This window comes from Cottoperca gobio, chromosome 4, assembly GCF_900634415.1.
Source record: "Cottoperca gobio chromosome 4, fCotGob3.1, whole genome shotgun sequence".
In the NCBI taxonomy this organism is placed as follows: Eukaryota; Metazoa; Chordata; class Actinopteri; order Perciformes; family Bovichtidae; genus Cottoperca; species Cottoperca gobio.
Genome location: NC_041358.1, coordinates 12,841,624 through 13,129,981, shown reverse-complemented (window position 1 = coordinate 13,129,981; position 288,358 = coordinate 12,841,624). Strand labels below are relative to the sequence as shown.

At 40.7% G+C, this 288,358-nt stretch overlaps 6 protein-coding genes across 36 annotated transcripts in view; 2 read left to right on the top strand and 4 right to left on the bottom strand.

Moving 5' to 3' along the window:
- Positions 1–125,903: 125,903 nt before the first annotated feature.
- On the bottom strand, positions 125,904–135,956 carry atg4c (autophagy related 4C, cysteine peptidase). The gene is given in 13 exon segments (XM_029430397.1): positions 125,904–127,620; positions 127,622–127,669; positions 128,098–128,217; positions 128,714–128,790; positions 129,570–129,648; positions 129,940–130,098; positions 130,100–130,143; positions 131,151–131,221; positions 132,082–132,409; positions 134,167–134,397; positions 134,503–134,586; positions 135,177–135,298; positions 135,485–135,956. Coding segments are annotated over 12 exon segments (1,437 nt in total). The 5' UTR covers positions 135,253–135,298; positions 135,485–135,956; the 3' UTR covers positions 125,904–127,500.
- A 1,015-nt stretch (positions 135,957–136,971) lies between these two features.
- On the top strand, positions 136,972–185,721 carry dock7 (dedicator of cytokinesis 7). 20 transcript variants are annotated; one of them, XM_029429670.1, is made up of 52 exons: positions 136,972–137,162; positions 140,885–140,984; positions 142,431–142,606; positions 143,241–143,309; positions 143,450–143,579; positions 143,683–143,895; positions 144,166–144,251; positions 144,353–144,419; positions 144,923–145,072; positions 145,656–145,736; positions 145,885–146,047; positions 146,588–146,730; positions 146,916–147,009; positions 147,150–147,312; positions 157,395–157,512; positions 157,768–157,838; positions 159,989–160,127; positions 160,373–160,474; positions 160,738–160,824; positions 161,547–161,778; positions 162,435–162,599; positions 162,821–162,841; positions 163,306–163,475; positions 164,394–164,486; positions 166,122–166,211; positions 167,721–167,816; positions 167,931–168,071; positions 168,418–168,531; positions 168,978–169,145; positions 169,880–170,019; positions 170,426–170,595; positions 171,755–171,933; positions 172,070–172,252; positions 172,994–173,129; positions 173,438–173,534; positions 174,169–174,186; positions 175,454–175,550; positions 175,705–175,839; positions 175,933–176,085; positions 176,643–176,801; positions 176,920–177,020; positions 177,135–177,327; positions 177,440–177,583; positions 177,907–178,038; positions 179,052–179,066; positions 181,373–181,498; positions 181,622–181,711; positions 181,796–182,032; positions 182,215–182,358; positions 182,515–182,621; positions 183,037–183,204; positions 184,936–185,721. In XM_029429670.1, exons 1-52 carry the CDS (start codon positions 137,125–137,127, stop codon positions 184,976–184,978), a joined length of 6,447 nt encoding a protein of 2,148 aa, XP_029285530.1. In that variant the 5' UTR covers positions 136,972–137,124; the 3' UTR covers positions 184,979–185,721. The 20 variants fall into 20 exon arrangements, with proteins under 20 accessions (XP_029285530.1, XP_029285525.1, XP_029285528.1 ...); XM_029429665.1 differs by having other exon boundaries at positions 172,970–173,129; XM_029429668.1 differs by lacking the exon at positions 162,821–162,841 and having other exon boundaries at positions 172,970–173,129.
- On the bottom strand, positions 148,999–153,609 carry angptl3 (angiopoietin-like 3). The gene is given in 8 exon segments (XM_029429691.1): positions 148,999–150,127; positions 150,129–150,211; positions 150,321–150,593; positions 151,263–151,358; positions 151,667–151,780; positions 151,914–152,025; positions 152,190–152,300; positions 152,961–153,609. Coding segments are annotated over 8 exon segments (1,422 nt in total). The 5' UTR covers positions 153,492–153,609; the 3' UTR covers positions 148,999–150,025.
- Positions 185,722–185,787: 66 nt separating the features above from the next.
- On the bottom strand, positions 185,788–194,229 carry usp1 (ubiquitin specific peptidase 1). 3 transcript variants are annotated; one of them, XM_029429688.1, is made up of 9 exons: positions 193,889–194,229; positions 193,185–193,421; positions 192,254–192,398; positions 190,958–191,059; positions 190,532–190,701; positions 189,283–189,989; positions 188,731–188,889; positions 188,281–188,482; positions 185,788–187,935 (listed from the first exon to the last, which is right to left on the bottom strand). In XM_029429688.1, the coding sequence occupies exons 2-9, from the start codon at positions 193,352–193,354 to the stop codon at positions 187,167–187,169; spliced, it is 2,424 nt and encodes an 807-aa protein (XP_029285548.1). In that variant the 5' UTR covers positions 193,355–193,421; positions 193,889–194,229; the 3' UTR covers positions 185,788–187,166. The 3 variants fall into 3 exon arrangements, with proteins under 3 accessions (XP_029285548.1, XP_029285550.1, XP_029285549.1); XM_029429690.1 differs by having other exon boundaries at positions 192,254–192,395; positions 193,889–194,228; XM_029429689.1 differs by lacking the exon at positions 193,889–194,229 and adding an exon at positions 193,628–193,772.
- Positions 194,230–195,080: 851 nt separating this feature from the next.
- On the top strand, positions 195,081–265,662 carry kank4 (KN motif and ankyrin repeat domains 4). Of its 5 annotated transcripts, none has more exons than XM_029429414.1 (10): positions 195,081–195,117; positions 243,853–243,926; positions 244,501–248,043; positions 251,301–251,394; positions 254,497–254,778; positions 257,725–257,809; positions 258,152–258,371; positions 258,598–258,740; positions 259,347–259,547; positions 262,064–265,662. In XM_029429414.1, exons 2-10 carry the CDS (start codon positions 243,908–243,910, stop codon positions 262,181–262,183), a joined length of 4,707 nt encoding a protein of 1,568 aa, XP_029285274.1. In that variant the 5' UTR covers positions 195,081–195,117; positions 243,853–243,907; the 3' UTR covers positions 262,184–265,662. The 5 variants fall into 5 exon arrangements, 4 of the variants coding, with proteins under 4 accessions (XP_029285274.1, XP_029285273.1, XP_029285272.1 ...); XM_029429413.1 differs by lacking the exon at positions 195,081–195,117 and adding an exon at positions 197,720–197,845; XM_029429412.1 differs by lacking the exon at positions 195,081–195,117 and adding an exon at positions 232,190–232,455.
- A 16,343-nt stretch (positions 265,663–282,005) lies between these two features.
- Positions 282,006–288,358, bottom strand: part of lrp8 (low density lipoprotein receptor-related protein 8, apolipoprotein e receptor) — a 157,648-nt gene continuing 151,295 nt past the window's right edge. For 2 of the 6 annotated variants that reach the window (XM_029430054.1, XM_029430055.1), the window contains exons 17-18: positions 287,734–287,802; positions 283,141–285,017 (exon numbers count right to left, since the gene is read on the bottom strand). In XM_029430054.1, the coding sequence (XP_029285914.1) occupies positions 284,716–285,017; positions 287,734–287,802 (371 nt within the window). In that variant the 3' untranslated portion in view covers positions 283,141–284,715. Of the gene's footprint in view, positions 282,812–283,140; positions 285,018–287,733; positions 287,803–288,358 lie in introns of those variants that run through there. The other 4 variants (XM_029430056.1, XM_029430057.1, XM_029430058.1 and 1 more) reach the window with 3 other exon arrangements.

The following is a 288,358-nucleotide window of genomic DNA, read 5'->3' as shown; positions in this document are numbered from 1 at the left end:
GGTATGGCCTTTGTCATTAAGCAATAATTCTTCCCTCCACAGTCCCACATTACTCCGCTGCTCCATACTTTTACAAATGCCTCGGGGCTATAAATACTAATGAAATCTCTTTGCTTAATTTGATTTTGCTGGTACACTTGCAGTTATGGCTGAACTTTCCCACGAGAGAGGCTGATTGAACACTTTCAAGTCCTTATGGAAGCAGGAAAACATTCCAAAGAGCTGGGGAGATCATTTCCATAATTACCCCGATTGGCAGCCTAATGACCTTCTGTGACAATAAAAAGATCTCTTGTTAATTCCATTTCTGTCGCTGACATTCAAGAGATTCCTATCTTACATGTTTGAGGGTTCACAAGATAACAAGTGTACTTTTTTTTCCCTCCCGTTTTCAGCGAGCCAAAGAGCAGCCCCATTCAGTTCTGCTCCCCCAGCACACTGCAGGGATGTGGCTCTGCTCTGCTCTGAAAGGGATCTGCTTGTGCCTGCACGGCTCGTCCACCCTGCTCCAAAGTTGGATAATTTATGGGCCTGGGGGAGATTATAAAGATGGATATTTGAAGCAATCAATTCTCATGTTGCGTTTTGAATGGTGGGATAGAAATGAAGTGCAGAATAATTAAAAAGATCACAAGTCCCCCCTCGCATGTAATAATGAGTGGCTCCAGAGGCAGTGGGCTCTGCCACAGTTGCCGGAGGAAGTGCCTTTGAATGGGAGGGGGGGGTTAACACCGCCACACACTGAGGCTGCATTGCAAATCACGCTCTGCGACTGTGTGAGGACTGTGTGCTTGTCCACCAGGCAGATCATAAGCAGATATTGTTGTCAGAGGAAAGAGAGGAGGGATGGGGGGGGGGGGTCCTTGTTGCTTGGATGTCTAAGTCAGGATGACTCAGAGCTGGCATGAAAAGTGACGGGGGCGGTTGTTTGGAATATGTTTCACAGTGCCCACAATGCTCAGAGTGTTTTGGGATGTTAAAATAAAAGTCCAGCCGTTCTTTGCATATGAATCAGTGTCAAAATGTACCATCGGCCCTCTGCATGCACAACTGTGAGCTGTTGTGCATTGACAAATTCAAATGGTAATCTTAGGCCTTTTTATACCTCTGAATGCATTAGAGCAAATGTGAAACGTGCATCTGCTATTAGCCTCTTTGCATGCTTTTTAGGACAAGGACAAGCTTTTCTGGAATAAACGTCTGATATCTTGGCTCTACACTCTATATTGCACAAGTCATTTGCTTAGTACACAATATATTATTCAAAGGATGGTTAAGAGGATCAGATTTTTCTACACACACACCAAAGTCCCTGAGTGAGGATGACAAAATGAAGAAGAAAGGACGCTGCGGTGAGCTGGCTAGGGCATGCTGGAAACAGATGGTGGCATGTGTGACTGCTTTTCTCTGCTGGACGGGGAAGTGTAATGACACCTGGCAGCGGGCTCACATTGAATATCATTCTGCTGGTCACTTGGTCAACTCAACATTGGCACACTGCGCACACACCCAGAGACGTGCGGCGCTGCAGGCGGTTGTTAATTCAGTGAGGATTTCCCTTTTAAAGGGGCGAACATCTTGTAACTGATAGAACCATAGATTGAGTTCCTTTTACAGTGAGAGTTCAAGGCGTGTGTGTGTGTGTGCATGTGTGTGTGTGTGTGAGTGTGTGTGTGCGTGCGTGTGTGTGTGTGTATGTGTGTGTATGTGTGTATCTCATGTCTTTGTTTGGCTTTGTTATTGACCTGCACATGGATGCAGCTTTTTTCTGATAAAACTGAGCACCATTCCGTGGTTGCAAATATCTATGAGCTAGGATATGAATCTAAATTAGTGATAGTTATATCTGGTAGCCTTGGGCTTGTTCACAAATTGCCTGGTAGTGGGTCACGATTAGTAGGGTTACAAAAAAGGACAGCAGGTAAAAATGTGTTCCATAGAAAAATTGCCCGCAAAAATTCAAAGAGGTTCTTCAGATGCAAAATAATTAAGTCAAAGGTATAAATAAGCTTTCAGACAAACGTTTTTGTCACATTTCTTCCATCCACCCTTTTACAATGCTTTAAAATGTAGTTCCATCTAAGCTGTAACATAGTGTCAAAGAATGTAGTCGATACAAATTGTACATATTTGAATATTGTGTACTTATAATTGTAATTGGTAGATTCTAATAAAGCATTGAAAATATGTAAAAAATATATTTTTTATCATAATATACCCTTTCTAATCCTTAACATCCAATTTAAACCCACATACAGTGTCAGCCAATGTAAAACATTGAATTAGAATACATCAATACAGAATGTATGCCATAGTATAAACAATATTTTGCTCGTTAACATACATTATTGGATCACTTTTATGATAAGTTGGGAAATAACTCCATAAAGCTTTCCCTTAAGTCCCCTTAAGTGCATATGTTAATAATCAAAATCCTTAAAGAAACAGCTGGATAAACTTTGAATGTGTAATATTTCTTACTTCTGATTGTAAACAAAAACATCTCACTTTGTTCCAGCCAGTGGCATCTGGTTCACTGGAGGGAGGAGCTTGTGGAGACTCAAGCGAATGGTATAATTTAAACAAGTTACAAAATCATCAAAGTGCCGTGGTTTATAGTTACTTGGCTTGCTTCTTCTTGGCATGTAATGTCACAACACAAGAACCAAAGGAAAAGCTAAACGGCTAATGGGAACATGTGACTGGACTTGAGAAAGCAAATTCAATTACCATGTTAGAATTCAGCATGAAAACAATCTACACTAGAAATTAGAGGTATTTCTGTCAGATGACTCGTGTTAGTGGAGCTAATGTCATTTGCAGCAGCCTTACACCTTCTTTGAATGTTATCAAATGTTTATAAAAGCGCTTAATGTGCTAAAATGCAATCAGAGAATCTACTGGTTGTCTGTGCGGCATCAGCGCTGAGCAGTGCTCCCTCGGGGTGGCTTGGTGATGCATTATGGGTAACAAACATTGAATCAAAGGTTTCCTAAACAGGTCGACTACAGAGGATACAACATAATGTTATCCTATTCTTAACTTCCATTGGGCTTTACAAATTCACAATGTGATAACAACTACTATCACAACTATATCGTTTAATAATAATAATAATAATAATAATAATAATAATAATAATAATAATAATAATAATAATAATAATAATAATAATACTAACAATATGCCTTTATTAGACGGTATGCCTTTATTAGACAGTAGAAATGTGACCAGAAATGAGGGGAAAGAGAGGGACGTTGGGGATAACTGGGGACGTTGTCAATGGTCATTCCTGTGCAAACCTTTTAAATCACCATAACAGCATTTTGTGCTTGTCTCACCAGGTTTTCGTGTTTTGCAAAGTGATTTTCTGCATAATTTTCAACACAGTAAAGTTTTATGTGCCGAAAAGGAAAGGATTTGTGATTTGCCAACACAAACGTTTAACTTGTCTGAGGAATATCTTAAGGTAGATTCATGTGCAGCAACGTCTGTGACTTTATTCTCCTGCAGCAGCAGCAATGATTTCTTTCTATTTGTAAATTATGATATCAACTACTATCACAACTATCTTATCCCGTACATCTCTCTGGTTGAAAACTGGCATTAGCCATTTCACAAAGAGCTACATCCTACTCTCAGGCCATACAGTAGTAAGACTTTCCATCAATATGGTTGAATTTGAGTGGAATTATAGTGCAGTATCAACTTACTCTTCAATGTGCATTTCTTCAACTGCTTAGTTATTGGATATTTGCTGCACTTCTGCAATGCTTGTCCATCTTTATTCCCCTACAGGGATTCGTCCTCCTGGGTTTAAGTTTTGCTGCATCCTGCAAAGGGGCCTTCAAACTTTCGGAGGCTAACAAAGGTCCCATTCTCCTCTTTGTTGCTCTTCTTCATCACCCAGCTCCAGGGCATAGCAGATCTGCTCAAACCCCGGTATTGTCTGGGAAAAAACACATATTAAATTTGCCCTGCATAAGCCATTTCATTGAGCTGCAGAAGGAATTCCTTTGCTGGGTCATTCATCTGTGTACATGGTTTGGACACACATTTGAAACAAAGCAAGCCAGTCAAGGATAATATTGAGGAAGTTACATACATTTCAAACTTTGCAGCATATGTCATTTCTGTTCCTTGCTCTTTTGGCCCAGGAGTCGTTGGTGCAGATTCATGCAGCGGGAACATTGTGAGACTGTAGCTGCAAGCGATCCAAAATTTCTCCCTGCATGTGTAATGTTTTGCACTTCATTAGGAATTCTGGATTTTCCCCATCAGGAATGTCAACTGAATAGAAAAAGAGGGAAACTATGAGAGCTCTCTATCCACAGCAAACAATTAACAATGAATAATAAAGAGAAAAAATCAGATTCAAGCCAACCCGATGTCCTGTGGATAATTCATCAGTTCTGTATTGGAACATGAACGTATCGCTTGTTCATTTTAGTTATGAATATGTTTTTTACTGCATATCTTTAATTGAATCTTTAGAACATCATGGTTTAGCTTATCATTTTATAACCATGTTAATAAGTTATGTTGTGCTACTTGTCTTTATTGTAATTACAAGAGTATAGTTTTTAATGGTCTTGCAAACAGGATCTTAATAAAAATGTTTTAAAAGGAAACTTTTGAAATGAAACACTGTCTGCAAACAAACTTTGGATGCCAATAAGATACGCTGTCACTTGACATGTGATGAATGGTAACGTGTTATGGTGCTGTGGGCTTACAAGAGTATAATGTGTTAAAAACATGAATTCCCTGAAAAATCTCTTATCTTTCTTCAAGTAAAGAAGTCTGATGAATTATGGATTATATGGATAATACTGTATATTAATGTTTCAAACAAACTCAACCATTTTGCTCTTTGTCAAACATTTAAGATCACGAGCTCAACGCGCTGCAAACTAAACGTCCCATCTTGTAAAAGCTGAGATTTATGTGTCTTTTCCATTTTCATGCAGATCTCAGTGTTATATACTGTGAAAGTATCAAAACGCTCAAAGCACGGAGAAATGCACACGGTCAACTATATAAAGTACGCAGCAAGTGCTGCTACGGTGCCGTAACAGTTATTCCCCGGGAGCAATGTGCAGAGAAGTTCGATTGTGCAGATGCGAAAGATCCGGAAACAGTGACCAATCAGAGTAGACTGGGCTTTGTCAGGAGGGGGGCTCGAAGAGAGTAACGCAAAAACGGATGTTGTTTACAGTTACATTCAGACTGACAGTATAAGAAAAAATAAAGTGTTGTTTTAACATTAAAGCATGTAAACATGTTCTAATAGAAACGCAAAATGCAAGTATGAACCAAAATAATTGCATAATACGTCTCCTTTAAGGAAACGCATGCAAATAGACCAAACACAGACAAATGGAACATAACCAAACACATTGAAATTCAGAAATGTACTGACGTTGATTGGTGTTAGAAATGAGCATGATTCCTTAGTACTGCAGTGAAAATGTCCCCTACCGACCGAAAAGCTTTTTTCTCCCTAGACCACCATTATTAAAGACACATCTATAAAAGTGATGACAGGACACCTCCAACTGCAAACAAGGTCAATTATTACTCTTGGTATTATGGATTTTTTTTATACATACAGAGTCAGAAAACTCAGAAAAGCTTCAACGCACAGTGCAGCACAACCTGAAAGCTATAAAAAGCTTTTTTGGCTTATGCATTCTGCTAGAAATTTTCATTCAAAGTGAATGAGCACCATTTTGGAGTGCGGTATCCAGTTCTTATGATATACTGTATGCCCACATGCCCAAGATTGTTCTTCAGTTTTTAGTGTCCCCTAGAAACTGCATTTGCTCTGTATTTGCTTGCGTTATCTCTTTTTACTATATTTGCAGGGCATTTTGTTACGGTGTGTTTGTTAAACTGGTGAATATGTTGTCTTCCTTTGATTGTGTTTGGTATATTTGCGTGTTTGCAGTTTACTGAGCTCTCAGGGCCACTGTGTTTGCAATTAATTTTACAACATGTCAGTCCTGCAAGTTCAAAAAGGTCAATGAGAGTTGTTTGCTTCTCATTTATCTAGCACATTAAAAATGTGCTCACTTCTGTAGCTTAGTGTTGACCTACATCAAACAACTCTGGGCCACTTCACAAACCTTGCAGCGTACTTTACAGTGGACCCAGTGTGCGTAAACCTCCATGACCCTTGGTTATTGTCCCAAGATTCCTCTCAATTTAGCAAATTAATCGCTCTGTAAACATTTGATTTATTTCAAAGACGCTTCCACTTAACCTAAATTGTGTTTCTCAGAAACCAAAGTCATCTGACTGACTGTTTGCCGCTGCAGTCCAAACACAACTCTAATTCAATCAAAAACATCAGAGAGGTGAGACGCTGCGGCTGACCATTATCATCTCACATGATGGGCAGCCTGGTGTGTTTGCAGAAAAGTGACCTTTTACAATAATACATTACATTTAAGACCCAACTTATTTATCACTGGCCAAGGAGTAAAGTAAATGTCATTATACTGACTGAGGCTAAACTTCAAATAACAACAGTTATTTAAAGGCAGCAAAACAACTAAGGTTTGAGAGGACAGTTTTTTCCTCTATGTTCTCTTAACAGTTTATCTTTGACCAAAACAGATTACTAAGATAATTGGAACTTCAGTTGAAGTTGAAATTCAATTGAAAGGGACGAGACCTGTCGTTGAGGAAAAGGATCCTTAATATAAAGCAAGATTATATAGCCGTGTGACGTACGTAGGCAAAGTGATGCTTTGAGCTAAATGCTAATGTTAGCATGTTCACAATGAACATACTGATACTAACATGTACGTATGTGTATATATGTGTATGTAATAGTTATTTGATTTTTATAAAAGGCAGAGGCAAACAGAAAATACTTCAGCATTGATTTAAATTAAGAGGGAGTTGCAGCAGACTTTTATAATTGTCTTAATATGGCTGATAAATTCAGGTCTGAGTCCATGACAACACCTAGATCTCTGTCTTGGTCTGTGGTTTTTAACATTGCCTATTGAAGCTGAGCGCTGACTTTTAATCATTCTTTCTTGGATTTCTTGCATTGCACTTACTCAGTTCTTGTGTGGGACCATAGCCCCCTGGTGATGTGTAAATGTGTGTGTTGTTTGCATAGTTATGAGAACTCATTTTGTTGTTTTTCAAAATCTGAGCCAATGGCAGCATGTAGATGTTGAAGAGAAGAGGCCCCAGAATGGAGCCGGGAGAAACTCCACATGTCATATTTGTCCACTCAGATGTGTATTTACCTATAGACGCAAATTAATCCCTGTCCTTTAAGTAAGATTCAAACCAGTTTAGCACTGTGCGAGAAAGTCCTGCCCAGTTTTGCAGTCGGTCTAGTAATATGTTGTGGTCAACCGTATCAAATGCAGCACTGAGATCTAATAATACCGGATTGAAATTCTGCGAAAGTGGATGTTATTGAAGATCTTAATAAGAGCAGTCTCAGTTCTGTTGTGTGGTCGAAAACCTGACTGGAAGACATCAAAACGGTTGATGGTTTATTTGTCTGTCGTCAGTAGCAGACAAGGCACATGCATTATTATTGTTTTTGCCGATGATGTCAGAGAAGAACAACTCTTTGCATATCTTAGTTCCAAATTATAAATGCTAAAAAGTGAAATGCTATAAACTCTCTTTACATATGTTTTAATGAACCTGGAGATTTGTTTTACGTCAAAAGATCATTAAAGTTATCCTCTGAGGACTATGAATATCTGTACAGAATGTCATGGCCCTCCGTAATAGAATTTCTGAGCGTGAAAAAGAACAAACTTAACAGATCACAGTTTTTGCCATCAATTTGAGTAGAACTACCACAGAGTAGATTCAGAGCTGAGGAACGCCCACAGTAGCTATATGCCACCTTGCATCAAGGCTAATGTCCCGTTCACTTAAAGAAGAAGTCCACTGGGGACTCATATGTCCTCACACTGGTCGCAGTGACATGGTCCATTCAGTTGGCATCTGTCCCATGATCCCTCAGAGTCACAAAGTTCACCCTGTGCTTGTGTCCGTCTGGTGTTTGTCATGATCTATGCCACTGTAATCCCAGGAGAAATATCGGTCACCATGTGTGTGTTTGTATACACCATGTTGTTCAGTTCTTCTGCACCTTGTGTAAAACTGTCACACTCAGCGTCTGTGTTTTGATTTTGATTTTTTTCAGTCTGTGTGTGCATGCATGTGTTTGTGTGTGTGTGTGTGTGTGTGTGTGTGTATGTGGTATCATCTCCCCAGTGTATTCTAGGACTCTTACTCAACTCTCACATGAGGATGACACGAGGCTTCTGGTTTCACTGTAAAATTAGGTTGACATCGATAGAGTCACAAGTGTCACCATGTGGCCACCCAGCACTTCACGACAATACACAGAACTTACTGTAAATGAACAGAGACGTGACTGAGGACTTTCTCTTCTCTTCTCTTCTTTGTGTGTGTGTCATCAGACAAAACATGCATGCATCATTTCTTTGTTTTTCATCTTAAATTTGAATGATTTAGGTGAAGTGTGACTGACAGCCTGGCTGTCGGTCAAAGATTTCTAATGCTGTGTCCACCTGTTTTGTCAAAAGTCACCAACACTTAGTATTTGGTCGCATAATGACCAAATACTATCAGTCTCAGTTGAACGTCGGCGTCCCGCCCACTGTTTAAGTGAAGCTTGCACATGCTTTGATTTGAGTAAAGTTAGAGAACAATTTACTTAAAATCTTTGTTGCTGTGCTTTATCAATTTTTGCCTTTCTTTTATTGGTCACGAGGCTGCTGTAAACTCGAAGTTGCTGTCAGTTTCACCAAAAGTCTCACAGATAATATTGCTTAGTTGTTTTACCAATCTGTATTATTATACTGACAGCTTTACAGTTAAAATAAAATGCTTTTTGTAACAAACCTTTCTAGGGCGAAACTAAATTCTACATGTGTATATAATTTATATAAAATATGTAATGCAACAACTCTTGATTTAGTCCTGGTAAACATTTTGTTAGGGTTTGTCTTTTGTTGGAATACATAATCACGCAGAACACTTTGATAATTAGACAATTTCTCTTGAAAACAACAATTCCCAAATATTTCAAACCTTGAAAATACAAAGTAAATCCCAGCAGCTGAGTAGTGTTGCACCGCCTGCCGGCCATGAGTTGTTGCCCCTCCCTGGCCAGATCATTTGTTTCCAATGGCTGAAGGTCTCTGTTGCCCAGTCTGTGGCAGGACCAAATTAAGAGGTGCACTCAGGATGGATGAGCGCAGTGCGAATGAAAGATTGGCGGGCAGGCCAAGATTTTTTCCGTTTTCTCCCCATTTTCTCCTTTCTCTTTGCTGCCTTCTGTCAGATAGATGATGTGCGAGGGAAATAGTATTTGTTCTGTTTTCACTGTTGATTCTGTCTTGTCCTCCTCTGAGTTGCTAACTCAATTTTGATGACAGAAGCGAGATATGAAGCAAAGTAGAAGACACCCTTAAATGTTGGCAGTACTGCTGCAGCTCCTGGTGAATAAGATGAATAATTTACAGTTACAATTCAGAATGAGGGGGTCATTGATTATATCATTCCCTCTTGAGTTTTACTGTATGTTTGGACAGCCAGCTGTTCAACTACTTATTGTGCAAAACGTCTTATATTGTAATATATTATGTAATATATCTATTTTATATATTATATCAAATCTGCTTCAGTGCCACTTCCTTGTCATTTGTGCTCAAATCTGCTAAAAGTGGCTGCAAGTTTGCACCTGAATCTGTATTAAGCCAGCAAGTGATGTGTGCAATGTGTTTCTGACAGTAAAAAAGGCAAAGACCAGGAGAGAAAGAGGTAGGCGTCAATTGCCACTAACATTGTGACAAGTGTGCAACAACTTCCACTGTGCCTGGTGGAGAGAGGAGGCCTTAGCTGCACTCGGGGTCAGAGGTTACGGCTCAGTCCAGATTAAATACTTCATAGCTGTTAGATTTCCTGCTTGGACAGACAGAGGGGTTAGGTCACCAAATATATATTGATCCAACTGTCACACACAATGTCCTGTTGAGTATTGAGTGTGGGGAACTGTTGTCAAAAAATGCAATAAAAGACAAGATACAGAATGTGCAGCAAAAATGTATTTTTAGTAGTGTAATCACTCTGGTAGCTGTCCTGCTTTAGTGTCAACAGCCATCGTGGTGCTTTCAAACAGCGAGCTGCCGCCTCCATTGTTTTCAATATAAACGGCATTACAAACGCACAGGAAGAGAGTGAGGTCTCGTAAATACACAACCTTTTTGACAGTTATTCAATTGTGATTTTGTTAAGTTAGGTTATGGTCATATTACTATTATCACATACATAATATAATATCACAGAGGGTTTTGCAAGAATAAAAAGTAATCACGACTTTAAACAAATGTGATAGGTGTGAATACAAAATAGAAACTCTACAAATTCACGTTATTATTTTAAAAAGCTGTTTGTTGCCGTTTGCCTTGTTAGAAGTGTAGATGTTCAAGTGTCTTGCAAATTGTTTTGTTTCCAAGGTCAAGAATAAACTTACATCACTACTTTTGATCTATAGACGAAAACATTTTTATTTTAACATTTACCGTGGCAAGTAGGAAAGCTCCATCTGCTGAGGAAGATCATGTGAAACGATCGAAAACTCCAGAACTGGATATCATTTCTCTAAACATTGTTTTGTCAATCTTTAAAGATGATTGATAATTGTTGTCATGGATGTAAACATAATCATGAAATAATAATTATTCATGTTTAGGAAATAATTTACATTTTTGAATAGTGGTAGTAAGTATACATTTTAAATAAAGGGGAAAACCTTTTATAAAATTGTATTCATCACGTATTTCCAGTAAGTTGTGAGCGACATTGCTGTTGTGTATGTACAGTATTTTTCTTCCCAGAAACAGCGACAGAAGCAGTCATGTGATTGTGTTATTGAGGGTAGACTGAGTCAGTCATGAGATGACTATGAGATCATCCTATAGAGACGGATCATCACCCCAATCACAAAGAAGTGGGCTATGTGTCCTATTTACCACCACCGCGGGTGAATATGTGTGTTTCCCCTCAGTCTACGCCTTCATTTTACACGCGTCTACCACCACTATCATCATCACCTCTACCACTAACCTTAACTGTCATAGGCCTATCTCCGAATGGCCAATTAAATGCCTTGATTTTAGCCAAAACGGCATGGCGAGGAATTACTTACCAGAGCTGGCTGGGTTACTTATCAGTAAATGGTGGTTCCTTAGCATTTTGGTGGCATTTGAGGGCCCTGATCACAGGATAACTGCAGGTCATTTGTATGTTAATGACTCAATGACATGCAGTTAAGTTAGGTGTGTAGCTGAACGCCTCGCTGGAGCGAAGAGTGGGGCAGTGCAGTCAGAGGAATATAATAAAATAGAATAGAACAAAGAAGAATAAAAGGCAAAGGGAAGACCATACATAAAACCAAGGACACAAAATATAAATTGGTTGACAAAACAATCGCACCTAAAGGTCCATTTAGAAGCTGTTCCGAAGTTTCTGATCATATCACGCGGTCATCGCCAACAGATGGATTTTGTAGATTATTTAAATCCTTAAAGTGCAAGAAGAAATGGAAATGTGAACATCTGTATTTTCCATCTGCTAATGAATATTACCAAAGGCTCCAGAGCGGCTGCTAAATGGACCTTGAGGTGAGAATGTTTTGTCAACTGCTGATTCCAAGGTCAAGATTGGAATTTGAAACCGACAAAATCTAAAGTTTTAAAATAAGTAAGTGATATTTTTAAATGTTTTTAAAAATTGCAATAGTTCAGGATCACTGAGCTTAAGGTCCTGATATACTCCCAAGCGGACACGTACAGGGAGAGCTGCGCACACCACAGTTGAGTAGTAGTTCTGTTTATCCTACTTTCTGGAGTAGTGCTCTTGTAGTGTATCAGTTGGTGCCTTTCACAACAAATTGGAGGTAGCCGGATGTCCCCACAGAGCCTACGCGTATACCCTCAGGTGATGAAAATTGCGTCACTTGGATCCTAGCGGACCCTTGCATACTCTGGGATGCGTAAAGTATAATTTCGGCTTTAGTGAGTACGTCGAGGAACAACAACTGTCAGGTAAATGTCAGTGGCTAGAGAACAATGTAATTACATGAAGAACACTGTTGTGACATATGAAGTGTATACTAAAGGTCATAAGAGTGTCCAACCACGTCTAAATGCAAACGTGTTTATACCCTTTGCAAATGGCAACACACAGAAGCCTGCTGTCATAGAGAAAATAACTATAACTTTGGGGTTTACATGCTGTTTAATAGTCTTACAACAACGTCCTTATTGTTGTTATGGATGGGGTATGACATCATCAAGCAGTCAAGTTAATTTGAGAAAACATCGCCACGTATCTTTCTCAAGACTATATATATAATCACTTTTATTATTGTAAAATGTAACACAATGTTTTGCAGTTAAGAAATGAATTGCCACCTAATTCTATAATCACTCCAACTTTGTTTGCTGTTACCTAACAATGCAAAATAAACAGTTTGTCAGAAAGCACTGTGGCATTGTTTTTAATTCTAAACAATTCCCACATGTAATTTAACACAGTGCAGGCCTCTTTCAATAAGCGGCAGAGCTATTGATCTCTCCTCCTTCTGCAGCACTCCTAAAGAGAAAGCAGAAAGTTGTGTGAATGTTCTATGCAAATGTTTAGTGTATTAGCATACACAGTTGTAATTAAAGCATAATTAGAGAGACAAATGGTGCTGTGAAGCTCTGCGCCTTGGCTCCGGAGTCTGTTTATCAGCAGCCCCTTGTTTAGTCGGCTAAAACAGGTTTATATGAAACAAGCGCCGCCGACTGCTGCATTAATTGTTATCATTGCCTTGGAAAGCAAATAGGTGCCATAGCGCTGCGGACTGTGAGAGGAGAGAGCCGGAGAGGGACCGGGACAAATTAGTGTGGAAAATGAGAGTGTCGAAATTGGAGAGGGATTAGCACAGACGATAATGAAGCAATTAAAGAGTAAGCGCTCAGCACTCAGGTGCCTTTACTGAGCTGGTTCACTCCAGCTGCTTTCAGACGCTCCAATGCAAATATATCCCCAACGGTGAGGGGAGGTAACACTCTGTCCTAATACATCACTGATAAAGACTGAGAGGAGCACAACACGACATGCTGCAGTATAATGCAACGTGACACAGTACAACACAATCTGACACACAACGAGATGGCACAACACAACATGGCATGACAGGATACAAGATAGCACAAGAAAACATAACAACAGATGATGCTGCGGCGGCACAAAATCATGCATCTCAAAGATAATACAACACAATACAACGCAACAATTTTCAGGATGACAAAAACAATTATGGAGCGACATCAACACATGGACAAATGACAGAATACTGCAACACATTACAACTACAGCTGGGTATCAAATTTCAATAATTATTTTGGAACAGACTAAAATGTGTCCAGCACAGAGTGTTGAAAGCTATCGAGTACCGGAAGCCTGCATGGATGTCCGGTCAGATTCTTAGTATTGTTCATTTATTCTTTGATTAGATCGAGTCAAATCAAAATGTAGATTTTTGATTATTTTACTCAGGCAAAGTTCTTGTGGGCCTGCTCGTATCATTGTATCATTCATCGACCTCACGTAGCATTTGAGAACTTTTCCTTTTTTCCTTGTGTTATACTATATATATCTTTTATTGTCAACAAATGCCATTAAAAGGCCCATACCAACAATGTGCTAAGGGGCCAGTAACTGCTTGTTGGATGGTGGAATAGCTTTGGAAACCTCCTCCTGTCAGATTAAAGGGAGCTGTGTCCGACCATTTCTGTAACTTTCCGAAACCGTGAATCCGCACATCCACACCCTACTCACACCGTGATTGGCCAGCTGTGTAGAGGTGTGAGAGGTAGCCAGGGTTTTAAATGATCTCTATAACACCATAAATGACCCAGTCCTGAGACATTTCTCAACTTGCCCACCTTGTCTTTGGCTTCTTTTGAATAATCGCTAAATATTCTTCTAAAACATCTGGGCATTCTAGTTGTACAGTAGTACAATAGTGCAGGGGACTATTTTCTGCAGCGGATTTGGTGTGATGGAGATTATTTACCGTACCTAAATAGGAAATGTGGGATTGACTCAAAATAAACTACAGTATCCGTTTGCATTGTAATGAAGGAACATGCATGAGTGTGGATCATTGATTATAAAAATAGTTTTTGGACAACAATGGAAATCATTGGCATAGAAAAGTTAGATATATCAAGCATTGCCTACGTAGACAATACTTGTTTGCAGGATCAATGTTTTGTTGGTTTTGGCCTTTTCATGGGCTTCTTTGAGAATAAAAACAGTATAGATTATCATCAAAATGATCCTTTACAAAATCTCAGGTATTGTATCAGCCTTTTAGTGTCAAGATCTAGATGACACAACACCACATGATAAAACAAAAGTACAACATCCTACACAGTTAAAACCTCAGTTAAAGCTCTATAAGACACAAAACACATCACTCAGACTGACAAGATGTATGCATGCAAAGTTCATGAAAGTACAGTACACAACAAAATCGATCTTTAATATTTGGCGTCAAAAACTGAAATGATCCAGAATTGCAAGAATATGGAATGAGAGTTTTAGTTATGAGACAATGAATTGAAAGATTAGAACATGGGTGGTTTCTAGTAATATTTTCATGCAATTTCTTAGCTGAAAGGTGGCGCAGCACAGGGCATTGGCCTGATTCAACCCCCCACTTCAGTTTAGAGTCGGTATTTTACTGTAGCAGATAATATTTTAATATTCTGTCTAATATTCAGACAGTTGACCCAATGCTGCCGAATGATGGGAGAAGAGGTAGTGGGAGCCAGAGGTAGCTAGGAAGAGAAAAAACTGAGGGGAGAGAGGAAGGGACAGGGGCTGTCTATAGCGATACCAGACATCCATGGTTGGGGGTAATAAAGCCCCTCTCAAAGTCAACAGTTCAGAAACTCCTTTGTCCTCCTAAAAGAGCTTTTAATTTTTAACACAAACTTGCACTTAGGTATGCATGAACTTTGGTAAAATCCTGAGACATGTGTATAAAAGGGTTTAATAGATGACGGTCATGTGCTCTGCTGCCGGGTAATGATGTCAGCCCCTCGATCTCATTCCCTCCCTGCCTCTCTTTTGGCTTCTTTGATAGAGGAGGGCCTAATGTAAATTTAATTTGGAGTGATGTATGGCAGGGATGGGTGAGTGAACGAGTGTGGGGTTCTGGGTTTTGGGCGGTGTGGTGGGTAAGTGATGGGAAATTGGGACTAAGGTGGAGAAGGCTGAGTTGATGGGGATGGAGGGGTGAGGAGGTGGGATGAGGGGGTGACTGGTGGGAAGACATGAGGGGGTGTGTTTGGGAGGGGGGGTCAGATAGGGTGTTTGAATGTCTCTGTGGGGGGAGCAGCTGGATTGGGGCGCTGCCACTTTGCCAACACTGTCTTCTTTAAGCAGGATTAATGACGATGTACGCCCCATACCCATCTTTGAGCTTGCAGGCCTCCCTTACACACGAGCGTGGCCGCACACACATGCACACACTCCCACCGCCTCACACACTCTCCCCGTGTCTGATTTACACAGACATGATCAACCCCCGCCATGCCACATTTACCCTCAACAATGCGGAGGGGAGGGTCGGTTGCTTTTGGTTTCCAACAGGAGGGCGACATCTGAATGGGAGGCTAAACACTCCCCGATTTTGCCTCTTCAAAGACCCCCAATCTCCCCCCCCCCTTCTCTGTCGCCCCTTGTCTCACTTCAAATGAAGTGGACAAATGCTAAATCAATGTTTTTAGTGTTGCTCATCACCGTTTTTATCCCCCCTCTCTCATTGTTTCTTGGCAGATTGAGAAGGTATTGATGGCCATGACTGTCACGATTGCGGCTATCAAGGTTTTCCCTTCTTCTCTTAATGTCCTCTGGGAGTTTGTCCACACTCACGCTCACCAGGAGGACACATTTAAATAGGAACAATCTGTGATAGTGGGGCTATTGTAAAAAATATCTCCATCCTCCATCTATTCTGCATTAATGCTGCAGGATTTTCCCAAACAAATTTTTTCCATGTGCAGCCATCATATAGAAGGAGATGTAATCCAGATCCTATCTGTGGACTTAATGAGTTTCCGCAAACGACTTGCACTGTAAATTGCCATGGGGTTATTAAACAAAACATGGAAATTGCAATAACCGCATGTAGAATGCAGGTATTGTTTCAGCAATAAAATCCTTGTTCATTAAGTTAAAATTAGTTTGGCGATGCTCCGAGTGCAAAGAAGCTGGAATCCAGTCTTGTTTTTATTGATTCCCCTGGAATTTAATTTTAGCATCTTTCTGGCTCTTTATATTCCTTTTCAACACTTAGATTGTTGACTCCCCCCCCCCCCCACCCACCCACCCAAAAAGAAATGACTACTTGTTCAGAAACTTGTTTCATTTTTAATATACTTTTCATTTAACTAAACATTGAATGAACACAGAGATGATTTCAAATCCCCTCTATTGACAGCATCATCATCATCATCATCATCATCATCATCATCATCATCTCCAGCTCCACAGCCTGCTGTAATGGATGCCGGGTAGAGGAGGATGAGCAGGGGCCGAATGAATAGTGAGTGGTATTCATCAGACCAGGGGGAAGCGGCAGCCAAGATCCAATTATATATATTCATTAAGTGATAATGATATCATGGTCTTTTAACTGAGAAGAAAAGGGAGCGTAATTGAATAATAACAGTTGTACAATCCCAGAGGATTGGACTCCCCCCCCCCTCCCCATATTCCCACCACCACCACCACACAGACACACACCCCGACATGGTGACCCCCTGAGGGGTGGGGAGCAGGAGGGAGGGCAAGGAGACTGAGGAGCGAGGATTGATGGAATTCTATTACTCCATGATAGATTTATTATGAAGGCCTGAGTGGACTCTCTGCTCCACTTTGTCACTCACACTAATCAGCGAAGGGGAGGGAGGGCAACTCATGCCCCCCTTTGTGTGTCCCCACCCTAAAGCCCCCCCCCCCCCCTTCTCCTCTCCTGCCCTCCTGCCCGTTACCAAAGACAAGGTTAGCAGCCGTCTGACAGGCAGACGCGGCGGGTGGCCATTTTGGATCCCTGTGAGCCGAGAGATCGCCGTGGCAAATGGGCCAGCTGAGCTCCCCTGACCTCCAGGGTGAGCCCTTCATTTGTTTATTAATGGAGGGCCATGTGCAACACCATAAGGGCGGCGTGTCATGCAGAGATCAACAGCCTTCGCAGGGCAGCCCATCCTGAACGCAACCCCCACATGAAGAGGACCAAAACAATTTGTAAACACTTAGCATGGTGATGAGGCACTAGCTCACGCCCCCCTTCAGTTTAGACTTGCATGTGAGATGCAAGAAGGCAGGTGAAGGGATGATGGTGCATGAATTGATGCTCAGTGTGTGCACATGCTCCAAGGCAACCAACTTAGTGTAAGCTTTCTGTAGTAACCTGAAATAAAGGAAAAAGGCAATATCTTTCAGCCTGGATCTTATTCTAATAATTGTGACCGTTATTCTAGATCCCTATACAGTTAAAACTACAAAACCTACTAGCTCGGGGGCTACTTCCTGTTCTTTCTTTGGCTTGAACTCAGAGATAAGTGTTTTATAGTTTCAGAGTATGTATTCAAATGTATTATATGTAATTCATTCCCATTGCTATAGCAGTCCAGGTCTCTCCCTCTCCTCTTGTGCCGTGCACAGGCAGTCTCTCCCTCGCTGCAACGAACACCACCATCACTAAGTTTTATATAAATGAATGCGCAATGACGTCCATCATTTCTCTGTCGACTTTTAGGGACTTTTGGAGTTAGTGCTTGTTACTTCCAATATAAAATAGTTGGCAACACTGCACAGGGCACACTACATTTTGTTTTCCACGGCTTTGTGCTGTAAATCGAGCTTTCATTTTCCCAGGGGAGATCGCGACCCCGTGGCAGACAAAATTGCATCGTGAAAGCGAGGCTTATAGGGAACCAATCTAAACGTGTCATTATTCTAAAGCAATTCTTATTATACGATCAACATTTAATCTCGAAAATGTGTCTATTGCCACTGAAATCGTCTAAAACATCATCAGTACCCATCTACCAAGCTTCAATGGTGAGAAGAGGTGCATGTAAAGAGCCCAATGGAGGTTAAAGGACAATACCCACATCAGCCACAGCCTGTTCACCCTTCTGCCACCTGGCAAGCAATACAGAAGTATCTGCTCCCATAACAGTGCGGCAGTGCATAGCAGTGCGGGTGGGAAATATCACATCCTCCACCCTCACCCTCACCCTCAACAGTGGAGCCCCTCAGTGCTCTCCTACTACCTAGTCACGCATGACTGCGTGGCCGCACACAGCTCCAACACCGTCAACAAGTTTGCTGACAACGCGACAGTCATCAGCCTGATCACCGATGTACAGAGAGGAGGTCAGAGCCCTGACATCTTGGTGCCAGGAAAACAACCTCCATCTCAACATCAGCAAAACTAAGGAGCTGATTGAAGATTACAGAACGCAACAGAGAGGGGGACACACCCCCATCACCATCTACGGGACTACGGGTTCACATCAGTGAAGGCCTGACCTGGACTCATCACACAAACACCATCACAAAGACAGCAAGGCAGCGGCTCTTCTTCTTCCACAGGCTGCGGAGCTTCAACATGGGCACCAGGATACTCTGAAACTTCCACAGGTGCACCATCGAGAGAAACCTGACTGGTTTCATCACGGCCTGGTATGACAGTTGCACCGCCCTCAATCCTAAGGCTCTACAGAGGGTGGTGAAAACTGCTCAGCACATCACCAGGATGGAGCCGCCATCCATGGAGGACCTCTACACCCAGCGGTTTGGGAAGAAGGCACACAGGATTATTAAAGACCCCCATCACCCCAGCAACACACTGTGTTGTCTGCTGCTGTCTGGCAGACGGTACCGCAGCATCCGCACCAAGACCACCAGAGACTGTTGAACTCTTGAGCTCTGCGAAGTGTAACTACTTACATATGTTTACAGTACATACTGTACATCTGTTTATTCCACATATCCACATATTTGTTATATTATTACAGTATACAGTATTTAAAACTGTACATTATTTAACATTTTACCATCTTATCTTATTTTATTTTATATGTATATGTTCTACTTATTCCTGCATTTTACTTCAGAATCAGAATCAGAATCAGAAATCCTTTATTAGTCCCACAACGGGGAAATGTACATTGTTACAGCAAAGAACATATGAGCAAAAGAGCAAAAGAACATATGAGGTAAAGTGTCAAGCGCATGATAATTAAATAGAAATAATATAAGTACAAGCGGTTGAGTAGTTTATAAAGATGAATATTGCACATGGCAGTGATAATTGCACAACAGTGGTAGAATAGTCTGTATTGTGTGGTGGTCTACCAGGGGCCTTATTATTTATCTTGCACTATTTTTATTGCACTATTTTATTACTTTATTTTATTATGGATGTCTTAAGTATACAGTATGTTGCATTGTTGGAGGGACTTTATATTTTCATTGCTAACAACAACCCTGTAGGTTTTGTGAACACGACAATAAAATACTTTGAATCCTTTGATTAAAAGGACAACAACTGGATTTTGATGGTTAACCTTGGGTTGTACAACTACATTAAATTGACCTGGAACCTTGAACCATAGTCATAATGGCTTTTAAATTAGAAAACTTCCTTCTAAACATCATGCAAAACTTTGTTTCATGTAATTGGTGTTAGCACTGCTAGATTTCTGCTGCTGAAAACAATTTTCTTGACCATTTATATACATTTACAAGAGTGCATGTGCATTTCAAAGATTTCAGACAGAAAGCGTGACAGCAGTGCACCGGGATGAAAGGAATAATTCAACAACTGACACTAACTATCTTCTAGATGTCTAGAAACATACTCATTGACTTCCACAAAATGTACTAAGCCCACACTTCCTTCAAGTCAAATCAATGTTACCTTTGTTTCTATTGTTTTAATGTCAATTTTGCAGCCACTCTCCTGTGAAAATCAATTTATCCACTTAAAGAATTTGTTTAGTATGTGGAACCAGTAGCTTGTGATATGATTTCAAGTATGTTTTCCAGGAAAGAAAAGTGGCTGAAATAAAGCAGTTTCATGCATTTTCTGTGCACATACATATTTGCAAGATTTTTCTGACATAAATGTGTGCACATGTGTGCCGTCGTTGCTTTGTAGAGAGAGACAGAAAAGGCCATTAGGCTGTGTGTGTTTGATCCTTGGATTAGTTGAAAAAGTCTGAGAAAAAATCATGTGTGTCATCACACCCGTTCTTCTATTTACTCTCCTCTTGTCTTACAACACTCTCTTCAACACTGAAAGATAAACCAGTCCAGCGGCAGCCCATGTTTGTATTCCCAGGGGCATCATGTCTGACATAGAAGTCCTTCAGACCCGAGAGAGAGAGTGAGTGTGTGTGTGTGTGTGTGTGTGTGTGTGTGTGTGTGTGTGTGTGCGCGCCGTGAATTATACCTGACTTAATTCTATGACATGGACCAGGGTCTTCTCTATTGATGAATGCATTATATTAGCATATTTCACATGTAACTGTTGATAGTACATGTAGTCTGCGGAGGTCCTGCGCTTGAACAGAGGGTGGTGACGGGTTAACTGAGAACTCAATTCTTGCATTGCTCAGTTGCAGCTCTGTCTTCTACAAATTCTGATAATTTGCAACTATTTTGCAATACACATCCGTATACAAAGTTTAGTGTCAGGAAGTAGTGTGATCTACTTTACCTTAACAGTAACATAATCATACATTAGTAACCTGGATACTGATGCTGAATCAATCTACTGTATATACAAACTGCCTGATACAAAGAGAAAAACATTTTGACCTGAAAGTTTCAGTTTGAACATCTTGAAAACACTTTGATTTGTATGTGTATGTTCTATAACTGTATATTTACAATGCATTATTACTGTTTACATAGTTGATCCATATGGCATCTCATCTATTTGTTTGGTGTTAATGTTGCCACATGTGTCTGCGACCACCCCTGGTCATGTTTTGGGGCGACCATATCTTGTTTACGCTTTGAATGTGTGTCATCTATCTATTTTATGTGAACTATAAATCCATCACTTTAAAAGGGATCTCATATGTAATATGACCATTGGACCAGGATCTCGATTTGTGCTTTGCCTCTGTGTGATGTCAGTGCCAGACAGTGCACACAGGCCTGTAAGGCATTGGCTAATGTCTTCCCTGTTTGATGTGCGTTTTCCCATCAATGACAGGCTTTTCCCAAACTCCTCTCTCCAAACTTCACCACCTTCCCTCGGGTGGTCGTACATTGTCTTTCCACTCCGCTGTTTAGACCCGTGCGCCTTTGATGCAAACGTCTATTTGTTTTTTGAGGCCTCGGCTTCATATACCATGAGGCAAGATAAATATTTTGAAGCTGAATATGCATAAATAATTGATTTATGTCACACAGCAATGCACGACATCCCCACTTCACACAGTCCCGGCAGTGCTTTGTTTTGGGCCGAAGTATGACTGAGAGGACAATAATGTTTACCCTGGTGGTATTGCAATTAACAGAAGAAAACGGCTGCATGCATGCATCCGAGGCTGTGTCGAATTAAAGCGCGATTGCGAACAAGTACAACTCTGGCTTTTGTTTACGTGTGGCGAGGGAGAGCAGTAAACTGAACTGGGTGAGGTGGGTGAGTGATACAGTCCCTCTGACATGAGACCTGCAAATTGATTCGCACAGATGCCAAAATGGTTCAGATAGGTCTGTTGCTCCTACTATCATGTCTGTCTTTTTACTCTCTCTGTTTTTGTGTAAGAGTATATCTTTTTGGATGATTTTAAATGTGTGTTTTCAGCTTCTCTTTGTCTGTCCTGTCTTTCCCTCTCTGTCTTTCACTCTGTCGCTCTCTTTCACACACATACTCACACACACTCGCACAGAAATTCTCATTACCTCATTAGTAGAGGCAGCTCTCATTTAGCTCTTTAATGACGGTTCTAGATGAATGGGCCTGGTGCTGATCCCAGTGCTGTGACTGGATTAGTGATAATGACTGATCTATGGGAAGTGTGACAGCCTCATCTCAACTCTCCCCAGGTCTCATCCTCCAGCCCCGGGCCAACCAAAGTGACGTCCACAGGCCAAGTCTGGCCCTTCACACAGTTTAGGACTTCATGAGATGACCCCTGATGGTTCTGTAGAGCATTAGTCTGTGGTCAGCCTTTTTCCATCTGCTTTTGTGTATCAAAGATATGATTTTCAGAAGACAAGTTAGTCTTTCTCACACAGTATTTGCGAACACATTGCTGATATAATACTACTATTATACTAGTCATGATTCATGATATTGTCCATACAGGTCAACATGAGCTAAAAGTTTAAAATTGGGTTGCAAACTATACAGAGTTTAGGTAAAATAAAATAAAATGCGAAAACACTGGCAAGTGGCACGGCACATTTTGTTAGAATGCAAAGAGTAAATAATGCCTCCGACACTGATGAGCTCCAAATGAAAAATAATACTGCAGCAGAGAACCTGCCGAAGAACAAGTGACCAAAATGTATTTATTTTATGTGTGAGTGTGTGTAATTCCATTTTTGAAAACATTGTTATCAGGTGTTTTTCAGGGTAGCAACTATTCTTATTAGAATTTATTTTCAATCTTAACTTTTGAGACATCATCGACAAGAAAGTCTTAAAGTGCTTAGAACAAAAAGGAAATTTGAACAACTGCATTTCCACTGAGGAAGATCAGCATCAGAACAGCGGCCAGGAGAAAACCTTGTACTGAGTTTTTCTCAACTGCTGTGTCCAAGGTCAAAAGTGTGCTTTGAATATCGCCTATTCTTTAACTTTTACTCTTGTTTATGATCAACCATAAATTAATTTTGCATGTGCGCATCCTCCCATTATTCTGTCTTTAAATATGTTGTTAGTGCGACCATAGAATCAGTTTAAATTCAGAGCGAGATAAGTTTTCTAACATGAAACAAACAGGGTACAAAATCTTTGGGACATTTTAATTTGGGAGTTTAACCAAGAGGCTACAATGTCTTCAGCAATCAGATGCAGACACACTCCTATTCATCTTGTCTGACATACATAATATATATATATATATATATATACTAGTTATGTGTGCAGCCCTATATGCACGGCCTATATTGTTTATCGCCAATCACATCATCGTGCCACATATTTAACCCTAAGGCCCCGGCTCGATCCCCTACAGTCGGCCCTCAGCTGATCCATCAGAGCCGCCGGTTGGCCCCCAGCCTAGACAGACCCAGGGTCTCCAGTCTAAGACCACAGGGGACTGGGATCTCTGTCTGGAACACCCAGCAAGACCACCAAGACCCACTGAGGGCCAGGCAGGCTGAATTAGTTAGGGCTATTATGAAGCTTGAGGTGTGCACTAAGACCTTATTGAGTCTGAGTGGTTAGGTAGCACTTTGTTGCATCGGCACTGAGCTGGTTAGACTGCTGATAATGCCCTTACTGTTTGTTGTTGTGAATCATTTTGATTAGCAAATACATCAAAGAAATGTAATAAATAAATAATAATAAATATCTCAAGATATTACAACATAAAGTAGAAAAAAACTAAAATAATATTCAAATTGGATACACAATTGCACAGAAAAGTAGCCTAATTAAAAGGCATCTAGGCTGGGGGTTTGACAGTTTACAGATTACAGCTTAACCCTAACCCTAACCCTAACACATTATATGCATCTATATATGTATATACATATATATATATATCTATATATATATAGATATATATATTTATATATATATATATATATATATATATATATATATATATATATATATATATATATGATGTATATATACAATGAATAAAAAATAAATAACAATTTTGATCTGAATCAACATTATAACACCACAACATTATATTATTTCAATATTACTATTTTTCATACTCAACTATTTGTATGGCCATACTATTCCACACAAGAGTCACTATCTCAGGGGCCATACGTATCTTGACTTCACTGCTCTTTTCCAGCATGCAAACACACTAGTAAAAAATATCTGACTGTTTTGAGCTTTGTTCAGATTTAATACAAACTGTCTTCTGATTTAATATAAAGACAATAAACTAAAAAACATAATAACTGGCCCATGTGTAGAAGAATGTAGAAGAAAGTATAATAAAGTTCAGACAATTTAAAGCTTTGACATGACAACTCACGACAACACAAAACACTGTCTACATACAGTACATTAAATTTAAAAAATGAATGACGACGTTATATAATTCTACCGACAAACTATTTTCAAAAGCGTCTAATTTCTTAATAACCCTAGTAGTGAGTTGAGACAGTCCTACCAAAGAAATGCACAGCATCAATCGTTTTTTGAAGGAAAATTCCAAAAAACAACATATGGACTCATGATTCTTTTACTGGTCTTTTGATGTGGGAGGTTGCTGCCTTCTTATCAACAGGGTTAGTTTCTTTTTACCATGATGACGAAGTTCTCTAAATTTTCCCTGACCGTGACTAAACCGTAACCATAATGATGTCAGATTACAAAATGGTCATATGAGCCATTTTTGTCATGGTGATTTGTAACAGTTTGGGCAGAAAATGCACATATGGGAAAGCAAAGTGTCATGAAATCTCATCATGTCAGCATGTTGTAAATATAAAATCAACAATTTGAACTTTTTAAGTCAGAAAGTATTCATAAATGTTTTTTTGTACATCTGCACAAGAGTACTGTATAAATAAAGTATGGTCAAACTGTATCAGAGTATCCGTGTGGGGTGAAGTCTAGGAGGGCTAGATAATGTAATGCCCCCTCCCTTCCTCCTCTCCTGCACGTTACCCCACGGTGTGTGTGCCCAAGGCAGTGGGCGCCCTGGCTCCTGTGACTAGTGGGTTTGCTCCCTTCAGCAGCACCACTCATCTCCCTCTTTAATGTCATTTAGCTGCGGGGTGGCCAGCGCCTCACTCGCCCATTAATCCCATTCCAAATGCCATAACATTTCCCAAAAAGCCCCTGCTTCTTAAAGCCGATAATTAGAATGTCTATTTAAAGTTCACCGCTCTCTCTTGCCGTTATCAATTAAAAGCCGTTTAAAGGAGATCGGTGGCAATCGTCAACAAATTAAATCTGTTCCTCGCTCTTTGACGTTAAGTCTAGAATGTATAATAGGGGTCACAAAAGGCCCCGTGAAAAAAGAGCAAAATTTGAAATTTCCAAATAGTTCTGCTGAGCAGAAGAGCAGCCATAACTCACTGCTGCTGGCAGTAGATGCAGTAGTAGTGAGATTTCTTTAGAATGGCTGTATCACCATGTGATATATTTGACAAACGTATATATAAGATGCAGAAAAGAGGCTAAGTGAAGTTCTGATTAACATAATCAAAGCTTGGGCGAAAAGGCCAACTAACCAATAATACAGCAAACAGACAGGACAACATAGTTTTTAATGAGATAAAAGGTAATAAAAATCATAATGAAAAGCCTTTCAAATTCTTCTCCCTGCTCATTACATTTGTGCAGTGAAAATTAATGTTTTGGTAAATGGCACATGGTGTACAAACATGCTGTGTGCTGAGGGTCTCGATAGAAAAACAAATATATAAGTTTGTTATATAACCATGAAGAATGAGTTCAACAGTCATATTTTTTTAATGTACATGCAGTTTGTTGCATGATTCACAGGCAAGCAAAGGCAAAACACTTTTTATTTGAAACCAACATAAAGAAATACTGGAGGCAGAAAGAACATTTATTTCTTTTGTGGGCGTCAACTCATTACTGTCTGACGATGATACATTAGTGTCGCTCACAGGAAAAGGATCATTTTCCAATGGAAGCCCAAACCTTATTGTTGGGAATGTACCATCTGGATCTCAAAGGGCTTCGCTCCCACATCTATCTTCTCTGGGATAACACAGGAGTCGGCACGGGGAGGCAAGACTGATTGGTGATGAATTATGTATACTTTTTGCAAATTGTGATATTTGTCTGGCAACGTGATGCTACACATGACATACCCAAATCATCAGCTAAGCATGTGGCAAATTATCTTTTTTTGTGTGGCATTTTCACATTAGACACGGATTTGATATCTGCAAAAACATATTCAGTATTTCATATTAACCAAATCCTTTTGAAATACATATATTTTGAATCTTGATCACATGAATGCTGCAAGATATTTGTTCAAAAGTTCCTCTTTGTAGGGTAGAACAACAGTCCAGGAGTAAAGCTGTGAAAAAAAACGTCAATATATTATACAATTTGATGAATAACTTTTTGTTGGCCGTGTGCATGCATGCAAAGCCCATTATGTTTGATGTCGCTCTCAGGGGCACACAGTGTCCCCTTGTTCCTCCTACCTCTGACAGTGACAGGGTGAGCCTGAGGAGGTGTGCCCTCTAATAAAACATTTATATCCGGAGAAACAGCGTGTCCAGCTCCAGCCACAACACAGGCTTTGACACCAGGGGCTCTTTTGAAGTTAGTCACCAAGATTTAGAGGCTTTTCTAAGGGGGACCCATTGTTCAGGACTCTCCTCCCTTCCCATTCCCTCCCCCTGCATCAAGACGCTTGGTGCTAAAGTCTCACAGTAGTCTGTAGCCACTTCAAAAGATGCGCCACATGAAAGGGCTTCAGTTTGACCCCTGCCCAATAAGCAGCGGCTAAACTGGTAGATTGAGAAGTGGGGTAATTTGTATCAACTCAGTAAGTTATTATGCAGCTAAACAGGAAGGTCATGCCTTTATGCCATGGCCTTAGCCACAGTTGCATACATAGCAACAAGACATCAATGTACCATCAGTTCCCCAAAACACCGGCTTGCTCTCTCTCAAAACGATCCGTGTAAACAAGGCCCGATTGTGGCGAAAAAATCAGCCTCCGATTGAGATTGCTTGCAAAAGGAAGCAAAGTGAGGACAGGAAGTGTGTGTGTTGCTATGTTTTTTCCAACACTGGCACAAGATAACTGTTCTGCTTAGCCTGGGAGATAATGTCTGATAATGGTAGGCTAATGATGCTTGGACTGATTGAATTAGGCTAGGGGTCCAGCGGGTCAGAGCCCTGGAGCCTCCGAGTGACTCACCTTCCCCCCGCAGCTTCACACAAAACCTCCTGAGAAAGGCAAAGATCGTTGTTGTCACCCCCCCCCCCCCCCACACACCCCCCACAGTCCCAGTTTTTACAGCTCAACCAAAATTCTCATGGCACTAAAATCAATGTTGCCATTGTTGGGGCCAAACGGCACGTCCTGACCATGGCCAATGCAAAGAATTCCAAGTGGCAGGGCCTGCTGGCCTGTTGGGAGCTACAGATTTGATTATGAGGAGGGCCAACGTTGTTTTTCAAGCCTGTCACATAAAGGGGGTCTTGTTCAACATCAGTACAATGGGACATCTAAGTGGCATGTGAAACTGACCCGACTATGTGCAATAATTCAAGCCTTTGATTTGACAAATGTTTTTGTGCCTTCCTCCACATCTGCAAATACCTCCACTTCTCTGCGTCCACTCTCCTTCTGTCTTTCTTTCTTCCCTTGCCAGATATGTTCCAGCAAGAACTGGCTTACACACGATTTAACTCACCCAGTGAAAATGAAAACAACACTTTGGTGGAGAAAAGAACTGTTGGAGGGAAAATGTTTGGCACGCAGATAAGTTTGGCTGTTTGGCTTTTGTTGTTTGAATTAAAATAAAGGTTTCCTTCTCTGCTGTCACATTGCATTAGCGGCAGCTGCAATGGCTGCTATCAGCCCTGCTCCTGGCTGCGGCTCTGTGTGGAGCGAAGCTGACGGTGTGTGGAAACTAACACAGGCACTGTGCTGTGACCGCGTCACCTGCAATCAGGCCCAGCAGCCAGCCAGATTAATCATGACAGTAGGCAATATTTCCAACATTATTAGAAGAGAAACCTAATATTTTGGGACATCAGGGATCCCGGTGCCGGTGTCCATCAAAGTGAGAGCCTTCATTTAATGCTCCTTGGATGGGTAACCCTGGCACTTAACCCCTTTTAGATATTCCATCTCTCTCCTCTCCTCCTCTCCTCCTCTCACACACACACACACACACACACACACACACACACACACACACACACACACACACACACACACACACACACACCCACTTCCACACACACACACACACACACACACACACACACTCCACACACTCCACACACACACACACACACACACACACGTACACAGGCTGATGGCTTATGATGAGACATCCCTCCCAAACAGAGGTGATGCATTTATTCCCAACACAATTTCTCACTGCCATTACGCCATGTTTTCACAAAGCCAAACAAGAAATTGTACACCTATATCTGCTCTGTAACATCAGTCCTATTTGCCAGGGATTGTGCAAAGGGCTGTGGGGGTTAGTGAAAACAAAATGGACCTGCCACACCTGTGTACATGTGTGAATGTGAGTGGGCGAGAGGATTTTCACGTATTGCGTGCGTATATGTTTCAGTAACCACTTTACATTTTTTTTTACAGGTGTGTGTTGTGAGCCTTTTATCTGTTTGTGGTGCGTCTGCAGGGTCTTATTGGGCTTCTCTGTGCACCCTTAACATCGCTTAGACTTTCTATTTTGTTTATCTGTGTGTACGTGCTTTGAGTTTGATTTGATGTGATTGTGTCTGGCATGTAGTGTGTGCAGGTGCTGTGAATCGTAGAGATCCTAATCGTGTCTCATCCCCGCTCCTCTCTTCTGTTCCCAGGACGTTTCACCCCTCAGAAGGTCTGTCGATAGGACAATGTGTTTGCATATGGATTAACAAATGCTCAGACACACACATACACACACTCACAATCATGTGAGCAACAAACAGAAAGTTCCACATGGTATTTCTGGACATACGATGCCATACTCATACTTGTGTGAACACGTACGAGTGTATGCACGTTTGAATGTTTGTCTGAACATCAATGTTAATCATACAGAGACTCAAAGAGTTTTAATATTTACTTACCATACAGCTTTTGAACATTTTGAAATCCTGACTGAGAAGCTTTAGCACGCACGTTTTTCTGACAAAATAATCTCACCCAATTCAATTAAGAAGCTAATTAAGAGCTTTCGATTATATTAATAAGATCTTCCACAGAAGATGGATTTTGGATTTTATGGTATTTTGGTAAAAAATGAATTTGTTCTGAGAACTTTAAGGACTTCTCGCCTATGTTGATGGGAAAAATAATCTCACCATGAAGGCCATTTAGGAGCTTTTCTCACGCTTTTGATCATATCACATGATCTTTGATCTTTAATATAGCATTATATATGATACTGTCATTCCAAAACATATAATATTACATATAGAGCATGTTTTAGCATTTATGGATGAAAAACCTAATTTTCTTCAAGCTTTGTGAGCCCACTATGCAAGGTTTTCACCAACACTACCCTGAATATTTGATCCAAAATAACTTTTCTGTTTATACCCATTGGACAAAATATTATATTGGCTAGTTAAGCAAATTGACTACACCCAAAATCCAATTTTTTATTTTCCAACGTATCTATTTAAAATACATTTCACACATAAATATCATTGAACTAATGAATTCTGTTTCATAATCTTAATCAATAAAGAAATCTCCATCCTTTGACCTACTGTGCTTTCACACTCTGTATACATACACTTCGGCAAGATGTTGCATCAAAGACCGAATGACGTATCAATCATATTGATTCACAGAATCGGTGCTGTTTATTTGCTTGTCAAAGGACTCAATTGGCAATCAATGCACAGTTAGTTTAATTTTGCCCATCGACTGACTGTAGTGTGTGTGTGTATGTGTGTGTGTGTGGGTGTGTGTGTGTGTGGCAGTGTCCCCCTCATTCTCAGATCCTTGTTTAGGGGAGGAGAGGAGAGCGAGACAATGTTGTCCTGCTGGCGTGTGTCTCGGCTGTGTTCATCAGGGGGTTTGGGGTGCCTAATACACCATGGCGCTCTCCCATTTGTTTAATTTGTAAGGCTCTGACATCAATTGTTGAGCTTCATTTGCCCCATCGAAACGTCACATGTCACCACTAATGGGCCAAGCTGTGCGTGTGGTAACGTACGCATGTGAAGTGTCTGCATGTGTGTGTGTGTGTGTGTGTGTGTGTGTGTGTGTGTGTGTGTGTGTGTGTGTGTGTGTGAATGCAGCGGACCAGGGACTGTATGTGTGTGTGTGTGTGTGTGTGTGAGGTGGGGAGGGGGTTGGTTGGAAATATATTCAGTTTCAATCAAGGGCTGCAGATTCTCCTATGAATTTAATTTAATTATACTTTAAGAGAGACTATATGAACACAGATGAGTACGAACAAGTACATAACGGTGATTATGGTTACGTTGTATGTCTTAACAGTTTAAAGTGAACAGGCCTGAAGACTAAACTGAAGATCGTCAGGAGCAGTTTAAAGTGTGTTTGAACGGTGATGAGAAAGAAAAAAGAACAGCAACAACAAATCTTTGTACTAAACTGAAGAAAATTATTCAAATTAATAAAGTGATTTGTTATTTTCCACTTCTGAAATGTTGAAATTTGATGTTAATCCAAAAAACGATGAATTCAGTAACATCTACACAACATATACACACAGGCACTTAAGGTATAGTTAAGCTTAGGCAGTGCAGTTAAGGTTTGGGAAAGATCGTGGTTATTGTCAGAAAGTGATTGTTGGTCTGATCAGCACGCCCTTACTCTCCCTTTGCTACATAAATCCTGCTGACATTGTTGTGTCCACCTGGATGTTATTCTCATTTTCGTCACAACAATTGGTCATGATAACATTTCAATAATTGCTTCCATTGTAGAGATTTTAGAAATGCAGAATCCAACAAGAATGACGTTGATTGGAGCACAAGCCTCTTACAGCTAAGGTATGCAGTTTGCTACAGGGCTGCAGCTACATCAAATTTAATGGGATTACTTTCTCTGTTTACTTTCTGTCAGACTCAAAGGCTTTGAGATTATTTCTGTTGCATTGAAGCTTTTTGGAAAGCTGTAGGAGGATTGCACTGCTTGCCCCAATCAAAAGTAATCTTTGCATTTGCTAAATCTCCACAACAGAGGCGGACTAAAACATGATAATAATGCTCAGGTTTACAGAAACCACACTTCCCCTTTATACTGTGCAAATCAACATAAATTGCACGCTGCAGATTCATTTGATATGACCAATGGATTCTGGGCTGTGTTGGACAAAAGAACAGATCATTAGGTTCTGCTGGCTGTTCTGAACGAATTAATTGTGTTTAGGACTCAATGGACCTTCATGAGAACTCACATTTGCACAGATGCTGCATGTGCGTGATAATGACCAGCGGTCTGCTTGCTGTTGGAAACGATGACTTCAGAGAGGTCTGCCACTGTGTGAGTCTTCGTCTGTCTGCTGCAGTGACACACACAGATGCATACTGCCACACATGAGCACATGCATATCATTATTAACTCCCACACATACATACACACGCTCACGCACCAGGCACACACACACATATATATCCATTAGTCAGACAGTAAAAAGCCAAGTGCAGCAATGGACAAACAGAGGGACTGAAGGCCCACGCACCACAGCGATAACCCTGCCGCATGACTCAATTCAGATAATATGCCCTGTCACATCAAAACATGCTCTTTGTCACCGGGTCCCGAAAAACATGTTTGTCATGTTGCCCTCTGAGGGTTATGTGTTCCCCAACTCACAGGTCCAAGTGTAATTATTCAGCATCTCAATGGTCACCATTCTTCTTCTCTTATGGCAAATCATCGCCCGGAAGTGATCTAAACATGACCGCGGGAACCTATCACAGAATATTTGAAAGCATAGCGGGGGAGTCTAGGGGCATAATTCTGTTGTGAAGGGCTAATGCATTCACACCCACACAGATTGACTCACCCTGACAAAAGAGGCTGTGTTGTCTATTCTAGGCAGCTGGGCAGGATGGCGAAACTTGGAATCCTTTGTAGGCCGGAAGAGAAGTCAGTCTTTGTCAGATTTTACAGAGTATATTTTACCATACGCCTTTGCACGGCCGGTCAGGCATTCAACGTTGCAACAAGGCTAAAGAAAGTTTGCATAGATTAGCAGTGTTATTGCAAATGTTGAGCCCACTTATGTGTTAATCAAGCCTTTTGGAAATGCAGCCTTGTCTGTTTGGGATTTTTTTTTTTTTTAAACAGTCTTCTGACACCGAGGCTGTTTATCTTTGTAAACTGCACACAGGATGTGAATGAATGAGGCCTGTTTGCAATAGTGACGATAAATCAAAGAATTACCAGTTTGCTTCAAGGTAGTTAAAAGAACATTAGAGTTTTGTGTCTCTTAGTCATGTGTTTAAAGTTCAAAGTCACTGGAAATGAACAGACAAGAAAGTGAAAGCGAAAAAAAGCACTTTTTCCCTAGTGATTTATTATCTATCTTGAATAAGATAAGATCATGTTTGTTGAAAATAGTTGTTGTTGTTGCTGCCATGAGCTAAATTAAGATCTGCAGTGTTGCCTGTATACCTTCCGTGCTGTTTCATACAGTTTCATCTATAGTATTTGGCCACCCGAACATCACATCCATATGTGATTGTTGATCTCATCTTCTTCCGGCTTTCCACCAGATTTTGGAACTGGGCTGCAGGGATTTGCGCCCAATCAGCCACAAGAGCATTAGTGAGGTCCGACACTGATGTTGGGAGATAAGGCCCGGCTCTCAGTCGGCGTTCCAGCTCATTCCAAAGGTGTTGCATGGGATTGAGGTCAAGGCTCCGTGCAGGCCTGTCGAGTTCTTCCACACCATACTGGATAAACCATTTCTTTATGGACATGGCTTTGTGCACTGCCGTGTGTAAAAAAAGGACAACAAAAGTGTTGTCACAAAGTTTTGAGCACACTGTTGTCTGAAATATTATTGTATGCTGTAAAATTGTACTTAATTAAAACGATGGGGGCCCTAATCAAGAAATAGCCCAAGACTAAAAGTACAAAAACTTGACATGGTGTCCACATACTTCTGGCCACATACTGTAACACAGGCAGCAGATGTGTTCATACCTACATGTGCTCTCATCCCACAAGGTTTATTCATTGCAGCTGGGACGTGAGAAGTTTCCGACCTGAGAGGAGGTCAAGGTCGTGGGAGCAAGAAGTGCAGCTCAGCGCAAATGTTCAGCTTCCTGTACTGCTACTCTTTACAACACTGTCCCCTCTGTGTTGATACTTTTAGCTTGTAGGTCAGAAACTTTCCATTTCCCGGTTGTCATGAATGTACTAATAGATAGGGAGTACCCTTGCTGCCAATCAAAATGAGCCTCTTGCCCTCGGCTGGGTGGAGATTGTTGCAGTAGCACTGAAGCATCCTGTTTAGTTATTCAATTACCATAAAGGCCCTGTTACCTCTAAACAAGTTTATTGAGTTATAAAAAAAATCTATTCTGCACAAATAATGCAGACATATGTAAAATTTTAAACCCTGCCGAGTCTGTGACCTTTGTGAATATTTTGCCCGCCAGGTTTTTGACATTATATGTGCAGTGAGTCTATATACTCGGCTACATGGGAAAGCAGTTTAAATAGTTTAATATGGGCTTATTTGAGAATTACAGGGAAGAGAAGAAAGACAGAAGGAAAAAAGAATGAGTAAAAGCTCAGACAAATGGAAATGCTAATATGTCTCCATAATTTTCCCATGATGTTCTGCAACAATTTTTCCTCTAATTCGATTAGCTTAATCTAATATTACCCTGAACACCTAACATTTTTCATTGTCTTCACTGTAATTTCTCCACAGACAAAGAGAGAGACAGAGAGAGAGAGACACACACACAGAGAGAGAGAGAGAGAGAGAGAGAGAGAGAGAGAGAGAGAGAGAGAGAGAGAGAGAGAGAGAGAGACAGAGACAGAGAGAGAGAGAGAGAGAGAGAGAGAGGAGAGAGAGAGAGAGAGAGAGAGACACAGAGAGAGAGACAGAGAGAGAGACAGAGAGAGAGAGAGAGAGACAGAGACAGAGACAGAGACAGAGAGAGAGACAGAGAGAGAGAGAGAGAGACACACACAGAGAGAGAGAGAGAGAGAGAGAGAGAGAGAGAGAGAGAGAGAGAGAGAGAGAGAGAACACATAGAGAGAGAGAGAGAGAGAGAGAGAGAGAGAGACAGAGAGAGACAGAGAGAGAGAGAGAGAGAGAGAGTGTGAGAGAGAGAGAGTGTGTGTGTCTCTGCAGTGCTGGAATGTAACTAAGTACATTTACATCTCTTAAGAACAAATCCAAGTTACTTTCCTTGAGCATTTCCATATTATGCAACTTCATACTTCTGATCCACTGCATTTATCTGACAGTTTTAGTTTTCAGATTACAATTCGTCATACCCTTCGTGTCCAGGGAAGATCATGTATCACTAAACTGGTGATTTTGAATTCGATTTTTTTCCTGATAAACTGAAAGATGAAATGCTCCTTCATGGCATGAGAAAATTATTCTAATTATTAAATTAAATTAACAATTTAAAAAATCTAGGAAAGCGAGATAACTGGTTGCTCTGTAGACTGAACCGTAGATAAAGGATGTGTTAGGCGCTCTTGGAAAATGGGGAAAAAATAGAATAAACAGGAAGGCTATCCAGGCACTGTAAAGTGAAGTAACCACAAGGAAGAAAACAAGCCTTTATTGTAGTGCCTAAATCCTTAAACAGTCAACCACAGTAGGTCTTTGTCAGGGCTAGTAACAAACAAACAAAAAAGATGTGACTTGTTCTCTGGAGTGCCTGGATCGCCTGTTCATCGTATTTTAAAAAAGCCTCTTGAAAATGCATCGTCACAAAGGTGAAAACATGGCTGATTTTCTAATATTAAACCATAAGCATCATACATAATAGTAAAAAACACCCACAGGGAATATTCTTCTGCATGATGAGTACATTTACTTTTGATACTTTAAATAAATGTACGTGATAACACTAAGGTAAGGCTTTGAACGCAGGACTTACTTGCAGTGGAGTGTTTTCACAGATCTGAGTTCTCCACTGTCTGTCACTGTACCGCAGGTGTCTACGCACACGTGTCACTTTATGTGTGTGTCTCCGTTTTCCTCTGTGTGCACTGTGTTTTGTAATAAACAAAACACACTGCTGGCTGTCACAATGCATTTGGCACTCTCTTCCACTGTGAATTGTTTAGTTACTCTGTCAAACCTCTCTGGCACAGGGCCCAAGTTGCAAATTAATGTATAGCTCATATGCACCTTGGTGATTTGTTATCCAAAGGACTGTTTAAATAAGGCATTTAGGCAGCGGTGTTAATCTACCAACAAAGGCTCAGCTGTTTTTAACAAATACAACGACTGTCAAGAGTCTCGAATCTCGAGTCTGGAAGTACATCTATTCATGCACAGCTGAGTCGCATCAGTCCCACACACACGTACGTACGCACACACACACACGCACTTGGCAAAACACACAGTTTGGCTGTCGGTACTTTGGTTCTTGAAACATAATAATTCTGAAGACATAAGCCTTAATGTGAGTTTGGATTTGAACTAAAACACTGAAGTGAAAGAAGATTGTGTGTGGTCTGGTGCATATCCATTGTGACGTGTATCTCAAGAGGAGGATGGTTTTATACCAGCTATTTCTCTCATCAGAGCAGTGTGTGTCTCTGAATAACCCACAGAATATATACACTGACTTAATTCTATAATTATTTCTCTGCTGTCAGAATGCTTACAGATGAGAAGCACGTGGCTTTCATCGGATGTCCTCAGATACCTCTTCCTCCATTTCAGGAGACTTATTATTAAGTTATACAACATGAATTATTGTTCTTTGGCACAATGTTTTGCATGAAGTGCAATGCATTACTGCTCTTGTGATATATATTAATGTGGACAGAGTAGCATGATGCTGCTTTGTTGTTGCTGCTTTGAAAAAAAAAGTGAATGAATGAAACAACTGTACAACGTATATATCAGTGGCGGGCCGTGCATTTCACACCTAGGCCTTCAGTGATGTCCTACACAGTCCTACCTGAATTATTCCACCTCTTAATACCATCATTATGACGCCATGGCTCTAGAAACTAAACATTTAGTTGTAAATAGCAGGCATTCCCAGCAGTACAATGTGCAGTGCCTCTCGGAGGCTGTAAGCCAGGGGTACCGCTCGTAGTTAGTCATTTGAAAGTGGCGGACAAACCCTTTTCCCGGCTGTGATAGTCTCGCTAGCGTTGGGGTTGGCTGTTCTCTTCTCACAATGTCTAGCTTTTCTTGAAAAGTTTGTCTTGAAAATGGCGTTATAATTATATCTGCGACCAAATCGATCTCTTGTCCTCCTTCAGCCACTGTGGGTTGAAAAAAAACAGCTTGTAGAAATCTACACAAATTAGCTCGTTCAAAGTTTGCTAGCTCTGCATAGCTCTGCCTTTCAATAGTGCGTATCCAATCAAAAGACATGCACATGCTGACGTTATCGTACGCCTGCTAGCTGGCCCTGGTGTCCCCAACTCGAAATCTGATTGGTTAACGCCACAGTTTTGTCTCCGTTCACTTTAAGCGACAGACGCCCCCAATGAAGACCAATGAAGCCAATAAAACCTGGTCATTCTGGTCCACAGACGGAACTACACAACACATTTCTTGTTGTCTCATGTTTGTTGTGCCATAGTCCTCACTGCAAGCTAAAGCCCTAGCAGCAATGTTTGTTTACCCCTCAGGTCCTTCAGCAAATTCAAATCCTCCATTGCTGTGCTGTATCTAGTGTAGAATCGTGCATTCGAAGTTTATTCGAAAGGATGTTACAGATTGTGTTATAACAACAGTTGCTTTTGATGATAATTATCACTTTAGTACTCCTTGCAAATTGACTTATTTTGAAATCAGCATGCTTCATATTAAACTTCACATTGCATGAATTCTTCCTCAAGTGGCTGGCAACAGAAGCAGCCTGTAAGTCGCACAATGGCTCCTCTTCGGCTGAAATTGGCCCACATAAGGCTGCGGGCCTCTCCATCTTGAGATTGCTGCTTGTTGAAGAGGTGGCACTTAAAGATTTGATTTAACTTTGAACAGACTAATTTCTTGAAAAAATACCACATATATTGAATTTGAACTTATATTTCCACATGGGCTGAACAGTTTCATAATGATAATCAATTGGATTAGTGTTCGCCTTGTCTGTAGTGCTGACAGAAACATGGGCCTGATTTAAGGCGAGGCTGGTATCCCTCCGGGCTCGTCACATGTTCCACAAAGTGTATGAATCAACTTAAATAATGTAATAAGTTTAAGATTAAATTAGTGCGTAGAAATCAGAGAGAGAAAAGCTTCAATTGTGACACTAAATTTCAGAGCTGATATGCTCAGAGTGGTGATAGAGCCACAAAGACACATTTAAATGCCTAGAGCCTTTCATGTTCTTAAAAGCTTAAAGCTGCAATATGCAAGCGTCTGAACGAGTTGTTGTTGTCGGTATGCAGCAAAATGCCGAAGATCACTTGAACTCAAATATATTATTTACTCAGGGTGATGAAGGGCAACGTTGTCATTGACATATGACGGAAACAATCCAATCAAAGGCCCCATTTATACAAGCCATATGTATCTGGATGTAGTGTATCGTCTGGATGATGGCACCCGATCCAATCCAGATCTATGACTGATCTGACCAAATTCCAATCATTTACACCTTGCATTAACATTCGGGCTGTTCCAAATAGTTTGTGGTTATCAATAACTTACAGAAACATTGGGTGCACAAATATGTCTCTCTCAACACACACATTCACTGCAACACACACACACACACACACACACATGCACACGCACACGCACACGCACACACACGCACACGCACACACACACACACACACACACACACACACACACGCACACGCACACACACGCACACGCACACACACACACACACACACACACACACACTGCGAGCACTATTTTTTATGTTGACGGAACTGACGAGTTATATTCATTAAAGGAAGTTAATTAAAACATTTTTAAACTAGCTCATTTAATCCCATGAATCACTTGTACAAATTGAGGATTTTGGAAAAAGAAATTAGGGTGATGACGTCATAAAATATGAAGACGGACATACAAAGCTTTCTTAGAAAACCTTAAGAACCTCAAGAAGCTTCAAATGTGAAAAAATGACATTTAGTACAGCACTAATGAACATGCATTTTCCTTTACCTCGATCATATGTTAATGCCAGGTGTAGATGGGATAAAATGTTCCATTAACAGAGTACACAAATCCTGAAAGAACCTATATTAGTGTTGCATTATTCTTTAGATAGATACAGTAACAAGGAACAAGCAAACTGACTTTGTTGCCCTCGATGAGACTAATTCATCTGGTAATGAGATGGGAAAAATATTTTTATGATTTCCATCATAACATTTTAAATAAATGTTTGATAATTGTGCTGACACTTGTCCAAATCATTAAGGGTTAGGGGTCTTGGTTTCAGCCTGCTGAATTACCCTAAATCAGAATTACAGCCAAATGTCTGTTTGATGAAATTATTTTTTCTTAAAGGAAAACTTTGACCCCCAAATGATCATTAGTAATTACTGACCCTGTGTTACCTTGAATTCAAGAAGAAACATTTGTTTCTCTCGCATGCCTCCACGGTGAACAAAGAAGAAGAACAAGAGAAAAAAATGTAATCTCGATGAATCAACAGCAAAACTATATGAAAACAGTTGCTGTTGTTAAACGCGGCTCCATTTACTTCAATTCATCAAGACTTTTCTCTATGTTTGGATTTGTTGTTCACCATGGAGGCATTCACGAATTCAAGGTAACAGAGTGTGAGTAATTGATAAACAGATGATGATGTTTGGAGGTAAAGTTTTCATATTATAAGTGTGATTTAATGGTTACGCTAAAAGAAATGCATGCCAGCTTGGCACACCAGCTATTGCACAACTAAAGTGTGCCATACCAAGTGGGTATATGTGAGAAACAGAGAGTAAAGTTTGATAAAACAAAACAAAAAAAATCGACTATCCTCTTGGCAGTCTTGTCTCTTGACCCTCTGTGTCAGATCCAACCCATCCAGCTGTGTGGCCAAAGTTCAGAAAAAGGCCCTAAGGTGTCTGATTGATCCAGCCAAAGCACAATGAAGGCTGTGTGTCTTGTGCACCATTGCCATCTTGGTGTGGGTCAAAGAGCTAGCCATCTTTGCTGCCTCTCCTGCAAACAGTTGACACATCATGATGAGTGAAAGGTGTGCAGAGAGCGAGGGAGCAGGAGCGGCATGGTGGGAGTAATGATACGTGACAGAGAGGTGGAGAGAGAGCTTTGTTTGGGTCTGAGTATGTTGCAGCGCTGCCTAATTGAAGGATGTTTTAATGCTGTCGGAGGATGGCAGGTTGGAATAATCATAGCTATTTGTTTACGCAGCAGAAACCCCGATTGACTTTTAATGGCTGCAGCCTGCGTAGAGCTTCCAAGCACCCGGGTGAATTTGACTTTCATTACCGTGTGGAAAACATTCGCTCATCTCTTCTGCTTTCCTCTCTTGGTTTACATGAAGACGTTGGATTCTGCATAATTAGTGAGGCAGCTTTTTGGTTGGGGAGGTTCTTTGTGACTGCAGAGTTGCAGAGTTGCAGAGTTGATCCCTGGGTTTGACTTTGTCCACATCACGTCTGATGCTTCTGAAGTGACGTGTTGGACGCAGGATTCTGTATGAATTCAGTACATCGTCAGAATGACACTTTTATTACCAGCTCCAAACAATCAACAAAATAACATAAAAACAACATAAACACATATTTTATATTGTCCTCCAGCAATCATCAAAAAGACATGATACTACTTTACTGTAGTAGATTTAGAATTTTGAATAAATATGACATCTGGTAAGAGTTTCAGTGGAACATTTCCCTTTTTGTTTACTCTTGCTAGCCTGTTTTGTTGAAATTGGATGATAATAAAAACTTGGGTTTTCGTATTTTTACCATAATTCTATCGCTAAAATAGTTTAAAACTATGAGCTCACTTTTTGTTTAACCTTCAAATAATGCAATTTAGATATTATGGTAAAACGTTTGGCTTGTTCACAACCTGTCTGACGCTTATTGCTTTCCTTGTTGTACTTTTGTTGTGGGGATGTCACCCGCTCTCCATATCACAGTGTTGTTATCATAATAAAAACAAATAATGTCCAAAACTACAAAGATAAGGCACCAGTTCCTTTTAAATTAATTTCAAATACACAGGTCTGAAAGCTTCCCTGCACTGCTGCTTCCTGTTAATTAAAAATCAACACATGTACCACTTTGTTTGAGAATGCCAGGGCATCGGACTGCAGGCAATCATTAACATGCTGACTTTAAAAGGTACACCAGTTTATTCATTGAGAGATAAGTTTTCTCTGACCTTCTCTGAGGCTGGGTCAGAGGTCACATCACCAAAGGGGATTTAAAGATGGCTGCTGCTGCTGCTGCTGGTGGTGGTGTCTATCTTCACGTTAGCTTCCAGGGCAGAAACTTCCTGTTCACCAAATTAACAACAAAAGCCGCCTTGTTATCATGCATTATTACTACCTAGCACATCTTAGTGAGTCGGGAAGTCGGGGTGACAGGGGGGTGAGGGGCAGGTCCTTTAATCCACAGCTGCAGTGGGGGGTCAATTTATCTTTTTTTTTTTTTACTTACCATTCCCCCCTCAGTTCCTAATGGGGCATTGATCAGTTGGTGGTGGGGTGTGTGGGGGGTGAGAGGTGGAGAATAATGCTATTATCTCCTTAAAGACGTAATATAGGGAAGTGGACAATATTGCCCGCAGTGTGAATGGGAACTGGGAACACTGCAGTTTTATCAGGATTCTATAAAAAATACTTTTTCAAAGGTTTGAAAAATGTATGTTGTAAATTAAAAAAAACATAATTTCTATTGTCAGCATCACTGCCACTATAACGCACACACACACACACACACACACACACACACACACACACACACACACGCATACACAGACACACACACACACACACGCACACACGCACACACACGCACACACACACACATACATACACGCACACACACACACATACACACACACACACACACACACACACACACACACACACACACACACACACACACACACACATACACACATACACACACACACACACACGTGATGATGTTTAATTACATTATTATGCGATATCAGTCGTTGGTAGCTCTTTAATTATGAATGAAGATGTAATGACACTACCATTAATATTTAATTAAAGAGCAATAAAGTGTTATTTGGCAGCATTACAAAACTAGACACTAATAAAGGAATGTCTTTAGCCAGTAATCACTAGAGACAGAGGAGCCCAGTCCCTCTTAAAATTTGACTGTCTGAATCGGTAAATACAGAGGACACACGGAGGTCAAAAGTGTGTATACATTTGTGTGTTCACACTGACTTCACTGTTGTGAGAGTCTCTGTGATCGAAAACCCATAGAAAAGCTAATGGCACTAAAGTGGAATGACCTTATCAAGCTGCAGCGAATGTGTTATCCGTGCTGCTCAATACAAAACACAACGTGACATCAAGCTAACGGATATAAATAAGAGCGAAGAAAGGAAGCGAATGGGGCACTATAGAGATGGTAAAATCCCCCTGGAATACCTCGAATATCCTTCCATGTGGTAGCCTCCAGCCAGGTAAACAACTCACTGGGTCGACAGTCAGCTGCTCTAGGCGCTACAAGTTCAATACACTTTGCTGTGATTTATTTCCGATCAGTCCCCTTGATGAATAACATATAAAGTTTTTACATGACATCATTTGTCCTCAAACTTTTACTATCTGCCTCGTTTGATATTAACTTTTACAATTTTTTTATGAATCCTCAGAAGAAGACGAGAGGCCAAAGTTGTGTCCAAAGTTTGCCCAGGCAGGAATGCATGATGCCAACAGGCACAAAGAAATGCTTAGCACCAGACACCCATGCGGTGACATTGAGATGCTAAAGCTGCAGCTTGTTTACACAAGTTTCCCCCTTTTCTCCTCTCTGAAGCCACCATTTAGCCAGACAATAGGCACAATGTGGCCCTCATCTGTGAGTGGGCCGGGCCGACAGGGCGAGCAGTCAGCTGGGGCACTCTGGTTTGCTCTGGAGTGGATGTTTACATCTGTGGGAGGAAGCATTGTTTTAATGACACACACACACAACTTTCTGATGTGATAAAAATGCTAAATTCTGGTTACGATCACAATGAAAATATTTTCTCTTTACCGTGTCTTCTAATCTTCAATAACTTTGTCCAATTTTCAATTTCTCTTAAGAACTCAAACTAACTCTGCCAGAGCTATTGCCATAAAATACAGCTCTGCACAATGGGGACTTCACTTTCTCCTCTCTAATTGCAGGCTTCACTTTGGGCCATTATTTAAAAGCAGATACTGCAAATTCCACCTTATTGCTAAACAAGGATGGAGAAACCCCAAGATACGTCCAATGCTAATATGTTCTAAATTCTAGACCTGTTCAGGACAACTACGGTATGGTTATGTTTATGGACTGATAGTGGTTATGGTTGATAATTTATGGGTAAGGAATGTTTAGGGTTAGGCAACTAAAAGTTAGTTAAGGTTAGGAAAAGGTGGTTGTTGCTGCTGATGAAAAGGCTAATTATAGGTTTGTAACGTGTCACAAACTGACCACACCTGACCTCACTTTCTGCCTCCCCACATAAAAGGCACACCTCTCCCTGCATTGGTACTGAACATTGGTATTAGATGTAAATTGTGAGTGGCTGATTTGTCCAATATAATTCATCTTTACCGAGGCTGCTGGGCTGGCAAATTAGCATGCAACATGATTTTACAGAATATACCTTTCTTCAACTTCATTAAGAAAAGTAAGATTAATGGAAAGACAGAAGACAGATTAATTGTGTGCATGCAGTCATTTCATCATGCTCTGCCTCGTCATTGCACCAGAAATAGTTCTTAAACATGTACATCTCCAAGAAAACGTCCTACAGAGTGCAGGACTGACACACAGGCCTCAGCTCCCTCTGTGTATATTAAGTCCAGCTAATGAGCTGGTCAATGTGACGAGAGGCGGCTGTGATCGATGTCCCCTCTGAATTGATGTGCTCTGCAATGAAGGACACTGACCCACCGAGAAATGTTGATGAAGTAGTCGCTTGGAAACTCGCACTTCCCCACAGAATGAGGAGTCTGTGATGGGGTCGTATGAGTGGATGTTTGCACGATGTCAGCATTGTTTTATATTAAAGATAAACACTGTGGATTACCAGTAATATATCTACAAGTAGTTAATGAACCTGTAGGTCCTGTGATTGCCTTCATATAATAACAAAGTATGACAGTTAACTAGAAAGCTTAGAGTATATCTAATTGTATCCTCGTAATTGTTTGCACTTATTGTAAGTCGCTTTGGACAAAAGCGTCAGCTAAATGAACTGTAATGTAATATCTAAAGATTGCCTATATTGAAGATACGACAGGCTCTGGAAGTTTCAGATTCAGATGTATACTGTGCAGATATATAGCTAGCCTGTGAAAGAAATGATGGCGAGTAGTATAACTGAAACTATGTTTTCTTAATGATGTAAAACTTGATATGCAGTTCAACTTTCTTCATCTTTGTCTAATCATGAACAATGTATGGATATCTCTGTTTCTGCTCATTTCAGGCGCAGTGGAAGAGACTGGGCTGAATCTGCATATAGTAATCATCAGAAAATACCCCAGCAGAATATATTTGCATAAGATTATTACTCATTGGCAGTGACCCCGAATAAGGATGAGCCACATAACTAATAGGCTTCTCTTAATGCTAATATATAAATCCTGGGATATATATCCACTTTGACATTAATGACTAAATGTTACTTCTCAGCCTTGTCGCAACGATGATCAAAAGTACTTTGCTTCGCTTTTTTCCACTTTCTCTTTAGAATTTCAGTTCTGTCTTCCTTTTCCGACTAATATTGTGGATAAAAGATTTCTGTATGTCAGGCTTAAAGAGGCGAAATTATTCAGTGACTCTGGCAGAGAAAGTTTCGGAGGCACTGCAAGAGGGACGGCTCTGGGGGGAGTTTGAACTTGGTGTAATTGTAATGTATCAAATAGTTTGGGGAACAGTAAAGAGATTTCTCCTGCTTAGATTGAAAATGTTCAAGATAAAAATAACTATGATGTTACTGCTGTTTGCTATTTGTTTGAACATTTGGTGATTGATATATTGGACAGATAAATATGCTGGAAAAGTCTGTCTCTGCCTTTCTCTCTGTCTCTTTCCCTTCCCTCTTCCGTCTGGCCTTTCTCTGTCTCGACTGCACATTAACCAATAAAGATGAAATGTCTTTAAAAAAAGAAAAGCTAGTGTCCCACCCAACTTGTCTGCCATCCTCGGGTCCTGTTCAGTATGCAGCGCGGGCAACAACTCAATTAACCAGAAGCCCCTAGCCATCACAGCAGCAGGCTGCCTCATAATATTTCCCATAATGTTTCATCCAATTTGGAGAGTTTGACGTTTACCCCCTGCAGGACCGCAGCGATAGACAATGACTGAAGGCAAGGGGGCACTAAGGTGGTGGTGGTGGTGGTGTGTGTGTGTGTGTGTGTGTGTGTGTGTGTGTGTGTGTGTGTGTGTGTGTGTGTGTGTGTGTGTGTGTGTGTGTGCATGCGTGTATGGTGATGAGGACTGGAAATAATCGCCTAGGCCTGCAGGTGGAGCATGCATCATCACCTTTTTTTTTTTTTACCATCTCTTCCAAAACTTTGCAAGCACAGCTATATATTTTTCAAACTCTTGTACATAAACTTAACAGCCCACAAAAAAAAGTAAAAAATGGTATATGTATGTGTCTAAGAGAGAGTGTGTAAAAAATTATTTTGTGGAATCCTGCGCACACTGCAGAGGTAATAGACTGCTGGTGTGGGTGTTTATAGCACAGTACTATTGGATAAGGATAATGTTTTAGGAGAGTTTCACAGGGCTGGCAGCCATAAGATATACCACTCTAAAGCAAGACTTTTGAGAAGCTATTTTAATGCCCCTTGTCATTGGTATGACCCTCTTTTTACCTCTGTCCCCCCCCCAAAAAAAAATATCTCCATCTCCCCTGTTCTCTCGGACAGAGGAGGACTGTACATCTCCTAAGTGACGGCGAAGGAGTCACCCCGGTGGAACTGATGCCCCCGATCAGCGATGGGCTGGAAAAGCATAAAGACAGAACAGGAACGGGTGGAGGGGGGGGGGGGGGGGGGTGAAAGAGGAAGCGCTGAGACAGCACTTTCCCCAACCCACAGAGGGAGAGAGAAGGTGGTGGGAGAGAGTGAGGGAGGTAGATAGAGAGAGGTAAAGAGGGGGAGAAAGAAGAGGGAGGGTTCTCATTTATGATTAAAAGATAGGCCAGATAACCCTGCGAGCCTGGCCCATCACTCTCCTTTAAAATGAGGTTCTAATGGCATCTGGGGAGGAAGGGGAGGCTTGGGCGTCATTAACCAGAATCTCTGAATCCTTAACCCAAGGTAGGGTACCTCTCGCCTGGGGAAAGAGACCACCTAAGCTTCCTTAGAGCTGTGGATAATACTGAGTGAAAAATCTGTGGTCACTGCATCCATATATTGTTAAGTTTTCTAACTGTTCAGGAACAGGAAATCAGCTAAATGCCTTGGAGCCACAGAGATTAGCGTATGTTATGTGTGTGTATGTCACAGTGTGGTTCAGTATGTGTGTGTCAATGTGTATGTGTGTGTGCCACTGCGTGTCTGCCATCGCTGAGTCTCTCTTCAACATGTCGCTCCTAATGAGTAGGTGATTAACGATAATGTATCTCATTAGTTAAAACAGGTTTCATAATGGCACAGAGTGCTACTAGAACCACCACTCCACAACCATCTTCAAATACGGACTTCTCACATCTGGTTCCACTGTAGCTGAAACTTCCGTTTGCAATTTTCATCGCCTTTACAGGAAAAAGGGTTACAGTTAGATTTGATTCCATGCTCTGCCTGTTTACGAACTTGACAATTTAATTATTTTCTTAATTATTGTCTTTTTCAAACAAAACATTTTAATTGATGTCTTACAAATTTCATTGAAAAATACACATTCTTTAGAAAGGACCAGATGTTTTTCAATGTTCTACTGGGTTTTATCTCCCAACACTGACATGGCATGTTTCCTGCTACAAGAACACATGCTGATCACTTTAGTTTACTGTAAACAAGGTCTTCTTTTGTTGTTGACAGCTCGGAAAATGCCTCTAGTCATAGAAAGTGAAGAGAAAAATGTGATGCATATACTAAAGGCTTGCTGATTATGCCCTGGAGTAAGATAAGGCAAGTAAGTAACCACTGGGCAAGTACAAAAACAAGCAGGTGGTATTATTTTAAATCTGTAATGTTTCCATTATTGATTTAGCAATCAGATTTTCAATGGAAATAAATACAGAAATGTCAAGATAAATAGAAAACCCCCATCATCATCTACTTTTTAATAACAATAATATTTAATTAATAACTGAATTTGATTTAAGTCGTATTACACTGAACATCAGAATGTACACCTCTAAGGTTCACACATGGCACAATCTAAAAAGAACACAGCAAAAGTTTATTTCTCGCCACCATTTTCCTATTTTCTCTCCTCGATTCTTTATCCATTTTATATCTCCACCATCAATGTCTCCACTTCTCCACACTGGCCTCGCTCACATTGGTCCCTCTCTTGTCTGTAAAGGGCAAACTACTTCAGCCATTTCCCAGACCGTCTTATAGCCTTGATCCAGAGGAATGCTAATAGTTTGTAACCCGACCCAGTGTCTCTCCAGTGCTACCCAAACAGGGCAGTCCAACCATCCTGAAACCAACACCATGAATGTTCCATCACTCATATTGAGATATCAGTATCTTTATAGTTAGAAATCATCCATATTTTACCAGCCCTTCTCCAGCTGCCCCCATAACTCTTGCTTTGCTGGGTCTCAAGCAACATATCTGTCTTATTTTGGGGCCCATATCTACACAGTGTTTCAGCCTGAAAGAAGATACACAGAGAGGATTGACATGATGCCACTGAAGGCACACTGGGTAGAACATCAATCATGATGTACAACACTTTCCATTTTTGACAACATTTCAACAGCTTGGAATCTCACTGCTTAAATGCAAATCATTAAAACCTCTTAGATCATTTTATGCATCATGCAGCAAAGTGGATAATGCTAATATGAAATTGTTTTTATATTTTGGCTCTGTAGGATTATGTTGTTGTTTAATTTATTTTAAGCATTTCATATCTAGTGTTTTGTCTGTGACAGACAAAACTCACTCACTAAATGCTGGGGTTCACTAAATAAATAATATTTTTCCTAGTTTGTCATAGTTACACCTATAGTTAGGCTATACTATATGTTCTCTCATTTTGTTTTTGCAAATCAACACTCTTTATCTTTAATTTATCACCCAAAATTAAATACATATATATATATTTTTTTGTATTTATATTTATGTTATCTGAACATTCTTGTATAAGTACTTAGAGTGCATAACAGTTTCATCAGAAATCATTTCTACCAAAGTCCCAATAAACGATTGGCATCATGTTCTGTCAATTCTCCAGATTAATAGCCTTTCATGTCTTAAATGCCAAAGAGAATTAACATCCTAAAACCTGGGGAAATACAAACCAAAACTAAAATGGCTGAATACCACCAGAAAAATATGTTTTTGTCATTTAGGTGACCTTTTCAGCACCCTGCGGACTTGAAAAGCATGATAGCAGCGTTAGCTACAGGTGGAACATGGGACACTTAACATTAGCTACACCTTTGCTTTTGCTTACATTTCTTAAACTTTGTAGCTAAACAAAACATATGCGTAGACCACTATGGTATTCATAAATATGTTAGAAAGCAGCATTCAGACATTTCTCTACTTTGACTTGGTTGTATTGCTAACGTTAGTTAGCTAGCGTTAGCTAACGTCAACCAAGCTAACATTGTGTGCGGTATAATCTGCTAAACATCTGTGTCGGGAAACAAATCAGAGTTATATCTAGGCTTCTGCTTTGTAAAGAGTGAGCTAACATTGAAGTATTTTAGATTATAAAACTGTAAAGGCTAGTCTCACTAGTTAATGTTGACAAGCGACACTCACATATGTAATGACCATCAGCTGTGGTTTTAGTATTTTGTGTGAAGTGAAGGAATTTGTTGAGTGAATCTTTATTTTAGTATTACTTAGTAGTATTGGAACATGACTTATAAGCAATGTTTGACAGTGTTTCACATCAACTTGTAAGTAAGGGACTATAGAGAGGTTTCTGTTGTCTGTACTATTACATTCCATGCAAAATGTTGTGAGGAGCTGTAGCTTAGTGCATGATGAGTATCGATTATCAGACATTTTGTTACAGTATGCTGCCTCAAAATGTCATGAATCAGATAACTGACCTTCAGTGCATCTTCAGATATGTCAATTACAATACCTGTATTTTGTGATCTGCTAGCCTGTATTAAAACCTTTACATGTATCTACTCGAGAGCATTTTCAAAGTGACATAAAAGATATCAGTTTAATGTAGATGGGATGCCCAATGTTATTGAAAAATCTGCACTAGTGTGGACAAGAAGGAAACGGTTGCTGAGGACTGTTTTTGGTGTGTATTTGTACAGGAGCCTACACTGGACAGGCTGTGTGTGTGTGTGTGTGTGTGTGTGTGTGTGTGTGTGTGTGTGTGTGTGTGGCGGGGGGGGGGGGGTGTTGACAATGGGGGGAAACCCTTTGAGCACGTTCATAAAAGTGGCATTTAGCATTGTCACAACAACTGCTTAGGAAAAGCCAAGCCTCCATTAAAGAAGGGCAATGATGCACTACAAAGTCACAACCCCTGAGCAGCACAGCGGCCCACCATCCAGCTAGCGGCCCACCATCCAGCCAGCGGCCCTCTCTGCATAACTTACTGCCTGTGTTGTGTACAGTTCCTTGTACACAGCAGCATGAGAGAGTTTTTCTGAGTGATTTCCACTGTGAAGTTATGGTGTTGATTAGCGCAGTGACAGGTGCCATGATTAAAATGGCCGATAGTAATAGTGCAGCATTCATGCATTGACAACTTTGCTCTGCATGGCTTTGTGAGTGGTGATGTATGACACCATTAGGGTAACCTCAGGGCCCTGGAGGACACTTATCTCCCTCGTCACGTCCTTCACACTTCCCATTCTCCCTCCAACAAAAGGACGCCTGCTCCCCAGTCTGCATGCTTATGAATTGTGAATGTGTGTGTGTGTGTGTGTGTGTGTGTGTGTGTGTGTGTGTGTGTGTGTGTGTGTGTGTGTGTGTGTGTGTGTGTGTGTGTGTCTGTATATGTGTTCATTGTCTATCTCTGGTAGTGAACATGAATACTGGTTTATGTGTATCATGTTTCATTATGTTGGTGTACATGCTTCAGTTCGTACATCTATGTCAGGTTTAAGCTTTTTGTATATTGCAATGGAGGTAATAATACTGTACTGCAATCTCATACAAAATACTTATAAAGCTTGCTAACAAGAAAACACTGATTTAGTTTGCTAAGAATTTAATTGTAACTAATCTTTAAAACCCCCATTCCCCTCCGCAACCACCATCTCTTACTGAAACACACACTACAACAAAATAGTGTTTGATCTTTATCCAGTTCACAAAAGCTTACATTTATATGATTACAATATTTCTCTGTTCATCTTGTGATAGCTGTAAGAGAAGATCAAATGATTATCGCTTTGTAACTTTGACAACTTTTTGAGTTGTAGAATCCTGTCACATAGTGTTATAAACTCTGCAGTGTATCTATGATTGTGTTTCATTGTCTTACCCGTACCTGAAAGAACATCTCTGTGTGTATTTTCGGTCCAAACGACTGGTAAGAGACACCGGACAGGTTTCTGGTTCAAAACAGCCCATTTTGAGTCCCATGATGATTCAAAATTGAGCACTGTATTAGCTCGAATCATTGTCATAATTAAAATACTGCCTCAAGTGTATCATGTGTATTTGTGCTTGCGGTGATGTACAAAGAGTACAAAGATAACTGTAAACACCTACAGGGCCTATATGTCACGCTGCTCTGGGCAAATGTTTGTGAGAACACCTCTGTAAACATGCACATCCTCGAGGGGGTCAGCTAAGCTGCGGCCACCCCCCCCCCCTCCCCCCAACCACCACTGATACTGCAGTCATGTCAACGGAAGTGTAAGGCAATACCCAGTTTTCCTAACAAGTTGAACCTAGCCGGAGGCATCCTGGCATCCCAAGACTCCAAACACATGTCCCCTCCCTACTTCAAAAATACACACCCTTATTTTTGGCGGCATGCAACCCCTTAATTATTTCAGTGGGTTGAATTTGAGACGATTGGGTTCTTAAGGTTTTGCGGAGGGCATGGAGTCAAGATACTCAGGAACAGCAAGAAAGAAACACCAAAGGCGACAGGATATTTAAGGGAGGGTGGGGCGTCATGTTTTAGAGGATAGACACGTACACTCACACAAGAACACACATATGTACAAACTGCTGTCCCTGTCTCTCTTGAGCCCTTCTCTTCTGTCCTCGAAGCCGCTATCCCACTGATGAGAAAAACAGACACAAGTGCTAAGCTCTCTCATTCCCTGGGATTGATAACATTTGTAATTGAGGTGCTTACTATGGAGTGCCAGCTTCCTCTGTCGTGGACGGTGGTTTCCAGGTTGTCTCAGCGCAGAGACGGGAGGCGAGGGGGCGATGGGGGGGGAATTTCAATGTGTTAAGAGTGTGCGGTGTCCACACTGCCATTAGCAAACAAACCCGGGTGGAGAAAGCCAAGATCAAATTCAGTGCCCTGTAAAGGCCAGTTCAGTGATTTATGCCAGCTCTATTTATTTGTGAAAATCTAAACGTAGCAGAGAGAAAAAAAACACTGAAGCCTGATAACAACAACAATCATGTCACAATTATGTCCATTTTAATACAATATTAGGTATTTCAACACATGAACAGGGCTATTAGATGACATAAGACATATTGTAAGATCTGACACGAAGAGCAAAATAAACCGTTGTAAAATATATAGTGAATTGTGAATTAATGCTAAATTTTTACGATTTTAAAATATCTAAATAACTATAAATCAAACTCTGGCAGAATTATCTGCATTTAATAGGCTGTTGATCTCACACTTATTATTTGATTTGAACACCTGTTGATGAAGATGTTTGTGTGGTGACTGATGTAATGGAACAGCATGAATATAATTAGAGTAATGATGCATTGACATGTAGTTTGATGCCAAAATGTGCGCAATGAATGCACATCATGTTCAGGGTATCAGGCCTGTATTACACATTTCTATTACTAAATTATGTCCAAATTTAGCCACAGTTAGTGTCATGTGTGCAGAACATTTTTCAAATTTTATATAATTAATTAGGTTGTGTAATTTTTCTTTGAGGAAAATGTTTTAATATTTTTTTATAGAAACTTAATGACATGCAACAATCTCCAAATGTAAACCCATCAGAACATCAGTACATGTAATAGCACATAGGACCATCAAGACACCTGATAGGGCTTTCTTTCATTAAATGATCATGTTTGTCAAATAAAATAGGTATTACGTCTCAACAAGTCCCTCTCAGTCTAATAAACATTGTGCAGAACTTATCAGTGCTGGAGGTGCAGATCAATATAGACCGAATGAGACTAATAGCTTTCACCTTAAAACACACATATTCCAATTAAGCCCAGTTTTCAAACAGACACTTGACATTTTGAGAGCAACAGTTGGGTGTATCCCTGGTTAAATATAAACATCCAAACTGAATCACTGATTATTTGAGACAATCTTTAGAGCGAAGACAGAAATAAGCTTCAGATGGAAAAAAAGAGAAAGAACAGATAAATGATATCCAGCTGGTTTCATCTTCGGAAAGTCCAAGTTTCCATCTCCCTGCATTTGTGCTATGCGCAGTATTAAAGTTTAAAAGTTAGTTGTACAAATGACCTACAGAGATCATGGCTCCCAAATGGCAAGTCTAAAAGGAACAACTCCAATAAATCATCGAGCGAAACTTGAGTCCAGGGCTGTTGTAGGAGATTTATCGGCAGCTGTATTTTTCTAGTGTCAACTGATGTTCCATAAGACTTAGCCAGCGTCTTACATTGCTTCTACCCATGCTCCCTCCCCACCAACACACAGCCAAAGACACACACACACACACACACACACACACACACACACACACACACACACACACACACACACACACACACACACACACACACACACACACACACACACTGCTCTTCTCCAATCACACAGACAGTCAGACACACACACTTCTACCTCTCCACTCCATCAACAGCGGTCCAGCATTTAAATTTGAGAGCTATTCCTGTGAGACTGTTAAACACGACAGATTGAGATGAGTGGCAAACCTCTCGTGCTAGCATTAGCCCACTTATCTTATTAGTGGGGCAGCTCTAACACATTTGATACCCCCTCGGCTACTGCTACTGCTGGCCTCAGGGAACCCGCAAAGGCTTCAAAGACCAGATCTGGCGTCCTGGTGGCTCAGAATGCTGAGACACATACTGCAACAATGTCGGTTTGAATTCAGTCCGCGGCAGGTGCTCCACGTATTACTGTCATTCTATCTTCCAAATGAATAGTCAATGTTAAGTATTTCATGAACAACAACAAGTTCCTATAGATTAGAGAGAATAAAAACTATAAGTACTTAGCTATGATTCCCATCATCGTAATTATTTTATATGACATTTGATTTGCCGTCACCTTTATTTGGGTGCTGGCTTCTTGATTTTAAATATATATAAATAAGGAAAATAGAACTTAACAGGATACTTTGCCTGTTTGAATGCTAAAAATGCTAAGAATGCTGTTTAAATTTTTTATATGTAACCAAAATAGCAGGCTAAAAGTCGAGCCGTCTCTCGCTAACTATTTATCATCCTGGAAACTGATAATTACCACTAATTTGATAATTCTTTACAATTGCTTTATTCCAGTGCACTAGCTTGTGCAATGCTCAAATAAATATATATTAGTATTGCATTAGTGCTTAATTATATTATTATATATTATACTACAAAAAAGCAAATGATCTATGCTTGAGCGCTACAATTAAGTATTTGATGATTGGTATTCATGAGGCAATAATTCCTAATAAGATAATGGACAGAAGAATACACAAGATAATCCTATAACATGTTCCCGTCACGTCATTGAGAACACAGGACTGCAGAGGCTTCAACCTTTACACGAATGAGAGCTACAAAGGTCTTACCCTCACTGACAGTCAGCGATTCTTAAACTATGTCTGGTGACCCCAGGATGGGTCACAGTCCTATTTCTGGTCAGAACCCACATAAAAAGACTACAAGTTGCTCTTCACAAGTGTAGGTTGCAGGGTTAGAGCTCATTTCATAGAGTTGGGTGGTAAAATATTTACAACTGTTTTCAACCAAGAAGAGCCTAACTGACCTTTTCTACAGGACAGCCAAGATAGCAGCATTATATACAACATATAAAGTCAGAGTAAAATGTTAATAATATAAATAAATATAAAAAAATAGTGATCATTTTAAGCTACTGCTATGCTGGAACATATTCAAAATTGGGTTTTTGACCAAACAATCCGAATCCCAAAGATCCTTAATTGACCATCATATAAGACAAAGAGCAGCAGCACATCCTTACATTTGAGAAGCTGGAAACAGCACATATTTAAAATCTTTGCTTGAAAAATGACAGATCGATTATTAATAGTAATAATAACTGTTGAAACTTTAATAATGTATTTATTTTTCATATTAGCTTTGTTTAATAAGAAGAGAGTAAGGATTATCAAAATAGGTATATGATCAGATGCATTAGTTAAATTGATTTAAAAAAAATGACCTTTGCTGTCTTACAAAAAGGCATATGCTCAACTTAAGGTGGTGAATATGTCATAGGAAAACTACTCTACCAATTATGTATTTACTTAAAAAATGACCATGCAGAAAAATGTATTTAAGTGATAGCTTAAAATACTTTCTACTACACTTCAGTAACATTATTACGAATGACATTTCCAAATGGTGTGTGACTTTTGTTTTTTAAATGACCCACTTCACTGGTTCGGTGTGATTGACAAGTGAGTTCTGTAGTGGTAATGATACGGTGTAAATGAGTCCATGTGTGTTACTGTAAGTAGAAACACATAAGTCTAACCTTTAGCTGCTTACTGAAAACTGAGCTGAGGAAAGCTGCTTTGATGATTTGAAACCCTGTGCTTATGCATCAAGAATACACACAAACGCACACAGCTGCGGCCCAGGCAGAGCCACACACAAAGCCAGGCAAATACTTATTTTGCAACCTGGTGTAAAGTATACCGCACCTTGACTGCTGTCGTTCCTGCTAAGCCTCATGGGTAACAGGAAACAGCCTGTGATCTTTCTCAGATCCCTTCCTGTTGCTCTTTTGGGTGACAGCAGGTGAAGGATAGTCAACAGTCTTGCTTTGCCTTTTTTTATTTTATTCAGTTCCTCACACACACACACACACACACACACACACACACACACACACACACACACACACACACACACACACACACACACACACACACACACACACACACACACACTCAGATATACACTCGCATAGTTACTCAATCCTCCCCATCAGCACCCCTGGTGTAGAAGCCGCTTACCAAGACTCTTTGCTATTCTTAAAGGAGGTGTGTGAACATGTTGGGTGGGCAGACTTCACTGCTCACCTGCCTTTCTTTAGCACACTCTTCACTCTTTCTTTTTCACACTTTCTTCTCCTCCCCAACCGCACACACACACACACACACACACACACACACACACACTCAAACGCGCGCAGACACTTGTCACCATAAAACAGGTTGTGTTGTCAAGTTGCCTGTCACCATGCTTGTTCCCCTATGCCATATTTGAGCTCTCTCAGCTGTTCATCACAGTTGAACCACAATTAACCCCGCACACATACGCACAGCCAACTACACACATAGTTTGCACTTTCTGTCTCGCTCTTTCTCACTGCTGCCCTTTCACTATCAGCTCACAGACTGCAACCCAATCCGTGCAGCAGGAGAGTCATTCACTCAGTCTGTCAGTGTGTAAGTGTCACTAAGTGAGTTTACAGCATTTCTTGTGTGTGTGTGTGTTGCAACGCATGCATGCTTAAAACTGCACAATCTCTGCTTTTATCTCATAACATTTCAACTTTTTACTCATGTAGTGAACGGGGTTTTACAATATGAATATGTTTTTGTTAGTTTCTATATCAGATAGCACAATCCCCAGTTTAAATGCCAAAGTCATAAACCAAGAATAAACTAAAGGAGAGGTTTGTCACCATAAATCAAAACATGGGATCTGAGACTGAGGCTGGTGGTATGCAAGTTATTTGACATCTAAATGAGAAAAATAATACAAGGCTTAGCCTATAGGGAAACAAAACTATCATTTTGTTGGATATTCACATCCACATTAACTAAGCAGCTACTCTTCCTGGGCTCCACTCAACAAAACACAACATGTAACACATATAAACATTTCAAAATAACATGTCCAAGACAAATACAACAATACATTGACATAATTATCTTCTATCTTATTAATCATTCAGCTTTCCTTCTTAAAGTCTATACATTTAAATATGTTAATTACAAATACAGTATCTGAATGGGCCTCTGTCCGCAGGTCTGTATGTAATGATTAATTGAGTTTTTAAGCACTATCCTCCAAAATGACTCCCCTGATATACGCATTAGACATCTCCTATCATCGGTTTGTAGCCTCAATGATGGTACATCTCACCCTAAAATGTTTATGGTAGTGGACACCTACAAACTGAACAAAACAAAACTGAAAAATTAAGATGAAGAAGGAAAACTCAACTCCCGGCTCCAGATAAGCATTACACAATTAGATAAAATAATTCCCATTAAAGTCTTTCAAATTATTTTGTGTCACTGTCCAAGTATTCTGGTTCTATGCTAAAACAAAGACAAACGTATATACAAAATGTTTTTTGTATAAAAACAAAAGCCTCATCCACTTAAAGCAGGGCTCCACACTGTTTCCCCCACCGTCCTGGAATTCCCAAAGTGAATGTAACATCAAAATGTTGATCTTTACTTTGTTATTATCATCTATATATATTAATTGTTAGCTGCAAAGTTGCAACAATGGTACAGCAATCCTGCAGCATAGTAAAAACACTATTAAATTGTTATAAAATAGATTTATTTTGCATGAATGAAAAGCACTTTTTCCATTCAAGAATAATAATTCTTTTGCATTTTGCTTTATAGCACTAGCTAAGAAAATCACACTAAAAGATAATGAATTAACAATAACAGCTCCTTACACTTTGTGTTCAAAGTGCATGCACCTCACTCATCAGTGTACATCAGTAAAGAACAGCGATGAAAGTAACCCAATACATTTCCTCCTGACAGAAGTCAAAAATGTACATACTAATAAAAAGTGTCTGTAACTTCAAACTCAAAGTACTTTTACCTCCAAACTGTACACAGCTGAAGAACTTCAGTACATTTATTAACTGTAAACTCCATATATCTTTGAACTGTTCATAAAGTCGCTGGCGTCGTCCCTGTCACTCCTTTTCAGGGAAGCATTATTTATTAGATGCTATTATCGCCGTCTGCGTTGTAAGTGCACAAAGGAGAAGTTAGCTCTCAGGGCTCTCTGACAGAAATGCTCTATTTTTAACCCAAGAGGGCACCAGCACTTTTCTGTTAGAAACACAAGGCTTTATGGACACTAACTAACTGTAGTTCACTGTTAACGCTTAATTTTCCTCTGTGTTTAGCTCTGTTACGTTAGCTGTTAGCTCCACTAACCAAACACACTGCAGGAGTTTGCTGCCTTGGCTTCAGCTATTATTTTAAATGTGTTCTTACCTCAGACCTTAGCTTGTGACTGAGGGGATAGATAGATTCAACGTGTCACTTGTTATACGCAGCAGCGCTGGTTATATCAGCAAAACCACCTGTCGTCCGGGAAAGATCTCTGTCCGTCCCACACACATTTGCCATTCGGGACGGATCACTTAAACATTTCTTTCAATATATTATATCTGACCAAAATGTTTGTGTGGCCTTTATAAAGTCTAAATGGTTAATTTAGGTAACATGCATCACATTACATTACAATTCATTGAGCTTTTGTCCAAAGCTACTTACCATAAGTGCAAACAACCATGAGGATGCATTGCACTACATGCATGTGTTTCAAATGAGCATTTCACCAGGATGTGAACTCTATTGACATCGTGAGTTGAGTATATTGGCACTTTGTGTATTCACTTGAAGTAAATGATGTTGGAACACAAGTTGCTGGTGCCAGTGAAAGCTTTATGCAGTTAAATGGGCAGTGATGAGCGTATTTGTCAACACATGCAGACTCCTACCGCTGCGAACAGCAACACTTCATGGCACAGCCAGAGTTCCGTCTAACTAAGCACAATACAGTCGTGGAAAGCATTAAAATCCCCCCAACTCACTCCATCACCATTTCCAAAGTGATCTGATGGAGATATTACCTAAATGGCTGGCAAGCTGTGGGCTGCTAACTAAATGCTAATATGTGTCAGAGCCTGGGCGAGGATTTATGGCTCACCATCTGCTCACCAGCATACAGTACAATGTTAGCTTACAATGTTAGCTTTGATCAAGACCTCCCTGTTCATTCCTCCCAATCACTCATCTGAGTAGGAATTAGCACCAAGTTCTTTCTCCTTTAACCTAATCATGTTCTCTGCTGCACAGTGCTCATTTGAATAGTAATTTGCATTCTAGGGCCTGAATATTTGTTTTTTAAAGCATACGTGATAGGGCAATTAAAAAACAATGTTGTTTTCTGATTCATAACATGATTAGGGGGGTTGCAATTTAATAGTATTTAAAAGAGGGAGGCCCTACTTTCATTAAATTAATAAAAACAGCTTCTGTGTTCTCCCCCCCGCCCCCCCTCCCTGCTTTTCAGTAAACACTAAAAACACTGAGATAAACGTATTAAAAAACATATCTGACGCCACACTTTGTCTTTGAAAACATTGTGTAAAATGTCATTTAGGGTGAGTTTCTCTCTGTACTTATTGCTCAAACAATGTGTGACATTTAATAGAAGCCACATATTGAACTAACCATTTGCCAGAGATCTATATGGATCTGTGAGGGAAAATAGTGAACTTTGTGAAGAATTCCATCCAATCCATCTGTCCAAACAAGTTTATTCTAGCATTTGTCTTCCCAGAGAAACCTCCAGGCCTAGAGCGTGCCTAATGCCATTTGATGAAACAGTAAAGATTCTCCATATCTTTTCCACAGTAAAAGGCTAATTGCTGTGCTGTAGTTAGATTTACGTCCTCCCCATTCTCCTTTATGCGCCAGGCATCTGTAAGCCCTCATGCTGCCAGTCTCTGAAGGGGTGTATGTTATGATCCCATGTCAGCGAAATCAATCCTTATCAATTTTAAAGTTCAGATTTTTATTTCATGGCTTTCAAGGGAGCGCCTCTCAAGCGAAAATGACTATTCCAGCTCTTTTTTTTCCCGCACCCCCACCTCCCTTCCCATCTGTGTCCATATTGATTGTCTATGTGTGCGGCTCCCCTGCGATTTTTGCCCCGTGGCGGCCCCTGGACTGTTGTAAGCAAATGCCTGAAGACATAGTTGAGTTAAATAATGCTAACTAGAGCCACTAATCTGTCTCAATGCAGCTTCCCAGCATTAACAAGCTCTGGCAATTGACATGTCTCCACAGTTTCGGGGAAGAGACCAACAAAGGTTGGATGAGATACTACGGACAATCACATCTTAGCTTTATAAAGGATGAATGAACGTCAATCTTTTTTTAATGTATATTTGGCACAGATTTATTTTTCAAACACTTCATTCCCTTCCCTTTCATTCATATGTGTCATATATGTATGGATTGTTCTACAAGGACCGAATGATTACACATTACCTCTAAGTGTGTGAGTGTGTGTGAAAAAAAAATGGTGTGGTGGTGGTAAAGAAAATCAGATTTTAATCAGCCCGTGAAAAGGTTGTAAAAGCCCATGACACACAGAGCTCCATGATTCATGTTGAATCACCCTGTAAGGCAACCAAACATGCAACGTAGCATCAGCACAAATTTGAATCATAGCCTTGAATCCCAGTGTTTAACGCAGCTCATTTTCACTGGAAGTGAATACCAAATGTATTCGCAAAATGTAAAATAAAGCTACTTTTACTTTGCCCATATTGTCTTGACCTGCGTTCAGTACAACAACAGATAGTGCCAAGTCTAAGCATTTACTGGCAGCTAACAAAGTTTACCCCCTCGCTTTCTTTGACTCTTTTCTTTTTACAACTTGTGTCAGGCAAACATTGTAGTGCTGAAGATTAGGCGGAGGGGCTGTTGTCCACATTGTGTGTAATACAAGTGTGTACGTGTGTATGTGTGTGTGTTTGTACTGTGCAAGGGATAGCTGTGAGGCCTCCAAACAGTAAACTAATGGTTCAGCGCTAAATGCCCACTAAGTGGGTGGGACAAGGATGGCCTGACCCCGCTGGCCTTCCCACCAGTCCCCTCTAACAGCTTGGCCTCGGGGTCAGCTCAATTTCCCCACTGCTGAGTGGTCATTACGGAGCACGGCTTTGATAAATGCTCATGGCTGCTGCTGCTGCTGCTGCTCCTGCTGGCTAGAAGCACTGCACATCTCCTAGGCGCAGAAATCTCCACTGTACAGTCATACTGACAGAAAGGACGAAAAAGAAATGGGGTAAAAGAAAGGACAAAAGAAAAGAAAAGGCTCATGGTCAAGAAGATGAGAGGAAAGGAGAGGACCAGCTGGAATGAGATAGACTAGGACTACAAACTAAAACAGGACCTAAAACCCAACGTTACGTGCCTGCACAAGAACAACGTTGCCTAGCAACCTGATGATCTGAGTCTGCTCACATTTTCACTCAGACAGAAAAGGTACAATGAGAAAGATAGAAGAGGCAGTGAGGGTAGAGGAGGAAAAACAAATCAGATGAAGATTGTTACAGACCCCAGCGACCGCCCCAATCTCTCTCTCTGTGGCTCTCTCTGTCTTACTTCCACTGAGACAATGTTGATGAAAACCTCTGAATGCAATAATCTCACATCTCCAAATACACTGAATGCTCCAAGGTGCTAGTTTGACAGTGCAGGGCTCTCAGGCAGATTCGCTCTGCTGATCTTCATGGCCTTTGTCCCACGTTCTCTGTATGGCTTCATCTCCAAACTTTTGCAGCCAAGTTGACAGCATCAGTTCATTCAAGACCATATACAATGCTATAGTGTTGTAAATGGTCCCAGAAATAGTAAATCTTTGTAAAACTATTACAGATACTCAGACTGAGGTATTCAGTTTTAAAATGAGTCTGCAAAATCATTAGCATTTTTCCATAGCAGCTTATAATAATAATAATAATAATAATAATAATAATAATAATAATAATAATAATAATAATAATAATAATAATAATAATAATAATAATAATAATAATAATAATAATAATGCATTTTATTTGGAGGCGCCTTTCAAGACACCCAAGGACACCGTACAAAATACAAGCGATAAAAACAGCAGGACATTGGAAGGGAGAGCAGACAAACAAAACCAGAGGTAAGGGGGAGACACTTGAAGAGAGCAAGAAAGAGAAGAGGGGGGGGAGGATACAGGATGAAGGAGACTACAGAGAGTAGGCCAGATTGAACAAGTGAGTTTTGAGGTGGGACTTAAATGTTGTAATAGTTTCGGACTGTCGGATGTGTGGAGGGACGGAGTTCCAGAGCCTGGGAGCTCATAGCATGAACGCTAACCAAAATGCTTATCAAGACACAGCAGTTTCATAGGATCCTAGTAACCTTACACCAAGGCTTTATGTGGCCCGGTGGCTGCCCCCAAATTGTAAGCAAAAAAGTAAATAATTCTGTTTCAAAGGGAAAGTTGAGAGGCAGAGAAAACCACTGTGGCCATTGCGTTTTAAGTAGAAGGGGCCTTGCTTACTCACCCAAACTTAACTTGCTTTACAGGCCATTAATACTGTAATTAGACATCAGGACAAGCCAAAAGGCAGCATAGTGACAGCATCGACTTTTCCACAGCTGTGCAAGAAGAAAACTAGTCGTATATGTAAACAAATCAAAGCCAGTAAGCCAGATGTTTAACAATATATTGTATACTATTCAAATAGATTATTTTGAAAAAACTAATTTCTTTCCCCCTTTTTCTTTCTTTAGGAATCCTGCCCGACGGGACCCCACGTTCCAGTCTGACTCGAACTCAATGAGGTTAATTTGTGCCACCCTTATGAAAGACAGTGCTATGCCCACTGGTAACATAAACCATGGCGATGCAAGGGAGGGTCAGTGTTTATTGTATTCTCTCTGTTTGTGTTTGCTAACCACACATGAAAGGTAGAGTTGATTAGACACTCGTACAGAAACACAATCAGGAGGGTCCCTTGAAGGCCCCATTCTGCACCACGATGAAAGTGAAGCAACCTTAAAGACAAATGGAAGATTGCACATAAACAAATGATGGGAGGCAGAAAAAAGGGAGAAAAGGATGGTTAAATCCCAATGTCTCTAACAAGCACCTTTAGGTCCTTCTGTCTTTTTGTCTTCTGCAGTCAGTCCCTTGGCTTTCTTCATCGTCTCAATTACCAACTCTTGTTTACTTTTTTGTCCCGCCACTAATGATTCATAGTTGGCGATTGGATGGTTCTTGCCAAAATGTTCTTAGACTTTTAGTTTTATGCTTTATGAAGATTATCTTTACAGGACTTCCTGTTGCCTCGAAAGTGACATTCAATTAGGCATGGATACTTTACCCAGTGTGGTACCACCATGTACTATTTATACAATGGCTGATACCTAGCTATAGACACATTATACTATGACAACTGTTACATTAGCGTATCGTGGTTTGCCATTAACAGTACCACAGTACAGTGTGTACCATTGTACTATTTATATCACACCCATTGTTGTGGTGAAACGTAAGGATATATTGTATATCCATTATATTGTATATCCATTACAATATAATAGCATAGTACCATTTATAGAACATGGCAGGTGTACGTATGAGTGCAAGTATGATACATGCATGTGTGTGTGTATGAACGTGTGAATGTCTTAGAGCCTTTAAGAGATTGATGTGGTGCAACGAGCTAAAGTAGTCTCACACCTCCCCAGCTGCTCTGTCTGAGACAGAGGCCTGCTGGTTCACTTACTGTCTGAAACTGAACACGGATAAGGTTTGGCTATTACAAAATATTAAAGCTATAAGCCCCCCTCGTGGCTGTTGGTATGTGAAACTATTGGTTTCATAATAGATTTTCTATCAATTGTTCAACATAACTGTAATATGGTGCCGTTCTTCAGCATGCTGGACATAATAAAACTATTAGCTTGATGACTCTGGAACCATGCCACTGCTGCACTGCACCTTCCTCGGGCATTTTCACGTCTTATTTAGCCCAACGACTGTTTCAAATGGTAGCAGCACATTTATGGTAGATTTTCTATTGTCATACTTCCAAGATCATTACATTTCACAAGTTGTCGAGAATTATTTAGCTAAATAGTATGAGGCAAAGGCATTTGTTAACAGTATTTATTTGTATATAGCACAACATGAATCCCCTTCTCACACAGGAATAATCACTACACATAGGATTAATACTGTAAAAATAAATCTATGGCAGTTTTCCTAAATATCTGGACACCAGAAATGTGCTTGAAGAGCTGATTGAAGAACTCTGAAAGCATCTTGCATATAAACTGTTTTGAGGCATATGAGTAAATATAACCCAGATGTTGGACGTTGTTAACACACTTTTTTTGTACAGTATTTGCAATTGTGTGTAAATTTACGGACTCACTCAAACACAAATTAACAACTACGCAGACTCTGAAAACAAACACTCTCACACATGAAAACTAAACGAAAAGTACCTAAGCACTAGATCATCATCTTTGAACTCTGAGAGTTAAAAGACTTTGTGGCCAAGGAGTGGTATGTTTAGTACACATGTGACATCTGTTTGTTTTGTCAGAAATGAACGGGATGCCTTAGAACACGCAGCCGTTATTTTGACACCTTTTCTACATGTTCACCAGCCCCTCAAATGCGGGTTATTTTCTCCTGTCTTTCTTCTCTGGAACACATTCTCAGAATACTCTCTCTGACCTCTAAACGCTGGGAGAGAGCTAACAGAGCTAACTTAGCTAACTTAGCTAACTTAGCTACAGAGCTAAGAGAGCTGGCTAAATTAGATAGTATCTCAAACTGGATTGTCCAATATTTTCCCGACACTGAAGTCACGTTCCGATATTACTGCAATTTGTAACAGTTTGTGAAAGGCTGAGTATTGCGATAACATATATTGCGATATATTGTGGTTTATTACTTTTTTTTCGAATGCAGTTAGTCAACATCTGTTTTATCTAATAAAATAACGTTTTCAGTGCATTTCTGATTTCTTTCTGCGATGTCTCCATTATTGTTTTGACCAACTTCCTGCCAATCCCGCTGTCCTCATTAGAAGAAATCTCAGCATCATCTAGTTGATTGAAAAAGCAATTGTTTCCAAAAAGTTTCATTTGTATTTGCAAATTTAATCATTACTATAAAAAAAAGATCGATAAACAAAACACCTCTATATCGAGACAATATTGCCACATAAAATATAGCAACACAATGCTTTATCGATTTTTACCTCTCTCCCATTTTGTATGAAGTGTAGTCTGCTGGACTCTGACATTGAATTGTATAAGTGTCAATACTATGAGATATTAATTAGTGAGTTTGCATTCATTGCATTGCCCCTTTTAAGATACCCAATGTGGAGTCACAAGTCAGCTGGTGTTTACATTCTACACATAGGGGTTTTAAATGTATACTATATGGCCAAAGTATTTAGACAGCTGAACATTTTAGCCATATGTGATTGCTGAACTTTTCATTCCAAAACCATGGGGCATTCATATCACCAGACTTTACTCTTCTGGGAAGGCTTTCCACAAGATTTAGGAACCTGGCTGCAGGGATTTGCTCCCATTTAGCCACAAGAGCATTATTGAGGTCATGCACCGAAGTTGGGTGATAAGACCTGGCTTGCAGTCGGCGTTCTCCATTCCAAAGGTGTTGGATGGGGTTGAGGACATGGTTCTGTGCAGTTCAGCCAACATCAAACAGCGTAAGACCAAAAATACAATATGTGAGCATTGGTGTTTATGATGTATATGTTTAATGGAGAGATGTGTCACCTCCGATGACTGATGACTCTGCACCTCTAGATTTCTAGGTGTGTGAATTTATAATATTATAATATTTGCACAAAATGCTTAAAATGTAACAGTATAGTCTGGAAAGCAAACTAATAGAGCTGAACTAGTACAAAATATATACATCTTTCTGTTATCGTACAGTGTTTACACACTGTCAGATAATGTCAGTGTGTCTGTTGGTGTGTTTGTCAGCAGGGACAAGTGTGTTTGCATGTGTAGTTATTGTGTCTGAAATGAGAGAAAGGGAGGGAGAGCGGGAGGGAGAGCGGGAGGGAGGGAGGGTGGAGGCGGTGCTGCAAAGGTAACAGATTGGTTGTGAAATATTGTTGAGTCTGCCAGTTGCACCATGATGTATTGGGAATCACTCGCTCGCTAATTACCTTAAATTAACAGTAGAGTTGGGTGTGACAGTTCACGTAACTGTTTTTTCTGCTGCTACAGATGAATGGGCTGGGGGAGTTGATGCCATGATGCTGTTGACAATCGAATTTCCAATCAATTTCTCTCTCTCTCTCTCTCTCTCTCTCTCTCTACATATGAGCAGGGAAGAGATCTAGACGGACCAGTGAACATGTGACGAGGTTCAGAGATTTCTGTGTCACTGATTTAGCTTTGAATTAGTAGTTTGCTGATATCTTTGTTTATAAATTACCATTGTCATTGGTTTCATAAAGTGTGATTAGAAGATAGGTCTTTAATCATGTGTGATCCACCATCTAATAACATTGTGAAAGAATATAATAATCATAATAATATATACTGGATGAGCCCGATTGTCACTGTTGCAATGGACATGTCACAGCTTCAGCATGGTTGTATTTTTGTGGAGTTCACTCCTTCATAACTGTACATTTACGTATGTTGTGCATGTCCATTTAGGTCACTGTGTATTAGCATGAGCCAGAAACGAGGATATGTTTTTGCAAACACACACATAACACACACTCACACAGTACATTATCTGCCGCCCCCGCCTAAAGAGAGCTCAGGGAGGATTTGTGGGTCTGTGGAAAGGACCAAGAAAAATGTTTTCTGATAAATTATTCATAATCCCACAATCCCTTTTGGGCAGAGTGTTGCATCGCACTGCGTGACGCATTACACCTTCACCGTCTCCATCTCTCTCCTTCCCCCTGTCTTGCCCTCCTCTTTCCTTTCCTCCATCACTCACTCACTCTCTCAATGTGCCCTTTTCCTCTCTGTGTCTCTGTTCTTTTCCTCACTCTCTCTCACTTTTTTGTATTCTGCAACGCCGGGCCTCACGCCCCCAGAGAAGGGCCCAGTTCTTGGGCAAGCTGTCGCTGATAATGGTGGCAATTAATAACATGTCATAATCCTGCAGAGAGAGAAAATGTGTGTGTGTGTGTGTGTGTGTGTGTGTGAGATTGGATGTGTAAGAGGTAGTGTGTATGCGTACAGACATTATGTATTGAGATGTGTGCTTATGTGTTTTTATATTTATTGTATAAACCACATGAATGTGTGTGCATGCTGTGTGTGCGTGTGTGTGTTTGTTTGTGTGAATCCCCGTTGTGTGACATAATGAGAGAGGTAAAGGGAGAGAGATGGGTTTAGCAGCTGCAGGTCTTTTGTACATCTAATGCTTGGTGGACACAGGTGTTGTACACATCTGAGGTCACAGCTTCAGACACACACACACACACACACACACACACACACACACACACACACACACACACACACACACACACACATATACACGTATGCATGTAGGGCTTCAGAGTGTCGGTCCACTGCCAAGCCAAAGGCCAAGTCACACTATACTGGTACATAGCTGAATATAGAGTTCTACTGAACAGAAGGAGCTCTTCTTTCTTAAACTCGTCAGTCTGCTCTCAGCCCACAGTGGCTTCAGAATTTACTGCTCACGCATCACATAAAACCAGTTTTGTGATCATCATAATAGGGAAGTTATTTAATGTGTCATCAATGCCAGAACCTAAAACACAAGAATATCTAAGGATGCATGATAACATGGAATATGTGTTGAGTCACATTCACTGTAGGAACTAGTAGTTATTTATTTAAAAAAGATTAATAGCAAAGGCTCGACTGTCTATTTATTATCACTCAAGTATATTGATTGGTATAACATTATATAAAGATACGACAGGGTGCAGCAAAAAATGTTATCTTTGTTTTAAAAAGCAAAATCTGTCGTCCAAATGTAACATTAGGAAATAAATACTTATTTAAACATCAAAAATGTCCAAAAACAAAAAGCAGCAGTACAACATGGAGAGCTCCCTCTCTATGTGTTGTTGTTCTATGTATGTGCAGCCATTAGGTCCCTCTCTCCAGGTGCACAGGCGTGTATAGACACTGCATGCCTGTTGTGCCTCCCCTCATCTCAGTGCAAACTGCAGCAGACAGGTGTGACTCTGAATACCTTTCTTTAGGCCATACACACTCAATTATATAGACACTTCTGTAGTCCTATACATCTAAAATATAACATACACTATTGTATGTGTAAACACAAGCACTGACACACATGCTATACAGGTCGTACATTAACCTTCTCTGTGTTGTACACATCATTCTTGGCATGCACTTTTTCTTTGCATAGACAGTAAAGACTAAAGTCTTTTTTACACCTTTTTGTTTTCTTTTTTTAAATCACTGCAACAGCATCACACATCCTCACTCATATAATATAAATATACAAACACATAAAACAGCTTTGTGGCTTTGATGACCCTTTATTTACGAGGTGCCTTTGCAATCCGGGCATGTCCGTGTTCTCTGGTGTTGTAGTGTGATAAAACAACAGGTTTGAGAGAGGACAAACTGAGTGGTGTGGCAGGATCAGAGACCAGGGTGTAACATTCCTTCCTTAGCCTCCACTTGTCTTGTCTTGTCTGCTCAGCTCAGCCCGTATTGTACACACATTTCTTGATAACTTCCACAAAATTAATATTGTGTCCTGAGATAAACTGTGTTGACTTAGATGAAATTAAATAGAGGCTCAACAGTTGATTGAAATACATTAGCTTTGTACGACTGTGCTCATCGTTTAGTCTAACATTTGACAGATCAAAACAATAACAACAAGGTGCCTCCTGAGAAGACACAAAAGTAAATGTGTATTGATTTAAATATTGATAGTACTTGGGATATCATTTATTACCATGACAGAAATGACTTCATTACCTGTGTGTATTTGCAGTACAATATCTACATAATATACATACATATACTATTATTTTGCTTTAGCAATAATATTTTGAAGGAAACTTATTGACTTTTCTACGTGTTGTATTGATGGTTCCTCAATATCTGTGCACGGCAAAGTATGGGATGGAATAGTTTAAGTGTTTTTCAACTACGAGCACTTGGTCAAGGTTAGAAAAAGATCACGATTATGAAACTAAAGTATGTTTAATGTTGGGGAAAGGTTGTAATGACAAATGAAATTGTCCATTTATGTGTTACAATTCATGTTCATCTTGATAATGAAGACTGTATTCTCAAGAAAGCCTTTACCTTTCGGTCTTCACCCACCTTCCATCTTCTCTAGTCTCTGTCTCAACCCCTCTTACGTGTCTTGTGAGTGAAGTCGATACTTCCCTCCTCTTTGTTCGAATGAAGTCCAGCGCCTTCATCCTGGTGCAGCGTTGAAGTGTTGATTTAGTTACCTACCCATACCACTACTGCAAAGCTTCCTGCATGTGCTGGCTGCGCCTGCCCTAAACAGGCAAAGTTTACAAACCTCTGGCAATTTGTACACTCCTGTTAGTGGCCATGGGAGGTGCATTAGTAACTGTCAATGCGCCCTGCCCGATGCACTGCTCTCATTTGACCCAATTCATTCCAGTGGGTGTGTCCCAGTGGCAGTGATATATACCCCCTGTGATTTTACTGATGTATAATCACTCAGCGCTCTCACAACCCACAGTTATCTTTACCTCAATAGGCTGAGGAAACAATGAGAGCGCCATACATAAGCTTTCCAAGAGGTTGGGGCAAGAGGGGGGTCGTTGGGGTGTATGGGCGTGTACGGTAGAGGATACTGTACTGTGGGTAGGAACAACTTGGGCGCCTATTCTTGTAGCAGTCGAGTTGGTTGAGATCGAACATGATGGAGCTTCCCTTGACTGGTGGGATATCAGCAGTCCAGTGGCTATTCTTGCTGACGATGATGCCACTGTCGATGACTATGAAGTCTGACTCTTATAGCTTGCGGGATTTGAGGTGTGAAAATTGGATCCAAACCGGCTTAAATGATATCTGTACAACAGGGCTATCACCACTGTTCCCCTCAGAGGAGAAGAGTCTTTAAGTCAGTCTGTGGTCTTTATGAAGCGGCGTCTAATTATTGAAACACATCCCATAGTCCTCTGTCAGTCACCTGTGCACAATCATCGGGACTTGTTACAACATCACGGTTTCAACTGATCAATAAGAGAAGTAGAAGTCCTCGGCAAACGCAATGAAAAACGATTCAAGAGTTTCGTCAAGTCCAAGAATTTGATTTAATTTACATTTATTTCAGCATAACATGTTTCAGAGTAAATGGTAAATGGACTACATTTATATAGCGCATTTCTAGTCTTTTGGGACCACTCAAATCATACGCAACACAAGTCAGCATTCACCCATTCACACGCATTCACACGGTGTGACCTGCTCATCAGGAGTGACAAACATTCACACACACTCGCACACCAGTTGGGTATGCCATCGGGAACAATTTGGGCTTGTGTATCTGTATTCTGTATATCTTGTGTAAGGACACAACATGTCCTCCATTTTCTTAGTATTTCATTGGTGATTTAATTATGACATGGTTTTAAGACTTGGACAGACACAGCTAGGAAACCCTCCAATGTCTCTAATTTGATTGTACCATATAGCTGGTAACCCAAAGGAAGGTGTTTTCTCCATGGCTGTGGAGATGGTTTAGGTTTGCTGGATGTGAATGAGATGGAAGAGGTTGTCTGAACCAGAGCTGTCGCGGTGATTGTCCTTGGATGGAATTACTCTTCACCATAGATGTGGGAGCGCTGGGATAAATGTTCACCACCGTGCATCTCGGATTGGCTCCACATTGTTGTCGCGAAAGTACATTCTGTTTTCCCCTGTGTGCCTGAAATGCTCCTCTCATTCCTTTTGCAGCGTGTTTGTTATTCTTATGGCATGGTGGACAGCATCCAGTGTGAGAAATGCACGAGATTCATCCTAGCGCCCTTCCGACCCCAATGCAAAACCACAACCTCCGCCCCACCGAGCTGTTTCATTCCAGACCCTTCATCTATGCTGTCTCTCTATTGCTCTGCATAGCATAGCATAAATCAAACCATGCAGGATCGCTTCCTCTCTCACTCAGCCCCCAGAGTTGTACCCCTTCTGCCCGTGTTCCATTGTATTCACAGATTTAGTGGCATTGTAAATAGATAAACACAAGCAACATCTATCAATGCAACTCGAGGAGCAGGTCTGTAATCAGAGTGCCGGGCTCGCGTCCGGCGAGGGCTATCTCCATTTACCTTGGGATAAATCCATCGGTGTGACCACCATAGGCGCGCTGGAGGGTCCTGACAAATCACCCCTAGTCAGGCCACAGGGGCTGCTGGGCCTTATTGGCCTGGCCTCTAAGTGGTCTTCCCCTTCAGTGGAAAGGATGGGCCCTGTCAAGCATGGCCAGATTAAAAAGCATACTTTGAAAGAAATGATTTGTTATTAGAGAATGCCCCATTGTGAATCTTTAGGAGGGGCAAACAAGTATATGTGAAGCCAGTGGAGGGTGGGCTGTGGGTGTGCTTGTGGCGCTTGCATCCACCTGCTTGCGTTTGTCTGTCCCACTTGCTTTCTTCCTGCCTCCTCGTTTAGCTCTCTCCCTTTGCGTGCACAGCGTTTGTGTAAATGCATTTATGATAAAGGGATTTTGAGTGAAATGGTGCAGGCTATTTGGGTTATGGGGGTGGGTAGCGAGGGGGTCGGATTGGGTTGAGAAATTCTATTACAGTGGTGAATTGGGTTGGGGGGGTTAAGCACAAGCAGACATAATCATTTAGAGAGTGGGAGAATAGTTTGGTGTGTGTCCTCAGACAGTGTTGTCATCAATGTGCCTCAAACACACAGATAAACACATACAAATACAAACCTGCATGCTCACACAGTCCACACACACACACACACACACACACACACACACACACACACACACACACACACACACACACACATACACACACACACACACACACACACACAGACCCTGAGCAGTGTAGAAAGCAATCTAATGAAGTTCAATTTGGTACTTTAAAAAAAATATTTCTTTTTGAAAACTAAAAATATCAAGAAGAAGAATAGCCTATGGATATATTATCAGTTTGGCTGATAACATGGGGATGTGCCGGGTTGTTGCACTCTTTGCTGTTTCAGTGTTGTTTGGGGACAGCTGAAGGTGAGCCCTGTTGTGGCAGTCAAGATGAGGCCAGTAGTGACCAAAGGAAGGTGTAACAAAGCAGTTATATAAAAAAAAAAAAACACATTAATTTTCCAAGCCGCTGGCAACTGAGGGAGATGAAAGGCCCTTGGAGAGACACAGATGTTTTGTACACAGCCACGATACTAGCCTCTTTCCTGCATCTCGTGTGCAGTGTGTCGCACTGATTGACTCAGTTAATCAGTTTATTAGGATGGTCACGACTTGTAATACTTCACTGGCATAAGGAAAAAGTTATGTGTCATTATTTCAAGACTTATAAGCAATAAAGAATCAGCTGTAGTGTTTTCAGTGACTTTTCAAAGGCTACTTGAACAGATCATGGGGGAATTTGTGAGATATACGAGCTCTTGGTGTACTGACAGCATGGTTAAGAACAGGGCCAGGGCTGAGAGAAAATAAACATTATTTCTCTGTGGTTTACCTGACGTTTGACTTTGAGGGCTGAGATTTAGTGACACTTTTGCGCCAAACACTCTGTAGACACACGGCAGTAAATTATTTGAAGGTTGGGGGTATGCACAATCTTGCTGACAGAAAGTATTAGATGCTTTTTTTCCTTGTGTATGTGTGTGTATGAGAGTGTGAGCGAGAGACAAAAAGACACAGAGTGAGAGAGAGAGACCATGTGAGTGTTATATTGCCTGTTGTAGCCATTTCACACCTCAATGGTGCCCTATTGAAACTCCTCCAATGGACAGGATGCCCATTAAATACATTTCATTTGTGTTTGCATCGTTTCATTGAGTTAATCCTAAATATTTATTAGATGTGAGCAGTAAAAAATCTGTTCATTGGAAAGCTGGCCAGCAAATTTGACACCGGGGATGGAAAAGGAGCAAGGCAGTTTTTCCACAGAGAGTTACCCCATCTGTGCTCTATACTTGCATCAACACAGAGAAGATACTTACTCCCCCCCTGCAAATACAAAAGTCTTCAAACAAATGGAACTGCTTCATTATGACATTAAAATATCCTAAGAGGGAATAGCTTTCAATGAAAATTTTTCTTTTTTTGGAGAATGAGACCAAAAGTGTAGAGATTGTCACAGAGAGAAAGAAAAGTAGAAACAACTGCACAAACATTTACTTAAAAAATATTCAGCCTGAACACCCTTTCGAAGCTGAGCAAACATTTGCCCATCAAATCGAGCTGTTTGCAGATTATATTCTCAGTTAGGGTCGAGGGCAGTGATGAGAAGAAGAGAGGGAAACTATTTGTCATCACTGGGTTACTCTAAGGTCTATAGTGCAAGGCCACACACACACACACACACACACACACACACACACACACACACACACACACGCACACACACACACACACACACACACACACACACACACACACATGCATACCTGTACTGTCTCTGCTCATTCCTGAGCTGGAGGAAAGGCTAAAGGTTATAGAGTTATACAAAAATACATGTAAACTGAAAGTCTCTGACGCAGGAGCTCCAAATGTTAATAAATATGAAGTGCCCTTTCACTGATTTAAAAACATCTATTGTAAATTCAAATGGATTTTTTGTTGATTTTTTCTCAATTTTGTTGGGCTGGGTACCAGGATCATGTTGTGTTATCCAGATAAAGGAATTATCATCCACTCATAGAAATGAAAAACGGTCAAATTGGAAATACGAAGATTGTGCAAGGCTCATGGTGCTCTGCTTTCTGCTGATGTGTCCTTAAGCAAGACACAGGGAGCCTACCGGCTCCATGGTGTTGTTCTGTAGCTGAGCCTGACCTCTGACCTCCTTGTGGAGGGGTGAGAGCAAGAACAAAATTTCCACATGGAGATCAATAATCACATTATTTTGTGCTCGGAGAGCATTTTCTATATTTATGATTACGCTCTTTTAATGTAGAAGAAGTGAGGATGAAGAGAAGTAAAATTTCAGCAGTTATGTATGAATACGTGCATTACCTTTTATTAAAAGTTTAATCTGCAAATGGCTTTATTTACATTATGATTGAGCTAATATTTTGATTTCATTATTCAACTGAGGTCCTGTGGTAATATCGACTGTACTACTTTTTACTCAATATATTGTTTGATCTTTTTATTTCAGTTGATTGATGTGGAGCCAACATGCATTGTTGTGCCTTTATACATTTGTACATATTTAGAGCAATACTAAGTAAAAGTTGAATAAAGTCTCACATGCTACTTAACAGCCTGTATAAAAATGAGTTTTTCGTGCCAAAAACTGCCTTCATGAACTTTGAGTAAATCACTTTCTAGCGGAGCCCTTCTCACTCACTATTTCAATAATCTCAGGATCGACAAGTGTACCTTCCCTCCATAGCAATGTAAAAAGACCCATGGAGCGAGATTGAAATTTGCTTTATTGCCTTATATGCAATTTCCATTTTGCGGCCAATCCAGTTTATTTATTGTTTGGCTGAGCCGAGGTACGCCTGCGTCAATCTGTGGGGGAGATTACCTCCGCAAAAGTAGAAGAAAGAGAGAGAAATAGTAGAGAGGAGAGATGAGAGTGGAGTATAATCTTCAGGCACTATTACCCTAATACTCTCCTTTTCCCTCTCTCTTTCACTCTGTTTTTGTTCTTTCACTTGCTTTGTCCTTCTTCCCTCAACATTCATGCTTTAGTCCAGCTCCATTCAACCCCTTACAGAGTATATAGCGTGGAGTTCATCTGCTTTACCAGTAATAATGTTCTCTCTTTGTCTCTTACTGCCATTAAGAAATGTCCATCCATCCATCCGTCGACTGTCTGCACAGGGACATACATGCACACCAAAAATCATTTAAAGGTCTTTATGTATGTTAAACTTGTCTGTTTCACTGTAATCATGCATTGTTTAATCAGATATATAGACATATACATAAAAAGTAACATCCCTGAGCTCCGTCAGGACGGCCTGTCCCACCAGTCTGCACTTGGGGTTAACAAACTGCAACAGTTCAGTGAGTTTATTCGTTCTTTTGTAACACATGTAGCAAAAGTAGCTCCTAATTGCATCATGTTATTCATTTGAATAAGGTATATATGTGGCTGTAATTAACAATATAATTTTTTGGGGGGTTATGATTTGGTTAGTTTTGATCACGGCGCAAGAAAAAAGGAAAAATCCACAATTCTTGAGGATTATGTGAAATTGACAGTTATCTTTAACACACTATTCTTTCTTTACAACTTGTTCATTAAATGCAACCATTTATAATCATGTATTCAAAACCATACCAAAAACATGCAGTTTCTGATTTAAAATAAGAACATATTACATTGCACAGACATATTACAGGAGCAGACTGATGAAAAGTGCTTCATTTAGATCGACATGATCGAATTGGAAAAGTTTAAAAAGATGGTTTGGGTTCTAGTGTGAAATCCAAGTAGTATGAAGTCTAAAAAGATGAGAAAAAACAGATGCATCGAAGCTTTTCAAATGCCACTGGGGAAAAAAGAAACACTGACATTCCCACTCGTCCTGCCACACTTACCTTGAGCTTATTAGCCTATAAAATCATCATATTTGGTCCCTCTGTATTTGTTTGATTACATTTTCCTCCATGCCACTGAGAATATGTGAGATGTTATGTTACACCCTATTGATTACCTGTGTTAATTAAAATTTTAATTAAAGTTTTTTATGGTCTGCGTTTCACTTGTGATAATAGTACAGAGAGAGGAGACCCTCGCCTTCATAAATCTTATCTTTATTTGCGGCGGCCGGCCATCAACAAATACAACTGTGTACATAAAATTTTACTAACATTGATTCTGAAAATATTAATATTACTTTAATCAGTGGAGATGCATTATTCAATTTAGAACCGCAAAGCATAAAATCCTGGTGCTATAACTCAGTTAATGAACAGGAAAAGTCCATTACAAACCTATCAGTAGACGCATCATCTGGTCCACATAAGCGCCTGTGATAGAAGTGAAATCATTTACTTTAAGCTGCACAGAAGACTCCTTTAATAACAGCATGCGATGTATTGTGAAACCAATATGAGCTCAGATAAATGGCAGATTTTTTCCTGTGTCTTACGAATACAGAGGACATTATAAAAACAATTCAAATTTCATTTCTGCCTTGTGTATCTATCACGCAGATCACCGTGTATCTATCCATGGGCATCATTTAACATGAAAAACACCCAGCGTCAGTAGATGTACGTTTATGTGAAGGATTAAGTGCAGCAGACAAATCGATGTGCCTTTCTTTCCTTTAAATATTCGCCTTCTGTACTCTAATGGAGCTAATTCTGCCGCAACGTAATTGGTTGATATAATAAATGAATAAGCATTTACTGCATACAATTTGTTGGACAAACTGTTTCTTCAGATTCTGATGCAGCCATGTTTCCTACTACTATTTTATCACTATCGCAACACTGAAAATGTGTGTCTGAAGTCTAATTGTGTTTATTGAATGTTCATGGAAAAAATAGCATGGGAGTGTGTTTACTTTATATTATTCGTAACACAGTTACTTTGATTCCAAGAAGCCTGTTAAAGGAGGAAATTGCCACAAAACCGGAAATTAAATGACAAGTGAGAAGAAGAGAAGAAATTTGATGACAGAGACGCATAATTGAGTGAGTAGTAAAAGCAAGGGACAGACAGACAAGGCTCTGTACTGGCTCATCTGTACCCAGCAGTGTGTGTTAATTACAGGAATGTGAGTTTTAAATGAAGTGCTGAGTAGCGTGGAGCGGTAATGAACAGAGATTGGCCTGGCACTGGGTAATATGCTGGAGGCCTTATGGTATTTATGACCCAGGGGGCCTCTGCTTTATCCCTGTCCTCCTGAATTTCACCCAATCCAAAAACATTACTCTCTTTCATTACATATTTTTCAATCTCTCAAACTAACCCTTTCTTTATCCTTCTCTAAACAGTAAATACAAACGGGAATTCTTAAATTGACCAAGATGCCGAGACCTCACTTTGTCAGTCTATGAACATGTCCAACTGGTAACCAATAACCAAAATATCAGCTCTATCAGTGCAAATATTGTTCTCTTCTCATCTTTTCTCCTCCTGTTGCAGCGTTACCAAATAAATACCACCAACTAAAGGTAAAGAAGCTTTATAACACTTGGATTACTCCACATGGTCTGGGAGATCATTTAGGGAAGATTTTCAAATTCAGTGCTTTAAATAATCAGTTGACTTGTTTTGGAGGATGCTGAGATGGAGCTGTGTTGCATGGCAATCTCGCTGAGTTCTTCATCATAGAAAAAAAGAAAGCAAAATGACAGAATTCGGTTCAGCTTCCCATGCAAATCCACTGGTTTCCAGAATCTTTTCAAATAAATCAAAAGTTCCCCCGAACTTTGCCCGCAGACAGTGGAAGTGTCTAAACCCACCTTCGGCCTCTTCTTGGCTGGAAGATTTATTGTTTTTTTCTTGAATTACAAAAATTGAAATACACCTTAGAAGGCTCGGTTGTGCAATAGGTGGAATTCAGTGATTGCTTTTGTCAAAATGCTCAACTCCCTAGACTCAACTTAACAGTTTGTGCTTAAAGATTGCCAAGTCATTTGCATCTGTATTAACTATGAGTTGAGGTGGAGTACAATGGGCATGAAAAGTATAACTTTTCCTTGTGTATGGGTGTATGTGTGTATATGCATGCATAAAGTATATGTATGTTTCTATTTATATATATATACATACATATATACGTGTGTGTGTGTGTGTGTGTGTGTGTGTGTGTGTGTGTGTGTGTGTGTGTGTGTGTGTGTGTGTGTGTGTGTGTGTATACATATGGTTCTAATGTCTCTCTATAAAAGGTATAGATATCTACATGTTTTCCATAAAGATATTGTAAAAAAAAAAAGATCCCCAATCTTTCTTATTCTGTAAAAAGCAAAACAGTCTCTTACTTTCAGATATATTTATTTGTTTTAAGACAAGAAGATTCTGGCAGCCAATACAGATTTAGAAATGTTATTGAGACAGATGATTTTGCCGTTCATCCCCCTCAGTTTAACCCCCCACAAACATCACCATGCTGTTCTCTTCCAGGTCAGGCTGTGAAAAGAGCCATCCCATTGGGAACGTCTTCCCAATGGGACAGCACCACGGGGACATCAGTGTCCCCCTGCCAACCTCCCTCCCACACAGGCCTGACTGATGTGCCCCGGCATTGTTTTCCAGGAGGATCATCAGGATCATTGAGTGGCGTGTTGTTTTAAGGGCTAAGCTCTAACCGAATGGTTCCATTGTGTGAGCCTTTCTGCCCTCGGCTGCTAACAGCCCAGGGGCAGTGCTAAACAAGATGGACTCATTTACAGGCTCTATGACGAGCTCAGTGGTGTTGGGCTAAAACAAGTCTTTGAATGGTTTGTTACTCAGTTACAGAACATCTTCAGTTCAAAATTCTCATGTTCGAGCCCCAGGCCCATTTTATTAAGTGATGTCTTTTCCCTCCATTCAAGTGATAATATTCTTAAAATAATTTTATTGTTTATTTATTTTAGTGAAAGCTGGTTTTAAAGTACCACACTTTCCACTAATCATGTCACAACAGTGTTGCCTGTGTTTGAAGTCCCTTGTCCCGACCCCCCCCACCCCCCCCCACCCAAACAAACAAGCAAGCTTGTTGTTATTGTAGCTAATGTACCAGAATCTAACACAGTGCGTAAAAGACTGTTGCGTACATACAATGTTGTACATAAATAGTAGAACTTATATACTTTTGTCATATTGACGCTGTACTTTAACACATTTGATTAAACAATGATGATGCGGTTAAAGGCCATGTCACACATATCCGTATGACAGAAACGTTTGCCAGCGCATACGAAATATCAGCAATAGGTTGATATAAATTAAGGGTAAGTTGTGATCGTTTGAAGGACGCAGATGTTACGCCGAACACGCCAGACATACGGCCCTGTCACACATTTCCGTATGGCAGAAACATGCCGGCGTATATGAAAAGTAGCTCAAAATGTGTCAGAGTCCAAATACGTCCAACTTTTCCACAGCGGTGTTGTAGCTGACGTATACATAACGTATCACTTACCTATTTAAAACGTGTCAGAGCGTCTGGACAACGGAGCTGGAAAAGTGCCATCTGGTTCACGTCATGCTGATGCTGGAGAACGGCTAGAATGCTGAACGCTAGCTGTACTGTAGAAACACGTTTAATAAGTTACTCCGTCGTCAGGCATAATATTAACATAGGGTAGGAATAGGGTATCCACTCTTTATCAATAAACTGGCTGTAGGGTTCACCGTCGGCCGACGTAGCCTATATCTAACGTTCCTCTAACGTATTCACGTAGGTATTCACGTAGGTATTTACGTACTATATTTACGTAGGTAAATATTCAACTACATATTCCGTATTCAGTTATGTCTAACGTCACGTAACGTCTGCATAACTTAAAGACACACGTCGGGTACGTCTGGTAATTTTGAACATGTTCAAAACATCACCCCAGCGTAACACAGCGAACTCTTAACAAATACTACTTATACCTTACCTTATATCAACGTAAACCAGCGTGTTGCCAATATTTTGTATACGCCATATTTTTGTATATCTTATGCATTCGTTGGGCATTCGTCTGATACATTTTGTATAAGTAAGTGATGCGCTATCAATAGGTTAGACATGCGTATCTGTATATGTTCACTTTTCCGATCCGATGAAAAGTTGGACGTATTTGGACTCTGACAAATTTTCGTATGCGCCGGCATACGCTTCTGTCATTCGGATATGTGTGACAGGGGCTTTAAGTGCTGACAGTGCAATTTATTTATACATACTTTCCCTAAAATGTATTTTAGAAATTTAAATCAACTTTATTACATCATCATATTTTATATTTTTTTGAAAATCCTTTGCAGGCAACGCTTTTCTAAAGTCTACATCCTCAAGACATTAGCAATCTTCCCTGGTGACATTCAGCCAGGCCGATAGTGCTCCCATCTTCACCTATTGTCTTTTTCTATCATGCTGCATTGGGCACTATTTCTAAAAAGGGGCCAGACTGTTCACCGAATATGATCACCCTCAAACCCACTTAAAGATAGTTCAGCACTTATAAACTTCTATATATTTAGACATGCGTACTCAATTCTTATACGTATACATATTTAGACCCACATCTTCAAGACTGAAATAGAAAACATTTTCAAATGCGTTATGTCACAGAAGTAAGGAAATCAAAGATGGACACTTTGCTCCATCCAGTACATGGAACAAATGATGTAGTAAGGATACAATAAAACTATCAAAAAGCTACATAGTGGCTCCCACAAATTCAACAGAAGCACAGGAACACACATACACTCACAAACTGGGACAAAAATGCACACGCAGTCTCATATATGGGGACACATATCATAAATTCTCACTCAGACACGTACACTTTACATGAACTGTGTCTGATCAGCAAATCTTCTAGAGGTGAGTATTGACAGGTTTTGTTATTCATAGCATATTCAAGCTATTATATTTTCTCCTCTGCTGCCATAATGTTGCCAGTGTTGCGGAACACATTGGTAGCTATCATTCGCCGGCTCTTTTTAAAAAACGTCTTGAGGCGTGACATTATTACCCATGAGCCATAAGGAGCCTATTCAATGACCAAACAGGGCTGGTTGTTCCTTTTATGGCTGCCACGCTCTCAGTGAGCGCCAAGGTTCAAAAGGGCATGGCCTCTCTGCCCTCTCAACACACAGAGACCATCTTTTTATACCGCCTTTAATCGAAACAGCGTGTACTACATCACAGTTATGCTTTGGGCAAATTAAGGTCACTATATTGATTTCATATTTGTCATTATACGGCAGGCACTCGTATGCTCACAAATCGTCCTGTTTGCATCGTCCCTGTAGACGTGTATCCCCCATCCTGTAGTATATCATCCTTCATAGAGCCATATTTGTGCAGGAAGTGCATTGTATCTTCCTTTGTTTTGGTGTAGCAGAGCTTTTTCGGCTTGGGAGGGAGTCGCTTTTCGAGGCTTCGTCCTTCCCAGGAGTCACTTAGTGCCATAAAGGAATCCAGTCGGGCGAGTGCTTTAAACATAGATTTGTTGTCTAGCATTTGTCAAAGGTCAACAGCAAACAAGCTCTTCGGTGGCCATTTAACTCTGTTACTGAACTTGTTCTTTTTCTTGCAGCGATTTGTGATTAGGAAATATCTCTAACCGTTCTCGACTACTTGGCTCAAAAACAGGTGATTCATAACAGGGCTAAAAGGTCACGTCAAGTGGCATGTTAGTATTTCACTTAAACTTTGATTAAAGATTTTTGCAAAAGGCGGGAAAACGACTTAATATCAGTGTGGTCCTCCCTCTTCTACCTCTGTGCCAAGGTTTCTATATTTCCTGCAGAAATCAATAAGGTGGGAACTGAAGAAACTATTGCTGCACTATCTCTGGGTGCAGCGCTCATTCATTCATCTTCAGCCTCTCTAATGGATCATGGGAGCTCGCAGGAGCATACAAAAACAGACGGAGCTCTCTTTACCCTGCCCGCTTCTCCTTCTCAGGCTCTCCATAACAACACATATTACCAGAGCCGGTTTCACAGACAAATAAATCAAAATGGTTTTGATTGAATGTACAAATCCTAGTAAAACTATTTTATAAGAAAAAATGTTTTTCAGAGAAAACAGAAAACCTCAACATCAGATGGCCAAGTTTTAGATTATACTAATTATATTTGTTTCATGCACGCTGGTACAGTTGACAGTGCAGTAGATACAATCTAATTAGGAAGAGTAACACGTTTATTTCAGGTTTGGGAAATACCCTGTTGCATGCTGTTTTTTAAAATACTGTGTGAAGCCCCTGGCAGAGATGGAAGGGACAGTATATTGAGGATATAATCAGTAAATTATATCTGTGCAGAATTGAATGGACTCGTTTGATAAGAAAAATAAATTGATGTGATAACCCCACCCCCCCCCTCTCCCCCCCTTTTCTGAATTTCTTGGCAAAGTTGTACCGTCCCGAAAGCTGCGTTAAAAGATTTTAGGCTATTATGTGTTTGTCCAAAGATAAAATACAATGTGCTATCGGCTGCATAAGAAACGTTTAGAAGCCTCACCTTCAGACTACTGTATCCCACAGTGGAGCCTGCCATGTTTAACAGTGTGATATATTTCACTGGTTAGAGGACTCATGTAATGGCAGCAATAAGGAGGCACTTAAAGGTCCTTAAGAGCAGCTGCCTGTCAGCACAGACCGAAAAACACACACAAGACATGTAGCACACAGTAACATTTACACTTCCTGTCATTTGGAAGCATTGTATCACACGCTCAGTAGTGTGAGAACAACACATACGCACATGCACAAACGCTTGAATACATGCATCAAAAATAATTGCAGTACTCTAAGCCTCTATCAAATGCTGAATTATTCTGCATGTATTGTACATATTGAACACATGCAAGTTCTCACATTTGTCATGTCGAATTCAAAACACAAAGGTCCGACCCCTGAGGCCTGGATAGGCTAAGTAGACCCTGTGGCCCTCTCAGTAGTAATAGAGCAATAGAAAAGAAGGGGGGTATTAACCAGATAGTCTCTCTTTCTTTCTCTCTCGCTTTCCCTCTCGTTGCTGCTACTGTAGCTGACCGCCGAAAACAAATGCCCACCCCCCGCGGTGGGGGGTGTTACAGGACAATTTGTTAGCCCCCTGTTTATTAACTGTAATATGAATGTAACTATACGCACACTCAGGGGAGTTGGGCGCCAGCCACAATTACCGCTGACCCCAGTGTAATGGGAAACAAATTTGTATGAATATCGCCGGCCATTCGTCTTTATTTACACGTGGTAATGAGGTAGTGTGTTAAAACACAGCGAGCCTCTTCTGGAGGGAGGCTCGACTGGGCCTTCAGGCAGGCAGACATAGGCAGGAGAAAGAATAGGAAGACGGGGAGTCAGAAAGACAGACAGGCCAGAAGGACAATTAAACAGGCAGACAAGAAAATAGAGGGTAAAGCTAAACAATCCAATGGCAATTGTATGAAGGTACAAATAACACAGATAAACTGGTGAAGACTAGGGCTTGGCATGGAGGAGGCAAGAAAGCAGGAATAGAAGTAAATATAAGTCAAAAAGAGAGACAAACCTTGAGCTAATGGTGCACAAGCTACAAAAAAAGAAAATCTTTCACAAATCACACATTTCTAAACAATAGAAATACAGAATCTTGAATTAAAATTTTGCAATACTGTGAAATTGTAAATACCCAGTGATTTATATTGAATTGTACATTGAGCTGATAGCATAGTCTGAAATGGATCAATCGTTCAGCAGCCTCACTGCCTCCTATTGATCCCACACCAGGAGATGGATGTGTTCTCCAAACCTGCAAACCGAGTCTGGAGCACTCTATTCTCAAGCTACATGTATTTATCCCTATTATATTACTTTTTTGATATTCCTGATCCTTAAAAAAATCTTAAATTAAATTTCTTCACAGTCCTTTGTGTACTCACTAGGCTTCATGATCAATGCAAATGAAAAATATTAAAACTTTTGTCATTCTTGGCCTTATAGGAAAAGAATAACACAAATCTCTCTCACAATTTCCATCAATCTGATTTGAATAATGATGTAACGTTTGTCAAATTGCATACTAATATCTATCATAAATTATCTTTCATTCAACAATCTTCTTGTCATAGATTATATGTAATGAGCTAAATCAAGGCGTCGGATTTAAAAAAGTAAACATTTAGGAAAATATTTCTATTTTGATAGTTTGTTTCCCTTAAAACAATTTCAACGCCACCTTGTTATCATAAAAGAGCCGCAAACCACCAAGGAATAAAATCCTCCTCATAAACATGAAGCCCTTTGTGAGTGTGTCCCTGTAAATATATATCCTCCTCTCTCTGCACGCCTCACTGCTTTCTGAATAAGCGTCACTAAAGCAGCTTTCAAGAGGACATGTTCCTGTCAAAGATGCTAAACCATGCAAGTCGGAGCTCGGGTTCTCTGCATGAGTCCCCCTAAATGAGATGTCCGTGGGGATAATAGGACGGCCTGCTTGCAAGCTAGCGCTCTGTGTGGCTCTTTTCATGCCAATTAGGCTCTATGATATAGTCACAGCAGATGCACCGCCAGATCCAGGATACCCATCTGATCATCGGCCTGGTCACACAACATGGGGGGAGAAGGAAGAATTCTTTGCACAATACACAAATAGTTTGATTGTGTCACAACAGACTGAAGAATAGTTGAATAAGAGGGTAAATAACTTGTTAGAACATGCAATGATCACATGCTAACATTTACAAATATGAACTCAGAAATGAACAATTCTTACCTACACACATACATTTCAATGTTTTAATATTAAAGATGGTATCACTCAAGCCAGGTAACATTCAAATGCTGCCTATAAATAAGTTCATAGGTTGTTGGAGATGCAGGGTTTCAGATTTTAATCCTTGCCCCTTACATCGCTCTAGCTCCCTCTACTGTCTCCCCTACCTGCCCTCTAGGTGTTCAATGTGTCACTGAGAACATTAACCCACAGACAAAAAAGGAAAATGGCCTGTAATGCTCCTAATGAAGTGTGACAAGCGCACAGAGCCTACCCTGCTGACACAGAGGGCCCCCAAAATTGGATTAGTGATTAACCATGTTGTCCCGCATTGAATCAAATCACTGTGGCGACACAAAAATGCTCGATGCCTAGTCTGCCGGCCTGCCCTGCTGGGAAGGGATGCCCCAGGAAGAGAGAGAGGAGGGTGAAAAGCAGAGAGGTGGGAGAGAAAGCGGGTGAGACAGAGACTGAGAGACACAAGGGAAAGGATTGAACGAAAGAAGGGAGAGCAGCAAGGTAGGGGGGGGGGGACTGTCCCCGGGGCTCATAGCAGTGCCATGTCTGGAGGCCCCACTGTGCAGTGAAATGAGAAAGGCTCCGTGCACCTGAGCAAGCCCAGGAGAGGCCTGAGGCGGTGGGAGAGCCTGATCTGGATCCTCCCCTCCTCCATCCTCCTCCACGCTGCTCCTGACATATATCTTGCGGTGAGACAAGAGCGCCAGTGCAAATCAAATCCACCACCTATAAATTACCCCTTTCATTCTCCCTTTAGCTCTCTCTCTCTCTCTCTCTCTCTCTCTCTATCTCTCTCTCTCTCTCTCTCTTTACCATCTCCCTCCCCAATCCCCCTTTTTTTGTCTGTTGCCCCTGCATCTCCCTCCCTCCTCTCCTCCCTGCCCGGCTCCCCTCAACATGCGGCTTCTCATTGCAATATAAACCTGGCTGTCAGAGGGGCAGTTGCGATGTGGCAAACTTGCCATTGTAACCGACAGCTTGACAAATGCAGAGGGGTGGCAGAGCGTTGTGGTCCACACACTATACCTCCTCCCTGCTACCTTCAGTGCATTGAGGAGAGGAGAGCAGGTGATGCAAGGCTAGGAGAAGGAAAGGAGGAATGAAAGGAGAGTAGATAGAGGAAAGGGGTGGTGGGGGCAGAGATAGAGAGAGTGACTTTCAGAGGGATAATGAGCCTTTGAACGATGGCTGAAATGTTGCCGTCAACCTGCCCTTCTGCTGCTGGGTAATTAGGTAATCAGTAAAGGCCTAATTATGGGATCAGGGTGCAGGGAAACAATTAGCAGAAAGTATTGCCACATAAAACGGAAATTTACGTTCTGCCAAAGCATGTTTAATTCCTGGATGTGTGTGTGCCGTCCTTCCTAAATAACCACATAAAAAGGACATTTCCCTAGCCTCCTACCTGCCAAGTGAAAAGGTTAATTTTTATGACCCAGTCGGCATTTGTGAATAAATATAGGAAATGTGTGGGTATATGATGAAATTGAGTTTTGAAAATAATTGTGGAATTTTCTATTTAAATGCATATCATTATTGAGTTAAATATATTTGTGTGTGTGTGTGTGTGTGTGTGTGTGTGTGTGTGTGTAGGACAATCATGGGTTTGTACTGTGCAAATAGATGTATTGTTAAGTAGCCTCATTGGTTTGGTAAGTGATTGCAATTAAATTGTGTTGCAGGGCCCCCCTCTGACACAGCAGCCCTGTGTGTGCTAGAATTTGGTTAAAGGATGGAGGCTTTGCAAAGACAGAAGGCAGGGAAAGAAAATGTGGAAAAAAAGGATCACTCAATGCACTCAACAATGCACTGGCAGCCCATACAAACATAAAAAGGGAGAGGAAGAAAGAGAGAGCGCAAGAGAGAAAATTGAGCTTAACAGCCTGATTCTTAACTATTATTTATCCATTATGGGGGGAATGGAGCCGGGGCGCTGTGCGGGAGAGGATTAGAGAAGATTTGTGGGCTTTACAAGGCCCTGTCCTCCCATCCGCATCGCTCCAGCTCCCAGGGGCTCCGCAGCCAGCGCCGGCTCAGCTTGTCTGATCATTTATCCATAATTAGAAAATTAATATTTTAGATGGCGCTATGATGAACCCATTATGGTGATGGGCCCCGATATCAATTATAACTTCAATTTCAATTTCACTTACAGCCACGGCAGCAAAATGGCTCCGGGTGGCGGAGTCGAGTGATGGGCTCGGTGCCACGGAGCATGACGAATACAGATCACTGCACATTAGGATGAGCAATTATTTGAACATGTATAAAAACTATTTACAAGCAATGTAATTGACCAGGGTCAGGGGGAGATGCGGGAAAAATGGACAGGTTGACAAATTTTTGTTCATACCAACAGAAAAAAGAGGGATTTATTAATTTCTTTGAGGCTGTAATTGAATTTTTGAGAGGAGTTTCTTGTTAAGTCTCTCCTGTGGTCCAGGGCTCATCTCCTACTATGACCTTACATACATCTAACACAAAAGACTGTTTCACCACCCCCACCCCAATCCACACACACAGATAGCCTTCACATGGGGGGGGGGGGCAGCCAAAACAAAACAACAAAAAAACAAGGTGAGACGGAATTGTAGTACAGAGAGGAGGACGGGGGAAAGAATAAAAGAGAAAGATGTGTAATCTTCCATGCTGTCTTAGATATAATGTGAATCCAAAGTCCTGTTTAAGTGAACGGTGCTGCAGCTGACATGTCTACTGCTAAATGTAAAATTAATATAAACCAAATCTTAATTCCACAAATGAATAAATAATAAGAATGAGAAAAAACACATTTCCTCTGTTTATTTTTCTTTGTCTCGTGTGTTTTTACTCACAAAAAAATAATTAGGTAGCCAGACATAAAATATTTGTATTTACAACCTTTGGCCTATCAGTAAACATATTATTGATTATTTCTTATTAGCTATTCATTTGAAATACATAATTAAATTCTTTTATGAATTATTGATTATCTTGTCAACAATTCTACTTTTTCTGCACGCGTTTATCCATCACCTCACAATAGTTATCCTACATTATCACGGGACAAATATATATCTATATATATATTATACTAATTATTCACTTCATGTGCTTTATGTATACAAATATTTGTGTGTGTTTTCGCCATCCAGCGCTCCTTCTAATGTTGCAGCATAAAGCAAAATTATAATCCATCATCCAGCCCCATCCGACCATAGCAGAGAGGGGATATTACTATCTCACCGCTTCTCCAACAAGGTTAGATGAATCCCCGTAACAGCCCTAATCATACACACACTTCATCACTGAGGCTAAACCACTGCACGTTAATTATGTAGACATCACTCAAAATACACTGCTACACCGGGCTCTGCGCCTCGGAGAGCTCATTTGTCAGCTGTGTGTGTCTCTGGCACGGAAAACAAAAGGTCAACCGGGTGGACATGATTTCAGATAGCCTGCGTGTTCCCTTAGCAGTCCTTTAGGCAATTTGTTTTGTCTCCCGCCTCTGATGAAAAACAGTGTTTAACATAGGTAACATACTCATGGATATTTTGGTGTTACATAATTACATTTATTTTATTTTTTATTGTATTTTCAAAAATAATTATAATAGTTATAATAAACTATAAAAATATCTTGTTCCTGCTGACAATAACATTTCTCATTTACATTCCCTTCAAATTGTCACCTGCTTTGCACATACACCATAGTAAAAAAAATAAAATAGATAATTTTGTAATTTTTCTCAAAAAAGCCACATTTTCTCCATTAACACATTCATTTAAATTTAAGATTTTCAATGTTTATTTCACTCAAGGCCTAGAGAATAACACAGGCTGAACAGCAACATACATTATGTCCATGTCCTGCCTCTAGGTCCCGACCCAGACTTGAACCCCCCTCCTCTGCCCTATAGGCTTGGCCCATGTATGCCTGCTCGACGCCGTGTTTTCCTCATGTCAGTTTAATTGTTCACTGTCAGGGGCAGAGCAGCGGATAACAAGCTTAGCAAATGATGTCTGCTGTTGCTACACATTGATTAATATTTTACATGTTATTATCCTCTGTCCATTACCACAGCAAATTAAACTATAAATCACCCCCTCTGCTGGTGTCACCGGATCATAAATTGTCTCTCCCCTAGCCGCACGCCGCGCCGTGCCATGCCGTGCAAGGTCTTCTCTTTGGTGAGACAACAAAGTGGGGAAAGTGCCTGTGTTCTTTAGCCTGAGTTATGGACTAGTCACGGTCACCATATACATCAGAGCCATGAAAAATGAGGAGTTTGTTCTGCTATAAAACAAAAAGAAAAGCGAGCACCCTAGTGTTAAAAGTTTGTACCTGCGAGAGTCCTAAGTAGTTCTATGAAGTAGGAAACGTGCAAAGGTGGAGGTCTAAATATTAATTACATTTTGTTATATATTGTACAACATGTTTTAAACTCAAAAGTAGCATTTGTTTTATTTTTATTTTTTCATAAAAAAAAAAAAAACATAACGTACAAAAATGTGCAGTCAAATTTTAGTCAAATTTATTCCCAATATGTTATAGCTGTTATAGCTTTATTTGCATTGGTTTGTATTACCAGTCTGCCAAATCCGCTGCAGATAAACACTTTTGCAGACAGAGGTGCTGCTGCTGGTGTTAAATGGAAATTCAGATGGAGCTGTAGATAAATATTTTTTCCCTGACTGTTTAGACCCATTTTTCCCTGGATATCATCTAAGATATCAGATGACCTTTCCTGCCTTGTCATTTTTTTTCTCATTTTCCCCACGCCGTTGGGAGAGATGCAAAGGTGCTTTACCAGCAGCTGGAAATCAATTTATACAGTCCCGTGTTGCATGTAGGGAGAGATGGGACAGAGCGGGCTTGATATAATGACACGGCCAATTGCATTGTGTTGGGTTGCGGGGGTCAAGTGGGGTCTGAGTGTGCCACGGATGCAGGCTTTGTTCGTACGAGGGGCATTAGGCAGGAATTACACAGCGGGGTCAAATGACCCACACCCGAGGAGGGAGCCAGCACCTTGGGCCCCCCAGCCCCCTCATCATCAGGCTGGGGAGATGAGAGTGACACGGGATGACACTCGAGGAGGAGGGGGGTGGAGAAACACTCCCAGTAAACACTTCACCTACTGATAGGTGCCGTTGACCCTTCCTAAATCTCATCATCGTCGTCCCAACGCAGGGGGAGATGGCGTGGGATTTTCTATGACATTCCCTTCTATACCTCTTTCCCCCTTCCCATCACGACTCCCATCCGCGCTCTGTCTCTCCTTTACAGGCTCACTCATTTGTATACAGTCGCATACGCCTCAATTTATTTATCTATCTGTCTGGCGGATGTAGCGGATGTCCCTTGCTGAAGATGGCAATACTCACAGACTGATCCCCTCTAAGCCTGCTTAGCATCTCCCAGCAGATGCAGTCCCTCTGCGTCATTCAATGATTTATCAATTTACAATATTTGTTAAGGTGGCTTTGCTGTGACGTCCCAGTGGCTCAACAGGCTGAATGACAGCGCATGACATGATCCTGAGGCGATCCAAACACTACTAATATCCTCTGTGTCTCACCTGTCCTGTCAATCTCCCATATTTAGTTTAAAACACAGATAATATCGTAATGTATTATTGATATAACGAGATATTTTATGTAGTTTTAGACAGTGTGCTGTTCTGTGCTGACAGGGCTTTGATGTCGGGGAAGGTCCAGGATGTGAGAGTTGCCAGAGGGCCCTGACCCTCCGACGGTCCAATGGAGTGCATAGATCTGAGGTTAAGTCATCTGACCCGGCTGGCTGGTCAGTTGCCTGCTTTTCCCCATAATTACTGCTCAGACAACCCAACTTTTTCCCTTTTCCTGCTCTTAAATCTACAGCAATCCATCCTTCAGGCCCACCATAACCTCTTTCTCACAGGGCACTGACATAACCTGCACATATTGGTCTACCAGAATCCATCTGCCAGATTCAGCTTGATTCATCAAACAATGTAAACACATCTGTCGCAGGACTTTTTCGAAACACAATTCCCTCTTAACTCATCCAAATCTTCCTGTCGTTGTCTTGATGTTTAACATCCACATGTTTAAAACATCAACTACTTAGTACTGAAGAACGGAAATGTGTATAAAGAACACAGAAAACATCGAAGAGTAGCTGTCTGTGCTGTCACAGTAGTCTTCTAAATGGATGCTTTACGCAGATTTGTTTAGTTTTTTGTCATTCTGGTTATATTCAGTAGATGACAGAAAAACAAAAGAAATATGAAAAAGGGAGGAACAAGATTGCCGGCAAAAACATGACAAATGCTCAGAGTCAAATTTGAACTTGTGATTTAATGTTTGTGTGTGTTCAAGCAGGACAACACTGTCAATGCACCAAACTTATGCATTCAAGCCAGAGCAATCCAAATCCAAACAGCTTGTTCTCTCTCACTTGTTTATTCCGACATCAGACATGCATATGTAACTACTGCTGCCTGCCTGATCTTAAGTGGATGCAAAGCAACCTGGGTGGAGAGGAACAACTATGGACTGAAGGAGCTAGAAAAAGAGGAATAAATAAAAGAGAAAATAAGAGGACACAGCAGAAGAGGAAGAGATAAAAATGAATAAAGAGAAAGCAAGCAAAAGAGAAAGAAATGAAGTGAAAGAGAGAGAGAGAATGGCTGCTGTCAGCAGAGGCCCAGCACAGTGAAACACTAACTGTAGCGACAGGCTGATGAGTCAGTGTCTGTTTAAATGGCAGCTTGTCGGGCCTCCAGCTCGGAGGTGGGCTGCCGACCTGTCAGGGCCCTCGCCACATTAACCAGCTGACCCTATCATCCTTAACATTGCTCCGCCACCGAGCCGCCTGTCACTAACTCTGCCATTTGGCTTTCCAGAGATCTGCCAGAGAGGGCAGGCACAGCCACCTCTTAGTGTTGTTTATTGATTTCTGACCTGCCGCTTAATAGTTTTCCCAGTCCCCCTGAATGGCTTTTGTAAGCAATAGGGTTTGTACATCTCGCAGATCAATACCTTTTATATTTACAATAAAATTGAAACGGCTTCTCGGTGGGTCTCGCAGCACCTTGGCATTTGTCATCCTTCTTCAAGGGAAAACTATGTCATTATCTGAATTAAAACATTTATTTCTGATTAAGAGAGTGTCCTATCTCATTAATTTTCCCCTTTCCAATACGAGGGGAATGGAATCCTATTGATTTTTGTACTTTTTACACGTCTCCACTACAGGGAAGATAATTGAGAAGTTAGCCAGAATAAATGAAGTTTCTAGTCTAGCAGTGCAGCCAATACCTTGGAAATGTGAGGTGTTTTTGTGGGAGCAGGCCTTTAATTTTGTGCCAGCAGAAGACAGGGGGACTGAACAAATTGGATTAAGGATGGGGATGGGGGGGCCCCGGGGGTCTGAGGAGGCGGTGGGCGGGTGGCCGGGGGTGTACCAACACTACGTGTGTGTGTATGTGTGGAGGGGGAAAACTCGGCATTTCAGCAATCATAAGACTGCACCCCCCCTTTCAATTTTTTCACCACAAAGACGCCTCAGGATGCGCAGATTAAAGCATCTCAAGGCCAATAATGATAAGTTGCCTCCCCCTGCTTATTGTTGAGGAAGAATTGAAAGACCGTAATCAATGTTTGAACTAGACCTTTTAACACAGCGGGGCTCATTGATTAGGCATTATCAAATTAATGAGATTGAATTAAGTTGTTGCTGTTTTTTGTGTCTCGCTACAGGAGACCTTGTAGACAGAAAACGTTTTTATTTTACAATGAGAAAGGTTTTTTTTTTTTCAGATTTTCCAAAACATTTAGCAAATTGATTATCTGGAATATTTAAAATCATTTACCAATTTGCTAAATTAATAATAATAATAAAAAAAATGTTTTAATTCCTACATCAACATCAATATTACTAATTTACTTATATTAAATAGGATTAAACAAAAAATCCAAGCATGCATATAATTCATTATTTATTGTGAATGAATGTTCATACTGAGAGACGTAATCGTATTATCTGACAGGTCTAGACGCCCTTATGTGATAGTTTTTCTTCTGTTTATGATCTCATATTTCTATTTTGCTTCTTGTGACAAAGAGAAAGAGAGAAAAGTCACAGAGTTGAAATGTGGTTAAATGTTGTGGCATGGCCAGTGTGCAGATTTTGAGAAGGCAGGGCCGTGTGGTCAGCTCCAGTTTGCACAAGCCCAGCGCAGCTGATATGGGGGTCGTGAGAGGGGTGACTGAACACAGCAATTGGACCTCACAAACACTGAAAGAGGCCAGCACCGGCCTACCGCTGATGCTGCCCGATCTTGCTTCGGGGACTGAGAGAAAATGTTGTCGGACTCAGAGAGGGCATCGTCCATCATGGCCCCAGTCCGCCTGTCAGCTGGCTGATTGTGAGAGAAAAGAGAGAGTGAAAAGAGAGAGAGAGAGAGGGAGAGAAATAAGCCCTGGAGTCCACCAGGAAGGCAATTTTAAGAGAAACAGGAGGAAAAAAAGAAACAAGGAAAAGAGAAGAAGACAAGGAGAGTATAGCCTCTGCAGCCATCCACTGACTCACTGCCTGGCTTTCGGCCACAGGGCCCCTGAGTGGATACACTCCTCTACTCCATCCCTCCATTCTTCAACCAAATCTCTCCACTCCCTCTTCCCATCAAGAACCCATCCCTTTTCTCTCTCTATCACTACATCCCTCCATTCTTTGGCCCTCTGAAGCCTTATCTGTCTCACTCCCACTTCGTCCAATGATCCCTCCGTCCTTCCATCCCTCCTTCATGGACAGCTGAATGTGAGGCTGATAGGCCGTGGAGTGAGTGGGGCAGCTGCCAGCGCCCTGCAGCAGAACCATCTCTGACAGGCCACTAATTCAACTGACAGAAGAGAAACCTCAACCAAACACCTAGTCCAAAGAGAGGGGAAGAAAAGTTTAGAAAACAGGAAAATGAACTCAGAGAGACAGAGGTGCGTGGTTAAGATCTGGTAGAAAGCAGTTTCTTTAAGGGGAGAACAAGAAAGATGTGATGTCCAAGAAGGGAGTTTTAATTACAGCAACAAAGGAAAACTAAAAACTAAACTTAGCTTAAGTTTAGATAGGCGCGACTATCTTATAAGCTATCATTCACTTGTTAGCCCTATTACTTTAGCTGTCTAGTAAGCTGTCTTGTTATGGTGGAGAGTGCAGTAGGTCATGCAGCACAGAGATTTCACAGATGTTTTGTTCACAGAAAAACATATTTGAAACAGAAGGTGATAATTATTGGGTAGCCTCTCAGTAGTCCCCAAAATAACGGGCGCATAGGTTGTCTGTGCAAGCAGCTTATTACGAGCCTGCAATTTATTGTTGGGCAGCGACTAGTGGCCGTAGTAATTATGACGGGAACATAGGAGGAAGTCTGGTGACTTAGCATAAAAAGTGAGTCCACGTAGGCAGGAGATTGTGTGGATGGAGGGGTCAAACCAACACAGGACTTCAACTGCTGTTCGAGTCCCGCGTGAAAAGAGAAGAGTCAACATTGACTTATTTGAACTTAAGTATGTCAACTTATTTAACATACTTAAGTTAGGTCCCTTCCTTACGTAAGTAACGTTACGTTACAAACATACATACATTTTTGTTGCCTAAACATAACCAAGTAGTTTTGTTTCAGTACGCAACTTTAGCCACATGTGTAAAACTGCGAGCCTTTCACAACGTGCGCCTGTCGCTGGTACTCTCCAGCGGTCATGTATGTCATTGGCAAGTAACCAATTGACCAACTGTCGTTTAGGTACGAGTACGTGTTGCATTAACTGCACAACATCTACTGGACTGCTCATTGCTTTTCTCCTCGGCAGGAGAAATACCATAAAATAACTTGATCTCAATATACAAACATATGAATCAACACAAAATACAAAAGATTTGATACATTTATAAATCGTATTCTACAACGTCTCATAATGTATGCATCATGCAAAACATTGCTCAAGAGAAGCTGAAATAAGAAATAAAGGCAGAAATAGGACAAGCCTCCTCTGTAGTAGACCAGGCATTAAAAACCACCACACCACCTCTTTCCATTTGTTTATCTGTATAAACGTACTCATGGCCGGCCAGCAGCAGTGTTCAATGAACAGCTTAATTTGTGGATGCATTTCTATGCCTAGAGTAATCTAAGGAGGGATGCAGAAAGGTTGGATACATTCATCACAAACACAGGCTTAACATAAGTGAAAAATTACAGGATTCCCAATGACCTTCCAACCAATCAGGCCTGGTAATTACACTCATTCATTACGAAGGAAGGCAGAGATGGAAGAATACAGAGATGACCCTTCAGGACAACAAAAATGTTTATAGATGGGAACAAAGAGGAAAATGCTAATGGCTCTGCTATCTGGCTGGATGGCCCTGGGACAATGCAGAATAATAATTTCCCATCACAAGCCAACTATAACCTCCGCAGAATTTTACATAAGGCAGCCATTTTTACTGTGGCATAGGAAAACGTTATTATACTGTACACCAAAAATGTTATGTGTCACATTAATAGTATATTTCTAAAATTGAATATTCTGTATAAATATAGTGATAAGACAATATTTCAACATTTGATGTGTCCATGTAATTACAAGTCGGACCATACAATAGTTAACCAGTATCTGGTTATACAATATTGTTCTTAGTCTGAAGATTAAACAGGTGGGGTTAGTTCTAAGGTCTAAGGCTAACATAGTCTGATGTAGTGAAGGCAAAGTGACAGTTTATTCAGTGTCCAGTTGTCGTTACCTGATAGACAGCTGGGTGTCCTCAGTGGACAGCGATGAAGTGCGGTGTAATAATTGCATTTGATGTGTTGTATGCTTTATTAGCTTGTGATCACGTGTCGGCTCCAGTGCCTCGTCTTCTACATAATTTCACGTTACTTCTATTTACATGCAGCACCAGATTATCTTTTCCTTGTATTTTACCTAGCTAATAGCTAAAGCACCCACGGCGAGCTTATTTCCCATGCACTAACATCATGGAGATTCCTCGCTGACTTTAAATCGAATCACTATAACGCACAAATAGCACGTTGCTCTGGCACTGAACTTTTCGATTCATTCCATTTCCCAGACGATGGTATCTGACTGCTTTTCTCTGATTATGCAGATGATATTGCTTTTTCTTTCTTTGTCGATATGTGTTTAGGTGTCATTTGCAGTGGATGATGTTCTCATTGCTCAGTTTACCTCGCCCGTAATAAGATCACCTGTGGTATGAATACATTTTCCCACTCTGCTCGTATATTTGGATTTGCAGGGTAAATGAGTTTCTCTCAGCCTCGGAGAGAGCGAGAGAGACAGAAAGAGAGAGAACACATCAAGTGCGTTCTTAGATTCACTTTAAAGCTTGACACCTCGGCGCTCGGTCAGTAAATGGCTTTTCTACAGGAGGAGGTGGGAAAGGGGTTTGTGTGTGTGCGCTTGCATCAACATCTGTGGATATCTCTGTGCGAGTGTCTATGCAGCTACAAGACTGCACGTGTGTTTTCTTACGTTTGTGTGTGTCTTTTGTTGGTGTGTTTCCGGCAATGTGTGCGTGTGTGGCGGAAAAGCCGAATTTTACAGCCACATCTACATCCATATGCCCTCTTTGTATTCCACACTGCTATCTGAGAACAGGCCTCAGCTGTCATTATTCCCTGTCCATCCACAGAGAAGTTATAGTTGGCAAAAAACCCATCAGGTGGGCAGGACAACGGATAATTGAGGTGATGATCGGAGCTGTTCAAAGACAATTGATAGTGATGGAGACAGGGGAGCGGGGAGCTCAGCCGGCTGACCGAGCTCTCCGGGGGCTCGGGGAGCGCCAGACCAGAATGTGGAATAACACATAGACGTAGATACTGCTGCTGTTGTACTCCAAAGAATCTCCAGTTTTTGATTGATTACATTTTTACTGGAAATTAATCTAAAAACATTCAGCTTTCAACCAAATAAAAGGCTATTTCCTGCTTTACTCACAGAAAAAGGTTGCAGGTTTATTTCTTTGACAACAGCAGTACAATATGTGCTGGCCCCGAGACCACCCTGGGCTTTATTAATAGCCCAAATCCCCTTCGCCAAGCCTGCCTCAATCACACAGCAACATATTGAACTAGCAGAGAAAGACATGACCTGAACATCATATTTCCACCAGCTCCAATCCGAGTGACAAGTTGCCAAACTTCAAAATCTCCCAGAAAACCCAGTTAAGGCAAAGCAAGTTGTAAAGGCGTTTTTCATAAGCCGAGGGACAAGGGGGAACAAATGGAGGTTATTACTTTCCTCCATTCCAAATAGCCCCCTACTGTCTGGCTGAAATAGGCCTGGCAAAGAAATGTCTGTATATCTCACATCCATATCTGACATCATGCCTCTGGGTTTTTCTATTACCCACTGGCACATTTCTTTCCTTCTTTTTCCCCATTTTTCTTTTCCCACACGCAAATGTTATCACCTGAATGTCATCAATTGTCTACATATAAAATCAACCCATAATGTTAACACATCAGCGGATTGACTCGTTTCCGGAACATGTATCTTCAAAGTCCTTGGATGTCTTTGCTGAAAACTTTGGCTTCTGCCAGCAAACCTCTCCGGCGTGTTTCTGAAGAATGCCGGTTTTACCACCTCACTTGCATGCAGGTGTTGTGTATCTTTGAATCGATGGGAGGTTCAAGTCCAAGTGTGCGGTATCAATAACTCCATCACACATATAGTGACACCTCACACGCAAAATAAGTCATAGACACACATGAACATGTGCACGTTACAGAGGCAGCGTATCAATAACCCTCTCATTCGTACGATGACGCACACACGCTGTCACACACGCGCTGTCACATAAGAGACACTGTATCAATAACTCAATATTTCAGGTGTCAGTCTTGTGTGGTGTGCCATGCCCTCTGAGTTCGGAGGGGGGGGCAGGTTGGCAGCAGAGGACAGGGAGGGACAGTCCCTGACAAGGCCGTCACACCTTTCAATATCTCTACTCTGCCTGTCATTAGCTTGTACGTGTGTGTGTGTGAACTCCTGGCTTGAGCTGGCACAGTCAGCAACTATCACTTCCCTTATTTTCCACCACACTCACTGACACACCTCGTTGTCTCAACATTCTGCAGACTTCACCTTAAAGCTGGCTGATCCGGGAGGGCGACCCACTCTATCTCCCCCTTGTGACTCCCCCTTCCTCCCGCCCCACAGCATGATCCTCCACCAGCTCCTGAGTATTGACCCAAGCTGTCACCCTGGCCGGCACCCCTGACCCCCCTCGGCGGCAGGGGATCCATGGCGAGGCCGATGGTTCAAATGATTTTCCTCCACCTCCCGCCATCCTGTTTTCCCAGTGAGCTGATTGCTAATGACAACATTAGAAAAGGGCATAATGGAGATTCCACAAACAATTTGCCCCTCAGATTTGCAAACCTAAATATCTGCGGAAGTTACAAAAGGGTGATGGATGATTGTTTTGTTTGTGTTTGCTCATACTGTAATGTTGAAACTGGGACGAGAAAATATTTAGTGCTTGGAGACTGTGGGCCTCTGTGGGCCTTTGGCTTGGAGCAGTTTGTTCATAAAAACATTGTGAATAATTGATAGAGTAATGAAATGACTGCATTCTTGTTCTTTCGTAATTAAAAACGGTGCTGATAGATCCTGGTGGTTTTAAGGAGCGGGCCGCAACGTCCTTGGTTTGAGTCCAGGCAGGGACTTTTGTTGCACCTCATCCCGCATCTCTCTCCCTTAATTTCCCCAAAAAAAGGCAAAACAGCCCGAAAATGCATAACATCAGAGCTGTGCTGATGTCAAACTGCTGTCGTGAGAAACTGTAGCACTGAAAGGGTCAATAAAATCTACCCAGAGAATAAAAAGGCTTGCTTTGAAACCTCATTTTTATGATAAAGGAAAATGCAGAGGTTGAAACAAGAGCCTGTCTGATAATAATAAAACAGTCCCCGCAGTCTTTTATCTTGCGCCTCGCGGATTAATGCTAATGTAGGTTTCTCACTCAGCGCAACCAAAAACATCCTGCCAAATATCCTAAAAGGATCCCCAGAGCAGCTCTGATGTTCCTCCATTACAGGCCTTATAATAGCTGCCTGAGATATATGTATTTATGTGGCAGGAAATAACATCAGAGTGAATTGCCATAACAACTTTATAAATCAGGCAGGCACAGGGATGGCAGGTACGGAAGAGGGAGAGCGGCAGTGCTAAGGTGGCGGTAATGCTCATGAGAGGTATCTGAGATGGCATCCATCACCACTGTGCAGCCATACATGAAAATGTGTTAAACCCTGGTTTTGGTTGCAACCCCTCTCCCCAAAAACACTGGCCTTCTACATCCAAATGCAAGTTATAAAGCAGCCAACACTATCCACGTTGAACCCACTGGTCCTGCAGGTCATCCCGTCCCCCATCCATCCAGAAAAACAGTGACGATCTCCCCATTAATCAAAAGTTACAAACAGACTTTGCCGTGTCATAACTCTTGTGATGGGCTTTTCCGTTGATTGATTCCTATACACACATACTGTCTGATTACCATAATGTGTTCTTATGGCAAAAATTCTGGCGGCAGGGGTGAGCGAGGGTGGGGTAAGGGGTTTGGGGAGGGGTGGGGGCTATTGTGAAGCGTGCAGGGAAGTAAATAACAAATGGCCCAGACCCCACCTCATCTGGAGTGATTTCAATCCAATGTTCCATCATAGCTAGTGGAGAGAGGCGAGTGTTTGGGGTTTGGGCTATCAATTACAGATATGTGTAGGCAGGCAGACACTATCATTTCACTGATTGTCACCAGTCCACCGCAGTGACATCAGGAAATGATTCATCAGTCTATTTCCTGTGACAACCCGGAGAAAGATGACATGCTAGGGCCTGTGGAATTATGGGGGATCCTGAAAGAAGGGCTCTTTAACATGCTTGGGGGGCAAACACATTCTAATGCAGACATTTAACCTCTCTCCGCCAGCGATTGCTCATGACTGACTGCGTCCATTCATTCATTTCAGCCAGAGTCTGGCCGTTGATGAAACTATACGCACTATTTGTTCACCAACATGTCAAAATGTGTATCTGTGGCACCGGAAACAATGAAAAGTGTCCTTTTACAAGCTCCAAAACATCCTCAAACTTACATTTCTTCTTTACTAGTTTACATCCATGTGAAGAAAAAAGATATTTGATAATAAATCATTATTATTATCACAATGATAGACAGCAGATACGATTGTAAATGTTGTAGCATTTTAATTACGCTATTGCAATTACAACAACAAAGTGCAATACGAACATGAGTAAACACTAAAACAATGTTAGAGCAAACTGTAATTATGGGGTCTTTATCTCAGAGTATGTGTTTTTCATTAAATCAAGGTAATTCCACTGTGAATAACTCAAAAAGGAAATTTAAAGGGACACATTTTTCTTCATTTGTATCCTTAATCCTTCTCCTAAATTAATTGAATTACTTGCATCTGATCATCTGTTCATATTTTACTATACAATCATTTTAACCACTCTGGTAAATTATTTAATTTTACTTTTAGTAAGAAATTCAGCTTGCAAAACAAACTCATTACACTATTTTATTTTACTTTTTGGATAGTTTATCTGAAATAACAAAGCACAAGAGGAAAGAGAATTGGCCTTCAACTAACGATCAATTGTTGATTCAGCCACTAATTATTTTTAGGTTAATCTATGATCTATAAAGTGTCTGAAAATTGTGAAAATGCACTTCACAGTTTCCCAGATTACATCTCAACATAACTTGTTTTAACCAACAAACAATCAAAAACCCCACAGATATTCAGTTTACTATCACATAAGTCAAAGAAAAGCACATTTGAGAGGCTGGAAAAGAGAATATTTGCCATTTATGCTAAAAAAATAAGAAATAATTAATAACATTTTTTAAATATCTAGCTGATTTTGATTGATCTTGCTGTTGATCGACTAATTACACAACTTGTTATTTCATCTCTCAAAAAGAACAATACAGAAGGAAACATCTTGTATCAACGGTAGAATAATGGTGCGTCTTTATGCACAGTAATTATATGAAATTATAAACAAAGAATAAAAAAGAATTGCTTGTTGTCTGACAGACATGACATTAATGTGACTGTGGTGGCCCATCACAGCTGCATGGATACAAAGGAAACAGAGCTAAATGTCCTGTGCCTTGTTTTCCTCGCAGGTCATCCTTCCTCAGAGATTCATACCAAGCTGGCAGTAAGCACAGATGATACCAGCAGGCCAAACTTTATTCCTCCCCGTTGCAATTGCATCTGTGAGCAGTGACTCTATCAATCTGCTGCCGCTTGGGAAGATTGCCTAATCCGGTAGCCAAGGGAGTCTTATCATCAGTCTGCCTCTTCATTGTGTGTGTGTGTGTGTGTGTGTGTGTGTGTGTGTGTGTGTGTGTGTGTGTGTGTGTGTGTGTGTGTGTGTGTGTGTGTGTGTGCGTGTGCGTGTGTGTGTGCGTGTGCGTGTGTGACCAGCCAGCAGATGTATGTACTGCTCCTCTGCTTAACATTGTCACCCTCATTTGTAAACACAGTCATCCATCAGGCGCCGGCCCCCCACTTATCCAAACAGATGAAGAAGGTGTATGTTCTTATAATTTGCTCTCATCTCAGAGAGAGAGGGAATAATAATAATCTCTCCCTGATGTACAGTTGCCCCCCCTCCTCCTCCTTCTCCTTTTTTTCCCCTCCACTTTCATTCTCTCCTCTTTCCCTCTTTATCGCTTGTGGATAGTGTATTAATGAAGCGGCCTAATTTGACACCCCAACGCAGTGTAACGGATTAAAACCCAACACTGCCATCCGTCTGCCAGCCACAAATAAAGCATGTAGTATAAATATTGTAATTCATACCTGTAATAAGAATCATGGTGCCACCTCTTGCCTGTGGGATAATAATCTTAACCTGCTGATGTCTTGCAGATTGGAAAAATCTGACTGTGAGCCTGTATGGGTGTTTTTGAATTCATGCTTGTGCTGCAAATATTAAGAGGATGGACTTCCACCATTTATGTAAAACTGTGCAAATGTTCTTGTTTTCTACTCTTCTAGCTCATATTATTTTTTTGTGAGGCTTTTAATGCACACGTACAATATGCTTGGTATTATTTCGATGCACTTACACTTACCTAATATTCTAATATCTTCATCGGAGTATGGAGTTGCCAAGCCGTAACTAACTTCTCACCCAAATATATTATGTACCAGATATTTTGTAACACAGATCATCATCTTTCTCACTGATGGTTCAACCAGAAGACTTGTATATCCATCAAGGCGTATAAATGCTCCAACTGTCAACTGACATCGACTATGGGAAAAATGAATGGGACTTTTACTGCTGGAACCAAAGGTGCTCAAAATAACTCAGCAACTCAATCCTCACAATGACCATCACCACCACTTTCATTGCAATCACACCTCATCATTCTTTTCTTTTTTCCTCTTTTTTTTAATCACCATCATCATTGTCGTCCAGCCGTCCTCTTTAGCAGCAGGTGTCTTGACTTTAACAACTCTTCTTTATAAGCCGCTCAGACTGTCAGCACTTTAGTCACGCTCTCACAAGAAGCTTTATTCCTCGCTCCTGATAAGAGCCGGGTCATTGTACTCCATTGACACGCTGAGATAGTCATCTGTAATAACTTTTTGAATGGACATACGTATGACACGTGGCAAGCTGCATGGGAAAAGATCAGCAAGGCAGTTATGAGTGTAGATGTTGTTGCCATCTGTTCAGGCTTCTAGAGACCATCAGAGATTTAGACTTGTATATCTTCAAAGCAAATACTTCTGAAGGTCGAGCACACTTGCAGCTGATGCACAATAATAAGTAATTGTGAAGAAGAAGTACAACACCGACAACTATTTAAATTGTGAATATATTGTAAAAAAAATATATAGATTTTTAAGGTTTTATGCATTTGGACATTTGAAATAGGCAATATGGCTGCAGGTGTTGCTGAGTGTGTTTCAATTACTTCTGTCCTTGCAATGCACTTAGCTTGCTTAAAAACTTCAATATCTCATGATGTAGCTTTTCTCATCAGTAAATGAAATACTGTTTATAGAACTTGTATAATTAAGTCATTAAATCTATTGAATTCAAATTAGTTTCTAATGATATGCACTACAGTCACAAAATCAGCGTAATCCCCACAACAGCATTAGGGTTAACTATTGTATTCAGAAGTGGACCTCTCGTATAGACACTCTTACAAAGAGGGCCTATCCCAACCGATGCTTTCTGAATAGCAAACATCCCAGTGCCTCCATTTGCAATGTAGATGTGAGTGTGTGTTCCCGCTCTCTATTGAATTGTTTTCTTAATCGTTTCCTTTGTGCCAAGAAGTAAAGAAAACAGATTGTGTCTGAAGAGCATTGGAAGTGCCAATGACCTCTGGTCACGACAGCAACATTAGGACTGCCAGAACAGCAGATAAAGAGCCAGACGGGTCAACTACTCTGTCCTGCCATGATTGCTAGCACCAACATTTTCTTAAAGGGAGACCATTTGGAATTCCGTGTTGCCACTTGCATTATAAACAACAGGAACTTTGAGAAATAATTCACAATTTTTGCCATATACGCACCTTTTGCCGGATTTGAAATATGGGTGTCACGATATACCGGGATTTATGATAACCGTGAGATTTAGAAAATTAAATATTGATTGATTGATCATGTTATGTAATAATACATTTATGATAATGTCTCAGTCCGTACACTTTTGTACAGTTATGGTTACTCTCTCTTCGCATCTCGTGTCATTCAGTTGTCAAAAAAGAGACACAAAAATGTAATAAACACACGATAAACAAAGTTAAAGATTAATTTGACCGATTGCATTATAATTTTTTTCATTTCTATAGATATCCGATAATATCACAATAATCGCGGAGTGAAAATCAGATATCGTGACAGCCCAAATTTGAAATATTTTTAACATCCATCTCCTGTCACACATTCTTTCCAGTCACTCTCCACTAAAATAACTAAAGTACAAATGCGTTAATAAGTCTTCTCTTAAGTCATATCTCTAGTACTGTTATTAAGCATCCCATCCTGTAAACATGAGATATTATTGAAATAGGACCCAACATTCAACTCAGTGCTTCTCTTATATTAGAAAAAAATGCACATTCACAACGTATTAATGTTAAAAAACACTGTAGCAATGATCAAAAGGCCAAAACATTGTATGATTGGAAAGACACCTAATTGCCTTTCAAACCTCTGTGGCACGTTCTATTTATTAATCTAAAAGTGGTTCCAAATCTTGGGGATAATGAAAATCTCTTCTATAAATATGTATGCAGTGAAGTCACAACATAATAGAAGCCTGGTGAAAAACAGGAGGCAGCAAGGCGGCTGAAGGATGAGGTGCAGGCCCTGCAGAAAAAAATGTTCCCCCAGCAGAAATTGGTTTAATTAATAGGACATTTTACATAATGATTACAGTGTAATTGCACCGACTAGCAGAGTGTCATTAAATATATCCTTGCTCCTTTACAACACCCTCCAGCTAAAAATAATGACTTACATTGGAAATCACTATGCAACAGGTTCATAAATAACATTTAAGCCCATACAAGGCAAGTACTTATAAATAATAAATATTTGCCTTTTGTAATTGAAGAAAAAATGACTGCCTCTTTTTTTACACCACTGCACGCTGCTTTGTCCTGTTGTAGCTGTGTAAAGGAGATTTTCCCCATTTTTTCCCCTCTTGTAAGTGCTGAATAATTTATTTGCCGGCTAATAGTCAACACTGTCAACACCCGGTGGTTAAAATATACCTGTGTCCAGATAAATGCAGCAGCAGGCTACAAAGCGATTATTCCCTGCTCCCAGATATTTTGTTGGATACAGTCCCTGTATACACTGCAGTAAATCACCAACTTCCAATTACCTTTCTCCATAAAACAAGGCTCGTATTCAAATCAGGCCCCAAAAGAGAGAGACAGAGACGGGGACAACTGAACCCATGCCTGGGGGTGCTGACTGAATGTGTGCATGCTTGAGTGTGTGTCTGTGTCTGTACGGAGGGGGGCAAGGGGGGGGGTTTGTTTCTTCGTTTATTTCATTTTACTGCAAAGTGGCACTGCTCCACTATGCCTGCAATAGCGTTTTCATGCTGGCTCGGTTTTCATTGGCTTAAAAAGTTGGCTACTGAAATATTTTCATTAGTCTTACTTCAACTTAAGAGCCAAAAGTTTCTCTTGAGTATCGTCCAAAACAGGATGCAAGAGTTAGATATGCCATGATCAAGTGCCATTATTGCAGAATTACCAAAGCGGTTGTAATTGTTCTCAGGGGATTGTTGTGCTGTAAGTGGATATATCAATCATTTTTATGTATTGGAGCTTGGAGGCGGATATTGGAGTCCGCACTTAAGTCCTACTTTTGCATGATTATCTTTCATCGTCAAAAAAGATGAAGATAATTCCTCTCAGGAATTAAGGAAAATGAATAATTGCCTTGAAATATTGTGCTTCCAAGAGTTTTAGAGTAACAGAAAATACTCTGGACACACATTTTAAACTTTCAGTTGATGAAAAAAGCATTTTGAATTTGTTTTGCATTCTAACGCATAGCTTATTATTATTATTATTATTATTATTATTATTTTATTATTATTATTATTATTATTATTATTATTATTATTATATTAGAGCTCGCTGACGCCCAGGAATTTCTGGTCATATCTCTTGATCAGCTTATCAGTAGAGCTACAGGATTAGTGGTGTGATTACACTCTGTTGTCTCTGTGCCCTCTGAGCACAGTTTAGTCTGTGTATGTGAGATATATTTATTCATCAAGATGTGGTAACGAACTTCACTTTTACAAATAAAGGGAGATACTTTGCATTCTCGACCAGGTTAGCTGATGACTTTGTTAAGTGTATAGTAAACAGTAATGCAGGAACTATTTACATCCTTTACTCAAGCGAAACTAACAATAACACAATGTAAAACTACTCCATTGCAAGTAAAAATCCAGCGTTACTTAAGTATTATTAGCAAAATGCACTTAAAGTATCAAAAATAAAAGTACTCATTTCACAACAGTATTCATCAGATTATTAATGCTGGTACATTCTGTGCCATTTTACTGCTAGCAAATTCAATTATTGTATATACTGTTGGGTAGTTAAAGCTGTAATATCTATTAGCTCATCATATGTTTCGTATAAGAAATTTTGATTTGTAACAATAACGTAAGTACGACAAATATAGTTCAATATTTCCTTGTGATTTAAAGTGGAGTATGACGCAGTGTAAAATACTTAAAGTAAAGTGTAAGTACCTCATATTTGTACTCAACCACTGCACCTGAGTAAATGTACTTAGTTACATTACAGCACAGATATTAAGCCTTGAAGTAAGTTATGTATGTAAGTCAGTCATAGAGTACAACTTTGCATCTATGTATGTGTATGAAATCCATGTTTCTCCCTTGCACACACCTCCAACCTTCAACGACCTCCTTCGTGTCCTCTCACCACCAATCCCTCTTGTCGTCTTGGCTCCTCGCCTCCACATCCTGCTATCCTTGTCCCCATTAAACTAGCACAGAGGGTCTGATAGATGTCTACCCAGGTATCATCATCACACATGTAGATTCCCCTTGAACACGATTCACTTTTGATCAGCTCCTCTGTACGGCGGTGGATAAAAAACATTCAGGATGCTCTCCTTACTGCTCGCCTCCCTGCCTCTGAGTGTATTAAATACCCCGCTTCCACACAACCAGGCGCATTCCCTCCATTCCTATATTCCAGCAGCAGACACCATCAATGGATTGCATTTATGCAGAATGCATCAATAACCAGAAAAACTAAGAGGCCTTGTCAGGGACGGGGAGTTGTCACAGGCGCGGGCAAACGATTCTACACGGTGCTCATCTGAGCTGCAATCAGCCCATAATCTGAGTATACATCAGGCCTCCGTGACATGGAAATTTCCTGCTCCTCCGCTCTCATTTTCAGAGGCAGTAATCACAGGGAGAGGCGCTCAACCTCACCAAAATGTATAAATAATTTTCATTCAAACATATTAACAGTCAAAATACCAGAATCCATCATGGCGGTGCGGGGAGCTTCTTAAGAAGCAATCAGGGCCTCTGCATGTGTTCTTTGTCTTTGGCAGCTGAGAGACAGGGCGCAGATTACTTGTGCGAGTCCTGTTTTGCATAATGGCCTACCCCCTTGGTGCTTTTAAACTTTCCTGCCGATCCATTACGTTTACCAAGCCCAGCTCCCTGCCTGTCTTTAATATCATGCTTCCTTGGGAAGAAGAACTGGACGAGGGTTTAAAGACCTTTTTATTAAGGTGGGCATGTGGGTCTCCATCCATCTTACCCAACCAGCAGACACGTTTATGTTCCATGGACGGGTTATGTCCCGCCATCTTAAAAAGCAAAAACTTGCCCTTTTTACCTCATTGAGAAAAAAGGAATTTTGGATACGAGGTTTTCAAGGTTACCAGGCCAGCATTTCCCTGAGCAGTGGGGTAAAATGTCTCTTAAAGTGTATCTTGTGCGCCGTCAAGCTTATGTCAGATCCTTTTATAATTTTTTTTGATAAAAGACAACATTGGCCCTGAATAGAAACCCCTTGTGCCGCCATGGATAGTGTCATATCCTCAACACATTTATGTATGAAGATGTAAAATGGCATAATCCAGGCATAACACCATCTCATTAAAGCACAGAAAAATATCCCTTTTTTCATGCCAGAGGAGAAAGAGGATGTTAGCGCAATTCACAGGAGGTGAAAATTAAGGCAGTTTGAGCTTGGAAGCCACCCGAGCTTGACAGGACATGGGCTGCAGTTTTATGTCATGTCGTTTATCTGCAGTTTATATTTTCTATGACCGCATTGTCTCTTTCAAGAACCTTTGGAAAATACACAGGCTGTAAAAACAACCACCTTTTGTCTGCTGTGTACCTCTCAAATGCTAATGTTTTCGTAACAGTTGCAGCCTCTTAATGATCCACAAACACTTTTTGCAAGATATTTCTTTCTAATATCGGTTTAAATGTCTTTCCTAAGCAGCAGATGTGGGGTCAGCCAAGGTGGAAACCTTAGGAAAAATAGGAACGTAATGAAACATTCTGAAAATGGTGTAAAGCTAGTGAGGGATGCCCTCATCGTCGACGATAAAGCACACTGAGGCAAAGCAAACACCCATGGATCACAACCCTTTTCATTACAACAGTAAGAGGATCCATACTTTCCATTTCTCACCATCAGCTTTAAACGGTAAAACCAAAACTTTGATGTAAAGTTCCATAATAAAAAGAATAATAATGGCTCTCTGTGTGCTTACTGATTAATGGCTTGTATCCTAGCTGTGTGCAGACAGAGAACTGAATATATTCTTTTCCACCCAGAATTAAACCGAAGAAAAGACATGTCTTTTAATCAAAAGATCTGGTACTGAACTCTGACAGATCATCCCCAAAATGGAAAGGTTTCAGCATAGGATCCCCTTGGAAACACTTCGTTTACATAATCCTGTAAACACCGAAGCAAAAGCGTTGACCAGGACTGTTTTTTTCAAGATCCTTTAAAATGGACTCAAACTAAGTTTCATGTTTCTTCTATACAGTGTACTAGAAACCCTTAAAACCAATACTTTATCCCTGTGTTACCTGAACTATACCATGTATGCATATTCTAGCAGTGTTTATTAAATTGTAAATTAAGATAGCAAAGTGAAGAAATGCTGTTTCTTGTTATATCCATTTTTTGCTACTCCCTCCTCCCTTTCTCTTCGTCCTCCCCTTCTCTTCGTCCTCCCCTCTCTCTGGCCCTCTAGACTGGAAGGGCAACAAGGAATTATAGCTCAGTGAAGTGCAGTGGCAAAGCCCCAGAGATTCATAGACAGTCTCAATGATAAAGTCCAATCCTGGAGAATCGCTACTAGTGCAATAACAGCGAGAGAGGGTCACAATAAAGTTTAGTTTAATGACAAGAACAAATAACTTTAACATTTGGCTTGGGCACTGAACCCCTTCCCCGGGATCGCATCGGATATATCAGCGTGCAACTGCCCGTGACTGCTGGGCGATTGTGCTCGCCACTCTGGCACAAGTGATGCATTCGGGGTCCTGTGGCAGGTGTCCATTTTATAGACTTATTCAGTTCGAAATATTAGACACTGGCTGTGGCTCAAGATAGGGTGGAGAGGCCTGGCTAGATTATTGTTACTGCACAGCTGACATGTCCCTGGCTCCTCTCTGTACTGTTATCTGGCCCTGGGACTCTACCTAACTGTTAGCTACTAAATAGCTAACAGCCAGCATCTGAGGTGATATCAAGGCTACTGCTGCAGAGCTTGGACAGAGTCCCGAGGACAGAGCCACTTAGCCTCTAATGGCCACACAAACGACACGGAGCAGAAGAGGAATTATCGGTGACCAGCTGTTGGTCAGTTTACTCTTCTGCCACTGCCATTGCCTGATAAGACAGAATTGTCAACTTGCTACACTCCATTTCCATCTACTGCTAACGATTATTTTCATTATCGTTTAATCCGCCCATTATTTTCTTGATTTCATGGATTCATTCAGTAACACAATCCAAGGTGACGCCTTCAAATGTTTGACTTTATAGTTCCAACAGTTCAGAACCCCAAAATAATCATTGTACGGTCGCATAAGACAAAGGAAAGCTGCAAATCTTAACATTTTAAGAGGTGAAAGTAGAGGTAATGCGTGGGAGTTTTGCTTGATAAATGACTCAATTATTCAACGTTTCAGTTGATATATAAAATAAGTTGTTAATGAAGTAGCAAGAGCATTTTTTGTACCACTTGCTATCAGCTTGCAAGAGATGAGGACAAAAAACTCCACTGGGAGCTGCTTAAAAAGTTCTTTCTCACGAGCTGTTCTGTCTTAAATCAACACGTGAACAACATGAGCAGGCACGGTGCATTGATGAGAAAAATCTATGGATCATAACAATATTCAATTTGCAGCCACAGCACCCTCTGACAGGCTACTTAGCTCTGCTGAGTGATGAAAGCTGATGGCCCTGAGGTGTCGCTGATGGCTGCACTGGGCTGCTGGGCAGCTGCTGGTCTGTGGCTGGATCAGAGGGTTCAGGCCGGCAGCCATATTGTGTAAACCAGCAGGAGAGGAGGCCGGATAATAGAAGATAGATACCCTACACGGGATAAGTTTCTCACACATGAAGTCATTGGTTTAGATGTTGGATGTTGTGTTTGATTCATTTGGTTTGAAAGGAAATATGATAAATACTAGGGTGGAAATATTTGAAGAGAAATACAGCTTTCAGTAACTCAAACATCTTTCAGGAGACTACTGCCTGAACTCATCTTAATGCTAAGTCTCTGTCTACACTCAGTCATCCTAGAAACCCTCCTGTTTGTTGCCATATTTCTAGTTTACACGGCCTGAAAAGACCCATTCAGGGCAGCTATTGTTGAATGCAGGCCTCATATGCAGATCCATTTGAAGGGCCATTATCCAAAAAGAATGTGGGAGACAAAGTGAAGACAGGCTAGTGACAAATGATCACCTGATAATAGGCTGTAGGACACACTTACCATGCTAACAACACGCCGCACAGAACGTACGCGCCCCCCGTTGAAAGCCAACAATGTGCTTCCAATCTATCATCGTTGATCCGTGTCATCATTACCCCTCGATGGCCGTGCGGACATCAACATGACAATGCAACATGCAGGAGCCGCATTTAGCGCGATTGATTATTATCATAGAGAATGTGGTACAATACTCTTATGGAGCATTATAGCCGATGTGGATGGTAACAAACAAACAGATTAATGTCATGCTCCCTCTGAGGAGGCAACCTGGCCAAGCTGTGTGTGTGTGTGTGTGCGTGTGCGTGTGCGTGTGCGTGTGCGTGTGCGCGTGTGTGTGGTGTGTACCGGAAAGCTTTGCAGGTGAAATGTTGTGCTAATTCTGTACAGGTTGGGCTAATGTCGAGCCCCCGGGTCCTGTTTTGTTGGCAAGCTGATTGGTGATTAGAGATATAATTAAGAGCAGCTTTGACACAGACGCTGTCCTCCACCTCCTCAAGCTCCTTTGTCAACCCCCCCCCCCCTTCTACACACACACACACACACACACCCCAACTGCCCTAGCCACCCAACCCGCAAAGCCCCCCAGGCCACTTCCCATCGCTGTTTATGGTGCTTCCTCCATTATCCGACAACAAAAGGAGTCCTCAACACACAAAACTCCAGCCAGCTGTGTGCCTGACATGGTGGGGAATACACAGCCCCTCTCCAGCGACAATAAAAAGAAACTTGAGTTTAAACAAAAAAAGTTACACCATATTTGCTCAGACTAACTATGATGAAAGGCAATGAAGACAAGGGCTCCTCATGTAGGTATCAATATAAATATTACTGGAAGGTCAATTAATATGTAAATTAACTCCTCCATTTAATTAGCTATTTAACTATTTTCCAAGGCATGGACATATTAAATCATGCTTAAAGACCCCTCTAACTAGCCTCCTGACAATAGTGCCAGGGAGTCGTGGGCTCATAAACTACCGGCTTGACCTATAAAGAGCCCCGAGTCTGCTAATTCCATCTCAGCCTAATTTTATGACTTGCATAAAATAACCATAGTGCAGCTTTGTAGCTGTAAAGAGGATATGGGTAATAAAACTGAGCCGGGGAAAGCATCAGAAATCTCCTCTTCACTAGTGTCCTCATTTATTATTCTATTATTCTTTGCAGGGTACCGGGCTCATGTGAAAGACAAATGACCTTATTATATTAAATAATTTGTGAGGATATTAACCGTTAATCACACATAAACAGCATTTAAAAGGTATTGATTTTCCAGCGCTCTCAACAGCTTGTTAAATTTACGTCCAATAACATGATAATAGATAATCAGGTGAATGATACTTTGTAGGGGACAAAGGAAAGGTAATGGGCATCACTGACCCTGACTCCACCATATCTCTCCATCCCACTCTCTCACCTTCTAACAGGTATTTGACCTTGAGCACATCTCAGTGCAGGTCTACAGTGATTGACAGCCACATGTCAGATATAATATCCAACCAGGGAATTTTGTTTCAGGTCGTAACTTGTGCCTTTTAGCCAGAGTAAGTAATATTTTAACATTGTGCCTAAATGTAGACAGGCTATTTCAAAGCAATTATTTTATAACTGAAACGATTAGCCAAAGACACGATTAGTCAATCGTTAATCAGCTACTTTTTTTTAATAATCGGGTTATCGTTTAAGTTGTTTTTAAGCAAAGATGCCAAACATTCTGTGGTTGCATTTTTTTCATTGTGAAGATTTTCTGCTTTTTACTGTTATATATGATGGTAAACTGAATATTTTTTGGTTTTGGACTTTCTGCTTTAGAAACCTGTAATAGGCCATTTTTATAGACCAAATAAGCAATTTAATCTAAAAAATAATCAGCAGATTAATTGGTCATGAAAATATCCGTTGCGGCTCTAAATTAGTTCTAATCGTGTATCGCAATACTGACTTCATAGCAGCCTACTGTAGTAGACTACATTTATATTGATTTGAAAAGCCGATTTTTAACAATATAAAGGGACAGGAAAAACTGGTAGATAGAGCAGGACGAGATATGACACAGGTTGAGTTGAAACATAATATTCCAAATGCTGTATGTAACATGTCTAAGCCCGCTGAGCCACAATGATGACCCCTGTGTGGCTTTATCAGAGCCAACAAACTTTGGCTGAAAAGTTGATAACCGTTTCTTTGTTTCTGAAACACTATAACACTTCATCAGAGGCATCACTTTTTGTTTGGCACTGTTGACAGCTGTATTCTGATCTCCATGATTACTTTTTGATGCAGCTTTTCCCCTCCTCTTTGTGTGCGTGTGTGTGTGTGTGTGTGTGTGTGTGTGTGTGTGTGTGTGTGTGTGTGTGTGTGTGTGTGTGTGTGTGTGTGTGTGTGTGTGTGTGTGTATGTGTGTGTGTGTGTGTGTGTCTATGTGTCTCCTGACCGCCCGCAGATACCATTTAGGTTTGAAAAGTCCTCCAAGTTGCTGTTGGGGAAGCTGACTTGCCACAATAATAAATTTGCGGCAGGTAGCAGAGAATAGCGAGTGGCATGCAAATCCGTCTTGGTGTCCCTCTGGGGCCCCGGTGCTCACTGCGGGAGAAAATGAAGCCATGCAGCTCCAAACACTGTCTCTCTTTCTCTCCTGGGCCTAAAGTTAATTTCAGTGGAGAGAGCCAAATAGGGTGTCAACTGGTCTCTTTTCTCCAGCCATGTAGACTTGTTCCAGAGATGGATATGTGAGAGGATAGACTCACACTACCTGCCTGACACTGGCCCTCTTGATTCATTATGACAGGCCAATCTTTTATTAGCCTGGGCTTCGTATTCAAACCCTATCAAGAAAAAAAAGTGAAGAAGCTGAATTTTCTCTAGATGAATACAGCAGATTTATTATGCAGCGCCTCCTCCCCAACCCCCCCCCCCCCCCCCCCACATAGAGGCATGTAATTATTAGCCTCATGTTTTTGACAGATCTGGTTAGCAGGCTGTTATTTGATATCCGTGTTAACCGAGTGCACCTATATTGACAGATATAACCACATAAACGATTATTCTAAAAGATGTATACTCCGTAGGACATTTTTCACTGTACTGACCGTGAGGATGGGATCAAAAACATCCCGTTTTACTGTAACTCGCAGATTTCAGAACAATAAATGAATACAAGGCTGGACGGTAGAGTAATTCAATTACTGTGTGGCAGTGCAAGCCCAGTTTTATAGCCTGCTGACTGCTCTGTGAGCACATCCACAGCTAAATGAACATGATAGGCAATGGTCATCTCCCCCTGTTGTTACAAGATAGCTGTTAGACTGCCTCAGTAATGATATGAACCAGGGCCTGGGTACCAGAGTATTTATGAGGCATAAAACAATATTTTAATTTGGTTTCATTTTTTAATAATGTATGAGCACATATCAGATCATGAAAACTTCAGCACCAATATCGACTGTCTCATTATTCTACCTCTTGAAATTTGTCCAGATTTTTATATTTATTTATTTTTGATTTGATTTATTATAGTCACAAGAGCAGGTCAGGAATTCAATAAAAACTCTCAACAATATATAGAAATGTCCAAGCAATTGCTACAAGTATACTACATTATCCTGCATATACAGCATATTAATATATGTAACAAAAGCAACATATAGTGCAACATATACTTAATAAATTGATCAGGATGAATCAATCGAAAGAAAATATCTTTAGGTTTTGGACTGTTGGTCATACAAAACAAACAATTTAAAGACGTCACCTTGTGCATTAGGACACTGTGATGGGTATTTTTCACATTTTTTTAAATGTATTTATAAACTAATTCATGTATTGATGGAGAACAAAATCTGCAGATTAATTGGTAAAAAATAAATCTTTAGTTGCAGCCCTAGTAACAATGCAAAGCAATGTATGGGAACATACTTGTGTTTGTATTAAACTGTATAAGTACTGTCTTTTTATGTGGTGGAAGTCATCATCATATCCTTGTTGTTTATGATTCTCCTCTACCGTCTCCCGTGGAACTCACAAGAAATCTGTGAATTAGCTTTGAGTCCGATCTCATACTTCCAAAAGTAATGCTTTTGTAAAATAAGTCCAGCCTCTGCATGACAGTGAGCTGTCTAGCCAAAGAGTCGGGCCTCATAGTGCAGCTGATTCTGAGGCTTGTCTGTAATGGTGTTGGTGGATGGATGTGCTCTGGTGTTGGGCAAGAGGGGTAAACTGTATTGATCCTGATCTAGTCTCATTTTTGTAAGCAGACGGCATTTCACGCTGTGTTTGGGTACCTTTTTGATGGCCCCTGACAGCCTCTGCTGAACGCTGTCGGAGACTATTTGACAGGCTGGACAGCGGTGGGAAGAGAGAGAGGAGGGGGGGGGGGGGGGTAGACAGGGAGGAGGTGAAAGAATGGAGGGAGGCAGAAGGAGGAGGAGGAGGAGGAAGGTAGCTGTTCAGCTCAGTGCCGGCTGGTGACAATCGCTTCAGCCTTGGAATCAATTCCCTCTGTTTACAGACCATTTCACAGCCCTTTACCTGTAACATCACTTGTGTCAGTCCCATTAATACCCCCAGATATATAATGGTTGAATTAGCATAATGGCTAAAGCGATGCCCTGGACTGTGAACACATAGCAAATGTCAACATGTTCTTCTCACTAAGCCAATTAGAGGCCATTAGCAGGCCTGCTTGGCTGCAAACATCATCAAAGTTAAAGACAATTCCAGACAGCATCTCTCCGACCCCCTTCCTCACTGTTGTAATAGATGGGCCATAGAAACTGAAATGTTAGTAAACAGTCGGTCAGCTTAGACTTCTGCTGGTTCATCTTATGTCCGCCAGTGTATTCAGCCTTAGAGGTAAATTGCTGCAGCTGTATTGACTCCCTCTACCTGAGTCTACCTGGTAGTCTAGTCCTGGTGGTTCTCTGGTCCACAGCCGCTTAATACAAAGTGATGCAACCTTTGCGATAAGTGATATTTTTAACAGTTTCCACTGAGTTTTTGGAAGAAGCTAAATAAATACAATTTACTTGTACGAAGACCAAATATTACTTCAGAGATTATAGATAAAATAATATTGCTTTTATATTAAAGTCATGACACAAAGTGTGGTGAAGTCAAAAATGTAGGCAGGCATTTGCAGATCATTGGTTCCAACATTTGCTCAGCATGCTCGGCAAAGTTTTATGAGTTCAAATGCATATTTAGATTTGGCCTATTAACTCTTTTTTCAATTAACTGGTTCAAACGATTTACTCAATTGCACAGAGTCTTTAGACAGCTGGTAGTCTTGCATATGCTAGCAAATTAGTGAGATAATGAACACAGTTTTAAGATAAACACCAGAAAATGATTATACTACGTAATCTGACGCAAGGAACAACACAACCGACTTTGCATTTTTACTAAATTTGAGCCATGTACTTATACTGTGTCTTCAACATTTAGCCCTTGGTATCGTATAACACCCGAAAGACAATAGTGCTGGTGTTAAGTAAAGGCCTTGAAAGTATTGTCACAAAACTGCAGAGGCAAGCAAGGCCAAGAGTCGACTGTTCGGGACCACACATCATCCTTTACGGCCTTCAAGAGCAGTTAGCTGTGTACTGGCCTGATTAAAGTTCTCCTGCTCTTGAAAAACTCTCAAGATGTCAACAGATTGAGTTAGTTTATAACATTATACAAAGGGTCGCTCACACACTTAAATTGTGTTGAGTCATGCTGTAGTTGTAAGTCTCCTTTGTCTCATTCTGTGTGTGTAGTAGTGCCACATATTGTATAGTATTGATAAGCTACCAATATACCCTGGATAGATGTTTTATTATGTACAAGATAACTTTGAGATGCATCCTAATTTAATCAGTTTGTTTGAATAATTAAAGAGTGTGCTTGTGCACGTTTATTTCTGGCATGTTACTTTGTGGAGTCCTGTAAAGATATTATTTAATATTTTTAAATATGCAGTATGTTGAGTTTTTGATTACTAAGCTCATGAAAAGAAAATTGGCTTTAGACTCTTTAAACGTAGAAAATACAAGAGTGCTGTTGCCTTGAATAATGCAAACTGTGTCTACAGAGCAGCTTGTCTTCTATCAATAACTACAGTATCTTCAATATGGAACAATCCGCTTTCATGTGGTGCTGCCATTGTGTGCTTCTGATCTTAAACTGAATTGTGATTGATAATGATTGTGAGTGATTGGATAATTGCATTACTAAAGGAATAAACATGCTTTAGTTAAATAATGGAAACTCTTTATCACCAAGGCCCTTTATATTAGGCAATTATTGGACCGAATCTGCCACAAAATAGATCAGAGCTTGTGGTTCACCGTTTTAAAAGTCAGATGAACATGATTTTTTGCATTTAACCAATAAATGTTGTAATGTAATGTAAAAAAGTGACCAAACAGTACTTCAGTCAACTGCTAGTCCTCACTCCACGAGGCAATCCAATAGACTTTTCCCGCAATTTTATTTTTTTTGGTTTTGGCCTGCTTTAGCCATTTTGTCGTTCCCAAAATATTCCAAAGTTTCTGGTTTTGGTTCTCTGTAACTACTTTATAATACTGCTTAATTATTCAATAATGTTGCATTTAAAACATAAGCTTCAAATAATTCATTTACAAGTCACTCATACATTTTTAGATTATTATAACCCAGAATTATTTTAAAAGTCCCTCTGAATTATCACATAACTACACTGTTATTTATATATTAGCATTTTTTGCAGTCTGCTTTAATATAGGATCAAGAGTTCTGTGTGTTCAATTTCATTTGTATAAGTTACAGTTATTTGCTTTAAACTCTCTGTATGAACATTCTTCTGTAAAGCCTTCTCACGAAGAAGCTTTGGTTTCCCAAAAAACTAATATTTGTGTCTAGGCACACTCATAAAAAAATCACATTTACTCTTAAATGACATTATTCTGACTATGTTTATACATTCTCTTGGATGCCAGGCTGAAATGGTAGAAACTTGAGTATGAATGCTCTCTCCCAGAGATTTTTCCCCATCTTTCCCGATGTTGACTCATAACAAATTGGTCACTGCCTGGCGGGCAGGTCACCAACAGCCCTCACCTCACGTCTGCATCAGGATGCAGCCCACTGTCTGCTGCCCCACTCGGTTCAGCTCAGTGGAGCTCTGCGGCCAGCCCGCGATGATAAGTCACCCAGCCAGCCAGTATTGATTGGGGGTCCTCGAGGCTTATACAAAGGCAAGGAGGGAGGTGACTGATTGTGTTTTACAGAGAACATTATCACTCCACTCAACGCAGGAGGGCCGACAGAATTTCCGCGCCCAAGAAATGGAGACGACCACCCGGGCTGGGAGTATATGACTTGACTCACTGAAGCGCTAAGTCCAATTTGAAAGCCAAATTGTGAGGCTTAGAACAAAGAGGGAAAAAGAGAAATGGTTACAGTTTGTCTGGTGATTTTTCTCCCTTTAGCGCTGACCAGTCCATATAATACTTTCTTTCTATTTTCTGCATTTTCTATAAATTCATAAAAGCACTGAAACATATTGCCTTCTTCTGTACGTGCTCTGCATGCGCTCACCTCACACAGAGAAGCATCAGGTTTCGTCTCATTTTTCCACCTCATATTAGGTTCTTTTATTGCGTCAGGTGGATATGGTAAGATAGCCCTGGATGACTTTGTCAAAGGTAGGTTACAGGGAACAAGGTACTGCATGTATAAATCTACTCCTTCTGTGAATTTAAATAACTTTTATCTTAGCCTATTTTTTTTACAAAGAGGATTTATGCCAGAGCACTGGCCTTTTATCAACTCTGCTTGCAGATTAAATGTGGATCATGGTGAGAGCTGCTCGCTCTGAATGCCATAATGCACGATGGAAGATGCTTGAAGATGATGATGCTATTGAGTCTCAACCCTTTTCTTCAGCTGTGTCCCTCTCTAACTCTCTGTATCTCCTCTCCCCCTGACTATCTTTCTTGATCATTTTCTGCCTAAATAAAGCTTGTACTCTCCCCGAGTAATCAGGCAAGAGTATCAGGATCTAATAGACTCACACAAGCTCCCTTATCAGCCAGGTGCAATCTGAGGCTGCTGCCGCTTAACAAGGACTTAAACATTTTTCCATGCTGCTGCCAGCACTTTAATTGATTGATGCTAAAAGTTTGGAAAATAAAGCCTAGTGCGTCAAGCGCGGCACTGCTTTCCAGCCCCTGCCGAATCCCGCGGATAGAGAAGCCCTGGATTAGAAGTGGCAGCTCACATTTTCAGCATCAGCCGGCCCTGTCATCTCGGCCCAGCCAGGATGTGTGTGTAGGTGTGAGTGTGTGCGAGTGTGTGCGTAGAGCATGTGTGTCTGCCACTTCACATGGAGAGCAGCGGCTGAAAGACACATGTACTCGAAATAAGGGAATCAATAGAACACTTAATGAACAATTAGGAGAACAGCTGTAGGCCTGTCAGACACCCATCTGTACACAAATCTGCTCTGAGAGGGGGAGAGTGAGGCCTCACTACAGCACCAAGGCTATCGCTTCAGGACATGTGCAACCCCCCCTTTAGCCATTTACACCCCGCTCCCTCCCTCAGCTCCACGCTGTTAGAGCCAAGCCCAATTTAGCCAAGCAGACCTCCATCTCCTTCCATCCCTCACCTCACATTAGCAGGAGAAGCCGCTAAAAATATGGAAATGGCACAGGACATCCTTCAGGCTTGTGTCAGGGGGGGCGGGGGGATCGATAAATTTGACAATCCATGGCATTTAATTAAAATGGCTGCCGGAAGCTAGGCAGTTTGTTTTTCTGTGTGGGAGCCAGCCCTGCGTTTATTGCTCAAATGAATACATAAGTGTATTCATAAGCACCCTGTACATTAAATCCACCTCACTCTTTGAGATGGGTAGGGGGGCCTTTCAACTTTCAACACTGAGCGAGCACCCGGACAGATGAAATTAATATCTCCACCTCTCCACCCAGTGATTTTTAACATATTCTTGATGCATAAAGAGATATCCTCCTCAACGAGGGCACTGACAAATGAATGTCGACCACAGTCAGCTCTCCTGATTTGCCTGTCTGTGACAGTGGTGACCTTATGTGCCAGTCGGGACGAAAAATAGTCAACAATAAACGTACACTGACAGAGGTGTTGGATAGATCGGTTCAGCCTTCGACTGGGCGTCTGACGTTTTTACGTGTAGATCAGCCGGCTATGACTGACAGCTATTATGGTTAACTAAGCACAGAGTTCTGAGAAGAGTATCAGAGGATGGGCAAAGTCTGATAATTGACCTTGTACAGCCTCTCCGTCGTTCTTTATTAAAACTTCATTTAAAGAAGAACAACCCCGGGTGGCTGCTGCTGGAGACTCTTTATCTCTCTCTCCCTCAGCAGCCATAATGGATTACATAGGAATCCATTATGCATTCCACACAAGAAAGAAGTAGGGCCCAAGACCTGCTTAAAAATATATTTTTAGTACTGAAAATTAATGCGTTCACGCAAGACACTGAATCATTTTAAATGTTCTTTTTTAGTATATTAGGTATATGTGTTGAAAAGACCTATATTTCAATGAAGCCGTGGGCCCAGCGGTGCGAGAGTAATGGGCGTACTAATTTATTCATGATTTTAGCTGTGTCGTTATCTGTGTTTTTTCTTGTGGTTGTTGTATTATATTGTTTAATAGTGTATACTATGTGCATTGAAATCTACAACTGTTGTGGAGCACCTCTTTCACACACTTCCATCTGTTACTGAGTTTAAAGGATAACAAGGAGGACATAATCTGCTTGTGTGCTCTTTTAAACACAGACACTTATACACAGTTGTCAGGCTGCATACACGCCCACCTTGCACTCCATTGCAACTACCATACCCTACAGACTATATTTAAGTCAAGATCCGTATAGGCTGTGCCACACAGACTGTAGTGCATAGGCCCATTTTAAACCTGGTACCTGCTTATATCTACTAAATCACTGCACTCCAATGTGGGAACTTGTGCATATTGTGTAGAGAACGTGGAGTGTGACATGCAGAAACCTTCCCAAGGCCAAAAGTGAAGTACATGGATACATCTATAATAATGCATGCTTCAATGTAATGCATTAAAATGATGAAGCATGCATTATTAGTGATGCATCTCACTTTAGTTATGGACTATTATAGCATATTATGAGTCCATACTACAGTTGATTGTTGAGTGGGTATAGGTAGTCATAATGTCTTATAAGTCCCATCAGTTAACCTCTAGTTTATAACTAGTCAAGAGCATCCATGAGACACTTATAATTCATTATAAGTCACATCTATAATGTTTTATGACTGTTGATATAGTGTATCATAAAGCATTATGTGTGTTCATGAGTGTAATATTAAGCATTATAAATGCATTATAATTCACTACTGAAAGGAGCAAGTTGAGGTGGTTCGGGCATCTAGTAAGGATGCCACCTGGGCGCCTCCCCAGGTCTCGGTGGAGAGATTATTACATAAATCCACACTGGTCTGGGAACGCCTCGGGATCCCCCAGTCGGAGCTGGCGGATGTGGCCTGGAAAAAAGGGAAGTTTGGGGTTCCCTGGTGGAGCTGCTGCCCCCGCGACCCGACCCCGGATAAGCGGTAGACGATGGATGGATGGATGGATGTCATTCACTATGCGTGTCCACATATTGCATGATAGATGTGGTCTTCAAAGTGTTACCAAGTTGGCCAAAGTTGAACTCTACATGAAAGCACAGCTTGAATTGGCTGATTGCAGTCAGTAATTGTGTTGCTATAAAGGTTTGTGTGACAGGGTAAGATTGTGGGATTCATTTTGTAGCTCAGTTTATGTACAAGGTGTGTCCAATGATTGACCACATCTTTAATCTTTCATTTCTGTTGCCTATATGCAACTTCTTGGCATCCACTATTAGCCTATGAACTAAGCCTGCAGATTATTTGAATGTTTTCATTATCAAATTATTTTCTTTTGACCCGTGAATAAAAAAATGAGAAAACAGTGAGGAACGTCCATCACACTGTCCCAAAGCCCACTTTGATTTATTTAAATTGCTTATTTTTTCCCAACCCAACTATATTCAGTTTACTATCATAGAAGACGAGTAGAACCAGTAAATCTGTTTGTATATGAACATATCAATAAGTTGACAAATCATTTTAATTCCAATATGAATGTCTCTCTCTCTCTCTCTCTCTCTCTCTCTCTCTCTCTCTCTCTCTCTCTCTCTCTCTCTCTCTCTCTCTCTCTCTCTCTCTCTCTCTCTCTCTCTCTCTCTCACACACTCTCACACTCTCTCTCTGATATGCGCACTCAGCAGACTGCAGCTTTAATATTTGCCTTGGACAATGGTCCACTCAATGTCCACTCAAGAGTTTTTAAAATACAGAATAATTATCAGATGTATAATTTTTTACAATTCTAATTTCTGGGGTATTAAAAGGTTAGATTGCACCATTAGGTTGACTGTGAGCACAGGTGCTGATTAAGTTGATTCACTGAGGCAATTACAGCCAGATCCCCTTTAATTACTGTGGGTTTTATTGCAACTGCGTGATAATGGTGCACAGGGCCTGCAGGAGTTTTAGATGGAGATGAGATTGCAAAGTATCACACGTAGACACAAATCTGCAGGATGGAGGATACCTTTCACACACACACACACTCACACACACACACACACACACACTGGCACACACACACACACACACACACACACACACACACACACACACACTCACACACGTGCGCACACACACACACACACACACACACACACACACACACACACACACACACACACACACTGGCACATGTACGCACACAAAAAAAGAGAAAAAAGCCACATGGCATTCTCTTAGTTTTTCTCTCTTGATTTATCTCTGTCTGTCACACACACTCAATAACAATCACACACACTCACACTCATTGTCATTAGGCAGTCATTGGACAAAACTTAAAGGCCACAGCATTGTATAGACTGATGCTAGTTACAATCCAAGAGTTAGGTAGAGCGAAGACTTAGTGTGTGCGTGTATATGTGGTGTGTGTGTGTGTGTGTGTGTGTGTGTGTGTGTGTGTGTGTGTGTGTGTGGTGGATGATACACACTCCTAAATTCATAGCATGTCCTGCCACACACATTTACACACACACAGACAGGTTGACACCCTCCTAACCTCCACCCGTCCATTCACACATACACCCATACACACTTGCCACCCTGCTCAACACAGGCATGCAATGAGAAACAAGTCGACAGCTACACAGCAGGCAATATCCCCTGCCTTCAGCCTCGGCGCCTGTTTCGGATGCATCTGGTTAGCAAAGGCTGACAGAGGGCCGGCCATGCCTCAGAGGACAGCAGAATGAGGAATTTCGGCGTTCTTCCACATCACCCCTGAGATGCAGGAAACACAGGAGTGCCCCCACCCCCAACACACACACACACACACATACACACACGTACACACAACCCATGATGTGCTCCTAAGATTCCCTGTCACCAGGAATGGAAATCGAAAGTGGCACACACATCCGTTATCTAAATGTTAACTCCAGTGCCCTTCTTGTTGTCACAGCCGGGCGAGGTTAGCCAACACAAGGTGAGAAGCTTTGCTTTGGGCCTCTGCCATGGTACACTCTTCTCAGTAGGAAGAGAGGAGGACTCTGATGCAAAACTATTGCAGTGAAAAGCAAATGCAGCCCCCTCTCATGAGTTTTGTTTAGCTAAAGTAAAGGAAGACATTTTCATACTGATTTATAATGCCACACAGTACATTTATTTGTTTTTTTTTGGTTACCTCAATATTAAATCTAAATGGAAAAAAGAATGGCGTTGTTACTGACCTTGTCCTAAAGACGAGTTCATCATTTTAATTCAATGATTAAATTATTATTTACACCAACCATTAGGTGATTGATCAATATTATTTAAATAATAAATTAGTAATTGAGTTATTAAACTTTGTCTCCTGGTGACAACAAGTTCTAAAGTTACTTTTTCACAGTAGCTTGCCATCTTGTAATAAAGCTGTTGGTTTAGGGCCACAATTGTGTTATATATAAATCTTTAGTTTCTAAACTATAATGTTAAAAAAACCTTGATCTTTTTTGAGCACAAAAGGTCGATCCATTTTCTTCACCACTTATCCCTTTCAGAGAGCCTGTGGGCTGGAGCTGCAAACTGCAAGACAACAGTCCAGCAAGTCTGGGTAATATGTTTAAACTCACTAATAATACTATTAAGAATACTTTTCAAAGAACTGTATTTGACTGCAAACTATTCACATGCCTTTAAAAAAACCTAAATAACTGATTTTGTTAGCTTTAAAATACAATTGCTTGTAATTAATACAAAAGAAATTCTCTTGCAAAACAATAAAGTAACGAACCATGTACTTACAATATAAATACACTGAAAGTGGCTCATCAAAAGATCACATACTTGCTGCCATGTTTATTTGGAAGGGTATGAGGTGCACTGGTGATTCCAGTGGTGGGCCGTGCATTTCCCACCTAGGCCTTCAGTGATGTCCTACACAGTCCTGCCTGAATTATTCCCCCTCTTAATACCATCATTATGACGCCATGGCTCTAGAAACTATACATTTAGACAGAAACGCAGTATAACCGGGCGTTGCATCACCCTAACAACAGAGTTATATTAATATTTACGAAACATTTAGTTGTAAATAGCAGGCATTCCCAGCAGTACAATGTGCAGTGCCTCTCGGAGGCTGTGAGCCGGGGGTACCGCTCGTAGTTAGTGATTTGAAAGTGGCGGACAAACCCTGTGATAGACTCGCTAGCGTCGGGGTTGGCTGTTCTCTTCTCACGATGTCTAGCTTTTCTTGAAAAGTTTGTCTTGAAAATGGCGTTATAATTATATCTGCGACCACATCGATCTCTTCTCCTCCTTCAGCCATTGTGGGTTGAAAAAAAACAGCTTGTAGAAATCTACATGTTCAAGTTCAGTTCGCTAGCTCTGCATAGCTCTGCCTCTCAATAGTGCGTATCCAATCAAAAGACATGCACGTGCTGACGTTATCGTACGTCTTCTAGCTGGCCTCGATGTCGCCAACTCGAAATCTGTTTGGTTAACGCCACAGTTTTGTCTCCGTTCACTGTTGATTCTGAAGGCCTAAGGGCAGATTTCTTGGACCCTGGCAACACATTATGGCTGAAATATGATTGGATAAAAGCTCTAACATAAAGGCCAGACCTCCAAATCTCGATCTGAGGCTGGAAGCAGCGCAACCAAGAGGAAAACTATGAAATGAAGAGAATAGACTATGGGGAATAATTTAATACATATTTGTGGAAAAAATATATCAAAATTAAATTTATATTCTGATGATGTTTAGGCCAGCAGAGAAGGCCTTGCTGGCCCTGACGGCCCACCACTGGGTGATTCCGAAAAGAATGAATTAGGCTGAATATGTTTCTCCTGTTTGAGTCCTCGGGTGAAAAAAGTTGAAGAACCATTGACCTAATATGTCCTGCGGGTCATGTTCACGTGGTTGTGCACCCTTAAAGCTTCTGTCCTGCGTGCTGCTGATTAATCACAGCATCATGACATCTGTCTGGCTTCAACCCAGAAGAGATGTGTGAGGCATGCAGGAGCTCCTGTGAACAGGATAGATGGGGGATGAGCTGGTAGAAGGAGACGGGCGGAGACAAGTGGATAGTTGCGTGGACAGACTTGAGACTCTGAATGCAGTCTGATGCAGCGCAGGCGGTATTTACGCTCTGACGGCTGCGGGATCCGGGAGCCGGATATATTTAGCCGCCTAGAGATATCACGCCGAGATGAGATTTCAAAGTGAAGTACCTGTTTGAAGATGCATGGCATTCCACAAGGGTGGGCAAGGGCTACTGGGTATAAATCTAGCACCCCTGCACCTGGTGTGAAGACAGGGAGGGAGTGTGACACCTAAGATTTAGAATGACTTACACACAAGACGTACATGTGTAAACTACACACTCATCCATATAAATTTACACACTTCTCATGAATGGAAAAGAACGGACACATCACTTTTTGGCTCTTTCACATCCTTACAGCTTCACACGTACACAGACTGTGCATATTACATTTTGCCATGTGTCGTTCCCTTTTCGTTAAATCTAATTCTCCTGGATGGTTTCAGTGTCATCCATCATGGTCTGATCTTGGCTGGAGGAGATCCTGAGAACCACGGGGTTAGAGGGAATAGAAACGATACTTTGTGGAGTATCACAGTCACTTTCTTCAGCCTGAATGACACAAATTGGATAATATCTCCATGGAAAAGAGAAATGTTTTATGCGTTGACATTGTGTGGATGAGACTCGGAGAACTTAACACACCACACTCAGTACTGACAATATGTAGCTTCCAAAGGCCTGGAAGGGCAGACATGCAATAAGAAGCTTCTCTCTTTATATATGTTAGTACTATTAATTTCACAGTAAAATGCTATGATTAATCTTGTATTATATGCACTTATATTGAGGGATCTGCGTTGTTCTTGCTTTTCCAATCATATCCAAAGTTTTTTTTTTGAAGACATGTTTTCACAGGTCTGTCAAGACTTTGTTAACAAATCAAATTTTACATCCTAAATTTCACTGAACATGAATAAAGGTGACAGAAAATGTTCTTTTGCACCCAGTTTCCTCTCTCGTTTTCTGTAATGTTTTGAGAATAACATCTAAGAACTCAACCTAAATGCCTTTTAACAGCTTATCTTGGTATCAAGATTCACCCAGCTGCTCTCAGATCACAACTTTGGTTTGTGGTTAAAGTCCCAAAGGTCTCCTTGTCCCTATAGGACTAAACCTCATCCGGGATTCATCCTTAATACAGGTATGATCTTGAGATATTAGAAGGCCCCTTCCCTGTTGATCCCTCTGAGGGCTACATGCCACAAGCCATTTCTTCCTGTGGATGACACCAAAATATAATCTTTATTGGGCGTCTCAGGGTCTCTTCATGCACCCCTCCCCTTTCACACATCCATCCATCTGTGGAACAGAGGAATGACTCTCATGGACAAACTCTTTGTGAGGAATTTGCTCTGCTGCAGATCAGATTTTCAGGAATCTGCAATATCAATGACACTAGGCAGCTGTGTTAAACGGGAGGGCATGGTGTGTCTGTGTGATCGGCTTGCTTTGTAAAGCTCGCTCGCTTATTGCATTTCCCTCGAGCCTGTGACTCATTAATCAAATATTCATACATCCCCTGTAAATACATGGAGAACACAGTCAACCCTCAGAGCGCTGTGTGCCCCCCAGCACAAATGCTCTTTCATGTTTCTGACAAGAAATCCCCAAATATCTCACCCCCCTCCCTCCTGTCCATTCAACCCTTCATCCTTCCAAAGTTGGAGAATGTCACTGGTCCTTTGCTTCTGCATACTTGATGTTCCCGCTCTGTCCACAGTCGGCCGGCCGTCCGCAAAAAAAAAAAAAAAGGACATGGACGAACACACAGATCAGACAGGGGATCTAAATGATGCCTTTATGCGTTTTGTCATTGCTTCTCCATGGTGAAGAAGAGAACAGATGAGGGATTCTTTTTCCTTTCTGTCCATCCATCCTCACCCTTGCCCCAGCTCCCTCACAGAAGGGACAGTTCCCTCCTTTAAAAGCAAGTCTCATCATAATACAAGAATTTGTATTGTACAGGAAAACAGTCCGGCATAGCTCAAACTAAGTGGGCAACACACAGATTATCCATGGTAACAGAGCTTTGCACACAAGGATATTTTCTTTTCCTCCACAGAGGAACACAATTGCCGCCAGTGTCACTGGGTCACATTTTTTCCGGTCCCTGGTTAATGGGCTGTAGAGATGGTTAGCACGTACGATTAGTTTTAATCTACTGCATTTGACCGGGAGAGAAGGGGATTGAATACATTTCAACACACCAGCGAGGTTTGTATCTAGCGCTGAAAATGGAGCAAACTGGTTTTTTTATTCCACTGCAGTCAAAGAAATAATACATTTACAAATATTTTGACTTTATTCAACTTTATTTTGCCTGGCAGTGTTAAAAAATGTAACAATTTGTAAATTAATTTCTGCAAACAGACATGCAGATGTTGTAATGCAGGAAAGTACATGAAACAGATTCAACACACAGAATACTAGTGTTTTTGAAGTGATCAAAATCAAAGTGCATGATCGAGTGTGGCAACCTAACATGTGTTACAGCGTACTTCTACACTTCTAGTTTGTTAAGATGTAGATTCTGTTGAGGTTCTGTAAGAACAGCAATATACCATTTAGTTACTCACTGCTGGAGACTAGAATTGAAGAATTAAAATCAAAAAAGGAGGGAAAACACATGAAGTAACATAATATGAAATGTTAGGAAATCCCTTTTGTATTGCTTATTGTATACAAAAGGGATGTTTTGAAATGATTCAACTCCTTTGAAATAAAACACTTGTTAATTGCATGCAGCATAAACAGATAATATTGATTTGGAAGGTTAATATATATCTTTATGTAATGTAGATTGCTACTACTATAAATTGTTTATAAAATGTTTCTTAGGAGTGTGTTTTGACTTCAGTGTGAGTTAGACACATACAGTAAATACTTTTACATCTGATGAATTCTATTGTAAAAGGGTCATTCATATCATATAGCGCTTAGTCACTTGCACTATGATGCATAACTCAGTCAAAATGAATACCCCTCAAAAACACACAAGGCAAGCAAACAATCATATCACCAAACGACACCATCATGTGTTATAGCTCAGATAAAGACATGAGTTCTAGTGTGAATAAAAAGACATGTTGACACAATTATGAAGAAAGTGTCCTTCAGAGGATGTGTCCCATATGCTTCTGCTGTCGAGGTGTTTCAGACGGGCGAGGCATCCGTCCTGTTTGATGAAATGCTTTTGGCAGAGTAGTTTGGTAGAAGTAGCTTGGCTCAATCTTCAGAGAGCCCTTGGCCCATATTAATTAAGGCTTTTACAATAATGCTCTTAGCACAACCACACTTAAGAAAACTCTGTTGAAATACTGAAGGTGTGGCTCTGGGAAAAGATTTTAAAGTGGTGCCGACACTATTTTCAGTCATTACTATGACACTCGATGTCACTATGAGCCTTGAAAGCACGTCGAGGTGGGAGAGCAGCACTGGACCTTATGATTATTACAAACAAAATCCCTTTAAGACTTCTTCAACGTGATGTTAGGTGCAAAATACATCCTACACCAAATCTCCCAAAATCTGACGTGTTGATATCGTCCCCATCAACAGCTTGTCTCCATTAAATCACAAATAATGGTGCAAAAATAATTAAGTGTTCCCCTAGATGTTCTTCTTCTTAACATGAGTATTCAAAATTTATTAGGTCACTAAATTAAGAAGAGCACCAAAAGCTTCCTGACACAATGTTCAGGAAGCTCACATTTCCAGGCAACAAATAGTTTTGGTGCAAAGTTTCCACGATGTATAAACCGAGTTAATGTAGTTTTAAAAAGTCCCATAACCTTCGGTGTCCACAGCAGACACAAGGCTTTGGGTGTCAAGCAGTTTGATTCATTAAAAAGAAGAAGCTCCCTTTTTCACTAGTCTTCTAAACGTCGCTGTCAGAGCAGCACAAAGTCGCCGGTAGTGGTGACCGTCCTCCGCGGGTCACGGATGAAGGGCCATTCTCTCTTCTCAGGGGTCAGGCCTGCAGACAGGTCGTAATCTCTGCCATGACCTTGGCACGAAAGTGAACGCGGGGTATTTCTCCCTCGCTGATGGCTGCAGCACCTGGAACAACAACAGAGCAGTTGTTTCAGAGGGGTGCTAGTGTTACACCATAATGTACACATAATGTAACAGTTTGCGTTGCATTTCATCTCCTCACCTAACGAGGGGTATCTTATCGCACTTTAATTGTTCCCTCGTAGAAATTAAAGTATATTCATTTTAATATAACTTCTATATAGAGCCTTCTAAGCAGAAGTTTGATAGGTTTAAAGAGGGAAGACTCTGGTTTAGAACATCCACCCAACATGTTGACTTGTTGGAGAAGCAAAGTAAGAGCACATTCATGGCTAAATGGTGCCACCTACTGGTCAACCTTTATCACTCTAACTACACATTTGCAGGGCACAAAATAGGATGAATATAACATAGAGAATACTAATAATTGTGAAATGTTTGAGGAGTAGTGTTAAGGAAATGCTATTCCCTACCTTAGAAAGCTCTTGGCTGATTCTCTCATAGTCTTGAGCACTTCTAGAGTAGAAACCGATGGTGCAACTTGGGTCCATCTTGCTGAAAGGCATCTTCTTCGGTGAGGGGCAATGATATGACTAGGCAAAAAGAGACAAAATACATCAGAAAATATTCATCAAGCTGAAGGGCCAGATAATGTGTAACAACTGCGGGGCATACACACACACTCCACGGCAGCGTCAACAGCGAATAAGATGTATTCTGTATCATTTGATGAATGAAATCCTATTTATCTGCTGTCACAGCATCCATAAATATACAACTCTGGTGTGTTGTCACATTGTATACCACTGCATGCAAAAGCATAAAACAAAAGTTGCTATACAGCGCTGTGAGCTGTTTTTTTTATGTACGGATCCTGAAATATTCAGGCTCACAGTACCTGCTCTGGTATTTGCCATATTTCTCTTAAGTGGCAGCTTCACACATCTGAGCAGCAAATAAATCAGCAGATAGGGACTCGGTAATTGGGCCGAGGGCTGCTTTAAGATTCATACCCTTAAGTACTAACAGAAACTATTAAATTCACATTACTGGGGCTCCAGTCAGCTCGTCTGTGTAATTTCACATTACCTGGAGAGGGAAATCGCTGGTGCTGACATCCACAAAAGACTGACAGTAATGAGGGTCCATGTAAATCAAGCTGTCATCTGCAAGGACAAAACAAAAGACAAGTTATTCAAAAACATCGGATTATTACAAAAACGCGCTTCTCTCCAATTTCTATGCAGAGTAGCTCAAAGTCACCCGCTTGGCCTACTGTTAGGCTTGTGAGCGTCAAATATGCCTCCCAGAAGGTTGTTGCTTTTTAATATCCACCAGGGTGGATTAAATTCTGCATAATCAGATGCGTTTGTACAAGCACATTCTTTACACCCACAAAAAAAAGAGCTTGTCATTTAATTTTTGTGTGGGGGAATTACTTTTACAAACACGCAATTACATTCGACCATTTGCATATGAAAAATGCAGTGCTGAGCAGCGCCTTGGCAGGGAGAATGTATTGCTTGTCATTTAGACATCATCCACCACTGTATTTCAAATTGGTAAAATGTAAATGCGTAAATATTGACTGCCAAGATGTACAACTGAAGGTTCCTCCTGGCTCCTGAAGGTGATGAAGAGTGGCTCACTTTGGGGCCCGGACGAAATTTAATGCATGCCTCCTATGGAAATCAATTACAGCTTACAACTTGGGAGGTTTACTTGTGATAAATGGGTGAGGCTTTGATGGGTCAGAGAGAATAAAGTAAGCCCTGCTTCACTTCGCTTCCATCTCCACTCCTCTCCGATTTCCTCACGCAAACAGGAATACATTAACTTACTTTGTCTCTTCACATAAGAAGGGTATATTATGCAAAATAATCTGTTATTCACACCAACCTCTCTCTGTGTGTCTTTCTGTGTTTTGCATTAAGCTAACACTGACCTTGAAATCCTACAAAGTAGCAGGCCTGTTTGGGCTTCCCTCCGATGATGCCAATGCAGTACTCCAGACTCAGTATGCTCTAAATGCAGAGAGAGGGGGGGGGGGGGGTCAGAGAAATACAAAGTACATCTGACTGGGAGCCTAAATGATTTCATTTCCCACATAAAATATTACAGTAACAGTAAAACAGATCTTTTAAACTCGCCGTCCCCTATAGTGTCCACTTCCTATATACAGTATGGTAACAACTCTTATTTACTTCACCGCTGAGAGTACACGTGTAAAACTTTGTGATCAAACACCAAAATCTGGCTGAATTTGGCTGAAAGAGAGTTCTAAAAACTACCGCTCACCTACATGTAACTCTCACCTTTGCAAAGTTAAAATAGTCCGGATTAGTCTTCTCCCCTCCCAGCCTCACAGGGATGAGGATGATGACGGCTCGGCTGTCTGTCAGGGTGGAGGCCGACGCCGGTTGGTCGCTCTGTGGGGAGGGAGGGGCATCTGATCTCTCAGCAGAGGCCTGCCCCAGCGTCTGGTGCTCTGTGGCTATCGATGACATCAGCACTGTACACTATGGAGAATCAATAACACAAAAGTCATTCGTCTGCTTCCATGTCTGTCTGTCAGTCAATCAATCTGTCAATCATCATTGTCCTGGTTAGTCCTGGGTTTTGAAATAGGAGGGCGGTATATGTATAATCATGGTTTTCCCTATGGGGGATACAAAGTTTTTCTTTCTCCTAATTATCCACAGAATTGAGCAAATATATGCATATGTTATGCCAGTAAGAGTTTCTTACGTAAATGTTGTATCATCTTGAATTATTTATTCTGTTTTTGCTCTTTCCAAATACAGTCTAATTACCTTACACAGGCTGCAATTGACAAGTATTTTTATCATGGGTAAACTTTTACAATTAATTGCGTCATCTCAAACATGTCAGAAAAGAGTGTAAAATATTCATTACAATTTTATCGAACCGAAGTTAACATCTCCAAATTCCTTGTTTTGTCCGACCAACTGTCCAAAACCCGAAGAGATTCAATCTATAGTGATAGAAAACAGTGAACAGCAGCAAATCTGAGAAGCAGGAAACGGTGCACGTTTAGCATAATTGCTTGATAAATTACCTAAAGTATTAACAACTGATTATTACAATAGTTGACTATTCATTTAATTTGATTGACATTTGATTAATTTCAATGTACATATAGTCGTGGTGTCGGGAGTGCACAAGTGAAATTCACTTCCATTTTCTCACAGTAAATCTCTAATATTAAACTTATAACACACCAAGACACTGGCTCTCACACCAGCTGTCTCCTGCTCTGGCTATTGAGAAGACAAACATAAATCAAAACCCAAGTTATTGGGGTTAAGAAGAGGTTGGAGTGGGACGTTATAGATCTGGAGTGGATGTATTTGTTGGGAAATAGACACAGTGAGTCTCCTGTCACCCTTCTAAGCAGCTCCATAGTCTCCCAGCAGCAGAGAGAGAGATGGTGGAAAAAGAAGGGTCAGTTTGGGCACTGTGCCCAGTATCCTGTTTTTATCAACAGCAGGCTCATCTTTCATACCTGTGCAGTCCTGGGAGACATAAGCAGTTATAGCCGCCAGGGCAGGGTCCATCGCCTCCTCGACAGCTTTCCTAAGAGAAAGGCAGAAGAGAGGAGAGAGGAGAGGAGAGGAGAGGAGAGGAGAGGAGAGGAGAGGAGAGGAGAGAGAGAGAGAGAGAGAGAGAGAGAGAGAGAGAGGGTTTTAAAATGTTTACATAAGTCAACATCTGGGCTATATACTGTATATTAACATGACCTTAAAAACTGTGATATTACCAATTTAATAATCAGTTAACTAGTGTCAGTTACAGCAATATATTTGAATCAGTAGATGCTGGAAATGTGCTAAATGCTAGTTCATATGCATAATTTTATTTAACTGCAAGCGGTTTATACAACTTAAGTGATTTAATATATTGCGCACATACAGTACCATGTTCTAGGCACACATTGAATCTTACTTGACACATGCACAGTTTAACAAATTATGAAAATCCTGCTGGTTCTTACTAATACCAGTAAATATAATTTATTTTCTTTACACTTAAACAAGCCCAAAACAAATACTTCAGCATTTAATTTTTTTATTGTTTTAATCCAAAGTTCTGTTACAATCTTCCTCTTTAGATTCTGGCTGAAATACCGGGACATTAACATTAATAGTGCTGAATTTGTTGATCAACAGAACATTTATTTAGAAAATGTTATTACACTAATTCGTAATTTAAGTAAAAACAACAGAATATAAAATGTTTGCTTGCTTAATTTTATACACTTTTAGTATTAATACTTTCTTTTTATGACATCTTAAATGCAAAATTATAGATCAAATGAATGATTGCCCAAAACAAACTAATCTAAGTATTAATCAATTAACAAGAGTAATTGTTATTGTTGTGCCATGTGACATGCAATGTTAAAAATGATCTGAATGCAAACTTTTTAGACTTACTTGAGGATGTGTGCCACCACAGCAGGCCCATACCAGTCCCCTGCCTGTTTCCCCATTGACAGGCCCGTGCGGACCAGCCTGTGGAGACCTAACTGAGCCGAGGGGCTGTCCCCAAACCAGGACACCAGAGTGCGGTGGTACATCTCTTTCAAATGTGAGTCTGCCTCCTCTGCAGATCCTGGGGCCTGGGCTTGGTTCATGGGTGGTGATCCATGATCGGAGGGACTGGGGGAACCTTGCAGAGAGGCCACCAGACGCTTGGCTGCAGTGCTCGTCCACGTCTCTGTGTCTAAAGGTTGCAGCCTCATCGCCTCCGACCAGGTCCAGTCTGTGAGGGAATGAATCGTAAATAAAACATCAGCAACAATCAACATTAGAGACCAAAAAACTAATTAAAGTTTTAAAGTCACCTGTGGATACAAATGGTATTAGGCCTAATAACTTTATTTATGGTAAATGGGAAGATCAATATCCTATATTTCTGTGGATACACATTTCAATATGTATATATATATATTTATGCTCGACGATGAAGGTGTCGAGCAAGAAATCACCAATCAAGATCACGATTTCTAATATTCAATTTTTATTCTATTTGAGATGATTCAAATTAAAACAAATTTAAGAATTGATCAAATTCTAGATGTGGCTGCCACTTTCTCAAAAACACCTTCAACAAAACTCAAATACTTCAAGAGATGAGATTTAAAAAAATTAAATATCGAAGGAAATTAAAGAGATTTGATCAAAACAACTGTAACGTGATAAAACAGAAAATAGATAAACAATTCACTCGTACAATCTAAGTCTTACTTGTAGTGCAAGAAAAGCTTGTAACTACAAGTAAGACTTTGATGAAAATAATGAGGGATCTATTTGACCGGGTATCTGTGAGTCTCTCTGAACCTGATCATTCAACCCATAAAAGTTCAATTTAGAGCATCACCAATAAGAACAAAGTCTTTCAGAACTCGTGAAATTTAAGGTTTTTGACTCAAACAGACAGAACCTTGTGCACTTCAGTAACAGAATAGTTGTCATTCTGTTCAATTATAAGTTTGAGTGTCCCAGTATTTCACTTTAACAGTGCCTTAGCCTTACAAACAGGGTGGGAGCTGAAGGCGGAGAGAAAGGGAGTGGCCCAGGCTATAAAATGGGCCTGAGTAGAGTCTAAGGCATTAACAAAATGACCTTGATCCAAAGTGAATCAAAGTGAAATTGATCAATAAATATCCTTAAGTGGCCATTAGTCATTTTATAGAGAAATATTTCATTAGTGACATATTTTAGATTTGACAGAAGAACAAGTTTTAAATATTGTTTTCTAAATGACTACATTAAACTGGCAGTCATCTCATAATGTGGAACCATAAAGTCTAGGACACTTCAGAGACAATAGATCTGACAAAGATATGAAGAATTCACTCATAAATGCTTCGCATCAACTAAATTAAACTTTCACTTTTGGATTGAGAATGAGGAAACTCTGTAAAAGTGGCTACACGTCTGGCCTCCTGCTTAGAAAAAGAGATATTGAACTGAAAAGAAATAAAGAAACTTAACACGAGATACATTTGCGATGCATTCCACAAGTACCAATCTGTAGACTCATTTACAGTTGTCATTTCTATAGAACTAGGCCGTACCACTTCTCTTTTTTAAATGTTGCCCACATCTTTGCCTGTTATAGTTTACCTGCTGGTTACATTGTCCAATTAAGATCACTGTATCATAAAATTAAGGCTTTTGCATGCCCATCTCCACATTCATATACAGTATTTCCAAAAATGTAACACCTGGGAGCGGCAGGGTGTAAGCAGTCTCAAGTATCTGCCATTGTCAGTCGTTTAATATGCCCAGAAGTCATTTAACCAGTTTAACCAAAGTGATTTTTTTCTTCTTGAATTGTTAAATAGATAATTTTAGCAATGTGGCATTTCACAAGAAATTTGAAATTATTAGAGTAAAGTCAGAGAAAAGTAACATATTTTTGAGTAGAAGAAATACATTTTGTATTCTCTCCTGTCCCAATGATCATCTCGGGTTTTATTGTAACTCAGGAGTGGTTACGATCATTCCTCTCACCTCTGCCCAAGAAGTGCAGAATAAGTGCCTGAGCCAGCATCATCTGCCCGGCTCTCAGCATGCAGCCCCAGCCGCAGTCGGAGGTCAGGGTGGAGCCGGACAGAGGAGGTAACTCCTCCCTGTAGGTGAGCCACACTCGGGACGCAAAATCCTTGCGGAAAGCCTCCACGTTCCCCACGACAAAGTCCTCATCGGAGGCTTCGTGGCAGGCTTCTGTAACACTGTCGTCATCTGAGGCAAACAAATGACATGTGATGTCCTGTGGTGATGATAAATCTAATCGGCGAATTTAATTGAAATTGTATCTGTTTGTGGATAAGTGTGTGTGCATCATACCTTCAGACTTAAAATGGTAACATTTTCCGAGGAGAAGCACAGGGGAATTTCTACTGAAAGAGGTCTTTGATTTCAGAGCCCAACCTAAGATACACAATAAAAAGACAATCAGTCATGGTTTAGTTGTTTGTTAAAAGCAAAACAAACTCTGAGACATCCTGTTTACTCAGCTGGCTGGCGCACCTACTCCACAGCATCAATCATTCAATGCTATGGGTCAGTCCCAAAAGTCCGGCCCACTACAGTATTCAGTTTTTCTTCACTTCCTGTTACATAAAAGGCAGGGACAACTATTTTCAGGGTTGACTCAACAGCAGTAGGTTGTTGTCTCATTGGATGATGCTTGTTTTTATATGTGCAGAGTCGCATTCGCAGTACACGTTGTTGTTGATCTCTCTGTATCGACTTTGGCCAATAAAGCTGATTCTGATCTAACTTATTTAACTTTATTTAAGTGACCTCATTCAGTCAAGAAAATAAGATTGTGATCTATACAAGGACAGATCGAAACAGCACAGCATTGATGCACAAAAGCATTAGAAGCAAAGTGGACACAGAGGACTAAACTTGGGTGACAGGGCTGTGTGTGTGTGTGTGTGTGTGTGTGTGTGTGTGTGTGTGTGTGTGTGTGTGTGTGTGTGTGTGTGTGTGTTGGCCTCAAGCAAATTACTTACTGTACTTCACATTGTGCCACACAGACAATAACTTTGTCCTCATTGTTTCCACCTCGTCGCTCCCTTTATTCTCCATTTGGAACAGCAAGGAATGCAACCCATTCCCACACAGCACACAAACCCTGGTGCACACACACACACACACACACACACACACACACACACACACACACACACACACACACACACACACACACACACACACACACACACACACACAGAAGAGAGTGAGGATAGTTTACTGTATCAATATCACCTCACAATGTAAAATTACGTAAATTCACAGCTTGCCGTGAGCTCGTCGTTACCTTGGAGCTTCTTCGATCCAGGTTTTCTCCCCACTTCCAGCCACTTAGCAGCTTAGTACAAACTTTGCAACGTTGTATATTTTTATAATACGAATAGTTTAAGGAAGTGTATCGCCCATGGCTTTCTGTGTATTTTAACACTGCCCTGCAGTCACCAATGTTTACACTTTGAGGAAGTACCGTCACGTGATCTCGCAGTGTTTCCGCCGGGACAAAGGAGAGGCTCGATTTACCAACTACGATAGCCCGGGTGGGAGGCGTTTAAACAGTTTGCCGACAATTCATATGGCGAATTAATACTCCGCTTGTTCCTTGTGACAAAACATGCGTACTTTGTTGTATAAAGGCAGGGCTCAGAATAAAAAGCCAGAGGCGCATGTGTCATATAATCCATCACTTCAACTCTAGTTAACTTGTTACGTTGATGGTTTTACTATGCTGTGTTGATGGACATCCAACTATTAAACTATTTTTTCCTAATTCACCTGTGACTAACTCATCATTAAAAAACATGCATGGTCACATGACACCTTTACAAACCTTTACCATAAGTGGAGGAAGAAGAGGAAGAAGAAGAGGAAGAAGAAGAAGAAGAAGAAGAAGAAGAAGAAGAAGAAGAAGAAGACATCGGCTAAACCCCGAGTTTAAATTACATTTTCAATCTTTTGTTATTTTACACATTACACACACATGATCATTTTATCAGTTGCCATTAGTAATTGTTTTTTATATGTGGAATCAAAATCCATTTGTGTAAAATGTGTTTTTGCTGAGGATTTCAGTGTGTTTGTCTGTGTTTATACTTTAGATTTATGTTCTCTTGACAAAGTTATCCTATCAGGGACATCAACAAGTCTTACACCTCTCTGGGTTAAGTAATTATTGGATGTAAAAATCTGATAATATATTTTTATTGCAGAATACAAAAGACATAAGATTTCTATTGAATGCTTGGAAAGCGGTTACACCGAAGGGAAAATGACAACAAATCAAAGCATCTGTGAAAGTATCATTTACTCTTTTAAATCTGATAAATGTAAAAAAAATTCTATTACTAATTTGAGAAAACATTTGTTTATATTAAAATAAAACATGTTTTAACATGGGCTTTATAATTTATATTGTGTTTATTTGTATATAATCTAAAAATGATAACATGCCTATCCTATTTGATTTTGTAATATCATACAATATTATATCATATTTGTCTAATTTCCCAGGTAAAATCATGAGCTTTGCAGGATAACTTTCGTTCTAACAGCCAAATAGGCTTTGCAAAACAAATTGGGAAATTCTGTCTTGCATGAATGTCTACGCTAACCAGATTTCAAGGAGAAATAACCAGAATGAATGAAAACATAAAAAATAAATAAATTACAGTTATAAGGCTGAATATAGTATAAATACAGTTGTCCAGCTGTTGCAACCTAGTGTAGCTTTATTCCTCACAGTACAGTACAGTGCGCAGTGGCTTTTCTTTGGGTGTGTTCTGTTGCACCCCGTTACGGTGGTTACGGTAATGATGCCATTCTCCGGTTTTCCAGTTTTCCCTGTGGCTGTAGTGAGTGAGTGGAAAGCGGAGTCTGCTTGCTGCCTGACTGCTTGCCTGGGAATATTAAAGCACACCAGCAGCCACTGCCATGGCTGAACGCCGCGCCTTCGCCCAAAAAATCAGCAGGTAAAAGACTTGAGAACCCGAAACGAGCTCGGTAAAGGCACACCGAACACTTCGTTGCCTTTATGTAGGTCGCCCTCAGACCACCACTAAGGGAACCCTGTGAAGGAGGCCCAGCCGATGCACAGCCTGGTTGCTCCGAGCTAGCCGCTTGTTAGCCATATCGGCAAAGATGCTCAGACCCACCCAGACAGACAGCGACACCGCTAGCAGCTAGTCTCACACACCCCTGAATGTTAAGGACATAAATGTAATATTGTTGTAATAAATGTATCTTGGCAAACGGCACTTAGTTTTCAATAATTGTCCGCACCGAAAGGGATTTAATGTAAACTGAAAACCGTTAATTTTGGACAACTAACGTTAGCTATCTTGCCTACAGTAGCTAACGATGGGTAGCTAGGTAACGTTACTACTGACAGAGATGAGGCTGAACTTTTAGAGTTATGTTTCAAGTAACAACCCATTGACAAGAGAGAGAACAGATGATTGTAACACAGTAAGACTGGAAACAAAAGCCTCCATCAACAGCTAACAAATAGCGATGTATTAATCTCATCCCCGCCCCTCAGACAGATCAAAGTAATCTCTTTAACAAAGGGCTTTGTGCTAGCTGTCAAATACCATCATCCCAGGCGATAGAGAGATAAATGGATAGATAGATATATACAACATATAGGGATAGGCCTAGATAGATATGAACTGTTGTCTCTCAAAATAAGTCTGTTTTATTCATTGTCATTGCTGATCACTTTATTAAAAGTCAAGTCATTATAACTATTTATTTGTGCTACAATAGTAATAGTTGTCTGCAGAGAGTGTTTCTCTGAATCAATGTCAGACGATTTTTCTTGATAAAATAAAATTATCATGATGATTTGAGGTTTTTGGAAAGGAGGAATATCTGTTGTCAACTTTGTCACAGTTTCTTATATGGACCAACTGTAGAATATTGCAAAAGGCTATGCACATCATGATCTTCAATGTTTTTCCTTTTCCATTTTAGAAATTTTAATCTACTTAAGGCCAGTTTATTTAACTATAGGTCAAACAATTCTAGTTGTATTGGCTATGATGATGCAGGATGTCCATGCCTTTCTTGTTGTCAGGACTTGAGGAGTTTGCATTTTATTACAGTCTGAATTGAGTTCCAATTAATCAAAACCGCATCCAACTATTGAGTTTCTTATTGATTTCTGCAGATTGAACACCTTGTGGCAGGTTAAGAGGAGAGCAGACCCTCCCATCAGGCACAGTTGCTATCAAATTTGCAGATGAACATAATCAATGATACTCATAACTTACAATGTAATGCCGTAAAGTAGGGCTCCTTTTAGTTGACTAATTGGTTGCTTTGGGCTTAGTCGACTAAGATTTATTTAGTTGAAGGATTTATTTCAAAGAAACTTATGAGTATATGACAAACACAAGATTTAAAGTGACGCTTTTGAATGATTCTTTTTGGATAAATCTGTTTTGCAAATCTGTCAAATTTTTAATCAATGAATTGATTAGTAGACACAATATTACGAGTGTTAGTCGACTAAGAATTTCTTTAGTCTATGACATCCACCTACCATCCAGTACCATAATATCACAAATGATGTCCTCAAAGTTTACCATAGAGATAAGACAACAACTTTCTGACACAATGACAAGAGACAAATACTATTATAACCTTCACAGAGGTGGTTGGCAGATTGCATTATATGAATATATGTAAATAAGTCTATGTGAATTGTATCCACTGTATGAATTTGTGCAGTTGGCATCTCATTGAAACTTCCCTAAATAAATAAAGGGTTTAACAGTTTTTTTTACTCTCAGATTAGCAGACTGTTTACCTTGCTTGTGTTATTCACTTAGCAGTGGGAAATAAGTGCCTTTATTGTACCTGTTTAAGCTGGCTTTTAGTAGTGGAAGAGAGTTAGCAGATGTCACATGTTGAGGTAAATTAAGCGACTAAAACATTGCCCAGAATTTAAATCACATGTTTCAGTTTAATGTTTTACTTGTATTATGGTAATTGCCACCAGTTTTATTTCTTTCCAGGGAGTTATTGTTGTTACCCTCTTTGAGAGAGAACCACAAAGGCTGTTTGTTAAATCAAGTTATTCCTCTGTGTGGTGACCAGTGCTAAGTAAAGGTCTGCTGAGAGGCATTGGGGAGGACTGTGGAATGTGCTTGTCGGTTCACTGCTTTTGCTTTTCTCTAGTGGTGACAGCGCTGCAATGCTGAGGCCACTGGATCTCTTCTACAGAACATTGTTGTGTTTATCTTAAGCTGGAAAGTTGCACCATGCAGCTGTCATTGTACCTTCCTGCTTAAGACGATAAGTGCTTAAACCTCCTCTATTTTGCAACCTTGTATTTTTTTGATGGAGCAGTACTGTCGTGGCTTTAGGGAAACCAGACTGTTAGATAATTTCGGTTTTGCGCTCTCGCTAAGTGTAAAACACCTAATCCTTGCTCTTCATCACTGTAATCATGGCCAACAGTTTTTAAAGTAATCTTTAAACTAGATATTGTTTTCAGGACTGCCAGTGAAGATAGGCAAGAAAGTTGGTCAGATTGTTGGTTATGAAGTAAAGTGTAATGAAAAAACCTAGTTAATCATAATTGTTGGATCCTTACAGCCTCTGTGTAACGTCACCTTGAGTCTTCAGTGTCTAGCCTTTATCCTTGGTTCTAATTTGTTATTTGTTTGTGTCACTTTGAGCTACTTACTGCGCTGTTGTTTTGTTCAAGGCAAAGGTCTCTGAGTGGTTTTGGTGGTTGCTGTGACTTAAAGGACCTATGTATGTGTGTGGCAACAGCAGCGGTTGAACACCTAGAGCTTTTTGCTGACCACTGGGCTCCAGAGGTTTTTATTTGTATCTTTCCTCTCTGTCCGAGTGTAATATACGATGCTGTCCGAGGCAACACAGTAAGACTTTGAGACACAAACAGAAAACCCTAAAAGGACAAGAAATGCTCAATGTTAGTTAGCCTCTGCTTTGAAATTAGCAAAATCCAGCAGCATGAAGGAGTGTTTCTATTATTTTAATGTTTCTTTAGTTGAATGGCAGTAAGTCTCGCCAGACACCAAGTGTCAATAAAATATCAAAACAATACAATATTATTGAATATTTGACACTTTGTGATAATGTTACAAATCATTCTCCTCTACAGCTTGATACAAAAATTAATATTGCAATTTATTGCACTTTTTACATATATTTTCACAGCTAAAATATCCCTTATTCTTGAGTCTTTAATTATTTCGGTAAACTCCAAGGTTCTGTTAGATTCAGTTTATTCTCAGCAATAGAGGTGGGACAAGTAACGCAATTTATATTGTCGTGTGTCTTGTGATGCTGTTGGTACAGTGGCACCAGAGATACTCTTTTGAGATACTGCTCTTTTGATACTTACAAAGGTGGGTTTTGTACTTTTACTGCTCACATTTGAAATATGAACTTTAAAAAAACCATTATTTTATTGGCATGTTTGCCTTTATTTGACAGTTAACAGCGTAGAGAGAGGAAACAATGTCTTTCAATATTGTGTACTGCAGAATCACCTGTATCCTAATCCCATTATAATGACTGAATATTGTTACAGTATGTATTGTTGTGATTCTCAGCCCTAATTAATCCAACTAGGTCTAATGTGTGCATCATTACACAGACTTTAAAGATGGTCTGTATTCTCTCCTCCCTCCACTTATCTCTCCTCTCTTTGCAGGACTGTGGCAGCAGAGGTCAGGAAGCAGATAGCTGGCCAGTATGGAGGCTCCCCGCAACTCTTCAAAAACCTCAACGTTGGGACCGCAACAAGCAACACAGTCAGTACAAGCAAAAACAGCAAAGCAGTTACATTGTCTGCCCCCATCAATTCTGCCAACCAGCCCCTCTCCCTCAATATTTATCCTGAAACAAGGCATTCCATAAATCGTTTACCTAAAGATGGATCCCCTAGATGGCTCCTCAAATCCTATTCCTTAACACATTATAAGTAAGACAGTCATAGCAACTCTAACCAGTCTGAATACTCTGGGCCCAGCTTAACTCTTACCTTGCAGCTGTGGGCCGTCAGCTATGGTGGACTAAAAGATGAGCTATATGTTTTGGAGAGATGACCTGACCAGAAAAAGAAACACTCAAGACGTTAGGTTTGAACTAAGGCCTACTTAAATATCCTCTAACATGAGAAAGATAGTCTAGGATCAAACTACGTATAGAGTCCTAAGGTTTGAATATACTGTAATCTATGTATATAGTAACGGATAGGAATTAGTTCAAGAATTACTTGACAAGTAGCCTCATAGACCATTGAAAGGCCAGAGTCCAATATTGACATCATGTCTTGGATCATCATCATCCGAGTGTGAAAGCAGCTGCTGCTGCTGCTGCATTCGCTGAAGACGTAAAGCTAACTTACACAAGACAGTGTCTGAGCTCTCAACAGTTGAGATGCTGTTGATTTTTCACATTTGCCCAAATACAATTCTGGTGTTTGTTATGTTGGGAAAACAAACACACGAGCTGATGAACTGTCTGCTCACATTCCCTTATGTGATTTGGTACAAATAAATCAAATACTGCTGTGCTCAGCTCAATGATATATGATAGACAGTGTGTTTGTTAAAGGGGTAGTGCCAATTGCACCTCAGCAGCCCTGAGCCACAATACCAGCAAATACTCCCCCTCTCCTCCTTAATGGAGAGAGAGAGGCAAACACGCAGACAGCTTCACACTCAAACTGAATCTGCCGAAACAAAGATCCCCCCCTGGGTTCATCGTTTAAGAAGCAGAGTAAGACCATTAGTCTAAGCTTGAAGTAGCATACTTGCTAATCTGGTTACTTGTATCAGCTTGAGGGCATTTTAAAGCATTTTCCCAAATCACACGTGCATCTGTTGTAGAAGTGATTTTCCTATTTGGAAATAAAGGTAGAACTGCTCCCTCGACAGAAATAACAGAGATAACCTCATCATTTGGACTTGTTGCTCCAGTATGCAGTGCAGATTCATAGAATGTCTAATAAACCATAACTCTGCTACTTTCCTCAGACGTTGTATGGAGAAATAATCCCCTGAAACCTTAACCTCGAGACTTTAAGACTTTACCAAGACACTTATGCACATAAAGAAAATCAGACGAGGTGCAGACTGGAGAACTGAACAGCTGACGATGTCTTCACAGCTGACGATGTCTTCACAGCTGACGATGTCTTCACAGCTAATTAACTTTTCCCTTTCCTCTGATCTCTCCCTCGCATCGCCCACCAGGTTCCCCTCACGGAGGCGGTTGAGCCGGTGGATTTTGAGGAGTACCTCATCACTCACCCTCCCATCGTTGAGTCGGGTCCCCTGAGAGATCTGATTGAGTTTCCCCCAGATGATATTGAAGTTATCCACACACCCAGGGAGTGTCGCACAGTGGCGCAAGCCGTCCCCGAGGAAGGGTGAGTAAGGGTACTGTGCAGTTGAAATACTGAAGGTGGCACAAGCAGGGGTGGAGTAAGTTAATATCTCACACCATATTTTCTGTGACAGTGTACGTATTGTATAGGACCGAGATAAACTAACAGTGTTTATAAAGAAATATTATTCATATTTCTTGGCAATAGAGGGGTTTAAAGTTCAGCTTTTTTTAATAGAGCTGTCCATTTATTAAATCTTCAAATTCTATTATTAACTCACTACATTTAAATATATTTTGTATTCGATACATTTGATAACTTGACTTTAATCTAAATTAACATTCATGAAATATATATATATAATATTTTTATAATTGCCTGACTCAAAAATAGAATTTACAAATGAAGTTGACAGATCTATTCTGAATTGGAAATAGTTGCATTTTGAAGTACTTTATAAGTACTGTTTTTAAAATGTAAAAATGTACAGAGTAATACGTTTTCTATTTGCGTTTTGTTTTACCACTCGGTTCCACATTTATTCTCCAACTCTATTATCATTTATTCGATAATAAAATATGATCACCTGCCACCTTTATTTACTTGAACTTATGCATTTGAAGTTTGACTCCTGCTATTAAACGAAGCTGGTTTGATTGATTCTGTCTGGCTGCAGGGACACTGATGCTCATGTCAGAGACTGTGTCAGATCGTACACAGAAGACTGGACCGTCGTCAACAGAAAGTAAGGCTTCACTGTGTGGAATTATTCATGTTTTGGTTTTTTTAATTACACATGTTAACTCTTTAAAATTAGGATAATATCGGTTAAATATTATGACTCTTGAGCATTGATATTAGGTTAATGACTGCTTTGTCCCTCAGATACCATAAGCTTGGTACAGGCTTTAACCCAAACACTTTGGACAAGCAGAAGGAGCGTCAGAAAGGCCTGCCCAAACAAGTGTTTGAGGCTGACGAGATGCCAGATAGCAGCAGCTACCAGGATGACCAGGTACCAAATAATTCAGTGGTAAAAACTTAAGTTTACCAAAATGCTGTGCATGTGAGTTAGTGTGTCTTTGACACTTATTTTGTTTGTGTTGTTTGTCCTGTAGGATGACCTAAAGCGGCGGTCGATGTCTATAGACGACACCCCACGCGGCAGCTGGGCCTGCAGCATCTTTGACTTGAAGAACTCCCTCCCTGATGCCCTCCTCCCTCACCTCCTCGACCGTGCCCCCAATGAAGAGATCGACAGGCACAACGAAGAGCATCGCAAGGCCAACCGCCACCGCGAAGTCTTTGCTCTGCACCCTGCCCTTGATGAGGTAGAGTTCACCCCTTTTGTTTTACCTGGCCACCATTACATTTGCTTATACATTTTGTAATTTATTTGAGAAATGTTTGTGGGTTACTCCGTCCAAGTAGGCCAATGAACTCAATCTTTGTGTTTTAAAACCAGTCCCATGATGTCAGTAATTTTCTTTGTTATGAATACATTTGTGTTTGTCATCACAGCATTGACTTACAGAAGTCCACAATGGTTTTGATAATTTCTACTGATTTCTTTTTATATAATCTTCTCTGTGAATGTGTAGGAGGAGCCCATTGAGCGCCACTGTGTGCCTGAAGTACCCAAAGAACACTTTGGCCAAAGACTACTCGTCAAGTGCTTGTCCTTGAAGTAAGTGGTGGACAGCCTTTTTTTCAGAAGAAAAAGGCTTTTAGCGCTTTTATTTAACTGCTGCTTTCTGCTGACCCACTCCTTTTTCTCTCCACTTGAAGGTTTGAGATCGAAATTGAACCGATATTTGCTAGTTTGGCCTTATACGATGTCAAGGAAAAGAAAAAGGTAAGCTGTTATGCTTTCCTCAGTGCCTCCTCAGCACTGAGTTGTTGGGTCACTTCTGCAAACCATTAAAATTGTTGGGAGGCCAAAACGAATTTGATGAGTGGACTATAACATTTTATGTTGTGGCCCTGTTATGCTTGTGGGAATGCAGTTAAATCATACACTGGAACCATGTATCTATCTGAAGAAGACCATCCACTGCTGGTTCTCTCCACTTCCCTTTAGCTGACAAACACTAGAGGGTAGCAGTTGCCTTGATAAGTAGATCTCTCATATATATTGCTCTGCACTGGAACTCTATTACTTTTACAAGTGGGTCATTTGTCACTGAAATGTTATCATGTTTGTCAGCCAACCATGAGCCAGGAAATCCGGTTACGGTAACACAGCCATTAACTCAAAAACAGTGATTGAATGCTAATGGTTGTCATAGGATTATATTTAACATGTATGTTATGATTTTGTAATAATTACCTGTGTGTCAATTTGGATGTGTCCCTCAGATATCGGAGAACTTCTTCTTCGACCTGAACTCTGAGCAGACGAAGGGGATGCTGCGTCCGCACATTCAGACAGCAGCCATCTCCACGCTGGCACGCTCTGCCGTATTCTCCATCACCTACCCCTCCCAGGATGTCTTCCTTGTCATCAAGGTCAGTTATGATATCATTTCCTCTGTCTTCTAAATACTTGTTTTGCAAATAAATAAGTAATATTAACATATTTCCACAAATGTAAGAGGACCCTGATTTTAGTTTTTGGAAAAATACTTTTTGAAGATACAAAACGCTTTCACGAGAGTACTTGAAGCCTTTTCTATTTTTAAAGTGACAGTAACGGATGATTTACTCCCCGGTCTGTTTCTGTATGATGTCGAGAGACGTTTTCGACACTCATCCTTATTTCCTTCACGGCTGCAAAACACGTTACACAAGCCACTAGAAACTCCTGTAGGTTTAACACCAAAATACACTATCAATACTTAATACTATTATCAATGAAGGAACTTGCTAGCCTAATAACATTAAGTCTAAAAACAACTCCTAATGCAATATTCTGTAGGAGCCGGTGTTACGCTGGTAACTCTGTCCGTTTAAAAAGAATATCTGATGCTGTGAAAAACATATGTGGGCCAATACCATGATTTAAAATAAGTGGCTCATTTTTGACGGTCAATCTTTGTCCAGTAAGATCTCTCCATTGCTGTGTGTGAGGATGAATGTGCTTTGTCCCCAGTTGGAAAAAGTATTGCAGCAAGGTGATATCGGAGAGTGTGCTGAGCCCTACATGGTCTTCAAAGAGTCTGACGCTGCCAAGGTATGATCAGTGTGAATTAGATGTTGAATAGCATATGAAACATTTTCAGGCTGTTATAATAGTACTAACACAGATACTAAGTATGTTGTATTTCATCTTATATTGATGAGATATAACTAGCTTAAGTAAACATGTGTTTTTCTTGTAGAATAAAGAGAAGCTGGAGAAGCTTCGTGGCCAGTCAGAGCAGTTCTGCCAACGCCTTGGCCGCTATCGCATGCCCTTCGCCTGGACCGCCATCCACCTGATGAACATTGTGAACAGTGCTGGCAGTCTTGAGAGAGATACAGAGCTGGAGATGAGCCTCTCAGGTCTGACATTAACTTTTAACACATCCCTTTGGATTGTAACTATAAAAACACAGTATGTGTCTCAGTATCAAGTCAGTAACAGTCACAGTGTGGAGGCACAAAACACCTTTGTGAATGTTTCTGCCCACTCACAGCCTCAATGTTGTAGTGACCTGGGAGTCCTTGCATGAGGCGCATGGGCTTGTCAATACATTATCACACTGCACAATTGTTATCTAAAAACAACTTTACAACAACAAATTGTAAGGAAGGCAAGTTCAAACGAGACGGTGAACCATATATATATTGATGGTGTGTTATTTTGAGTTTTACCTTTGGTGTTTGTCGAACCTTCAACCTCACGTAGTATGTTTTTAAGGCCGACTGTGGTGGCTGCCTTTTTGGCAGATCAGTGACATGTATACACGCTTTTTCGTTTGGAGACATAAATATGGGATTAATCTTGAGACCGTTGAAGTATCCCTTAAAAGAAAAAGCTGTCAATATATGGAATTTAAATGATTAAAATGCTAATGTTGTTGTTTTTTCACCTGTGTGCAGAGAGAAAAGGCTCATGGTCAGAACGGAGGAACTCGAGCATCATGGGAAGGCGTTCCCTGGAGAGGACCACCAGTGGAGATGAGTCATGCAGTCTGACAGGCTTTAGACCTGCAACACTTACCATCACCAACTTCTTTAAACAGGTCTCCATAACCACATATATTACACACACAAATGCAAATATATATGTATTTTATGCACTTCTTGGGAAGAACACATACACACACACACACACACAATCGGTCATATTTCCTATTGCTTATCATACACTCTTCTGCTTTGTAATTTTATATTGGATTTTTATATGCTGCACATGTGTGTGTTTTAGGAGGGGGACAGACTGAGTGATGAGGACTTGTATAAGTTCCTAGCTGACATGAGAAGGCCTTCTTCAGTGCTGAGGAGACTCAGACCCATCACAGGTACAAACATGTGGATTGAGTCTTGTTTGATTTCTCTATGATTCCCAACAATTGCTTGGAAATTTGAACCACTAAAACATTTTTCTCTTCCTTTATCTCTGTGTATTCCCACTCTGCCCTCTGTGTCATTGTCACTACAGCCCAGTTGAAGTTGGACATTTCTCCAGCTCCAGAGAACCCCCACTATTGCTTGACCCCTGACCTTCTGCAGGTCAAACCTTATCCAGACAGCAGGGTACGGCCCACCAGGGAGATCCTGGAGTTCCCTCCCAGGGACGTCTATGTACCAAACACCAAATACAGGTACAGATAAAACAGTTTTGAGTGGAAAACCATTTTTCTTATCTTTCAGTTTAGTTAATTTTGTCTGGAGAGTATTTCTGATTGTCAAGATAGAGCTTTAGTGTCAGTAGGTTGCAAAAATCCAAGCCTTTTTTTTTTTACACTGTTTTTATTCTAAAGAAAACATTGAATTAATGGATTTGAAAAGCATTTAAACATAGCTCTTTCATGCGTGTCATAGCTCCATTAGTTTACATGTGGATTAACACGCATATTACATTTCAAGTATCAAGTTATCCATGGACTACAGAGGGATATTACCACTAGCAGCCTTTTCTTTTTTTTTTTTTTTTGGAAAGTCGGTTAGAAAACAGGTGAAAATAGACAAAATGCCACATGCTCCATGAGCTGACATCAAACTCACTTTCGTGATCATTTATTCAGTAAAGGATGACTTCCTCAACCTGCAGAAATCACGTCAGTTCAAGCTTTGCACAGTGATGACTGATGGTGTATGTCGTTAATGTTCACCTCATGTTACTGTGTCCTCATGTTACTGTGTACTACGTATTGCATCTAAAAAAGGGCTTTTTCTGTCGAGGTCATTTTGAGAGATGTTTTTAATACCAGACGCTGCTGCTCACATGTCCTTGCTACCACAGGTCTTGTTTGTCTGCAGATAACCAGGTGCCTTTCTATTGTAGATTAACTAATGCCAGACATCATTGAGAGCCAGCAGAACTGGGTGAAAGGAATTCATACTGTTGCGTTTTTATTCTAAATGTGAAAGTTGTCTGCGATCAAAAGTTTCCTCTAAGTCTTATTGACTGATAGACTTTTCCTTTAAGTATAAATGTATGCCAACTATACCCTATGAGGCCATTGCACCTGAACAGTGCTACCATGGTTTATCATTTTATAAGCACAAGGATACAGGCCTTAAACTGGAAACCTTGCCATATTGTTTTATACTTTGGACTGTCAAATATATTAAAGTGTTTATGCAGATTATAGCTATATGGGAGCAAGACATATTTATAGGGGACACACTTTTAGATTTTGAATGACCAGTAATACATTGTTTTAAGTACTACATGACTTTCAAAGTTGTCAGACTGCTGTACTGGTCACAATACACATAGCTTGCATTCTTGAGGTTGCTAAGGTTTTTACCTGACCTAATTGAACGGCGACAGGGGCACACACACTCTACAAGATCTTTCACCAGGCAGAATCCCCGATGAGTATGTCTGGTCTCCAAACTACATTTTGTTTTACGAAAACACGCGAGAAGTGACATGGAAAATGACTTAATACCATGCGGTAGTCACGCTTGTTGTTGTCGTTGGCACACGTGTTCACAAAATAGCCTGTTTCCTCTAGATGCAACAGTTACAGGCGCTCCCCCAGGTTTCCCCTATCTGATATCTACACACATGGCGCTCAAGTGCAGAGCCAACGCTGATTTGCTTCTGATCTGGGGCTTTTGTGGGGGAGCTCCAGAAACTGAGTGGAACCTCAGGGCTAAAGTTGTGTATCCGGAATTTGTGAATGAGGATACTGTCTTCCTGACTGTGTCAGCAGCACTTCATCTTGCATGTAATACTAAGGTAATACCAAGACCATTTCTTGGCTTTTGTTTTTTTTCCTTTTCAAATTTGATTTAGTTTAAGTTAATATAAAAAATGTAGTCATGTTGGATCATTTAGTCAAGATTTTTATTTTGTCTTCATAAATATGAGGACGTGTTAGTGTGAGGAACATTTACAGTACAGTTAGTTATGTTGTAAGAATGGACAAGAGTCAATATGACTCGATAACATAGGAAATATATGGAAATTATGTTTTTCTAACAATACCTTAAAGCTTAAAGAATATAATCGCATGAACATGGTTTAAATACTTTACAGAGTAAAAAAAAAATACAGAACAAACATCAAAAAACCTCATCAGTGTGCTGCCAAAGCTTTGTATCTCCAAATGCTGTACTGTTGGACTGTATTTGACTGCTGAAAGTGCCCCCACTGAGTAGATTGTTTTCCACAAAGCTAGGGATGAAGCAGTGTAAAATACCAGGACTCAAATGACAATACTTTCATTAGAAAATAAATACAAGTATGGACAGTTTTTGAGATGTTGGAGATGCAGTGTTTCTCTTGAGCATTGACTTACATATTTTTGCATGCCTTATGCAATAACTGGTCGGTAATTGTGTCTGTAGCTCCTGGGAACATGCAACAGTTTCACATTACAAGGATAATATACTTTTTAAATAACTCAGTTAAATACATTTAGGTTCACTGAAAAGATAGCCAAGCAATCTCAGTTCTTAGAATTGCTTCGCCATCTCTCCTCATAGTTTTCTTTCCTTCTGTAGTACTGTGGCATTTTGCAGCCGGCACTGAATCGGGTTGCTGATGTGGATCAATATGTCAATTTTGCAAGCGATTGCAGATGTTGCATAATAACAATTCTACTGTCGTTACTGGATCACACCCAATAGGGTAATGACCTGCGTGGCATGGTTGCATCATTGAGACGGGTCAGCATTTTCTGACTTTTGACATTTATCCTTTGATAAACTGCTATTAGGAAGCAATCCGTTAAATAGTGCAGGAATTTGTCTGTTACTTCACTTTCAAATTCTATAGAACTTTTTGTCTAAGTATTAGATTTGATCAATGCTTGTGAAAAATGCCAGCAGTGTTGTAAGAAAAGGTATGACTTGTGCGGTTCAGTTGAAGCTTGCAGCAGTAAGGGCCGGTCGTAAGCTGAGCTTGGTCATCTTGAGGGAAAAAGAGGGCCCTGTGCCAGGCTTCCAGTTAATGCCCTTCCTTTCTTATAGAGCGTCCTTTTGCCCTCAACCACAAAAAACGTCCATTAAGGTTGGTCTCTCTGCAAGCATTGAACCACCAACCACCTGCCAAGGGGTCAGGACAAAAGACATAAGTCATATAAACATAGCTTGGTCTTTAAAGGTTTTATACTACCAAACAACCATTGCTCATTCAGCTTGTAAAACTGTTTACCTGTGTAACTGCGAGTGCAGTTGGAGTTTTGATGGTTGTCATTATTTCTGTCTGTTGTGGAGAATCTCATGCCGGTGCTTTTGGCCATAGAATCAGGCAGGTCACCAGAGAAATTGCTGACTTGAAGGCTGTAGCCCTTGAAGGGACCCTCCAGTGAGAAGCGGTATTCAGCCCAGTGCTTTCCCTCCTTCCAGTCCTCCAAATCAACACGCAGGATGTAAACTCCCTGCTGTGTAAAGCTGTGGATCTTCTTTAGGCCCAACCAGAAGTCCTCTACATAACACATCAATCCGTTTTTTTTTGTTAGGATATCTTTTATGTGACAAAACTAAGCCTTATTTTGTCTTTTAGCAGGGAATCTCCAAAGGTTATAGATCATTTTGTATGGAAAAATGTTTGTGGGATAAATCTCCTTTGTACCATCCACAGAAGTTTTCTGCCTGATTTCTAGTATTCATAATTTCTCCCACACAACTTTCTTTTTCTTTCCGCAATTTATCAGTTTGGACTTTGTTTCCAATAAGCTTCGAGACGCTCATCTGTAATCAGAGCAGACAACACGTCTATACACTTGTTTCCCTTGGCCTGTGGTGGATTTCTGCACCAAATTGTAAGGGTATAATCATTAGGTAGGTAGTAGCAACTAAAGTTCATGCCTGCAGTAGCCATTATGCACCTATGAGTAGCTGTTTGAGAAGATAAGTGCTGCAGGGAAAGCTGCCAAAATGTGCTTTGTGCCTAGACAATACAGGAAGTCACTTTGTCAGTTCAGGGCTGATACGTAATAATTACTACTTCCTATGACCAGGCCTACAGGAAGTACTTGCAAATGCCCCCCCCCCCCCCCCCCCCCCTTCACCAAAAAAGACTGTGGTCTAAATCAAATTGTCTGGCAAATGGTAAAAGTGCCATATTTTATGTTACAGTTTAAAAGGTACTCACTTTCCAGATCTCCAAAGCCTTTCTCGTACTTGTCCCATGTCTGGTCAAAATCCACTGAATCATCGATCCTGCGTTGGATAACAGTTGAACCCCCATCTATAGAATGGATTAGAAATACATTTATAGTCTAGTTACTGTTGTACAAGCCACACAACAGTTTACACAAGGATCAGGAAGTCTCCTTTACATAGATCACATGAATGGAATATTCACCCCATTGTTGGATAACCTGTTCCTATGGCTATCTAGCTTGATAACCTTTTTGTTTTTTGTTCCTTGTTTGCTGATTGGAAAAGTGCATAAATGGCAATACTTCATCATCTTGAATATAAGTGCTTCTCTGAATACAGAAACAGTATTTTGATGCTCTCACTTAGAGCTCAGAAGGCTTTAGTCTCACCCACCTGAACCCATTTCACAGTAAACGTTGAACGGCTCAGATTGGTTTGGCTTGACAACATAGATTCCACTGTCTGTCTCTCCTTTGGTAAACAACTCGCTGCAGTCCTTGGGTAGGTCTGAAACACAATTAAGAAAATCAAAATGAATGCATAAACATTTTTCAAATCTTCTCTTTTTTAAGACATTTCATATTCATATATTTATGCCAACATTTTATAATAAATGATAATATTTAAAAAATAATTTTACCATTCACATCTAGGTCAGTTGAGTTCCCTGTCAGATATTCAAACATATCAGGAGCTGCAGGGTCTGAATCCATTGGCTTATCAACTGTATCTTGAAAGCTGTCATAGTTTAGCTGCAAGAGAATGCAAATTAATCTACATTGTTAAATGATGTTTCCCTTCCCATATTCATATTTTATTCTCGCATAAAGCAGAAGGCTTTAAGGACCAAACTAGGTTATCACAGATGGCAGGTGTTAGACAAAATGTAAGGATATTCTGGTTAACAGTTATTTACCTTTTCCTCCAGGTTTTTAATCTTGTTTTTCTGGTTGTCAAGCTGATCATGCTGCTCTTTCACAGCTTTCAGCAGTTTGTTAATTGTTTTCTCTTGAGAATCAATCACTTCCTGAAAATAGCACAATAAAAGTGTTATTTTCCATACAACATGTATTTTACAAAAAGTTTTAAAGAGCACCTGTTGACACATTAATCACACAATTTAATTACGACATGTTGACTATCACTTTTTCTTCAGTATTTGTTTTCCTTAAATAAGTAGAATTGTTAATTTTATCAGTAAAAGAAAACCTGAGAGAGAATTAGTCACGCCAAACAACAAAACACACACATGACTTTGTAATGGGTTACTTTGCTTTTCTAATGTCAGTAATCATTGCATCATTCTATAGCCCATATATCCCACATACAGTATTTTGACAACATCTAAGTCAAGATGGAAACTTACTGCAACAAATGGTAAACAAACATTTGTTTATCAATAATTATTACTGTAATACAGCAATAGATCATGGTCATATGAAGATGCATGTTACCAAATAGGATTATCTTGGGCCCATTGCTTATTCTGCGTCATGTGCAGAAATAATTTAAGCGGTATGGAGGTTGATGTTGTTCAAGTTAATAGAGTTAATTTCATGCATTTCCATTTATAGCTAGATTTGAGGGAAACATTTGCTGCAGGCTTTTATTGATGTGCACAAAACATCAACTAACTGATGCAAACTTTAATAAGGAACTCAGAGTAATTGCTTAATTAGCTGCTTACCTTAAGCGTGGTGATTTCACTAAGCTGATCAGCAGGGATAAGGCTCTGTGACAGTCCCTGCAGCCGCTCCTCAAGGTTCCCCACCTTGCTCTGCAGCTGTATACGCTCCTGGAGGATGCCGTTGATCTTAGTGTTGATTTCCAGCGATAGGTTCTTGATCTCCTCGTTGTTGGTCTTCAAGAAACTGGTGGTCTTCTTCAGTTCCTCCTCTTCCTCCTTGATCTCAGACGTGACCACTGAGAGCTGGTAGAAAGAGCGGTCGAAAATGTTCAACTTTTGGAAGATTTCGTTGATTTGGCCCTTGGTCTTGTGGACAAACTCCCGTAAACTCTGGCCTAGCTGAAGAAGGCCGTTTGCGAGTAGACGAACGTCATCCAGCATGGCAAACCGGGACTTTGCCTCGGTTGGGCTTAGTGCTGTAGTAAGGGCATGGGAGGGCACGGTGGGGTACACTTCTCTACCTGAGAACTCCAGAGGGATGGCAGCAATTGAACTAGCAAGCAGCAGCAACAGGCAAAACAGCTTCATCATGACTCTCTGGTCCAATCCGGAATTGTTGAATATTTTCTAACAGTGTTGCACTGCTCCTGCTTTCCTCTACTTTGTGCTCTACTCAACACTCCTTTCTCTCCGTCTGCCTACCACCCAGACTTCCTTGCTGTTTAAATGATGTGAGAGCAGCAGGCTGCCCTGCATTATATACTGCCCTCTCGGTAGAGGAAGGGGGGGGGATTAGTTGATCATTAAACCCTACTGTGTTTTAGCTCTGTACCCCATCTCCTCCCAAATCCCCCTCGAGCCCTCCCTCTCCTGAACAAACAAATCACAGCAGTGAGCAAATGACATGTACAGCCCACCCCCCTTTCTGTACTACCCATTTAACCCCAATCCCCTCTCCATACCACACCCTACCCTGTTCTCCATCTGTGGTGCAGAGCTTTAGCTGATCAGCAGAAAGCCAACAATGGCCATGACAGGTTTTTGATGGATCGTCAGTCTGATCAATCTCAAACCTTATAACCCTGCACACACACTTTGCTCTGATTGATAATGCTGTTTGTAATTAATGCTCCTGGGTTTGATTTAGCAGCGTGCTGAATCAGCCCAGCACCAGGCTCTCTCTCGCTCTCTCTCGCTCTCTCTCGCTCTCTCTCGCTCTCTCTCGCTCTCTCTCGCTCTCTCTCCCTCCTTCTTCTCTCTTTGTGTGGGGAGGGGAGTGAACCTGTCATCAGTGCCAGGGTTGAGCTTCTGGGCATGAATGATGTTGGAGAGTTTGGACAGTGTGTACTCATCATCTTTGTTTTATTGCTCAGCTTTTCAAGTTTGTCATGCCTTGTGTGATATTTTTTAATACCACCAGACATGAGATGGGGTATATAGTTTACTGATTAGCTTGCAGCTTTTAAAGGATCTTTCTGGTACTCTGAGTCCTGTCATAAAAAATAAATCTTTATGGGAAAATCTTAGTAAGTTGTTTCATGCAGGCCTGCAGTGTTGGTGAAATATGTCTACCTTCTGCCAGACAGGGAGGAGGAAGTAATCAGCAAAATGACTTGGTGTAGTATTTAATTGGAATATAAATATTGATATACTTTTGGCACACCATGTGGCATGGTTCCTAACCCCTGAAATAGGCATGTCCTGTTATGTGGTGTGAAAAAGGCCTTCTAGCTCGACCAATTCTCATGTCATGCAGTCATTGCTTTTTTTGGGCAATCAAAGCTCAAAATAGGTTCATAACGGCATACATTGAACATTGTTTACAACTTTTATGGAGTTTTACCATTTATTATTGTTCATAAAGTAGATGTTCACGAGTCAGATGATCAGTCACTTTGTATGGCTTTATTATTTTGGAAAATTGACACGGTCACAAATAGCAGACAATACTGGGATACTTGGCTGTGGTTTAAAATGGAAAGGTTTGGCTCTCTGGCTGTTACAGTACACCTTAAAATACCACACAGTCCCCTTAATGAGCTTTCTCTAGTAATTTGCGGTTATAAGGATGGATTACCACAGTTCTCAGTTATGAGCGACTGCCTCTTTTTTTGTATGGACAGAGCAGAAAGAAAGGTTCCTATGGAGAAGAAAGATTTGGCCACAGACTGAGTTAAGGAATTTGCTTGATCAGCATAAAGCTGGTAATGACATTCAATATCCGTCATGCCAGCACAGTGGTTACCGTTGTGGTTTAGCAGCAATGGAGTTAAGAGTTTGAACCTTCTAAGTTCAAATTTGCAGTGGAACTTTCAATTGCTAAATCGGAGTTAAACCTTCTTAGCAGTCCGTTTAAATAACGGGATTTCCTAGTTCCACTACAATGTTTGTCTTGTGTATGTTAGCCTTGTGCATTCTAATTTGATTCTAATTCTTGATTGTCCATACTGCTGTGTCTGTAGCTATACCTTTTTCCTATCATGCATACTATCAGTTATCCCTGAGATATTCTTGTTGTATCTTTTCTAGTAATTGTTTTTCCATCCATTGATCACCTCCTATGTTGACCTCTGGGGGAGAGGACTGCTCTGTTAATGTGCTGTGAGTCAGTCCTTTGTTTCATAGTTGGATAGTGTGGATACCTTTTGTACAGCGCCCCATCCTTTGTTAATCACAAGGTGAAAATAAGTCATGTTCACTCACAGCACCTGATTGGCTGAGTCTGCCTGTTTATATTTAGATGTGCTTAAACTTCTTGAACTGTTTTTTTTTTTTACAAAACAGATACTGCCAATAACAGGTTCAATTAATTTTAATTTAGGCATAATCTAAGATTTGCTTATCCAAGGTTATTTTCAATTCAAACAGTTCTGTTTTAAACTCTTGAACTAAATTATCTTCTTGATTTTGATTTTGTTTTTGAACATATTAATTTGAAAGAATTTGCAATGTCAAATGTACTGTATGCTGTCTAATGCTGATGGGAAACAATTGAGTGCTGCTAAGTGGATATCTAGTGGCACTTATTACTGTACAACTATACCACAGCCTCTACAATTATGGATCTAATATGTACATCAAATCTATTATTCAAATTCAAATTGTAGCGGGCGCCCTGGTACCTCATCCGGTAGCGCTGGCGACCCATATACAAAGGCTCAGTCCTTGTCACAGCGGCATGTGGTTCGAGTCCGACCCGTGGCCATTTGCTGTATGTCTTCCCCTTCTCTCCCCCTTTCGTAACCTCTCATCCTCACTATCAGTAAAGGCATGAAAAGGCCGAAAAAATTACAAAAAAAAAATCGTAGCAAGTTGGACCATGAGTAAAGTTTTCATAGAAGTTGGGTATACCCAGTTTTGAATAAAATGTAGGCACTCTTCTCAACCCTTTCATCAACATTGTGTTGTCCTATTAACATGGCATAATTTATATTTATTCACTATTTCTCAAAATGCTCCAAATTGCTAGAAAGTGACTTTGTCACCTGGCCTTCTGATAAGAAACTTATCCTGATCTATGTTTAGAGTTGGCAAACAATGACTTTGTCCTCTTATTTAGCCTCTGGACTTAAAAATAGGGAAGGTGGGTAGCTGCCATTGTACAGTCGGGAGCGTATGGGGAGACCAACAGAGTTTGCAATGCAGACTTTCACAGTATTCATGTGTACTGATTAACCAAAGATGAATCTGATTAGATGAACTGACCAATCAGTGATACTTCCTCACTGTGCTTGTATGGGGCTTTCAGATTTTCCATATGAAGTCATCTTGGGGTCTATTTCTGTTAAAATTCAACAACCCACTTTAAAGCTACCATTGTTATTGCTAGGACATGCTAGATGGAGGGCAACAGAAGAAGGGAATGATTCTAATGATCAGACCAAAGAGATTCCCACGCTTCCTTGTCAGTTGTGGTTCCAGCTGTGGTCTCTGGGGGGCCGCCCCCCCACAGACTCAACTACGTCAGTGTGGTTGGTCAGCTGATCCCGGGTTACTTTGTACTTCCTATTGTGGGGCCTCCTCCCACTTCCCATCAGTAACCAGTGTCTTTGACAGTACAGTACCATTACTTTTCCTGGCAACGATGACAACAATGGTCAGGATTGTAAAATTCCAACCACATTCAGTATTTTTAAAAAAATGTTTATTTTAAACAATTTGTTACAACAGAAGCAGAATCAACCAAGGCCCACCAATCAATTTATGCCGGCAGAAAGTTTGTTGTAATGTAATGTCATTTGAATTATTTATATGATGGTTACACTCTTGATGACCGTGGCTAAAACGGCCTTCAAGCTATTGCTACTTTCTACCATATTTTATACACTATTATTAATGTCCTACTCTGTATACATGGGTTTTTCATGTTTCTTCTGTGTATGTTCTCAATCATTTACCCAAGAGATTGACTTATTTATTTGGCGCAATTCCTTTTAATGACATCATTTATGATGTGCCTTATTTTCTCTGTTTGTGTCTGTGTCTGTCTTTTAGGAATCTGCTGTATGTGAACCCTCAGAGTCTGAACTTTGCCAACCGCCAAGGCTCTGCCCGCAACATCACAGTCAAAGTGCAATTTATGAGCGGAGAGGATCCAAACAATGCAATGCCGGTACACCATGATAAGATGCTATAAAAGAAAAGATCATTCATCTTAGTCTAGTCCTCTTAGTTGTATGTGTTGAAAACTAATGACTTTTGTGTGGTTGTATGAAAAACCTGCAAATTGTAACAGCACTGCATTATCCTGCAGCTGTGTGCATGCAACCAAATATTCTCTGGGTAAATACATGTTGAGAAATTGTGATAATTCATTGTAACATCGCTACATGATCATCTGAATGTCTGTATATTTTCTATCCACCAGGTGATATTTGGGAAGTCCAGCTGTGGAGATTTCGCTAAAGAAGCTTATACTGCTGTGGTGTACCATAACAGGCAAGTTCTTTGTCTTTATAATAGTCTCTATAGAGTGCTGTAGGGAACCTGTGATGGATATCCAGATATCCCAACATTTTGACCCAATGCTCCATAGCAATAACATATTTTCATTCAGTCCGGTAGTGAGCATCTTTACATGATTTATGCGATGACCTCTCTTGGCAATGGTCAGGTATGGAAATCTGACATGCTAAGCCTTGTACTCACATGGTCTTCATGATTGTCATGAGATCAATTGAAAATGAAATAAAAAAATATCCTCCTTTTTAATTTAACATCTACTATTACACCTCCATCACCCAACCTTTGATGGCATTCATTAAAGAATAGTTCGGGTCAACCGTCTGGATATTGTCAAGTGGGTGTCCTTGGCAGACGTTTCTGACCAAGAGCTAAGGGGTCTCTAATATTTAATCACCGCTATCAGGTGTTTTTATGACATCCAGAGGTTTTGTCATTTGTCACCCAGGGGTCACATCTTCAAGGCTAAAATTAATCAACCTGTGAACAATGTACGACTGTGACCAGGACTTAATTCAGTTCTTAGAAGTGACTATAGGTAATGGCCAATTACAGTCTGAATTTCACTCAGAAGTGGCACAAATGTTCTCTTGTCAAAGCTCTTAAAGGAACATATGAGAACAAGGAAAGGAAACAACTCTTTATTGTAGGACATGTTTTGTAATATGGAGAGCTTCAGCCTTTGTGCTTGTATCTGCTTTTGGATTTCTTAGCTTTTCCACTGCGATACAAGAAGCTCCTCGTGCTGTTTCTCTGGTCCTTAACCAAAAATATTTGTTCCCATAAGAAATGAGGGCCCTTCTGTGACCTTTTTATGCTGTTTTAGTCATTTCTAGCCTTAAGGCAATTCTCGTGGGTTTGTTGATAGGTTGTTTGTAGATGTGGGTTGTTTGTTTCTCGGCACTGGCCTGCAGACAAAGTTTCCTCCTGGGGGACAAAAAATAATTCAGCTGAAGTGAGTTATGATGTGTTATGTAATTTATTTATTTTAAGATGACTTGACTTCCACTATGAACCTATGACCCACTGTCTAGGGAAACATTTTCCAAAGTTATAAATAGACTCAGCAGGAAATAGAATATATGAAGATTTCAATTGATTTGCATATTTGTACATTGTGGATCAACATGTTCTTATGCAAGTCTAAAGCTAGTATGTTATTCTTTCTAGCTAGACACTTAAAGGTTCTCTATATGGAATTCAGTGCAGATTTATGATTGAGGAATTACCTCCACATGGCTGTCAACATGGCTGTGGCTGAGCCGGGGGCTAGCAGTTAATGGTACTAACAGCACAAACAGCGCAAACAACAACAACGGTGCTGACAGAGTACTAAACGGCGTTAAACTGATGGGGAATTCGAGGATGGTCGTTCATGCTTCCGTCACAACGCCGTGGGTCGAGGCGGCATTATCAGCGCTAACCGCCGAGTGAGGGCAGTGCAGAGCGGCGTCCATTTGCTAGTCAGTGTGGGACACACACAAGGACTCACGTGTGGCTGGCCAGGCTATGTAAACAAAGCACAGAAAAGCTCGGATTACAACACACACAGGGGGTGTGTGGCTTCATTCTCTGCCCAGGACCACATTACCCCAAATAGTTGTTTTGCTGCTATGTTCCTGCTCTGAATGCCGTGTATAGAACACATGGGGCAAACCATTCTCAATAGTTTCCAGAATGAGTCGTATAAAAGTGCTCCAGCAATAGTAGGACCCTATATATAATTATGACCTTATACATAATTATGACTGACTTGTTCCCTGTTCAAAAACATGGAGGAGGCAATGACCACACAGTAGGCAATCGTTGTGGTTGCACCCTTGTCGCTTTGAGAGAGTTGAAGTATTATGCAGAAGCTTAAGGTTAAGGTTATTTATCGTGTTCAGCCAATGAGAGATTCATATTCAATGTGGTTAGAATTAGAACTATAAGGTTTAAATGGAAGGTCTTTTGAGATGGCAGCCTGAACCACATGACCAAACCTTTCTACGTACTTCAGAAACAAATCTATTTTGGGTGGTGGTCTTTCCTAATGTATACATTTATTGAATATAAAACAGCTTCTCACACAGTTGTTGAATACGTTTTTATAATTTACAATAAAAGTTACTAATTGCTGTCAACAGATCCCCTGACTTTCATGATGAAATCAAAATCAAGCTGCCTGCCTCCCTGTCGGACCACCACCACATTCTCTTCACCTTTTACCACGTCAGCTGCCAGCAGAAGCAGAACACACCACTGGAGACCCCTGTGGGATACACGGTAGGTAACAAACAAATTGAACTGTTGACACATAGGCTGTTTCCGTGGTTGTAGGTAACAGCTATTTGCACTCCCACTACTGCAATGGTCCAGCAGGCATAAATGTACACTTAAACATTCTCATTTACAAGCACACATTCTCTACTTGTCTTTTAGAGTAATGTGTAATTTTGAATATGTACTGAATGAAAATAATATTATCCTATGTGTGTTTTTTGTCCTCTGTGTTCTCTCCCACTCTGTAGTGGATCCCCATGCTGCAGAATGGGCGTCTGCGGACCGGCCACTTCTGTCTCCCTGTGTCCCTGGAGAAACCACCACAATCCTACTCTGTTCTCTCACCAGATGTAAGACTGTTTTGTTTTTTTGTTTTTGTTTTTTTTTATTAAAGAATGGAAAGTGTTTTTACAGTATAAAGACATTTATTGAAGTATGGTGTCATGGTGTCTTGGAGTACCCTTTATAATATAAAAAGAATAGAGATGTAAAGGCTTTGTAAGGGTTCGGAACAGCCTTCTACACACAGTGACCTATCGTTCATTTTCACTGCTTGTGAAATGTTCATTTTGCCAATGCAGCACAGATTTACTCTGGTATTATTCTATTTCAGGTTCCTCTCCCTGGGATGAAGTGGGTGGACAACCATCGAGGAGTATTTAATGTGGAAGTGGTGTCTCTTTCAACCATCCACACACAGGTAACAGTACTGTATACAACTGATGATATCATACATATGAGCAGAGGGAAAAACGCTGCTTGAAAATTAAAACCTTATATTACCAAAATGACCCTGGAATGAAGAAGAGCAGTTTTATTGTAATATCAGTTGCGGTAGAATCATTTTCAAAAGCATTACTCACAGGTTATAATTTTTAATTTCATTTTCAGTAAAGAGAAACAAACACAGCGTTCTCACATTTAGACAATAATTCCTCCACAGCACCAGTGCATTAGTGGGTGAAGCTCGCCTCTGCAGTAATTTACTGAGGTCTACTCCATCTCTGTGTCGGCTGGGGTGTGGAGGGCTTTACTGTGGTCCCTAGGAGCCTAACTGGGACTAATGTGCTCATAAATCACTGCTCCTGGCACAGATTAGACATGTTGGATTCTACTGTGTTCTTGTAGCAACGTTCGTTTTGTGGTTTCTACTTGGTGAGCCAAGTTACAGACGAGTAGATCAAAGCATACCTTTGTTTGTCGACTTCCTTCCCCCCTTTTCTCTTTAACCTTTCTCTACATTTTAACACTGTTATGTATTTTTCCTCTAAGCTTCTTCTTTTTGCCAAGTTTTCTCTCCATCCATCTTCTCTTCTGTTCTTTTACCATCTGTGTCTTTCTATATCCCCTTTCCTGCATTTGTTTTGCTAGTAAATTTATCTCTCTCTTCTCCTTTGCACCCTTACCACTCTCCCTCTCCAGGACCAGTACCTGGACAAGTTCTTTGCCTTGGTACACGCCCTGGACGAGCACATGTTCCCAGTCAGGATAGGAGACATGCGCATAATGGAGAACAACCTGGAGGCTGAGCTCAAGTCCAGCATTGCTGCGCTCAATTCTTCCCAGCTGGAACCAGTGGTTCGATTCCTTCACCTTCTACTCGACAAGTTGGTGTTGCTTGTAGTGCGGCCGCCAGTCATTGCTGGGCAGATAGGTATGATATTGTATAACACTCAACTAAAACTTTTCTTTTAATTACAGAGATGATGAATATAAGGTAAAGGTTAAAGGTTTTCCTAAAGTTGGTCATGGCAACAGGGATGTCATTTGTTGCATAGTCGCAGCCCGTTGTGTGAAGCTCAGGTTTATCACCGCTGTATCTGCATCCACTCTATAGAAGTATTTTTGACATTTTGGGAATCTGTGATTTTAGAGTTTTATTATGATTCTTCAACATTATGTGCGGAAGTTCCAAAAAACTGCAGTTCATCGAATGGCCAATGGAGGCTGGCTCCAAAAGCGAGTCAATCCCCATAGCCCCCATGTAAAATCCCCAACTTTACAGCAGAAATAAACATGTTTACAGCCTGATACAAAAAACTGTTTTTGTCTCGACAGCTAATTTCCCTATTTATGACAACTGTACTGGGACTGAAATGTTTTATAACTCACCCGTTGTAATTATATTTAGGTTATGCATTATTATGTGGGTCATCTTGTGCACACACATCCTGTAACTCTGTGTGTATTTGTCCATATCTGCATTTTTGCACTTGTGTCAATTTAGTGTGTGTGTGTGTGTGTGTGTGTGTGTGTGTGTGTGTGTGTGTGTGTGTGTGTGTGTGTGTGTGTGTGTGTGTGTGTGTTCAGTGAATCTTGGCCAGGCATCCTTCGAGGTTATGGCATCCATAGTGAACCGGCTTCATAAGTACTTGGACACCAGCCAGGACATGCACGGCCGCAACGGCTTGCTGTCCTCTTACATCCACTATGTCTTCCGCTTGCCCAGCACTGACCCCAACTCACCCTCTCCAGGTATTGTACTCTCAATACAGTTCACCACCTCACATTTTTCTTTATTCTATACCTGTTTTTCAGTTTTCTCCTTTTAAGTTAACTTCATCCAACCCCCAACTCACCTTCACTGGGTGTCTTATTGTCAAACCTACCTGCCATAATTTTTCTTCTTCTATTTCTTTTTACCTTTTGATTTTGTTCCTCCCACATCCATTTTGTCTTCTGCCTGCCCAACACAGACCCCAACTCATCTTTAACAGGTAGATATGGCCACTGTACATCTGTGTGCAATTATTCTTCCCTCTAAAATTAATTAACTTTTAGGTCTTCCAGTAATATTCCATTTGGGTAGAGCGTTTGGCATGTGTTACATGGTTTCCTGCAATCAGTCCCGTATTAGCTAACTAACCATCGACTGCCAAGACACATTAGATGCTCCATGGAAATAAAATCACTTATGATTAAATATGTTTGAGCTTCTTACCTGTGTGTTCACCACATGCAAGATGAAGAGTTGTTTGGCTTATTGATAAGAGGCACGATTGGTGTGCATTGGGATCAGAGTTAATGTGCAACATCGTGTCCGTGGACCCACAATGGCTTGGTAAAAGAATATTATTATTATTATTATTATTATTATTATTATTATTATTATTATTATTATTATTATTATTCCCATCACATCCCAGTTGTTCCATTTTCCTTCCTCTGTGTGTTGTCCCAGGCCCTGGAGGGTTAGGAGGTTCGGTTCACTATGCCACCATGGCTCGCTCAGCTGTTCGACCAGCCAGCCTCAACCTTAACCGCTCCCGTAGCCTTAGCAACAGTAACCCTGACATCTCCGGTACACCCACCTCTCCTGACGACGAGGTCCGCTCCATCATTGGAAGCAAGGTAAGGTCCATAACTTTAATCTCAGTACTTTTAGCAAGAAAGAAAGAGGCGCTAATGTTTGTGATGTGGACAGAACCTGCAGGGATAGTTTCTTGGCACACAGTCCCTACTGCACATTGATATCAGTAGAGTTAAATATTTACCATTGCCATAGTCCAGCAGCTCTTATTGATTTGTGTTGCATTTTAGATATGCTCATGTACTGAACTCTAGTTCTGTAGTTCTTAATCCAGGCAGAGGCCTTCCATGTGCACTGTGACCCACGGGGGCTATTGTATCACTAGTAAACGGTATAGCCAACACGTAAACATAAGATTGGACATCTTATCTCTATAACCGCTGAAACAGCAACCTGACACAAATATACATACGCGTGCACACACAGTGCTTAGTGTGTGCAGGTTGTGAAAGGCACAAGAGACGTTTCGTTTACAGACGCATAAGAAAGCAGATGCTGTCAAGAAGACACAATAGCACATTGTTTCTACAGTCATGAAGAATAGCTTAGCCTTGCCAGTCTATTGTTTTTCATTTATTTATCTGTTGTGATTTCTTTTGTTTTGTTTGTAATTTGTGATTTCCCTCCTCAAACACGTTTAACCCGAAAGTAGCTGAGCAGTGACTGAATGCAGCCCCTTGTTTGGTGAATGTTCCCTTTGCTGCTAATACTTAACTAAACCTTTCTTCTCTTGTCTCTGATGGAGGGACAGAAGCTGTGCTTTGCTCCTCTGTGGTGATGATTTGGATTTTTTAATTTACTGACAGCTAACCTGTTATAGGCCCTTGGCATCTTCCAGCAGTCCTGACCTCTGAACCTCTTTAACCTGTCATTATTCCTTCCCTCCTCCTTCCCCCGTGCTGCTCGCTCATTCCGTTGCTTCCTGCCTGCCTCGTGTCCTTTAACCTTGGCACGCCTAGGGCTTAGACCGCTCCAACTCGTGGGTGCACACCATGGGCTGTAAGAGTGACCCCTGGGGATCCAGCCCTGGGTCGGCTCCAGAAACCATGCAGGTGGTTTTATGAATGCCCCGTCCTCCGCTTTGCCTCACTATAAAAACAATTCACCTTGAAGGGATACTGCAATATTTGGAGTTTTGTTTTTTTTGTGTACTATATCCGAGTTATTGAAAGAAAGGTGATAAATCGTTACGCTGAATGAATATTTACGGTTTACATTTGTTCAGATCCTGTTTTTCCGGTGTTGTCATGATCACATCTCTAATTTATAGACTCTATCCTGAAGCTACTTCCGATGATTGGCAACCATTTTTTGCTTACTCTCTCCAAGCAAGACATTTCGAGACCATATACAATGTGACTAGTGTACCACAAAGACCAAAACTTCTGAATATTACAGTATTCTGGTAAACTTTAAGTCACAACCCTCCCATTAACCTACTAATGGGAGTCACAGCCGCCTCCATGACCCCTTATCACTCACGCTAGAGCTCATCCTTCATCACTTATCATATCTAACGCCTCACTTTTTCTCGGTACTTGCATGAAAAGACACAGTCTAAATCCAAACATCTCAGTGCCAGTTCACTATAGTAACAAGCAGCAATTACTTGAACATTGTTGGCCTCCCCTTCCTTTTATGTCAAGCTTGCCGGCCATTTTGGATTTACAGTGGTCAGTTCTTGTTAAAACCAAGACATACTATGATCTTTTGTTATGTGCGTATATTTCACAGAGAAGTTGTAGAGAAAAAGAGTAGTGTTAGAAATCATCCGCAGAGTTTTTTTATTAATTTTTTTCATCTATTATTTCCTTTTCTACTTTCTGCTTCCGCCTCAGTTATTCACTCTCCACACCAGCTAGGACCATGCATGACTTTCTACTTACCCTACATAGCATTCACTTTGTCACCGGAGCATGGTATATCTGTGAGTGTGTGTCTGTCGACATGCGTGAGATCGTTTCCATCTCCATGTGATGTTATGTCCTTTTTGAAGTTTTCATGACATAAGCCTTAGTTTGTCACTAATTGACACATCCAATATTACAAACATCAAGAAACCAAGATGAAATTAATTCTGCATATTGTAATCCTCAAATCACAGCTAGATTACAACATGAAATGAATTGTGCCATCATTGACAGAAGCACGTACATTGTCAGCATTTGACCCTGTATGGAACATTGTTAGCTCTACCTACCAATAATAATACTGTAGGAGGGTTTCTCCTTATGCCATTGTATATCTCTGAAGTATTGTATTCACCTGGAGGGATGCAAAATGGCATATCATTAAGCAATGTCAGTAACATTTTGCAGCCAATTTGCAACCTTCCTCTTAAGGCACTCAAACTACCAATGTATCGAACTGTTTTAGATTATGGATACAACAGTTTTATATGTTGTGGCCCTGTCCTGTGTCTAATTGTTTTGTGTCTTCATGTGTGACAAGTCTGTGCAAGAGATCACAATGTGTGTGTGTGTGTGTGTGTGTGTGTGTGTGTGTGTGTGTGTGTGTGTTGTGTGTGTGTGTGTGTGTGTGTGTGTGTGTGTGTGTGTGTGTGTGTGTGTGTGTGTGTGACCCAGTAGACACATTTTTCCTGTGTGCTGAGGAAAAAGGTGCAACCCCACTCTCCCGTTGCTCCTTCACTAACCTTGTTGTCACCGTTCCATTCATCCCACCCATAGGCCATGGAGCGCTGTGGCAATCGCATGTCTTCGCACACTGAGAGCGCCAGTTTCTTGCAAACTTTAACAGGACGGTTGCCCACAAAAAAGGTAGAGCCACTTGCACTGGGGGAGGAGCCAACCCCGCCCACCTCTTTGTTCGCCTCCTCACCTGTCTTGTCTGTGGATGTGTGCCTCTGGATTTGGTTGATGTCGTATTTGGTGGTTGTGGAGTTTGTCGAATGCTGAATGTTTATGATCTGCCTCTCGTTCTGAATGTGTCAAGGAGTTTCTCATTAGGCGTGAATGTTGGTTGTAATCTGGCTAATGCTGTCTGGCTAACTTAGTCTAGGAAGTCTCCTTTTATTGTGCATTATTAGGGCTGCACAATATGAGGGAAACACGCGATACGTTGTTTAAAATGAATAGTACTCGAAATAAATAAACGGATATTAAAGTGTATGTTGTTCGGCCTTCCTGCGACTTTCATTATATTGCTAAAACAGAATTTATTCCAATTTTAGTTAAATTAAATAAAGGAAATTATTCCCAGCGTTTCTTTATTGAGCCAATTGAACATTGAACTGGACACAAAAGGCACAAACAAATACAAAGAATAATAGTTACATTTTAAAGTGCCGGTTTCTCCTGATACTCTCTTTTCCAAAATCTCTGAGTGCAATATAATATAAAGATATGAATCTTGCATGGTGATATCACAATGACATTTTATATTGTGCAGCCCTATGCACTATTCACTCACATTAAGAGATTAATAAAATGTGTAATTTCTGTATGCAGCACTCAAAGTAATATAGAGATATGTTCATTAGATTCAACATTTGGTCATCATTCAGGTCCGGCCCGTTCCTAATCTTTATAATATGTCAACATGATTAAGGAAGACTTGCCAGACTCACTGGGCAAGAGTCTGTGTGTTAGCCAGACTGTGTTAGATGTTGCTTTTGCATAAAAACACACACCTAAATAAAGGCAAGTTATTGATGCATAATTCTTAGAATGCGCTCCATGCAACAAAAAAAAACCCTCTCCGTCCACACAGGGAAACATTTTTAACACCACCATTATCAGGAAGTGACAAGTTTGCATGGTGATAAGAGTGCATTTTTCATCATTTTACAAGAAATCAAGGTTGTTGCATACAATTGTAAATTATGTTATACTCATTTGTTTTACTTTTAATGAGTGTTTGGAGTTGGTAACCCTTACTGTAGTATGTGTATATATATTTTTTGGTTAAACCTCACTTTGTAATCAAGTTAATTTTCAGTGTTGGGGCCGCAGGAGCTTTACTGGACTGAATTGTTCTTCCATATAGAGAATGTTACAATTGTTAACTAAACCTGCTTAACTTTCATTCCATGTCATATCCCCCGTTAAGTAAATACACTTTGAGATTCAGTTGTTAACAGTATATTTCCTGAATAATCTGAATGTTCACAGCATGTAGATGTAGACGCACACTGATACTTCTCCTGGTGCCTCACATTCTCTCCGTCTGGCTTTGTTTGTTTGTTTGTTTGTTTGTTTGGCCTCTCCCTCTCTTTCCTTCCATCTCCACTTCTTTGCGTCCGTTTTCTACTTTCCTGTTCTTCTCAGCTCTTCCATGAGGAGTTGGCGCTCCAGTGGGTGGTGAGCAGTGGGAGCGTCAGGGAGGGCGCTCTGCAACAGGCCTGGTTTTTCTTTGAACTCATGGTAGGAAACAACATTTTAACACCTAAAAACAGCTTTGCTGGATACGTCTTCTATTATCAGTCATCACACTGCAGGATTTGTCCCATGACGAAACATCTTGACTTTTTGCCACAGGTGAAGAGCATTATCCACCACCTGTACTTCACTGAGCGCTTAGAGTCACCCAGGAAGAACCGTTTCCCAGAACGCTTCATGGATGACATTACAGCCCTGGTCAGCACCATTGCTGGCGATGTCGTGTCTCGCTTCCAGAAGGTAAGTAACAGCCTGGTGAATGTTACATGTATTACAGCGTCCTCCTAATGGGCACGCAATTTGTAAAATATCACGGCCATTCAGAGACGAAGTGCATACAAGGATAGTGTTGTTATACATTTTATTTTTTACAAATTAGCCTTTTAGTTATAATAAAACCGAGTACTGTATTTGATACTTGTTAACTCTTTATGTATACTTTTGTTCTAATGTGGCACAATAAGTTTGAGGCCACAAGGGATGCCTTCCTAGTTTTATTGACTTTATACAATGTAATAAAGCAGAAAACATGTTCAAACCGCCAACTCTTGAAACTTTTGAAGTCATGTGTATCTCCTCCAATCAGGACCTAGAGTTGGTGGAGAGACTTAACACCAGTCTGGCCTTCTTCCTCAACGATTTGCTGTCAGTCATGGACCGAGGCTTTGTCTTCACCCTGATCAGAGCATACTGGAAACAGGTAAACGTCTTCTTTAGATTCACACTTAATTACTTAATATAATAATACAATTGTATCAGGATTAGTATGAGTGAAAGCAGACCTGGAAGACTGAGCCACAATCAGATAGAAGTATTCATTTAACAAATTAATTTATATGACCCCCCCCCCCCTAAAAAAAAAATAGAGATCTAATTTTAGTATGAGTATTTATGGGATGCTTCTGCCATATATTGTTCTAGTTGTCTTTATTCTGGTGCTGTGAAGCATAAAAATAACAATGTATAAATAAAGAATTTCAGGTTTCTTCATGGCACTAAGAATATATAAAGAACTCATTTTCTAGTTTCAAGATTTTAGTTCTTTTGACAGTACTTACTGTCAATAATTGATCTGTGTGGTTATGTCGCATTTGTAAGTATTTTCTTTAGAAATATTAACGAATGTGTACCGTTTCCTCTCGCCAGGTGTCCACAAAGCTTTACGCTCTGCAGAACCCAACCCTGGAGTCTTTGAGGCTTGATTTCTTGAGAATTGTTTGCAGCCACGAACACTACGTCACCCTCAACCTACCCTGCAGCCTGCTCACTCCGCCCGCTTCACCTTCCCCCTCTGTGTCTTCAGCAACGTCACAGGTCAGACAAAAAGTGAAAATTCTGCAAACGCATACACCCTGTGAGTAGCAGTAGCAGTAGCAGTAGCAGCAGTAGTAGTAGCAGTAGCAGCAGTAGCAGTAGCAGTAGTATAGTAGTAGTAGTAGTAGTAGTAGTAGTAGTAGTAGTAGTAGTGTAGCAGTAGTAGTAATAGTAGTCTAGTAGCAGTAGTAGTAGTAGTGTAGTAATAGTAGTCTAGTAGCAGTAGTAGTAGTAGTAGCAGTAGCAGTAGCAGTAGTATAGTAGTAGTAGTAGTAGTAGTAGTGTAGCAGTAGTAGTAATAGTAGTAGTAGTAGTAGTAGTAGTGTAGTAATAGTAGTCTAGTAGTAGTAGTAGTAGTCTAGTAGTAGCAGTAGTAGTAGCAGTATAGTAGTAGCAGCAGTAGTAGTAGTAGCAGTATAGTAGTAGTAGCAGTATAGTAGTAGTAGTAGTAGTAGTAGTAGTAGTAGTAGTAGGTAAACAAATTGTACAGTGATTTCACAACTAAATTTTAAGTTGGCAAGTTTTCAAAGTATACAAGAAATGAAAGCTAGTATAGTGGCACCCATGATACTAGCTTTCATTTCTTGTGTACTTTGCAATCTTGCCAACTTGTAGATTGTAGGGCTGTCCTCCACTAATATTCATAGCATCTTTTCAACTAATTGATTTGTTTTTATTAGTCAAATATTAATGGTCTTGTTCGGGTGTTCTGTGTTCTCTCTTCTCTCCCATAGAGCTCTGGCTTCTCCACACATGTCCAGGACCAAAAGATAGCCAACATGTTTGAACTGTCTGTCCCCTTCAGAGAGCAACATTTTCTGGCCGGACTGGTGCTGTCTGAACTGTCTGTAATACTTGACCCAGAGAATGAAGGGTTAGTATGATTTGGAGGAACACTTCGTACACTTAGATAGTTTTATAGAGAAAGAGTTTGTGTCTGAGCGAAGGCAATTTGAAGGGTCAAAATGAGGGTTGAGTTACAGGGTCCTAATGTGTCACAATAATGGATGGGTGTCATTGTGACTGTGGGTGTGTGTATCCAATAAACTACCAAGTATTGTAGCGAAAGGAAAGGGATATTTTCAGGTTAGAGCCTCTGTATCTGCTGCTGAGAGATAAGCCTGTATGCATGCTGACATGCATTCATGACAGTGAGTTAAGGTTCGGCAGTTTTTTATCTTAATGTGAATAGGTTTCCTTGTTCTCTCAGCCATTGTGCTTTTCAAACTTGAAATGAAATAGCGTATCTTTGTGTTCCTTTCTTCTTGTTTGCACTGCAGGATGTTTGGCCTACATAAGAAAGTGGTGAGTGTCGTTCATAACCTCCTGTCCAGCCATGACTCGGACCCACGCTACGCCGATCCTGAGGTCAAGGCCCGAGTCGCCACGCTGTACCTGCCTCTCATTGGCATCGTCATGGAAACACTACCACAGCTCCATGACTTCACAGGTAAAGATTAGGCGCTACTTTGAACGTGCAGTTTAACGTAGAGGTTTTTGTTTGGCATCTTTATCTTGTTTCACTCAGAGCAGTCTGTCGTCTTCCAACCGTCCCGTCAGCAGCACTCTTATCTTATTTGTTTTTGGCTCGACCGCAGCAAAGCCGGAGTCAGCTCTGTAAACGTGAAAAATGTGTCACTGACTGATGAAATTACACAGTCGGTCATGGCCCTTCAAAAATCGTCTTTAACGTAAAGTAACATTCTGCGATCAATCATATGAGGTCATTCTCAGTCTTACACATAGCTTGACCTTGTCATGTGATGTGCACATTCAGTACATGTTAAGAACAAATATGACTGAAACAGCTACAGAACATTTCAGATTAACATTTAATATCCAGGTCTTCACTGTATGGACACCTCTGACTATCCCTGTAAGAATTTGGCCACAATTTAGCACATTGACCATACATGGTCCAGCACGGTATACGTGCATGTGTGTGCACATGATTAGGATGGTACCTCCTCCGCCTCACAAGGGAAACAAACCTTTAAAACATAATGTGGCACAACGCCATGACCTACAGTAGCTTTATCCATTGGAACTCAGAAGGTTATCATTCGACCTGCAAAAAAACATAATGTACTAGTTGATCTCTAACCTCAGTTAATCTCTATTATATTTATTTTTATTTTCTCCTTTAACCCCCCCCCCCCCCCCCCAGGTGAAGTCGGCTACCCTAGACCTCAAGATTGTATTTAAATGACCCAAATGTTTAAATATAAGCAGTAGGTCCAGAGTCAGATAAGCTCATGTTATAAAGCTTGGTCTGAATAAAATGTGGCCTATTTTGTGAGACCGGTTAAGTTTTTCCTAAATAGTAATTATCTGTGAAATTGAAATTGAATTCGATCCGAGTCACAACATCCCAAGTAGGTTTCCATCTACATTTAGTATGAAGGGAACCTTGCTCGACACTTGTAGTGCTCATTCAGAGTATTTTGACCACTTCTCTTGCCTTGATTACATCCACATGACACTTTCACTCTCGTGTGCCCCTACCTCACACTGTTTTTTTTACCCCTGTATTTATTGTGTTAATGTATTTAATGTATTAATTCCAGGTAATTGGCAAATTTTCTTTTCTCTCCTTTTCATGTCACTAGAGTCCCATAACCAGTGGGGTCGTCCAGGTTGTCCCCAGGGGGCAGCGATGGGCAGCAGTGGGGAAGAAGGAGAGGGCGAGGGTAACAGCATGATCAGCCAGACTGTCGCCATGGCGATAGCAGGCACCTCCACCCCCACCCCAATGTCCCGACCAAGCAGCTTCTTGCTCAACTCGCAGGTAACTCCCTGCTTGGGATAATCTGCAATTAATAAGGAAGTCTACTGTGCATTGTTACAAAATGTTCAGGCCATAGTTTTCTCACCTCGCTTGCGTTCCTTCCTCCCTGCTGGTTCCTCCCGGTCCATCTCTCCAGGCGAGTCGTCAGCACGGGAGCTTCTCGGCCGAGTCGAGTCGCAGCCTACTCATCTGTCTGCTGTGGGTGTTGAAGAACGCTGACGAGCTGGTGTTACAGAAGTGGTTCACAGACCTGTCGGTGTCCCAGCTCAACCGCCTGCTGGATCTCCTCTACCTCTGCGTGTCCTGCTTTGAGTACAAGGTAACATCAACAGTGAATACACTCACTGAGTGTAGACACACTGATTTACCACCGTATGATTGTCCAAGGGCACACAGAGGGTTGGGTACTGAGTATGCCCGTCTCCTTCAGTGTACCTTCTTCTGCATTTACGTCACACAGTTTAGGAATATTTTGGCCTGATTTTTATGAATGATACAGTATACTCACGTCAGCCATCATATGTCGAGACAACAAATAACAAAGTGTCACTAGCATACACAGTAACCAAAAAGTCAATCTGAAACATAACTTGCTGCTTTGCTGTGGACTTTGATATGTACTAATGTATGTTCTCACATACATATATATATATATATATATATATATATGTTATATGTACACATACATATGTTCACATTTAGTTTGAAATGTTCTTAATCTTATGTGGATGATAAGTTACTTACTATCCTGTTCCATCCAGAACATAAGCTTCTCTGCAGTTAATATGCTTTGACTACTGAATGTGGAGATAAAATAGTAAAAGCAGACAACTTGCTGCTTACTTTGCTATAATCATCTATTTCTATCTGTGTATTTCACTTTCTGCCATGCTATCTGGTTGCTGTTTGCTGTTCTGTGCTTGCACATTTGCTTTGTATGCTTCTAACCTGCTTTGCTTGCTGAGTGCTGTGCTGCCAATAACTTCCCCGCTGTGTTCTCTATCCGTCCACTCATCCTCTGCCTCATGGATACAAGGCCCATGTTGTGTTCACCATGCAGGGGAAGAAGGCGTTTGAACGGATGAACAGCCTGACCTTTAAGAAGTCCAAAGACATGAAGGCCAAGCTGGAGGAGGCCATACTGGGCAGCATCGGGGCCAGACAGGAGATGGTGCGACGCAGCCGCGGACAGCTAGGTGGGGTAACACATTCCAGCAAATGCTCACAGCTGCTCTCACACACCTATATTTTAAAGCACACACAGATGCATATAGAATCCTAAGACCTGAGTAAGGAGGAGGTTGTGTAACTTAAAGACAGACACACAGTCAATCACTTATATCCTGCTTTCCGTCCACTGCACACACATACTGCTGTGCACTGTAACAGTACTGCAGATCCAACTACAGCTATTCAGACTAAGTCTGTCACATTTCACTTTGTACACACATACCTTCTTTCACCACCAATAAAAAAAGTAAACAATCCTTTCTCCACAATTTAGAGCGTAGTCCATCTGGCAGTGCTTTTGGCAGTCAGGAGAACCTTCGATGGAGGAAGGACATGACCCACTGGAGACAAAACAGCGAAAAGATGGACAAGTACGCTCTTTCTGACACTACATCCACTTTCCAGATTCTTACTTTATGTTACAGAAAAACCTAAAAGATACTCCCGAGACACCCCGAGCTGATTAATGACTAAAATGTGTTCTGTGTTCTCTGAAGGAACACACACAGATCATTTTAAGTGCATAAAGTATGTGTACAGAAAGCCATAAATGTGTATGGAAACGTTGGTATAGACCGATACCAATCATGTTCTATCTTTAAGTGTAAGATAAAAGTGTGAAAATGGTCCTTTAATCCTCTTATCAGGATATCACTGCTAAAGTCCATCTAGTAATAAATGCAAACATCACAAACTCTCCCAAAGCCCCTTCTTCAACGTTCATTGTTATTTTCCATATGTTTTGCCTTTTCTATATGGATTTACATAGGAACAGAATCAGACTTACTTAAAATCCATGTTTGCCAAGACGCAGCAGATAACTGTGTTGCATGTACAGTTTTGTATCTCACGTCACTTATTTTGTCAAATGGTGACATAAGATCCAGCGCGATGCTTTTTTTTGGTTTTTGAAATTTAATTTTACTCTCTGTTGTAAATTCATTTATTATTTATCATTTATTGTTCATTTCCATTTGTTCTCTCACGTTGCTGTTTGTTATGTAGGAGTCACAGATCAGTCAGGTATTGTATGGTCCACATTTGCTGTGTGCTCCTTTTTAATCTTCCCCTGCTTTGGTTCCTCATTCATGGTGTATTCACATGCTTGTGGGCAGTTAAACAGTTGCAATGGACACAAAGTGTATCTAATAGTTTCCCTCCTGATTTAAACAAGTCATGGCTCCTGATGCACCCATAGTAGGATTAATGTCTTCTCCATTTTGACTTCTTCACACATGCACATGAATGCACCAACAGAGACTTCCTGTTTCTGGTTCTGACCCTTGACCCCTCCTCCTCCATCATTCCCTCTGTCCTGGTAACAGTGTTTGTCTCGGGGTTGGTAGTGGTTGCAGTGAGTCTGTTTTGCTTTTTAACCAGTGTGCTTCTTGTTTTGGGTTCTGACTCGTGTGTGTGTGTCGTCGTCGTCGTCCCCCTGGTTGCTGCTGCACCCAAACACAAGGCAAATGTAGCAATAGCTCTTGTTTGTCATAGATGCGTTTGTTCTTTTGGAAAATATAAAAGTCAGATGCATTACGACTTAAAGCCAGCCCTGTTTATGCTTTCATATACTCAAACATTTAGGACATGTAGATGTACAACTTTTAGCTCTAGTGTTCCCCCTGTACACCAGGAATGGATTTCTTTAAGGCTGCTCCTTCTTAGTCCATTAGTCGACCGATTTAATGGTTTTAGTCTTAGTTGACTAAGATTACTTTCGTCGATTAGTCATTTTTTATGCTTTTTTCATGCAGAGTGACTTATTTTCAAGTAACTTTGAGCACATCTCTTGTAAACACAAGATTTAAAGTGGTGCTTTTGCATGATTCTTTGTGGAGAAACTTAGTTTTACAGATCAATTTAATCAACTAATTAATTAGTTGACACGTTGTATGAGTGTTAGTCGACTCAGACTCTCTGTAGTCAAGGACAGCCCTACTTCAAACCTCGTACCCTCTGCTGAGGGAAGTTATAGGTTTGCACTAGTGTCTACATGTTGATCTGCATGCATTGTGTCTGTGGATCATCTGAATAGTTTGAAGTATTTGTGCCTTGCTGGTGAAGAGCTTTATTGTTTAAAGATACAATATTTCATAAACGTTTCTGGAAACAAGACAATTGGCTGAGATTCTACTCTGCACATACTTTTTTCTTCGACACACAAAGTTCCTACATTGTTCATGACAATGGCTGGAATCTCATGCAGCATTCATCGGAGGACATTATCAACGTCGCAATTTGGGATTTGTTGATGGTTTTATGACGGTGCTTTCTGATTTCTTGATCGTAGGACCAGAGCAGAGCTGGAACATGAAGCACTCATCGACGGTAACCTCGCGACGGAGGCCAACTTAATTATTCTCGATACTTTGGAGATCATTGTACAGGTATGCAAGTGAACAGGACTGTTTAATATTTACCCATGCTGAATGCACGAGTGTACTCAAATATACAGAAATTGAGTTATGTGCTGTAACACTTAGTATACATAAAGCCAGCCATGCTCCTATAAACACTGCATGTGTGTCACTCTGCCTTCAGACAGTATCAGTGACGGAGTCCAAGGAGAGTATCCTGGGTGGGGTGCTGAAGGTGTTGCTCCACAGCATGGCCTGCAACCAGAGCGCCCTCTACCTCCAGCATTGTTTTGCCACACAGAGGGCGCTGGTGTCTAAGGTTAGGTTTCAGATCATCCTTGCAACTTCTTCCAGGACTTCATACTTGTATTGCATTTTGTCAATGTGGGTGTATTTCTCTCTGCCTGCGTAGTTTCCTGAGCTGCTGTTCGAGGAGGAGACGGAGCAGTGTGCTGACCTGTGTTTGAGATTGTTAAGGAGCTGCAGCAGCAGCATAAGTACCATCAGGGCCCACGCCAGCGCCTCTCTCTACCTCCTCATGAGGCAGAACTTTGAGATCGGCAACGTGAGTACAACTGCAAAACTAAAGATTTACAACCCTAAAGGTTGTGCTTTTAGATCGATGGCAACATTTGTTCATAAACCTGGATTATGGGTTGTAAATGTTAAACACCCCCTGGAGTGTAGCTTTCATAGAACTACTACGCTGCATCACTGGCGAAGCTTAAAAATACCATCGCCTGTCCCACACATGCCTCTAGAAATGACCTCTGATTGAATCGTGCATGTTAAGAAGCCTTGTGAAGCCATGCGCTCTGCCAGCCCTTCTTATTGTTTGGCCACTTGTCAGCTTTAAACGGGTTTTGGATCGTTTTCATCGCCCATTTTAGTACAAAGTGCAATCAGCCATCCAATTTAGGCCCAATTATTGGTGAATGCATCATTTCCTCTGGTGTAATAAAGGCAGACTTTTCCCACAAAGACCTTTTTTTGAAAATGAATCCCAAGCTAGAAAGGACGTCTGCTCTGCAGAGAGCTTCCTTGGGACAAACAAGAGCCAGTAGCCTCGCAAGATTATCGTTTGTTAAAAACCTTTTTTTCTCTTTGTGGTTACACTTTCAGAACTTTGCCCGAGTGAAGATGCAAGTGACCATGTCTCTTTCTTCGCTGGTGGGAACGTCTCAGAACTTTAACGAGGAGTTTCTGCGTCGCTCTCTAAAGACCATCCTCACCTACGCAGAGGAGGACCTGGAGCTGAGAGAGACCACGTTCCCAGACCAGGTACTGAGTTCATCACATCGTGAAGTTGTCCTCCATCACATGGAGAGAAGACTGACTGACAACTTGTAAGATAAAAGATTGGAGTAGCTGTAACACAAGGTCTATATTTATTTTTCAGGTCCAGGACCTTGTGTTTAACCTGCACATGATCCTGTCCGACACAGTCAAGATGAAGGAGCACCAGGAAGACCCTGAGATGCTGATAGATCTCATGTACAGGTACTGAATTCGTGCACACTCTCCACCTTTTAGATCGCAAATTTATTACGGAACTGTGATCATCGTCATCTTGTTCTTTGTGTGCTTTCATGTGTGGTGTGTCTGTGTCTCCAGGATCGCAAAGGGTTACCAGACGTCACCGGACCTGCGGCTGACGTGGCTTCAGAACATGGCTGGCAAGCACTCGGAGAGGAACAACCACGCTGAAGCTGCTCAGTGTCTAGTGCACAGCGCTGCTCTGGTAGCGGAATACCTGAGCATGCTGGAGGACCGCAAGTATCTGCCTGTCGGCTGTGTCACCTTCCAGGTAAGGAGAGCACTGGATACGTGTAATGTGGGTGCACATGACTGGCAACACAAATGTCTGCTGATGCGTGCACGTGTATTTGTTCATTTGTGTGTACACGCGTGTGCTCCAGAATATTTCCTCCAACGTGCTGGAGGAATCTGCAGTTTCTGATGATGTGGTGTCACCGGATGAGGAGGGAATTTGCTCAGGGAAATATTTCACTGAGATCGGCCTCGTGGGACTCCTGGAGCAGGCTGCTGCCTCTTTTTCCATGGTGAGAAGGAGAGATGGGTGATTTAGATGAATGGATGTTGACAAGCAAGTGGCTTCCTCTTTCTCTCACCAAACAAATGCATTTTACTATGGCTCTTACACTAGCAGTACGTATGGGAATAAAAGCTACTGGTTACTTATCAGAAGATCTGTACAGAGAAATGTGCAATGCAAAGGCTGTGGCCGGATGTCCGTGGAACTTTTCCAGCGATCCTCATTGAGGCTTTTGAGGCTCTGAACATCTTTGAATTGAGTCTCAGGTGTCGCTATTTCTTTCCATGGCCGATTGTACCATACTAACATTTGTCTTGATCTCACGTCCAGGCGGGCATGTATGAGGCGGTAAACGAAGTGTACAAGGTGCTGATCCCGATCCACGAAGCCAACAGGGACGCAAAGAAGCTAGCCACCATTCATGGTAAACTACAGGAAGCCTTTGGCAAAATTGTGCATCAGGTAAACACACAGACACACACACACACACACACACACTCCCACACACGGTGTAGATCTACCCTTCCACAATAGGCTCCAGCAGCTTGAGGTGCAAAACTGACACTTAATTTATACAAATGAGTATTTTTTTAAATCTCAGTGTGACCCAGATTTATATGTTTTTCTATTCTCTTGCTATGAAAAGATCACATCTGGGTCACATAAGGTTGTAGGTGAAGGTTGTCCCCCCCCCCCCCCCCCCCCTTTGTTCCTGTGTAAATTCAGTACTAGGCATCAAGTGTTAAACAGAAAAGCATGTTCGAAGATCATCACTCAATATGAACACCCAAAAGCCTCACTTACAGTCGCACGAATGTGTCTTTTGTGTACATCTGTCACATTTATAGGGCGGTGTAGATTATGTTTTTTCCCAGCAGGATTTTATAATGGATAAATGTCACAAAACCAAGGTCGGGCCCCAAGGAGCAGTTTCTCATCTATAATGCCTCAGAATACTTTGCATTCCTTACGATCGTCACACAAATAACGCAGTAGCAACACCTGACACAGCTGTAAATATCCTGGAAGTGTAGTTGCCACAGTTGATCACACAGAAACAGCTTTGCATGGTTTAATTATTTGCCATTTATTTCTAATGTATTTATTTATTTATACTTGATCAGATACCTTGCATGTTGTTATTATATTTGTCAAGAGGAAGAGAGACTCCTGTTGTGGCGTTTCTTAAAGGCTAGTCATGTGACTCCTAATGACGCTGTCTAGTAACAGTGTGGGCCCGGTTACAGCCGGCTGGTGTGCAGAGCAACTGGGTTTTTGGGTTACAAAAAAGATGTCTGCTTGTTTTTGTCAGAGGTCAGTTGCTCTGTTCTCCAGCTCGACTGCTACTAACCTGGACAAGTGTCAAAGAGTCTCCTTGCTGTAACATCACTGTGTGTGCAGATGCCACACTGTGTGTGTGTGTGGGGTGTTTCTGTGTTGTCGTTCACTTGTCCTGTATTCTCTTTGTCACACAGAGTACTGGCTGGGAGGTAGGTGGCTAAACGGTTCCTGCTTGGCCCTGCTCGTGTTGTTTATCTTTTCGTATTGTTGTTTTATTTACTCTCATCTTTTTTATTTGCTAGCTGTGGGCATTCTGTTGCTCTCTTTGCTTTGTTACACACAGCCAATCCATTAACATCTGCAGACAACGTCACCTGTCTGCCCCCGCTGGGGGAACGTGCTGTACAAGCAGCAGCACGCTCACCGTTTTCCTCTCTACTTCCTCCTCTTCATGTGCAAGAGGAGCTTTCGTTTTTATAACGTGACAGTGTCGGCAGGCTGTGCATGGGAGCCACAGTGTGTGACTCAGTCTCAGTGAATGCATCACCTGCACAATCCGCACTCTCCCCGTCTTCATCTTCTGTCTGTGTGCGTCAGTCAGAACACACTCATTGACTGACACCGTCTGCTGTCACACTTCATCTCATCTCATCTTCAAACCACAGGGCTCGATTTCAGTGCACCGTTTTAGTTTTTTTACGTGAAGGGTATCCGTTAGCCTCCTTGCTCTGGCCATTGGTCGTTGTTTTGAGCCTTTTAAAGCACAAGTGTTGCAGCTGGATCCAAATTCCTGAGGCAGTCGTGTGTTTTTTACACGAGGGTTCAACTCACAGTAATCTCAAGGTTACTTGATTTTTCCCTTTTTGATTTGATTAGTTCTTATTCTTGCACTTTTTTTCTTTTTTATAGTTCAAGCTAAATCGATCCCTGATTTATTTTTTCATCCATTCTGTTCTTTTGTTAACAGTATTAACCTCTGAGTTCTCGTGGTTTAATGCATGAAGAGCAGTCCGTGTTCCTTTTGGAAATGCACTGAGCGTGCATGTTGTGTTTCTGAAGGTTGTGGCTCTTTTCTTTTTCTTTTCTCTTAACTGTCTGTCTTTGCATGGTCTGGATCCTCCACAATGACTTTATGTTCCTTCTTCAAAATCAATGGAGATATTTATGTTGTGCTAGTTTGTGTTGTTTTTTGAAATTCTCTGGAGGAACCCAATCCTCATTAAAATTTGTTCTGTTTTCTCCTTTTTGATTTCCCTGGTTGCTGACCCTTCCTTCCCACTTTACTTAATTTTGTCTTGTGGTAAGTTCCTTAGTTTTCAGGGCCTCCTTAAATTTGTGCTAAAATTTCCTTTTGAATAAGCAGTTATAGTAGATATACAAGATGGATTTTTAAGATTTGCCTCAAGCTTGCAGTTACCAAGAGCGTTTATTAAATGATATTTTACGAGAAGCCAACCTGCGCAACTTATCCACAGCTTCTCCCTTTGTCATGTTATACACACACACACACACACGTTCACTCGAATACACTTGTATCAGACCTGCTGTGCTTTCTGACTTTTAAATATTTACTTTATTGTGAAGATACAAGTAGAGCTCTGTGCAACATTCTGAGTTCCTGGATTTGATGGCCATTATTCCTAAAATATGACAGAGTGGTTGTGTTAAGGCATCAGTTTGAAGTAGTCATGGTCATGAGACTCTTTTCTCAGGGTTTCTTTTCTTCTCCGTCTCTCCTCGTGACTCTTGTGGCTGATTTGATTGAAACGTCACTGTTGCTTTTTATCTTTTATCTTTTATCTTGGGCTATTGTGTGAAAGCAGGCAAAACGCACACATAGGAAATATGTACGTACATGCTGGGCAAGAAGAAGAAAGTCAAAGTTAAAGTTGATTTTAATTGATCGACTAACATTCTTATGTAGGAGTATCTGTCATAGGTTATTCTGCTGGCTGGTAAATGATATTTTAAAAGCGGTGAAACACTGCAGCTGCCTGTTTTCTGTGTTCTTCATTAGAATTGTAGGAAAGGAAAGAACCCTCTCATAAAAACAGGAACTTCTACAGCGGGTGCAAATATGTGGTGCCTGCTTATTGCTGTGGGACTGTGGTTACCAGTGACACAATGTGAGGATGATAATCTAGAGGTTGTCGACCTCCTCTTGGCTGCTTTCTATCTGATACTGGCATCTGTAGACAAACCGCTGACAGACTGCAACACAGTAGACAGAATAAGCAAATATGTCACTTATTACACAACATTGCTATTCCTTCAAGTCTTATCTACGTTTACCCAGATGTTTGCAGATTGCCGTTCAGATGATGAAACTTAGTTTCAATTTTAGCTTTCATTCACTACAACTGTGAAGTGCACAGTCGCTCCTGGATAACTATGTCATACTTTATTACAATATACCAGCAGTGATCATGACAAGGTCTCCACTGTGAGTTTAGTAAGTAAACACGTTGTTGTATGAGCACTAACATTCACCTCCCTCTGCTCGCAGCACGGGAAGAGGATGTTTGGTACGTACTTCAGAGTGGGGATTTACGGGTCAAAGTTTGGCGACTTGGACGAGCAGGAGTTTGTGTACAAAGAGCCCGCCATCACGAAGCTGGCGGAAATCTCTCACAGGCTAGAGGTAAATACCTCCACGTAGGTTCTAGGTTTCTCCGGTAATCCCACGATTCTTCTTTTCTTTTCCTTTTTTTATCTCCGTGCTTTGTGACTTTTAGTAAGAACTGATGAAGCTCTTTCTCCTCAGGGTTTCTATGGAGAGCGATTCGGAGAAGAACAAGTCGAAGTCATTAAAGACTCCAACCCGGTGGACAAGTGCAAGTTGGACCCAAATAAGGTCGGTGTTGGACAGAGTGCACGCTCCCACATCGTTATTCACCTTTAACAGAGGGAACACAATCTAATCTCTTTATTTCTGCAGGCGTTCATCCAGATCACATACGTGGAGCCGTACTTCGACACGTACGAGATGAAGGACCGCATCACTTACTTTGACAAGAACTACAACTTGCGGCGTTTCGTCTACTGCACCCCTTTCACTCTGGATGGGCGGGCACACGGGGACCTGCACGAGCAGTTCAAACGCAAGACCATCCTCACCACCTCCCACGCGTTCCCCTACATCAAGACTCGCATCAACATCATCCACAAAGAGGAGGTGCGTCAACAGCCCAAGCTTTAATAAAGATTTATATGTTTGTATTATTAGTGCAAAGCAACATACAGTATCTTATCTCTACCTGTGGAGATTAAGTGGTAATAAAAAGAAGCTGCTTTACCCAACTCTCACTCAGTCAGTCACCCTGATCACTGATCGCTTGTATCTTTGTCACTTTCCAGATTATATCCACACCCATCGAGGTGGCAATAGAGGACATGCAGAAGAAGACTCAGGAGCTGGCCTTTGCCACCCACCAGGACCCTTCTGATGCAAAGATGCTGCAGATGGTCCTACAGGGATCAGTGGGCACAACTGTCAACCAGGTAAAGTTTTAAGATGTCAGGCATTTATTTGCATTAGTACATCGGGGTAATTTCCTCGAGAGGAAAGAGAAGCACAAGGAAAAGGTCGTCTTTGAGGAATTTCTCAGGATAAGTGAAGTTTTAGATGAATAATCATCGCTCTCTGTTTTTCCTCAGGGTCCTCTGGAGGTGGCTCAGGTGTTCCTGTCAGAGATTCCCAGTGACCCAAAGCTTTACAGACACCACAATAAGCTACGGCTCTGCTTCAAAGACTTCACAAAGAGGTATGGGCTGTGGAAGATGAATCCACGTGCATGTGAACGATTTGTCTCAGGGACACATTATTTAATTTGGAAGCGCAAAATGATGAGAAAACAATCTCCAAATTCCGCGATAATCCATATCTCTCAATAATGAGAAAATAGTGTTTTGATTGGGTTCATGTTGATTTCTGTGCAAAACAGAATATTTGTCTATTCTCATGGATGCTTTGACAACTGTTTCACCAGATGAAAAGTGAACGTTAAACTTCGCCTATAGCTGACAACCTTACCACGACCAGAGGCTTAGTAAGCCTTCTACAAAACAATGAGCAAAGATTCTCCATCTACAGTAGCAAGTTATTTTGACATCTACCTGTTGCCCCTATCACAAATGTCAGTGTACAGATTCTACATGCCACTCTTTTCTCTGCCAAAGGTGTGAAGACGCCCTGCGTAAGAATAAGAGCCTGATTGGTCCAGACCAGAAAGAGTACCAGAGGGAGCTGGAGAGGAACTATCACCGCCTGAAGGAGGCGCTGCAGCCCCTCATCAACAGAAAGATCCCACAGCTTTATAAACCTGTACTGCAGGTCAACGCACACAGGTAGGACTGTTTCTGAGTGTGGATGTCGATAAGACGAGGTGTCCAAAGGGCTACAGTTAGGCCCCTGAAAAAGTCTTAAACACCATTTTCCCAAGTATTAAGTTTTTTAGCTCGTTTTTAATATGTTTATTTGTCCTAAGAGGTTGTATGCTAAAGTTTTTATTGTATCATTGCCTGGACGTGTAGTGGGATTCTGTGTAGTTTATTATTTTTTGTGATATTTGTATGACTATGACATTTTTATCATTTTTTGTGACTTACTATATACCAGGGGTCTGCGACCTGCGGCTCTTTAACCCCTCTGTAGTGGCTCCTGTAGCTTTGACAAAACAAAAACATGGAACATGTATTTTTTGTTGCACAGCGGACAATCTTTCAAAGGCAACGCCTCTTATCTTGGAGTTCGAGGGTGATATTGTGACACTGAAATAAAATATATTTTTGTAATATTTCGTCAACTAAAAAATGCGTCACATTCTCCTGCGTCTGCGGGCGCGGTGCCTTTCCCTGCAGGTGGCTTATCTTGAGTTGCAGACTCCCGTCTAACTCGGTATGCTAAAAAGAGATACGTTTCGGAGGAAAATAGTTTAATTCTGCGCGGACAGATACATTTGCTTTCCCTGTCAGCGACGCTGGCTGACCAGTGTGCTTGATATGTGGCGAGAAATGAGCAAACAGAAAATGTGATGTTGAAAAACGTTTTGTGGGACATTTGTGAGGCTGTTGTGACAAAGAAATGATCACCACCTCAAACACACTGAAACATAATTAAATACAAACTGGCCTATTTCTTTATGTTTACTCTTTTTAAGATATTAGGCTGCAGCTATACGTTTTTTTATTTCAAAGTGGGCTACTTATTTTATTCATTTCATTTTTATATTGTATTTTGATTGTTTTGTGCATTTTTATGTTATATTCATTTTTATTTTATTCAACAAATATGGGGAGGACTCAACTATACCTGCATACTTCTGTGTTTCATTTATTTCAAAGTAGGCCTGAACATGCTACTGTGTTCTATCCTTCTCTTCACAAGAGTTTGGTGTTTTCCTTTTGTTGAAACGGGTACAAAATAGCAACAGTTTCTTTTATTGTCATTCTGTAATTTCATAAATGCAACAAATGTAGTATAACTATATATTAAATCTATAAGCTGTGTTATCAAATATGTTTTGCGGCTCCAGACAAATCTTATTTGGTGGATTAGATGGTAAAGGTTGCCGACCCCTGTACTATACTGTGACTTTTAGTGACTCTTTCTAATAAACCTTACTCTGGGTGAGTCTCTCAATTCATTTCCTTTTTATTTAGTTCCCGTCTTTCCAAATAGCGTTGCATTATTACAGTGGTCCAAGGAGTTATGACAAACTCATTTATCTAGTTGTGCTATCTTCCCGTGAAATGTAAGTTAAAGTTAATGCTAGAACTCGAAGTTGTAACGAGGTCTTAGATTTACTTCAAGATTCCTGGACATACCCTGAAATTTGTTTTGGATGTGAAATTAAGAGTTTGTCTTTGCTTCTGTAAAAATCACGCAGCAAACGGACAGCTTGACAAGGTAGTTCGGGACTTTTGTTTAGAGTCTCTGTCCTGTGTTTGTGTTATTATTCGTCGGCCGGCCTACACGATAGGCGTGAAGTACAGTTAATCCCCCAAATCACTTTGTTGATCTATGAACAGATTTGATATTTCTAAATCAAAACGTGTTTTGTTTTTTCTCATTTGCAGAGATTCCTTCAGCAGAATGAGTCTCCGCAAGCTTGACATTTGAAGATGAAGAATACACACACAAACAACCAATTGCAATATTAATTTATTCTCGAGTGTAAATAGGAGTGTCTTGAAGGTTGGTCAGTGTTTCGGAGAACGTGCTAAAAAAGGCTAAAGTGCTGCAGCTTGGTACGTCATTCCAGTGTCTTAATTTGTTTACAGACAAACTGTTACACAATCAGAGGGATGGAAAAGTTGATCTTAAAGATTAAAAAGACACCTTGGCATTTTAACATTTTTATTTGCTGGCCATTTGCCACACAAGGGGACAAGTCTTAATATTTGTCACAGTGCAAGCACAAAGCTAATAACGTTTAGCTTTCCCTTTTGAAGCCAACAGAACCCGCTGGATGTGAACTAACAAGCCATTGAATACAAATAACTCTGCCATCTCTTCATTGGCTAAAGTGCCAAACACATTTTTCTTACGCCAAATAGTCTGCAGAAAAGGTACTATTGTAAAAGTCAAGGTGTCTATTTAATGATGTACTGTGTCAAAAAATCTGTATTCAATTTCATGCGTGCACTTTTTTTATTCCGGTGTAGCAATGCATTTTACAACTTAAAGGTTTATGTAATTGGAAACAGGCTGGTCGGGAGGAAGAAATGGTACCATTATTTATCATGATGCTTTATTTTTTGTTGAAAGAATGTTTTAAAGTTAGGTACTCAAAACATCCTTGTATAATTTTATGTATTTTGTTTATTTTAAATATTTTACTAAATAAATATTTTAATGTTCAATTCGATGTTTGTCTTCTTGCTTCCTCGTGTTATTTTGGACGTGAATAAGATTCTCCAGAGGACAGGTGAAGGTAAAAAGTTTATTGCGTATAGAATGAGACGACACACAGGCTGTCACATTATATGTAAGCACTTGTTAAATCCCAAAACTTGCTCTGAAAAGCCCTTTCCCCATGCACATGGGATTTATACTGACGATGCCCCGTCATGGGGGGTATTAATCACAAAGCTTAATAACTGATGCAATCCCTGAAACCATGGACTTAAACACTCTGCTGTAGAACCTGAGATGAAAGATCACCTTCACTGTGTAGTTGTTGGGATGTATGTGGAAGTGTAACATTTGTAGAAGTCGGACGTTGATTAATTTGAATTCAAAGCATTTAGTTTTACGATTCAGCTCACACACACGCACACGATTAATACACTGCCAACACTGGACGTATGAAGATAGCAAGCAATCTAATCCATACGTCTGAGATGCGTCTTAAAAAGATTGGTTGCTCTTGTAAAGTCTTGTAAATGCATACTAAAGGAGATGTGGAAGAACAAAGGCAGCTTTTCATAATCTGTCTGAACATATAGTCACCTTAAAGCGAGCCACTCAGCGACCTGCATTAACTTTGAGTAAAATATGTATAGTTTGGCATACATAAACATTTATTGTGTTTCATGTTAAAATGCCACAGATCAGTCTTAATACTTTAGGTTTTAAATGTAGAAAAACAACTTAAGGAATCTGCTAAACAGAAACGTCGAGGAGTTGGTGGGATAAGGCTTTTCTTCAAAATTGCAGCGTTATGTTCTCTAACCTCATGAAGCATATTATGTGTTGCTTTGCAAATGGGAAGAATATCTGGCTTTTAGTGGAGTAATCTATTACAAAACATATAGTCTCTTGTAAATGCAAATAAATGGATTTTAGGAAAGTATCCAGATAGACGAAGAAGTTCTCAACATTTAGCATTCAATTAGATTTTAGTTCAAAAGTGCTTTTCCAATTTGTAAAAAGGAACCATACAAACTCAATAACACGACATGTTATGGACAGTGACAAAAATAATAACCAAAACCAGTGTCAAAGAAAAATAAGTACAGAGCAAAAAGACAGATCAATATACCCATCTTCCAGAAGCAAGGACCACATCCCAAAAAAAAAAAAGAGTCTCAAAAAGCTTAACTAATCTCAGCACGTAGAAAATTAAATCCCAATTTATCTCAGCATTTCTAAAATATGACTTTGAACCTATATTGGTTCATGGAGCTCTGAGGCGAGCCTCTGTTTGCTCTGTGAAAATTATCTTCAGGTTAAGTGCTAATATGGCAGCCACAGTATGTTTGGCACGGTTTGTAGTAAAATACAGCTGTACTTTGTCTGGGTGCTCAGCTGCCAAAAAGCCTGTCTGGCACAAAACCCTGAGTCAACAGCGGCCCGTGTGTTCTGGTTAGTGTCCGGGTTCAGGCATCCTTCTGTAGAAAAGCAGGTACGGTGTCGATGAGGATGATGTCTCAGGGGAGCAGGCTTGCAGGAAATCCTCCTCCTCAAACAAACGCACCTCAGAGTCATCAAACAGCAGCCATTTGCCCTCATATTCAAGGAGGTTGTTCAAAGCCTGCTGCTCTGTGGCCTCCACCCCGCCACAGGAAGTCTTCTCTCCTCCTCTAGCCTCCTTGTTTAGTCCTGCTTCTGTATTTTGGCTCAGGCTATTAACTGGTTTCCTCCGTTTGGATCCCTCTGTTGATCCACTGCTGGAAGCTTTTTCCGTGTGTTTGCTGCTGCTCCCAATGTCACAACTAGCCAGACTCCTCTGGCCCCCTAAGAGTCCAACGGCCCCCTCTAACAGCTTCTTTCCTGCCGTTTTGCTGCCAGCCAAACTCGCACCTCTCTTCCCCCTTGCATTCAGACTGAAAGACACCTCTCCGTCATCATAGTCCAGCACTTCGTCTTTCACCCTCGTTGCCTCTTTACTTTCCTCCTCCTTCGTTTCTTTTGTGTCCCGCAGCCAGAGCTTCACATCTTTCAGATCGGACATACGGCAGTAGGCGGTGTAGTGGCCGCTGCTGATGGTGATGCCACTGTGCATGACCACAGCAAACAGCTGATAGCGTTGACCCATTGTGGACGAGGGCCGGGTGCACCACTCTTCCAGAGACAAGGTCAAAGGGGTCTGCAAGGGAGTGTTGACTTTAGACAGTCCTGCATATGGGTCCAAGCTTGGAGGAAAAGAAACGGAGATGAGTTACTACATGTGGCAGGCTTCATCAGTGTACTGTATGGGAAAATGGTTCCCAGGTTATTAACACAATGCATTAATATAAACTGGGTATATGGAGGAATGAAGTTAAAATGAATACACTTTAAGACTTCATCGCCACTTTCACTTCTAACCGCTTCCATCAGCGACACACAAGATGTACTTTAAAAATGTGACGTGAATTTGTAGCACATGACAGTGCGGTTATTTATTTTTTTAAAGGTCAATTGCGTTAGAAAAAAGGTCTTGGTACAGAACATAGTTTCTCAAACTGCAGCCCTCAGAAGGAAGTTTATCAACTCACTCAGAGCTGTTGGCAGAGAAGCGCTTCAGGTGAATGGTGATCACTTCAGGAGTTTTGTCAAACAGCAGACTTCTCTCAGCTTCTGTGTAATGATGACACGTCTCACAGAAGTATTTGTCCTCCCCAACGATGCGCTCCACTGATGCAAACTGGGAGATGGCCCATTTCAGAGTCTTCAGCTCTGGTTTGGGATCAGGAGAGACTGGGAAGAGAGAAGATCATATTTATTATCTGCATCGTGATCTGGAGGAAAGACGACGGCTGTACAGGTCAGATCGGTTTCATTATAATAAAACACCTCAAAAACATGTTGGCACTGTGCAGTCATTCTAAATGTTTACATGACCCATGCTAAGAGCTTTCGATGAATCATGGTACGGGGGGGGGGGGGGGGGTGAAGAGTTGCTGTATAAATGGCCGTTATAGCAGTAAAGTAAAAGCCGCCCTCACCCTCGGAGAGGTCGTCTGGGCTGCTGGGTTCGTCATCGAGCACCGGGACACTGATGTCCTGGAAGTCTTCTCTCCTCTCAGTGAAGCTCTCACACTCCAGACAGCGAGTCCGCAGAACCAGTCGGCCCTGGAACAAGTGCTCCATCATGTCCAGACCCTCTGGATATAACGGAGACAGAGTTGTGTTTTATGTCTGACCTCACAAACTACTGAGTCGCAGGGCAGAGGTTACATCTTTATGTATCTTTAGTCTCTATTCCAACTGTTTCTAAAATAAAATAACCAATTAAAGAGGAATAACACTGAAACAAATATCATTTTAAAGCTTTTTGAGGCCTCATATGATTCAATTACAATAACTTTATTTGCTCACTTTGTTCCTAAAGACTTAATCCAGAAAACTAAAGTTCCTCTTGGATGAAACGTAAATAAGCATATGGGAAGTATGACCTCTTAATTCTCAGTTAGCAACCTGTCAGTTCAAGAGTTTGATATATATTCCCCGTATTAAATCAACTCTGTCCTGTTCCTCTGATAGTAATAATCTCATACCTTGAAGTTTTACTGGCTTCTTGTCTTCAGCCATGTTCTGTGCTGAACTCTCCTCGCTGGTCTTGTGGTTCGGACTCTGCTGGTCAGTGAGTGCGCTCTCCTCCTCTGGTTTGTTTTGGGTCTTCACGGAGCTGATCTTCCCCACGCTGAGAAACTTGGAGAAAATACTTGGTTGTTTCCCAGAAGGCCTCAACCAGCTCAGCTTAGACCTTTTCTGTATTTTCCCATCTGCCTCTTTAGATGCCTTTTCACCTTTCCCCTCAGCGTCACTCCCTTTTTCCTCCTCCTTATTCACTTTCTTCGTCCCCTCATCCTCGGCCTCCTCTTCAACTTTGTCTCGGGTGTTGCCCACCGTGATGTCACTGGTGGACTTCCTCTTCGATCGAGTCAGGGGTTTATTATCCTCCGCATCAGATTTCTTGGACTTGACGGATTTTGGCTTCTTTTTGGCATTTCCCACTTCGGTGTCACTTTTCCTCTTGCCGCTGACTTGGCCGTCTTCTTCTGTGGGAGTCTTGGATTCTGTCGCAGAGCAGCTGGAATCCAAATGGCCGCCGTTCTCAAGTTTAACCTCAGATACATCGGCATCCTCTGTCTCCAACTCCTTCCTGATGGTGTCACAAGCCTCTTGGATATATCCCAGGATGCACTGCAGCACCTCCTGAGCGTCATGCTGAAGATAGCCTTCATACATGGGGTTCAGCTGCCTGCAACAGAGCGGTCACAATAAGTTCAGTTGTTTTTTTTAATGACTTAGATTTTTATTTGAGTTGTCCCTTTATAGTTAAAGTTTGATAGTTAACATTTTCTTGTTTTAGCTGTGAAAATGTGAACATGTGCTGCTATTCTTTGTTTGTATGACTGTTGCTCAAACAGTCATTTTAACAATTAAGTTTGTCAACTCAGAATTTTAAATATTTATATTAAATACAATCATAAAACACAGTCCATACATGTTCATATTCTTATCTATGGGTTTTGCTGCAGTGTTCTGCTCCTTAAGAAGCTATTAGTTGCTAATGCTATCCTATTGTATATGGGTGTTTTAGTATAAACAGTCAAAATAATGTTAATAGAAAAGGTTGGTTTAAGAAAAGACAACAGGTTCAAAGTTCTACTCGTGTCTCCTTGTACTGTACGTTGTGCACAAACACAACTTTGATTAGACATGAGCTACATTACTGCTTGAATTCCTCATATGAACGGCCATCTGGGCACCATTTATAATTCTAAATGACCACATCATTACCTGAGTGTGTGGAGTATTTTACGAGGCGGTGTAGAGAGTTCTCCTTCACTGAAGCCGTCGGGGTTTAACAGGAAGCTGCACTGCAGCTGCTCCACTGATGTTATCAGACTGTTGAAGCTCGAGAGGAGTTCCATTTGAGCCGGCAAAGTCTCAGTGACATCTTCTGACTGCTGAGAAGTCAAATACAAACAACAAACGAATAAATACGATGTTAGGTGTTTTAATTGTAGCTTTATATCCATTAAAACAACATTAGATCCAGACACAATAACAGAAATACTGTGCAGTGCAATGATTGCACCATAACAGACAAAAGCCATAAAATGACAAGCGTGGAGTATTATTGATCGAATATGTTCATTTCTGAAGCCATTGTTTGCAAATGTACATTTTGTAAAGTAAACATCTCACTTGTATTGTACCAACCTCTTCACTTTTATCACTTTCTTCCTTTGGTTTGTCCTTTCTTTTAGACAGGCTGTACAGTTTCTTTATGCCGTCTCTGAGCCCGGGGCAGTAGTACAGCACCTGCAGGAGGAAGCAGACACAAATGAGTCGTCAAATAAACCTCGACTACTTTACAAAGAATCAAAAATACTTAATTTATTACATTAATCATTAAACACAACTTGGACCTGGTTAAGCAGCAGGAAAATGTTATATGAATGGATGCATTTACCATTTAAAAAATAACTGATTCACAAATTAATTTATAGAATAAAAAGGTCAGTGTCCTGGCAGTACTGGGGCTTATGTTCTTAAAGCACATTCAAAAACATTTGATAACTAATGTTACTGCCTATAGCAGGCGGAACTGATTATGTTAGACCTTTGCAAGTGACATTTAAGGCATTGTAATAGCATCACATGCTTTATTTTGATCAAACTGAATTGAACAATTCTCAAGCCTTTTCACGACTGTGGATACCCGGTACAAAGTCAACGCCGTACACAATAATACCACGAGTAGTGACGTAACACAGCACTGACAGGTTGCCTCATTGTCTAACCAGCGGCCGAAAGGAAGAGTTTGCCCGACAATATTGTGTATTCTTTTGTCTACAAGTATGTCTTATTCCTAACCCGATGAAATATGACCCGACGGCTACAGAAACTATTCGAACAGGTGTGAGATCAAACAAGTGCTTGAATGTTACTGTCGATCTTTATACAACCAAACACTGCCAATACAGATAAGCCACAGTGAGAGGATCTGATATGAACGCAGAGTGTGTCAGTCAGGACGAGACGTAACAATGAAGAGCAGCCTCTTCTACAGGTGTTATCCCTAAAATACAGTCCTGTCCACTATGTTTTTCTTAGGGACAGGGAAAGTCATTTTGTTTCCTTCATAAGTGATTTCCTGTTAAGTTGCTTTATAATTCTTTACGCAAGACAAGAAAGCATTTTGATGTTATATGTTATGACTTATTATATTTCAAGACACACTGAAAGATAAAGATAAATCCATCACGAAGGTCAGATGAGACGATCACAATGCATCAGTGTAAACCACTTTACTGTTCATGTTCTGATGTCGGACTGCCCTTCATGAAATGGACACAGACCATTTACAAATAGTAATGATGCTCTTGGTTGTCTATGTTTATTGAGTTGTTTAGTCAATTTATTACGCTTACTTTGTAAAGCATTAGCCTTTCTATACATTTTACATACATACATGAAAGATATACATCCATTCGGTCTCTGGTGATGACCCACCTGTAAGATGCTGTTCAAATAGCAGGTGTTGCCCAAGTTGTTGAGCCCCACAAATGGCACCACGGTCTCTCTCTTGTCAAACGGCAGGAGAAGGCCGGCTGAGGCTGGACGAGGAGAAGGACCGGGGACCACCTGATCACAGCTGCTGAACGGTGAAGAAGAAAACATCATTTAAATTAAAAAGAGAAACATCATCACCTACTAGTTATTTGATTCTTGCAGTTTGACTAAGGCTGGGAAGTATGTTTGCAATCATTATCCACTGTTGTACAAAGTCTTAACGTGTATGAAACCAAATATGATTGATTGGCTAGATCTTATTTACAGTTTAGTCAATATCATTAACTTTGAACGCTGATATTTGTGAAATTATAACCTGATATAATTATATCACAATTTCAACATATTGAAAACGTTTTAGTCTAATTGTTCAAATATTAAGTTTTAGCAGACTTATGTGGTCAAAAGCAAGGGTTGCAGGACCTTTAATAATCCTTGAATGGGTTTCAAGGCACCCCTTGCTTATAAGGTCTCAGTTTTAAACCCTTATATTATATGACCACATTTATTGCTCTCCTTTCCCCAGAAAATTGAGGGTTGATCATCATATAAATGAAAAAACCTTTTATTTTTACTGATTTAAAAATGTTTTTGCAAGAGCATGAATATAATGATTTAAGGAAAATAAGGATGCATTCTAACCAAATGTCAAAAAATAAGATATCCTCATATTTCCTATGGTTTCCTCACAAAGCTGTAGAATTACAACATAAGTGGGATTGAATGGTGTCAAAATGACTGGCTGGCATGTGTTGGGGAAGAACTAACAGAACAACCAGACACACAATGCTTCAACAAAGTAAGGTAATAAAACAGTGTTGTGAACTTTGTATGACCCCAAATAAATCACACATTGACAGCACAGACCCACCTTGCTTCAGGCTCCACTTGTTCAACTGTTTTGGGCTCATCTGCTTGAGGTTCAGAGAAATCCAGAGCCCGCTTAGCTTCTTTCTTCTGAAGGAACTTCAGAGAAAGCTTACTCTTCTTGATGGGGCTCCCCAGCGCCGCCACAACATTTTCACCCTGCAGACCTGGCATCTTTTTTCCTGGTACAGTTACCTTAAAGATGTGCTTCCCCTCTACAGAGATGCAATAGCGCACCTCACTGGTAAAAAAGAGGAAACACAAAAGTGTATTTCATTGGGCGCCATCAGAGTTCAACGAGAACGAAAGTCACACTGCGCAGTTACGTAATTACAACCAAACTAGCTACATACAATTAATGTCGAGAGCTCTGGTTCACTAAATTCAACCTGGCTACCGAGCAAACACCGTATTATATAACATGTTAGCCCGCTAACGCTAACTTACTGCTGCCTCTCGTTTTCATTGCCCTCAACAACGTTTGAAACAGAATTGTTTACATTAGCAACCGTTATTTTATTAGCGTCAGAAATCAGCTAGGACGTAGTTAAAAGCCACAATAAGCTGCACTTTGCAGACAACACAGCAGCAAAAGTGGGTCAAACGATGTGGTGAAGAAGTGGGAGGAGGCACTCCGTTTCTAACAGTTCACTTGAACAAAACTAACTTTAAAAATCCCTACAGTGTCTTCAGCTCTTTTACGCTTACCTGAATGAGTCATTCCAGGTGGAACTTTAATATATGTCTCGAAATATCCAGTCTTAGAGATATTAACACCGAGATATTTACAGAGTGTTTGACGATTCAGACGGTCCAGCAGCAGAAGTTGCCGCTTTTTCCTGATGGAAGACCCACCAGCGGCTGCTTCGCCGGTGAAACGACGACACGAAAATGTAAACATCCGGCAAAAACGTCCCATTAATAGTCACTCCCTGATATTGAATGTATTTTAGACGTACACGTAAATCGTGTAAATGAGCGTAGACGTATGTTAAAATGATATCACAAGCAAGAGCTACATTACAGATCTCAGGCTTAGATTAGGACACCTACTACTTTTAGGACCCCCCTGGCCAGTTTCAGAAGCCATTTCTGTAGTTCTTTGTCTAGCCGCATCATGTTAGACTGAATTACACCGGTAGTGGTAGATTCTTCCTTCAAAATAAGAAGAAATAAGTAGTTGGTTGAACACAAATCCTAAACATGAGCTGTAATTAACTTGGATACAGAGCTTAACATAGTGTAACGGTTCAGATGCATCTTCTGTCTTTAAAGTTTACAACACACCCAGTATCCTGTATTATTTTAGTCTGCATGCTTCTGCATTTCAATTTTAGTTTGCCATTTAGCTAGTGTAAATGTGTTTTAAGATGAAAACATGGTTAGAGTTGTTGTGTATTTGGCACCTTTGACTTTTTGACCTGTTGTAGCTTTTGTTTTACTCTACAGATCTATATGAGTTAATTTTCTGTACATTACTTAGCACTTTGAAAAACAGTTTTGTGCATTCTCACAAAAAAGGGCAGATTTAACGATAAGAACCTGTGTTGCCCTTCATCGGGGTTTTTGGCTTTTATTTTGAAATTAGTAAACGGAAGTATAGTTGTATTTTGCCAGCAATGACAACAGTCCTTTTTGCGGAACTCAACCTAAAAAATATACTATTTGTGGATATTTTATATGATTGAGACGCATGATCCAACACTTGCTCTTCAATTTTCTTTAGGAAGACATTTATTTTAAATGAAGACACGAAACAAAACAGCTCGTCACCGAAAACGGTTGAAAACAGTTGTGAAGGGCAGTGTCCCCTTTCAACCGGCAGGGGGCAACATTGTACATGTAGATAGATGTTTAAGGGTCCAGCATCATTCCCTCATTCAAGAGCATCTCTTCATCTGACAGTCAGCAGAGGCTATTCTTCCACGATTTTCACGGTAAAATACTATTTACGATTGCTCAGCTTTCTACGAGAATAGATAAACTACAATCAGCTTGAGTGGTTTACCGCGGGAGTAGCCTATGTAATCTTTGTTTCGGTGTATCTGTATCAGTTGTAGTGTGTTGATTTTAATTGGGCTAAAGAGTGTTGTTGCTGGCGTGCGTTTTTATCATACGTGAAGGTTCACAGCACTTTTGCTCCGCTGAGAAAAATAAGAAATGACAGGTGTGTCGTTTCATTCCACACAGACAGTATAGGCATTTGTCAATACGATGGTATGTATACAGAAGGAGCCGCTGCTGCTGCAGCTGCTGCTGCTGCTGCTGCAGAGTGGCTGCTTGGTCAGCAGCAAAGATGTATCGATGGACATCCAGCTTCCAGAATCCACTCTATTTATTTTCTGGCTTGGTGATCAAGTGAAGTTGCAGTAATGGTGCTGATACAGTAGTGGACGGGAGTAGATTGGAGGTACCGTGTGGTAGTTGTGGTAGTGATGGAGCTACAGCATGCAATCACCATCCCCAGAATGTGTTATCTTTGCAATCTACATTTCTTCACTAAATGAGTGTACCAGAACCCAAATACCTCATTTTAATTGGGTTGAAACGATCTTATACCCCACATAATATGTGTAATAATTTCCTGATGAAATAGATTTCATTACAGATGTAATAATCAGCAGGCGATTTATCCAGGGAGCACTAGTGGGGAGGTGTTATTCTCTCACATCCCATCTAAAGCCTAACCAGAAGATGCATTATACAGAGGGATTACTGTGCCTCACCTCCCTCATCACCTCCTGATAACATCATTTTCTCAAGGGGAGCATTCTTTGCCTATGCTCCGAACAAGGCAGATCCTGTGCCACCCATGTCCTAAGCTTTGTGAAATCTAACACAATGCCTTGTTTTGATTGGTTATTGCATTACACTGGATGCAACTGGATTGTCAGATACTGAACAAGGTCACTGGACAGATTTGCTGAATGAAATGGTGGCGTAAATGTATGTAAATGACTTTTCAGAAGACATGAAACCACTGATCAAAAGAGAAAAAAACATCCACCTGTTCCTCGTTGAGTTTAGACATTGCCACCTATTGGCCGACCCCACAAGAATTTAACCCTTAACCTGTAGGAGTAAGGAGGTCCATTCTCCATGCACCAAGCAAATGAGTTTGCCTTTATCAAGGCAGGCTTTGTCCCAGGAGGCATGGAGCGCTCATGGCTGGAGCAGCAGAGGTTGGCGGTGTGGCAGCTCAAAGTCTTGGCCCATCACACTAACCCCCCCCCCCCTCTCGAGCATCCACCCACATTCTCCCCCATGAGGGGAACCCTGGAGGGAAAATGAAAGCATGTTGAGCGACAGGCAATGGTGCGCTCCAAGAATGAGAAGCATGTCCTGAAGTCGACTTCAGTTTACCTCCTGACAACAAACTCCTCTGTACACACAAGTGTGCCTTCCCTTTTGCCTTTTTTGTTGCAGGCCTGCAGAGTGTGGCAACACTGTTTAAACAACTAATCACACCAAACAAACAAGATGTAATATGTTAATTAATGAGCTATAGTAGTGCTGACAGGTGGATTTTGTTACCTTTGGACAGAGCCAGGCTAGCTGTTTCCCCCTGCTTCCAGACACGGTGCTAAGCTAAGCTAGCCTGCTGCGGGCTGTAGCTTCATATACACATATGAGAGTGGTATCAGTCTTCTCATCTAACTTTCGAAAAGAAAGCAAATACACGTAGTTCACAAAATGTTGAACTTTTCCTTTAATCGTTTGATCTCTTCGCACGCAAAACTGAAGGTTATTTAATTCACAAGAAATTATAACAGAGATATGCAGTGAATGTAAGAACTGGAACCATCAAAGGCAATTTTGCTTAATAAACAACTTTATATGATTAGTTGATTATCTTAATTGTTGAGAACATTTTCTGTGAATCATCAACTTATACAAAGACAATGTCTAAATGTGAGCCATTATCACAGTTCATGGCCTCAGTTTGGATATGGAAGCAATTCTTCCTTCTCAGATTGTTTCATTTAAAGGATTTTTAGAGGCCCGAAGGGGTGAAAACATCCAGTATTTCACAAGATGAATCAACTTTTTCAGCTCTTCAACTTACTGTGAGCAAAGGGCTGTTATTGCTTTGCTCTCCCATCAGCTAGGGTATTTATTTTCTCTGAAAGCCCCGGCAGACATCTCACACAGGCTCTGTTGAGTCGAGAGTGTGTCTCAAATCTGCCAGTAAAAGCGGGTTAATTAGATCCTGTATGAGTGTATGCAAGTGTGCATAACCTCTCATGCATATGTGCATATCAGGTCAGGAGGATTTCTCCCTCGCTCTCTCTCTGCGTACTTTAGAGCATCTGAGCGACTCCCATTTGATGCATGCTGACGAGGTGGGTGTATCCAGCCCTGCTGCTCTGATGTTAGGAAGCGGCAACTTTTCCATCCTACTCAGTCTGCTCTCTACTCTCCCTGCTCTCCTGTTTCAGCCAGTCTGTCTGCCCTCTAGCGTAGTACTCTCCTTTCACTCACCACTATTCATCACCATCCAGGATACATTTACACAAACCCACACAGGTAGACAGAGTTGGCTGATAGATACAGATATATGTACATTACTTTGGACAGAGCTAGACAGTGGGGATCTGTAGCTTTGCCGGTTTTCTCCCCATTTCGTTTTTTTCGTCCCAAAGGATCCCACACGCAGCTGCAGAGGTAAGGGAAGGATAGATGTGCACCTTTTGCCGTTTCTTTTTCTTTATTTTCCTGTTTTGCTCTCATTCTTCTTTTCTCAGCTGTTTCTTGTGAGCCTCCTTTCTCATCCTCTCTCTTTACTCTATTTTCATCAAGCATCTTCAGTCAGTTATCATATTTATTCATTCTTTGCTGTTTCCTTTTTCCTTAAATTGATTTATTTTTTACTATTTATGTGCTCTATTTTCTTTTCTCTGTCTCAGTGCAGTTCATTTTAATGTCATTATGGAGCTGAATCTACATTTCCAAACCAGCACACATTTATATACAACCCTGCTGTTATCATCTTTCTCTCAGTATGCTGATTATGTTGTTTATTTTAGGGATCTTCTTGTATCTGCGTGGTAATCAGATGCTGGAAGTGAGGCATGCACGTACATATTTGTGCACATGTGGACAAACATACTGTCAAAGGGAATCTCTCTCTGTCTGTTCGTCTTTAACGTCTCTTTATAACGGGGGATCCTTTCTCTGAAGCATTTCATTAACTGGACCGGGTTTTAATAAAATTCCCTTCTGGCCTGACTAATGTCTTTCAGCTGGAGCCTGACACATGCACATATGCATGCGGTTGCAATACACACATACTGTAGAAACCACGCAAACCGGGCAGTGGATGGAGCTGGAAGAAATAGCGAGTGATGGTTGTTGTTTAGAGTGATCATGTATGCAACTTTTGCATGGTTGCTTCCTAGCGATCTGCATGTATTCACTCTGCATCTTTGCCTCGCTTGTAATCCCTCAGTGTCTACCCCTCTCTGTCTAATGCAAACCCTCCATGTCTCTCTCCATCTCTTTTATGGTGTGCATGTATTCTCAGTTAGTCTTGGTCAATGCTCTGCTTGCCTGCCACAGAGCATTGGCCATGGTTGGCTGGCTAACCACAGCTACACAACATTAAAGAGGCAAGTTACTGTTCCTGTTACATGGGGCATGTTTACAGGGTGTCACATTGTGTGTGTGAGTGTGTTTTATGCTGCATTCACAGACATTAAGAGCTCTCCATCCACACTCAGGTTAAAGGCCACATTATTAATCCCATATACACACACGCACACACACACACACACACACACACACACACACACACACATACACCCACACACACACACACGCACACACACTGTCCTCCAAGATATGGCTGACCCGCATTAGTGTACAGTCCTCCGCTGTGTGTGTGTCTTTTTATCTTTGTATATGTGTGTGTGTGTGTGTGTGTGTGTGTGTGTGTGTGTGTGTGTGTGTGTGTGTGTGTGTGTGTGTGGTGTGTGTGTGTGTGTCAGCATGATTTCCTTGGAGGTTCAGATAGGTGACTCATACCAGCTCTCATGCTGGTGGCTGTTAGATGCACTCACTGTTACGATGCCATGATGTGTGATTTGTAAATAGGCACTGTCTGACAAAAGCGTGTATCTGTGAAATGTCAACTTTTCAGGAAATTATATTAAGCAGAACAGCTTATTTTTTTGCTCGCAACACATGCATTTTTAAGGTTATAGAGTGTGATCTTTTTTGTAATCCCAAATGTCATAGATTTTTCTAAACACATAAAAGAGCGGGTCATCCTTTAATTAGAGTTGCAACATTAAGCCAAGCTAAGGTTTGCATTTCATTGATGATATTAAAATGTGTTGTTTTGAACTGTAAAGTGGCTCTAGGGATGGTAATGTTGGTCAGTCGGTCTGTTCATCAAACCAACTATTGGATGGATTGCCATAACATTTGATAAAGACATTTATGTCCCCCTCAGGATCATTTGTATTAACTATAGTGATCCCTGACTTTTAATTTGCGCCATCATCGGGTCAAATATTTATTCTGCTTTATCTATCAGATAGTGAAAGCTTGGAGAGAGACAGGAAAGGCGGGAAAATGCTTTGGTTTATTAACAAACCCGTAAAACTAATGACATTCCCATTAGCCTCAATTGTACTTTGTGTTTGGTACTAATCTCAAAATGTTAGCATGCTGACATACTAAACTAAGCTGGTGAACATTGTATACATTATACCTGCTAAGCCTACAGAAGGGAAAACAAGATTGATTTTTTTGGCTAAACTAAATTTCCTGAATATTAAAGTAGTCCAGCCTCGGACCTGCAGTGGAAATCAGACCATTAGAGACCAAGCCTTAGGTAGAACTGTATGGCTTAGCAGCTTAATGTGACGGAAAGTGTATTGAAGCACAGAAACAGACACACACACACACACACACACACACACACACACACACACACACACACACACACACACACACACACACACACACACTGTGCCCACCCAGAATCTGTAGTCACTCCAGTGAGCATCTTGGGATGGATGCTCTGATACAGAGCTAAGCACAGAACACTTCAATGTGAACAACTAAACATGCTATGTCGACTAAACACACACAGCTCTGGTTGTGTGATTGTCACAGTGGTATCTTATTTGTTATTCTAAAGTCAGTCGTCAGCTAAGAAACAACACAAACCACCTGGCACGCGACACGATTCCTTCCCACAAACATTGTAGTGATTTGTCTAAAGCAGTGGGCTGCAGGTTGTTTTGTCTCAAAGCGAGATGGGCAGTCATTTGCACACACACCATGTGTGTCTGTGTGTGAAGTTGGCCGGCGCTGGTCGATGCCAAGCTGTGCTCTGTCTGGACTGGCCCTGTGCCCGTTGCTTCCATGTGGTTGGTATTCTCCAGACTTTCACTTCCACTGACTCCTCCTAAGGCTTCTCTGAACCTGTAAATGCCTTTGTTGGCTCACACACTGGGAGTGTGTTTGCGCACAAATGTGTGTGTGCCAAGTTGATTGCTGAAAGGGATAAAAGTGGTCAGTTTCTTACTTAACTAAAAAATCCATCACAAAGACAAAACATCTGCAAGGGTGTATGCGAGCTTCCAAAAACACTTATTTGCAAGTGTGCTTGAATTTGAGCCATGCAGGGTGACACTAGGTTGGATTTTTTATTGTTTTCTTGCCACAGTATTTCTAGTTTAAAAAAAAAAAGATGTTCTTTCATCGAACAAGTGGCAGAGCCTGGGTTAAGGAGCTTAGGGCTTCTTTGCTGTGCTGTGGGAGGAAGAGGGACTCCCTAAACTCTCAGTCTGTGTCAGTCAAAGCAGCCAAAAACCCCTCGCTGTGAACACACAGATACATGAGAGCCAGGAGTCAGCAGGCTCACACTCACACACACACCAGCTGAGCGAACGCCTAGGGATAGCACTACTAATCTCATTCTCTGTTGACACACATGCTTTCACAGCTCTCTCTCTCTCTCTCTCTTACCATGTTGGTATCCTAAAGCAAGAGGTGTGTTCCTTCCTATCACTGTCAGCAGAAGGGTGAGTTCACACCGTGCTGGAGATGTGTGTATGCTTTGTGCCCGCAGCACATCTGCTTCCCACAGACGGCATGACTTCATGGAACAGTGGGACTTTGCAGAAGTTCAGACAAAGTGGATCTGTGCTCCTCAGGTGCTTTCTTAGGGGTGGGTGGAAGTGAGAGGAGAAATTCTCTCATTTACCTAATTCATTGAATTATCCAACTCTAGTGAATACATCCAGAACAAATGTACTTTCTTTGTTTAGCTTTTTCTTTAATCTTTCTTTTTTCATGTGCCACATGTCTGAAATAAAGTATAACATTAGAAATATATGGATTCAATGGAAGAGTAAAACTTAGAGTCGAAACAAATAGAACCGCACACCAAGGACAGTGGAAACCACTTACATGGATCAAAAAGCTTGGGACAGAATAATTCCTATTCAAATGCTGTTTAAATAATTTAGGTAGTCCGCTGAGTTACAGTGTTCATTTTTTTTTTTTTTCATACATTACGACATATGGAAAAATGTATATTTAGACATTGATAGCCGACGCTGATGCACTTGATGCTCTAATAAATGTCAATTAGCTGGTCATCTGCATGAGAAATAAAGAAATGAGGTTATAATAATCAACCGCATACAGTTATCAATTTGACCCAGACAGACATGACATTACATCACTATAAGAGGTTTCCACTGAAGCTCCCGTCAGAAGGGTTTTAATGCTGAGTAACACTTCGAGCACCAGGCTCTTCCTCACACTTCACTTCAGACTGAGGTTGATCCGGGCCGTTTTCGGGACCGTAGCCAGTCAGCATTGAAGTCATTGCCAAGGTAGGCAGATTTCTTTCTATGCCCTGAAAGCACATTTTGTTTTTTAAAGGAATGTCAGCTGGCTTAGATCTGTACATGGCACAGTCCTACCACAGACTCTGTACTCACTATCAGTTTGATTTTCTTGGCGAACCTTTTTATGTCATTCAGTTCATTGTAATTTAAATGAACAACTGACTGATGACACGAGACAACTCAGGGACTCCACTTTATCTGTCTTCAGTGTATGACTGCTATACTGTGTGGGTTAGGATTGATCATTTCATTTGATCTAGTTAGCCAGAAAAGAGCAGTTCAAAAGTAGCTGACTACTGACAGTGGCAGTTTCCTCTCTTAACTCACAGCATGTTTAAGTGCCATTTAAACACTTTTTACTCCTTTCATCAGACAGGCTTAGTTGTGTTATTCCTATTGATCACCATCACCTCTTCAACAACTTTATTACAAAGCTTAAAGCAGAATATATAACCAACCCGACCATGTTGTATCACTTCAAAAGCCACGGTGGAGCACTGCAGGTGGGCTATCAGTGAAAAACAACAACATATATGTCAGTTGTATTGCAACTTGTGCTTTCATTGATGAAATGAAATGAAAGCACAAGTTGCAATACAACTGACAACTATGTTGGACATAATGAGAAGTAAATGCATAAGGGCGTAATTTCTCCTATTGTCTTGTTAGTGATGCAGGAAATGTATTTCGACATTTAGATGTGACATTTTTTCAGATTCTTTTCTCATCTCTTTGTCAGCACACATCAGTGTATCCCACTGAGATCTGAAAGTGTTTCCAGCGTTTTTTAAATGTAAAAAAAGTGGGCACCTAGGCGTTGATGTAATCTTCTTGTGACGTATACCTTTGGAAAACAGTCTAGTCTTTGAAAAACAGTGGGTTATGCTGTTCAGTGTGCAAAGATTTGCATTGTTATTGAGCTCAACAATAGTACGTGTGTTTTTTAGTTTACAGTTTGCATGGTGGATGTGTGAGTGGGGGTGTTTAGCTGGACGAGGGTCACTAAGGTGGGCTGCAGTTCATCGAAAGGGGAACTATGGAGATCAGAGGAACAATACAAGCTGTAAGACTTTCCCTCTCTGACTGCTGGTTGGGTGGGGGACAACAGCCTGTATTTCACTCTCACATTCAACATAAAAAAAAAGACTGTACCAGATGAACTATATACTGTGTATATTACAGTTGTATACTTATTCAAACTCCTAGCATGATTAAAATAATGAAACTACTGGTGGCAGCAAAAGCTTGGATGCTGAAGTTCCTTTAAATGCACCACAAAAAAAGACACTTCTAAACTTACCCAAAACTGCCCGACCAAGAGAGGATAACATAACATAACCCTGGTGTGAACCTGAAAGGATAAGGGTCAGATGCAGTATCCAGTGAGTTAAAATCAGAGCTGTAATTTATACAACCATGTCTTCAGGTAAAATTTAATACAAAGTCTTCCGCTACAGCTCAGCCAGAAATAAAGTTCCACAACCGGACATCTCTCAAGTAGCAACGGTGAGGAACAATGGCTCGGTCCATCCTCACATTGTTTCCCTACGTTGTATCCCCACCACTGCTCCGTAATGGGTTCCTGGCATTGACAGGCAGGAAAAAACAGAGTCTGTCGTGGGAAGAGTCGAGAGTGCACAGGGGAGCATGGGACTTCCTAATGGAACCTTCATTACTGAATGCTGTGTTGTAATTGGCTGGCTGCAGGAGGAAGGAACTTCCTGTCTGAGTGTTATTGGAAGTGACCACTCCCTGTGAAAAGTCAAAGACTTATTGAGCGTGTAGATGCATATGTGTGTGTCAAAAGATGGCCGCCCTTCCACGGTGCTCGCTCCGTGCGTCTGTATTGTTTTGTCAAGAGTTTGCGTTTTTCCCTTCAAATATGAAAGAAGCATAAATTCTAAGGACATAGTGTGTTTGTGGGAGGATGTTTTGTGTTTTGAATCTGGAATCACCCTTGGCTCTCTGAGTGTATACTTGAATACATTGAATAAATTCCTTGGCAGACTACTTGAATTCCTTCAAAATTCAAACATGATATGCCTACTCACTGAAACATGTACATCTAATACACTTGTATTGCACTGCGGTCTACTTATGCACACTTTCTTGTGTGGTACTTTCCCACGATGTCTTACTGCTCAGTTTGAAAACATTCCGGTTATTTTGTCCGACTTTGACCACAGCATCAACCTGCATGGTCTGATTTAAGTTTTCCAAAGACCTCAGTTATCAACACTGTCCATACTCTGCATCCACATCATGAGTCTGTCCTATGGGAAGTCGCTGTTGCTTTCTAACTGCATTGCCTCCTACTGCTCTTGCTGAGAGCTCGATATATTATGGCTTAAACAATCAGTCTATTAATGGATTAGCCGATCAACAGAAAATGAATCCTGAACTATTTTTACAATGTATTCATCATGTAAGTCAAATATTTCATGTTCTAGCTTCTAAAATGTGAATAGCTTGTCTCCATTTTACATAATTTAAAACTGAATATCTTTGGGATTTAGACAGTTGGATGGACAAAATATTGATCGATGGGCGGGTTAATTGATAATATAAATAATTGTTGGTTAGAGCTCTAAGATATTTAAAGGTAGCAGGATCTCGTATGACCCATTTCTGTTGTATACCTCTCTACTTGTGTCAGATAACTGGCCAACAAATGACCAGTGGTGAGCATCTTGAATGCTGCATGTACATTGCATGCATATACAAGTGAAAGGAACAATTGATATCCTAGGAGATTGGTAGAGAAAGTCAAAAATGTCTTAGGAAATATTTCTCAGCTGAGTGAGTTCTTAAAACAAAAACACAGAATTCTCCCCCCAAACCTGCACAACCAATATCACCCAGTCGCAGAGATGCAGTGCCTGCAGTGTAGTGCTTCCTATCAGCAAGAAAAGAAACAGCAGCAGTGTAGAACTGCACATGTAAACTTGTTGATGTGTGTGCATCTTTTTGTTTATTGTGTGAGTGCGTGTGTGTGTGTGTGTGTGTGTGTGTGTGTGTGTGTGTGTGTGTGTGTGTGTAAGTACCTTTCTCGTGTGAGCTTGGCCTCAGTGGAGCTGCTGCCTGACTGGGGTTTTAATGAGCCCTGAACCTTGTCCACTCCTCCACCTGTGAGTGTGTGTTTGTGCATTTCAGTTTCTCGCAGCTTCTTGTTGGAGCTGCTAAAACACTAATTTCACACCAGGAACACTTCTTTATGTCAGTGCCCAGTGTTTTCTAATGTTATTTACATACACATATATCCACAAAGTTCCAAGTGTGTTCTGATTAAATGTTCAGGAAATACATGTTGGAGCCAACTAATGTAATTCAGGATATGTAATACTGTGTAACAACAAAAATATGCTTTCAACCAAAACCTGGCAAAAAAAGTACATTAAAATATTTCCATAAACCACATGAAAAAGTGGGTTGAATACAGTATGTTGCAAAAATGTGTCTCTTTGGATAAATATAATAAATTATGTGTGCTTTCAGATATAAAGACATTAGCTCACAACTGCTGGCGGCAGGCAATAGGATCCAAATGTTAGTAAAAAGGCAGTTTATGGAGGGTAACACTTGGTGACAGGCAGTCAGGATCAGGCAAACAAACACAGCAGACTTGGCAGGCAGAACATACACAGCTGGCAGGCAACAGGTAAGAGGAAAGCAACTAAACAGAAATTGCTTGAAATCAGTAGAGACCTGCCACTGTATCAACATTAGGCAGATTTGACAATCTGGCAATAGATGAAAAGCTAAACGTATGACTGTGTTCTAATTCAGGAGGTGCTCCCTTCAAGGTGTGCATTTTTGGAATAAATACATCAAAGCGGGTTGACAAGGTTGTCCCCCTCCAAGTGAATTGGAGTATTGTGGCATGCTACCCTTCCTTTGCAGCCCTGAGTATTCCCAAATACTACGGAGTCAGAGGCATAAGAGGAGGGAGAGAGGGAAAGCGCAGGTGTCAATGTTACACAATCAGACTAGATTTCAGCACTTGAACTGGCACACCCACCATGAATGACTCCAATCAGCAAGATTGTATCATCAGGGAGGCCTCGATCTTCTGTAGTGTCAATCAGGGACCAGCGTTTAAAGCCATTTGTCATTTAGAAATCTACTTCCTGAACTGAAATATTGATGTACACAAAACTGCTTTTAAATATAGTTTTTATTCTTCGACAGTACAAAAAATGATTGAAAAGGGAATAAATGGCACATTTGAAGATCACTTTTACATTACTATTAATCTACTTTGAGATTATGTTCTCTGTTTTATATTAAACCAGGAGAAAAACTTTAGTTTATTATACTAACAAAAAACGCTGAGAGTTGCTCTTTGATGCATTTTTGCAGAGAAAGTGTTTGTGTGTGTTTCCATACAATATGTATTTTCATTCATTCATCATTCTTTCTTGCCACGCCTCACACTGTTTGCATATCCTGGATATACAGTTTACAATATGATTCCTAGAGTGGGGTTATAAAGAATAAAGCCTAAAGTTAAATTATACAAAAACTGTGACAAAAACATATTTCTATGTGACCAAGCTATCTACTTCTATCTTCTTCTGGCCCCTGCAGCTCGAGAAGTTGCTGACACGGTGCCATTATCTTCCTGTTCTCCCCGGTAACTAAAATCCACAGACAGCTCTCCATGTCAGCCAATCAGATAACAGATAGCCCCTAATTTTGAGTCAGTGCTGCGTGCCTTTCATCTTTCTGCTAGAAAGTATTTTGCTAGACAGATAAGATCCTGTGGAGTGCTTACTCTACGCAGCATCTGAGGAATGGACTTTAATGAGAATGAAGTAGCAGAGTGGCTAAACTGTGCAGGATTTTAAGGATGAAGAATTGAATGAAGGTGAAAAGGCGTGAGGTAGGGTGAGGAGTTGATGAAAGCAGGGAGGTTGGTGACAAATAAAAGGAAAGTATTGAGTAGGACCGATGGAGGAAGGGATGATGAGAGGAGGGGAGTCAGAAACCTTCTTTCAGCTCACCTCTCCCATGTCAGCTATAGGGAGGCCTGGTAGAGAGACATTAAAGGAATGAATGAGTTTGAGAAGGAGAGAGAGAATGTCAGCAGAGCATTCCAGAGGCCATGTTCCCCTCGCTATCTATCTTTCTGCCTGTATGTCTGCCTCCCAATCAGATATTTCTATCAGTCAGCAGTGGGTTCCTGAAACACTGAAGCTCTTTTTCCATCCTGCATATCAGATGCAGAGAGATGGAGAAAGGGAAGGAGGGAGAGAGAAAGATTGAGGATAAGAAGGATAAGAAAAAAGCAAGAGGGGAAGACGATGAGAGGAGACAGCAGTGATGGGTGAGAGAGGAGCGAGTGAGAGAGCACAATCTGCATCCCTGATATAATTGGCATCTTAAATGAGGTTTCTGTAGCACCAGTACACTCACTCCTTGGAGGAGATTTCATTGCACCGCAGTCATATTTCCTTAGCAACATTAGTGTTTTAATGAAACTCCCGTCTGAGCCCAGGCCAAGCCTTGGAGCAAATTAGTTTCCTCACCGCTATGATTTCTGGTTGTACCGCACATTTACAATGGACAGAGAAGACTGTCACTGTGAATCCTTTTAACCATCAAGTGTAATACATGTTTCTGATTTTCGTGGCATGGGTACAGATGTGTTTGCAGTTTACAGACATATGCATACAATACAAGCACAACAGAAAGGTCAGTCAGTGGAGAACATGCACACAACAATATCTGTGCAATAAGTGAACAGCAATGCAGAAGTCAAAGTCCGACGTACTGTAACATATCTATACTTATTGGAAGAACTGAAAGCATTTATGAATTTACATTTCAGCATTTCAAGATAATGCAATTGCCACGTTATTCATTTTGGGATTTGTATTCGTACCTTTAAATTTGTTTTGTTTTATTCCATTTTACTCATTACATTGATGTTCTTAGTCAAGCTAGAGGCCAGTTTCCAGGAATGTCAATGTTGGTTTGTCCATCATAGTCAAGACTGAAATATCTGCCATGAAATGTTATACAGATATTCATGGTCCCCAGAGGATGAATCCTAATGACTTTTTTGATTCCTGATACCTGATGCCAACGTTTTCACTTACCCAGTAAAATATCTCAACGTTTACTTGATGAACTGTTCTTAGATTCATGGCTCCCTGACTTTTACTCCAGCTCTACCATGAGGTCCACATTTGTGGTTTTGGTACAGACATTCTCGACCCCCTTAGGATTAATTGTAATAACTTTGTTGATCTTTTGGCGTTTCCTTGACTATCAGGTTAACATTTATATATGTCCAATACTTTGTTTTCTGACCAAATCATCTGCAAAACTAATGACATTCGCATCAACCTCAGTTGTATTTTTTGTTTATTGCTAATTAGCAAAAGTTAGCATGCTAACACGCTAAACTACGATGGTGAAAGTGGTAAACATTATACCTGTTAAACATCAGCATGCTAGCATTGTCGTTATGATGTTAGCATGATGATGTAAACATTTAGCTCAAACATTTAGCTCAAACATTTAGCTCAAACAGCCTCACAGAGCTGCTAGCATGCGGCATGCAGCATATGTACACATTTCAGAAGTTCAAATGATAACTTTTATTTCAGTGTGTTCATAATTGGGTGACTGGTGTTGGACTGTCCAAAATAGATTTAAAAAAAAGTATATATGGACTACTCTCAAAAATCATTAAAACTGAAAATCAGCCATTGTCCCCTTTTGAATCTATTGATTGCAGAGTCAAAAAGATTCAACATTTCACTGTCAAAATACAACAGACTGCACTGTATATTGAACCTGTCAACAGAAAAACTGAAAGAGTTAAAAAGAAAAAAGAGTGTGAGTGCCATCAGGCCTGAGTACATCACACTTTGTTCCGGATGCGTGATCATGCCTTCTCCCAGTAGCTAACGTTTTATTTTCCTTTCAGCCTGCAACGTGGCACAAACACAAACCAATAGTGACCCACTGACGCTTTGTTTTTCTGTGTCATGATGCCACCGCTGTGCATTGTCTACAGCTGACTGAGTCGCTCTCTATGCGATGCAGCAATTTGGCCACAACCCAGAGCCCCATATTTGTCCTAATCCATTTCAGTTAGTTGTGCCAACTGTGGTTAAACATAGAATGAAATAACTAGTCTGCGTAACAAACCCAATTTCTGTCAACAGGATCAAGCAGATGGGTCGTGTTTAGTATGTCCGTTTGGTCCAGTCCTGTCGTCTCTTTATCTGATCGTCTTGCTGTTTTGCACACTTATCTGGCACATCATCTTAGGTGGCCATCTGTTTGTTTACTGTGAAAAGATGTAAGCTATCTGGACAACCTCTGTGTCTTTCATCTGCCAGTAGATGTATGGTGTCAGTGTATGTACAGTATATGGGTCTGTTTAATCTCCCTTCTTTACCAAAGCTGAAAACATGATTCTCTCCCTCGTCCTGCGTCTAAGCTTTAACACCATGCAAACACACATGCATGCATGCACAACTAGATGGAGAGAGGTCTGTAATAAAATATCTTCCTAGCTCTTAGGTTATTTTTATCCTGAATGCTCGTAAACTTTGTGTATTCCTTTTACGTACCTCTGCCCCTTAGTGACTTCTCTTTCCCTTTCAGTTTTCTCTCTTTCTCCCTCTCGACCCCCTCCCTCACGTTTTCTATCCATCCATTCATCTGGGCTGTGTGAGAGAGAGGCTGGGAGAGAATAGATGAAAGAGTGGGGTTTTCATCATAGACAAAGCATGTACACACAGCTACACACTGCTCTCCCAGTGGTGTAGTTTGTGTTTCTTCTATTTGAAAATTTCCATGTTCCTATTCCTGATGACATTCTGATGAAAATCAAAAAGATTATTATGCTTTGGAGTTGCCTAAATTGGAAGAATTCCTAAATGTAAAAGGTGTAATTCAGAACCAATTCTGTCATTGTGTGTGTGTGTGTGTGTGTGTGTGTGTGTGCGTGTGCGTGTGCGTGTGCGTGTGTGTGTGTGTGTGTGTGTGTGCTGGTATACATGCTTGTGTGTGTACATTGTGTGCACCTTAAAAATAACCGGGATAAATCCAAGAAATCATGACTGCATTTTAGATTTTACAAAGTGTGTGTGTGTGTGTGTGTGTTAGTGTGTGTGTGTGTGTGTGTTAGTGTGTGTGTGGTGGGTCGGTGGTTCGGTGGCTGCATGCATAATACTGGATGTGAGCATGAAAACACATTCTACATGTTTTCTGCAGTACTTTCCAAACATATTAAGTATACAATGATACAAAACAAAGCTTAAATGATTAGTTGATTAATGCAAAGTTAGTGTTTTTTAATTAACTAATTCATTATTAAAGTATAGTTTTAACAATGCTATAAACATTCATTTTCTTCAGTTAATCTGACATTTTATGAATGTAATTAGTATAAAGCTATTAACTATGGCCTCCACCAATAATGGCCAACAACGTTAATGTTATTTTTTTTGTTACTCTTAACATTAATATGTATTTTGCCTGGTCAATGAGAAAATCCTCTCTGCAGCATCTTGAAATTGAATGGTTGTTGGTGGATTATACGCAGTGCCGGCTGCTGTGTGTGTGTGTGTGTGTGTGTGTGTGTGTGTGTGTGTGTGTGTGTGTGGGGAGGGTGGGGGTACGTCTCTACGTCAAAGCCCAGTTGACTTTTGACAAACAGCTTTGTGGGGTGTTTAACATGGTGGTGAATGGGAAGAGCATTAACTGACAAGCAGAAAGAGCCCTTTTTTGATGGGATTAGCACAGTGGCAGACAGGGACCAAGGACTAGTGCTTTAGATTGATTAAAGTGTAATCCTGGTGGATAATCATGCCTGCTGATGTGACATGTGTGACCAGCACCCTCATGCAGCAGCCCCCATCTTTATCTTACTGTACGCACATAAACACAAACAAAATAACGTCCTCTGTCACATTCACGTTCTCTGTACTCCATCAATCTTCTTTCCCATTTCTTATTATGTCTTCTCTTGACTGTAGTCTCTGCAAATCCAGAAGAATGGAGAAGAGCTGGCAAAGATGGGAAATGAGCACTCTAGCTGCCATGTCATCTGTGTCTCATCAATGATATATTCGGAAGGTTTAAGGGATGGTATCATGCTTATACCTCAGAAGATAGAAAAATAGGTCTCCCTCACTCCATGTTATTGTTTTATGCCTGTTTGCGTGCCTGTAGTCACTCCATGACGAACATAGAGAAATTATATGTCTAAAATACATAACAAACACGGAATAGTTTACTCTACAGTGTGTAGCAATTATTTTATTCTAGACCGTCATGAATCATCATCATATTGCACCATTACTGGCAGCTGCATAACTGTTTGATAAATCAATAAATCAAAAAACTAATGAACAGATAAATTGATAATAAAAATAATCCTGATTTTCAGCCCTAGATGCCAATAAATGACCAATTCACAGTCAGTTGAGCAGTTTCACTGTTCTGCATGCCTCTATTAGCAGGAAGGGAATATTTCTCAACCGTGGACACAGAATTGTTTCCAGTTTTCCATGCTTCGTTCCCAGATGTGTGACTCATGGGAACATTGTGCATGAGGGGCACTGACAGTATGGAGCTGAACTATCAGTACTTACTCAGGCATTATCATGATGGGGAAAAAAATGTCTGAGCTCCGCAGAGTCTCTGTGCTATAGCCTGAAGTATGGGAACTCGACTGCAGCCCAAAAAAGGAAGAACGCTATTTATTTTAGATTCATATACCACATCCATGGTCTGGATAAATTCAGCTATAATGTATTCGTCATGTACTAATGGAGATAATAATCTGATTATGCTGGGTTTTGTGGTGACTGTGTGTTTTAGCTTTGAGTATGGGAACAAAGTTTGCAGCCCATAACACAAAGTCTTTTATTCACACTCTCTGAGCTGTTTATTCTGGTATTTATACTGTGGGTTGTATGAGAAAGAGGCAACAGAAGAAATTGTAACAAATTGAATAGTGAGAGAATAACAAAGAACAAAGAGTGGTAGTACATACTGGCAATTAGGAGAGGAGAAGCAAGGCGGAAATACATAATACAACAATCAGGCTTTTCATTTTCACTGCGCACAACAATCACACAAACATACTGGCTGATTTTGTAGTTACACGTCCATCTATTGTGTACATTTTCATCTCACCTGCACAAGCTGTGCAGAGGTAGGACCAAATCATTGTTATTCAAGTCTGGCTTTCAGTAACTTAGTTCTCCATGGTTCCTCCCACACTTGATTGGATGCCGTTGGATTGGTTCAAACAAAGTGGATCTGGGCAATGAAATGACGACTTGCTGTCAAAGGGAAGTCATGAGTCATTAGTGTTTAAGTTCAGGCTAAAGTCATCCAATTCATGACTTGAATCCACAACTCTGCATTTCTCTCCCTCTTTCTTTTTGCTCAAGGATTTCACAATATCATAGCAACTACAGTGGTACATCGAATACATCTTACCCTGGCAGACAAAGCAGGGGACAGGAAATCTATTCTGAGACAATAATATACATCATAGATACGAAATGATGCATGCTGGTATGTGTCAAGATGAAGCGACAGCGATGTGGTTGACCCTGATTCGGCCGCTGCTCTCTGTTCATCCAGGAAAGGATTTGTCCCTCTGAGGGCATACTTTGCATGGTAAAATACGGAGGCTTGTCAGCACGTCTACTTGTAAGTAGGTAAGTAGGCCCTGTGAAGCTGTCGCTGTCTATTTGCCTTTGCTTTGAATAGTTTTTTCATTTGCTGAACAATTCCTACTTCACATTGGTTTAACACTTTTGCTTTTTTTATGATTTTTCCGTGTGAATCATTTGCTGAATCTCTCTTGGTCCCTCGTTCGTGACACACTGGCCTCGCACATAGATAGAGCTCATCTTACCCATCTGATCTGATGTCTCTGGCCATCTGCTCTCCCTCTCTCGCAACCTTTTGACAGAGCTAAATGTTACTCAGTGCTTTCGATGGAGAGGCGAGCAGATTAAGCTTTATGACTTTGATTTGTTTCCCCCACATCCCTCACAGTGTGTTGAGGTAATATAAGTAACAGATGGTTTTCTCACACCAGCATCATAAAAAGTAGGATAGTTGGATTTGAAGGGCACTTCCCTCAAGATGATTTTCTAATGAACATACAGCGCAGGTTTTGTTTATTGGTATGCTAATCTGTTGCTTCCTGCGCTACAATCGACCTTTTACACACTGCTGACTTCATTTTGATTGATTTTGTGAAATAATGTCCGCCATGTGATAGACTGGTGGTTTGTCCAGAGTGTCCTCGCCTCTGGCCCCTTAAGACCTTAAAACAGCATGATCCATCCATCTATACCCACTTATGGTGGATGGATGGGTGTGTCACATTGCTGTGCCCTGCTATTGTAAATGTTAGCTCTACATTGTGTGCGTGTTATATAGAGCCGCTTCGATGCATATAAATGGATTCTCGTCTTCCTCTTTTTCTGCATCGATCATACTTATTATTAATTTGCACTTCTGCATCTTTTATGGGGGTGGCATGTTGTTGGTCACTTTCACTTAAGGAAAAGTTCTACAGATTGATAACCACTCTTACTACCAAAAAGTATGGGCGCAGTGACTTCCTGGAGTCTTGTCGACACAGTAAGGTTGCCAGATTTGGTACCTATACTCAAACCTGTGCTCCCCAACTATATCTGAACTGTAGTACTGGGTGGATAGATAAACTGTTACTCCCTAAATGTCCTATACGTTTCTGTTTGTGTATGGATTAAACAAATGAGACACAATCTGTAAACTAGTAAACTTTTAGAGGTGCTGATAGGTGGATTTTTGAACGCTGGACAGAGACAGGCTAACTGTTTCCCCCTGCTTTCAGTCTTTATTTTTAGCTAAAGTAATCACCCTCTGGCTCTAGTTTTCTTAATGCATAGACTAAGTTAGTAAGAGAGGAAGTTTAGTTTCCTAAATGTTGAAGGTATCTCTTTAAGACTGTTTAAGACTGTCAGGGAAACAATTACAAAGTAAAAATACTGAACATTTGCTTGCCACAGGCTTTCAAACTTTTTAAGATGTGCTTGCTTTTCATTATTTCATATCATTGCATATTAAATACCTATGCTTTTTTTTTGTTACTGCACAAGATAATTGGAAGACATCACTCGGGGCTATAGGGAGCTGTGATGGGTACTTATCATTGTCTGACATTTCATAAGCTTGACGATTAATCAATTAATTCCTTGCTGTGCAGCTTGATTAAAATGTGTTTAATATAGTCTCTCTGTGAGCTGGTCATAACTATAAGCTGTTTTAGTCTGTAATGGAAAGGGGGGTATTTAAAGTCTTCAAAGTTTTTTATTTATTTCCATGTTGTTTTATCCCTCATGTTTTGAGATTCAATCTCCGTTGACCCCCCCCTGTCCCCTTCAGCAATTCTCTTCATCTTGACAAGTGTGAAGGTCCAGAAAAACACTGGTCCCTACTCCCTACTGTAGGTAGCATCCTTATTTTTACTAGCTTGCAAAGCTGTAATTGCAAAGTGGCTTACACAACTTTGGCAGGTTGACAGCCAATCCATGTATTTCAAGTCAGTAGTCCAGTGCGGGAAAACAAGAGCAAGGAAGAGCATTAAGTTGTCATAGAGGAGCAGCAAAAGAGAGCCGAGGCATAAAGCAGAGACAGGTTAGAGAAATAGCCAAGTGTGCACTCAGCTCAGGAGCTAAAATAGGAGACGCAGGAAACAAACCTGTGCTTCATCTACTAAAGAGAGATACTGTTATGGTTCCTTTGAAGAGCAGGGGAATCCCACTGAGGTGACTGGCTCCCAGAATCCAGTTTCCTGTTTGTGGTTCCTCTTCCCTATATTGTGTGATCGTGACCTTAGAAAACCCTCGTTGACAAATAGAAAACCGTACAGAATATACTTCTGTGAGCAAAAGTACTAGTTGAGGAAATAAGTAAAGCTCTGTTGTCCCCCAAGGACTTCTGCTAAATTGCTCTGGAGCTAGGAACTTAAATGCCAGCACCACCAGTAAAGCCCCCAGTGTCTAAAACAGTATGTTTAACTATCGAGTGTGGAACAAAACATACATGTTCAGTAAAACCCTTCCCTGCATCATGAATTGACATTGATTTTCACATATTTTCACATTTTCTCATGCACCTTTGGACACTTTACATCACATTGAATCCATGCCAGAGTATCTGAAATCAACATCAGTGGATAATAAAGGGATTTTGGCTCATTTGAATAATCTTGATCTTTTGCAGAACATTACATTCAAATCAGGAGGCACGTGCATGAGCGAATGCTCCCAGCCAGCACAGAGGGTTGTCTAAACACAGCCAAGTTTGCACAGACCATGTTCTTTTCCCATTTGAGTGCCTTCTGCTGCTGCCTCTTTTTTGGAAAGCAATATGATTTCATCAGTTTTCTCCTTGGCTGCTATAAGATGCTTTAATTTAAAGTCCTTTCCTTGCCCATGTAAAAACTTCATTGTAAGTGTGTGTGTTATCACAGCTAAAGCAGGTTCATTGTGTCTGCCACCTTCTGTATGTTGCCATTGGCAAGTACATCAGGGATCAGCGTGATGTGTTATTCACCATCGCCCAAACAATTAGCTCTATGCTTACTTCAATGCAAGGATACAAAATTATTAAATGTTCCTCCTCGCATCCATGTTCTCGCTTCTTTCATCTGCATCTTTTATAAACATCTGAACTGCCTCTAGCTCAGCCAGCGAGCCTTTTGTTTAAAGAGTCCTCCCTGCTGCCCAAACAAAGTCTGTGTTTTTAAATTAGCTTCCTCCAAGCCAAACCATATCGTGTTCTCTCCATGTATATTTGTGTTGTATTTCTAGCTCTCATTGTGTGTGATGTGCAGATCACTGATCTCTTTTTATACTAAGTTGGAGTGATACATGTGGTGGATGGCCTAGTGGTCTAGTGGTACGCCTTCCAGACGGTTGGGAGTTCAATACCAGACTGCCACCATTGTACCCCTGAACAAGGTACTGAACCCTGAGTTGCTGAGACTGTCCCTGTAGTTAGTTCACTGTAAGTTGCTCTGGATAAGAGTGTCTGCTAAATGACCTGTAATGTAAAAAATATGCCAAAAGCAGAACAGCCTTAAGCTGCAGTTCCCCTTAATGGCCACTAAATGCTCAGAATCTGTGACTGCACAAGGGAATCCATCATCTCTAGAAATACCACGTCAATAAATATTTACTTCCAGAAGTAGGGGCATTCACAGATGTTCCAGTCGATTACACTCCAACCCATTGGCCCATAGTTGACAAGATGACTGTTGGTGACAAATCTAACTCCAAGCATCTAAACATCCCTTCAGTAAGCTATGACAAACATAAAAGGGGCTACCTCGCTGTTTTTTACAGTGAGTGCTGCAGGATTCCCTCTTGGGATTCAGCAGCAGTGAGGCAGTGTTGCAAACATGACGTAGCTGAGTCTCGTTTCACGGTTGTATGAGGTCGACTGTGCCCCTTCTGCTGTTGTTTAACTTCTTATTTTTAGATTTATCATAAAACTATGTAATATTTTACCTGCAATTAAAGCAGAAGCAGCCATTTTGTTTCAGGTGGTACTTCATCATAATCTCACAACGCACAGAGTAGCATAGCATAAGCTTGTAGCATACGTGTGTCTGTGCCTACAAGAGTGTCTTTGTCTTGCCAAGTGTAACAAATTATGGTTGTGACAGACACAAAGAGTGTGTGTCTGTGTCACTTTTGAATCTTCCTCCTTTGTCCCACAGTGAACCTAAATACATTCCCATTTAATTTAACCAGAAAGCCATTCAAATCTATTTCAAGAAACTGGTCATTTGGGAAGCTTTGGAAACAAAATGATGCTGGTCTTCTCACTCTGTCTCTGTGTCTGCTCTCTGTCTCTCTCTGGTTATGACTGGATGATATCTGTGCAGTTGAGGTAAGGGAGGAAGGATTGAAGGATGTAGGCTTATGTCTTCTTCTTCAGATGGAGAAATAATTAGGATATGAGGAACACTGTGAGGTTTATAAACTCATTAAGCTCCACAGTAGTAGCGTAAACTATGTTTACTATTAAAAATAGTCTCAAAAAGACACAGTAGCATCTGCAATATGACATTTCTACCACAGCATTTAAAATATGTGTGTGAGTGTGCATGCAGTTTTACATTCTGGGTCCATCATCTGCCTCAGATCAATCCGAGCATCTCTTTAACCACAGTTGTCTTCGATTTTTAACCGCTGATATGTGATTCAATTTCAAGTTGGAGCTATACTCCTTAGACTCCAGCAGCCAACAGCACAGCAATGTTTGATGTGTAACTTTAGCCTAGTACTCTGAGGTGCTTCGTGTTTGCCTCCAGGCTTTCTTTTGTTTTGACACTGTGACGTAATCATGGCGTCGACACTAAAAGGGTCTATTCAACTGAGTCAGTGGGCTCGTGGTTGCTACTAGCAACAGAGTGTTCAACTAAAACCAGCTGCGGCTGAACACCCGTTTGATTATTATCATGCTAAATCATGATACGTAGCTACATACTGATATTGGAAAGCTTCCGAATTGATATTGTTATGAGGATGTCAACTTATTGCGCCCAGCATAAACCTCGAAGTATTCTGAGTCTAGTTTCTCTGAGGCGTCACTTTTAATTTGACACTGATATGACTGAAGTTTAAAGTGTTGTGTGTAAAGCAACAGCGTATCTTCAGGGTGCTTGTGTATGGAGCGACCTCGAGATGAGTCACATGACCACTGCAGTGACTAATTAAGCATGACTTCCATCATCTGGGGAAATGATGCCTTATCCTCCGTCCTCTGAGAATATACATGTGTGTGTCTATAGTTGATTGTGTGTGTGAACAAGTGAGAGGGAAAGAGAAATGGAGAACGAAAGTGACCTTGGCAACCCTTTCTTTCCCTCTGTCTCATTTCTCCTTGAAGGAAAGAGTAGGAGGCAGTAAGGAGAGGAGTGGGAGACAGATTTCATTTGATATCTCCCCCCTGCTCAGGGAATACACCCTCTTCTCTCAGCCTGGCTATCTGTGTGTCTTTCTCTTCGGTTTACAGAAGAATAAAAGCTGCCCTTGGAATTAATGACTTGTATCTTCGTCTCCATTAACATGGAATTTACACATGATCTGCTCAGGGATCATGGGTGGATTTTATGGGACTGTCTGACCTCTATGAAACCTTAAATTAGAATTAGCGCAATTTAGTGCATTAAATTATCATATAGGTATACTCCAAAAGCTGCCTTCCACCTTTGCAGTTTCCTTGTTACACAAATAGTAGAAACGTCTCAAGGAGACTTTCAGCATCTTCCAAACTTCTTGATACTAATGCCATAGTCACGTTTGACTGAACTTCTACCAGCAGCCTCCTTCACTGGTGTTAAGAAAGCACTGATCAATATTTTCCCCTCTCATCTTGTTGCTGTGACTAGTAGATAAATTGCCTAGACGCTAAGCCAGCCTGAGCAAAAATAAATTAAGTTGGGCCTCTCAGTGGTATACTGTAACTGCACCACGTACTTCTAACGCTGTGTGCCTCCATACCATCAAGTGAGTCAGAAATACCCAAACAATAATTATGAGATTTAAGTTAGTTCTGTGAGCGGTTTAAATGCCAGGCTGTGGATGTATAGAAAGAAAGACACTCTGCAGCTGGCAGTGAGCTTTATAGGACAAAATAAGAGATGAGGAGTCATGATAAAAAATAAAAGATAGAGAGAGATGAGCGCAGGAGGCACAGAGGGAGATACTCAGAGAGAAGACAATAGTATTAGACTGCAGTGTAAGTGAGTTGACAGAGTGTGCAAGCTGTGGCTCAGAAGAAATATGTCTTGTATTTGTGCATCAGAATGGCTTCATTTATTTATTTTTAACTGGTATTCCCCTGTTTTGTCCCTTTCTCCACTCATGCATTGTCAGTCTGAACCAGCAATTAGCTCAACAAGCACCACCTGTGCCACTGAGTGTGACCCATTTAAAAGGCCCTGCATACACAGGTGTTTCCATTTATTCTGGCTGATTAGACCTTTACTCAGGTGGAGACTGGGAAGAGGAAGGCTGGTTTGTGAGGTCACCAAAATACATTGCTTAATTAAAGACTATGAAGGCGTTAAAGGTGCAGACCGGAGGAAGAATGAGATTCAGGCAATAAAGGGAGTCTATAGAAGACAGAAGTCTGTTAATGTGAAGCATTTTAAAAGGAGGCTATCGTAATCAGGGAGAAGAGATTTATCTTTACACGGCTAAGGATAGTGCAAGCAGGTTTTATTTCAACACTATGTTTAATGCGGACAAAACCTGTAAATGTTTTTCAGTGGGGAAGATTTTGAACACATAATCATGCACTGCAGTAAATACAATTCAGAGAGGGAGACACTAAGAGATGTAGTACACGAGGCAGGGCAGGACTGTAGTTATCACTTCCTTATTAAATTGTGTAGTCAAATATAGTCATTATTTAGCACATTGAAGTGATTGGTAAAACTTGAAGCCCCGCGTGCAAACACTAAATTTGACACTTTTAGTCTTTGTGCGGCAAAGACTTTTCCTTTTACAACACACATTAAAACTTAACACAATTTGACCTATACAGTTGAAGGTATAATTACAAATGACTGCTCTTGAATGTAACCGTTTTCTGTTGTTGGATGTTTGTTTTATAACAATTCATTGTGTATATTTATTCTGTTTTAATTGTACTCTCGACATCATTGAAAATGAGGGTATGCCCTCAGCGATTCCTCGAGATTTAAATAAAGGATGAATGAATTATTGAATATAGGTCAATGACCCGGGCAACTCAGAAGGGGGTTGTTGGGTTATACTGTATTATAGAGACAGGATTGGGAAATAGAAAGTATAATATTAATAAGTTTTCTGTCTTTTGACAGGTTAAGAATTGACCTTAGCAACACTGGAGACCTGCTGGAAAGCATAAAATAGTTACGATGAAAGAAAAAGACACAACCTTAAAAGTTGCACTCACTGAAAATGGAGGCACCTTCGTATTAAATGTGCCACGCATAGATGCGCACTTACTCACTCACACACTTGGTGTGATTGGTATTTCGCCGCCTTTTTTAAACCCTAGTTTGAGCGTTTCATTCTCTTTTTTGATAACCTCATAAATCATCTTGAATTGAATTCTGTGTCTGTTCTTGTAATATGTCAATCTTTCTGGCTTTGGCTCAGTGTTTAATAGTTGTTTTTCCAGGTACTCACTAACCATCGTCAACAACAAGGGAGTGTAGTTACACATCTGCTGTCCAGCCATCATCACCTATTGTCCAAAACCCATGTATATAAGAACAACAAATGACTGAATACACTTCCTTTTATGTATAAACTACATAGGGAAATAAGTGTTCAGTCTCCACAACATGCCTATAAGTGTGCAATTGTAAATGCATCTAATTCCACATTAGAAAGTACAAGGTGCAACTAATGCAGCTACAACCCTCTGACCAACACTTTCTTTAACTCAGTACAGCAAGATGCAAAAGTGATGGATTGTGCCGCAGTCGCAACAGAGTGGAAAATCAATTTTCCCCTGAGAAAACGTTCTCTTACATACATTATCATATTTCACGCTACATGGCACAGACTGAGATGTTCAGATTATCGCTCATAGCAAAGCAGAAACGGGCTGATGATTAAAAAAAAAAAGTGCGAGTTGGTTAACGAGCTGAGAAAAAATAGTACTTCAAAGCCACAGCCGGATGGTACAGAGTTGTGAAGTAGTTTTCCTGCTCATTAGGAAAGAGAGAGTGAGAAGGGGAGAGGAGTACAACTTGCAGTTGTTTATACTTTCACTACACACAGAGTTAGGGTTTCTACCTGGATGCTAAATTACAAAGGGAAGCTTAAATCTGTTCACATTATCAAAATTGGTATTCTCACAAATATCTCTCAGTGGACATCCACGATTAATCTCCTAAATTTATTTAATTCAAGCCCCATTTAGTCTATTAGTATATGAAGATCTCCATATCCAGCAATTAGCAAAACAAACTGCAGCGTTACATCAGCACTGCTTACAAATGTAATACCACATACAGATTTGGAAAATGAATCAGTAACAGATTCATAAATAAATGGACCTAAAATGAGAATACTAGTTGGCTGAGTGTGTCAGAATGAATATATGCCAGAATCCACGAATAACCTTGTTTTTCTAAAGCTGATGATGAATATAATCTCTGTTGTACAGGTGAGGTTAAGAATATGTGCTCTTTTTTATAAAGAAAAACATGTTTTATGCTAATTATTCATGAATGAATTTGAAATGTTTCTCGCTCAATCTTTTATGGGAGGGGAATATAACTGTCAACATTTCAAAGAATGATGAATTACTTACAATAATGTGGAATTTTTTATGCACCTGTTATGTTTGTAGTTCTACAAATGTTATGAATTCTCCACAGATCTGATTTGTGCATTTGGTAGCCATCAGTTATAATAGTCATACTTACTAACCCTGAAAAGATATGGGGACTTCTCAGAAACAAAGTAATACAAACCTATATGGTATTGTTAAATTATCCAGGATACTTCTCTGTTTCTATGCTGAGGAACGTTGAGCATCTCATTAAAATAAAAACAGGAAGTCTGAAACCAGCAACTCCCAGCTCACATCTCCTCAGGCTTATTTGCTTTCTTATTCTTCTGCAATGACTCAACTTCCCCACATAAATCATTTTCCTCTATCGTAAGAATATAAAGAAACAAATAGCATTTCATCTTATCACATAGATTGTAAGAGAAAACACGTAAGATAGTGTATCAACAGCATTCCATATGGCTACAACACGTTTGGCAGTGATCAGTATGCTCCAAGCCCTCAACCTTTATCTTAAAAGGATATCAAGCTGGGAAAGTATAGCCTGGCATGTTCATGGCTACACAGATGGCGAGCCATTGTCTCAGACCCTCGTCTCTGCTGTGAAATGTTTGCTTTGGCATCAAGAAACTGGGAGTTTTCCACATAAACATGCAGAAGTTACTTTAACATTGTCTCTACCTTCTTCTCTGTCTTTGTGACTTTAAGAAGGGATAAAGCCTTTGGCCTGTTCTCTGATAGTTACTTACTTATTCCCAGCTCACCCTATGGTTACCGCAGAGATAGATGGCTTCTATTAGACACTGAGAGACAGAATGAGGTGAGTTGAACGGGGGGTTTAGCTACACAAAGGCAGATACCCCTCCTATAAGACATTGTTTTTGATAAATGTAGGGTTCGATGAGATTTTGGGATTCAGCTCCAGTGGAAAGGGAGATGGGGAGGATAAAATGATGTCCCAATTGTTCAACTAAGCATGTCCCACATCTTCAACATCTGTGAGCACAAATGTGTGTTCTTCACATTTGTGCACGTACTGTATGCTTTCAAGCTGCAGTAAATGTGGGTTATATGTTCTATTTGTGTCTCCTTGTTTGTGTATGGTGTGCATTTTTGACTATATCCACCCACTCATGTGGCAGCTGACAGACAGACAGATGGATGCGCAGCAGTCGCAGCATATCTCCAGTATCTCTGGGGGAGGCAAACTCATGGCTGTCAATTTAAAAAGTAGCTACATTTTGCAGCAGAGCTGGGAGAAGATTTAGCAGGACCCACTGAAAATGCTTACAGCGCAAAATCAGAAGCACTTAAAAAAAACTTTGGTTAATTAAAAGGGCTGCGGGGACGTGATCAGAAAGGAAGAAAAAGTACAGGGAAGCAGCACTCTCCTCAAAGAAAGGAGCCCCCTTGAAATCCTTGAGAAAATACAAGATATAGCATGCTGACGCCCCAGCTAATGGTTTATCCCGATTGGCAGCAACAGGGAAAGAAAATTAAAAGCCCTGTTGTCAAAATGAGTCCAAGCTGTGTACTACTGGCATGTCCAATAACTAACAGCCCCTCATTAGCATCTTGTCATTTCTCTTTCCTGTTCCTCTTTAGTATGTGTTGTATCTCTTCTCTTCACTTTGATTCATTTCACTTCTCTTCAAGCTGACTGATCTATTCTCTTCTTTCCAAATGTCCTAATTGCTTGCCCACTCAGGTTTCCCATTATTGTCCTCTTTCACTATGATTAAAGACAGGGCCACATGGGAAAGTAGCATCTGCACATCTAGGCAGTGCTAAAGGCTCGGTGACTTTGGGACTACTAATATTAACAGAATAAGATTAACAGGAAAAACTCTTGTTATTCCGATTTAATAATTGTTCACGCATTATTCCAAGATGCTTAACCCCACGTCAAGCCTTGTAGTCACACCATGACAATACCTTAAACCTTCTTTTGTTGCGTTACATTCAATATTTGTAACGTTTTGTTAATAAGTGACACAAGATCCAAACAGTGTTTTCTGTTAAATGAGCTGAATTGATTGTATGGTGATGGTGGCTTTGCAGCCATATATTGTTTGTGATTTATCACCACTGCGGTACTTCTTTTAGCCAAGTTAATAAGCTAAGATAGCCTCCTCCATTTGGACTCTCCAGCTTTCCCTTTCTCTCTCTGTATTTCAGCTGTTTGATATTCCTGGATTCTCCCATTGCATTTTTTTCCTTCTTAAATCTTTCCCAATTGCTGTTACCTCCTACTATCGCCCTCTCACTCTCTTCATCTGCCACTTTTTTCCTTCTGATTCACCCATTTCTTTATTTGCACGACTGGGATATCCCAATACATAAAGAACCGCCTGTCAACATTGCCACATCTATGGTGTTCAACCCAGCGGGCCTCGTTCCTCACGCCTGTCTAATATCCCGCTGCTGCTCTTTGTGCTGTCTTTTTGCCTGCAGCGCTCTGCTGTATTTAGTGTGCTTCCCAGTGTGGCGAGACAAATAATGGAAAAAGAGAAGGAAATCAAAGAAACACATACAGGTGGAGCGAGAAGGAGGCTGAAGAAATGAAAGGCTTCAGCCACGAATCTCTTCTTTGTATCCGCAGGCAGCTGTTGCTATACAATGCCAATAAACAAACCTCTCCCCTTTGGTTGCACTTCATCCTCAAGATTAGTTTGACACTCTGACTTTATAAGATAGGTAACCATGGAGAGTGTCAGGAAAGATAAGAGAGCGGGTGTGACACACGAAAAGGGCTGTGAGCTGGACTTGAACCTGAGTTCACAAGCACATGGTAGAGGCTTAGCCCGCTGAGTCACCAGTGCTGCCTCCTTCTACGTCTCTCTTCTTAGTTTTTCCAGTTTTTCCTCATATTATAAAAAACACTTAGTATGAGTAAAAAGCCTGAGTCTACATTATTTTTGTTTGCTTGTAACTGGATCCAGACCAGGAACAAATTACGTTTATTTACCCAAAGAAATTATTTCCATTGCTATCAGCAATTATGTAAATCTCCTAAGCCATTACCAACATGTGGCCCCAGTTTTACAAAATTCACAGCATTTTGTTTGAATTATACAGATTTATGTACAGTACATGCTATGCTGTTTTCCCTTTTTAACTCAAAGGAAAACATTACACTCACACAAAGGACTCCCTTAGGACATATAAAAATGGTTCTGCTTTGTGTAAGCAGTTCTCAGTGGTCCAGCGTATGAGTGAGATTAGTATATGTTGTATGAACTTATGTTTATCTTTAGACATGTTTACTCTATGATTATGGCTCACATCAGGCCTTTTCTTAGCAATCATAACATTTTGTTGTTGTACCTGCCAAATCCTTTCACAATACAGTTCTCTCACAGCATGAAGACCAACTGATTAGATTAAACCCCTTTAGCATCAACACACACCGCTGACCCACAACGCATCAGTCCCCCCCCCCTCCCATTTTCACTTATGTAAGGAGAGATTCCTGGGAATTGCTCAGACAAGGTTGCGACCTCATGTAGCTTCCCTTCAGACTCAACAAATTGCCTGTGCTGAGCGAGCCAAGGCAGCCTCCAGGCTCACACCGCTGTTTTCCACGTGTACAGTGTGGCACAGAGTGACATCAGATTGTGCATGGAGATATTTGACCAATGTAAAGGAAATCAGCGGGAAACATGAATATGCTTAACCTTCCTAATTGGGCTTTATTGCTATTGGCCATGATAAACTTTTACTTGCGTAGTTTGGGTATTGGATAAAATCCCCATATTGTGATAAGAAAAATGTATTGAGAAATGATTAAGAGTAAAATAACCAAACAATAATGTTGTGGGGTTTGTTTTTTCCAGTTAATCAAGCAAAATAAAAACCGGACAAATCAAGGTATTTCATCACATTGATCATCACAAATCTCACTGATCATTAAGAAATCATGCAAAGATCTGGTAATGTCATACGTCAGTCTTGCTCATTGATCAGCAACACTGTTCACAATGGTCTAATACACCCACATATATGATCAGATCAAATCGCTCAACCCTACATCGGTTGTTGAAATTTGGAAAACATGGACTCCGGCAACAACGACATCAAACGGGGCAAGAGTGCAAGCCTCGTGCAGCTTTACATCTCAAACACTTGTCTGAGAATCAGATCAAAAGTAGACACACAAAGTAGTCCCTTTGAAATCCATGCAGCTATTGTATCGAGCTGCTGAGCACAGTGAAACCACTTTTACGTCACTTTGCCAGCTGACCTACTGTAACTACCTGCACTGCCGGATCTGCTTACGAGAGCATTTTTTAAATCTTACCAATGTACTGTTGGTATCATGTCATGAAATAAATCCCAGGTTGAAAACATAAGAAACTCCCTTTAACCATACCTATTATTTAGCATATAACAGCATTTCAGGCTGTTAACACAGCCAACCATTTTGCAAAGCATGTATTTATACATTGATTTCCTACCTTCCCGAGAGCTGCTGGTTTTTGTTCATTTCATAATGTGACGAAAATCAATGTGGGAAGACTTGAAACAGTCAACATTTAGTCAGCTTTGTCAGAGTTATACATCCTTATGTGGCAATTTATTCTACAGCAGGACTGTTTTGATCTCCACTACAGAGCCACTGCTTCCCGTTGCCGTATCATTGCATTTGTTTACATGCATATGACATATAGACTGGAGAGTGAGACACATCGGCCGTCTACTTTGGTCATTGTTAAGGCCTCAGGGTTGATTCATGGTTGGGAATAAGCACAGCAAGATATGCCAACAAAGACAGAAATATGAGATGTGCCGTGCTGTGCAAAGACAATAAAACATAGATAAAATAACAGGCACATAAACATCATCTCTCTACTTTGTTCCACTCCCCCGGTGCTCGCTGTGGTTTCTTGTCTGTAGTGTTTATTAGTGATATTAAAGTCCAGGCTGTAGTCTGTGCAGTGTGTCACCCCCACAGGTCAGAAGAGTTCAGCCCTACAGGAAAACGCTGTCTGTGGGAGAGAGCAGACCAAAGCCACAATCAGGTTATTGCTGAGCCATGCTTCACCCACACTTAATGATAAAACTCTCTTTCTCTGATTTTTTCCTCAAATCCTTCTTCCTTAGGCCTTTTGCATTTTTTTAAAGTCTACAATTTGCTCGGTCCTTCCAAACAGAGATTGAGATCAGATGAGAGTGACACTGAGATCAGATTGAGTGACGCTGGGTAATAAATAAGAACAGATCTTATTTAGGAAGACAGTCAGAAACTAATGCTGACGTTCCACTCCTGCCATCAGCCGCTGGAAAGTGCTTCCTCCAAAATCAATGGAAACTGATCCCATTGTGTTCGAGCTGTTGATGCATTGTTTCACACCTGGTGGAAACGTGCAAGCTCAAACATTGCCCAGATTAAATTCCTGATGGCTGATGCACATTTTCATCTCCATCTAGCGCACTGAACCAACAAGGAATCTATTGGATTTTGTTGTTTCATGGTTTATTGACTCAAATAAAAAAGTCATAAAAAATCCACACAAGCTATCATGCCCACTTAAAGACAGGCCTGCAGTGCTTTAAAGTGACAAATCTTGTAGAAAAAGCAAATCATTTCAAATGTCTGGTTGTAGTGTGTTACTGTATTGCAGTTTCGTTCAGCTTAGCACACAGTGAAAAAGCTCCAAAGCTGTTGTTATGCACTATTAACTAGTAACTCAGCTAGAATAACACATTGTCACGTTAGTAGAATTTGTGGGATATAGTGACTCCTCTGGGGGACCATGAGAGTCTGAAATGACAGGACAAAACCAGGGAAATGTGACATTATGCCATACAAAGGAAAGTATCTGGGAAAGTCTGAATGCATAAGTAAGACGGGCAAACAAAGGAGGAATGTAGCCAAAACTACAATCGTATCTCACTGTCTTTGTTGTGTCAACTCTTTCTGTTCTGCTGTTGTCCGTCTGAGCCTTTCTTACAAGCCAACATGCAGGTCTTTGCTCTGCTTTCATTTCCCCTCTCTGCCAGCCTTTACTTTTCCTATTAAATACAACTATAGAGTTGAGTAAGAGCTGGAGAATGAGAAATGATTGTAGTAGGACCATTGACTATATATAAGAAGTGGAAGTAGTCACCGTGACGTCAGCCATTGGTTTCTGGATTAACGTTTTGAAGCCTGGAGTTTGCCGTTTTGGCCGTCACCATCTTGGTTTTTTTTGCAACCAGAAGTGACACGAGAGGGTGGAGCAAAGTACAAAACGTTTTTTAGGCAACCAAAATGTTACAATTAACTTTCCTGATCTGAAAACACACTGTGGAAGGGTTAAAGTTGTAAGACAAACACACAAAGAGAGCATGCAGACCAGGACAACACTGTGGTATCAACCTGTCAATCACAAGTTGAAAATAAAATAAAATGTTTACTGAGGTAATAAATCAAGTGAGAAGTAGAGTCATCTTCTCTTAGACTTCTATACAATCTCTACAAACACCTGCTCAATGTCAATTTCAAAGAATACAAGTTTAAGGCACTTCCGCATTGGCTTCACTTTTCAGACATGGAGGTTGCCGAGTTGAACTTCCAATATTCCTGTGGTTTCAAAGTAGAGGGTGGCACACATGAGTTGTTGTTTACTCGTACAATGTAAGGAAACATACAAGAAAAGGCTGCAAGCTATGGATTTCAATCAGCAGTCTTTGTTTAAGACTGCTTCCCTCTCGCTTTCTCACTGTCTCTTTGTCATGCACAATTGAAGACTTAGCGCCTACCATAGTTCAGAGGTCATTTCTACTTGAGCTGTGCAATGAGGTGTGTGCTGTGGTCAGTTCAGTGGGCGTCTGTTTCAACGTATAAACAGTCTTTTCCCTGCCTGGAGGCCTTATCAGCAACTGGCCTTCCTCAGGATGTCTGCCAGCCCTGGGCCAGCCACGCACACAAATATATACTCACACACACACACGAGCACAGACACAGACACACAGACACACAGACACACACACACACACACACACACACAACACACACACATTCTCAGTGGAAAATCCTGGTCATAGCTTGATTCACAGTTTCTTCCATCAAAGTAATGGACATTTGCTGTTACACTTACATATTTTGCTTAGGCAGACAGTATTTCTTAAGAGATAGGGTACACCCTAAAATAAGTGGACTTAGTCTAGGACTGATCACAACACCATTTCATTTGCCATGACTATTTCTGGGGGCCTTACACAAGCAAAAAATTCATATGCTGACAGTGGGTCTCGAGCATTATCCCTGTCTCCGTGTCTGCATATGCATATTCCTTGAAGGGGTGAGAAAACAGCAAAGAAAACTAAGACAAAATGCAGCACACATTCTTTTTGTCAGGGATGATGGCTGATGGTATTGTCAGTAGGTGGTGCAAGGTTAATCTAGACTGTATATGGTCTTTGTTACTTCCAAGAAGAGATATGTAATACCGTGTGTATCCAAACGGTTGTATGGCTTCAATAATATACAGCATACACTGCAAACATTGAACAAAAGATGCCAGTTTAAATGTAAATCAGTTTGACGGATGTGGTCAGCGAACATATTTGCTACATATTGTACATCTTGAAAAGAATCTCTGTTCAAAGTATTTTGCTTGATAAATGAGGAACACTGTAAAACGATGAACAGAATGGCAAGCCCGAACATTGATGGATAGCCAAATATGATTCAACTGAAATGTTCTGTATCCCCGAGCAAAACATGGTGAATGATTACACATTACTGGTACTGGATGAACGTAGTTTCCAAAAGACATTTGAGTAACACTGGATTTTTCTTTTTATCATATTGTATGTGTTTCTTCAGGCAAGGTTTCTTCTGTCAAAAGAGAATGTATCCATCCTAATGTTAAACATTTGTGAGTTATTTACATTTTATTCTATTTTGTGTGCTTTGTTTATTGAGTTTATTTTGAGATGAACACTTTTTTCACAAAGCTTTAAGCTTCTGAATTTGTTGTTTGAGAATTGCGAGCTTTTCCAGTAAAAACAGTTTGGGGGTTTTTTCGCACTCACTCACACAAATGCACACACATACTGCAGGCTACACTTGCACAGATAATTCTGTGTTGCAAGAATTGGCATAAATCTCAAGCTGCCAGTGAACCTGAAACTGTAATAATAGCACACAAAATGATGTTATGAGAGCGGGTATTAAAAGTGATTAGCAGGAGAGTATTTCTTACAATATAATGAGAAATTGTATTTATTGCTATTCCCAGAATTACGATAATTTAAAAACAAGCATGCAAAGTCAAACTATTTGACAATGTAACCTGCTTTGAGATGAGTTAGTAGGAGCAATACTTGTGAAGACAGTGCCTGGTAGAAGCCACTAACCATTAGTTAACATTCTGCATATTACAAATTCTTTTGTAATAGTGTTTCTCTGTAACTCCCACCGTAATAAAAAATACTCTGCATATGACTCCAAGCTGTTATGCTGAACTGTATGTTTATGAGCTGTGGAGTGTGGCAGTGAAATTTATTTTAGGTTTTCACACACAGCCAGACGCATTCAAACACATGCATTTGCAGGATCCTGGGGTGCCAGACTTTACATAACGCTGCCTTTTGTTTTGTTTTTTACACTTAAAACTGTTGGTTTTTTTGCCCACTCTGGAGCAGGCACGCTGCTGATACACATCGATACACTTTAAGAATTAAAGTTCTGTGTCAGACGTGGAGAGTAAAGAGCTCTGAAGCCAGTGTTTTGTTCTGCCTTCACACCTGACTGTCCACAAACTGTACTCTTACACCTATTCTTGTAATTATGACGGTAGCAAAGGAGGAAATCATTATTATGGAGACACAAAGTCCATATTAAACCATGTGTGCAAAAGACACAACATATAAACAAGTTAGTTTCAATCCTCATCCAACTTTTAGGCTCTTTTTAGGCCCTTGCCTTGCTTTGACAGACCCTTCCAGGAGTTATTTCCCCACAGGTCTCGTGGTCATGTGGTCATGTGGTCCTGTGGATCCCTCCACCATGAACGAGAGAGTCAGTTTAATACTCTATATTACTTTTGGTGTTGCACCAACCTACCTTTGATTTCATACTCAATCTTCCCCATCTCAAGACAAAGAGATACTTGGACTTTAGGCAGAAACTCAATCCCAGCTGTTAGGTTCAGTGCACACTATTTAAACATTGCATTTTATTTTTATTTTAACATAGGAAAAGTGAGATAGACAGACGGTGTCTAACCCCGACACACAGAGAAAAGAGGAGAAAGGAGTGAGACGCTAGAAGTCCTAGGGGTCTGAGGTGGGATCTGATCCCTCCTGACAAGAGACGGTTCATGTGATCAGCAAGAGGGAAGCTTAACCCTGTAGGCTGCATTACACCCTCTTTCAGTCTGCTGCTTTAGATGAAAGGAAGTGAGCTGATTTTCTGCAGTGTGTTGGACACATAGGGAGAGGGGAGGATTTAGCCACAGATGTGAACATTGTCTAAGTCCATGTTTGACAAAAGTTCAAGTCAACACTCTGAGGAAGGAAAATCATCATGTCTTCTTTTATCAATTTTAAAACAATTAATTAAACTGAAAGGTCCGTCCACGCTACTGAAGGTTCAACATAATATTTAATTTATGTTCATATTCCTCATATTTGTATTGCATTCCACTGCAACAAAGTTATCATACTGTGCAGTGCTGTCAATGTATGTTTTCTATGTCTGGTGTCTTGTTGTGAGCTCATCAGCATTACAATTGAACTCCACCACACACACTCACAAACGTCCTCACATGTTCTGCTTTCCTCACTCTTATTTAGTCCTTACGAACAGCATAATCAACATAACATAATCAAATAAAACAAAGTAATTAGTTGGGCTATCAACAGTGAGTGTCACCTTTTCTCCCTCCAGTCTTAATGAAAAGGAACCCTTTGGCCTCAGAAAACAACCATTCAGGTTTGATCTAGAGGCCTGGCATACAGCCATGCCATATATCCATATGAATATTTCATGTGCTTTGTATATCTCCGCACTAACATGGCATGCCAAGCCAAAGTGTGGAGGCTATATTTTACAGATGCTGCGTGCTTGCTGCCGAGCTGTTTTAGGGTGGATGTTTGCTTTTCAAAATGGGTTCCACACACTCCCTAAGAGGGGAATTTGCGTTGGTGGTCTGAAGGATCGGTGCAGGACCGAGATAAGAGATACGACCCATTTGCCTGGGCAGTTAGCCTATTTAAAGGCTGTTAATGATTTACCTCATTTACACTACACAGCCAGCTTGGCCAGCTAGGGTTTAATCATTAGACTGCTTTCGGTTATTGAGATGGACAGAGCCGACTAGGGGGTTTACTCGTTAAATTTCACAGAGATGCTAACCCAGCAAGGCTAGTTTGATGCATCGGAAAAGCGTTTTGATCTCGACCTGGTCAAAGCGGGGCCTCGTGTAGCCCTGGGGGCGGTCCTCCAGTAATAATTAGATGCATGGTGGCAGTTCACTGTAGGGCAGGCCTTGTGCCTGCAGGCTAAATACACATACACAAGCACACAACCTCAGAAACACACTTGCGTGCACACCCCAGTCGATGCATGAATGAACACAGACCCCTAAAAAAATCGTTAGCATACACACAAACACACAGGACTGCTCTGCTTCATGTCTCGCGTGTGGTCATTTGCACTTTAGGAAATCTCAAGCTTTACCAACACTCACATTTACACACACAAGTTGCTGCACTATCAACACATAGAGGGAGTGGTTGATTACCATGTTTGTGTGTGTGTTCTCTGTTGAGCCCATTTATCTTTTAGGGTGTTGTTGTTTTCCTGGGCCAGTTGGTTGCAGTGGGCAAGCTGGTGGATCTATCATACTAAAAGAGCAGAAAGTCTGAACAGCTAGAGCCTCTCTTCTCCTCCCTCCACCCCTCAGCACAATCTCTACCAGCACCTCCACCCCGTTCCCACCCTCCCTCCTTTTCTTTCTGTGTTTTTTTCCCTTTCTTTCTCTGCTGAGGTTAAAAGACAGACAGGGTCAGTAGCACTCACAGAAACAGAAACAGGAAGGACAGGAGGTGAGTGGAGCTGCATGGCAGGTGAGAAGCAAACACCCCCATGAGGATTTACTCCCTTTTTCTGACTCATCCTCCCATTTTTGTCTTGTGTGCTCGTGTCCTCTCATAATTATTTTCTTTGACTCTTTACTCTGTAATTTTTCTCACAATTTGCTCTCTTTATTTTCCCATTTTCATATTCATTTTCATCCATAATTCCATTTTGTTTACCTCACATTGCTCATCTTCTTTTCTTTGATCTTCTACACCTCACCACGCTCTCCTCTCACTCCCTCTTTCCCAGTCTATTTTTGCAGGGTTGAACATATAGGTCACATGTTTTTGCCTGGGATGTGTGACAAAGAGTGTGAAGAGAGAAAGAAAGTGTGTGTTTTTCTAAATGTATAAGTGCATGTGTGAGATAGGGAGAGGCAGTGTGGTGTTTTTCTGTCCGCAGAATGTTAGCGTTTCTCACACAGCTTTGGCAGCTGACACAATTCGAGAGGAACAAATGGGCAGGCTGACAATCAGGCAACACACATGCATGCGTTCAACTCACACATATGAACACACACACAAACCCACACACACACCAGTGAAATTACTATTGAGCTTGTCAGTATGGCAATAAGCCAACTGTTTTCTTTCCCTATGCGTGTTCTCCTACATGTGTGGAATATTTATGTATGCGTGTGTGTGTGTGTGTGTGTGTGTGTGCAAGCGGAAGCCGAGTATGGAAGGCTGTCATCATGCTCAGAGTGTGAATTTAGAAGTGTTGATTTCTTCCCAGAGTCGTGCTGCCTGCTCTGCAGACTGTGCTGCACAACCACCGCCTGCTTGGCTTTACACTTGGTGTCAGACAGGTTCTTTATCAACAGGGATGGGTGTGACTGTGAGGGGGAATTATGTGTGTGTGAATGCATGTTTGTGTGTTCTTCCATGCACAAATGTCTTATTTCATGTTTTCCCGACTGTGTTAGAATTTCCTGATTGCATGCAAGTGTGTGTCTCCTCTATTTTGGCAGTGCAAGTAGAAAGTGATAATTAATGAGCAGGGGAATCCAGATTTTATTTATAACCCCCTCGTTTCCGTGAGAGTGTGTTAATACATCAGCTGAAACTTGCTTATATTGTAGATTTGAATATTTTATACATGTTTGGTGTTTGTGTGAGTTGTTTTTACCTGTCATAGTGAATGGAAGGAGATGTAATGTGACATGGCAGCACTGTAATTGATCTACTCCTCTGTGGCAATTTACAGCACACCTTCTCTGTCATCTCTTTCCTTTTGCTTTTTTCCCCTCATTCCCTCCAACCTCTTACTTTTTTTCACCACTTTCCATAAACCACATTGCCTTCCTTCTCTCTATCTTCCTGCCATCCTTTACTCTGCCGCCCATCTCCAACTGTTCCTGCTCATTTTACCTCTCTTCACCATCCTTTTCGACCCATTTTAACATCTGCTAATGTTAACATAGGGACAGTCCGATAGCCCACATGCTAATTAGCGGTAGCAGTTACTTCACCACCATCATTAACTTAATCATGAGCGGATGTAGCTGCAATGCTAACGCAGCCCCAGCTAGACAGGGTTTGCTGTGCGCTCCAATGAATAATAGATGGTGTGTCACTTCCCCTATTGCTAATGAAAGCAGGCAGCTGCTCCTTGTGCTAGAATACCACTAGGGCATGAGGAAAGCCGGCTGAAAAGGGAAGATGCTTTCATTCTGTGTATGGAGGGATAAAGCGAACGAGCGATGGCTGATAAGAAAACAGTTGCAGTTAGGGCGTAAGAGTTATCTGTCCTTTAACAGACGAGGCAGAAGCAGGATACGGGTGGTAACGCTAAGGTCATGTCCACACTAATACAGATAAAGTTGAAATGGCATCTGTTTTTGACTTTCATCCACACTGTTTTCCACAAACCAAAAACAGATTTTTGAAAAAAATCTCCAAACTGATAATAATAATAATAATAATAATAATAATAATAATAATAATAATAATAATAATAATAATAATAATAATAATAATAATAATAAGCTCTATTTGTATAGCACCTTTCATACAAGAATTGCAGCCCAAAGTGCTTCACAGCAAAAGCATAACAATTAGTACAAGATTAGACAGAAAAGAGCATTTACAGAACAATAATCACAGTGTAGATGTAAATGAGTCTGAAGTACCATTATACAGGACTGTCTCAGAAAATTAGAATATTGTGATAAAGTTCTTTATTTTCTGTAATGCAATTAAAAAAACAAAAATGTCATGCATTCTGGATTCATTACAAATCAACTGAAATATTGCAAGCCTTTTATTATTTTAATATTGCTGATTATGGTTTACAGCTTAAGAAAACTCAAAAATCCTATCTCAAAAAATTAGAATAGTTCCTCAGACCAAGTAAAAAAAAAGATTTATAACAGCAAAACAAAATCAAACATTTGAAAATGTCCATTAATGCACTCAGTACTTGGTTGGGAATCCTTTTGCACGGATTACTGCATCAATGCGGCGTGGCATGGAGGCAATCAGCCTGTGGCATTGCTGAGGTGTTATGGATGCCCAGGATGCTTCAATAGCGGCCTTTAGCTCATTAGCATTGTTGGGTCTGGTGTCTTTCAGCTTCTTCTTCACAATACCCCACATATTCTCTATGGGGTTCAGGTCAGGGGAATTGGCAGGCCAATCGAGGACAGTAATGCCATGGTCAGTACACCAGTTACTGGTGGTTTTGGCACTGTGGGCAGGTGCCAGATCATGCTGGAAAATGAATTCCTCATCTCCATAGAGCTTTTCAGCAGACGGAAGCATGTAGTGCTCTAAAATCTCTTGGTACACAGCTGCATTTACTCTGGGCTTGATGAAACACAGTGGACCAACACCAGCAGCTGACATGGCTCCCCAAACCATCGCTGACTGTGGGAACTTCACACTGGATTTCAAGCAACTTGGATTTTGCTCCTCTCCAGCCTTTCTCCAGACTCTGGCGCCTTGACTTCCAAATGAAATACAAAACTTGCTTTCATCTGAAAAGAGGACTTTGGACCACTCTGCAACTGTCCAGTGCTTCTTTTCCATAGCCCAAGTCAGACGCTTCTTCCGTTGTCTTGAGTTCAGAAGTGGCTTGACCATGGGAATACGGCTATTGTAGCCCATTTCCCGGACACGTCTGTGAACAGTGGCTTTTGATACCTGGACTCCAGCTTCAGTCCACTGTCTTTGAAGCTCCCCCAAATTCTGGAAGCGACTCTTCTTCACAATGCTGTTAAGGCTGCGGTCATCTCTCTTGGTTGTGCAGTGTTTCCTGCCACATTTCCCCCTTCCAACAGACTTTTTGTGGATGTGCTTTGAAACTGCACTCTGTGAACAGCTTGCTCTTTGAGACATTTCTTTTTGTGTCTTACCCTCCTGATGGAGGGTGTCAATGATGGTCCTCTGGACAGCAGTCAGATCAGCAGTCTTCCCCATACTTGTGATTTAGTTTACTGAACCAAGCTGAGTGTTTTTCAAGGCTCAGGAAACCCTTGCAGGTGTTTCGAGTTAATTAGACGATTCAAGTGATTCGTTGAACACCCTACTAGTATACTTTTTCATGATATTCTAATATTTAGAGATAGGATATTTGAGTTTTCTTAAGCTGTATGCCATAATCAGCAATATTAAAATAATAAAAGGCTTGCAATATTTCAGTTGATTTGTAATGAATCCAGAATGTATGACATTTTTGTTTTTTTAATTGCATTACAGAAAATAAAGAACTTTATCACAATATTCTAATTTTCTGAGACAGTCCTGTAAACATAGCAGAATTAAAATAGTATAAAATAACATTGGAGTATTGTGCCTAGTTTCCTTATCTGTGCAGCACTTAACGACCCTCCTGTCAGAAAACCACATTCATCACACCATTCTTGTAAATGTTGGCCCCTGTGGCCCTTCAACTAGTTTACTCCCTTTACTTCCCATTCCTTGTAGTCTCTGTATTTACGTTTACAGCGTCAACCTCTTTATTGACCTTTTAACGTATAAAACACAGACGTCTCCGTGAGTCCAGATTCTTTTGGCAAAATCTTGGTTAAAGCCTGCTTCATAAACAAACCCCAGTTTGTTAAGTTTTATGAAACCTATCGGTTCAAACTCTGATCGAAAATTTAAAAAGATACCGCACAGTGTAGACTAGAGAGAGAAAGTCTTTCTTCCCCCTCCTGTGACCACTCACTAGAAATAGCCGATCACATAGTACAGGTGTCAAACTTCTGATAAAATTATGATTTGACTGGCAGTCTTAATGCCTAACACCAGAACTGAAGGTAAATCAGTGTTTTATACTCAAGCAGTCGCTGGACAACAGAAGGATACAGTGCGTCAGCGTGTGTGCAGATACAGTATACAAAAAGGGTCAGAGATGACAGAAAGTAGCTGTACTCTTCTGAGACCAAGCAGAGTATCTGCTTATGTCGTTAAAACAATCTATTCACATAATCCCAGCCCATTCATTTAATTCAATTCAAGTGTGTTTTACTGTAAATGTTGTATAGTAGAATAGTGTTACTAGCAGAATAGCAAACCAAACCCTGGAGCACTGTCCGATTGTTGACATCACATGCAATGCTTTTTAAAACATGTCTTTAGACGCTTTCTCACTGTTTAAGCTCCTCATTCATCTGTAATATGATTGGACAAACTTTGTGCAGTTAAGGTTCGTATAATGTTTACTTTGAGAGCAGCTGTGTGGTGTACATCTGAGTGATGACAAGGGCCTAACATAGCCTTGCTGAAAGGTTGAGCGTCATGGCTCAAGGAGCAAAGTGATTCTGCTGGTGACATGTGAAGGCGTTTTGTGAACATGGCCCGTCATACTGTATTTAAGCCACAGCTAGTGGTCCACATAAAGGGTCAGATATACTCCAAAATGGGTACACGATATCTGTTTATACTACATTGGGTGTCTGTATAGACAGACATGTTGACAAGGAAACCAGCGTATCCATCACATGCTGCAAAGCAACATAAAGCTAATATTTAGCAGCAGCCTAAGCAGATCTTTCTAAGTTGAACAGAAAGATGCACTGGAGGTCACCCTCCACATGCTTCCTGTACATTCTTAGTCATCTTTTAGAATGTAAGTGGAATCCTTGGGCCCTGTAGTGGTCGATGTCCTTACAACTAGTGTCCTTACACGGAGGCAAAGGAAATAGATAGACTTAAAAGCCATCAATTTGTGCCTTTTGGTTTGTTTATTTTTTGTAAAAGCAAGAGTTTCTTTTGTTTGCCTTGAGCTTAGAAAGAACATTTCTATCTAACAGAAAAGGAACATACTGTTTGACGTAAGCTAAACTAAAGCAGTAATAACAGATTGTTTGTCTCATTTGGGCTCTACAAATAACTGACAACCAGCACGACTGACAACGACTGGACGTAGCCAGCTTTATAGCTTATTTGTGCCCCTAGTTCTCCACTATTTTACTTTATAGACAACATCTGCTTCATTATAACATTAACATTCATGTTCCTCACAGAAAAAGCGGTTTGAACTGACCCATAATAAAACAGTAGCCTACACACTACAGCTTTGCGGGATGATTTAGCCACTGTTAATGAAGCTCATCGACATAAGTTCCCTCTGCTATTTTCTCTCTGGGGTTGATAGCCAGATGTTGTGTAGCGTGAATGGAACAATCTGGCCCTTTGTGAATACAGACATGTTTATACTTGACTAGACTAGATCATATTGGATTATGACTGAAAAGAAGAGGTCTGGATGATGAGAATGAGCCAGACTGAATTGGAGCAAAGAAGATTAAAGTCAAATTGGCCCAGAAGATGTATTATAGTAGAAGAGTATTGGTGTAATGTAGACAGAGATAATCTTAGACTGGAGTGTGATGGACGAGACTTTGCTCAAATAGCTCTTGTAGAGCGGAGGGATTGATCTGTTCCTGCAGAGCAGACACGGACTGAGCACTGAGATATCAGATAAATGTCTTCTAGTTCTGGCTTCATGTTCCGGATGTCAACTGCATCCTTCATTCGATCTGGTTCAGCAATCAGAAACTTTCCAATTCCCAGTAGTCTTGTCAGTATATGTTCTCAGCTCGCTGCTCTGGAGCATCTCCGTGCTGTGTAGTGCGTCATTATGCAAAATTGTCATCCACACCTGCAACTCACTCGATTGAACTAATTGCACCATCATCTGCGTCCCTCAGTCACACTTGTATCATCAGGAATGCCACTGTAATGGGAGTCAGTCAAGTACGAAATGGATAACAAACATCAGGTTTAACGTAACCTCTTGAAAAAAGTAACAGCTTTCATAATGTGGGCGTGAATCTATTTAAAGCGACACTTTTTATGAACACTTGTTAATGGTAAATGCTAAAACGTAGTGTAACAACAGCACACATAGAAAGGAAAGCTACACAGCAATATTAGTCTGAAGTTTCCGAGCATTAGCTACCATAAACTACTGGTCATACCAGAAGCACTAAGTGTGTAGCAGCAAAGTGTATTGAATTGAGTAATGATGCATTTTATTGCTAATGAATTCAACTTATATTTGTGGAAGTAATACTGTGTTATTTCCTCTTTACAAAGTCTTGCAAATTTCCTCTTTCCAAAGTCTTGCAAAATAGCACAAACTGCATTTTGTGTTGCATGCTTTCTTCATTTTAAATGCAACCACATTCATAGCAAGTGACCCAAACAATAAAAAGTCAAAAACAAAACGAAAACCCTTACCTTAAAGTACCAAAAAACCATCAATTTAGCAGTAGCTCTGTCTTAACACACAGAACAATCACAGTTGCTATGTCCTGATAGAAGGTCCTGATTGGCGTTTAACAATAAGCTTTTAAATCCTGTAAACTTGCTTAATTGTATTCATTTCTCTGGTGAGGAGGGCAAGTTAGTGATTGGCTATAAAAACGGCTAGATTTAGTTTTTAATCACTTTTACTTTATAAATGTCTTCAAATAGCTTTAAATGTTAAGTTACCTTCAAACACCCAAATAAGTTTGCAAAGTAATCTTTGACTGTGGTGGCCCATGAGATACCATCTTTTGCTGCTTGGTTGAAATTGCAGTCTTAAAAGATTATGCTGCGGCAGGCATTTAACCGAGGTATTAAGTACTTAGCATATGTGCCTTTAGCTGTGTCCCTGTGTTTGCCAGCACATGTGCTCTTGCTCGAATGTGTGAGTCTCTCTCAGGCTGAGAGTCGGCGTACATAAGCTGGACACTCCTGCCTTCATTCTCAAGGTAGTACATGAGTAAACAGAGATAGCTGGTTCCATGTCAGGGCTGTGATAAGGACTTGAGACTTGTGTTATTGTTGCTGTCCTGCCTGTTTCTCTCTCCTCTGCTGCTACTTTCACATAGCTGACGAACACTAATGTTGCAGCCAGTGCACAGTGTGTGTACGAGATATTATTTTTTATTAGATAATTTGAATATGAAAATATGAAAATGACAGAATGAGAGTGGAGGACTTGGAAGCTGCTTGGTAAAGCTGCTCTGCATGTCTGAGATGTAAGTGAGTACAGCTGCCACTCCCATCTCTGCCTCTTTTTCACTTTCTCACCCGCTTTCTCTCTCCCAACCGCCCACCTCCTGTCCCCTGCTTGCGCTCTCCAATCTTATTTCCTGTTGGCCTGTCTTCTAACTAAGCCTGCTCTGTGTCAGTGTATCAGACTAATTCAATCTCCCGTACACAGGCACTCCAATGTAATGACCCATGACATTCAATTAATGTTCGTCCTCCCTTTCCTTGGTAGGTTGGGTTAGCAGTCATTTTCTGCGTGTGCGGGTTTGTCTGGTGTGTAAATCCCTGAGTGGGTGTATGGAACATTGAAAAAAAAGAAGCTTGGCAGTCAGTGTAACCATAATTTATATCATTACATGCTGTATTTGCAGAAATAGCAGTTTTCCCCCATTGATTGTTGTGTGTTTTTGACATGTTATAAAACAAGGTTGAGTATTTAGTTGATTCCGTGGGTCTCTGTTCCTAAATACCCTGAAAAAAAACAACTATGTTACTTAAAACATTATTAAAACTTTGTTTGAGTTGAGCTGATGACATATGAAAACCCTTGGCTGTCAGTATGAGCTTATTTACTATAGTCTCATTATTCCTGTCTTCCGGGCGTCACATTACCGATGTCATCGCCTCTCAGCCAGCTGCCACACTTATTGGATTGGTGTTGAGTGATTGCTGCATGTCCTTTAAGGGGTTATGTGCATGTGTGAGACTGTTCAACAAACAACAGTGACTCAAGCAGACAGACACACATATACCTACATACTGTAAGCAATGTAAGCACACACACATAAACAAACACTGACAAAGAGAGTGACTAAATTGGAACCGACACACACACAGTTTTGGACACACATATCCGTGGCTTCCTTTTAGCCTTGTATAGCTTGTAGCAAATACTGTCAATTTGGATTAGCATAGCCTTTATGAGCTTTTAGCTCATAGTCATTATGACTTTAATCCAGTGTGAATTGTGCATAATCAGGGGCTTCCTATATTTAATCACGAGCCTGACCTGGTTAATCTACAAGTTACTGTGTTGCAATAACAATATATGTATACAAACTTTTTTATAATGTTTATAGACTGATATTATGTCTCATAATTTATGGAAAATGATCCATAATAACCTGCTGAAGCTTACGAAAACAACATGATTCCTCTGTTGCTCTGAGGCCTTTCATTAGTCACAAAAGCATTAAGAATGACTTTAATTAAAAATGGAAACAAAAAGAAAACTCCTCACAGCCGCACTGTGGGGAAGGTCAGGTAGACTCTTTTCTAGCAGTTCTGTCAAGTCACTGATTGTAGCAATTCTTTCCACAGCATCATCTTTTTTGTCACTTCTACCCTCCTCATTTCGTTTCTGTCATACTCGTCTGCCAAACTGAAGCTTTCTTTCTTAATATTTCTCCACCTATTCTCCACCCTATCTCTATTCTTTCCTCTCTCCTCCCGCCTTTTTTTTTTTAGCTCCCTGTTTCTGTCCTTTCTCCATTCTCTCCAACTCTACCTCTGTTTCTCCGTTTCGGTAATGATCTAATTAAGGAGAGTTTTGTTGCCTGCCCACTGTGTATAATTGCCAGTGGGGTCTGTCTGTACTTCACTCAGCAATTACGAGCAGCATTCTTCTGCTCCCAGATCGGCTAATTAAGCCTTTAAGGATAGCAAGCTGATCGTAGTCACGTTAAGCGTCAGGAGGAGTCAGGGATGCCTGTGCTCTACTCACTGTTGGGGCAAGTAGTGAAATGAAGAATGGTTGCCATGGTTGCAATCACATGGTGTCAGATCGTGTGCAGAGGCTGTCAGTCAGTTGGGGTTCTCTCTATATTTGTGCGTTCATATCTGCTCATCTGTAACAGAGACAACATTTCTGCTCCAGGTCACTAGCTCGTTTTATTATTAAGGCTCAATCTATGAAAAAGGTACAGGGGCCAAATAGAGCTGGTCACAGTTCCTGTTTAGCCCCCTGGGAGGACTAGCTGTCATTGTGATTGATTGCATTGCCAGCTCATGCAATACTTGCTTTGCAATATGTCCCTACTCAGCACTGTAGAACACAGCTTACCCTGTAGCCAGGACTATGCACTTACTCCAAACTTCTGCATATCAGCTAAGTACTGTGTTGTACACGCACACAAACATCTCTTAATATGCTGTAATTGATGTCTTATTGCATTTTTTTACTATAATAATCAATTACAGTAGTTGCTCTGTCAAGACAATTAGACAATTAGACATTAGACAATTATTTTCAGTATCACACATGTCATGTGGAAAGAAAATGTAGAGGTGTGTGTTCCTATTCTTTTGAGACATCAAAGCTGCCTCTTTGGAGACAATCTTTCCATATTCCCACGACACCTTTATCTTCTTTGAGTATAAAGATGGTATCAAAATAAGAAGGGAAATAACATATGACAGAGGAAACACCATTAAAGCAAAGCTGCATTGTGGCATTATTATAACTATTACAATATAGCATCAGTTATTACATCTGCAGTAACTTGTAACCCAGGGCCATAAAAAAACATGGCGCATGAATGTCTGATGTAAAAATTACATTTACTGTACTGCATAATTAAATACTGTGGTAGACCACCTACAAAAACAAATTAAAAATGCTAATTTAAACCTCAAATGTTGAAGTTTAAACTGCAGCATATATTAAACCAGAGCTTCAGTAACTTGTGTGCTATGTTTCCTACCTAGCAGATATTTTTCTCCAATGATTCACATTTGCATGGAAATTGCATGAATAATATGTGCGTATTTGCTAAAAAACCTTAAAATTGATATTTGTCTGTCAGGGCTCAAGTGTTCATTTAATACGGATTTGAGTTGTACCGCTCACTCAAATCTGGCCGAATTGCCTGGGTTTTATTATAAGTATTGGATATTTTATTAGGAAGCTTTACATAAGCCCTTGAAGGTTTTTACTCCCATCGCTGAATTGTTTTCCATCTCACTTAGCTCTACTCTTCAGTAAGCTCATTGTAAAAAAAAGAAATGGGCGAATGGGCTCTTGTTTTTTTGGCTTCTCCAAGTGGAACAAATGATACAAGTGGCACCAAATGGAACGTGTTTCCTTCTGTGGACCTGTCCAGGGTTGTGTTGTGTTGAAATGTCTTCTAAAAAGTCTTGTTTAGAAAGGCAAATGAAATCACGTTAATGGACACAATGGCGCTGTCTTTGCCCTCGTTGTGCCATTAATATTTGCTGTAGCTTGGTATGACTTGTAGCTTAGACTGCACAATAATTTACCTTTTTATTACATCTAAAATCTTAGCTGCATATTAGCCTATAATTGATATAATGGACAGTATAACCATCTGGACAGTTAACACTGCAGCCCTGCTGAATGCTGAACAATTTTTCATAAACAATGTGTAGTGTTTTGTTATGCAAATAAATGATTACTAAATGCACATTTGACATAATGTTCGGTTTACCTAAACACTGTTACACATTTCTTAGATTTGTTTTGAGAGATATTTTTACATTGTACTGTATTGTTCATGTATTTGATATATTTTTTACAATTCTTTCCCTGGAATGGTCTTACGTAATTTATTGAATATCTTATCTCAGGGAGACAATTGTTTGTTGTTTTATTGTATTAGTCAGGGATTATTTTTTTCTTATTTCAGTTGCTGTAATGTTCAGTTAATCTTGGAGACAAAATTACTTTAACAAAGGAAACGTTTCAGGCTTCACATTTTCTGGAACCATATCCACATGGATCAGACACTGTTTTACTTATTTCACTTGATTTCACAGATCTGTCACTCGCCTGTAAAAATGTGTCACGGCAGAATGTAGAATTTAGTTCTGTTCAGACCACAATGATGAATAATATTTCAGTTTCTCACACAGCTTTCTCTTTTCTGTTTTATCCAGGCTGCCAGCTCCAACTGTATCAAACACAAGTCGATGACTGAGAACTCCGACTCCCATGATGGACAAGAAAAGTGGTGAGTTTCACTAAGCCTGCATTTAAACAAACAATCGCTTGCTTCTAACTTGTTGTGCTACAAATGAGATTGTTCTTATTTTTCTACAACTGTAAGTAGGCCTACAGTAATTGGTAATGTAGAATCATGTTGTTCATTACACAATACAGTATCTGAGATAAACAGGTTTAAACATTTAACTTCCTGTTCCTGTATGTGGCCAAACATATTGAATGGGTTTATTGCCTTCAGGTGATGACCGTCCCGTCTCCTACTGTATTCATAAATTGACACAGTATGAGCAGCATTTTGCATGCTGAGTAGTTTGTTTTGGTGCAATCACTGCATGATAATTAGTTCTCAGTAAGTGATATGGTTTTACATAATGAAGCACCATGTGTTCATCACAGTACAGCCTGTGTACAAGTGGGTGAAAAGGAATAATAATGCTGATGATAATCTGTGATTTGATTCATGCTCATTGTATCAAGCAGTTGCACTTTATACTTGTTGTATAATTTCAGGTATTGCTATTGTCATTGTTATTTCTAATAGTAGGAGAAGCATTCATTGACTGATTGTTAATTCCTTACAGCCAACGGCTTTCAGACCAAGGCCAGTGAGGGCGGTGTTCAGAGGAAGCAGCTGCCCTACTCAGTGGAAACTCCCTATGGCTTTCACCTGGACTTGGACTTCCTCAAGTATGTTGACGACATTGAAAAAGGCAATACCATCAAAAGGGTCCACATTCAGCGCAGGGTCAAGGGCCCAGCCAAATTCAGTACTCTGCCCAGAAATTTCAGCCTTCCTGGGCATGGGGCCAGGCCTGCCCCCAAGGAAAAGGACAGCACTTGGTCTGGGACGTCCACCCTAGGGCCCAAGCCTAAATCACGTGTGACAGAGGTCCAACAGATCTTCGACTTCAGGGCAAGTGAAGGGGGAACTTCCACTCAGAGCGGCAGGGGGACAACCAGTCAGGGAGCTGGATACATTTCAGAAAAGCCCAGAGATCAATTAGGAGCTGGGGCCCGGGATGTTGAAGAGAACACTGTGGAGATTCAAAGTCGTCCTAATCTACTCCGAGCATCAAGCATGCCCATCACTCTACAGCAGCGGAAAAGTTCTGATTCAAGCAGTCCAGACCGTATTGTGGGAACACCGGAAAGTGGCTCAACTGAGAACATGTTCCGTGCTTCACCGGACATAACAGAGAGACGGTGTGTTCCTCAGGATCGGGGAGGGCTTCACCAACAGATCACAGTGGCATTGAAGCGGGTCAGAGAGCTGGAAGAGCAGGTCAAAACCATCCCAGAACTAAAGGCTCAGATCGGTTCACTGAGGAAGGAAAGGGAGAAACTACTGCTTCAGATCCAAGCCCAGGCCAAAGCCCAGGTTTCCACATCATCCTCTACATTAGCACCAAATTCTGATTCTGGGACACACACTCAGCTACAAGGACACAGGCCTACAGATGGGCTCAACTTAGCTCTGACGACACAACCCACTGGAGGTTTAGGAGCTTCAGAGCATTTGCTAACAAACCCCGTAACAGGGAAAGAGAAACAAGGTGCTACAGAGAAAAGTAAAGTGTTACAAGAAGAGGGGGGATTAAATCAGGAATCTTTGAAGAGTTCCTCAGCACATGGAAAAATTGGTGGGTTGGCAGAGAGAGAATTGGAGAGACAAACACAACCGTCAGAAAAATCTAACAAACAAAAAGAGACATTAGAGAGTCCACTTCAGCATGCAGTGCAAAAGCTATCGCGGGACATTGCAGGACAGGAATTAACATCACTTAGGGTGGCTATAAAAGACGCAGAGACTAGCAGTGCTCAAGATGGTGATGCAGCACAAAGAGGAACACTTGAGGATCCAGACAGTATGCAGAATCTACAAGAGAAGCTAATGGTACTGGAGGCTAAACTTAATAAGGCTAGTGACGACCTGGAGAGAACAAATACTCTTTTGAAAGAACAAATAGATGAGAACAAGGCAAAAGAGGAGAAAATACTACAACTGAGTGATGGAGTGAGAGTGGAGGTGTGTTCTCCAGAAGCACACAGCAGGCAAAGAAGAGAGAGTATTGAGACAGGGACAGAGACAGAGAAAGTAGATTTTGCTAACCAAGAAACAGAGACCGAATTGACTGGTACAGTAGATCAGGGAACAGATACAGATAGAATCTGTATCGAGGTGTGTGTACCACAAACAAGTGCTGGAAGTATAGATCAAGGAACAGAGACGGATAAAGTTGACACACATGAACAGGTGACAAAGATGGAGGCAGAAGCAGCTGCTGAGAGCCCACCAAGACCCAGAGCCAACAGCATCGAACGGGGCACAGTAACTGAGACGATCACCACTCAAGATCAGATGACAGAGACACCCTTAGCGGAAAGCGTAAACCAAGTCACAGAAACAGAGGAAGAGATAGTAACAGACCATCCACAGAGACCGAGGGCCAGCAGCGTAGATCGGGGGACAGAGACAGAGAGAGTGGACACTGTGGACAGTGTGACAGAGACAGTGGAAGCACAGAGGACAGACCAGCAGACTGAGACTGAGGTAGAAAGACGACAGGATAACAATCCATCAAGAGGTGCAGAAGCAGAAAGTCAAGTGAGAGAAGTCAGTGAAAGAGTAGAAGATGAAGGACCTGTGGTCAGTACAAGAGTGGAAGATAAGGAAGCAAATGAAAGAGATAGTGGAGGCAGTGAAAGTGTGGGCGTGAAAGTGGTCACAGAAAGTTCAATTACAGTTCTAGAACGCTCAGTTGAACAAACTTTAGTTTCAAATATTGTAAGTCAGGATGAAGCCAGTACCATTCCACTTGCTGCGGCAGAAGAAATGACAGAGTCTAAGAATGAAATGGTTACGGCACAGAATGACTCAGAAACAAACACAATTGAACCCCTAAAGAGTGAAGTAACAGAAATTGTTGAAACACAACAGATTGCACTGGAGACTGTCGAGAAGAAACAAACAGCAGAATGTGTGATCGTGTGTGCAACAATCAAAGAAACTGTGGTCCCTGACACGGTTGTAATAGTAGAAGCAGATAATGCAGCTATGAAGACAGTAGCTCCTGTACGACCCCAGAGAGGCCGAAAGCTCTCAGCAGAGCAGGCACAACCATCACCTCCTCAACATCAGGCTGTACCTGTGCGTCCTCGTAGAGGATCCAGTGAAACTCCACTCCAGCAGACGCAGCCCCAGACAAACATCGAGCCGCAGGTACAGGGTCCACCTCAGCTTGAGGCCCAAACCCCAACACGGCTCTCTGAACCACAGGTAAAACATAAAGCCCCGTCTCCGTCTCAGGTTGAGGACCACAGCTTAGTAAAGAAGCCTCCTGCGGAGTCTAGTGAGAAACAATCTGAATCACAACCTCAGATTAAGAATCAGGGCCCGCCACTAGGCTCCGGTGAAGTCCAAACCCGTCCAAAATCAATTCGAGCACAGTCTAAAACAACTGCAACTCGACGGAACTCCAAAGAGCTTAAAGCTCCACAGAAAGGATCCAGTGCATCACAACCTCCTAGTCATGGAGCAGGAGAAACCAAGACCCGCCCAACTCGCCAGGGGTCATGTGATGCCCAACCTCAGTCTCAGGGCTCTCGTAAAACCTCCAGTGAGACTCAACCCCCTCACAAAGATGTCAGCGAGACACAATCTCTGCGTAGAGGCTCCAGCGAAACAGCCCAGCGTCGTGATTCAAGTGAAGCCCAGCCCTTACGTCGAGATGCTGGCGAGGCCCAGCCTCCTCGCAGAGGCTCTGGTGAGTCACCAACATCACCTGCGGCTTTGGGCCAAGTCGTAACCCGGTTAACAGGGCTTCTGGGCGAGCAGTGGGCACAGCTGGGGAGCAGCTCTGGAACTCAACAGACGGCCAGCCAGCAGGAAAGCCCCAGCACACAGAGACAGACGGCAGGGAAAAGAGCAGAGGTAGGGAAGGGAGCATCAGCCAAGCCTGCAGGGAAGGCAGTCCCTGCAGCAACAACAGGGAAACCAGCAGGGAAGCCTGGTCCTTCCAAAATGAGCTCTATTCAAAGTCAACTGGTCAGCTCTCTCAGTGTCCTCTCTGCCTTCTACTCACCAGGCCAGAAAGCTGCTGCAGCGAACAAACAGCAAGAACAAGGTAGGACTGTGGTTTAGTTATCTCACGGTTTATACTCTATACACATTTGTCTTATACCTGCCTACCTATATGTAATATAATCCATTCCATACAGGAGCAGCCAATTGACAGAATTGGTTGACAGATTTCTGTGGTGTCACGTGTATATAACTTTTTAGTAGTTCGGATAGAATCCTTATTTCTTCATACCAGCACACTTCTCAGCTGATGTAAAACACACACTATCACTATCAAATTGACAACAAAGTGATGTCGTAATGCTTCTTAGCAACTGTAGTTTATTTTCACTGCAACTTAAAACCACACCAGTCCTTTTCTGTTATTCAGAAATATGTTACTGATATGATACAGTCTTTTGGCGGTTCTATCAATAGTACTTTGTCAACTCAAGGATTATTGTGTACCTGACTCATTAGACATTGTGTACTGGGGTTGGGGTAGGAGTGAAGTGTATTGCTTGACATCTTCATAGGATACTTCCTTGGACTTGTACACTTGTCACTGTCACTATATATCAGTTTGAATATATAGTTTAAGTAGAAAAAAGTCAGGACAAAGGATTTAATTTCCCTAATGTAATACGTGTTACTCTTCTAGGTACTTAATTATCCGATACTTTGCCAGTAGTCTATGGACTGTGATTTAGTGTAACATCTACCCGCTGATACTCTCCAAATTATTTTCCAGTGGTCTAACAGAAAGAGAAATGTCTACCTTGCCTTCTAGTTCACAGTGAAGTTATCTCGGTCTGGTGTATTTTCCTTTTTTGATTTGATTGATCTTTTTTCTGAAACTTCTCTAACATTGCAAGGTTTAAGTCAACTGGCATTTCACAATTATTTCAAATCAGTTTGAACAACCTCACAATTCTCTACAGTTTATTATATACAATACAGGTATAAGATGTACAAGCCCTCTTTTATATTTATACATGCTTTGAGTTACGGTAACATTAGTGAAACAGTGAAGTAATAGCACTATCTGTAAAAAGAAACATCATTAAAATATGGCTATGGTCATCTATTTGCATGTCTATATGCAATAGATACACAAGTATGTATATACTGTATTAGCTGTCATATACGGTGGGTGGACAAACACATGCCACTTAGCACTGGTTCAATGACCTCGAAGAGTATACCGAAGTACGTATTTCTTGCCTTACACGGTATAAACACACACGACAATCATACTGGGAAGTGCACACATATGCGTTCAAGCAGTGTTATTTGGACACTCAAGCACAGACCTCAAACATCAAACCGACGATATCCTTTCTTCCCTCCCTTGATGTCTCACTGTTCTGTTTCTGGCCGAGGACCTGAGGAACAGAATCACTCTGCTATTGCACACTATTTTATGTTCAGAGTTCATTTTAAGTTCAGTGTTGGGAGTAGTGGTTTTAAGTGATTTGTGTGTGCGTGCATGCCTAGATATATACCGTATGTGCTCTCGAAATACTTTTTCTTTGTGGTTGCTCTCTACATCTTTGACATCTAAGCTTCCGTACATTATTTCTTTAAACTACATCAGCGTTTTACTATTCCAAATGGAAACTACTACTATTGTTACGTTGAGAACTCTTACTCATCCCAGTCATCAGAGACTCAAGTTGGGCTTTTGAGATTTGTATGGATGAGTGAAATATCTCAGAGTGTCTCTGACACAGTAAGGGAAGGTTAAATTACAGCATTATTTTATTTATTAGAAGATGGTAAGAGGATGTATTAAAATGGCAAATATGTTCTAGACTCCCCGTCTCTCAGCGGCTATCTCCTGAGAGGTACTGGATCTTAAAGCATTCTTCTTCTTAGATGGTGGTCGCTGGGATCTTTTCAGCTGGTGGTTTCTGGCTCGAAGCCACATCCTTATGTCCTTGCATAAAACATTACAGCACCTCTGCACCATGTCTCGCTGTCAGGCACAACTAAGGCAGCCATACCGGGCTTAGAGCCAAGAAGAGTCAGCAAACGAGCCCATGCAGCAATTATAGAGCAGTTATATACATAAGTAGGCATGACAGTGTCAAGGTTGTATGTTGTCCTTATAACCTATAATCTCGACCTGTGTACATCGCCCTGGAAATACTTTGGGAGGTCCTGAACGTTTGTAGAGCCAAAATAACTGCAATAGCCAGTCAATCTGATGAAGTTGATTTTCTTGAAGTTCTTTAGAGTCTAGTTGCCAGCATGTCTCACTTGCGTAATCCTTACTTTTTTTTTTTATGTAAGCTCATTAAGTTTTTGACAGGCAATCTGGAAGAAAAGTTATGTTTCTTGACAGTGTGGTATGGTTCACTCACATCGGTATTATTGTTGTCTTTGTATGGAGTATACAGATGGGGCCCGAGCTTCCCCTTTCTCTGCCAGCACAAGGATTCCACACTATTTGATGAGCTGTATTTGCTTGTAATTGCATCCAGAGGTTCTTCAATTTCATCCAGCCTCAGAAATTTTAGACATACATTCACACACTGCTTGTTTCAATGTGTACTTCTGTGTGACAGGCAGACATATATACAATACAGATACAGCCAACATGTGCAAACCATTACTGTCTGTGGTCTCGTGAGCTACCAATTTCAGTTTGATGTATTGCTTTTTTGGGGGGAAATGTTATGTATGACTCTCAGAGTAATTTAATTTACAGAAAATGCATGTTTGACATGTTTCTCAGAGGTACTACAGAGGTTCTCATCTGTTCAACTGTTATACAGACCACTGGTCCACTGGAGGTTGAACATGTTGGTTGTGATCTACCATAGGTATTCAATTGGGTTTAAAAAATAACAATTAATTTGTTGACCATATATATTTTATGGTCTACTATCATCAAAACATTTATTGACCCATTAGGGACAATTCTCTACTCATTCCTTCACTTGTTTTCTAAATTTGTCTGGAAGTTCCTCATTGTACTCATGCGCTTACCGACAACAAGTGCAGTATAGTTGAAGTGAGTGTCAAAGCTCTAGGTATCTTGAGGCAGTTTTAGCTTTAGACTCAGCCAGACCTTAACAAAAGGGGTGGCAGATCTTAAAATCGAATATGAGCCAGGGAGGTATGAGAACATCTTAGAAATGAAACAGAATGTTAATTTTCTGGCATCATGCGTACACACACGTACACCACACACACACACACACACCACACATACACACACTCAAATTCCACAAAAGCCTAATGAGTTTTTCCCACCCTCCCTTTTCTTTTTCATTTCTCTTTCTCCCGCTCTCTCTCTGTCCTCCTCTTCTCCAGGTCTCAAATCTATTATGAAGAAAAATGGTGTTTCTGACAAGCAGGGCAACAAGGGAGCCAAGAAAAACCTGAAGTTTGTTGGGGTGAATGGAGGGTAAAATCTTCTTTTTAATCAGCAGTTCAATCTCTCAATGTGATTCATATCTTTGTGTGGGCTGCAGTGTGTTTTTTTGTTCATTTATTTTTAGTGTGTCCATGAGTGTTTATATAACTGAATGGTATATTCTATTTTATACAGATGTAATTTAAGAAATGTGTTGTTTATTTAGGTTTAATGTGTTACATGTCAAGTAGATACAGTCGGATTAGCCAGAAAATGACTCCAGGTGATCCTTAGAGGAGGAGTATGTCAAATGATATCTGGATTTGGTCCTGCAGATAGATAAAATAAAAACATAATACAGTAATAAAAGTCAAGTATACACATAATCTAAAAAAATATGTACAACTAACTAGATTATTTATAACATTCCAAAACATATTGCCCATAAAGGCCAAATTTGTAGGATTTTGTTCATATTCATCAGGAAGAATTATAGCCAGATCTTTTAGTAATTCACAGGCAGCAGTTTGGATTTTCAAGCAGCAATATCCTCCATTCTAGTCTGTCCTACCATCTGTCTCAAGAAAATGGGTACAAATAAGTTGTTAGATGAGTTGTTTGAGTGTGACCACAGCCATTGTAAACTATATCCAGCTGTGTCTCACACATCTGCTTCATGCTGTTAGTTGTCAAAGCTCGCTTGAAGACACACTGCCCTGAATTTGACCTCACTGCTGCTACTGGGAGTGTGAACGGAGGTGCGCGTATGAATATGTGTTGTACATTATGTGATGTGTGTGCATATTTTTGTCAGTATTGATGAGACCTCAGTGCATTGTGCAAGTATGCTCATGTCAGCGTTTGATGATACTGGATGCAGTGTGTGTACTTCTGCTCGTAAAAGCTGATGAATTTTAGGTAAGCAGATGGTAGTGGTTGAAAGAACAAAGGTGCGTGGTGTGTCTTGAAGCATGGAGATTATTCTTTCTGGCTGCTATGATTATAGTTAGCTGTCTGGTTTGACACACACATGAATTTGTGGAAGCGTGTGAAGATTGACTGACATGTTCGGTGGACGCTTCCCCGAACCTTAACCATAACTGCTACATGTGTAATCCTAACCCTTAGCCTAGTCGTCTAACAGAAACCAAGTCTAGTGCTAAAAATAAAAATTGGTTGTTGGGACCAGATTTTGTCCCCAGATGGGAAGTGGGTCCCCACAATGTGACTGTGCAGACAGACTTTAGTCCTTACAATGTTCATAAATATGAACAGTCAACAAAAAAACATACCCAGCAACACGTACATAGTAATTACCTAAGTTGGCACAACATATCTTAGAAATGTTAATGTGTGCTTGGTCTCATTTCGTGTGAAATTCCAAAGATGCGGTCTCATGAATCACAAGAATAACAAAATGTATATTGAAAGAATCATGCACACATCTAATGATACATCTGTTTCTCATTATCTCCAAGCAATATTTATATTATTCCTCATCTCTTGTTTTCACAAGTTGTGTCTAAAATGCCTCCGTGGTATTACCTCCTGCACATCAAGGAAATAGCTGCCATTAGGAGATTTGTTTTATTCCTGCGTTCCTGTTCTTGCATTCCTGAGCATCACTGTTTTATGACCTGCTCGCCTTTGCTATGTTTTTCAGAGCTGTAGGGAAGTCTATTCCTTCCTCCCTGTTTTTAAGAATGATCCGCAAATATCACCTAACATAACAACCATTCTTCAGAAGAAATAATGATTTTTCATTTGTGGTATTGTAATGATCTGCTCCTTATATAACCATTAATAAGTTATACAAGATGCTCTACATCTAGTTTCTCTCTTTTGAGTTTTAAACCTTGTTCTCGATAACGCTCCATTTTTATGTTCCAGACACGATTTATAATGAGACAAACATGTCAGACAACAATATTTTCTCTGACTATCTTTAGTCTTCTGCCCACACCAGGAAGTGGGCTGCTGTTTGCATTTCTTCTCTGGATGGTCTAACCCTATCTTTGCTCTCCCTTGAGCTCCTCTGGAATCCAGGGAATGCTGTGGCCCCTGAACGCCTCTTGTGGTGTGTGTGTGTGTGTGTGTGTGTGTGTGTGTGTGTGTGTGTGTGTGTGCGTGTGCGCGCGCGCGTGTGTGTGTGCATGTGTGTGTCTACAAATAAGCCTGAATCAGTGGCATTCAATATAAAACAGAGGTTCCTTCATGATACACCCCAATGATCACACACACCGACAACAACCTACACAGCTCTAAATATATCAGACTTTTCTCACTGAACAAGGTTGGGTTTTGTCTAAGGTTGCATTTATTAGTGTGCAAACATACCTATGGATTTTCATATATATGTTTAACTGTGTGAAGGATGTTTTGGATATGTGGGCCAAGGTTGCATTAGACAAGCATCTTGTTCATGTCATGCTCCAGGTTTAGAGGGTAATGACCTGTTAGTATTTATCCAGCCTTGGCCTGTGTTGACTTTACTTCTTTCATATTTGTTTTTACCTGCTATAGGCGTTTCATTGATGTGGCTGCTTTTGTAAACGTCTCATTTGGGTACACACATTACTTTTAGTTCTGAAGCACGAGTTAAATGTTCCAAAGCCCATGGATAATTTAAAGATGGACCTCTGTTTAGCTAGAAAGTATTTTCTCATTTTTCGGGTAGGGCTGTGTATTGGCAAGAATCTGGTGATAAGATACGTTTCATGATACATTGGAATATTGTAAACAAGGCGATGTTTTGCAATTTTTCTAAATCTAACTTTAGGAAAACTGTCATTGTATAAGAAAAAACACCACCATATGCATCACACCTGCAATCAAAACGATGAGATCTGTATCTGCATTCATCACAGTCCCTGGAACATAATAGCCATACTTTTTATGCAATCTGAATCTTTTCATTTACACTATAATTAAAAAATGTATAGTGTTTTTGAGAAACAATACAGTACATTAATATAATATTGCAATACTTAAGTATATCGATATTCTTTTACATCCCTATTTTTAGGTCACTCATAGGCATTTAACACAGGCCAGAGTGTGAAAAACTTTATCAAAGAAAGTACAATATGGATGATTTTGTTGTCTATGCTCTTAAAATTGTGCACATGTCCACTTGTTTGTGTCCCCCTCCAGCTATGAATCAACATCGAGTGAAGAGTCCAGTGGAGATGAGAAGTCAAAGGTGGAGGTGGAGGTGGAGGTGGAAGTGGAGGAGGAAGACAGCTCAGAACCAGAGGTAAAGAAAGAAAAGGAGACGGAGCCTCAGCCAGAAGAGAAGCCTGAAGACGGAGCAGAGACCGAGCAGAAGGATGCAGAGGTTGCAGCTGAGGGAGGAGGTGCTGTGGCTGCAGAGAAGGAGGGTGAAAGAGGACTGCTGGATCCAGAAAGCAGCCAGGAGGAAGAACAGGCTGACGGGTAAAACAGACAGTTAATCTTCATTTAGAGTTGTGTGTCAGAGGTTACGCTACAGCTATGGAGCCTATACATGACGTTGCTTTGGGCTATGTTGTAGATCAGTGTTTCTCAAACTTTTTCAGACCAAGGACCACTTAACCAATAAAAAAACACTCATGGACCACCTAACTCCCGGTGCTGTCGGCAGGGGGGGGGGGGGGGTGCGCTGTCGGAGCTCCAGCGCGAGTGATGTCTGGTGGTCCGCGGAGAAAGACTGCTGCAGAGATACCACATGGGTACATACCTATCAACATTGGAATTTCAAAATAAGGGAAATTTTCTGGCGGACTCCGCCCATACCTTGACAGCTCTCAGCCCCCCAGCCCATATAATGTAAATGTAACACATAAGGGACGGGTATATACATTCAGGAAATACATGTTTATTTAAAGTATGTATTACTTGTACAGACATGTTTATAAGATGTATGTATTTTATTTATTAGCTATTATCATCAATTTATTTGATGTTTGATGAGTTGTGTGGCTTTTTTTCCCCTGACGAGGACTTCCTTGCGATGGCAGAATCGGGAAACCTGATACCTCAGCTTTGGACACAGTTCTTGTCACAAATGAAGTCATTGATAGTGTATGTTTTTGTGCCTCTTGGACGATTTTTCTTGCTGGCGAACATCGCTTATTTCGCCGTGTGCAATGCTAAAATATGAATGGCACACTTTACAAAAAGCACGAGTTTGCCCGACTCTGCTTTTTATTAAATAAGGGAAGGTCTCCTCTCATTTGGTACTGACATAAAGTTTGAACTTGTTTGGCAGGTACAGCTGCGTCTCCATCTATCTCCCGTTCACTGTGACTCATCCATATGCTTTCGTCTTCTTCTGTGTTATTGTTCCTGTTTTCTTCTTCTGTGTGTTTACTGGTGGATAACGTTTTTCAGCTAAAGTTAAACATAATACTGCCACCTGCTCTACCGGAGGCCACTTTACCACTGTACACTTTTTTATATTAGGCCTATTTTTATTGTTGAAAGGTTAAAAATATGGGATAATTACGGGAAAATATTTAAACGGGAGGACAGCGGGATAGAAGGAACAATACTGGATAATCCCGGGGAAAATGGGAGGGTTGACAGGTATGCATGGGTACCTAGTGAACCGTGATTGGTCAGCATGGACTGCTTTCTGTTGTTGGTGGAGATGTTGTTGATGGTGAAGAATACATGAGGCAAGATTAAGAAAAGGCTCAGGCATCTTTTTTTCTGTAACACAAGAGCAAAGCAATGTGAACTGCAAACCTTTTGCTTACTGTGATCCACGCTTCTCCTTCACAGTGAATGAAGGAAAAATAAACACGGCAACTCCAGAGACTAGTCTCCTATTCAGTAATGGCACAATGTGGATCTTCCCACTGTAGCTCATATCATAAAGTGAATGAAAGAATGTAAACAAAGTTAATACGAGGAATATAAAGCAATTAAAGCACAATACAGCCATAGAGATGACAGTGACGTATGATTTTGGGTAAGGACAATTGAGTGCTTTGTTTTGTGTCCAGTTACAGCCTACAATCTTTGTCTGAGACATGTGCTGAATGACGCTTTAATATAAAATGGGCTACACACGCACACACACACACACACACGCACACACACACACACACACACACACACACACACACACACACACACACACACAACACACTACACTTATACATACACTACAGTACAACCCTTCTTACCTCCTAATATCTTGCACAGACTCACTGCCACACTCTACGCCTCTGTTTCACACACACTAAATGTCCACCTGTTTTAATTTGCATAAGCTTTGCACAAGTAGAGCTGGGCAATATGACCATATATACTATTGTCAAAACGATATAAAAATTTGTATTTCACTTAAAACTGTTGAATTGATTTTGCACTGAAGTTCTTAAAATTAGATTATATTTTATTTGGCAAGTATTTAATTCGCACAGGACTATACAAAAATATGTTCTGCCATGTGGATATTTTATATATATATATTTCTTCTTTTTTTTAAATATTTTATACATTTAAAACATGCCTATATCATGATATATATTGTTATCAAGACCAATATCGTGACCTATTTCAAGATAGAAGATGTTGGCCATATCACCAAACGCACAAGTACACACAACTCGCTCCTACACACTTCAGTAGAAGCTGCTCTCACACTAATCGAGGTATCTGACAAACACACAGACACACTTCATTCCCTAATGAACCAGGGGTCTTGTAGAAAAAGCAAATAACCAGCAGTGTTGTTCTCATGGGGTGAAGGCCAGACAGTGGATGGGGCGCCTGGGATAAGGCAGGACTTATATTAACTCATCACTCAGCACCCGTCTGATCATTCCAATGAGTGTGTGCTTGTAAGAGTCTGTGTGTCATGGCTGGAGTACAGTACACAGTGAGAGTGTGATCCACTCAGGCTTATTGCAGCTTGAGATATTAAGTATGACTGTGCATGATAGACTAGCAGCGTGAGCACCTGGTGGATATTATTGGGCAGTGAATCAGTGTTAACTGTTACTGTCGAGGACGTTGCATGTGCCATCAATGGGTCAGACTTTTGACTGGTATGTGTGTGTGTGTGTGTGTACAATGCAGAGGCCCGCAAGGCATCTTTTATCTTTTGTTTTCCTCCCAGACAGAATTTACACAAGACTCAAAGTAACTGTGTCTTGGCCACATGTTATGAAGACTTGATGGTATTTCCACATGAAAGCTGAAAAAGCAGTAAAGTAAACAATGGAAAGAACAGATGTGGAGTGTGCTGGGTTATATTTGAATGTTTGTCCTCCAGATACTTCCGGTCTACTTAAAAGTTCTTGACTCAAAAAATATTTCCATTTTTTAAAATGTAGGATGGGTAAAAGAAAAGGACTACTCCTTACTGTGTCGTCTGGCCTTTGTTCGCAGGGAGAAAGTTGACCAAGCGTTTGTAGATGCCTGCCTCTATGTAAAAGACCGCATGGAAGAGGTTTCATCCCCAGATAAAGAAATGGTAAAAATTTAATTTGACTGTTTTAATTCTTCAAAGTTGTGAAACATTATTATTTGACTGCAAAATGATTGTCAGTTATTTACTTTCTGAAACACTGATCAAATATATTTTTGTTTAGGGAAAATGCTTTAGATTCTTTGTTGATGTTCGGTTATAGCTTATTGACTGCACTTAGTAGAATAATAAAGCTTACAGTGCTGTTCCTCAGGCTGACAATGCAAGCTGCTTAACAGCCCAAACAGTAAACATGATGGTCAGGGAACAGTAAAAATACTGTCACAGGCGCCTTTCTCATTTATATCTTTTTTCTCTCTCTCTCTCTCTCTCTCTCTCTCCCCCCAGCGTCAGGTTTTAGTGGTGCTCTACCAGGAGTGGTTCAAGATCTCCAGTCAGAAAGACTCGCAGGCCGATACCGTCAGATTATACCTGCGACAAGTGGGCTTGACCACACCCAGTCTCCTGCCGTACGTAGTTAACTTGACCGACGGCAACGGGAATATGGCGCTCCACTACAGTGTGTCACATTCAAACTTCCCTGTGGTCAAACTGCTGCTGGATACTGGTGAGATGCACACACACACACACACACACACACACACACACACACACACACACACACACACACACACACACACACACACACACACACACTCACAGCTGAATAAAGAGCATAATGTCAGAAACACAATTTTAAATAAGATAGTGGCTAGATAAGTCAGCTAAACCCTGCACAAAATTACACAAAATGTTCTTTCGGTCTTGGTAAAACATTATGTTTGTGTGTTCAGGTCTATGTGAGACAAACAATGTGAACAAGGCAGGCTACACTCCAGTGATGCTCGCTGCACTGACGGCTGCTGAGAGCACTGATGACCTGGAGGTGGCACAACAACTGTTGAGACTGGGCGACGTCAATGCATGCTCCAGACAGGTAATTCAAATGCTTGCACTCATCGGGTACCCTAAATGTATTGAATATCAACGGATTTGCTGTGTTTTATTGTTGGACAGGAAGTTGTATTTTAGGCACAGCAATTCTGGGAATTAAATAAATACTCTGGGGAAATGAATGTTAGGACAAGAATGGGTCCCTTTACAGGAACTTAAACCTCAGATGTTTATTCTCGACAGCAAGGCCATATATGGCGTTAACCGAACAACATGTATGAATTGGACAATGTTAGCTCGGAAAACATAGTGAAGTGTCAGGAACCCTTAAATGTACCGTTTGCACATAAGAAATGAATCTTCATGCTGAAGTTTTTTAACAAATGTGAGATTTTGAGACATCGTTGCAGTTTTAATCTGTATTCAGACATATAGTCCAGATACGTAGCTTTAACTTCAAAACATTACACTTCACTCCTTTTCTTTTGCACATTTGAATTTGCCACTTTCAATTACGTTCCCGACCTTTCCCTCTACTTCTTCCTCTGTTTCCTCCCTCATCCCTAACACTGCATCTCTTTATCTCCCCCTCCTGCCTTCCCTTTCACCGTTTAATTCTAATTCTCGGTATCTCTCACTCTTTCTCCAGGCGGGCCAGACGGCACTAATGCTTGCGGTGAGCCACGGCCGCGTTGCCATGGTGAAACTGCTCCTAAGCTGCGGTACGGATGTAAATGCCCAGGACCGCGAGGGCTCCACGGCCCTGATGTGTGCCAGCGAACATGGACACACAAACATTGTTCGTATGCTGCTGGAGACGGGTCGCTGTGACACCAGCCTCATAGATAAGGTATACTGTTAAACTGCAAAGTTAAAATCAAGTTTCACTTTTCATCAAAGACTGTTTTGAAGGTATCAAAGATGAGATGCCTTCTAAATGTGTGGTCTCTTCCCTGAAATATAAGATATTGCTTAGATTGTCTGTGCTCTCTCTCCAGGGTGTATATATATATTTTTGTCCTCAAAGCTGTTTCTTTTCTTTGTAACTGGACATACATCAAAGCCTTTTTGTTGTTTATGCACTTCACTGGATAAACAGTATGGCTCCACTGATGTTAAAGCATGCAGTCCCATGGGTGAACTGTTGCCTCAGTTACCAGGTTTAATATATATCAGTATGTTGTATTAATAACAGAATGCAGCTCAACACAGACCCACTAACTATGCTCACTGACAGACACTTCAAGTAAAAGAAATAGTGATAAAGAGGTAAAAACATGGCGTCAATATGGTTTCACCTCTAACCCCCATGTATGTAGAATGTATTTATCAAGCAGCTCCGGATCAGAGCAGTAAATCCCATGCAGAAGAGTAATCTCTATAGACCCTAATGTTAAAATGCCCAACTTTACGGAAGAAATAAACACGTTTACAGCCTGGTATAAAAAAAGCATTATCAAGAAATGGATTTAGGCCCAGGTGACACAGCAGAGCAGACAGGAAGTAGCTAGCGACCTGACGCGGCACACACCTGTCTCTCTCAGATTGGCCACGCCACTGATAATGGCTCGACAACAGCTCTTTCAGAAACCTATGGGTAACGGCATGGAGACTACGTCATGGAGACTACGTCACTATTTTATACAGTCTATAGTATTTAAATGTGGAGCAAGTGGCAAGAAATACACTGATCCGTACTGAGGGGAAGCTCAAGGCAGAAGCCTGAGACTTCCTGTCAGTGCTGCCTTTGGCTTCACTTGGACTCTTCCATAGGGGGCAATTCTTTAGTGATATGCCAGGGATCACTGCTTCATTTCAACATTACACATTCTTTAGAATAAGTCAACATTAAGCTGGCCCTACGGGCAGTGTTGTTAGGTGCCCAGTAAGGGTTTAGAGAATACAGTATCTGGTGCCAGGCCCACACATCGTAGATAGATGGTTCAACCTAGTACATTATTGATTTCTCTGGATTGTTGATTCTCCCCTGCAGCATGAGAATGGCCATATCACAACTGGTGCCTTTCACTTAATCTTCGCAAACAGTCCCATAAATGTATCTTTTTATAAAGCCCACATCCACACCTGCATTCAGCTGTGGGCTTTGAATATAGTTCTCAAAGGATGCAAGTATTGTCACTTTTGATTTAACACAACTTGTCGATGCTTCCAACACTACAATAACATGAAAGCATTTTTTACACACTTTTTCCTGCCCATTCCTGCGGGATGGGACTTCAGAGAACACCTCACATTATTAAATTACCCTAAATCACAAGAGGTCTTCAGTACATTGTTTGACCTGGATTTGATTTTAACACGTGGATAACTGAGATTAATCTATACAGATGTTTTCTGCAATCATCCTATAACTCAGCCATGTGCCTCTCGTAGTTTATGTGCTGTATGCCTCCATGACAACACATGAGCAAACATTGTCTCAAAACTGAGCAAACATACAGCACTGGCAATCAATTTTATTGTATATGCAAGTAAGTCAAGCGCTTTCAATCAAGTTTGTGAAATTTGAAACCTACAATGCACAGCATTCACACTGTTTTGAGACATCTGTTTCCATGAGACATGAGGTGTCTATCAGTGTGCAGCCTCGCCTGTTATAGTTTGCTGTAATGTCTAATATCAAGTATTTGATTAGAAGAATAAATAGGAAACCCCAAGACACACCGGGAGAATGATGCAGGAAGCTACAAACAGCATTATAGATTATTGCCAGTTCAGTTTGCGGGAAAACACAGCTATGTATAGTTCACAATCAATCTCAAACTAGCCTATATAGAGATGGATTTAGCATTCTCAATTTTGATAATTGCTAGCAGAGCATGGCGTTCCATAAGTAATGAGTCTGGTGTTTTTTTATGAGAGACAGCTAAAAACATGTGAGCTGTTGATAAATACAGCAATTGAAAACAAGCCAATACACAGCATTGCCAATATTGTTGAATCTACAGGCAAACATCTACAACAAAATCAGCAACCATAGTTGTAGTTTTTTCTTTTTATGAGTACCAAGTATCAGTCAGAGCACTGACACCAATATTATCCATGCGAGTTTAAGTTCAGAGCACTAGACAGATCGTAATTAAGCTTGTACATTATTTGTTTAATTAGTTGTTAAGCTTTTATATGAAAGAAAAAAGTGTAGATGCAACAAATGTTGGTCCATAACATCATAAATAGCATATTTTCTGATTTTCATAGCTTTCTCATTTGCATCAGGTCAGGTGCAGTATACCACATGTACTATAATGTCAAGTTGCTAGAGAAAGAGCAGCACAACACTGCCACTGTCAGGATAGGAAGAGTCACTGCAATGATCTTTGATTTGAAACTCTTGATTTTCCCCAGAATGGACAGTCAGCACTGTTGGTGGCAGAGGGAGCCTCCCACCAAGAGATAGTTGATCTTCTGAAGACCAATGCTGAGCGCCGAGCCTCTGAGCCCTCGTCTACCACAGACCTCCTCTGAGCCAGGCCGACACTGTTTACGTCTCCAAACCACTCCAGCTCGCCGACCCCCTACCCTTCAATTTCCAAGACCCTCCGCCCACCAACAAAGACAGAAACAAGGTTGAATTAAAGACATGGTGACGCCATACAAGACTCTGTATGACCAGTGGAAAAAAAGTGGATACGCTCTGTTTACTGTGGAAGGACACATTTTAACTTCCATATCTCTGCCAACATGCCCCGTGGCTGTTTATGGATATACTGCATTAACCACTCAGTGGACAGACAACAAACATGGCCTGGTCGAATTGATGATAAGACATTGCCATGGTAACAAGCGTGATTGACAGAATATTATGAATATAAAGAGGGAGCAGGGATGGACGGACTGGCAAGAGATACTCTGACGAACTGCTGCTTCTTATCATCAACTAGCTCTTCAAGCAAAATACTAAGCACATGATCTACCTTTCAAATATATTAAATCTGACATTATTTCTATTTTTTTCCGTCATGACATCGACATCATTCTTTTCATATTTGGACATAAGCCATTATGAGAACATAGTATATGTAGAATGTTATTCTAAACAGATTATAATCATGAACAAATACAGAAACTGTATTTTCTACTGTACTTTTTTATTGTTATTGTTTGTGTACAGTATATAGTCATCTCTATTAATATTGGTGTCCACAAGAAACTATATATCTCTAAAAGTGTGAATTATGAATACTGAATAATAGAGTAGAACTTCTGGTGAAATTTCCCATCATTCAGTGGATATTTGACAATATTTAATGTATTGTTTTTTGCCATAGTAATGATGTTTTGTTCACATATGTGACATAGGTGATCGTCATCTGTGAATTATTGAAATAGTTTTGATGGAGATAAAATGTTCCTGTTGGACATAAAATAAATAATTTTTATAACCTCAATATAACCAGATTAAAGAAAGACAAACGTCTTCTAATGAGAAGATTGTACTGTTCAGAAGGTGCTGCATGCCAATACACAGTTACTCCCCCTACTGGCTGACGTATAGTACTAAACAACAGTATGTTGTAATACTGTCTGTTCTCATGACCGACATCGCTCTCCTTCTTAGTCCCTCAGTTCAAATATAATGTATGTCTTGTTCGCCTGCTCGTTTCAAATCAAATCCTGTATGCAACTGCTACAAAATGCACAATGAATGTCAGGCTGGCTGTGATACATTCCAAGAAAACAATGTAGCAAGTCTAACTATACTGGCATGGATCACGGGACTAACAGAGACATAGGCTGTCAGTGGATATTACAGACATAGGAATGAATATTTTTTACAATGCGTGACTAAAGACACTTAATCTCTTAGAAAATCTTGATTACAAAGATCTGCCTGTCTTCAAGTTACTAACACTGATTCACTTTGTTCCTGCCTCATATTTCAAAATGGTAACAATGTTAAAACCTAAAGCAATGGGTTGTTTATGGCTTGCAGTCCTAAAAGCAATATCAATAAAATATTACCTTGTCAATCAGAAACTATAGGGGGAGTGACTTTGGTCTAGCCTTAATCAAATGACCAATCTACATTTTAGAGATGAGATGTGTTCCAGAAATGTTTTTCTTTTTCTTCTGTTCTCCAAAACCCTACACCCATATTCCTAAAGTATCTTAAAACGGCAGAACTGGTCTGAGAAAATGTTTACAACTTAACAGGTCCCCTTCAGTGACCCCTGCAGAAAACCCCAAAATGTCCAGCAGGTCAGAACATTTTAAGGATTTTTTTTCTTTTTTTCTTACCTAAACAGGCATCTGGAGGAGTGATGTCACACTTGTGGAGAGGGACATAAACATACTTCATTGTGTTTTGAGAGTCTAAACTCTTAACCCTCGATGGTCAAAATGGAACCAGCAGAGGCCGAGATGTCCTGACTTTAAGTCCCCAGTATAAGTATGAGTAATGCTCCATAAACATTGGCTAATCCACCAATTCCCATAATGCAACCAGTAGTATTGTTTTGGTTGACTCTTCCTGTCTGGTAAATGCCCACGTCTTTTAAACTCCATACCCCAAGCTTGTAACACAAGCTTTGTCTCTAAGACAAGACGGTGCCTTTGTCTGAGTTACTTTGTCTGATTTCAGAAAGTCATCAGACAACTGTTTTCTGTGTGACTGGGTTTTGCTGGGGTTACTTAAGGTGGAATTTAAAAAGGGAAATACCACTCATTTTACCAACTGCCAAATGGTCTATGACGGTCCAGTCTGCATTTACAGTCAGAAAATAAATCACTTTCTACAGAGGCAAGATTGAAACAAACAAACCTTACAAAGTTGTACACTCTTACAAATGTATTACTTTTAGAAAGATAGATTCCAAATGTATTGGTTTGCTTCAGTCATAATACATTTATATTGCCATGTATACGGTATGTAGGGCTGACTTCTAAACTGAATTGAACAACTTTCCTGCAGTGTGATCTAACCACTGATGCTGCACAGTGCTCTCCCAATCCCAGACACTTTATCAATATGGGTGCTATTATGGATTATAAAGATAAATACTATACAGATGAAGATAGACCTCTTATATAAAGTATATTGATTACATAGTAGTATAAACAACGGCTACATTTACTCAGCAACATTGGGATTTTTTTTCAACAGTGTTTTAGTAATCAAGCAATTACACAGGATGAGAAAGAATTTATTTTAACTCAGTGCAGCACATTAAGGGACGGAAATTAGAGTCTGTGTAGCTTCCCTCATGTCAGACAAGTAAAGGATGATCCGACCTGTGCTTTGTGAATTATCTGGTATATCTTGTCTTCCGTCTTCTTAAGTCTTAAAGTAAATCACTTCGTCCATATGTTTAATCCAGTGTGACCCAGATGTCATTTGGTTTCATAACTGGCTCAACACCAAAGAAGTGAAATCAAATCTGTTTCACATGGGGTTAAATATATAGTTTTACCTGTTCCTTTAAATCTACCCAAATACATGTACATACAGTATTGTGAAAAATATATAACAAGTATTGTCTGAGTTTGCTCTAAAAGTTATATAAGTATTTATTCCAAATGCTATATTTTTTACCATATATATAGTATACTTATGTATGCATGGAAAAATATTCCAGTAATTCTGTTGGAGGGGAATTTGAAAGATTTGAAGTGTTCCCTGATAATGTGATTATTCAGCTTATCTTTGACTGGTTGGGTGGTATAGTACATGTGTGATGTTGGCAAAGGTTGTGGACTGTGTCATGTTCCCATTAATGCTACCTTTAACATTTTTGGGAAAAGTATGAAGCAGATTCAACACTGGCTAAAGCTATACGAGCAAAGTCTCCCTTGTTTGGGTACCCATCGGAAAATCGAAGTCTATGTACATGACAGAGTCAAACATAAAACCTGTACCTCTCTGTAATATTCCTTGAACAGCGGGCTTATATGTTGCAAATCAGAGAACTACTTCTAAATAAATAAATATGAAGATTTAAAACTTATTTCATGTTGTTCTCGATCATTTCCAACGGAAAACAGCAGCTGCTGAAAAGTTAAGATGATGTGTGTTTATTTGTTATGCCTTTGTTTTCAGTTATGTGATCAGCTGGGATATGCACAACATGCTTTTCTTTAGGTCAATTGTGTACAGTAGTGAGTATAGAGTTGTAAATCACAGAATATAGACACAAGTTACTCATTTGTCCTAAACTGTTATTTTAATACAAGAACTGCATCTCAGACTATGCAATGTGATATATACACTATATAGTTTTGTCAGGTACCTTAATGTCAAGCTGAACAACATTTAAAGGCAAACCACGTTGTTGAGATTGTTGGATCACGTTAATGTTCAAATAATTATTTTAGCTTTAAAGTCATTTTTGACAGAATTACGTTTTTTTGAGTTTTGGAACTTATTTCTTGAAGTTGAAGGTTTTGAAGGTTTTTCTGAGTTTTGAGCTCATTTTGAAAAACTGGAGGTTTTTTTCAGAGTTGAGGTTTTTCTTTTTTCTTTTGAGACTGGAGCAAAGGTTAGTAAAAATGGTCATAACTCCACAATGCCTTATGCTATGTAACTGAATCTTACCAGGTTACCTTGTTTATCACTACTAGAACAACATATATATTGAATCACATCCCAAATCCAAAGCCTGTGGAAGTTCCGACCTAAACGAAGTTGTAAAATATGAAGTCTTTTCTGAAAATTGAAGTCATTTTGACAAAATGAAGTTGCTTTGAGATTTAACAGTTTAAAACAGAACCAAATAGTGCAGCTTCTACTTCACAAACATGTGTGGGTGTGAACACTTGATTTGACAAACAAATGAAATGGATTGAATATGTTGTGATGTGGGTAATCCCACAAACATGATATTGTGTATTTAGTGCTACTATATCATAACGATTACTCTCTGAAACAGTGTATTGAAACATCCTACAGCAGGGGTGTCAAACTAATTTTAGTTCAGGAGCCACATGCAGCACAATTTGATCTCAAGTGGGCCGGACCAGTAACATCACAGCATAATAACCTATCAATAACCACAACTCCAAATGTTCCCCTTCGTTTTAGTGCAAAAAAATAGAAGTACATTCTGAAAATGTTCAAATTTAATGAACTATCTTTTTACAAAACATTATGAACCTGAAATTTCTTAAGAAAAAAAGATGCAATTTCAACAATATTGTGCCTCAGTTTATCATTTACACATGCGCATTACAACTTACAGATTACAGTGTATCTACAAAGGCACACAACATTTTGTCACAGGTATCTGGAACAGTAGTTTACTTTATGATCAAAACAAAAAAAAATTACACTTTGCAAAGTCATCCCGCGGGCTGGACTGGACCCTCTGGCGGGCCGATTTTGGTCCCCGGGGCGCTTGTTTGACACCACTGTCCTACAGGATGCTGATCAGAGCTCCGACGCCATGATATGATGCAATAGAAAACAGTGACCAGCAGATGGTGGTATTACTGTGTGGTAAGAACCTTATCAGACCTTCTAAACTGAGAACTGCTTCTCAGGCAGGAATGTAAAAAACAAGTAATGACAAAATATAAGCGCTTACTTAATCAGTGGCTGAAACTTTCGTAAGGTTTACGTGTTAAAATAGCGATACCACACTATGAAAATATTTAATTACAAGTGAAAGTCCAGAAATATCATCTATCAAAAGTAAAAGTATGCTACTCATTATGCTCATTATTAAAGGGGATAGAAAGAGAACTAGGATATTGCTCTCAAGTAAAAGTACTGTTAGTACTGTTAAAATGACTGTTGGCCAAAAATTACAGTCTACTTATTTAAAAATGTACTTAGATAAAAGGTAAAAAAAGAAAAGAAAATAAGCTAAAATGTAATACATTAAATTAAAGAACATCTTTGGGCTACAAAATAAATTGCATTAAATGTCAAGTATAACAACATCATCAGTGAAAGTCCGGTCCAAATCAGCAGTAGCCTAATGTACACTGTACATACAACTGATATCAATTAGACAACTGCCTTCCTCGGTGTAGCCTCACTAGAATTAACCAGAAAAATAGAAACAGCTCAATTCAATTAAAATGACGACAATAAATAAAAGTTATGTGGACACCGTGACGGGTGCCAAACGCATGACAAGGCTACATAGAATAAATAACCTGCCACCTCTTATTGAATCAAAAGCAGAATAAAACATTTCCAAGGCAGACAACACAGACAAGTTTAAATAATAAAAAACGGTTAACACGCACACACACACATGCACATGCGCACACAGCGGTTGTTGACGTTCTCATCAGAGTGAGTGCAGTGAGTGAGTGTGTTGTTGTTGTTGTTGTTGTTGTTGTTGTTGTTGTTGTTGTTGTTGTTGTTGTTGTACTCACCTTTCTGAACGGCATTTTGTGAGTCTTCTTGTGCACTGTGAAGTCCTCCTCACTCTGCTCCAGCTTCAATGTATTTGTTCCTTCATTCTTCAATCAATATAGTTTACTTGGCCTCTCTGTCCCACTGCTCTCCTCAAATTCAAAGGGTTTTGAGCTGAACGACGCTCTGCAGTCAATAAAGTATAGGAAGTTTGAGTTCCTCAGTGAGTGCCATACCTGTCAACCCTCCCGTTTTTCCCGGGATTATCTCGTATTTTTACTTCTATCCCGTTTTTCTCCCGTTTAAATATTTTCCCGTAATTATCCCGTATTTTTAACCTTTCAAAAAAAAAATAGGCCTAATTAAAAAAAGTGTACAGTGGCCTCCGATAGAGCAGGTGGCAGTATTATGTTTAACTTTTGCTGAAAAACGTTATACGCCAGTAAACACACAGGAGAAGAAAACAGGAACAATAACACAGAAGAAGACGAAAGCATATGATGAGAGTCACAGTGAACGGGAGAGAGATGGAGACGCAGCTGTACCTGCCAAACAAGTTAGAACTTTATGTCAGTACCAAATGAGAGGAGACCTTCCCTTATTTAATAAAAGCAGATTCGGGCAAACTCATGCTTTTTGTAAAGTGTGCTTTCAGATGTTAGCATTGCACACGGTGGAATAAGCGATGTTCGCCAGCATTAAACATCGTCCAAGCACAAGCACAAGCACAACAAAAACATACACTGTCAATGACTTCATGTGTGACAAGAACAGTGTCGGAGGGAGACCAAGTGACCAAAGCTGAGGGAAAGATGTCGATGCTTTGCGTCAAAAATAATGTAGCCTTCAGCTTCTGCGATGATTTCAGTCGCAGTGTAGCGGACATGTTTCCCAACTCTGCCATCGCAAGGAAGTCCTCGTGGGGAAAACAAAAGCCACACAACTCATCCATCATCAAATACATTGATGACAATAACTCATCAAATAAAATACATAAATCTTATAAAAATGTCTGTACAAGTAATACATACTTTAAAAAAACATGTATTCCCTAAATGTATATACTCGTCCCTTATGTGTTTACGTTTACATTGGTTGCTCAGAGCTGTTAAACTATGGGCAAACTAGTCCGGCAAAAAAAATCCCTTATTTTGAAATTCCAATGTTGACAGGTATGGTGAGCGCAGAAGTCACTGCTGGAGCATGTTAGCAGTTAGAATTTAGCCACCCAGCATGCACCTGTTCACAACATCTTGGGTGTGTTTGCCGTGGTATCCAGCATAATGGACAATTAACAGTGCCTATCATTAGATAACCTTGATCATTATGCCATGTTAACTGCTTGATTTCCTTCGGGACTACGTGTGCTTGGAAACACCTGCTATCAATAGGCATTGTATCTTTCTTTCGCAAGTATTTCCTTTTGTTGTGGTAGTCTGGCATATTGAGGACTCTGTTTTGCTGATTTTTATCTATTTAATTACAGCTGTAATGTGATTTGCTCAGAGACAGTCACAGATCTGTCAGATTTTAGCCCTAGACACAATATCTATAAAAAATACACCTTATATATCTGTCAAAAATAAAAAGTGGGAATGCAATCCAGATGGTTTTCTATTTTATACTAATAATGACAATAGTGTTGTGTTCTTGTAGGGGACAGTTTTGTAGCAATGAAAGGAAATAAAGATTAAGACTTTAGAGAGAAACAGAAAACTTCCACCAACAAGCACTCACTAACATGGCTTGAAATGACATAGAAAAGCCAGCTATTAAGAACAAATTAGGGCCTATAGACTGTGCTTTTTGATATTATAGGTAATTTCTGCATGATTAAATCTTACAAAGTTTCAAATTCTGTCTGTTTCTTTACATTCCTTTATCATTTAGTGCGAACATACCAAATGCAGCCGTAAGACACTAACACACACATTGAGCCAACAGAGCTGAACAGGACCAGCTACTGTATACCAGGGTCATTTAAAAAAATAATAGCATGTCTGAGGATGTTTATGGATTACAGTACATGAAGTTTATTGCTTTTAATATTCTTTATACAAACCTATAATATTTTACAAGGATATTTTGATTGATTTAAGCAGACTGGAAATTCATTTTTCACAGGACACAGATGGCCATTAATCACAAACTGAGAGGAGGAGAGTGATTTGCTCTTAACTGAAGTGGATGATGTGTTCGTGCTGTTTTGGAGTTGTTCTGGCTGCAGTAATTACACACACACACAATACACACTGGTGTGCTTGTATACACATAAATACTGTATGTAGACACACAAATACACACACACACATAGTGAGGCAATTTTGCATTTCCCTTCACACTCTTAGTATTCCCATACACTGAGGATTGTGGAAGAGAGGATAATGAGTAAAAATGATGTTGTTCTCTCCTCATCAACTTCTGTTGGAAGCCAGGGGATTGTAAAGATGAAGGCTTAACAGGCAGGTGGCAAATTAGATTTGTATTACTTCTGGGTGTGAACCCCCCTCACTTGTCCCAGCAGGTAGAACATTTCAAAAAATTAATTCCTCACAAACATGCAAAAATAACATCTGCAACACAAAGGGGTAAAATATTTGTTTTGGTGTTTTAGTATAATTGCCCCTTACACATGTTTATGCCCAGGTTGCTGGCTGCCTCTGTGTGCCACAGACGCCATTCAGGAAGAGAATAAGCCCATCACAGTGGAGTGAAGAGTGAGCCCATTACAGGCATCCACTTTATGTGGTGTATGGATGCCCTCAAACTCAACTCACACTGAGCTCCTGTGCCAGCCAATTACACTGATATACAGTGTTCATATTTGTGTGATGTACAGCCACACACATGCAAACACACACTGAGAGGATGGCTTCTTATTCAAAATGTGAATAACAATAATCCCCTCATCATACAAGTGCTGATGACACATACACATGCACGTATAGAGGAAGAGGGAACAGAGCAGGAGTGGGATATAGAATACACACACACACACACACACACACACACACACACACACACACACACACACACACACACACACACACACACACACTCTCACACAAACAAACAAGTGCTCCTAATCTGAATTGCAGATGTTTTTTGTGGCCTCCCTGTCTGCCTGCAACATGATGATGAGCCGTCCTCGTTAGCTTGGAGACTTTTAGTCGTAATTATCTAGTAATGGCACTTAGCCCATCAACTCCTCCTCTGGTGTGTTCCTGTGCAGGCACCCGCACACGCACACGCACACACACACCACACGCACACGCACACACACATTTTAAAACACAAGCACACATGCTGGCATACAGTTATACAGACAGACACAAATCCAGACAGACAGATACACACACACACACACACACACACACACACACACACACACGCGCACACACACACACACACACACACACACACACACACACACACACACACACACACACACACACAGCTGGATGGAAATCCATGAATACAGACAAAGAGAAGCACACTCAGACAAACAGACACACAAACATAGACAGGCAAATATTAATAGCCACACATTACAGAAAATTCACGCTGACAAACACAGACAGGCACACTCACAAACAAAAACACGTACACTGTGCCATATCCCTGCTCCTCCGTCTGCCCCCATGGCTAATCTGTGCAACTTATTATCCAAGAGATAATAGGAACTGTCATGCATGAGGCAGACGAGGGAGGGAGGGAGGCAGAGGGGTGGTTGTGTGTTCACTGCATTTTTAAACAGAAAGGGACTTTATTGCAATAACTTTATGAGGCCAGATGTGACAAATTAACCGATTTGGCTTCTTTCACAAAGTTGGAACATCTTATCACAGCAACAAAGAGGTGCCACCGTGTGAAAGTCTTATAAAGGGAGGAGTGCTGAGAGGGGTAAAATTAAATGGACCAGGAGAGAGACAGAAGGTGAGAGGGAAAACGTAGGAGGGATAATGTAGGGAAAGGGCTGATGCAAATGGAAAGAACTAGAAAAGGGGGAGGAAGTGTTCATTTGCTTTTAACAATCACATTTTATTGCAATTGTTAATTCTGTGTAACTGTTCACACACAGGAGCGCCATAAAGCTGCATCTCCTCTGCAAAGCTCTCAGAAGCAACACAATGGCAGAGCAAAAGGTAATGAGAGAGAGGAAGGAATAATGAGACGGGGGAAAGAGAGGAGACAATAATGGAGGATGATTAAAATGAATGACTACAGCAAACATAAGCACAGGCTCTGCTTTATGTCACTTTACAGAAAGTGTTGTGCCCTGAAAACAAAATGGAGGATTAATCTGTCTTGGATGAAAGAGCCAAGCAGATTGGCAGCCTGTTTGGGTTTCAGTGTTTTGCTAAACTCACAGTTTTAATGGCAACAATATTAGTGTAGTGGCGGCCTCCGGCCAACAGGGGCAGCAGAGCACCACACTGTGCGTGGTTAGCTTTGTTCTAATACTAATTCAATTCAATACAGGTTTTAGTTTGTTTGCAAAGGATTGAGCATATCAAATGTCATTTGCATACTGAATACCCACGATTTATTCTGTTGACGTACGCTGTATTGTTCCACAAAGTAATGCACAAAGAATATAGATACAGCTTTAAAAATGAAACCAAATCATGGATGATGGTGAAACTCTTCCATAAGAATATGAAACAACAAAAACTATTCTTAATTGGTGGAAAAGGTTTTCTGTTCAATTGATTGATGTTTTCGCAAACAGCTTCCTATTTACACATACAGCAGACATGAACGAAAATGACCATTGATTGGAAGTCAGGTTTCTGGCCTCATGTCGAATGTGTATGTCGAATAATCACTCTTTCTTTAGTTCTGTTTCCTTCTCCATCAACTGCTGAGGGAAGCAGCTCTTCAGCTGCTAAATGCTCCACTATGTTCTGCAGTCACTCATGATTGGATGATTTTTAAGATAATAATCAACAAAGCTGTAATGTTAATTCATAAATCCCTAGTATTATTACTATACATTGCATTAAAGTAATGCAAAGTCATTAAACCTTTTATACTCTGAAGAACACATTGAATGCACCACAAACAGAGCTGTGCTCTGGGGTGAAGGAGATGAGCACACTGAGGTCAGCTGTGCTATTCCCAGAATTATTTTCATTAGTAAAGCTGCAATGCTCCTAAAATATTTTATTCATGATTAAGTGACAGGTGCAAGGAGAATGTTTTCTGCACTCAGCAACCTGGATGCCACCCCCCTAACTAACTAATAGAGTCCATTAGATCCGTTCAGCAGAGGAGAGGAAAATAGTTGGAGAAAGAGGTTGTGGAGTCAGGCTGGATTGCATTTCTGTGAAAGTTGATTAGTTGTAGGTGTCATTGCTGGAACTGGACACAAGCATAAAAGCATTGTTTGAGTTAAAAAGGCATCCCTGACAATGTATATGATAACAACCTCTGCAACACTGTGTGCAATAGTAGAAAATACCAACAGAGAATCCCTTGTGTAGTGCTGTAACAGCTATAAGCTTCTACACGTTTTGATTTAGCAGAATCTTTATTTAAAAAGAACTGAGAGAAAACCCACCTATTAAGGTGCTGGCTCACAGCCTGATATTAAAGAAAAGCACCCGTACCAATGTTATCATGCCATTAAATGGCTGTTATGATTTGATATCCCTACCACTCTAATGCTTCAGAAGTGGCAAAGTGCACCCACCAGTAAGCCAGAAGGTTCATATCCAACGTTTTGAAAAAGTTGCAGGTTTCGTTAGGTTTCACTTTCACTTACATTAAGTTTTGGCGCCAAAACTACTTGGTTAGGTGTAGGAAAAAGATCCTGGTTGGGGTTAAAATAAGTATGCCTGTGTTTGTTACATAATGTAATGTAACATTAAGTAAATTAAATGTGTTATGTAAAATTAATTTGCTTACGTGGGTAAAATAACTCAAGGTTGATTTTGGTTTCACACAGGACGCAAACTCCAGTCTCCTGGTGAAAGTACGATCCATGTTTGACCCATCCATCCTCCAGTCCACTCTCCCCCATCTAAGCGGACCTTGTCGCTCTTTTTACCACCTCAATTGGGGCATCTGTGTCTCAGGAGGTAGAGCGGGTCGTCAACTAATCGGAAGATCAGCGGTTTGATCCTCTGCTCATCCAGTCCACATGTCGACGTGTCCCTGAACCCCAAATTGCTCTAATTAGAATGGAGAATGAGCAGTTTGGCACCTGGTATGGCTGCCCTGCCATACGTGAAGGGGTAATGTAGGGCATGTAGTGAAAAAGCACTTTGAGTGGTCGGAAGACTAGAAAGGCTCCATATAATTGCCATTCCATTTCCCATCCCTCCTTGGCTCCCGTTGTAATTACTACGACCGCTAGAGGTCACCACCTTCTTGTATTTTTATCTGTGAGCAACCAGAATAGATGATAACGGCATTTTGACCCTACTCGTACAAACTCATGTCTATGAGGCTGATAACGGCCATTTAATGGACTGATATCGTTTGAAACGGTCGAAGAAAAGAGGGAAACCAAATTATGGTACAATTGTAATCTTTATTTATTCTTTGGTTTATTCTAGAAATCAATGTTTTTAGAAAAAAAAGTCAACCTTCATCTAACTGACATATATATATAGTGTCAAAGACAGGTGTTTGAAATAAGAGTTCTCAGGGCAACCAATCAAGCTGAACAAAGAAACAGAGTCCAGAGAGAGGCCATTAACAGCCTCTATGTTTGCTGGTTCTTGCATGATGTTGGAGGTCTTTCTTGGCTATAACTGGCCTCTCTATGGACTCCGTTTATATGTTCAGGTTGATTGCCCTGAGAACTCCTCCCTGTCCTTGACTTTCCATGAAAGGACTGTTGAATTTGAAATTTCTAACATTTCTTTCTCAACCCTCGGAAAACTGCTCAATCCACAGTTTTTATAATAATTTGGCAACACTTCACCAATAAATGTTGTCTTGAAGAGAAAGATGTAACATGAATTTCAAAGGGAAAGCCTGTAATATTCTGCTGTCTGCTCAAACCTACAGAGTATAGTCCATGACACCATAACCCTTCGACCCACCACAACTCCCTCAGTTATCATGAATCTTCAATGACACTCTTGACTTCTGTAATAGCTGGGGAGATGACAGCGCAGGGCACAGACTGGGTTGAATCTTCAATGTAGAGCAACAGCAACCCTGCAACAATGGGCAGGCCAAAGAGCGCCTGCCATATCCTCAGCCAACTCTCCCTGCCGGCTCATCCATCCAACCCCCGGTGAACTGTCAGTCCTCTCAGCTCTCCATGGACCACACATCCTCCGATTCCTCTTGCTTTTTCACCATTTGTTAAACTGTCACCTCACACTTCAGTTCTGTGTCTCATTCCCTTTACTGTAACCTGTCTGATCTTTTTCTTTGGAGAGCTGAGTATTGTGGACAAAGAGGAAATAAACACTCAGGGTGCCGATGACATTTTTATCCATCATCAAAGAAACGCACCAAAAGATTTGTTGGTTTGACACACAGATGTCACAATCACCCATGTGTGCCTTTAAAACCATTCACCCCAGTGTTTCCTCACATCAAAGTAGTCTTTATTTTATGAAATGCTAGAGATGCAAAGGTAAAGCTCAGTAATCTTTAATTGTATCAAATGTAAGACCGGTGTGCTTCCTCAGAGTGAATTGGCTTGGGAGAATGGCACGCCACAAAATCTCATTGTGGCCCCAGTTTGCCATTTTATTTAGACAAGCAATGAAGGATTGTTCATACTTTCTGTATATATCATTGCATTTTCTGTGTTGTACGATACAATTAGTAGAAGTATAGAATAGTATAAAACAGAATAGTATAAAACCCTAACCCTAACCCTAACCCTAACCTGGCAACATTATGCTTACTTAAAAGAAAAGGAATTGACTTTGAGGCTGGAAACACTCACCAGTACACTTTACGCCCGGAGGCATGATGGAGTTGTTTCTTTTCCGTGGTCTAAAGATAGAAGGTGTTGTAAACTGTATGCCGGATTGTAAAACACTATGAGAAAAATATAATTTGACTGAACTAAACAAGCTGGCAACAACCAGAAACACATTTTGGGTGGGCGGGTTGGGAGCATAGCTGCAACCTATTTAATTTAACTTTATAATTAAAAATCAACACATTATAACCAAATGGCAGAAAGATAATCTATACATATATTTTGTCATATATCAAAAAAATAGTCAGTTTCTTTCTCTTGCTAAAGGAGACTGCACTTACATAGTGCTTCTCTCCTTTAACGGACAAAGTGCTGTACAATTTTAGCTCGTTTGCCACGAAGGTACTCGCCTATTGAGAGAAACTTGTTTTTTGCTTGGTAACAGCCATTTATACAAAAATAATTAATTAAGTATATAGTATATATTTTTTTCCATACTTAAGGCAGGATGCTACCTTGGCATACAGTCTTACAAGACAGATAATTTACCTGAGTTTTAAGTCAATCAGAATCTTAGAAATGTGGAAAGAAATGTGTAAAAAACAAATAAAAAAATCAATCAGAATTTGAAGGTCCTGAAATCAAGAGATCTTTATGTATTTCTTAAATGTATGATGAGGTAGTTCGAGGTCCGTGTTAACTTGATAAAAAATAACAAAAGAGTCCAGATGTAACACAGAGCAACAAATAGGTTGGACAGTTTTTATAAATTTAATATATCAATATATAGAGATATTTATCAACAGCTTGATTTCATAGAAACGTGAGTGAGACCATTTTGGCATACAGTACAGATATTCCATGTAAGTACAGAAGTTGCTAAGTTTTTAACTCCCCCCCCGCCCCATCCCTCACTAACCCGCCAGTTAACCCCCCCGTCTTCCCGCAGACACATAACACAGAAAAACAGAAAGAGTAAAAGTATACAGGAGCACAAAACAAGGCACCAATAAATTAAAATGATCACCCCTCTTTTTTTAAAAACACACAACAGAATCTATTCAACAGAATTAAATACAGTATGAACACTAAAAATCTGCAATGCTGTTAAAAAGCGAACAAATGGAACAGACAGGAGAGGAAGTAAAATAAAAACACTTTGGCAGATTATTAATTTTTAGTTACAATCAAGTAGTAAATAAATCCAGTGCTCTTGTGTACAAATAAATTCATATATAGTCTACACTCCTTTTTACCCCAGAGGTTTATGTACATCTTTTTTTACAGATACATTTAAAACATTATCAAAAAGTTTTTGCTGTATGAAAACGTATTTACAAGTCATGATTCAAAACCATTGGACTGTACCATTGGACCCCCCCTCCCTTTTATTTCCTCCCCTCCTAAGAACGTTATCTCTTTACACAGTGCAGAAGGCTTCTTGAAAAGTTTTGTGCAACAAACAGCGTAAAAAAATGCCTGTCGTATGGCTGTGGAATGGACAGAGCCCCGAATGGTTTTTGAGATTTCCTTGCAGGCAATGACACATCAGCAACATTTTGAGAAAATGCAGGTAGACAGTTTTGCAAGAAATTGGAGCCAATAGTTTCATATATTTGCAGTGATTTTCTCCCAACTCAATCACTGTTGATGGAAAATGTCCAAATCTGTGACAATACTGTTATAAAAATTGGTGCCCGTGTATTTCATCATCCCAACCCATAAAAAGATTTACACACACACAATTCACAACTTCCCCAATGCTGTCTTCTTCCACCAACCTTCATTTTACACTGACTGGTAGAAAAATGTAGGCGACTAAACATTGCCCTTCAAGTAATCAAACATCAAGAAGATCAAATATGAAACTGAGAATGGTTTGGCAAGGAGAGAGAGAGAGAGAGAGCAACAACTACAACTCACAGACTAATAGTCCAAAAAACACATGATAATAAGAGGAACCAGTTGAAGGAAAGTCACTGGGTCAACAAGAGATAATTGCCAGACAAGTAGAGTCAAAGAGGGCTCCTTCCACAGACCAAAACTCTAAGTGGGTGGTGAAGGGAGGGAGGGGGCTGCTTCTCCTGGCTTGTACGCCTCTTCATGATCGGGAGGTTTTTTTTTTCCAGCTCTGGGGGTATCCTTGTTATTTTGGGGGTTCCAGGTTATTTCCTCCAGTGTTTTTCCCATTCTTCCAGTGTGTGTGTGTGTGTGTGTGCCTGTCTATCCAAAGACTGATGGCCCTTGCCAAAGGAAAGATGTCGATGACTAAGATGAAGATGGGAAGGCAAGAAAATGAGAGAGCACAGAGACAGCGATGCTGACTCTCTAAACTAGAATTCAGTAGTATAATGACCACAAATTACTTTTGACACAGTGACATGAGGAAGTGAAGTGGTGGAGCGATGTGAATGATGTTAGAAAGCAGTCAGTGCATCCTGGTTAAAAGCAGCATGGGTCAGATTCTCTGCTCAGAAATGAACTGGAAGAAACCGATCAGAAGAGCGCAGAGAGGAAGAGAGGGACGTGCAACAGGACAGTTAAAAACAGGGAGCACAAATCAGGAACACTGTAATTACAGCATACAATTATATTGGATTATGGGTTATCACAGCTGTTAGAATGTGCTATGATGAGCTAATAATGTACCATCATTACCATACAATAACCCAGACACAACCTTGTCATGGATGCTTTGACATAATTCAGTTGTGATGGTAACCTGCCTATTATGCATCAGCATGTGTTAGGAATATCCCAATGCGGTACGAAAGTAAATCTACAGAACATAGGAGTTTTGTTAGGTAGGTGTTTATGCATCCTCGGCAAAGTGTTCGTTTAGAGCAGGATTGTGTTGCACCAGCTGTTTGTAAATCCATCACTAAATCTGTGTGTAAAGTCCTTTGAAACAACCAGCGACTACAGAATTACTAATTGGGTTTCACATTTAAAACTTGAGGAATGTCTTAGCTAGTAAATACTTAAGTCTTGTGAGCAACATCTGTAGTGTTGTCCAAGCTGAAGCAATCAACTCTGAAAACAGGAAGTCACCGCAGCATCACAAGAACAAAAGAGGGTCAAGAGATATATTAAACTTAACTGCCAATCGTCTTTGTTTGATTTATATGTGCATGTGTAGAGAAATATTGTTCAGTGTTTTTGAAATATCTGAATACACTTACTTGACATTATTTGGTAATTTAGTCTCATTATATCATTAACATAATGATTTGTATTTGATGTATAATGCATTATCGTTTTGTGGAATGTAATTTCCCATTATTAAACAGCATTTTGATCTAGTGTCCGTTAGCCTGATGGATTATATGTATGTTTGCTGTGTCAGTTGGTTCAGTCAGCTCCTGGCCGTCACCAGGTGTAAATATTTAGCAACAACTGTTCTCTACCTAATAACAAGTTTGTGTGGTTACACCTCGTTTTAATGGAGTGATGCACAAATCTCCACTTACAACTAAATAGAATTTACGCACTGCTGGTGCAACCGGCCTCCAGATCTTCAGATTAAGAAACTCTCAAATACAACATGGCTGCCAAACAATATAGTACAATAAGCAAAACTTACTTCATTTAAATAGTAAACTTCTGTTTGAGTGTTAAATAACTTTGTGCTAGATATTTTGTTGCACATGCAACACTGCAGCAACTACTGGGTATAAGTAAAGAAATGACAAAAAACTGAGCTGAAGTGAGAAACACGCATACCTACGTAACATCATACCTGTACTACAATAAAAAATATGATGTACAAAAAACACAACAAATTATTCTTCAACCTCTTGAGCCTGAGGCAGAATGCTCAACTTGATCCTTCTAACTGCGGCCTGTTTATTGAGCTGACTGATTATTCTGCCTTTAGGACATTAATTAGCTCCTACTGTCAAAGCATGTCCTCTACTAGCACAACAATAACTACAACTATAAGATGAAAGACAAAAGTCCCTTTCTGGACTTTATCAGCGTCCTTCAGTGGAGACGGCTGCTCTCAAGGTGGCCGCGGAGTGGACCAGCCAATCTGTCTTCACATTATAGAAATAATAACTTTTCTACAATGCCACGCTCAGTCACCTCAATAAATAAGCAATTTATTCTCCTAACTGCAAACCCTCCGTATGGAACTCCATTAGACCCGCAGCAAACACGGACATGAAGGAAACGATGTGGAGTGCAGAGCTGGCTGAGCCCAGGGTTCAAATCCTGCAGCAGGTTTGTGATGTATCTTAAATTCACACAGACATCTGACCGGTTTCATCTTTCTGGGCATCTTGCATCGTCTTCATCTTGCCTTTAGGACTTAAAAACATATACAATTGTGAGCATTCATAACAATTACTACGGCCAAAATGCAGCTATGTCAATTCAAACTGTTTCCTACATGTCAATCCTACATTGTGCCAAAAAACACAGCAACAAACCAGTCGGGGATCATGTTGAACAGAGTCAGTCTTCCACACCATGTAATGCGTTTTATATTGCTTGATCTGTACATGGGTAAGATGAAGGGAGACGGCCACCTCCTTGTGCTCAATCCCCGTTCATTATAGACGTAGGGGAGTGCAGTGCTGGAGAGCACTATAATTTACCTGTCTAGCATGCCACTTATCACATACAGTGCGTACAAATCCCCCGCTGTGCATCATAAACCGAGGAGAGAGTGCCATCCTTCTGAGGGAGGTGAGCGGGAATAACAGTCAGAATGCCCCGACACAACATCAGCAGAAATCCGGCAAAATAAATGGCCCACTATCCATCTTCCAAGCACAAACCTGTTCGCATATGGTTTAGTCATTTCCTGCCTACCTTTATCTTTGTCTGTTTCTCTCTTCCTCCCCTGTGGTTACCTGAGCATCCACACCGAGCACACTTTTCCAGGAAACAGTGAGGACCATGAATAATAATAACTACCATTAATCATTTGTTTGTTAGTATGCACATACCGTCTGTATAGCAAGAATACGTATGCTGAGTTGTTGGAAGACTTAATGTTTGCATTCTATACTTGTTTTTGCTTGTTATTGAAAAGAACTGAGGCTGTGACAAGACAAATGCATTTCTTAGCTCAGCTGAGATGCAAAATTGTTCACATGTGCTATTCTGTGCCATACCTTATATAATGCATTATAAGCGTGCTTAACACCTTCAACATGCCCTTTATTGAGACTAAATGATGTCCAGGATAGGAGGGCTGTTCATTAGCCATAACTACTTGTAACAGCGATCATATTAACTTGTCATAACGGCCTCTAGTAATTCAGTGTTACAACACATTATGAGCAATTATTGCGATAGTCACTGGGCATGAATTCCATCTGATTCAATGGGCTGGAAGCATGTCTGTGGCAAGCCAATGGAAGATCAGCTCTTTACGCTGGTTTACATGCTTCCTCTCTATCCAGCCTTCAAATCAAATCAGTGTTCGGCTCAGTCAGACTCAGAGTATTACTCATCTGCTCATACAAAGCAATGCCACTAACAACCACACTTAACAGTCAGTGACAGCGGAAAGTGATTCCCTCCAAGTGTGGGCTCTTTTTCTACAGCATCTAAAAAAAAGTTAAGGAAAAGTGATGTTGTGGGAGCTTTAAAGCATTAGAGTAATGTAGTGTTAAAGACTATTGGAGCCAGAAAATACAGCAAAAACTCATACTCACAGTTGTCTATTGCTAATAATATCAATAGATGCATTAATCAGTAAGCTGCTTGGTTTCTCATACTTCACTTTCTTATACTTAATTTCTACAGGATTCCAAAACAGCATGAGCAACTCATAGAACTCAGTACCTCGAAGCATACATTTTCATATCTCACAGTCACACGAAGGTGTTTTGTGACACTGTCTGGCAAACACAAACAAAAAGTGAGGATCATGTGGGAGTCCTAACACCCACCGCAAATCAACAAACATTATCAACTGTACGCATACCTCTGATACCAGGAGAGAGGATTACCCATAATCCTTTGCCTTTTCTGCCCTGCAGCGTTCTGCCTTGAGGAACTGCCCTCTGATGGCACAAATCCTTCTATCAACCCCTCAATCCCCCCCCCCCCCCCCCAAAAAAAAACACACCGTCTCTAACTCTGTCACCCCGAAGCCACCTCCAAACATGCAGACAACCCCATCATTTTTCCCCGTCTCCTTTCCCCTTGGCTATATTTGGCTTCGCCTGCTCACATACAATATGTCAAAGGGGCGAATTTGAGAGGCTCGGTGTAAAAACGGGATGACATTCTCCTGTTTTAAAAGGAAATCTGTCACGTCAACTCAAGATGTAAAGGGAACTATGAAGAAAAATAACGTCCTTGACTGTTTACCCTTGCAAACTTGGACAAATCTGCCAGTAGTACTGTAGCACTGAGAGATGATGATCACATATTTACAACAGCAAACACATACAAATAAATAAAAACGTCATAATATGAGGAATTAAAAAAGAATGCCTGCACGGTGGCCAGACAGCCTTCTATTTACAATGTGCACTGAGACAGCCAAATGAGGTTAGTTTGAGCAACATTATCAAGCAGCATTTTACACACCACTACAACTAACAAGAGGCAGAGAGAAGAGAGGAGTGGAGCAGAGACTACTAATAAACTAGCTCTAAGGGAAGTAGTAGTGGCTAGTAGTGGTAGTAATGTTACTCCAGTGGAGAAAGGAGAGGAAGGGGGATTTACAAGATGTACATGTCATCCCTTGCTCCTCAAAAGGGCAGGCAAAATGAGGACTCCTTCTCTTTCTCCTCTGCGTTGTACTGGCCTCATTGTAGTGGTGTAGAGGCTGTGGTGAGAGGAGGGGCCAGGAAGGGATTGGGTAGGGGGGGGCTGGCTGCACCCCCCCACCTCAGGGATAGCCATCATCCTCCAGACTGAGTGCCACGCGCTGCAAACAGCAGATAAAAAGACTGTTACCACTGGTAAGAGAGAGAGAGAGAGAGAGAGAGAGAGAGAGAGAGAGAGAGAGAGAAGAGAGAGAGAGAGAGAGAGAGAGAGAGAGAGAGAGGAGAGAGAGAGAGAGATAGAGAGAGAGAAAGAGAGAAAGAAGAGATAGAGGATCGAGACAGAGAGAGACCAGAGATAGCAGAGAGTAGAAAGACAGAGGAGACTAGAGATAGAGAATCGAAGAGATATCTATAGAAAGCGCTACTAGCGCAGATATAGAGAAAAGACAGAGAACGGCTATAGAGAGAGAGAGAGAAGAGGAGAGAGAGAGAGAGAGAGAGATACACAGAGAGAGATACACAAAAAGAAACAGAAGTAGCATGATGGACGGAGAATAAAGAAAGAAATCAGGAGAAAAAGAGAGATTCAAGTCTAGATGGCACCCAGAAACAGAAATGGCAGGTTCCTATATAAACCATTCTCCTTCTCCCTCTTGTCCCTGACCTTCCTCTTCTCCTCTTTCCAATTCCCTCCCTTATTCATTCCCTGCTTCTCTGGCTGCTCCTCTGCGAGGAATGCAGGATGCTTGCCTACGGCTGAAAATGTCTGGCCCAAATGATGCCAGCCTGATTTCTCTGGCTGTCTGAGTTGCCAAACTGCCACAAAAGGAAAGGAGGTGAGAGTAGAGGAAAGAAGAGGACAGACGAGGAAGAAAACATGTAAAAGAAAATAGAAGACAATAAAAGAGATTTGTGCAGATGTAAATTATAAAAGATGAGAGAGGGAGAGGAAGTTCCCTCACATCCCCATCATCGAGAGTGGTTGCTAATTTGACCTTGAATCTCAATATGACTTGTGCACCTGTTTCCCCAGTGTGTGTGTGCGCAGCCTGCCATCATGCCAATGGTACACAGAATTCTTTGCCTTCTTTCTCTCTGGAGCAACACAAAGAAATGTGTGTTACCATGCCAACCGATCAAAGCGCTAGACTCCCACCCCCCTATAATCCCTTTTGGCTGCCCTTCCCTGCTTGCTTTCCGATAGCTAAAGCAACACATATATGAAATACATGTCATAAGGGTCTGATACGTTTAAAAAATAGTTTGTGCGCCTCACAGCTGGCACTGCTTCCGGACATTGTAGAAAGCTTCATTCCTAATAAGCGGTTCTCAAAAAATGCATTTGAATCAATAAGAAATCAACAGTGTAGCCTGCAACTGATGAAATGAGGAGATTCATGGTTTCTGCAACTGCACTCAAGATAGAATATGAGATCAATTATTTTTGCCGTGTCTTATTTACACTGTAACGGAAACATTAAATCGAGGGCAACATTATGATGCTACTATCCACCCCAAAAACAAATCTAATTTATTTGCAGAATGGTCGCGTGCTCTGCTGTCCTCTCGGTCAGCTCGTCCTCTTTGTCCTCAAAGACCTTTCAACACTAACATTGGAAGCTACCACATTGAGAAAGATTCACTTTTGCATCAGCTGCTATGTATCTATGTAAGGAGTTTTGTCAGGAAAAGGGGGCCTCATAAAAAATATGTCGCCCAGTAACAAACACTTCAACCACCGGAAAGACTAACACAATGTACAAGTACATGGGATGGCAGGTTGGCAACAAAGATGTGATAAAAATATGTACTGTATGATTATGGTCATGAAGGTGAAATCAATGTGAATATGATGTACTCGTGAAGGGCTTATGTGTGTGTAGGATTGCTGTTTTCAGTGATTACTGCAAAAATGATGTGTGAGATTGTGGGCGTGCGTGTGTGCAAGCCTGTTCTTTCTTTCCACCAGGCCTACATGTACAACAAACGGGCTTTTCCAAAAACCCCCGCCCATGCTTCCATATCCCAAATATTCCACACTCCTTCCTTTCCTCTGCAACTTCTCTCATTTTCCGCTGGAGAGCATCGGTGCCCCTGAGTACCAGTGAGAGTTGCTGTCTGTGACGCCGCCCCCTAGAGGAAGGGCTATGAATGGCTGACTGTGGCTGCCACTCACTGCTGGATACACGTGACCAATGGACTCGCTGTGTCGCCCGATGTGGATTTCGTCGTCGTCATCCTCCGTGGTTTTGCGGTAGACAGGGTTGTCGAAGTTCATGCTCTTGGTGTTCTTGCGTCGCCAGTTGCGCCAAACCAGGTACCCGCCGGTGCAGAGTAATCCGATGACCACTGTGGCAAGGATAGGGACTGCATGTGTTTAACACACACACAACAACAACACACGGCGGGAGCGTTAACACAGCCCAGGGGACACAGAGCGGCGCATTAAGCACTCACATGGACAAACACGCCTTGCACACTTTCTCTCATGTACTGATGGCTCATTATCATCTGTCTTTATTTTTCAAAAATGATATATAATCTAAGAAAGGCTTGAAGGGTAATCCAATCAGGGGGAAAAACTTGTGGTGGACATTTTTGTTTTTTGTTCAAATGAATTGTGACGTTATGGTAGCATAACGGTAGGACTTCATTGGTGTTCATTTCGTTGCCAATAAAACAGGACTATACTGTAAGAAGACTAATTACTGCATAAATACTTTTGTTTAACTAACTTTGTTTGAAATTACCTTAAGGCCCTAAAAGTACTTAAACAGCTTGTTTGTTGTTCTCTTTCAAAAATGAAATGACCTAAACTAAATTGTTGACAAAACAAATTGGAGCGACAAAATATGCGGAAGGAAACCCTGCGTATCGATCTAGGCCTTTTTCAGTGAAACTAGTAACAACAATGAGCCTTCATACAGTATATAATAAAATAAACAGTCTATTACATTCCTTCCAAGTCTCAATCTTACAGAATGATCAAAAACACAAATAAACAAAAAAGGCACATACATAAATTTGCAACAATGAATGTCTGCATGCACCGTCACACACCGTTCATCCAACACACACTCAAACACAAATATATGTACACACACAATGACTGAACTACACGGACCTTTTTAATTAAATCTTGCAGCATTCAGGTCCTGAAGCCAGTGATTAAGTTGTTTGTTTTTAAATAAAAGCCCCACAAGGTTGCTTAAGTGTCATCACCGCATTATTCTTGTGCTACATTTGGGCCATGATTTATAATTCTGCATTAGCATGGGCAAACAAATGAATCACAATCTTCAGACTGCCTGACTGGTGTTTTTTGGATGGGGATATGAGAGGAGAATAGAGAGGGAAAGGAGAGAGAGAAAGAGGTTTTGAGATAAGCTCTGTCTCTCTTCTCTCATTACCATATCAGCATGACTGCCTAGTTGCCCTTTAGGACCTGAGTGTGAGTATAGTGCTCGTATGAGTTTGTGTGAGAGACCTACCGCCAAAAACAGAGGTGTGTCAACGAGGAGAGATAAAACAAGTGTGTGCGTGGGTGTGTTTTGGTGTGTGTATGTGTATGCCCACGTCCATAGATGAGTCTGCATACCCTGTGGAAGCCCAATCTAATTGCTCTTTTGTTAGAAACTTGAGATCCCTGTGTGACTGGGCTGGAAACCCCAGATCCTCCTTTGTTCTTCTCTAAATGCTCACTGGTTTAAAAAAAACATCAGCTTTTGTCTCATTTAGAAATGTTTCCCTCTAATTACAGAGCGGCATAACAGCCTGACTTTGGCTAAATACTGATAATCATTATTGGGTTGTTTCCCCTTGTGGAGCTATGGGTGGGCGTAGTGCATTAACGGATGTGAGCGGAGAGCTGGGGTGCAGAAATCCGGCCCTTGTGGACCTCCAACAATAATTAACGTTTCAAAGCTGCTAAACAAAATACAGAATGGGGGGATTTGTGGCAGCAATGAATGGCAGAAGGACAGAAAGAGGGATGGGGTGGAAAGGGTTAACCGTCTCGGGGGATGTTTTAATGAGCTGATAGCTCAATCATCGAGAATGAAAAGAGAAAAAAATTGCTTTACGATGTTTTAGCGCTCGCATAATTTATCAAAGTATTCAATATTAGGGATGAAAGAGATCTCAATTAGCAACATATGCCGCTTCTAAAAGGTCATTTGCACATTCAGCTGATTTCTAAGTTAGGTTATGCATGAAAGCATTAAATATTTCCATAAAATAAGATTATCATTTAAATGAAAGTTAATAGAATAAAACTACTTAACTAAGCTGGTGTTATTGGAAGAAGCTGCATTATCTTTGTCTGCCTACCTTATTTCAGTTTTATTGTCGTGTTGTGGCCTGATAGGGTTTTTTTTCTACTCTGACAATAATGTTATTTCCCAGGTGAAAATTCAAACTGCTCCAAGCCAAAAAACACAATTTTATCTCATTAAGCCCTTTGTCCTGCTATTAAAAATCTGATTCCAGTAACTGTGTAACCCACTCTCCACTGGGTCAGATAAATAGGTCAGAGCACTGGATAGATTGCAGTCTGGGCATACTGTATGATCAGCGTGGGGACATGAGCTTAATGTTATAGAAAGCTGGTAAAATATGATGACAAAACAAGAACTGAGTTCCCCATTTGCTCAAATCTCATTAATAATGACATAATGTGCACATTACAAAAGCTTGGTCATCGATGGCTGACAAGCTTACTGGCCCATAATGGCTTTTTCTAGCCGTTGGCCAGGAGGCTATTGTTGGGATTATACCACAGCTCAGTACATTTTCTCAATTACTTTGATAATACTCTTATTATTTTGTGCTTGAAGGACTTGCATGCTCAAAAGACACAAATTGTTACTGTTAAATCTAAAATATACTCATTTTAATCAGTCAGGTGGGAGTACAAACTCTCAAACGAACCCAGACATACACACATGCAGCCAGACACACAATAAAACCACATCCTCACACGACATGCGGGTCTTGAGCGACAAGCTGAGACGGAGAAGCGAGGAGGGAGAAGCAGGCGGGCAGAAAGCAAAGGCAACACAGCGAGAAAGTAAAGAGTACTCACCGATAGGAATGACTATCCCCAGAACAGCTACTGTGATGTTGTTACCTATGAGGTAGTGATCACTCGCAGCTGAGATGAAGAAGGAAACAAAAAGAAAAAGACAAACAAAACTAAGCAAAAAGTGTTGTTCCAAAACAACCTCCCCAAAAGGCCTCGCTACAAAAAAAACTATTTGCATAATATGAGGGCGGGGAATCCATCTGATTTCACTTTGGACTGTTTTTTTCCTACTTCCTTTTAAACCAGCATGTGTAAATGAAATGTGGATGAATCATACCAGGATGCAATATAAATGCAATGAGATGCGTTTTGAAACAAGAGGAGACAAATGCAATTCCAGAAAGTAATGCATCAGTACAATTCAAAAACAAATTTTGATATAGCAAGCGATACATCTTTCAACGGAGGTTTGAAAAATAGTTTATAGTCCAGCTGACCTTGAGTGTGAATTTGAACACATGACTTTGTGTTGCAAGTTATTGTTTATCTACAGCATGTCTTCATATTGTGTCACAGTAAACATTAATTCTAGACATGGTTCCTATCCCGACTCCCCTCCGACTCTCACACTGAATGGTCCTGTGTGCAGCGTGAAGTCAATCCTGCTCCCAACCCTCCAATTAGC

Bases quoted from the DNA above. Each gene is read 5' to 3' on its own strand.
- dock7 (XM_029429665.1), top strand. From the start codon at position 137,125: ATGGCTGAACGCCGCGCCTTCGCCCAAAAAATCAGCAG. The intron at 161,779-162,434 runs GTATGATATTGT...GTGTGTGTTCAG, and splicing joins AGTCATTGCTGGGCAGATAG to TGAATCTTGGCCAGGCATCC. The intron at 177,584-177,906 runs GTGAGAAGGAGA...TCTCACGTCCAG, and splicing joins CTGCTGCCTCTTTTTCCATG to GCGGGCATGTATGAGGCGGT.
- usp1 (XM_029429688.1), bottom strand. From the start codon at position 193,354: ATGCCAGGTCTGCAGGGTGAAAATGTTGTGGCGGCGCTGGGGAGCCCC. The intron at 190,702-190,957 runs GTTGGTACAATA...TTGACTTCTCAG, and splicing joins AAAGTGATAAAAGTGAAGAG to CAGTCAGAAGATGTCACTGA. The intron at 187,936-188,280 runs GTGAGTTGATAA...TTTTCCTCCAAG, and splicing joins TTCTCTGCCAACAGCTCTGA to CTTGGACCCATATGCAGGAC.
- kank4 (XM_029429414.1), top strand. The intron at 251,395-254,496 runs GTAAAATCTTCT...GTCCCCCTCCAG, and splicing joins TTTGTTGGGGTGAATGGAGG to CTATGAATCAACATCGAGTG. The intron at 259,548-262,063 runs GTATACTGTTAA...GATTTTCCCCAG, and splicing joins ACACCAGCCTCATAGATAAG to AATGGACAGTCAGCACTGTT.